General features: G+C 46.5%; 1 protein-coding gene and 1 long non-coding RNA gene across 3 annotated transcripts; both read left to right on the top strand.

The window, feature by feature from the left end:
- Positions 1-43,335: 43,335 nt before the first annotated feature.
- Positions 43,336-50,094, top strand: LOC135365267 (uncharacterized). Its single transcript, XR_010412907.1, has 3 exons — positions 43,336-44,091; positions 44,175-44,454; positions 49,204-50,094. It is a non-coding gene; the product is annotated as an uncharacterized LOC135365267 (long non-coding RNA).
- A 16,254-nt stretch (positions 50,095-66,348) lies between these two features.
- On the top strand, positions 66,349-284,097 carry GALNT10 (polypeptide N-acetylgalactosaminyltransferase 10). Of its 2 annotated transcripts, XM_045902165.3 has the most exons (12): positions 66,349-66,604; positions 162,728-162,830; positions 165,296-165,434; positions 195,283-195,449; positions 239,873-240,058; positions 243,951-244,134; positions 249,797-249,914; positions 264,482-264,589; positions 269,560-269,781; positions 273,360-273,476; positions 279,450-279,599; positions 280,127-284,097. In XM_045902165.3, exons 1-12 carry the CDS (start codon positions 66,446-66,448, stop codon positions 280,283-280,285), a joined length of 1,812 nt encoding a protein of 603 aa, XP_045758121.2. In that variant the 5' UTR covers positions 66,349-66,445; the 3' UTR covers positions 280,286-284,097. The 2 variants fall into 2 exon arrangements, with proteins under 2 accessions (XP_045758121.2, XP_064452691.1); XM_064596621.1 differs by lacking the exon at positions 269,560-269,781.
- The last annotated feature ends 4,261 nt before the right edge of the window (positions 284,098-288,358 follow it).

Here is a 288,358-nt window from a genome sequence, read left to right as displayed (position 1 = left end):
AAGGGGTCCCACAGAGTCTGGCTGCGAGTCTGAAGTCTGATATCCGCAGGCCCGTGCAGAAACAAGGTACAGAAAGCAATACAGGGCGCAAAGGAGACAGCAAGGCAGTGCGAGCAGGGCATGCCTTTATTCACTTACTTATAGAGGATGAGCAGTTAATCAAGGGCCCATCCTTTGAACTGTCGGCCCCTTCTCCTACGGCAGTAGGTCAGCAGGTGTGATGAGCTGGCGCTGGGGAAGGCAGTCAGACTCTCTGCTTCTAAGACTCCCAGGCTCCCCAGCACCGGGCCTTCGCCATGCCAGGGAATCAATCCTTTGGCCAGAGAAACATGGGCTCCGCGGCAGATACGCGGGGAGTGGGAGCAGGAGTGTGGGAAAGCCAGCCAGGGCAGTGGAAAGGGTACTGGGCAGGAGTTTCCAAGCCCCAGAGGACTGTGTAGAGCACTTAGCCCAGTGCCTGGCACTCAAGAAATGTTTGTTGGGGGGCGCCGGGGTGGCTTAGTTGCTTAAGCACCTGCTTTCTTTTTTTTTTTTTTTTTTTAAATTTTCATTATTTATTTGACAGAGAGAGTCACAGCGAGAGAGGGAACACAAGCAGGGGGAGTGGGGGAGGGAGAAGCAGGCTTCCCGCCGAGCAGGGAGCCCGATGTGGGGCTCAATCTCAGGACCCTGGGATCACGTCCTGAGCCGAAGGCAGACGCTTAACGGCTGAGCCACCCAGGCACCCAAAGCATTTGCTTTCAGCTCAGGTCATGATCCCAGAGTCCTATGTGTCAGGCTCCCTGCTCGGTGGGGAGTCTGCTTCTCCCTCTCCCTCTGCCCCTCCCCCCTGCTCCTTCTCTCTCTCTTTCTCTCTCTCTCTCTCTCTCTCTCTCTCTCGCTTGCTCGCTCGTTCTCTTTCACAAATAAATAAAATCTTAAAAAAAAGAAAAAAAAGTGTTCGTTGGTGGCAGCGGTCCTAGCTCTGAGTGACCTTAGGCAAGTCACGCAGTCTGTGTCTTCCTTCCCTCAGATGCAGCAGACACATGAAAGAACTGCCTGCTGAGCCCTCCTCTTAGAAAAGTTGGGAGGTGGTCAGCACGGGGTAGGTGCCTCATAAATATTGAATGACTGTCATTTGTGCTAACCACAAAGCCCTTTAAAAATATAAGTTGTTATTTCAACAGCCATCTGAAAACGCAGTACGATTTCTGGACAGGTGGTGAGCTCCCCATCACTGGGTGTATGCAGATAGTCAGCTGTCCTCTGGGGAGGTGGTGCTGTTCAGAGATTCAGCCTCAGAATCCAATAGTGAGAGTTCAGATCCCAGCTCAGCTACTCATTAGCTGTGTGGTTTTAAGTTTCTTAATCTTTTGGATCCTGGTTCCCTCATCTTTTACACTGCAATCATGACCATACCTGCCTTATGTGGTTGTTTGGGGAATTCAGTGATATAATAGGCAAGTAAGTGATTTATTGAGCCACTGACATGAAATGTCTTGTTTTCCTATTTCTGCCCACGGTTGTACCCAGTCAAATCCACCACCTTACGCGTTTGGTAATGATCACTTCGGCAGATGCCAAAACATTCTGGCCACTTAAAGTCCAGTCCAGTTTAAATCTCATTTCTCTCCTCCTCCTTGTGTGCGTTGGACTGATAGCTCAAGAAACGGCACCAGAAGGGGGACAGGGGCTTGGCCTGCTCATTCATGCCCCCTCTTCCCTGCACCTCAGAATGACATCCACCTCCCTCCCTCTCTGATTCTAGGCCTCTCCTTCCTCCTCTGACATCCAGCGTCCAAGGCAAGTAGCTGATGTGTTACCATCTGAGCTCCAGGAGGTTGGGGGGAGGCATTCCTTCTCTCTTAGAGGGTCAGTGGCTTTCCACGAGGTGGTCTCTGCTGATCCGGTGGCCTTTGCATCCGTGGTATGCCTGCTTTCTCTTGGGTGGCATTAACATAGTTTAACGGCGGCTCTGAGCACCACTCAGAGAGAGGCAGCCCACTCATCCTTCAGCCCTGTCTGGAGGCCATGATGGCCCTTCTGTCTTGCCAGCCGCAGCCCCTTTTGGGAGCCTCCAGGCTCCTTCGCATGTAGCTGCGGGAGCCCCCAACCACCCAGTCCTTTGGGTGTTGAGGCGCATACTACACACCAGCCCCCTACTCACTGTAGGGGAGGAAAAAGTTTCCCTTGTCGGGTCCGCGGCTGTGTCTGAAAATTAAACTGACAGAGATTAACAGGAGAAAAGCAGGCAGATGTATTTACTATAAGTTTTACGTGACATGCAAGCCTTCATAAGGAAATGAAGAAATGACTAAGCCTGAGTATTTTTATGCCAGGTTTGATGAAGAGCGGACAGTCATAGAGGACTATGATAGGTCACAGAGTATAAAGGAAATGAGTTAACTGGAGGAAACTCAGCAAGGCCTGTTTACACACATCCCTCCCTAGGCCCCTTTGTCTTCGGGGATGAGAAGGCTCCTTCCCTCCAGGTATAGGCGGCCCAGCCCGGAGGCCAGGTCAAGCAGCTCCCAGCTAAACTGTAGCAAGCACTTATCACCTTCTAAGTTGTGAATTGTAGCAAGCACTTCCAAATGGGGCTGCAGCTGTCAGGGCCCCTGAGAGGACTCTCTCAGGAGGGTTTTAGGACTTGCCTCAAGAAGAAGGATGGTAGTGAGTGTGACCTTCCCCCTCCTGCTGTTTTGTCAAACTCCTTCAGCTTAAAATAGTTAAAGTGCCCGAGTACCATATTTTGGGGTAGCGTGTCCTGAACCCCATCATCACCCAGCTGGCCCAGGCAGCTCCAGCTGTACCCACTGCCTTCCTCAGCACCAGTCTCTACATGCTCTGTGTTCGTGTCCGTCCCCAAATGCCGGGGACCCCGGATGAGCACGCCCACCACTTGCTCAGCACCCTCGGGCCCCAGGGCAGCGTGGATCAGGCCTGCGGGCTCTGCCACTCAGCAGATGGCCAGCTGATCTTTTGTGCAGGATCCTCCAAACTTCCCTTAGAGGCCGCCCCCCCCACCCCCGCCCTTGGACTGGCCTCTGGGGGTGGGGAGAGGTAGGGGCTTTGTGGGAGGAAGAAAACCCTCACTAGAACACTGCTCCCCACCATTTCTGCCTCTCTCCTTGGTTTTCAATTACACACCAGAAGGGGACCTGGGGGCCAGTGTGGGGGTGGCAGGACTAATCTGCTGCCTTCTCTGGGGAGGGGGTCCTCATCAGAATAGGGAGAAAGCAGCACTCTGGATCCTCTGCTCTGGACCTTAGGCACCTGTCCTAGGGATTAAGTTTCAATTTCCCTAACATCCCCAAAGGTTAAGTTAATGTGGCACATAGTTAGTGGTCACCTCAGTTTAGCTGTTGGCTGCTTGTCCCAGCCTCTGCACTGCCCCTTGCCCACCATGCTCCAGCCCACCCAGCTTCTTTCAGCTCCCCAAATCTGCCCCCTGGGTCTCTTCACTCTCCATCCCTTCACCCCAGGGAATGCTTCTCCAACTCCCTCTTCCCCTACCTCACTCCTCTTGGCCACTCAGGTCTCAGCCGGAAGGTCTCAGGGAAGTCCTTGCTGACCATCCCTGCATGAGTCAGGCCCTCACACCCAGGGGCTCCCAGGGCACTGGCCCTTTCTCGCAGGCTTATTTTTCTGCTTCTCCCACTGGAAAGCAGGCACATGTCTATTGAGCAACCCCCCAGGCCTTCGCCAGCGGCACAGTGGTGGGTACAGAAGAGGAGCCCAATACCTGTTTGTTGAATGGGAAAAACCCAATTAGCTGTTCTTTTTAAATGCCACTGGCTGGTGAAGCTCTGGTATCCCAGGGGATCGGGAGACCTAAGACCTGGGGAGCTTGGAGCCCTCTGCTCTCCCCTCCAAAGAGGCAAAGCAACCCCTAGCAGAGGGTGTGGGCTCCCGTAGCCCTGGGCAAACCTCACTCTGCCTCCCACATGCTCCCTCCAGTGTGCCAGCTATCAGCAGATTTCCTAAGGCCTGGGAAAGCTAGGGGCAAAGAGGAATAAAAAGCAAAAGAGACTCAAACCCAATTCTATGAAGCTATAAAGTTACCAGGGCCCATTTCTCCCCAAAGGTCCAAAGCCTCCCTCCCTAGGATCTGTGTTAATGGAGCAGTTACCAACGTTCCATCTGAGAACAGCCAAGATAGTTAAGGGCTTGAGACTAAGTCCATGGCCATTAACCAACTAATAGGTGAGAAAGAATGCGGGGGCCAGCACTTGGATGGCTGTCAAACACCACTGGGCTACACAGCAAGGCAGAGTCCTTCCTCTGCTACCCACTGGTCAGGAGACCTTTGCTAAGTCAGCTCAGCTCTCAGCACCGGATCGGGACATGGGGATTCATTCATTCCACACAATATTTGCTGAGCTCCCACTATGTGCCAGGGCCAGGGATTTCATTCCTTCCTTTGCCAGTGGTTTTGAGAAGAAACACTGATTCAGATGCTTCTGGGGCCCAGGCTGGTGACAGAAATGGGGGGAGGGGGACGCTGGAGTGTCCATGCTTGGTGGGAAGGGGGCGGCAGCTGCCCCACCCCAGCTGGCTGTTGCCCTCTGGGAATGTGCCCAGCAGGGCAGGGCTTTTGTCCCTTTCAGAGAATCCACAAATCGATATCTTTATGCAAAATCTTATCATTTTTAGATGTTGGCAACGAATGCAAAGTTGTAAAAATTCCCATGCCGGTCAAACACATGTGCCAGGTTTGGCTTGCCAGAGGCTAGCTGGGGGCCCCGAGGAAAAACTATGACATAGCTGATGTGAGGGGCCCAGCTCAGAGTCTCTACTCCTAGCTGATCTTTTATCAGTATTACTGTGATTTATAATACATACCCAGCTCCCAGAAAGCTCTTCGCCCAGATGAAAGAGGGTACACAGATGTATGGGTAGAACCTAAATTCAAAAGTTTTAATGTGAACCACAAGATATTTGCAGAGAATGGAGAAGTCATTTCCCTAGAAAAGAAGGCAGGCTTCCTGGAAGAGGCTGCATGGGATGGGCTGAGGAAGATGTGTGAGACCCTGTGGTCCTCAGCCACATAACCACACAGAGTATCTCACCAACTCCCTAATCTGATGAAGCAATTAGAAACATCCTGGGGTGGGGGGGGCGCCTGGGTGGCTCAGTCGTTAAGCGTCTGCCTTTGGCTCAGGTCATGATCCCAGGGTCCTGGGATCAAGTCCCGCATCGGGCTCCCTGCTCAGTGGGAAGCCTGCTTCTCCCTCTCCCACTTCCCCTGCTTGTGTTCCTTCTCTTGCTTTGTCTCTCTCTGTCAAATAAATAAATAAAATCTTTATATATAAAAAAAAAATCCTCGGGGCACCTGGTGGCACAGTCAGTTGAGCATCAAACTCTTGGTTTTGGCTCAGGTTATGATCTCATGGTCATGGGAGCAAGCCCCATGTGAGGCTCTGTGCTCAGTGGGGAGTCTGCTTGGGATTCTCTCTTTCTCTCTGCCCCTCCTCCCACACACATGCTCTTTCTTTCTCTCTCAAATAAATAAATCTTAAAAAAAAAAAAAAAAGGAAAAGAAAAGAAACATCCTCTGATACTGGTTTTTGGGTAGGAAATCTCAATGTCATGAAGACAATTCTCCCTAACTGAATTTATAAAACCTAGGTAGTCCCAATAAAAATATCTTCAGATTTTTTTTCTGCAGCTAAACAAGTTGATTGTAAGTTGATTCCTTCATTTGGAAGGAAAACAAATAAGAATAGTGAGGAAAATCCTGAAAAAGAAAAACAAAGAGTGGGCATCTAGCTCTACTAAATACTGAACATGCCGTGAAGCCTCTATAATTGAAATGAAACAGAACAGGAAATTCAGGAAAAGACCCATTCGTACACAAATTTAATATGCAATGAAGACAACAGCTCAAATCAGAGGAAAAATCATGGACTTTGAAATTATATCCAGATAATTAGAGCGCCATATAGAAAAAAGATATCATTGGATTCATTTCTCATGTCATACATCAGGTAAATCCCAAATGGATCAGAAATGTCACTGTGAGAAAGGAAACCATATAAGCACTAAAAGAAAACATTGTTGAATTCCTCTGTAGCCTGTGGATGGGGAAATCATTCCTAGCTTTGACTCAAAATCCATAAGCAAGAGAGAAAATATAGATCTACCGATTACATTCAAAAAAATTTTCTTCCCATGGCGTAAGTTACGAACAAAGTGAAAAGATAATCAACAAAATGGGAATAATAATTGCAATTTACATCACAAAGAGTTCATATATCTATATGCACATGAGCTTCTAAAATGGAGAAAAGACCAGCAAACCTAGAGAAAAATAGGCTACAGAATTATACCAACAGCCCACAGAGAAAGAAATGAAAGCGGCTCTTAATCTTTTGAAAGGTGCTCAAATGTGTTCATCATAAGAGAAGTGTAAATTAAAACTACACTGAGGTATAACTGCTCACCTATTCAATTGGAAAAATTAAAGTTTGACAAATTCTCTGCTGGAGAATCTCTGGAGAAACAGGATCTCAAGCTTTGCTGGTGGAAATGCATATTGTACAATCCCTATGGGGGAGAATTTCAAAATACCTGGAAAAATTACATAGGCATTTACCTTTGAACCAGCAAGCCCATTTCTAAAAATAAAAATCAAATATACCCTGGCAAGAAATATGAAGAGATATATGCACAAGGCTACTCATTGAGAACTATTTGTAGTTGTAAAAGGATTGGAAACACCCACATAGCCACCCAATAGTGGTTGAAAAAACTATAGAATACTCATACAACAACAGGACGACCAACCAACCTGGTTTGGGACACATGGAACTTTCAGTGCTAAGACCTGGGAAGTTCCAGACAAACGGACAAGTTAGTCATTCTTTTTTTTTTTTTTTTTTTTTTTTACAAGTTAGTCATTCTTACAATTGCGAACTATGCAACCGTAATGAAGGAATGAGCCATACCTCTTGATACTAGTATGGAGTGGCCAGCAGAATACATAGTCACATGAAAAAAAACAAAGTGGAGGAAAGTATGTAGAGTATACTAGTATTTATCTAAATAAGGGGTGAATACAAAACACGCATACACAAACTCTCACACACCCACACAAACTTTCGCGCACACACACCTGCTCATGTTATCAAAACAAAGAACAGAAAATAAACCATACATTATTTTTGTTACATATAGTGGAATGAAGGAAATAGGGCAGAAGGTACAGAAATACCAGCTAGACTTCCATGAATAAATCTTGTTTTATATATTTGATTTGTAATCATGCAAATATCCTATGTAATTATAAAACAAATTGAATTACAAAAAGAAACTCCAAAAAAATTTTTTTAAATGACTTCTGCTTCAGGCAGTGACAGAGGAACTGAGACTGGACCAGGCCTTCCACCATGGGAACGCATATAATGTAACTGTTTTTAGATGCTGTACGACAGGCAGTTGAGGACTGTGATCTGCGAGAGAAATTACCCTGGCTCTCTGCTTGGAGGTACTGCTTTAGACCATGCAGCACAGGGAAGTGGACTCCAAGCAGAGCAAAGCAGTTTTGCTGAGAGGGAGTTGATAGAGTTCTGGCTCCTGAGGCAGTTGGAGTTGCAGGACTGGGTACCAGACAGGAGGGACTTGTGCATAGAAAGTGCTTTGAGGGGCGCCTGTGTGGCTCAGTTGGTTAAGCATCCGACTCTTGATTTCAGCTCAGGGTCATGGGATTGGATCTCCATGTCAGGCTCCAGGCTCAATGCAGAGTCTGCTTGTCTCCTTCTTCTACTCTTCCCTCCACCTGCAGCACACACACTGCCTCTCTCAAATAAGTAAATAAAAATAAAATTTTAAAAAAGAAGAAGAAGAAAGAGCTTTGAAATGTACATAGGACTCCCCTTAAGTCCTAGCTGAATACAGAGACTAAATATACATGAGTAGATTCTGGAAAGCCTGGCAGAGAAACAGCTACAAAGGAACAGTGATCTGAATGCAGATTCCATAAGTCATAGCTCTGGGAGGCATATTAGGTATGATCATCCAGAGCAGAGAGACCTACCGAACACTCACGGCATTCAACGGAGATACTGGCAAAGCCACCCCCTAGAGTATAGGGCTACTATAGCTCCAGAATAAGGACTACCCTAGACTACTCTAGTAAGTGGAAATACACTGTTGTAAATTTTTTATATTACCTGTGGAGTTGATGCAATATTAGCTTTAAGGAGACTATGATAGGTTAAGGATGCATATTGTTTTTGTAAATCAACCATTAAATATAAAACAGAGAAGTCTAGCTAGAAAGCCAACAGAGGAGATAAAACAGAATACTAAAAATAATTAATTTAAAAGAATGCAGGGGGAAAAAAAGAATTCAGGGGGGAAAAGGAAGGTAAGACATATGAACAAATATAAAGCAAATAGCAAGACGACAGACTCTAAGCTGACCAAATCAATAATTGCATGACTTTACATTATATTTAAGTAAGACTGGGCACTCCAATTCAAAGGCAGAAATTTTCAAACTGGATAAAAAAGCAAGACCCACTACATACTGTCAAGAAATGCTCTTTAAATATAAAAGCAAAAATAAATAAATAAAAAGGCAAAGACAAGATTGAAAGTAAAGAAATCTGAAAAGACATGCCATGCAAATAGTAAGCATAATCAAGCTGGGGTAGTCAAAGATTTCTTGGACAGGACACAGGAAGCACTAATCATAAAATATTGATACATTTATCTTTCTCGAAATCAAAAACTTCTGCTCATCAAAAGACACCATCAACAGAATGAAAAAGCAAGCCACAACTAGGAGAAAATGTTCACAATACAAATGTCTAACAAAGGATTTTTATCTAGAATATATTAGGAAGTCTTATAATCCGACAGCCAGAACAATTCAGTTTTTTTAAAATGGCAAAACAATGGGACAGATACTTTCTAAGGGAAGATATACAATGACTGAGAAGCAACTGAAAAAGTGTTTATATCATTAATTAGGGAAATGTGCATTTAAATCATAATGAGATATAAGTCCTTCAAGCAGGTAAAATTGAAAAGATTGACAACTTCAAATCTTAGCAAGGATGTGAAGTTGCTAGAACTACCATGTTTTGCTGACAACACTGTAAAATTGGTCAACCACTTGGGACAATGGTCTGGCTATTTCTCATGAGGGTGAACACATACCTACCCAGCAATTCCACTCTTAGATATTTACCTAAGAGTGTTCACAAAAAGACTATGCATGAGAATGTCCTAGCAGCTTTATTTATAATTACCAAAACTGGGAAGTAATTCAATAGCCTATCAACAGGAACATGGATAAACAAGTGATGAATTCTCATAAATGGAATACTATTCAGTAATACAAAGGATCACACTACTGAAACATACAACATGGACGAATTTCAAAAACCTTATGCTGAGTGAAAGGAACCAAACACAGAAGAGTTCATACTATATGAATCCATGTATATAAAATTCCATAGGCCAACTGATCTACGGTAAAAGATATCCAAGTAATGGCTGCCTTGGGGTGGGTGTAGGGTAGGCGAAGGACAGATAGCGTCTAGGAAAAACACACTGTGTTTTCCTTTATTCTCACACAGTACTTCCGACACAAGATGTGTGGGGTTTTCCTCATGTGGACCTTTCCTCATGTGGACCAATTCTTGAGATGTCCTACAACTCAATTCAGTTCTGACACTGTCTACCTGGACTTAGCACCAGCTGATCCCACAAGGCTGCCCCCACTTCAGATGCCAATTACAAGTCCTAGGTTGTCCTCTGTACTTCTGACAGAACAGCTATGATTGGAGTTCCCACGGCCCTCTCTTTGGGTTGAACAATTTGCTAGAACGGCTCACAGAACTCAGGGAAACAGCTAGCTACATTTGCCAGTTCCCCATAAAGGATATAGATGAGTAGCCAGATGAAGAGATTCATAGGGCAAGGTCCAGAAGCTTCTGTCTCTGTGGAGTTGGGGTGTATCACCCTCGTGGGACGTAGAAGTGTTCATCAGCCTGGAAGCTCTCTGAACCTCATACTTTTGGGATTTTTTGTGGAGGCTTCATCACATAGGTATGATCAGTTGTTAACTCAGTTTTCAGCCCCCTCCCCTCTCCGGAGAATGGGGGGTGGGGCTGAAAGCACCAAGCTTCTAATTATGGGTTGGTCTTTCTGGTGACCTGCCCCCATCCAGGAGCCCACCAAGAATTGCCTCAGAACAAAAGCTGCTCCTACCACCCAGGAAATCCCAAGGGATTTAAGAGCTCTGTGTCAGGAACTGGGCTTGAAGACCAAATATGAGAACAACAGTGCTCCCAGCACCCCTATTTAGAAGGATTTTTAAGAGCTCTGTCTCAGAAACTGGAGACAGAGACCAACATATATTTGTTATTTCATGGATAGAAAGGACCTTTCTGAGCTGTGGACAATTTACATCTTGCTAGGGGTACAAGTTACACAGGTATATGCATTTGTCAAAGGTCATCGAACAAAACCATTTGCAAAGCAAAAACTTTAAGATCTGAGCATTTTACTATGTAAATTATACCTCAGTTTAAAAAATAGAAATAAAAATTTTAAATGAACAAAATTATATATGTATTTGGTGGCATAGCCACATATATAGAAATGTTCTAAGTGACCTTAAAATACCGTAAGTTGACTGTACATCCTTAATAGTATACACGCCCAGGACAAATATAATTGTGAGAGAAAAATCGTAAGCTCTCTCTAGTGATCACATTGTTGGTGGTACTGTTGGTATTGTCATTTTCAGACTGTACTGTGGGACAAAGAAATGAGTAGTTAAGTGATATTCTAATGCTATCATTGTCATTGTCATCGAAGACCTGGATTCTCAACTTAGAAGAAAGGATACACTGGTGGAAAATTTTTAAAAGGTTAAGTAAAAAAATCCTGAAGCACTGAATTTAAATAGAAAGGATTGCTATTGAACACAAGACATACCTTATCCTTAAAAAAATGTTCGGGCTCTATCTACTGAAAAGGCCTAAAAATCATAACCAACCAGTGCCAATAAGCTCCCTTAATAACCATAGTGTGATCTTGAAATATCATTTCCTACCAAAAGGAACTAGGGGTTCTTGGAGAAGTGGTTGATTCAGGTCAGAGATAATTTAAAAAAATGTACAAGATGAGCCTAGAATATCTTATTCCTGATAATAAAAAAACTATCAACAAGTACTAAAGACATGTCAAAAGGACAAGTAATTCATTTGAAGAAGATGTTCCCACTGGCCAAATATGGGATAAATGGGGCATCAATGAAGACAGTAACTGCAATAGATTAAAACACATTCAATATGTTTAAATCCGTGAATTCATTATGACATTAGGACAAAATAAGATATTTGAACACCATGGGGGATGCAAGATAATCAACTTTTAAAAGTTGAAAATCAGTGAAGAAATGGAAAGAATCAAGCATTTATCCTGCCTTCTCTATTCAAAAGATATCACTGGAAACCTAATAGTAAATGAGGGGAAATTTCTCTTTCTAGAAACATTCCAGCTAATAAATGGAGAAGAATGTTACCACTTTGCAATCCCTAATGAATTAATGAGCCTGGCAATGGGCAACAACTGTTAACATCACAAGCGAGTCAATCAGATATGATGAACCTCCTAGTAGAAGAATGAGGCACCACCTATGAAACAGACTTGCTGAAAAAGATTGAAACTGGATCTGATCAAGCCTCTGGATCTAACTTCAAAGGACAGAAGAACGTGTTAAACAACACCATAGTTGTATAATCTGTAAACTTCATTTATCTATGGGAAACTCTACAGGACAACTCGTTTCTTCAGCAAACAAATTGCGAGGCCAGAGAGAGACAGAGAAGTAAATAATTGTAGAGGAGTTGAGGGATTTGAGAACTGATCAAGGAAAAACATGAGTATGAGAAGCATCAACATACAAGTCTTATTGACAAGAGGGGGAGGTCCATCTCAGCACAAGACCATCCAGAGCTTAGGGCAGGGAGGGGGCAAGGGAACATTCTGGGGAGTGGGAGATCAGACAGAGGCCTAGGTGTCCAGATGACATCTGTCACTCATCAGTACCCTGGGGAGTCTCTGGGCCAGAGAACTCGGAAGGCAGCTTGGGGTCTCATAACCATGAGGCTCCATCTTATCAACAGTCAGCAGATGCCAGGTGAGGTATCAGAGGTGTGCAAACCAGGCAGACTCTAAGTGGCTAAAAATCTGCTTGTTTGGGGTGTTTTGAAAACAATTAGATGTGTAAAAACTTGAGTTTGGCTCCTGAGTGCTTTTAAGCTAATGAGTCGCAGCCTGAGGAGAAGAAATAAACAATGCATACACAAAGGTCATCTTTGGCTCATTTAAACAATATATAACAATACATGATTTCTGAGATTTTTCAAAGTAATCTGGGGGAGGGGAAGTGGGTGAGAGTAATGAAATGAGATCGGCCGCAAGCTACTAATTGTTGAGGCTGGGTGGTGGGTCCATAAGGGCTCAATGATACTCTGTACTTTGTGTAGGTAGGGTGCCAGCCATCCTCTTGCTGTGCGACCTTGGGCAGAGTCCATCCCCTCTCTGGGCCACCACTTCCTCATCAGCGGCCCAACCTCATCATCTACAGAAGAGGCAGAAATGGCTACTCAGCGGTGCGGGGCAAAGGGCTTGCCCAAAGTCACACATTTTGTCAAGGACATTTTTCATTGAGAGATCACTGAGCAGTAAGCTTTGGGAAACAGGGGAGGGCTAATGGAAGAGAAAAGGAACAGCAAGGAAAACAGGGGTGAAGAAGGTGAAGGGGGCGGTGAGGTGGGCAAGGGCGGGGAGTCACAGAAACTAACGGAAGTTGCCAAGTGCATTCCCAGCTGGACAAGGACGGAGAGATGGAGGCATGGCCATAATTTAGAGAAACCCTTCAGTGCAACAGTGGCATAGAAATTACCCGCCCCCCACCCCCGCCACCCGCTGCCTGGCTCCTCCAGCCTGACTCTTGAATCATCAGTGAGTAACAATGCAGAGCCCAGCAGGCAGACACTCAGATTTTGATTCAAGCCAGTCAGTCCTTTGATTTGTTTTCCTTAACACTAACAGTATCCCTGCAGGTCCTGCACTTCAAAAGCCCGAGGGCTCGGGAGCTGAGGGCCTGTGAGAGAGGAGAAACAACGGAAAGGGGCTTTTGCCAGGGTCACCAAGATGAACTGCTCTGGCTTCACGGTTAAGGCTTCAGGCTGTGGGTTCAAATCCTAGCTCCTGCACTTCCTAGCTGTGAGACCTTTGGCAAGTTTCTTATACTCTCAGAGCCTCCTCATCTGTAAAATGAGGTTACTGACAGTTCCCAACTAAGAGTGTCCTGGTAAGGATTAAATGAGCTAATCTAATGTATGCAAGGCATTTTCTCAATGTTAACTGTTAGAAAAAGTGAACAAGCCATAATCTCTGCTGGCAAGGAACTCACAGTCTGGTAGGAAAGATTAAGCTAGGGATACAAATGGCAATATTGGAAGGCATAAAGTGCTAATGTCTCAAGGGTGGAAAAGATGAAGTGTCACATGAGTATGGAGGAGAGAAAAAGATCATTCTTGCCGCCAAAGATAGGACCAGCTCCCAGGAGTGGTGACATTCTAGCGGGACTGAGGTAAAGTTTGGGCCCCAGAGGCCAGATGGCAAGAGCAAGAGAGAGAAAGTAGAAGCATGAGGAGGCTTCCTGGCAGCGGCAGGTGTGTATGAAGGAGATCAAGAACCCCACTTGGCTGAAGAGTAAGGTCTGCGATGAGAGTGTGGGAGATAAAGCTAAGTAGGGCTGGGGCTGGCTTCTGGATTGGGCTGTTCTGCGTGCAAGGAGCAGAGAGAGACACTGAAGCTCACTTTTTTTTTTTTATTATGTTATGTTAATCACCATATATTACTGAAGCTCACTTTTTAAAGCAAAATTATTTTGGGGCACCTGGGTGGCTCAGTCCATTGAGAGGCCAACTCTTGATTTTGGCTCAGGTCATGATCTTGGAGTCCTGGGATGGAACCCCGCACCCCTCTGCACCTCCCCCTGCTTGCTCCTGGGCTCTCTCTCTCTAAAATAAATAAATGAAACTTAAAAAAAAATAGATAAAAACAAAATTATTTTAAGGGAGAGATATAGGAAAATCCAAAGAAAGGGGGAAAGTAGAATTTAAGAGTGTTGGGTTTTGTGGAGGCTGACTGGTTGGCTGATTTATTCAACAAACAATTGCTCAGTCTTACCACTGGGTACCTGGCAAGGTTCTACTTGATAGGATCAAGGTCCCTGCCCTTGGGGACCAATAATAAACACGGAAACAAGTCAATAAGATAATTTCACTTAGTGATAAGTGTTGTAAAGACAATAAAAAGCAGAGTAATGGGACAATGACTGGCAGGGACAAGGAGATCAGCCTTGATTTGGGGGTAGGGGGAAAGGCTTGCGGGCAGAGGTTGAGAATAGAATGAATGATCTTGCAGGCCAGCGAAAGCCAGGTGGGGAGAGCCAGATCATGAAAATGTTAGTCTTGTTAAGCCATAGTAAGAGGTTTGGAATTTATTCTGAGTGATGGGAAGAGATTCAAGGGTTCTAAGCAGAGGAGTGACATGATCTGTTGGCCATGGTTACAAACCCGCTCAGGGTGCCCTGTGGGAATGAATTGTCAGGGGAAGGCTCAGAAGTAGGAGGGCCAGTTAGGAGGCTGCCCCATTGTCCATGCAGGGGATGATGGGTCGGGAGAAGCTCTGGGGACCTCGACAAGGGGAGTTTGTGCCGCTTCCTAACAGGGAACCTGATGAATAATTTATGGCATATCCTCGAATCATTCTGTAGCCATAGCCATGGTGTAGATCCGAATACATTGCCAGGGAAAGACATTCCAGACATGCTGTTTCAGAGAAAAAAGCAAGTTGTACAACTGCACAGATATGTTATGAGCCCAACTATGTAAAATTAAATACTCATTTCTATATCAGTTTATCTACATATAAAGAGACATCTGGGAAGATATTGAGTTATCAGTGATTTTTCTGAGAAGCAAGGTTTTGCTTTTTTTAAAATTCTGTACTTTGAACTTTCCTGAGCTAAAAATTTTTCAGTAAGTGTGTATCATTCATATAGAAGCCTACTTACTCTTGTAAAAAAAAAAAAAAAAAGGTGGGGGGGAGAAGGAAGAGGAAAGGAAGGAAAGAAAGGAAAGAAAAGAAAATTAAAGACCAACCCCTCCGTGCCCCTAACCCTCACACACACACACACACACACACACACACACACACACACACACCCATACCAGGACTGAGGGACCAAATCCAGATGTGTATCTTCCAAGGACATCACCAGAATCCTGGAGAGTTCCTCTCGGAGAAGATGATTAATCCTGCTACAATGTGGCTCAGGTGCCCAGAGCAAAGATCCTTCACTCCTTGACAGGTTGGCTTTGAATTTAAGAGGCAAGAAGCAGAGATGGCGCCTTTGAAGGGCTCCCCTCCCCTGGACACACACACATTCTGAGGCTGCCAGGCTGCCCATGACCACGTGTGGGGAGTTGCCACGACATCCACGGGCAGGAGGGAAGTGTCTGAGTGGCAAGAAACCAGAGCACAGACAGCAGGGCAGGACACCTGCAATCTTAAGATTCGGGCTCAGCTGGGTGAGCTTGTGAAGATTTCTTGATCCTCTCAGAAGGAAACTTAGAGCTCGCCTGGTAATGGGATGGTCCGGACAGAAAGAAAAGGGGAGAAGGTGGGAGAGGCAAGCTCGTCTGTCCCTGTGGAGCCTTGTGCCAGGAGCCTTGGCTCCTTGGTGACAGTTTTTGTCACTTGGCATCTATGAGTAATTAGAAGTTCCTGGCCCTCCAGATGTGTTCTGTTTGACTCACAGTGCTTAAAAACTGAATTCGTGGGCACCTGGGTGGCTCAGTTGGTTAGGCGACTGCCTTCGGCTCAGGTCATGATCCTGGAGTCCTGGGATCGAGTCCCACATCGGGCTCCCTGCTTAGTGGGGAGTCTGCTTCTCCCTCTGACCCTACCCCCTCTTGTGCTCTCTCTCAAATAAATAAAATAAAATCTTAAAAAAAAAAAAAACTGAATTCATTGCCAAGGTCTAAAATTTGGGAGTTTTACATAAAAATCTAAACTTCTATTTTTTTTCTGGGAAAATGCCGTCTGTGGGCCTGCCTTCCCACAGGAGAACAATCGGCCGGCACTGAGTAGCAGCTTCCCCTGGGGGCCTGTGCCCTCCTGCTAGCCCACCATACACGACTGCTCACCTCTGTTACTTTCCTGGGCCATGTAGACATGCCTTTGCTACCCCTGACGTGAATAGCTTCTTTACTCCTTACACAAACTTATGGTGGAGGAGCCATGTCCAATTTACGGCAGAGAAAACAGGCTTAGAGAGGCTCAGAGATCACACAATGTTCAGGGACAGAGCCAGGATTTGAACCTTTGATTTTAGAGCCTGAGCCCTCCCTTATCAGTGGGCAAAGACACAGAACCAGGAACTACTGGGTCATCTCCCAAGCTTCTGGCCATGGTCCCTTTAAGTTTCCTTTTTTCCAGAAAGAACTGGTCCTCCAGCCCAGGATTGCACTGAGCCCCAGGTGGTGGCCAGGTGGCCCTTGTTAAGTATAGGGGGAGACAGGCATGGCAGCGGGGTACTGGAAGGATTCTTCTGTGAGGTGGAGCAGGTGAAGGATTTTAAATCTGAGCTGAGACCTTTGTTGCCTGAGGCCAGGACTGCGTGGAGGGCGATGGGCATAACCTGAATGGGTAAGGCACTCTGCCCCATTCCCGTTTCCATACTGGGACCAGAGCAACTCGCTTTCTTCTTTTTATGTTAGGGTTCCATTTAAAACCTCCTTTGAGACAAAGGGGATTTTGCTGCTCAAAAATAATTTGAAAAAATTTGATATTTTGAGTTTGTGTCAAAAAGCCATAGATATATATTGTGCGTGCAGCTAAGAAGCTATCGCCGGGAACTGTCAAATGAGTCCTGTGGGCCGCGGCCAGCCTCTTATCTTCAGCTTCCAGGAGGGGCCTCCTGCTAAATTTGCATCCCCCCTCACGGCTCCCGAAATGGAGTCAGCCCTCCCAGGACTCCAAGCAGGGCCCAGAATTTGTTTGTGTGGATTTGCATAAAAAGCTTCACTGAATGAGATTACTCACTGAGATTCACTGAATGCAGGTGAGATTCACAGAGTCCCCCAGGGCCATGATTTTTTTTTCCTTTGGATTTCATTTTCTCTTGGGAAGTAAACATTTCACTTCTCTGGCCTTCTCCCCCGACTAGACCTGTACCACATGTCACACGCACACGCACACACGCACAGACACGCACACGCACACACGCACACACACGCACGCACAGACACGCACACGCACAAGTGCACATGCACCCAGCAAGCTTTAAGTCACTGAACAAATGGCTATGTTGTTTCTTTTTTTTTTTTTTAAAGATTTTATTTATTTATTTGAGACAGAGAGAATGAGAGAGAGAGAGCACATGAGAGGGGGGAGGGTCAGAGGGAGAAGCAGACTCCCTGCCGAGCAGGGAGCCCGATGCGGGACTCGATCCAGGGACTCCAGGATCATGACCTGAGCCGAAGGCAGTCGCTTAACCAACTGAGCCACCCAGGCGCCCGGCTATGTTGTTTCTTGCACACATGGACCCTGGAGTTTGACTTTGGCCTGTATTGGAGTCTGGCTGGGGTTCAAAGGAAAAGCTCCCAGCCCCATTTGCCTGAGAAGCACCCACCGTTGGCTTGGGCATGGTGGCATGGCCAGGACGCAAGGACTGAGGCCCCAGAATCTGTACTGGACTCTCAGGAGAGTCTGAAAGTCAACTAGTTTGACCTTCAAAACCCCAGAGGAAGACTCTCTCTCTCTGTTCATAGACTGAGTCTAGATTCTTGGCAAAGACCTTTGGACACAGCATCATCCAGACATTGTCACCTGCCCTGCTCATGGGGAGTGACTCTATTAGTAAAGAGTCCGGCATCATCACAGGGGATGGGATAGAAACTTTGAATTGACTTTCCCAATAGCTCACAAGCAGAACCTGGGGATATCTGCCACTCAGAGACCCAAGTCAGCCGACCCTGAGATGGCTCTGTCCCTGGGCACTGAAGATGGGATGGATGGGCTTCCCACCTCACGAACCTGCGCCCCATTTCCTGGCTGGACCAGGCATCCTGGGGGCTCCCTGCTTGTTAGGGCTCCAAACCCACTTCTGTCCTCTGGGCTGGATCCCTCAAACCCCTCCTCTCCTATATCATCCCAAACCCACCCACAGCCAGCCCAGTTTATTCACCTCTTCCTACCCCTCCACCTGCTCTGTCTCCTAGGTGTCCACCACCACACAGCTTGGCCCTGTCCACTCCCCTCTAGACCCCCTTCCCAGTAACATGACACAACAATAATCAACATGTATGAAGCACTTATTATGTCCTAGGTACTGTTACTCATCCAGTGATTACCCTAGGTACTCATTTCAATTAGTTCTCACAAGAACCCCATGGAGCAGGTCATATTATTACTACCAGCTTATAGATGAGGAAACTGAGGATCAGCAAGATAAAGTGACCTATCCAGGATCAAACAGTTTGCAGGTAGAAAGCCATGCCTTGTCCTCACAGTTGTCTTATGTATTTCCCCCCCAACCTTTCTCCCCACTGGGCATTATATTACCCACTGATTGATTTAGGTATTATCAATCTAGAATGTGGGCTCCCTGAGGGCAGGGACTGACTTGCTCACTGATTTCCTAAATCAGTACCTGGCACATAATCAATGCTCGATAAATACTGTTAAGTGAATAAATGAATTGATGGCAAAGTTCACACTCTATTTTAAAGATTGTTTATTAATTTTCAAAGTGACAATGAGCCCGGTTAAAAAAAATCAAGAAGTGCAAAAAGGTATGGAGAAATTTAAATCTCCTTCCTAGATATCCACTGCACTTCCTTCAAGATTATAGGGCTCTTATGTGTCCTTCCAGAGATATTCGAATGTTCTATGCATGTGTGTGCTTGTATAAGCAGGTATGTAATTGTGTGGTGGTATCACCTCATAGAAACCATCCCGTAACTTAATTTTTTTCACTTAATATAACTTGGAAATGTCCAAATCAGTATATATACCTACACGCACACAAATCCCTATGTTATTAACCTTCATACCCATCATGTGGGTCCCAGAGAAGTCCTGGAAACTGGAATAGTAAGTGTGGCCTGGCATCATGAATGACCTAGAATCTTGGAGTGAGGAGGGACCTCTGAGATGGTCTGGTTTAGCTAGCTCCCTCATGTTACAAATGGGGAAACTGAGGCCCAGGAAGTGGTGGCGATGGGAATAGACATTCCCAGAGCCACATAGGGAGTTAATTATAGATCTGGGGCAGGAACCAGGCCTCTGGGACCCTTGGCCAGGCTCCTGCTACCCCAGTCTCGTCTGTGCTTGGCAAGCTCAGAAGAAATCATAGCCAGCTCCCAGCAGAGAGAATGCTTGCTTGGGCTCTGTCAATGGCAGTGCCCTCCCAGGCAGGCTGGGGCGAGAGAGATTATGTAGGTCGCTTAGTAATCAGAAAGAGAGCTCGAGCCCTTTAAATGCTGGCTGTATCATTTGGTCCCCGAAGATTGGATTAGCATCGATTGTCTGCACTGAGCTGGTGGATAAAAGAACCACACCAAAAGGGAACATCAGCCTGCGAGGATGAGCCACCGCACCTCACTTTCAGTGCAGCCTCCGCTCTGGCATCCGGGTTCTCCTGAGCAGCTTCCAGGAGTCTGTGCCTTTCCCTCTCATTGGCAAAAGTATGGGTGGGGTGGGAGTGAGGGGACAAATCAAGAAGCAAAGCTAGGGGAGCAAAATTCAGGGGAAGGAGTCTCCATCGGGATGAATGCTCTTAATTGCATGTACCTTCTCCCTGTGCCTCCCACCCCATCCTTTACCTTACCCTCCCCAACGCACATACACATACACACATGCACACACCTGCACACGCACACACACACACGCAAGCACATACACACACTGTACGCTCTAATGAGAGCAGGAACCTAGCAAACCTTCTTTTTTTTTTTTTTAAAGATTTATTTATTTGACAGAGAGAGACACAGCGAAAGAGGGAACACAAGCAGGGGAAGTGGGAGAGGGAGAAGCAGGCTTCCCGCGGAGCAGGGAGCCCGATGCGGGGCTCAATCCCAGGACCCTGGGACCAGGGCCCGAGCCGAAGGCAGACGCCTAACGACTGAGCTACCCAGGCGCCCCACTAGCACACCTTCTTCGCTGGGATTCCCAGTGCCTAGAGCAGTACATGACATGTTAGGTGTTCAATAAATATTTGTTGAAGCAGTCAATCCGTGCACACACATATATGTTTCCTCCACACAGAAACACACTGTGCATTCCCTCCCTCTGGATTATTGTTTGACCAGTTTCTACCCCCTCGCCTGTCCTTTTCCTTCCTTGCAGCTCTAGGTAGAGCCTCCTCCGGGAAACCTTCCCCACTACTCTGGCCACAATGCCCTCTCATCTCCCTGCAGCTCTTAGAGCTTCAGTGAGTAAAGCAATCACATCTTTGCAAGCCCAAACGCCAGACATGGTCTGGTGGGTATTCATGATTTATAGGAATGATGAGACAGAGGGCTTAAAATCTGGACCATCAGAGAAAAATCCACTTTGAAAAGATAACTGACACCATACAAGCAATAGTTAATTCTGTGTTGCTTTTTATAGAGGTAAGGGGGGGCAGTGGAGGGAGCCTTGGGCTTGCCATCACACAGACTTGGGTTCAAATCCTGCCTCTGCCACTTGTTAGCTTCATGGCCTTCGACAAGTTGCTGAGCTTCTCGGTGTCCAGTCCTCATCTATACAATAGGGATAATCAGACCTTCCTCGCAGGTTGTGAATACGAAAGGAGTGAACACTCTTTTATCCACCAGCTCAGTGCGGTGCAGATGTGACCCCACGAGAACCATGGTTTCTGTCTGTTTTGTTCACGGATGTATCCCAGCCCCTAAAACAGTGTCTGGCATGTAGTAAGCACTCAGTAAACAGTTGTTGAATGAACAATCAGGTAGTAGTAATAATGGTGGTTATGGTTTACTAACCAGCCTGTGTGGCAGGTTATATGCTAAACACTTACATGCATTTGTTATTTAATCCTTACCATAGTCCTGCTAGCTCCTTTTTTTTTTCCCCCCCTGGGTAGAAACACTGAGGCTAAGCCCCAAGCTTCACAGCAAGTTTTCAATGAGAGTTTATTCCCTTCCCTCCCCCGGCACACGGTCACTTCTCCCTCTCCTCTGTTGCTGGCTCTGTCTCCTTCACTCAGCCCTCAGCTCCTCAGCAACTGCAGCCTGGGTCTCATCCCTTGAGCGTCCTGGCCTCAGGCCCTCTGCTCAGTCTGCAGTGTGCAGCCTGTACTCACATCCAGACAGAGAAGCGTCAGGGCCAGACATGGATGCCCATTTCCCCTGCTCCATCCCTCTCACCGGCTACAAAGCAGCTGCCTCTGCTCCAACCTTCACTGCAGTCTCCTCCTCTATCCATCAGTCTAGCTAGTCACTGACTTCTAAGACTTACACATTTTCTGCCTAGACTGAACCTTTGCTTGGAACACCCTTCCTGTCTTCTTGGCTTGCAAATGACTAGGTATCTCAGGTGAGGCGTGGCATCCTCCAGGTATCTTTCTCTGAACCCTCCTGCACCATGACAGGGCCTTCCTTCTGTTCCTGTGGCTCTATACGTCCACCCCCACCATCACTCTGTGTTCTCATTGCCCGTTTAACTGCCTGCCTCCCCTCCTCCCCAACACTGACTCAAAGATCTTATTTAAGACCAAGAACATTTGGGGGCACCTGGTGGCTCAGTTGGTTGGGCATCCGACCCTTGATTTTGGCTCCAGTCGTGACCTCAGTGTCATGAGATTGAGCCCCACATTAGGCTCCACATTGGGCATGGAGCCTGCTTAAGATTCTCCCTCTCCTTCTGCCCTTCCTCCTCCCTGTCTCTCCCTCTCTCTAAAAAAAAAAAGACCAAGAATGTTTTTCATTTCCCCCACACCTCACTCAGGGTCTGGCCCAGAGTAGAGCTCAGTGACACCTGAGAGAATGGCCTGCCCTCTTAGCTGACTAACATTCTATCATGTCCTACAGTTGTGCTTTCCCTTTCCAGTCCAGTCCACAACCCTGTTAGCAATCCCTTCCTCCTGTTGAGCCGAGCTCCTGGATTTGGCCCTTCCTCACCAGGCCAGGCCAGTTTCTACCAACCTTGGGAAGAGTCTTCCCTGCTAACTCACACAGTTTTACCAGGCTGTTGGTGGGGGGAAAAGAAATGTCTCCTGGAAGGGACTAAAAGATCATGTAGTCCAGCCCTTCGATTGTACAGAACTTAGGTGAACAGGGGTACGGGTCAGGGAGACTGTCTAGGGTCAGTCTGTTTAGGGCAGGGACTGGAACAAAACCCAGGATTCTCAACTTAACATGCAAAATCTTTTCTCTGCATTTAGCCCATGGTACATACCAAGCCAAATAATGAGACTTGTTTGGATGGGATTTTACAGTACTAAAAATCAAGACTACACCTTGAGTTGAGGGTTTTGTATGTCGTTAATGTTATATCTCCTGTCCCGTCGTGTTTGGGAATGAGGATAAAAAGCTGGGGGAGGACTTGGGTGTTCCCGCTCTGGCCTCAGCCCTGGCACTAATAGGCAAGCCATTTCCCCACTGCTCTCCATAGAGAACAGTGAATCTGACTGCAGCATTAGAAGAAGAATAGTGGGAAATAAGGCTGGAAAGAAAGGGTGCAGCCCAATCAAGGAGAGCTGGGAATGTCAGGGTGAGGGAAACTTTGTTTTGAAAGGCGCGGGGAGCCTCAAAGGGTCTTTGAGCAGGAGAGAGCCTGCTCAACCACAGCTGAGCCCTTAGGGAAAATTGCCTAATAAACCTGGGTAGAGAAGTGATCATCGCTTATGAGGTTGTAACCTTAACCACCTGCTGGGGAGGCTAATGTCCCAGTAGCTCTACCTCTCAGGTGACAGTTATCTCCCCTAAGGACTCTCATTTCACAGGCTCGGATTTCCTGAGGACAGATTTGAGCAAAGCACAGATTCCCCCAGACAAGTCATTAGTGGGGTGGCTGGAATCTTTATGGAGGGTGTTGATGAATAAATCTGCCCTGAGAGACCAGTCCTTGGCAAAACCTGTCATGAGGTTCCCAGGATCTCTCCCAGTTTGTGCCACAGAGCCTGGCCTTCCAGGAGGGGACCGTGAGTGGAGCCAGGGAAAGGCCCCACGAGGACCGTCTCTTTACCCAGCCCCAGCTGCGGGGGCAAGCTTGCGGTTTCTGCAGGAACTCACACTCCAAGCCAGAATGTTGTATCACCATTGATACGTCAGTTACCAAGCTGGGCTTTTAAGGGGCTGACATAGGGCGGAGAATCTTGGCATGCCAAAGATTGTCCTGCGGCTAATGGCTTGCATGTCCCTGGAAAAGACTTGATCTCTCTGGATTTCCATTTCCCTCACCTTGGAAGGAGGGATTTGGACCAGTTCAGATATAAAGTAACAAATAACAGATGGGTTCCATCTCCCCTTTCCAACTCTGATCAGTCGTTAGTGGTGGTCAGATGTCTTGTGTTAAGAAGGACTCGGAGGCTACCTCCAGAGAAGACAACAGCATTCTATCAGATTCCCCAGAAACAGGAGTAGCCTCAGGTATTAGCCTCCTATTGCTGTTGTAACAAACTGCCTACCCTTCGTGGCTTAACAACACAAATGTATTCTCTCACAGTTGTGGAAGTCAGAAGTCTGAAATCAGTTTCCCTGGGCTCACCTCAAGGAAGTGGAAGGGCTGGTTCCTGCTGGAGGCTTTGAGGAGAGAATCTCTTCCCCTGCCTTCTTCAGCTTCTCGTGGCCCACCTGTGTTTTCCTTGGCTGGCAGCCCCTTACCCCGTCTTCAAAGCACACCACGCCAATCTCTGTCTCCATCATCAAATCACCTTCTCCTCGTAGTTAAATCTCCCTCTGCCTGTTATAAAGACCCCTGTGATTACACTAAGTCCCACCACCCAGATAATCCAGGATCATCCCTCCACCTCTGGATCCGTAGCTTCCTGGCATCTGCCAAGTCCCTTATCCATGTAAGGGAACACAGTCGCTGGTTGTGGGGATTAGGACATGCTATCTTTCGGGGGCCCATTATTCCGCCTGCCACACCTCCCACCTGGCACTAATTTGCAGTCCTGACCGTCAGCCTAGAATTAGAACTGGAGTGGAATAATGGAATAATTCTAAGTGTGTGAGACATGGCATATGGGAGCTGTAAGGGAGGGAAAGATTGCACGTGGCCTTTTCTCTGTTTCAAGAACCATGCCAGCCTCATTGAAATTCCACATCCCACCGCCTTCTCCTGACACTGTATCATTTACAATGCTCCTGAGGCTAGTACAGTGACTCATTATTATTAGTTAATGAAGCATCTAAGGCCTAAGCCCACAGTCAGCAGCTGGGCTAAAGAATGAGGACAGAGCTGGGCTGAAGGGAGTCTGTAGCTGGGACGCTGACCGGAGGAGACAGAGGCCATGCTGTCCTCAGGCATTCATTTCACAAACATTTACTGAGCACTTAGGAATGGTTAGTAATGGTTCCTGGAACCAGACGGATAGTCCTGACCCCAGAGAATTCGCAGGCCGGAGGGAGAGACAGACATGTGCACAAATCTGCCAAGAGGCCCGTGAAAATGCTCCAAAGGGGGTGGGTGTTGGGGAGCCTGGAGGACGGTGTCTGCCTCAGGGTGTCAGGGCAGGAGGCCTGGCTGAAGAGGGACAGCTGCCCCGGCCTTGAAGGATGACCAGACGTTCTGAGTTGAGGAAAGGCAAGGGAAGGGGACTTCGGCAGGAGAAACAGGTGCTAACGGGAACAGTGAAAAGGCACATTTTTTCACAGCGGCTGGAGAGAAATGCAGGGATATTCTGGCAGGAGGAAAAGAGGATCTGGAAAATTTGCCTTTAGGCTGCAGTGATGGCAGGGAGGTGACATTTGGCTGGTAATGGGAACATGGGCAGAGCCCACCGGGGAGTCTGGTTTGGGGAATAAAGAGGCAAACCAAACCACTCTCTGAATAAATTCAGGAGGCTGCATGGAGAGGCCAGACATTGGCTGACGTCGCAAAGACAAACTTGGGTTCACATGTCAGCTCTCGTGCCTACTAGTTCTGTGACTCTGGTGAGTCCCTTAACCCCTCTGGGCCTCAATTTCCTCACCTATAAAATGGGAAGAATCATAACCACCTGTGGGGATGGTTGTGTGGTGAGGGCCTTGTCTGTCCGGTTTTCTGCTGTACACCTTGCATCTGGTGCTTGTTTGTAAACTGAATGAATAATGTTGGGAAAAAATCCTTGGCAAGGTGTCTGATGAATAATAAACACTCAGTGAATTAATGTATTAAGTTTAGGGGGAAAATTCAATGATCATCAGCCCTGATATCTCACTGGGTGACCCCTGATATTCCTGATAAATGCTCACCCCCTAGGGGAACATGGCAGCCTGGAACCATGGGAAAGATCCCTAACTCTGGATAAGGGGAACAAGTGGGCCTTGGTTCCAGTTCTGTCACTCAAGGACTGTGATTCTGGGGATGCCCTCCCCCTTTGGCTTCCTCCAGGCCACACCCAACCCAGCTTTGCCTTTTCCTAGACAAGGTTACCAAGGGCCAAGGAAGGCCACCAGGCCCCTGGGGCCTCTTGATGAGCTCCATGCCCTCTCCTTCCTTCTCAATCAGCAGTCCCACAGAACCTCCAGAACTTTCCATGGATCTTGCACCATAGAAAGAGTATGGTCTCTGGGGCTATGCCACCACTTACAAGCTGTGTGATCTGGGACAACTTTAACCTCTCTGACCTCAGAGAGAGTTTTTATTCATTTATCTGGGCATACTAGTTCCTGGATTTGAATCCTAGTTCCAGAATTCTTTAGCTGTGGGACTTCAGGAACTTAACATCTCTGTTCTTCATGCCTACTGTATGGGTAATAACACGTCCTCCCAGACTTACTGGAGGACTGGTTCCCAAAGCTGGCATAAGTGGACTCACCCCTGAAGACTGGGTCCTACCTCAGCCTCTCAGATGAGTCCTGCCTCGGGCTGTCCAGCTGCTAATCCCACCTGTGCTGAGTCTCTTGACTCTGGGTACCAGTGTTGGGGACCCAGGGCCTGGATTTTTCATCCAGTCTAGTGGTGGAACACCATCTCCTGCCCCAGGGCTGGGAGGGTCCCTCTGGAGGAAACCTCTGAAGGCTGATTCTTCCCATTTCCTCCTTAAGGGTAAGTGGGGATGGTGGCTCGGCCAATAACACATGCATCACACCAGAGATCACTGGACCCAGAGGGAGAAATATTTTGAGAGAGGACTTCAAAGGGAACCCTCTTAATCCCTCTCTGTTTTTGGATTTCGCTTTAATAAGCTATCATTAACTTCGGGGGTCCCTCAAATAAGAAAAGACAATGCCTTTCCCTTCAAAAGTTTCAGGAGACTGCTTCCTTCACATCACCAACAAATGCATGTGAAGTGAGAAGAGAGTGTTTCCTGGGCCTGCAGGGAGGGGGACGGGGTCAAGAACGGCCCTGCCACCACTCGGTGTACCTTCTCCCTCTCCCTCCCTGTTTCCCTCTCTCTCTTTCTCTCTCATATATACATACATTCGTTCTTATGATTGGTTAACCCCTCCACTGGTTGTGCGTGACCTCGATCCTAAAGCAGAATAAGATAGTGGGGAGGTGTTCAGGTGCTAAGTGATCCGGCCCCGGGGTAGGAATCCCAGTTCTGCCTGGGCAACCTTGGACAAGATTCTCAACCCGCTAGGAGTTTCAGGTTCTTCATCTGGCAGAAAGGAAAATAACAGTACCTCCATGATAAGGTTGTTGGTGAGGATTAAATTAAATAAGACATGTAAATACAGTACCAAGCAGATGGTAAGTGCTCTTCAAATAGAAGTCGTTGCTACTGTTGTCATTATAATCTCCATGAGAAGGTAAACCCTGTGAGAACAAGGTCACTCTCTGCCTTGTTCACCATTCTTTCCTCATCACCTAGGACACTGGCTGGCATATTATCGATGCTCAATAAATATTCAGAGAATCAATTAATGATCATATTTCTTGGAAGCATGGCTTATTCTCCCTGCCATGTGATTTAGAGAACCGGCCTCTGAGCTCCCACAGCACCTGGACCCAAGAATTATTGCAAAACCTTCCTATGAGCCAGGCACCAAGCTAAGGGCCTTATCCTACATTGATTTCCTTGCCTCTGCTCCCCTCACCTTGTGAATTTCTGAAGGAGAAACATCAGCAGTGCTAACTCAGAATGAGTGTTTGGCAAATGTTTTCTGAAAAGGTGGATAAGCAAGCAGACTGTTTTACACGTGAGGAAACTGAGCCCCAAAGGGTTAACATGCTCATCCAGAGCTGGAGGGGGAGTTCTGGTCCCTAGAGGGCCAGATCAGTGCTGTGTTTCCCCCCATCACCAATGACTCAACATGGGTGGGTCCACCAACACCAGCAGATAGTAAGCTAAAGTAGCAGAGGAGGAGAGAACTGGCTGCTTCTACTTGAACTCCAGAGACACTTGTGTGACCTCGTGGGAGGGTTACCTACGCCACCATGATGTGCTTTTCATTAAAGCAGTGCTCCCTCAACAGATAGTCTTTGAAATGCCAAATTTAATTAAAACTCCAATCCTAATAAACACACCATAGATTAAACCCAGCCAGAGCAACTTCCTGCTGGGCGAACTTCTCACATGCTTCACTAAACAAAATTGTCTCCAGTAACAGGGCTTGTTTGGGAACATCCAGTCCACCAAGCATCCTCACTCAGAGAAGGGCCTTGGCCATGGTCCCCAACATCACTGACTCCAGGCTTCCAAAGACATAGCTCAGAGTGGACACAGCTGAATGCTTGTCCCAGACCTGCTGCTGATATGGGTTGATGCTTAGCCAGATAGAATCAGCATCATCAGCATTTGAAGGGACTCTGGAGATCATCTGGTCCATGTCATCTTATAGAAGGGAAACTGAGTCCTAGAGAGAGGAATGGAAATAGACCTGTCAGTAGCAGGGATCCAAGGCTCCTACCTCCTCGCTCAGTGCCCTTTCCACTCATCATCCTGGCTTTGCCAACTGGTAGCTGTGTAACCTTGACCAAATCCACTTTCTCTCTGAGCTTCAAATTCCTCATCCTATATCATTGAAGGGGCTGGACTAGAGCAGGGATCTCAACCTTGACCACATACTTAAAACTTCTGGGGAGCTTTTAAAAATCCCAGTATCTAGGCTTACCTGAGACCAATTCATTAGAGGCCCTGGAGTGAGCCCCACACATGTGTTTTATAAAACTCTTCAGGTGATACCAGTGTGCATCCAGGAGTAAGAACCAGTAGACTAGATAATCACAAAGTCTCTTTTGCTCTAACACTTTATGAGTTTAGAATTTCTCTGCCTGGAACCCTCTGTCCATCACACGCACCCATGCCCTCCCTCATCCCACACACCTACCCCACAATTGATCTCAGCAATTCCTCCTCATACTTCAAGTCCTACCTTAAATATCCCTTCACTAGACTAAGGGAGAGAGGCATTACCTGAGTTCTTCCCTTCTATAGCCTGAATCACATGACATAGTAATTATATTTTCTGGCTACCTTCCCTGTAAACTGAGTCACAGCAGAAACTAAAAATAGTGCACAGACTCTAAGATCATCCCAATTACCCTCATTTCCTATATCCACACCCATGTGTGGTTCCCCCAAACCCCCACTCCTGCCACCTTGAGTGTGGGAAGGACCCATGGCTTGCTTCTAATCTAGGCAATACAGCAAAGGTGATGGGATGTCAATTCTGATTAAGTTACATAAAATTGCAATGCCTATAGTGCTAGGGAACTCCTCCTCTCTTGCTGGCTTTGATGAAGCAAGTGGCTGTTTTGGGGAGGGCCATATAGCAAGGAACTGAGGGTGACCTCCAGCCAACAACTAGCTGGGAACTAAGGCTCTGAGCAAGCATCTGAGCCCTGCTAACAACTACATGAGCTTGGAAGTGGGTCTTTCCCCAACCAAACCTTCAGATGAGAACCCAGCCCTGGCTGACACTTTGCAACCTTGTAGAGGACCCAGCTAAGCTGTGCCTGGAATTCTGATCCACAGAAACTCTGAGATCACAAATGTGTTATTTTAAGCTGCTAAATTTGTGGTAATAATGTTACACGGCAACAGATAACAAATAAACTGAGCCTAGTTCATTCAACTACTATATTCTTGGCATCTACTACAGTGCATGACACATCATAGGTGCTCAAAAGTATTTGGCAAATAAATGATTTAATTAATTAATCGCTATAATAACATTAAGTCCTTTGAATCCAACACTTGCCCAACTATTTTCCCTTTCTTTCTCCTAGGGACAAGCTAATTGCTCAAAATTCAATGTCAGCCTTAGCCCATCAAACAAGGGTGGTACTCTCAAACCTTTCACCCTTAGGAGGAAAAATGGGAAGCATACACTGTTATTATGAGGATAAATGTGATTTAGCATAATGAAATCAACATGTGGTTAAATAACTGTTTGCTGAGTATAAATTGTTGTCATTATTGACGGACAATTTCCTCTACCCAATAAATGCAGTGCAGTGATCCAGGTGAGGGAGTAATCATGGGTTTACTGATCGATAATCATTCCAAAGACACAGAGGATGCCATTGACCACCGTGGGTCAGCCTTTGGATGACAGTGTCCTTCAGTCACAGCCCACACTGGGACTCTCCCATACAGTCTTGGCTTTTAGGTCTGCTTAGGTCAGTCAATCAAAGCAGACTGCCATAAGTTGCAGTCCTGCCTGGGCATTTACTGCTGCTTTTTTGTGGTCCGAACAGCAACAGAAGTTGCTCATGCTGCCTGACCAGTCTCCACAGGGCTTTGACAGGACCCTGCAGGCTCAGGACTGGCTTTATGAGGTTATCAGATGTTCCAAGTTCACCTGGAGTCACCAATAGAGAGTGAGACAGGATCACAAGGCAAGACCTCACTGGCCTCTGCTTACCAAGAACACTGCTGGCTGGCACTCTGATAAAGTTCCAGTATGCTGAATGTGACGAGGTCTTGAGAATTAGCTGAAGGACTCAAAGGAGCCTGCTGAAAGCATGTTGGAAGGCCTCAGGGAAAGGGCAGAGGGACTTTCTTGGAGAACGTTTGTGGCAGATGCTGGGTAGACAGTGTGTGGTGGAGCCTGGGGCAGAGAGAGCTTCTGGGCCTTTCTTCTCACCCTCACTCTGCTTCTTGGTCTCTCTTCCTGATTCTCAGGTTCCTCATCTGTCTCTGATTATGGCTCAGGCCAGTCATTGCCTCTACCCCCCGCCTCACTGATCAATGCTCCGAGGCTGTGGATACAAGTGACTTGCTCCTTCCTTGTGACAGCTGGGCCTGTGGAAGGAGTTCTTCGGGGGGGGGGGGGGGGGGGCAGGACCTACTCACAGCAACAGGACCAGTAACAGGAGTTACCATGATATGATCACATACCATGTACAATGTGCTAGGCTCCTTGTGCACATGATCTCACTTAATAGTCATGACAGTCAAGAGAACAGCTCATTCTTGTTTTACAGTCAAGGAAATTGGACTAGGTTAAAGCTTTGCTTCATGTCACACAAATACAGAGAAAGGACACTTTTGTGTCTCTGTATGACTGACAGATATCTAACTTAGAACTCCCCAATTCTCCAATGTCCTCATCTATAGGATAAGGATAATACAAGGTATAAGGATTGGTACATTCATTTATCATACAGAAAATATTTATGGAGAACTAGGCACTCTTCTAAGTGCTAGAGACTCCATAATGGGAAAAACAGACAAGTATCTTCTTTCATGGAGCTTACAAATGAAATTACTACACACATATGTGTAATGTTTAAACTATAAAAAGTGCCATGAATGGTATGCATATAGTAGTATAAAAGTATATAATAGTGAAAATTAACCAAGAAAAGGCAGCTAAGGATGGATTCCTTGAGAAGTTGTGTTTGAGCTGAGGAGTTAACTAAGTCAAATAGGAAGGCAAGGACTTTCCAAGTAGGGGTAACAGCATGTGCAAAGGTCCTGTGGTGAGAAGGTATGAGGAAAGTACAAGGGCTAGAAAAAGACCTTGAGGGCAAAAAGCAAAGAGAGAGAGAAGAATGTGGCATCAGATGACAGTGAAGAGAGAAGTTTGATCTCCACTTGGTCAGGGGTAGAAGGTACAGTAAGTAAGATATGGACCATGCTCTTATGGGGCTTACAGCCTAGCAAGACAATTAAAACACAGACAAATGATTAAACAGGAGCTTTCCAAATGGCAGTGCAAGCTATGAAAAAGTAAAATGAGGTGATATGATAGAGTCGGTAATGTTGAACTAAGTAATTCAGACCAACTCACCAGCCCTCCTGCTGAGAACAATAAGAAAAGATGGACAATTTTTTAAAAATCTACTTGAGTGTATCATAGTGCTAATGAGGGTAGTGAAGAATCACTGAACCAAAACTTGGGAGGAATTGGAGATGTGAGTTCAGAATTTTGTCCTAGAGGACACTGCTCATCCAAATGAGTCATCTGAGAGTCTGAAAAGTGCTCCTTTGACAGTCTCTCTGGGCTGAGAGGACAAAAATTGAAGTCTACGACCCACTGTGTCTGAGCAGAAACTCAAAATAGCCATAGTACATAAATACAGGTAAGCCAGAAGCAAGCCAGCTCTCTGGCTAACAGCAGCCTAAATGACACATCACTTACAAAGGAGCAGAAATTAGACCAGCAGCTCACTTCTCAAGAGAAACAATGGAAAACAAAAAACAATGGGATAATATCTTTAAATCGACAAAAGAAAATACATCAAGTAAAATTCTACATGTAGCAAGAATATCCTTCAGACATAAATATAAAATAAAGGCATTTCATACAAACTATATTTTGTCTGAGAGAATTTATCACTGGCAGACTTATGCTAAAGGAAACAGTAACTTGTGTTTTCTTGAGCAGAGGGATATACTCCACATGGAAGGTAAGAGAAGTCAGAAGGGATGAAAATGGTAAATGTGTGAATGAATCTACCATTCATATGGAAGTCCACAACAGGGAAATATATAGACAGAAAGCAGATTAATGGATTCTGAGGGCTGGGGGTGGAGATGAGGGGCAGAGGCAGGGAAAAACTAAAGGGTATAGGAGTCTTTTTAAAGTGATGGAAATGTTCTAAAATTGGCTGTGGTGATAGTTGCACATATTTGTGAATGTACTAACAACCATTGAATTGTACACTTTAACGGGCAAATTGCATGGTTTGTGAATTGTATCTTAGTAAAGCTGTTTAAAAAGGGAGATATTCCTATGGTGTTTAAAATACACATAAAATCGGGCGCCTGGGTGGCTCAGTTGGTTAAGCGACTGCCTTCGGCTCAGGTCATGATCCTGGAGTCCCTGGATCAAGTCCCGCATCGGGCTCCCTGCTCGGTGGGGAGCCTGCTTCTCCCTCTCCCACTCCCCCCTGCTTGTGTTCCCTCTCTCGCTGTGTCTATAAATAAATAAAATCTTTAAAAAAATAAAATAAATAAAATAAAATAAATAACATAAAATAAAATACACATAAAATCATAATACAGGAGAGTAATAACATGTAAGCTGGAAAGAGTTAAAGCGTCCTGAGCTTCTTGCAGTGTCAGGAATAAATATACATAAATTTAGATATAGATATTGATAGAGACACTAGATATAAATAGTCTACATGCTCCAGTTAAAACAAAGATTTTCAGCCTGGGTTTAAAAACCAACAACAAAGGCATATGGTTTAGAGGAGACCCGTCCAAAGCTTAAGAATACATGAAGGTTGAGAGTAAAGGGATAGAAAAATACGAGTAAAGGTATGCCATGCAAATACTAATCAAAAGAAAGTTGGCATAGCTATGTTAATAGCAAGTAGACTCCAAAGTCAAAAAAGCACTATAAAGGCGCCTAGCTGGCTCAGTCCCTAGAGCGTGCAACTCTTGATCTCAGGGTTGTGGGTTCAAGCCCCACATTGGATGTGAAGATTGTTTAAAAATAAGATCTTTTTTTAAAAAAAAAAAAAGCCCTATAGAGATAAAGAGGCACTTTTCTTAATGATAAAACACTCCATCAGAGAAAAGGGTAACAAATTTAAATTCATATGTACCTAATTACATGGCCTTAAATACATATATTTAACATATATGGGTTTTTTTTTATTTTTTTTACTAGACAAGCCATAATTATAGTGGAAGATTTTATCAGTAAATGATTTTTAAAAAAGCAGACCGATAAAAGCATGAATATAGAAGACTTAACAAAACAATTAGCAATATCTACCTAGAGGACATAAATAAAATTCAAAACTACAGGACAAATATCTTTTCAAGCACACACAGAACAATTACAAAAATTGGCCATATTTGGGCTATAAGGCAAGCCTCAACTAGGCTCGAAGGTAAGAAATTATATACAGCATATTCTCTGATCATAATCGCAATTAAGCTATCAATCAATAACAAATGCATAACTAGGAATCTCCATATATTTTGAAAATAACAAATACATTGTTAAATATTCTATAGAAACAAGAAATAATCACAATGTAAATTAGGATATATTTCCTCCTGAATTTTAATTAAAATAACATGTTTAGAAAATAGTTAAAATGTACTTAGAAATATATAGCTTCAAATATACATGTTAGAAAAGAGGAAAGCCTGAAAATAAATTAAATATTCATCTCAAAACAATAGAAAAAAAAAAACAGACTAAATCCTAAATAAATTTTAAAAAATTAAAATAAGAACAGAAATTAATAAAATAAGAAAACCAGATAACAGGCAGGATAAATAAGGCCAGAAGTTTGTTCTGTGAAGAGACTGATAACATTGATAAAGAGCTTGAAAGTCTGATCAAACTAAAAAAAAGTAGAAACAAATAACCAACAAAAAGAGGGCTTTCACTACATATTCTCCTGAATTAAAAATATAATAAAGTAGTAGTATAAACTATTTTATACCAAATACATTTGAAATAAATTAGGTAAAATGAACACATTTCTGGTAAAGCACAACTTACCAAAACAGACACAAGAAGAAATAGAAAATCTTAATAGGGCTATTCAAATTCGTATTTAAAATTGTGTCTCAAAGAAGATTTTAGGCATAGATGGGCTGCACAGGCAAATGTTATTATATGTATTATACCAGCTCTTCTAGGAAATGGAAAAAGAGGAAACACTTCTCAACTCATTTTTTGAAGCAAAATGCTTTTCAATTCATTTTATGATATGTAATTTTTTTTAATCTTTTTTTTTTTTTTTTTTTTGAGAGAGAGAGAATGAGAGACAGAGAGCATGAGAGGGAGGAGGGTCAGAGGGAGAAGCAGACTCCCTGCCGAGCAGGGAGCCCGATGTGGGACTCGATCCAGGGACTCCAGGATCATGACCTGAGCCGAAGGCAGTCGCTTAACCAACTGAGCCACCCAGGCGCCCCTATGATATGTAATTTTGATACTAAACCTTGACAAGGATAATACAAGAAAGGAGAATTACAGACCAATCTCATTCATGAACACAAATGCAAAACCCCTCATTAAAATATTAGGAAAATGATTCTAGCAATGTATAATTAAGAACACTTGCTAACCAAATTAGGTTTATTCCTACCTGCAAGGTTGGTATAATATTTAAAAATTAGTCAATATAATTCATTATGTTAATTGAATAAAGGAGAAAAATCAAATGATAATCTCAATAGTTTCATCAAATGCATATAATAAAATTCAATATCTAGTCATGATACAAAACTTTTAGAAAACCAGTAATAAAAAAGGAATTTATTTAGTTGCATAAAAATATCTTGAAAAACATTTTAGTGCAAACATCCTACATAATGGTGAAAAAATTAAGAGCTTTTCTTGGAGAGGTGGAATGTGTCAAGGCTGCCTGCTATCGCCACTTCTAGTCAACATTATACTGAACATTTTAGCCAGTGTGGTAAGGTAACAAAAAAATTTAAGGCATAAGGACTGGACGGCAAAAAACAAAAAATTATAATTTGTACTTGATCTGATTATACAGAGAAAGAATTCATGAGGTCTATTGATAAATCACCCATACATAAAAATCAGTATCAGATGGGTCACAGACATGAATCTGAAAGGCAAAACAACAGAGCTTTAAAAGAGAACAGATACGTTTTCCTGGGAAAGAGAAATTTTTAAAAATAGTATTCAAAAAGCACTAATTGTAAAGGGGGGGAAGGTACAAATGTGACTCCACTAAAATTCAGAACCTCTGTTTATTATAATCATATCATTAAGGAAGTGAAAAGCCAAGCTCTGCACAAGAGGATAAGATATCTTCAAAAACCATAACTGACCAACGGGTCATAGTCTGAATATATAAAGAACTGCTACAGATCAGTAAATAAAAGACAACTCAGTAGAAAAGAAGACCTGAGCCTTGAATAGGAATCTCACAAAAAAGGTGATCTGAATGACCAAGAAACATAAGAAAAGCTTCCCAACTTCATTATTCCCCAGAAAGTGCACGTTCTGGCAGTTTCTGTCCCAAATAAATGTGCAATAGAAATTTGTATGCTGTTGCACCAATAAATCTAAATAAGCATGTTTATTGTAGTATTTATCATTTATAAGAGCCAGAAATGTGGAAACAATCCAACGTCTATCAAGAGAAGAGTGGATAAACAAGTTGTAGTATGTTCATACAATGCAATATTACACAGCCATGGAAGCCGACAAGCCGCAACATACCCTGTGTTGAATGAAGAAGTGGGCTACCAACGAGGGCGCACGGAATGATTCCGTTAATATTAGACAAAACCGCATTTTAGTGTTCAGGGATGCATCCTTAGGTAGGAAAAGTTTTCTTGTTTTTTATTTTATTTTATTTTTAAGATTTTATTTATTCATTTGAGAGAGAGAGACAGCGAGAGAGGGAACACAAGCAGGGGGAGTGGGAGAGGGAGAAGCAGGCTTCCCGCTGATCAGGGAGCCCGATGTGGGGCTTGATCCCAGAACCCCGGGATCATGACCTGAGCCGAAGGCAGACGCTTAATGACTGAGCCGTCCAGGTGCCCCCTCCTTTTTTTTAATGCAAAGAAATCATGTCAGTCAGGGTCCACTCATGAGAAAAACGTCACCACACAAGGTATTTTAACAGAGAGAATGTCAAGAATCGTCTATATTCAAGAACTGAAAGGGCAAAAGCAGTTCACAGAGGTGGTAACTGTGGGAAGCAGCTTCTGGACGAACAGAGAAAAGAGGTTGGACTGATGGAAACTTCGCATCTTGGAGCTGGACCGGCTCATCTGAGGAGGGGTGCTGGCTGGCTGGCAGGTGCCAATGTCTCTCAAGGGCCACCATGAGGCTGTTTCTGTGAGTGCTGGGAAAACTGGGAGTCAGAATCTACTCCTGCTACTGAAACACAGTGCCTTGCTGTGGTGAAGCTGAGAGGTCCAGAAAGCCAACAGGACAAAGCAAGTGCTTTCTTCCTCCTCCAGGCTCTGCTGTCTCCCCCCAGTGCCCCCTGTGGGCAGCATGCAGGAAGAAGCTAGCTCTAGAGACAGAAGGGGCTTGCAGGGTCCCGGCCATGGCAGAGGTTAACAGGGTGGGCTGGAGGCAGGGAGACTGTCGCTTATGAATCCACAGAGACATGATTACCGAAGGTCAAGGTAGTAGTTGCCTTGAGGAGGAAAGGAAGGGCGCACCTGGGGGGAACTATTTAAGGAAAGAGGAGAGCCTCTTTCTAGGGTGCAGGCAATATTTTATTTCTTAATGTGGAGGGGTGGCTACGTGGGTGTTTGGTTTATCATCCCCTACCATGCTGCACACCTGTGTTCTTTGTGCTTTGCTGTGTGTGTATTATTTCTCAGAACTAAAAGTGAAGTAAAAATTTTAACAGAACAACATGGGGAGGAGAACAATGTTGCTGTAGATTGGAGGGTCAGAGGAGACTTCTCTGAGGAGGGGATATCTGAGCCCAGCTTGAATAATCCGAAGGGCCAGCCATGCCTGGAGCCACGTACAACCTTCCATCCAGAGGCCATGGGCACCCTACATCTTATGAACACAGGCCTGGTGGCAGTGTGCAAGGTGGCCCAGAGGAGTGGGAGGGACAGGAGGAAAAGAGGTAGCAAGAGGCTGCTACTATGGAAATTGTGGACAAGCAAGTGGAGGTGGGCCTGGCTCTGGGGGTGGCTCAGGTGGTCAGGTGCAGAGGAGGCAAAGCATCCAGAGACCGAGCCGTCCCTTACCCATTGGAGGGCCGATGAAACGCACCTGGCCACTGTGAACACACCTCTCCTCAGTCCCAGCCTCCTGAAAAATGTCCCCAAGTGCCCAGAGGTGATTCTGGGACAGAGAAGCCAGCAGATGGACTGACTCCAGAGAGAGTCCTTGAGGTTTCTGAACCAATTCCAGTCTGCATTCCTGGAGCTGGCAGGGGCTTCTGGAAAGAACAGCAAGATCTGGTCTTGTGCTGTCTCATTTCCCTCTTTCCCTCTTTCCTTTCTCCAGCCTTTCCTTTCTTACTAGTTCTTTATCCAACTTTCCTTCCTTCCTTCCTTCCTTCCTCCCTTCCTCCCTTCCTTCCTCCCTCCCTCCCTCCCTCCCTTTCTTCCTCCTTCTCTTCCTTCCTTCTTCCCTCCATCTGTCCTCCCTCCTTCCTCCCTCCCTCTCACACATTAACTAACACACAATCAGACATAACAATATGTATATAAACATACCCTACAATTCCACCTCCTACACACACACATTCATATCTACACACACACACACACACACAAGCTGAATCACACACAACATATGCAGGTTCATTCATACACATCTCAGATATATTCCTCTTACGCCTGCAGAGCACTTTAAAGTTCAGCTTTCGGGGCACCTGGGTGGCTCAGTCATTAAGCGACCGCCTTTGGCTCGGGTCATGGTCTCAGGGTCCTGAGATCGAGCCCCACATCGGGCTCCCTGCTCAGCGGGAAGCCTGCTTCTCCCTCTCCCCCTGCTTGTGTTCCCTCTCTCGCTGTCTCTCTCTCTGTCAAATAAATAAGATCTTTAAAAAATAAATAAATAAAATAAAAAAACAAAGTTCAGCTTTCAAGTTCATAGCCTCTTTGCAAGTCATAGCAGCCCCATTTGACGGGGGGAAGAACTTCCGACTCAGAGAAGTTGAAGAATATCTTCAAGGTCACAGAGCTGGGAAGTGACAGAGTTGGGAGCAGCACTCAGGTCGGCCTGGCTCTGTGTGTGTTAGTTGATGTGGGGACCAGCAATGTCCCTTCCAGCTCTGTTGCTCTCCTCTTGTGCCCAGGACTTTTTTTTTTTTTTTTTAAGATTATTTATTTATTTATTTGACAGAGAGAGAGACAGTGAGAGAGGGAACACAAGCAGGGGGAGTGGGGGAGGGAGAAGCAGGCTCCCCGCAGAGCAGGGAGCCCGATGCGGGGCTCGATCCCAGGACCCTGGGACCATGACCCTAGCCGAAGGCAGACGCTTAACGACTGAGCCACCCAAGTGCCCCTGCCCAGGACTTCTTTAGGCTCAGTGTCTTCATTATCTTTTCCACTTACAATGCTGTTTTCTCCATGAGGGAAGATTTTAAGACAGAGGAAGTCCTGGCAACTGCAGCCATTTACGAAGCTGGCTCTTGGAACCATATTCCAGGCATCACACTGAAGAAAACCTACCTCTCAGAAAGAAAAGATTAATATGTGCAAAGAACCTATTTTTTTCCAGGTACTGTACTGAGCTTGGCTGGACACCTCACTTCTACAAGGTCATTTAAATATCACAACTGCCTTGGGCAGCATTATCGTCCCCATGTTACATGTGAGAGAACTCAAACTCAGAGATTTAACAGTTTCCCCGAGGTCACACAGCTTGTAAGGGGCCCCTAACCTGGGTCTGTTTGGGCCCAAAGCCTGGGCTCTTTTCACCAGCACCTGCCCACAAATTAAGGTTTCTTCAAAGAGAGAGACCATCAATGGCCAGTGCCTCTTTCCCCCAGATACCCAAGGGATTCTGCTCACTCTGGCTCCCAACTGCCACTCTCTTCCTGCCTCAACTACCATGTTCCAGACTCCTGGAACACTCTGGAAGGTGCACGTATTTCGTGGAAAGGGGATTATTTCATTGTACTTAGCATGCAGTAGCTTATTTGATTTAATCCTGGGGAATTTGTTCCTGAAAATAGGGACTGCAGGATAGATGGACAGGGAGAGAGAGAGAGGATGCCTCTGAGCATCCCTGCTACTTCCATCTCCGGGGGCTAATGTGGAAAAAGAGAAGCATCAAAGTGACTTGTCTCACTGAATTATGATCAGTTTTTCAATTTCTTGAGCTTTTCTCTTAATTCTGGGAAATTTTAAAAGAACAGCATCTACCAAATAGCCAAATATCCACCATCGAGAAATGACCATTCAAAAACCATTTGTCAAATTTTTTCAATTTCTTAAAAATAAAATAAGCAACATGTTGATCATCTAGAGATGAAACCCTCTTGATTTGCCATTCTAGATTTCATTTCCTTCCCACCTCATTCCCCAGCACCCTCAGTCATAAATTTAGATTATTTCTGCCTAATCCATTTTGTATTTATACCTATAAGTATGTGTTAAGTACATGTATCATGAACAAATAAAAATTAAAAATTGCATTTGTATAAATGGTACCATACTGTACCTATCATCCATGCCCGGCTTTTCTTTTCTTTATGCTGTACCACTGAGAGCTCTTTAAAAGTTGAGAATCATGTCTTATTTAATCCTGGTGGCCTGGTGTGTTCTGAATGCTCAACAAATCAGGAAGGAAGGAAGGGGGAAGGGAGGGAGGGAGGGAAGGTGGAGAGGGTGGGAGGGAGAGAAGGCAGGGAAGGTGAGAAAGAAAGAGGGAGGATGGGAGGGAGGAAGGGAGGAAGGATCACTCAGAAGTTCTTGTGTGGCTCCCAATTAGAAGTGAGAGTAATGAGAGAAGCATTCTAAGTCCTCCATACCGTGATTTCCTTGACTGGGAGTTCACATCCCATTAGAGCAGACAGCCTCTCTACCCTTTGATCTGCTCACCAGCCTGCTCTCTGGGGAAGTCCAGGCTGGCTTTGAGAAGCTCCAAGCCACAGAGCTGCCTAATGTGCTTAGCTCCAGTGTAGCCCAACTCTCAGTGGTCATAAATCAACCAGCCAAGGCTGAAGCCTGCATTACTCTCTAGCTCTCAAAAACCCTCACGGATTTGGGGAATTAGCTGCCACCGGTTCAAACACTTGTCTTCCCTCCTTTCCTTCTCCCACTCCATCTTTGTCTCTGTCAACCACGGAGCACCTTTCTCGAGGACTGTCTCTGCCTCGGTGAGTATCTTTCTCTCTGAGTATCTCTCTGCCTCTGATTCAAAATTATGCCTCTGTCTTCCTTTCTTCAGCCCCCATCTTCCTTCCCGCCTTTCTCCCCTTCCCTCCCTTCTCCCTTTCCCTCCCCTGAGTCTCACTGCAGGCAGAGGTCCAGGATCCCAGCTGGGCCATAGATCTCCTCTTTACCACTCTTCTCTCCCTCTCTCTTTTAAAAATGCTTTTTATGGTGGCTTCTAGCACAAACAGCTGTCAGAGTGTCTTTGAGAAAACCTCTGGGAACAGATGCTCCGGCGGTAGCTCAGATACTCTGCAAGCTGAGATGGATTTGGGAAGAAATTCATTCATTCATTAACCCATTAAACAAATATGTACTGAGCTCCTATTGTATGCCAGGCACCCAGGTGGACACCGGAAATACAGCAGTAAATAAAACAGCCCTTATGGAGTTTACAGTCTAATGGGGGAGGCAGATATAAATCTAACAGCCACTTAAATATATAATAACAAATGGTGATCAATACTATGAAGAAATGGTCCATAGTGCTCTAATAATAATAATAATAATAGTTAAGGTCTATTGAGTGTTTATTAAATAAGGGGAATGATTACAAGCATTTCACATACATTTTTCTTAACACAAACTTCCACAATTCTACTTTACATACAGCAAAGCTAAGGAACAGAGTGATGAGACAACTTGCTCACAGGCACAGAGTTTGTGAGCTGGAGGGCCAAGATTTAAACAGAACCTAGGGACTGGGGGAGCAAGAGGGGAAAAGCCTTCCTGGAGGCTCAGTTTTCTTCTCGTATGAATAGAATTTTCTTTCCAAAAAGCACATACAGTACAGGACACAGAGACAGAACTAGAATCGAGCCTCCTGAATCCTATACTAATCCAGTTCTAAAGTCAAATACACTGCAATGTGAAGGTGGACTGTTGCCAAAACTATCAAGCCCCATGAGATTTCCTGAAGAACACAGAGGAGTATGGGGGTGGGGGGATGCTAGGTAATGACACTTCCCTCTCAGAAGGGCATGCAGGGGCTTGAGCCTCCTACCCTGGGATGTATTTGGGAATGATCAGCTCCTTGAAGGAAGGACCCTGTGTGTTCTCCTTTGCATCTCCAGCCCTTAACACTCCCTGGTGCACAGTAGGAGCTTAATTGTTATTTACTGAAAAATGAATGAATGGATAAGTTGAATTAAATGTAAGTGACTTAAGTGAAAAAGTTAGAACAGATGGAAGCTCCATATTTCTTCCAAGCTAGGGGTTTATGATCGCAATAACTTCCTTTCTTTCCACTCTCACTAACACCAGCCAGCAGTGCAGAGATATTCTGCTGGGTATCTGGGTCAGTTGCTACCCTTTCTTTTCAATCTGCATATCCAAAATGTTTTCCTGCTGTTTCATAAAACTCCCTTTTTAATTTTTTTTTCAGTTTTGCTGATTCAATTAAGAGCTGAGTTTGATCTAGAAACCTTACCTCTTAAGTCCCTTTTGATAAAACAGTCCCCAGAGTCCCCGTCTCTTTGAAGCCTCTTTATGAGTTTTGGAACTGAGTAAAATGCCGACCACTTTCAAGATAATTACACTGGAGCAGACACATTGTTCCTGGAATCTGTTTCCCAATCTGAGTAAACAGAGCCTGGTCCTTTTTATGTTCTTGTAATACACACTGCCTTCTCTTTCATTTTTTTCTCTGTCTGGAGAGCTGCCTGTGGGTTATTTAATCTCTGGACCAGGGAAGAGGGAAGGACTTGTTTGGGAAAACATCATCCACAGGAAACTTGCCCTTGGCTGGAGGGCCAGCTCTTGGCTGATTCTGGCACCTTCAGTCGCTCTCCCTGTCCTACAAAGAGATCAGGGAAGCCAAGAACCACTCAGCAACCTTAGAAAAGACTGAAGAACCAAATGTCCCCACCAACTCAAGGGTCATTAGGCTGAAACAATCAATTAAAGCAATGCCCACTGTTGTATCTTTTTTATAGATGCTGTGTTGGATAAGGACACACATGTGGGAATCAAGCCAGGTGAGTTTCAGTCTCAACTCTGCCACTTAAATTAACCATGTGACTTAAGCTCTAATGCCATCAGTTTTCTCATCTGTGTAATGGGAATAATAATAGAATTTATCTCAAATGCTTATTATAAGAATAAATTTAGGGGGACACCTGGGTGGCTCATTGGTTAAGCATCCGACTGGTGATTTCAGCTCAGGTCATGATTTCAGGGTTGTGAGGTAGAGTCCCACATTGAGCTCTGAGCTGAGCATGGAGCCTGCTTAAGATTCTCTCTCTCCCTCTCTCCCTGCCCCTCTCCATCCCCACTTGTGCCTGCGCTCACGCTCTCTCTCTCTCCAAAAAAGAAAGAAAAAAGAAAGAAAGAAAGAAAGAAAGAAAGAAAGAAAGAAAGAAAGAAAGAAAGAAGAAAGAAAGAAAGAAAGAAAGAAAGAAAGAAAGAAAGAAAGAAAGAAAGAAAGAAAGAAAGAAAGAAAGAAAGAAAGAAAGAAAGGATAAGTTTAGGTAATAACTTCGAGCAGTGTCTGATATTTAAGTGCCTGACTGATGATGATGATGATGGTGATGGTGATGATGATCTGTGAAATACAAAGCACTTTCACATTCATGTTTGCATTTCATCTCATTTTCCTTGCTCTCCTAGCAGAGGACCTACATCAGAAGCACATCCTGCTGACTCTCAGTCTCTGTGCACTTCTGTTCCGGGCTATTCCAAAGGAGTTTAGCTTATTCTCTGTGATTCTCAGGACAAGGATGGGGAAGCTACAGGAAGACAGATTTGGACTCAAAATAAGGATATTTATTTTTAATGGTCAGAGGTATCAAAAAATGACGTCTCAGAAAAGGAGTGCGCTTCCTGTCCCTGGCAGCATATCCACACAGAGGCGGCCAGCCACCGGGAGAGGACATTGTAAAGGGAATGGAGAAGTCAGACTTGGTGGCCTTCCAATTCGGAGAGTCTGAGTTTCTCGTATGAACAGGAAGCATCTATTCCTGCCAGCCCTCCACCCTCATACGCCTCATTATTTTTCCAGGAAATCCCATGAGGCTTGAGAGTTTTACTTGCAGATCCAGCCCCCACACTCCAGCCAATTTGACTAAAGAACCAGACTTTTGGGTGATTCAAGAGGCTGGATTCTAGTACTATTTCTGCATCCTACTCTCTAAGTGATCTGGGGAAAGAAAATTCTGTAGTTTATGCCTGCCCCGCACAAACTCCCTTTCTCTGGTAACACTTCCTCTATTTCCATTGTTGGGGACCACTCCTCCCCCACTCTCAGTCCGTGTGGCTCTGCTGAGATTGTCTCGTCTCCCAAGTTCAGCCCATGACCCAAGTCTAACAATGAAGTAGGTATTCCAGTTCCCCAGCAACAGTGATTGGTTCAGGAATGGGCGTCTGATTCAAGGTGGACCAATCAGAATCCAGTCCAAGACTTTTGCTACTTTTGTTGAGAAAGAGATTCTCTTTTCCCAGAGATTGCTGAGCTGGTAACATGCAAGCCTGGATTGTCTGGGGTCTACCACGTGGGCAGAGCCTGCCTTAAAATGATGTCAACACAGAGGAAAGCAAATCTAAGAGGTGGTGAGAACAAATCCTGATGACATCATTTGAATGCCTGGATCTACTAGTACCTGAAGTGAGACCTATAGCTACAGTTTGTCAGTTACACTAGCCCATAAATTCAGGTGATCTTTTAAATTTTTGGTTATTGCATGTATGTATGTATTTCTTTTTTTTTTTTTTAAAGATTTTATTTATTTTTTGACAGAGAGAGACACAGCGAGAGAGGGAACACAAGCAGGGGGAGTGGGAGAGAGAGAAGCAGGCTCCCAGCCGAGCAGGGAGCCCGACGCGGGGCTCCATCCCAGGACCCTGGGGTCATGACCCGAGCCGAAGGCAGACGCGTAACGACTGAGCCACCCAGGCGCCCCTGTATGTATGTATTTCTAAGACACATTCGACTTGGATTGCTACCACCTGTGACCAAGAATTCTGACAAACACCGATCACGATACACTGGACTGGGGACAGAAGACTTCCTATAGAAGGTGAGCCTTGAGCTGCATTCTTCTCTGTATCAAGGTATACCTAGTAAAGTCCTCGGTGAAGACTGTTAATTATTTAATATGTCACTCTATACAGAGGACAAATCATTAGGGTCTTAACCAGAGCCATCAATGCCTTAACTCGAGGGAAATTTAATGACCTCTTATATTCCGTATGTGCACCTCTAGTCTTAACCACCATTTGCCGGGTTGCCTCCTCCCCATTTTTTAGTGAAGAAATTATCATTTTTCCACTATATATTAAAAGCACCGGGGTGCCTGGGTGGCTCAGTCGTTCAGCGGCTGCCTTCGGCTCAGGTCAGGATCCCAGGGTCCTGGGATCGAGCCCTGCGTCTGGCTCCCTGCTCAGCGGGAAGCCTGCTTCTCCCTCTCCCACTCCCCCTGCTTGTGTTCCCTCTCTCACTGTGTCTCTCTCTGTCAAATAAATAAAATCTTTTTTAAAAAGCACCTACTATGTGCCAACTGTTATAAGAAATTATGTTTGGAAAACAGAGATATCTAAGGTATTAAGTCCCTTGCAGTAAACCCAGAAGGCAGCATTTGTAGTGAGCTTTTATATAACCAGCTCAATGTGCCTGCAGTTTGACTGATTTTTTTTTAAGTCACAACCCTGTATTAGGTTCCTATTGCTGCGGTAACAAACTACCGCAAATTTAGTGGTTTAAAACATACAATACAGGGAACCTGGGTGGCTCAGTAGGTTAAGCGTCTGACTCTTGGTTTTGGCTCAGGTCATGATCTCCTGGGTTGTGAGGTCGAACCCTGCCTTGGGCTCCATGCTCAATGGGGAGTGTCCTTGAAGATTCTCTCCCTCTGCTCCTCTCCCCATGTGCTCGTGTGCTCTCTCTCTCTCTCAAATAAATAAATAAAAATCTTTTAAAAAATTAAAAATTAAAAAAATAAAACACACAATACAGTTCTGGATGATGGAAACAGGCTTCACTGAACTAAACTCAAGGTGTCAGCAGGGCTGTATTCCTTCTGGAGGCTTTAGAAGAGAATCTGTTTCCTTGCCTTTCCCAGATTCTAGAAACTGCCTGCATTCCTTGGCTCGTGGTCCCTTCCTCCATGTTCAAAACTAGTATCTTAGCATCTTTAAATCTCTGTCTCTATCTCTCTCTCCAGAGAGTGTGCTCACACTCTCTCTTAAATCTTAACCCTCCTGCCTCCCTCCTATGAGAACCCTTGTAATTTTATTGAGCCCACCTAGATAATTGAGGATAATCTTCCCATGTCAGCATCTTTGCGGGACCATTACTCTGCCTACCACAAATACAAAGAGGTAGGTATGATGATAATTATGATTATCTCCATTTTACACAGGGAAAAACTAGGCTTAGAGAGGTTAAAGTGACCCTCCTGATAACAAGGAAGAGCCAGAGCTTTGCTTCACATCCAGGGGTTGTGATCCACTGTTATTATTATTCACGGTTATTGTCCCTGTCAACCCAAATAATTATGGATTTTTAAGTCACCCAGACCTGGGCAAGTCACTTAACTATCCTGTGCCTCACTTTTGCCATCTGCAAAATGGAGCTAATAATTTTGTGTTTAGGAACATTTGCAGTTATGCATGTGACACCCCCAGTGCATACTAGGTGCTCAATAGGTGGCCACCATTTCTAAAACTGTTATTCAAGGTATAAAGATGGCAGGGGGCTGGAGACAGATACAATGCCCTTGCAGGGAGGGGGGAGCAATTAGGGGTGGGAGGGGGGGTGGGGGTTGTGCAGGCCAAGGAGGAAATGCTCAGCTTTGGCTCAGAGGAGTTGGGTTTCCAAGGATAGCTATGCAGCTCTGGGTGAGCTGGGGGCTTTCTGCTGGCTTTTAGAACACAGGTGGGGGGACACCTAGCCAGGTTCAGCCATCTGGGGGAGCAAATCTAGGGCCAGACAAGGCTGGGATATGGGGCTTTTGTTGTAGATTAGTGGGAAAATGAGCAGGTAAAAAACCTACTGTCCTCCCTGATTCCTTAGCAAATGGCAGGTCAGCTCATCCCCTCAAAACAAACTATTGGCCAGGCCCCACTTTGAGAGAACATTCTTGGGGAGCAACCACACACCCCAGTCCCCCAGAACTTTGCCGCCAGGTGTGCCCTTCCCTTTACCCCCCACTGAGCTGATTTGCTGCAGGGGGCAGCTGACAACAGAAGGGCAGCAAGATTATCACTGCCCTGACTTGTCCATTTGTCTTCCACTTGAGGGTCCTGACAGGGGAGTTTCCAGGGACCGCCCCAAAGCGTACTGGTGTTCTTGACAGAGACCCATGGCAGTGATTACACGCGGCATTAGGCACAGTACTGCAAGGCACCGCAGCTCCAAGTCCTCACTTGAGCACAGTCTCAAATTGACTCTGTAGCCTCCTTTGCTTGCAACTACTTTTATAAATTATGTGTGGGGATGGAGAAGGAGAAGTGGGGGGCACAGAAGGCCCAAGGAAGGGTTTCTTTGCCCCAGGGGCCGAGATGGGGTTTTCCTCTGGTGGCACAATGGAATGGGGCAGCCTAGAATGATCTTCATCACCAGACTTCTGTCCTAGGACAGGAGAGCATTCATTCCTTTCTCAAGCATGAGACTCAAACCAAGACATCCCTGAGAAAGGGAGTATGGTGATGGTGTTAGAAGGCCGACAGCATTTCCCGAGATGAAGGACAGAGGATAAGAAGATGGAACCACAGAGATTGTCCTGGCCATGAACTGCAACTCCTGAGCTAAGGCTGGAGTTCTGTCCTGTCTCTGCCGGGTATTTATCTGGCATTTGCTTGCATACTTCCATTGACTGGGGGCTTACTACTTCTTAAAGCAGCTTATTCCATTCTTGAGCAGCTTTGACTCTTAGAAAAGTGCTTCAGATGAAACAGGAATCTGCCTCTAGCTGTGGGTCTTGGTTCCTTCAGTCCACTTTCTCAACCACAGGGTTTCTCCAAGAACGCCTCTTCTAGGAGAATCCTCGGGGGAACCTCATTAAAATGCAGATACCCAGGCCCAACCCCAACCTCGCAACTCAAAATATCTGAGTCGGGGGCCTTGGAATCTGCATTGGTAAGGGTGCCTGATCTGTAACATGAGAGTTGTAGGTCCCTGAAATGAATTGGAAGGGTGCCCACAAGCAAAGAATGTCCAAAGGGAAAGCAGGGAACCTGGAGGACAGCCTCCCCCAACTTGTCAAACTCTGCCAAGGGTGGGGCTGCTTGGGGAGGAAGCCCCACCAGACAGGGATGAACTAACCAGGAAATCACAAATGACAGCTAGCACTTAGAGGTACCCACCTGCGCAGGCCCGGTCCAGAGGCATCACCCCTCCGTGTGCAGCCATTACACTGATCCCCACTTAACAAACAGGGAAACTGAGGCTCAGAGGGGTGACTTGCCCCAGGAAATACATCTGGGAAGTGGCAGCTTGAGGTTTAACTCCAAACCAGTGACCACCATCCAACAGCCTAATGGGAACCCCAGTTCTAAGCCTCCCAAGGCCCCGGCCTCTTCTTTTATCTCAGTGAGCAAACTTGCTGTCATTTAACTGTGGGCCAGTTTTCACCCTGACCACCCAGGAAGAGAGAGAGCCCTGCCAGCCCTTTGCAGGAGCCCCGGCCAGTCCCCAGAAAGGCAGGGCTACCAGCGCTTCTGGGTGATGATTCTGGCCCCGGGCAAGAGCACAGCCCCTCAGGGAGCGGTCTTGCTCACAGGGTCACTGCTGCAGGCAGCCGCATGCCAAACACTTGCAGGGCCTGAGCAAGAGTATCTCAGGGCGCCTGGGTGGCTCAGTTGGTTAAGCGACTGCCTTCGGCTCAGGTCATGATCCTGGAGTCCCCGGATCAAGTCCCACATCGGGCTCCCTGCTCAGCAGGGAATCTGCTTCTCCCTCTGACCTTTCTCCTTCTCATGCTCTCTGTCTCTCATTCTCTCTCTCTCAAATAAATAAGTAAAATCTTAAAAAAAAAAAAAAAAAGAGTATCTCAAACGTCTGAATAGTTAGAAGTTACAAATTGAGGTAACTGTAAAAAAAAAAAAAAAAAAAAAAAAAAAAACCAACATGTTCTGTCTTACTGTCTTGACAAGTATTCTTTCATTTTGGCCTGGCAGGCCAAGTTCAAATTTGAAATTTGAAGGAGCTCCTTGCCTCCTTGGAACATGGCAACATGGAGAAAGCTGCCCCCCAGCCCCGGCTTTGGGCAAGACCCCCTTTCCACCCCTGACTCTACCTCACACCCTGAAAGCCTCACATCACATGTGAACAGCACGGCCTTCACATCCCAGCTCTGTCCACATACCCGGCAAACAGCTGTGCCTTGGTCCCCTCGGGCCAGGCAGATTCCTCTGGTGGAGCTCTGTCTTGTCCTGCCTGCTGCAGACATGGCCCCTAGCCCGCTGTCTTTGCCCGCCCCTTCGCTTGTGGCAGCAGCTAATCATGGGTCGAGGGCCCGGGGCACGGGAGCTCCTTGGGCCATGTGCATCAGTAGGCCACTCAGCCACACCGGGGCCCACAGTCCCTGCTCCCAGCCTGGCCCCGGGCCTGGCAGTGGTGCCTGGGAGGCAGCAAATGAAGCATGGGGCCAGGCAGTGAAGTCTTGCTCAATGCTCCAGGCTGCAAATGAGGGAAAGAGAGAAATGAGGGAAAGAATCTTACACTTTAGGCAGGGAAGGAGGTCACCTAGATCATGAGATCATATCTGCTTCACACCTCACCTGAAATTTGCCTATTAAATCTTATTATTTTTGGATTTTTAAAATAGTATGATGCATCTCACTGGGGGATGATATCAGCTGCAATCCTGCGTGTCAGTGAGGATCAAAGTGCCACTGGACCAGCTGGAACAGTTTCACCTGTTGTTACACATGCAGATTCTTAGGCCCCTGTCCAACCTACTGAACCAGAAACTCTGGAGGGGAGCCAAGCACTCAGTGTTTAACAAGCCCTCCTGATGACTCTGATGCTCACCCAAGTCCAAGAACCACTGATGCAGACGATGCAGAGTCATTGATGGTTTCTGAGCAGAGTAGCGATTCCATGAGAGCCGTGTTCATCAGTGTGTATTCATGTAACGAATTCTTATTGAGAACCAAACACTGTGTTAGGCACTGGAGATTCAAGATCAAGTTCTGCCCTCAAATTGCTCACGGCCAAACTCAGGAGCAGGCAAGTAAACAGATCACAACACGAGGATGTGATAAATGCTAACACGGGACGGGTGAGGGGCACCGTGCCGGGGAGGGGTATCAGGTAAGGCCTCCCAGAGGCCATTCTGCCTCCGCCGGAAACTGAAAAAGTAGGCATTGTCAGATGCAGAGCAGAGCAAGTCAAGTGCTCCTGCTGACACACTCTCTCCTTGACCAAACTTTACTGGGGCTCCCCTGAGCCCTCTTCTCAACTGGGTCTCGATCTTAGCGCCCATCCTGGCTTTGGTCTGCCCAGCCCAGTCTTAGCAAAGAAGCCTGCCAGGTCATCCCCTCACCCAGGAGATCTGATCACCCTTGATACCTGAGCAAATTCCTCGTCCCTTACCCTTGATGTCTAAGCCCTGGGCTTTAGCAAGAACCCTGTTAGGTCAGTGTAACAAAATCCCCCTACGCTGGGCACTTCCTCTTAGTAATTTTCCATCCATTGACCCCTTCCTGTGCACATTGCCCATAAATCCCCAGCTGTCTTTGTTGCACTGGGAGTTGAGTCCTATCTCTCTCCCCTACTGCAAAACTCCTATTACAACGGTCCTGAATAGTCTTCCTGGCTGGTTTAACAAGTGTCCGGATAGATTTTTCTTTAACACTGGATGAGGGGAACTGTTGTGCACAGACTTAGAAGAAGGAGAGAACATGGACCGGGCTCATTCAGACCCTTAGCATGGTTCACATGTTAGGGCAGAATGTGAGTGAGTTGGCTGGAGAAGTAAACAGGGTCTGTGAGGCTCTCCAGGAGTTTGGGGCTTGTCCTATAGGCAGTGAGATGTAGGGGATATTTTAAGCAGAAGGGTGACATTCTAGAGGCTTTCATTCTAGAAAGATCTCTCTGGCAGGCTGCCTCACAGGGTATGGATTGGGGAACCCAAGCCTGGAGCCCCAAAAGACCAGTGAGGAGACTGCTGTCCCCAGGGGAGAAGAGGGGGTGGACAGAGCTGGAGTAGGGCAGGTGGCTATAGGGAAGGAGACAGCTTTGAGATCAATTTAGAGAGTGGGCCACATATCAGAGTCACTGGGGAAAATCTTTAAATATACACATGCCCAGGCCCCCATCGGAGCCCCTGAATCAGAAACTCAAGCATCTGTATGTTTAAAAAGCTGTCCTGGTCAGTCATCTGAAGCCAGGGCTGAGAACCACTGAGTAAGAGGTAAAGAGACCCAGCCTGCTGACAGATTGATGGGAGAGGACAAGAGCGGAGGGAAGGAAAGAATGTGTGTGGGGGGGTGGGGGGCGTACCCCAGGAGTCTGTGTGAGTCATCCGAGATGCCCTTCACTGCATTTCAGAAGGTGAATCATGAGTCTGGACTGGGGCGGTCAGCGTCTGAAAGCTTCATCCTCTTCTCTTTCGGTGCAAAGATACTGGGTTTTGAGGAGGCAAAAGCTCACATAAAAGACCCATTTGATTAAAAGGATTGAATTCAGACTCATTCATTCACTTCTTCGGTCATTCAGGAAATGTTCATGGAGCACCTTCTATGTGCTGGGTGCTGGGCTAGCTGCAGGGATTTGGTGGTGAGCAAAAGCAGAGACGTTCCCCATCTTGTGGGTGAGACTTTGTACAAGCAATGACTAATAAATGTAAATGCACCACTGTGCGAAGTGTCACCAAGGGAAAATGCGTAGAGGACATAGAAGAGGGGATGTGGCCCAGGCTGCTAGGTCTGGAATTCCTTTCGAAGACTGTGTCCTCTGACCAAAAGTACAAGAATAAGTAAGAATTTGCTAGGCAGCAGCGTAGCATGAACAAAGACCCTATGTATGCAGATGACCTCTGGCTTCACAGGTATGCAGGCCCAGCTTCTCCAGTCTGTGTGAGAAACCTCCCCATGGAGGTGCTCCTGACGCCCCTTTCAGAAAGCCACTTGTGGAATTGCTGCTGGCAGAAGACCCCCCTTCCCACCGGGTTTCCCACGATGGGGAGAGGCTAGGGGCCTGTGTGGAGTTCCCCGGTGGCCTCCCTTCAGTGGGCAGGACAGGCCCAGGTGTGTGAGCCCAGACAACCTTGCAGCCAGGTCATCTGCTGTCTCCGCTGGGCGAAGTGCTTCCTGACAGCGACTCTGAAGTGATTCTCCTTCAATTTCCATTTTATAGCTCCTTGTTCCCTCCTCAGCGGGAGGCTGTGTCTCCAAAGAAGCCGGTCTGACATTGTGGGCTGCAATTACCATGCCCTTCACCTGGCTGAGATTTCTTGGTCATCTCCCATGTTTGGTGCTGTTAAGTTTCTCTGCATTGATTCTGGTACCCAGATATTTATCAAGCACCTGCTGGGTGCCCATCACAGAGCTGGGTGTTATGGAGGATGGGACTGGATAAGAAGAACACTTGGGATGGCCTTTCCATCACCCACTCACAGGTGATCCCTCACAGCCAATTAACAAATGTTTGTAGAGTACAAGCAAGGAATTGAGGCTTACATTACTTAAAGCCCCAAGGTACCCACAACAGAACTAAATATTGCAATATATCTATCTAAAATTGGAAGACAGAAGGCAGGAGGATTAAGTGAGCTAAATCCTCATCAATCATACTAAGAAGTCAATGGATAATGTCCAGAGTTGATAAATCAAGGAGCACAAGTAATAAAGCTTTGACAGGAACCACCAGAGTATGGTGATTAAGAGTATTTAGGTGTCTGGAGTCCAGACCTGAGTTGAAATCCCATTTCTATTGCTTACCAGCTGTGTAGGACCTTGGACAGATCGCTTATTTTCTCTATGCCTTAGTTTCCCCATCTGTACAATGGGCATAATAATGGTACCTACCTCATGGGGTTGTGGTGAACATTCATTGAAACAATGTACAGAAAAGGTTTAGCACAGGGCTTGGCACATGACAAGCCTCTGTTTTAGCCAAAGCTAACAACAGAAACAATTAAAAAATGTTGGTCTGGGGGAACAGGATGTGGTGGGGGAGGGGCAGCTGCTTTTTATTATAAGTTCTCTGAATTATTTCATTTTGTAGCCATATGCACACATCTCATTGCTAAAAATAAAAATTTAAAATATATATATCTACAAACTGGGTAATGACAATAGAAAACTGGAGGCTGACTGAACTTTTTTGGCTTGAATATGTCTGTTTTTGCCACATTCAAACTCCTCTTCTTTCCTGCCCCATTTTCATCCTCAGTTTCCCCTGACCCCTCCTCTTCCCTTTCTTTTTGTTTGTCTTGACTGTTACCCACTCTTACCTGTTCCCAGTAGGGCTTGGTGTCTGTGTATTAGTTTGTTAGGGCTGCCATAACCAAATACCACGGATTCGGTAGTTTGAATATAGAAAATGATTGTCTCACAGTTCCGGAAGCTAGAAGTCCAAGATCAGGTGCCTGTAAGTTTGGCTTCTTCTGCGGCCTCTCTCCTTGGCCTGTAGATGACCACCTTCTTGCTGTGTCCTCATGTGGTCTGTCCTCTGTGAGTGTATTCCTGATGTCTCTCTGTGTCCAAATTTCTTCTTAGTATAAGGGCACCAGATTGGATTAGGGCTCATCCCAAGGGCCTCATTCTAACTTAATTACCTCCTTAAAGACCCTATCTCCAAATACAGTCCCATTCTGAAATTCTTTCCCATGTCCCTTCATTTTCTTAGCAAACTCCTACACATCCTTCAGGATCCACCCAATTACCACCTCCTATGTGACCACTCCTATATACGCCTCAGCAGAATTACAATCCCTCCTCTGGGCTCTCATGGCAACCTGTATGTTCCTCCAAAAAAACACTTCTAGTGTTCTATCAAGGTTTTGCATACTTGTTTGTTCAGTGTTTAAATGCTTGCTAGTCATCTTTGAACCCCCAGTGCCTGGATCAGGGGCTGGCCCACAATTTGTGTTCAATGAATAAGGAAATGAATGAATAACTGAATCTTTCTGCTGTCCTTTTTTTTTTTTTTTTTGGTTGCTCAGAAGAAATAGAAACCAATTTGTCACTCTGCTCTGTGCGGATTAGTCACAGTTTAATCAACTACAGGGTAGTGTGATCTATTTAGTGAGCAAAGTAAATGCTAAAAAAACAATTCCAATTTTAATGCTAAATTGTCAGTGCTTTTATACACTTACCCTGCCTCAATTCTTGGGCTTATCCTGGAGGCCAGATGGTGCACTAGACTGAGAGATAGTGATGTAGGAAAGATGTTGGGGTCCAGAGCCAATGGCCAAGAAAGAATTCTTGAGACGTCTTTGGTGCCAAAAGGTTAAGCACTGGGAACAGGACCCGTGGGCAGGAAGAGCCGCACAGAGTCACGAGGAGTGGCCCATTCTATACTTTCACGTTGGGAGGGGGTTAGGGATAGCACAAGTCTCTAACAAATTTTAGAAGCAAGGTTTCCAGGACTTTGAGGGGGTCAGCTGGTCATTTATTACTGTCTAATAAAACCTTAGTCATGAGACCCTTCAGATGTATATCGGTGGGTCTTATGCTTTGGGGATGATTGCTAACATATATCTTGGGGGTTAGAGGTAAAGGAAGTTTCTAAAGCAATTTTGATATGTTAAAGTAGACTGACAGGATCCTGGTTTTGCCCTTAGCAAAGTATCGACATCGAGGCAGCTGAGTGCCTAGAAGAATGTCACTCTGCCTGTTTCAAGGACTTGTCAGTGGGCTGTAGGTAGTAAGGAAATTTAATTTTTCTTTTGCCTTTATTTCCCATATCAGTAGGAGACCTGGGTTCTAGTCACCACTCACTTTCCTCTATGAATCTGTGGAGTCTCCTCATCTTCATAATGAAGGGGCTGGACCAGATCAGGAGTTGAAACTTCCAAGACCCACAAGGGCCATAGTGACAACTTGGCCTCAGTGACCCCTCAGCCCCAGCTTGTTATGGCCAAGTGGGAAAACAGGCCCAGTGTTTGCCAGATTTTGTGATTTTTAAGAGCAACTCGGAGTATAGATTTTTTATATAAAATGCATGCTTTAAAAAAAAATATCCTGTGGGCCTGGGATGTGAAGAGTCAGGCACTCTCATACAATGTTGGTAGGAGTGCGAAAGGATTCAACCCTTGTGGGAGGGAACCAGACAATATTTTTGAACTAAAGGAGTGGTTACCTTTGATCCAGCCAATCTTACCTCTAAGAATTTCCCCTCAAGATTCACCTCCATGTTAACAAATGAGACCTACACCAGGTTATTCATTAAGGCATTACTTTACTAGCCTCCAATGCAAACAGCTCCAAATGTCCCCCCATAGGGGACTGTTTGAACCCTGCTTTATTCACACCACGCAGTACTTTGCAAGTGGAAAACAGAATGGGACAATCTCTATGTATTTAAATGGAGTGATCTCCAGAATCATTTACATGATAAAAGCAAAGAGCAACACAGTGAATAGAAAAATGCTCTTCAAACTTGAGTCCCCCAGCTGAAAGAAGGCATTTGCAAATTTCACTGCACTGCTTCCTTCCCAGCTCTCTCTACAGCTGGAGGTATGGGTCAGCTGTGTGTGTGTATGTGTGTGTGTGTGTGTGTTTGAGCCTTTGTTGTGTAGTGCATTTAGGTCACCCACAGTAAGTGGCAGACTTCCTAAGGGACAAGGACTGCCCAGAGGGCCATTGGCAAACCCAATGTTTCATTAGATCAGCCTGAGGGAGTCACACTAGTGTAACTTGGCAGAAAGAGTCTTGGACTTTCTCCGACTTGGATTTCAATAGTATTAGGTTCTAATACCAGATCTGCATCTAACAGCCATGAGGACTTTCTCCTTCCTCCCACCTAATACAATTGTTATTTGTGTGTTCATGCTTATAATGCCTTTTCTGCCACTAGACCATGAGCACTGCAAGACTGTGGATTTATCTGTTTGCCAATCACGGAATCTCTCGCACTTGCCATAGTGCCTGGTATGTGGTAGGTTCTTAATATCTGTGGAATGAGTGACTAAAATGAATAAATGGGTGACGTACATGAAGAACTTAACATAATACATAGATGTGGTTAAGTGTTCTATTACAGGGAGTAGCAGTTCACTTAATGTTAAGATGAAAGTGATTACAAGGTGTGTGACTTTAGACAAATGAATGAAATCCCTGAGCCTCCAATAATATCAACTTCTAGGTGTCGTTGTGAGCATTGATAAGATAACATATACCAGTCACTCAGTGTATGGCTTGGCACATAAGAGATACTAACTGGTGGCTATGATTAGAGAAACAGCATAAAGTAAATAAGCAGAATCGGGCAAACCCTTGTTTGATGCAAAGAGCCAAGAGCGTTGCACAAAGAGGCTGTCTTCCACTTTCCACTGTCCTCTAACTTAGGGTAGCCATCCATGCTTCAACAGGTGCTGGCTGAGATACCACTTGCTGGGTACCATGCCAACTGCTAAGTGCAGCATTAAGAAATGAGCAATTAATGACCATGAGTTTCTTTCAGGGGTGATGAACATGTTCGAAAATTGTGGCGGTGGTTGCACACAACTTTGTGAATATACTACAAACCATTGAACTGTACACTTTAGGTGGGTGAGTGAATTGTAGGACATGTGAATTATATCTCAATAAGGATGCTCTTAAAAAAAAAAAAAGGAAGAAATGAACAATAGGCCTGAGTCTACTGCTTCCTACCTGTGTGACTTTGGGCAAGTCACGTTACCTCTCTGCTTTGGTTTCCTCTTCCGGAAAATAGAATAATAACAGAACTCACCTCATAGGGTTTTGGTATGGATTAAAAGATATAATGTCTGGGGCGCCTGGGTGGCTCAGTCGTTAAGCGTCTGCCTTCGGCTCAGGTCATGATCCCAGGGTCCTGGGATCAAGCCCCGCATTGGGCTCTCTGCTTAGCGGGAAGCCTGCTTCTCCCTCTCCCACTCCCCCTGCTTGTATTCCCTCTCTCGCTGTGTCTCTCTCTGTCAAATAAATAAATAAAATCTTAAAAAAAAAAAAAGATATAATGTCTGGGGGCACCTGGGTAGCTCAATCGGATAAGTGGCCAACTCTTGATTTCAGCTCAGGTCATGATCTGACCGGGATCGGGCCCTGCATCAGGCTCTGCACTCAGCCAGAAGTCTGCTTTGGGACTCTCCCTTTCCCTCTGCCCCTCCCCCAACTTGCTCACTGTCTCTCTCTCTCTCTAAAATAAATAAATAAATCTTAACCAAAAAAAAAAGAAATCATGTTTGTGAAGTGTTAGAGTTTGGTATGTAATAAGATCTCCATAAATGTTAGCTAACATCATCATCATCATCTTTATTAATATGTAAATACTAAAGCAGAAATTACACAAGTAGGGTGGGAGGAAGAGGAAGGGGCTCTTAGCTCCCCTGGGTGGGAGGAGGAAAGAGTCAGTGAGTAAGTGAGGCAGGAGAAGCTGACATCTAAGCTAAGTAAGAACTCATCCACAAAAGGCTGTGCAGGGTAGACCAGGAAGGGGGATCAGCGTGAGCAAAGGCACGGTACTCAGAGGCAACACGGTTAAGTAAGGTTAAGGAACTACTGGGAGTTCCGCACAAAGCACAAGACCAGCACCCGGAACTCTATGGAGAAGACAATAAGGAGACCATCTGCGGGAAACCACATGGCAAGTTTGCATACGGGAATAATCACGGCAGTGGGGAGGGTGACGTTTAAGGGATGCAGGACCTCAGTGACAACGGAGTTAGAAGACTCTTGCAACAATGAACGTGGGAGATGATAAAGGCTTTAACCTGGACTTCGACATGAGGGTGCCAAGGCCAGGGCTCCTTTGATCAGAAGGGACAGAAGATCACTCACAACTTCAGGGAAAGGGATTACAGCAGGAAAGCCTGCCTGAAAAGAAAAAGTCCCAAGGCAGAGATCCAGGCAGGATCCCAGAAACCAGCACTGGAGCTAGAAAACCAGGAGCCAAGGTGGTCCTCTTGCATAGTTTTCTCTCTCGGCCCCTCTATTCCTCTCACTTCTTCTCCATTGTCTTCTTCTGGCTGATGCACTCCCTGCGTTACCCCTGGCTTTCTGCTTTCCTGAACCTTCTCCTTGTGTGCGGCCCAAGACTCATCTCCACCCTGATATTACCTGAACTTGCACCTTCAGGGAGAGCCAGCAGCTGCCGTCTTCCCTCTGTGGCACTTGATTCCAATTTCTTTTTTTTTTTTTTTTAATTATTCATTTGAGACAGAGAGAGACAGAGAGACAGAGAGAGAGAGAGAAGACGAGCAGGGGAGAGAGGCAGAGGGAGAGGGAGAAGCAGACTCCCCACTGAGCAGGGAGCCCGATGTGGGGCTCGATCCCAGGACCCTGAGATCATGACCTGAGCGGAAGGCAGACGCCCAACCGACTGAGCCACCCAGGCGCCCCTTGATTCCAATTTCTAAGGCAGAATTTGAGGGGCTCCGCTCATGCTTTCCATCCAGGTCAGGCTAAACCTTGGCCAAGGGCCAGCCCAGAGATGAGGCCAGGGGCTAGTTCACAAGGCAGGGAATTCGGCCATTTGAGGTAGCAAGGTTCTGATCAGGGATTCTTCTTGCAGGCCCCTGAAATATGTCTCATATAGGAGGCCCAGAGGGGAAGGGATACATTTAAAATTTATTAGGCAGGGCGCCTGGGTGGCTCAGTTGGTTAAGCGACTGCCTTCGGCTTGGGTCATGATCCTGGAGTCCCTGGATCAAGTCCCGCATCGGGCTCCCTGCTCGGCAGGGAGTCTGCTTCTCCCTCTGACCTTCCCCCCCTCCCCATGCTCTCTCTCTCTAATAAATAAATAAATAAATCTTTAAAAAATAAAATAAAATTTATTAGGCAATAAAATCAGCATTATAAGGTAATTGTTTGAACGTGGGAGGTGAGCCGGAGTGGAGGCAAGGATGATGTCAGGGGCTGGCTTGGGTCACTGGGTGATCTCTTGGCTCCACTCTCCTCTATGTTGGTGCTGTTCTCAGCTTCTCAGGAAGCTTCTCCACTTGATTCAGTCAGGGTCTCTGGCTCTCTCACCCTGGGAAGCGTGAGGAGTGTTTAGCAAGAAGACAAGGGGACCGGAGAACCGCAAGGGAGAGCGCCGCACCCCTGGGGCAGGGAACGGCGCTGTGCTGTCCAGCTGGGGACGCTGAGGGGAGCCGGTTACTGGAATGCAGAGAGGGAGGCCCGCCTGACCGCAGCTGTGTGGCCTTTACTGCGGACACATCCAGCCCTTATGTCCCAGGAGGGAAGCTGGGCAAAGAACCCCCCTGCCTTGGCTCTTCTCTCCCTCTGAAATCCTGGCCAAGATCTAACCCCCACAGGAAAACAGTGAGCAAGGAAGCCCACTGATGTATCCTTCTACACTCTGGGGCGGGGAGCTGGGAGGAGCAAAGGTAAGATGTTCACTTCATTCCTTCCTCCTGGTGGGGCCCAGAGCCAATCCTCTCAGCAATCCAAGCTGGAAGTGGCCACGACTTCCTGACAGCCTCTACATCAAAACCACAGAACTGAAATGTGACTGTTCTAATTTGCCTTAGGTAAAGCAGGGATCCATCCTTGGACCAGTCATTATAGGGGAAAAGGATAGCATGCTCTGATTGGCTAAGCCAGAAGCTAAGGCTGGGGTCAGCGCTGATCTAAGCTCCCAGCTGAGATGGAGGAAGGTAAATCCCCAAGGAAAATCTGGGTGCTGTTTAGCTAACCATATAAAAAGAACAGAGGTCCACTACTGCCCATAACAGGGCTCGTTGAGGACTTTTGCGCAGGTTTTTTTTTTGTTCCTGCTGGACAGATTGGGGGTAAGACACAATGGGTAAATGGTTGAGCCCAGCCTTAAGGGATGGAGCTACCCCCTCCCCGGGCCTCAGTTTCCTGGCAGGGATGCGTCTTAATATTCTGTGGTTCCAACACTCACCAGAGAGTTGTTAACCAACAAATTAAGCCCTCCCACCAGCAGTGCAGACCCCCTGTATCCAGTAAAGACCACCAAGAATTGTTTTCTGAATTCTCTCCTTGCAGTTAGACCTAGACAAGACCTCTCTGGACCCACTGAAGTTTGCTGGAAGGTGCCACCTAGTGGAACATCAGGTGATCTGCCGCTTAGACAAAAAGAACCCTTAGGAGGTTTTAGAGGCCTGAAAGCCATTGAGCAACGGTTCTCTCAAACTGGACTGCAGATTGCAATCACCTGGGGATGGCCGAGTCCTACCCCCAGAGGTTCTGACTTAATTTGTGTGCGGTCCAGGGCGGGCATCCCCTGGTGATTCTATGCACTGCCTAAGGTTGAGACCATTGGGTTATAGAGCATCCAACCCTTTATCTTAAGAGGTGTCCACAGATGGGAGCCACTTCTCCAAGAGTCTCAGACTCCTAAGCAGCCCCTTTCTCCTGCATCCCACTACCTCTCCATTTGTGTTTTTGTACAACTTTTCCCCTTCCCGCAAAAATGAAAAATAATTAAGCAGGAAGCACTCTCATTTCCCAAGCCTTGATATTTAGTTTAGTGGCAGTGCCGGGAGGAGGATGGCTCCCTGTACACCTGATATTTGCATCTGACACTCCCGACTAATACTCTGTTTGCGATGTACCCAACTAATGACGTAGTCTATTTACTTTTTGAGATTTATGGCATTCTCTGTTTGCTCTTTCAAAACGTATCCTACTGGAAGCACCTTCACATCTGCTGCCTTGATTCAGCAGCATTTCTTTATAGTTGGCAGGACTGGTTTAATTGGCATCTCATTGTGGAAATGACAAAGTAGACTCCAAGAGAGAGAGAGACAATTTTCTGTCTAGAGGTCATTTCAAATAGGCATCATGCAAACACTTTCTTTTATTCAAACTAGAGCTGAAATGCCACTAAATGCACACTCTGGACTGAACCACCTGACTGGTGTTCCGTATCCGGCTCCCCTTTTCCCCCTACTTTGCAAGACTGAGTCCCCGAATTTTAGAATTTAAAAAGACCTCAAAGAGCATCTGGTTTGATGCCTTTTTTAATGCAACCATAGTCTATATTTATCTAGACCTCTCTAATTCCTGCTATCACATATACTCATGGACCCATACATAACAAACCTGATGCTCAGAGAATTTGAGCAGCCTGTCTGAGCCACACAGGAAGTTAAGAGCAAAGTCTGGACTGATCCAGGCTGAGAGCCAGCTGGAGAAATTTCAGCTCCAGGACTTTTGTTCTCTTCCTCTGTATTAGAAGTTGGAGGCTTGTTAAATGACCAGCCTGGTAGAGATAGCAATTTGGGTCATTGACACCAGGGTTAATGAGTTTCCTGAGTGCAGGTTTTAAAGAGGTGAGTGCTGATTGATTAATTGATCCATTCATTCATTTCCCAGGTGTTTGCTGAGAACCTATTTGGGGCCAGGTACTGTACTAACAGCGAGAGTACCCTGGCAAGCAAAACAATCAAACAACATGATCTCTGTCCTCGTCGGGCTTACACTCCAGTGAAGGAAGCAGATATCAAACAATCTTCCACGAACCGTAAACATTGTGACTGTTATGGAAAGGCATTGCTAAGAGGTTGAGAAAGCTAGGCAGGCTTCTTCAAGAACGTAATGCTGATCTTGATGATCTCCAAGGAGAGGAAGAACAAGAAGGCTTTAGGTTTGCAGCAAGTATAGAAGTCCAACACCCAGAGCTTCTTAGTTTTTGCTTAGGGTCAAGCAGACCTCTGTCTTACCAGCTTGGAAATTACATCATTAAAGGGTCATGCTTATCCCCATATCCCTCCCCACAGATGAGGAAATTGAGGCTCAGAACAGCTAAGTGACTTGGCCAAGGGTAAGGAGTGTCTGAGGTAGACTGATTTGCAGACCCACACCCCCTGGCTTGCCACTCTGTTCCATTTTCACACCCCCTCAGCTCAGGCCTCAGCCAGACCAGCCTGAGGGGACAGCCCTGGACAAATGGGGTCAGCAACAAAGGACCCTGAGAAAGCCAAGGTGAAGACATCTAGTTAAAAAGATTTTCATATCTTCATCAGGAAGGACAAGGGCCTGCCCCTATCACTTCTCTTCTGGTTGACCCTTCTTGCTGAAGTAGATCTTAGGGGATCCCAAAAGATCTGCCTGTTACTGATGACAGGATGGAACACTGAAAAGTAAGCAAGAGAATAAGCAGCTCATTGGGAAAAAAGAAGAAGAAAGAAAGAAAGAAGAAAAGGAAGCAAAGATGGGAAGATGGGGGAAGAGAGGAGATACTCACCATTCATCAAATCTTGGTGTCAGGCACGTATGGGGCAGGATTTGGGGATATAGCAGGAAAGGAGAAGCCAAAGCCTCTGCTCCATGCAGCTGACGTGTGATCTGGAGGAGCTCAATAACAAACAAGTAAACAAGCAAATAAATAAGATCACGGCCAAGAGGGATGTGCACTAGGAAGAAAACAGAGCAAGATGTAAAGTAGGCAACAACATTTCAGGTGGGCGGTCAGGGAGGGTCCCTGTGAGGAGGTGACATTTAAGCTAAGATCTGAAGGATGAGAGGGAGGAATAGTGGAGGAAGAATGGGGAACCAGCGTTCCTGGCAGAGATGAGGGCCAATTTAAAGGCCCTGGGGCTGGATTTGGGCAGAGTGGACTCAGAACCCAGGAAGAAGGTGGGGGTGGCTGGTTTGGAGTGACAAGAGGGTGATAGGAGATGAGATTGGAGAGGCCCAGGCCACTAGTGAAGATTCCTGCCATGCAGCTGAAATCCTGTTCATCCCTCCTCAGTGTTCCTAGCGGTGCTGGACTTTTATTTCAGCCAAAGTTACTAGTTCCATCACATGGGTGTCTGCAGTAAGCCCTTTACGCCTATCATCTCATGTAATGCCCACAATAGGCTTAGGACAGGTCAGTCCGAAAGTAACATATCTTGTTCAATTTCAGTCAGTGACCAGATCAGTTTTCCCAGAAAAACAGCCAGAACTAATAGGCTGCCTACATGTCTCAAATGGTATGGTCTCAGTGAGTGGGATAAAACCCTAGGAGCTCCCCCCAGCATCCCCACACTATAGAAGGTGATCAAAGAGCCCTGGGATTAAAGCTGGGTTCATGGGTTAGAGTTTCCCCTGGAGGCTGACCGAGCTGGTGTGTGCAGCTTTGATCAACAAGTCACTGGGTAAGACACAAGAAAAAGCTCAAATCCAATTTTGTACAGATCCTCTAGGGAGCTGGAAGAAGGGGTGGGGAGGAGAGAGACACTGAAGATTTTCCAGTACATGACTTCAGCTGCTACACGTTATTCCTCCTGTAATTATTGAGTACCTATTGTGTTCCAGGCCTGGGAGGGGCTATAGCTTAGCTTTGTGTGGTCTGAGCAGCAGTATGAGCTGAAATCCATCTGCCCTGGCTCAGCTCCTGTTGCTTTGGCTCAGGGAGAGGGGGGGCTTTTTTGCAGATTCCTCTGCTTGGAAGGAACACCAGTTTTCTGATTTCCAAAAAAAGAGAAGTATGTGCTAGCAGCGGCAGAACATACTGTAAAGGATACCTGTTCTAAAGAAAAATAAAGCAAGGGGCGCCTGGGTGGCTCAGTCGTTAAGGGTCTGCCTTCGGCTCGGGTCATGATCCCAGGGTCCTGGGATCGAGCCCCGCATCGGGCTCCCTGCTCAGCGGGACGCCTGCTTCTCCCTCTCCCTTTCCCCCTGCTTGTGTTCCCTCTCTCGCTGTGTCTCTCTGTCAAACAAAGAAATAAAATCTTTAAAAAAAAAAAATTTAAAAAAAGAAAAAGAAAGAAAAATAAAGCAAATGGAAATGGGGTGCTCTTTGATATTTTAGATCAGCTGGTCAGGGAGGCCTTCTCCAAGGCAGAAAATTTGGTCTGCTTCCTGAGAGATGGGAGGGAGAGGTTTAGAGGATGAGATTGCTAGACAATGATGGCACAGCCGATGTGCAAAGGCTCTGAGGTCATCAACTTGGTCCATTTGAAGCATACAGCAAGAAGACAGTGTAACTAGAAGGGAAGGAGAGAGAACAAAGTCTAGAAATTGGGTCAGGTCATGTAGGGCCTCATGAGCTGTGGTGAGCATTCTCATAGATTATTCTAACACACAGGGTAGTCCCAGGCAAGTTCCCAGGAGCAGAGGGAGCCTCATGTTTATAAAAGGATCGCTCTAGCTACTCTGTTTCTAGCATTGTGCTTCTGCTGTGAAGGCACATAAAAGAATTTTGCAACATTATCTTCACCTCTAGAAACTTCCACTTTTGTCAGAGACAGATGGAAATTCAATTACATAAATACTGTGATATCGACTGCAGTATTACATAAATACTGTGATATCGACGTTGCCTGACACCAAGATTTGATGAATGGTGAGTATGTCCTCTCTTCCCCCATCTTCCCATCTAAAAAGCATAGGGCTCTTTTTAGCAGCATTAATAACGATAGCCAAAAGGTGGAAATAATCCAAATGTCCATGCATGAATGAATGGATAGACAAAGTGTGATATCTACATACAGTGGAATATTACTAAATCTTCAAAAAGGATGAAATTCTGATACATGCCACAACATGGATGGACCTCGAAAATATTATGAGTGGAATAAGCCAAACACAAAAGGACAAATATCGTACGATTCCACTTATATGAAGTATGTAGTTAAACTCATAAGACCCCTGTTACCAGGGGTTGAGAGGAAAGGAAATGAAGTGTTAGTGTTTAACGGGTACAGTTTCAGTTAGAGATGACGAAAAAGTTCTGGAGATGGATAGTGATGATGATGCACTACAACAGGAATATACTAATGCCACTGAATGGTTTAAATTGTAAGTTTCATATTATGTATATTTTACCACTAAAATAATTTAAAAAAACATTTTTTAAGGTATAGAGCTAAGATCTAGGGATAGAAGAGTGAGCCTTCTAGGCAGAGGCAGGAAAGAACCTCTGATGACAGCAAGAAGGCAAATGAGCTGGGGCACAATGAAGAAAGAAAAGGTGAAGACTATTTATACATGGCCTTGCAGGATCTTGTAGTTCCTTATAGAAATCCAGGAGATGGGAAACCACTGGAGGGATCTGAGCAGAGAGGTGATGCTGTCTACCCTTCGTTAAAACCCTCGTAGTGGCTTTCTCTAATGAGTCTCCTTTGCAAACCAGGATAAGAAAAACACTTCACATGGTAGCTAACTGTGAGCATTAAAAGAGGTAATGTGTGTCAGGGGTTTAACATGGTGCCTGGCACAGAGTAAGCCTTCAATAAAAGGCCAGCGTTACTATGACAAATTCAAAGAAAGACAGCAGCCCTGTGAGGAGAAGTTTTGGAGGAGTTCGTGGAGGAGATAGTTCAACTAGACGTGGAAGGATGAACAAAGATTTCCATCAACATAGATGTGGAAGAGGAGAGGGCTTTCAGGGTGGAAGGACAACTGGACAACTGCACAGAAAGGAAAACAACCAGCCACAGGGCAGAGCAGGGCAGAGGAGATAAAGCAAGGAGTGTGAACTCTGGAGCTTAGGTGATGGGAGTTTTTAAGGTTTTGGAGATGTCCAGATCCAAGCTATAATTTCAGCAAAACTGAATCCCCATCGCTCAGCCTGGAGCGTCAGGAGGGTGGTCCGAGGCTGGGGGGCTAGGCATGGGGGTCAGTGGTTGGGCAGGAGACGCAGAGAATCCGGAGCACGCAGGTGGGGCTGGTAAAGAGGAAGGCAATCGAGAGGGCGCGTCATCCCTCGCCATGAGAGTGGAAGCAATTAAGTGGAGAGCCCTGAGGAGCCACAGCCGTCGCCGTCGGAGTCAGCTCCGCAGCCCTTCACAGAGCCCAGGCAGCTCGACTTCCTCAGAGCCCTCAGCACGGGTATAGACACACTCCGTCGCCCAATGCAATTATGCATTTAATGTTTCAGCTCCCAGATCACTGCTCGAGTCTGTTTTCATTTCATCCCGGTGCCTGGCACAGAGTCTGGCACACAGAAGACATTCACTAGTGGCTTGCTGAGCAGCTGAACAGGAGATAGTAACCGACAAAAGAGTTTTAGAGAGAGGGCTCCGTGAGCTAAGCACCTAGAAGTATTCATTGGACCGGAGGGCATTCCAGCTCCCAGGAGACTGGGCTTACGTGAGAAAAGCTCCTGCAGGGAAGCTCCGGTCCCCTCCCGCCGCTTTGCAGGGACAAGACGGGTGGCAGGCGGGCGCAGCACACCACAGTTTACAGAGGGCGTTCACAACCAACGCCAGGAACTCTGAGAGGAAGGAAACTAGGGCCCCGCCGCAGCCCCGTGCGCGTGGAGCACAGCGGTTCCATTTCCCGCCGGGGACTACCGAGTCCCCGGGACAAAAGTTGGTCCTCAGAGCGGAGCCGAGGGGGGTGCGCAAGCCACAGCCCCGAGCGTCCCGCGGAGCTCCAGCACTATTTGCACACCCCCGTGGAGCTCGCAAGCTCTCGGGGGAGTCCGGAGCAGAGCTTGCGGGCAGAGCTTTGCGGGGGCTCCCGCGGGTCCCAGCGCGCGGACAAGGACCTTCGCTCAGCCCGCACCAGTTAGCGCCCAACTCGCCAACTCCGGGACTTTCGCAAAGCTGCCGCGGGCGGGGCAGCCGCCGAGGAGCGGGCCGCACCATCGCGGCCCGAGAGGGGGAAACGCTCCGCTCCGGGGCCCCCGCCACGCCGGGGCGGGCCCGCTAGAGCCTCGAGAAGGCCGGGGCCCGCGGCGCACAGAGTTCGGCCGCCGAGCCGGAGGAGGGCGGCGCGGGGCGCCGCGGCTCGGCCGGCTCAGAGGCGGCGGCGGCGGCGACAGCCTCCCCCGTGGCGGCGGCGCGGTGGCAGAGGCCGGCTCCCCGGCCGGCGAGCGGCGGAAGTGCCGCGGAGTTGGAGCGGGGCCGGCGCCGCGGCAGCTTCTCCTCGCTGAGCTGCTGCCGCCGCCGGGCGGACGGGCGGACGCGCGGAGCCGGGGGCCGCGCGGCGGGGCCGGCGGGGCGCGGCGGGGCGCGGCGGGGCTGACCGGCCCCGATGAGGCGGAAGGAGAAGCGGCTTCTTCAGGCGGTGGCGCTGGTGCTGGCGGCCCTGGTCCTTCTGCCCAACGTGGGGCTCTGGGCGCTGTACCGCGAGCGGCAGCCCGACGGCACCCCCGGGGGATCGGGGGCGGCGGTGGTCCCGGCGGCCGGACTGGTGAGTCCCCCAGTTGCTGTGGGGGTGGGAACACTCTCTCCCCGTATTCACTTGGAACCTTCGGTTTCTTCCTCCACCTTTCCGTTTCTGCCTCCTCAGTGTCAGAGCCGGAGACCCTTCGGTTCTTCCCATTTTGGGGATTGGGAACATTGAGGCTCAGAGAAGGACAGGAACTTGTCCAGGACCGCCACGTCAGCCAGAGGCCGAATCAGAACAAGAAACAGACTCCTGTTGCTCAGTCTGGAAGATCTGTTTCTTACCTTAGATTACCATCCTTTCTGTCCATGTCTGGTATCCCCCTACCTCCCAGCATCTCGTGCTTTTGGAGGGTCCAGTCTGCATTCCTATATCCCAGGGTGATTCCTTCTTCAGGAGCTGGCGGGCCTTTTATTTAGTGGCCAGGTCTTTTCTGCTTTCACCCCCACCTGCTGATCCCAGTGTACCCTACTTAGGTCAGCCCCTTTCCTGTTTTCTCATCTGCCCAGTGGGACACCAGGCCTCCCTCCTCTCCCCATTTGCTTACCCTCCCCCCTCCTCTCCCCATTTGCTCACCCTCCCTCTTTCCCAGATCTGTGGGTTCCTTGGAGGATGCAAAGATCATGCTCCCCTGGGAGCTTCAGGTCCTGGGGGAGGGAGGAAGCTCCTGGTTCTTGAGGGACCTCCTGCCTTTGACCTTCTGGGGTCAAAGTGTGAGTTCTGGTGGAGGGACCCACCAAAATTTCCCAAAGGCTATTTGTGCACAGTGTGCCCTGAGGATGGAACATCAGGTGCCTTCCCTGTCCCTTCGTAGAGTACCCATGATCCCTTTTGAACTTGTCCAGTTTGATTAGATGTATTGTTTCTTGCAGCCAAGACTAGGATCTTAATTGTTCCTGCGTCTTCTGAACTCACCCACGTGTGTGTGTGTGTGTGTGTGTGTTGTGTCACACGTACATATAGACTGATAGCAGAAGCTCTGTCAGAGCACTCCTGCCTTCCCAGCTCCTGGCTCAGTAGGTGCGAGTGAGTGTATACATGCTTGAACTGTTTCACACAGTGGGACATTTCAGGTTTTCTTATAGGATTTCCCTGGCCCCATGGGAAGTGGATAATTTGTCTCTCGGGGTCAAACTTAACTGATTGTTGGCAGGATGAGGGAAGAAGCTGACTTTTGAGGTTGATGTTTTTCTCTCTCTTCCTGGTATCAGGCTGCTGCCTGGGCAGTCTGGCATCTTGAGCATGGAGGGCTGCTTGCCACAGGGATGACCCAATATGAGTACAGCCTGTCACTGGTAATTGTTGCAAACTGTCCTGGAGGGCCTCGGTGATCTTTTTGGTAGATCTTATTGTTTGGAAATTAAGCTCCCTCAATGCCTTCACTAAACCCCTGGTTCAAACCCTGACAGCCATATTAGACCTCTTTCCTGTAAATTCTGTATCTGTATGAGTTTTTCCTTCATGAAATTTTTCTTCTGTTCTCACCCTGTGTCAGTAGCAGGGGCAGGAGGCCAGGGTTCTGTCCTCAGCACTACTGTTAACTTGCTGTGTGTGTCCTTGATCACCTCTTATCTCCCTCTCTGAGCCTCCCTTTCTCCATCCATAAAATGTGGTTATTGGTCCGGGTCCAGCATTATGATACCATCAGTGAATCAGTGAGAAGTACAATGGCCACTTCTTTCTTTCCTGAGGGCTGGGGTCCCTTGTAGCATCCCTAGCTGTGGGGGCTCCGTGCTGGACACAGCCCCACGTCAAGGTGGGGAGTGTCCTGCCTGAGCACTAACTCTCCTTTAGAATAGCTGTAGCCAGTTCTAAAATAGTTCCTGACATTCTGCCTCTGCCTGAAGAAAGCCCTTGTATTTCATTTGCCGTGGATGCCAGAGACGTCCTGATTTTCATTTTCTATAGACCCAGATGTGTAGAGAGAAGGTCAAGGTTAACTGCCAGTTTGGCCTGAGCTTTCAAAGTAAATTACTCACTTGTGCAAAAGGGAATTGATGGAGTAAGGCAGCCTTTTGGGCGAAGAGAGAGGGGAGCAACAACTGGGCACTGCTCAGAGCCCTTAACTGGAAAGGACAGACAGGCTCCTTTGGGAAGGTCTGGTTCTTGTTCATTACTTTTGCTCTGGAATATCATGAGGAGGAGGAGGAAGACATGAAGGGGTGTGGTGGTGGGTACAGGGGGTACTGATGGATTATCCTTGCTTTAAAGAAACTCCCTTTGCTTTCTGGGAGTAGCAGAAGGGAGCTGTTTCCCCGATGATAAGCTCTGCTAGATGCTGTAGGATTCAGCATTCATCTGCTGCCTTTCAGGAATACTCTGCCAAATTTCCACACAGCCACTTTTTGTGTCACTCTCCTGCAGATGCATAGCCCTGGGCTTGGCCCCCAGTCCCTTGTCTGAATGTCAGCTGGCCTTGAGGGAGGAGGCTGACTTCTCAGAGCCATGGTGTTCTGTTCCTCATCCCAGGGCGCTGGAACGTGCGCGGAACCTGTCAGTCAGCCTGCTATCTGGGAAATCTGGCCTCTTGAGCACGCAGGGCTTCTTTCGACAGGGCTGACCAGTTCGGAGCTCAGCTTGTCACTCTTGTAATTGTTGAGAATTATCCCAGGACACCTCGTTGATCTTTCTGGTAGAAATAACTGCAGAGGCTCTGGAGGGAAGTCTGAAAGGACTTTATCCAAATGCAAAATAGATTCCTCATGGGTTCCAGGGTTAACATACCCACTGTTAGAGCAGTCCTTTAACTCCTTAACTTATCCACTGGACTGAAGAATAGAGTTTCAAGTTAAGAGCATTTATCATCTGCTAGAAAGTAAATCTATAGAACTGTCATGCCAGCTCATCCTAGGTATACCTCTGGAGCTGGGTAGGGCAGCTGATTTATAAACGACACATAATGCTTTTAGGATTTCAATATTCATCTGGTCAGACAGCTGGCTTCTCCAACAGTTGTGAGACTGAGCAAGAAAAGCCAGTCCTGAAGCCATCCTCATTTTTAAAATTTTTATTTATTTATTTAAATTTAAATTTAAATTCAATTAGAGCCACCTTCATTTTAATTTAGGGGTCCCTCTCATTCCTAGCCCCAGTCTGTTTAATATCTTGATCTAATCCTGCAGTCTGTTTCCTATTCCAGACCTGGGGACTAGCTGTCAAAACCCATGTTAGGAAACGTGATGCAATCCCTCCCCATTTCAGAGCCATAATCTCTTGTGAGAAATGACTTCACTGGATAATAGCGACTGTGGAATAGAAATTGGTAGGATAATAGAATACCAGTGACTTTAATTTTCAAGTATCAAGAGTTTTTCTCATTGTGTCAGAGCTGAACTTTATTCTTAGAACATCCAGAAATCAATACCTCCCCCCTCACCCCACCCCTTTTTAGTCTTCCTGGTGGCAGAGCCTTACCCATCAGAAAGTTAAGTACCATAGAAATGTAGCCTTGGAATGATTTCTTTAATTTTCCACAGAGGGGCTGGGACTCATTACCCTGCTAATCTCTTGTCTGTCTGCAGGCCCAGCTGAAATCTGATGCCACCGGGGCTGGGTTGTTGGTTTACCTGAGCAAATCTGGCTCTCGGCATTCCCCGTCATCCTAGGTGTGTAGTCTCCTCAGGAGCCCCAGATGAGGAAGGCCTGGGAACAGAGGCTAGGGTTCTAGTTCTCTCTCCTGCCCCTAAACTCCCTGTGGGACCTTAGGAAAGGGGTTTAACCTCTTTGGGCCTTGGATCTTTGAACTGTGAAGTGAAGGTTTATATTCAGGAGAGGAAAGGTAAATGTGTATCGTAATGGTGCTCCCCTCCCCTGGCCAGGCAGACATTGCTCATCAGTTTCTTTCCCACTAAGCCCAGACTTGGTTGCTACTCAAGTGGAGTTAATGGCATTGAAATTTATTTGCAACATAGGGAATAGATCCTTTGTTAGGGTGTTTCCAACTTTAACTTCCTGGGGTTCTGTGAGTTTGTTTGGAAGCATGTATTGCAAAGGTGCAAACAGTAGTAAAACAGGCCTCCCCGTACCTAGGTTGTGATGAAGCCACTGCTACTTAGGGACGTGTTTATACTCTGAGGATATTCAGTCTTTAATCTGTTGGCGCCAGTGACATGATAACAAACAATGGAATCAGGAATGAAAACGCAAAGACCCATTTCAGAGATAACCGTCTAGCTTGCTAATTGTACCTTGTCCACAGTCGACTCTTACACAGAGATAGCATAGGGATCCCATCACTGAAAAACACCCCGAGGTAAACTGGCGGCCCACAGTGTGTCCTGTGACAGCTAATCGCTCATGATGGTGTTTGCAGTGGGTTCTGTATTTTGTATGTTATCTGACTCTCTGCATCCCATCTATGTATCCAAGCTCCCAGGAAGACTGAGGTAAGAGTCTTGCTTCTCAGAGAACCACTGTCCTCCTGCCCAGTGCAGTGGGGAAAGGAGGTACCCTATACCCGCCTGAGTTCCTGTGGCCAATGAGTGCATCGTGGCCTCCCCTTCCAGAAATGTCTTGAAGGAGGAACTGCATCCTCTTCCAGCACATAGCTTGGCCCTTGGAAGACGGTCAGAACGTGTTTGCTAAATGATCAAGATGTATCGGAGCTCCAGAAGTCATCTAGTCTGCCTGCGTTGTTGTGTAGGTGTGGAAATTGAGGCCCAGGAGAGGGGGGAATCCATTCTCAGAGTGGGGAGTGCAGATCAGAACCCAGTTCTTCTCCACATTCTTGCTCTATTTCACCACGAATACTTTTTCCCTCCACATCCTGATATTTGATCCTTCTCTACATGAGTCAAGATTATCACTCCCAGTTTTGGAGGCTGGTACTTATTGACCAGTTACTGGCTGGAATTTACCTGGCTTTTTTGCAGATCCATTTTTATACATTTCTTGCCGAGTTTTTATAGTGTTAAAGCAAGTAAAATGAATTAGATTTTAAGGTGGCAAAGGAAAAAAAAAAGGTGGCAAAGGGATCCGGCTGGGAAATTGAGAAATTAAATGGATGTATCACATGTGGCATTATTACTGCTTTCTGTGGCAGATGGAGCTAGTGCGAGCTGAAGAGCCACTTCAGATTCTCTGTCACTTGTAAGTAACAGAATGGGCTGAAATGAGTAAGGGGATATATTAGCTCCTGTAATTGCAGTGGCCTCACGTATGGTCTGATCCAGAGGTTCATGCCCTATACCAAGCCCTTGTGGTAGCAAAAAGTGGTCGTAGCTCTTTCCAACCTCATATCCATACCCACATCCTGGAGGAGAGAGTCTGTCTCCTCTGGTACCTTCTCTAGAAGGGAGAGGAAACTTTTTTTCCTCTAAGTGCTCGCAAGATCTCTTTAGGTATTACCAGCCCAATTTAGATCTAATATGCTCTCTGAACCATTCACACTTGTCAAAAGCATGAGCTATGCTGATTGACTTAACCCACCCTGGAGCTAGGGTTAGGCTCGGGCCATCAGAATTGTACGAAGAACAGTTCCCAGAGAAAAATCCGAGTGCTTTCGTGGAGAGGAGGGGAAAAGCAATCTAGGGATGAAGACAACAAGTGTCCATTCCAGAACCTTTCTGATACAGTGTCCCAAGCAGTCACTACTGAGGGGAGTCAGGCTTGGTCCCCGAGGTAAAACCTCTCAGCCATCCTGGACTCAGTGTCGATCACTGAACCTTCAGTCTGGAGGTTTGTGTTCTCATCGCAGCTCTGCCCTCCCTTTGCTGGGATGCTTCACTCTGGGAGCCTCACTGTCCTCCTGAGGAAAGCTGTGGACGCTTCCCAGCGTGGAGTAGAGGGCTGGGATGAAGCGCGGGTGGAAGCTGTCTTTATTCTTGCCTGTGAGTTCTGCTGCTGCCTTCCTCCCCCTCCCAGACGTCCTGAGAGTCACTGCGTGCCCTGCCCGCGCGCACACGCACACGTTGAAAGCCAGTTCATTGAAAATTTCAAGCTGAAAAAGAACTTCTGTCTCTTCAGCTTCGACTTTTTTTCTGCCTGGCCCTCTTAGCTGGAGGAGGCGGAGTGTTCATACTTTGGAAGCTAGAGGAAGCTAAACAATTCAGCTTGCTGTGGTGGGTGGGTGTGTATTTATGAGTGTGTAGCTTTCTCTCCATGTGTCTCTCTTCTCTCTCTCTTATCTTTGGATGGTTCCTGTTTGCTGCCCTCTGCTGAGTATAGATAGGAGAAGGAAGGAAAAAAGCAGGCCGATGTTTTCCTTCCCTTTGGTTTTGAGAGAATTCTGAGCTTCAGATGCTAGATTTTCTTCTGTTTGCTTGGATGATAAAAGCCACAGCATTAAATGACACTAATAAGGGTGATGATGATACAGATGACAGGGAGAATGACGAGGTTAATAATCATCATCATAGCAGCTACCATGTATTTGGCACTTACTCTGCTAGGCATTGGACTAAGAAGCCCTTTACCTGTACATCTTGTTAAAACTTCCAGTTATAAACAGGCAGGAATGAATGGAACCAGGGCTCACAGAGGTGCGGGTACTGGCTGAGGATACGCAGCCCCTGGTTGTAGAGCTGGTATATGAGCCTGTGGGTCTCTGACCCGGTGCCTAAGCAGGATAAAGGACCTGTTTCCCACCCTGCCCTTCCATCCGTTCCTACGAGGCTGCTAGGGGAGCCCTGACGTCTGAGCAGATGGGACCATTGTTCTAAGACTGAACCTCTTCCGTGGCCAAGGAGGAACCCACGAGGTCAGTTGGTGGTGGTGTGACCTTGAAGAGGAACCTTCGCCCAACCCCTACTGAAGCCCCATTGGCAAAGGGACTCTCCGGTCCTCCTAGATTGAGATGCTGTGGGGCAATATGTAGGGCTCTAGTTTTGGAGCTACACTGCTTGATTCAGATCCCTAGCCTTGGGCAAGTCACTTGACCTCTGTGCCTGGATTTCTTGGTCTGGAAAACGGAAACAGTGTTCTGTATATTGGGGGTTTCTTTTGGTGGTTGAATGAATTGTTGTTGGAAGCTAAGCAGTCTGAGGATAGGTGGTTGGCCTCATGGCACAGCATTCAGCAGTGGAGCAGGGCCAGCCTCGTTGATGATTGGGCGTGGGAAGGAAGGTGTGTCTGTACCCTGTGTACCCCACTCCCTGACTCTTTGGAATCTGAAGCAATTATTGAGGGAACCTTCCCACATCCTACCCTAGGAAAGAATCCAGGTCCTCTGCATCCTTCTAGGAAGTATTCTTTGCTGCCTCCAGGAAGTTTTTTGTTTGTTTGTTTTTAGAGAGAGCATGCATACAAGAGGGGGGCAGGGGGAGAGGGAGCGAGAGAATCCTAAGCAGGTTCCACACCCTGTGTGGGGCTGGATCTCATGACCCTGAGATCACGACCCAAGCTGAAATCAAGAGTCGGATGCTTCGACCTCAGCCGCAGTAACTTCTTCCTAGAAACATCGTCAATGGCAAGGGAAGCAAGGGCAAAAATGAACTATTGGGACTTCATCAAGATAAAAAGCTTTTGCACAGCAAAGGAAACAGTCAACAAAACCAAAAGACAACCGAAAGAATGGCAGATGTTTGCAAATGCCGTATCAGATAAAGGGCTAGTATCCAAAATCTATAAAGAACTTATCAAACTCAACACCCAGAGAACAACTAATCGAGAAATGGGCAGAAGACATGAGCAGACATTTCTGCCAAGAAGACATCCAAATGGCCAACAGACACATGAAAAAGTGCTCAACATCACTCAGCATCAAGGAAATACAAATCAAAACCTCAATGAGATATCACCTCACACCAGTCAGAATGGCTAAAATTAACAAGTCAGGAAACGACAGATGTTGTCAAGGATGCGGAGAAAGGGGAACCCTCCTATGCTGTTGGTGGGAATGCAAGCTGGTGCAGCCACTCTGGAAAACAGTATGGAGGTTCCTCAAAAAGTTGAAAATAGAGCTACCGTATGACCCAGCAATTGCACTACTGGGTATTTACCCCAAAGATACAAATGTAGTGATCCGAAGGGGCACATGCACCCCAATGTTTATAGCAGCAATGTCCACAATAGCCAAACTATGGAAAGAGCCTAGATGTCCATCAACAGATGAATAGATAAAGAAGATGTGGTGTGTGTGTGTGTGTATATATATACACACACATAATGGAATATTATGCAGCCATCAAAAAATGAAATCTTCCATTTGCGATGAAATGGATGGAACTAGAGGGTATTATGCTAAGCGAAATAAGTCAATCAGAGAAAGACAAGTATCATACAATCTCACTGATATGAGGATTTTAAGAAACAAGACAATCATAGGGGAAGGGAGGGAAAAATGAAACAAGATGAAACCAGAGAGGGAGACAAACCATAAGAGACTCTTAATCTCAGGAAACAAACTGAGGGTTGCTGGAGTGGAGGGAGGTGGGAGGGTGGGGGGGGGTGACATTGGGGAGGGTATGTACTATAGTGAGCACTGTGAATTGTGTAAGACTGAGAATCACATACCTATACCCCTGAAACAAATAGTACATTATATGTTAATTTAAAAAAATTACAAAAAAACAAAAAGAGTCAGATGCTTAACCAACTGAGCCATGCAGGTGTCCCCAAGAAGTCTTTTTTTTTTTTTTAATTTTATTTATTTATTTGACAGAGAGAGACACAGCGAGAGACAGAACACAAGCAGGGGGAGTGGGAGAGGGAGAAGCAGGCTTCCCGCTGAACAGGGAGCCCGATGTGGGGCTCGATCCCAGAACCCTGGGATCATGACCTGAGCCGAAGGCTGACACTTAACGACTGAGCCACCCAGGCGCTGCCGCCCCCCAGAAGTCTTTTTTGGTTACTCTAGCCCGCAGGAGTTGCTCACTGGTCTTAGTTCCCCTGAGCCCTGATCTTATCATCTGCCCGCTTAGATCAGAGGACCTTCCAGGAAGGCATGGCCTTGTGCTTCTTCCTGCTGCTCGCTCCTTGCACCTGTTGGGCTGTTGCACGTCTCTCAGCCTGTACCCGCTCTGCTCCCTTGCCTCTCACACCTCCTTCCCTGCCACCTGGCCCCTGAGCCTCACTCACCCATGTAGGGGCAGGCTGTGGTTATGCTCTCTCCTACAGGGACCCAAAGCCCCTTATATAAATGTATCATGCAGTGTAATTGTTTTAATTTGATCTGTCCGGAGTATCAGCTCCTGAAGGCAGGGACTAACCTCTGTCTCAGTCGCCCACTCTTGTTTGTCCAAAGTATTTGCTGAATGACTGAGGAAGCGAGTGAGTGGATGATATGGCTGGTACTCAGTAACTGCTGGTGGAGTGCAGGAAGCTTAGCCTTGAAGAATGGTTCTTCAAGGACTCCAGGGCTCAAGGAGGTGGGTGTGTGGGTGGGCCAAGGATCCGTGTGTTTCCATCACTTCCTAGGTGGGGTGGGCCAAGGATCCATGTGTTTAACACTATTGAGAGTCCATCCAGGAACTCTCGCCTCCCTACCCACATCCTCAACTTGTCAGCATCCCTGGGAGGCTGACCTCACCTTCCCCAGGGGCCCACTCCATACTCCCCAGGAGCGCTCTGGGACTGCCTTTGAACTTATATTCCTGAGGAGTGTGTCTATTTGCCAGGTTGGCAAGCAGTGCTCCCAGAGGGCTCTGTGGTGCCTGTCATTCTTGGCACTCTATCAGGTGCCAGTGATGCAGAAGCAGGATCTGGGGTGGGTGGTGCACTTTGAAAATTCCTCTACCAGGGGCCACGAGGACTCTCTGGGGTGTCTCAAGTTGTGTTTCCCCCTGATGCCTGTGGTCTGTTGTCCTTCCGGGATGGGTGCTCTGCCCTCCTGCCATGGGGGCAAGGAGGAGGTGGCTGTAAGTGGGGGGTGGGGGGAGTACTCAACCAGGGCCTACCTGGGAAGGTGTGACATTAGGAAGGCCTACGCACCTCTCCCTTGAGCTGGAAGGAGTGTGGGAGTGGGGACAAGCTCCTCTGTTTCCAGGCCCAGCACTGGCACTTGCTCGCTCGCTCTGTGTCCCACTCCGGACTTCAGCTCCAGCCTTATCCTAAAATGAGCTCAGTGGTCACTGCTTCAGAGTGTCGTGAGGATTACACTAAGGAGAAAGCTGAGGTGCAGAGGGGTTCGGTGACATATCCAGGGCCACACAGCTAGGAAGTGATGGAAACAGGATTCCAGCCCAGGTGTCTCCCAGCCCGAGGCTTCCTTCTGCCGCCTTGCCACCTACTGGCCCTGTGACCTTGGGGGAATCTCCCTTTACCTTTTCCCCAGGACATGAGGAGACCACATGTACTCCCTCAGGCAGCCTCCCAGGAGCTCAGTTAACTGGAGTTGTGTGTGTGTACGCATCTCCCCCATGATTCCAGATGTCAGCTTCCTCCCAGAGGCCGGCTGGGAAGCAGAGGGTGCTGGAGGCGGCTTCTGGAGGAGGGGGGTTTCTTAATTTTTCTTAAAGGGAACAGGTTGGAAACATCTGGTGGGGGAATGTGTGTGAGAATTACTTCCTGCTGCTGAAGCACATTGTATGTGCTCAACTGAACACTGTTATTTTTGCATGGTTCCTCCTGAGTATTGATCGGGAGTCAGGTGCTGGTGGTTAAAAAATGTATATGCGTATCTATTTGTGAAATAATAAGTTTCTAAATCTGGCACCTAACTAGGGAAAAGTTGTGATTGTATTTTGGGGGCGTCGGGGATCTGTAGTAGGATTCCTGATCTTTCTATTGACAATAGACCTTAATGACTCTCCCTCAGAGAACTTCATCGACCTTTGTACTGTTTTTTGTTTTTTTTTTAAACCTTACATGTATGCTTTAATGGAGATTTCAGACTGGTGGCCTTTGGCCAGAAGTAGCCCATGTGGTTCATGTGGCTCACCCAGTGTTGGCCCATAGATGGATGGACATCTTTATTTAAAAAAAATTTTTAAAGATTTTATTTATTTATTTGAGAGAGAGAGAGAGAGCATGGAAGAGCAGGGGGAGGAGCAGAGGAGGAGGGAGAAGGAAGGGAAAGAATCTCAAGCAGACTCCACACTGAGCACAGAGCCCGAAACGGGGCTCGATATTATGACCCTGAGATGGTGAGCTGAGTGGAAACCAAGAGTCAGACGCTTAACCGACAGAGCCAGCCAGGGGCCCCGAGGGTGTCTTTATTTTTAAGTGTTAGTTAGAAAGTTGTCAGTACTTGAATATTGGGATATTTCATATTTAAAAAAATTCTCACTTCTGGCTTATGAGAAAAAATATGAAAGTCTTGCTGCTGAGCCCAGGTTCCTGTATCACGGAAAGTGTCTGGATCTAGGTGGCAGTTGCCTGCTCTGGACAGGCATCAGCTCAGACCTCGGTTCTTCACCCTCTCACATAACCAGCCTGGCCTCTGGAGACTTGTGAGTTTGGGAGCCCTCCTTTACAACCTTTGTCTAATTTGTTCTCTTTCTGTCATGGTGGAGGCACAACAGGGCTTATGACCCCACTTTACAGAATAGAAAACTGAGATTCAAAGGGCCTAAGTGACGTGACTAGTCACAGAGCCAGTAAGTTGAGGCTGGTCCTTTTTGACTCTTGCCTAATGCACTTTTCGGGGTGGGGGGGAGATAGTTACCTGGAAATATAAACATATAAACCTTAGGCTCTTGAACAAGTCAGTTACGTTTATATGCAGATGATTTATATTCCAGCTCTACCTAAGCCCAAGAACCATCTACCTTGTTTCTCTGTGTTTTTAGGTATTCTGAATTTGAGGTCTACCCTGTCTAATAAAGTTTGCCCCAGCTGTGTCAGGGGCTGCTGTAGGTTTGTTAGAAATGATATGAGCACAGAATCCACTTTGTTTTCTGCCCTGGGCTTCCTGGCATGTCAGGAAACCCCAGAACGTGCGTTCTTGTTACTGCCGGAGTGTTGGGAATCTACAAGGAAAGGAAAGACAGCTTTCCAGTGGGAATGGCACATGCCACATTCCCTTGTCTGAGGGGGCCCCAAAGGCATCTGGGGGCATTTCTGGAAAAGAGAGGGCCTGTGTGAGGGCTCTGAGCTAACTGGGTGAGGCAGTTCAGCTGAACACAGCCACCTGTGTCTGTGAGAACAGGACCCTTTGCCGGGAGCAGGAGTGGCTGCATGTCCCCTCCCCTCTACCTGCTTCAGGAACCTTCCTTTAGAGGTTCCAGGTGGCTGCTGGTGTGGCAGTAGGGCGTGGGGTGTGGCGCCGGTCCTGGGCTGAGAGTTTGCTCTCTTTGAGCCTTGGCTCCACAGCGGTGACAATAACGATCATTAATTTATTGAGTTCTTGGTGCATGCCGTGCACTGGGCCCTTCTCGTGTCTTCAGCATAGTATGTGCTCTTACTGTGGTCAGTCATTTCGCAGATGGGAAGGCTTAAGCTCGGGAAGCTTAAGTAGCTTCCCAGGCCTGCAGGGGAGACAAGTGGTGGGACTCTGACTCAGATTTCTGACTCTCCACCCTGTGCTCTTAACTACCATGCTTAACTGACACCGTAGCAAGTCATGGAACCTCTCTTAGCCTCCGTTTCCTCCTATGTGAAGTGGGGATAATGTGTTTCTGGCGTGTCAGCAGAGTACACATAAGAGGGACTCGTCAGCTTTCGGACTTGCCTGTGCCCCTCACTCTGGGCAGTTGTCACACATTGCTGTCTGCTCTGTTCTCTTTCCTGCTGGGGTAGCTCTGTTCTGGAGCACCAGGCTTTCCCTGAGGAGTCCACCCGGTATGTGTGGAGTGTGCCTCCCTCCCCAGCTCGGATCCTGGCTGGGCTGCTGCCCTTCCCCTCCCCTGGCAGTGGGAGGCCTGGCCAGGGAACAAAGGGGCACGTTAAGAAGGCTGCCAGGTGCCAAGCCAGAGGTATTGAAGGGACACTTGATTAGTTTTAACCCTAGTTGTCAGGCTTTTGCTCTTTCTTTCTCTGCAGCAGTTAAGGGGGAAAGAAGCTGGGATGGCTTTCCTCTCTGTGTGGTTTATATGGGCTCTCTGACTTTGGGTGTGAGTATGCCTCTTCCACCGCTCTCCTGTCCTCAACCCTCTCCGCTCTCTGTGTGCGTCTGTCTCTCCCTCCTGCCCTCCATCCCCTTGCTGTCTCTGTGCTGTGTGTGTCTAGCTCAGCAAGCGGTAAGACATGAGACTGAAGAATCCACAGTTCCAAGGGGCTATCTTTCATCTTGCGTCATCTCCCCCAACCTCATCCCTGCCAAGAGGTCAGCCATCTTTGGCTTGAACACCTTCAGCAAGAGGGAACTCACTCTCTTAGCTCAGCAGAGTCTTAGACAATCTGCCGTGGCTCAGGGAGGCTTAGAGGATTTCTTGAGTGCCCATTATCCTTTTCAGACTCCTCTCAAATCTTTCCTTTCCCAGAAAGTCTTCTCTGATCTTTCTAGTTAGAATTAATATCTGTCTCTTGGAAATGCTTATAGAATTTATTGTCTAGCTTTAGTGGCATGAATGTTATAGTGCTATGTTTTGCCATTTCTCTAGGCAGAGGAAAGTAATGTTGAAGGAGCTTTCCCAGTAGGACAGCCCATTGGGTGAGGTTCCAGCTGGAGAGAAGGGGTCCCAGAGAGCTGCCATGTGGGCCTGGGCTTCCTCCTGTTTCTAGAAGGTCCATCTCCAAACTTGGCCAGTGTATGTTATGTATTGTTTTAGTCCAGAGAATATGGTAGGCTCTGTGGGCCAGATGGTCTCTGCGGCAACTTCTCAACTCTATGGTTCTAGTGTGAAAGCAGCCAGAGACAATACATTAATGAACGACTATGCTGTGTTCCAATAAAACTTTATTTGCAAAAACAGGCCCAGACTGGATTTGGCACGTCGGGGTTTGCTGACCCATGTTCTCGTCTCTTCCCGCTGGAGCAAATGCCTTTAGTTGTTTGTTATGTGACCTCGGGGTTGGTGAGGTCCTTCTCTCAGGACCACATCTACCATTAAATGGATGAATGGAATATTATGGGTTGAATCATGTCCCCTAAAAAGATATGTTGCAGTCCTAACCCCTATACCTCAGAATGTGACCTTATGTGGAAATAGGGTCATTGCAGATATAATTAGTAGGGTGGACCCTTAATCCCATGTGACTGACTGGGGTCCTTACGAGAGGGGAAACACAGAGAAGGACAGGACCATGGGGAGACTGAGGCAGAGACCGGAGTGATGCTGCCACAAACCCAGGAACGCCTGGAACCACCAGCAGCTGGAAGAGGCATGGATGCATCCTCCAGAGACTTTGGAGGGAGCATGGCTCTGCCAGCACCTTGATTTTGAACTTGTACCCTCCAGAATAGTGGAACAATAAATTGCTGTTAGTTTAAGCCACCTAGTTGGTGGTGCTTTTTTATGGCAGCCCTGAGACATGAATACATGGACCATTTTCCATTTTCTCATCAGATTGCTTTATGGGTGTGCATGAGTGTGTTTGTGTGTTGTGTTTGGGTAGAGGTGGGTAAAACACTCTGCAAGGCAGACATAATTGTGATAATCTCTTCCAGCTACTTCGATTCCTTTTTAATTCGTGGAAAAATCCTCTCTTCCTATGGAGGATTAGCATATTACCCTACACATATGTATTCTTTAAAGCCACTCTCCTTATTAACAGATCAGCCTCTTTTTTTTTTCTTTTAGCTTAGCCCTTAGCCTGGAATACCAATGAGTAAACACAGGGTGCATACTGCCTTTTATTTAACCATATTATCTTTCTTTTTGTCAGTTTCAACTATAATGATTTCAACCATTTCTTTTTGTTCTGGGTCCCAGCTTAATTGATTTGGGGGCTTACTATGTTTTTTACTATGTTACTATGTGTGTTTCTGTGCTAAGTACAGAAAACAGCCCCTGCCTTCATAGGGTTTGTCATCTACAAGGGACCTAGACAAGTTCATGGTGATGTATGCACAAGGCAGAGCATACTTAGTACTGCGGGAGGGGTCAGCCCAGTGTGGTGGGATACTGGGAGGCACAAATCACATGGATTGAGGTCAGGAAGGACATTGGGAAAGTGGTGACTTTTAGGGTGGCCCTGGGGAAGGATTGGGGCCTCTCAAGTAGCAGGAAGCGGGGAGTAATTTTAAGAACAGGGAGTAAGCCAACGTCACTGAACTTTCAGATGTCTGTTAAGTAACTGCAGGGAGGTGGGCCAGAGCTCTGCTGGGAGGCTGGTGAGGCTGGCAAGGCTGGACTTCTGGAAGTAGGGACGCCATGGACAGTTTTTACACAAAAGATGATCTGAGCAGAGGGACCAGATCAGAAAGGTGGATATGACAATGTGGGAGGCACTGGAGGCTGCAGGCCAGTTTGGAGGCTCTGGGAGTGGAGGGAGAGTGAGTCCGTTCATTTGTGCACTAAACCCTGTGGTGGTCCAGACATTGTACCAGGTAGTGAGGCCATGAAGTAGTGTCACCTGCAGTTTCTGAGCATCAGACACTCATAATACGAACCTCCATTCAGGCTACTTTGTCCAGGCACAGTGTGAAGCACTTTATATAAATTACTGTTCTTACTGTTCTTAATCTTCAGAGCAACCCAGAGGTACACGCTATAATAGCCCCATTTTATAGATGAGGGCACCAAGCACCAGCAAGAGGCAGTATTGCACCCAAGGTCACGGGTTGGTCACTGATGGAAGTGGGATTGGCCTGCAGGGTCCTGAGCCTTCACCACTAACCTTGACTCCATACACACAGCAGGTCATTCAGAATACGGTAGGATCTCCTGGTGACTGCAGGTGCAGATTCTACATGAGCATGCAGGCGAGCAGATAAACCCAGGTGGCTGGGTGGGTGGAGCAAGGAAAGGCTTCCCGAAGGAGGGAATCCTCACCTAAGTCTTTGAAAGTGAGTGGGATGATTTAACCAGGCAGGGAAAGGGCAGGATGTGGAGTGGCGGGTGCAGGCATTTCAGCAGAGAGGACAGCACAGTCAAAAACCCAGACTAGGGAAAACAGCACGGCATACGCAGGGCCTTCCAAGTTCAGTGTTGCTGTCCCCTAGGAAGTTAAGCCAGGAGTGGGCCTGCGAGAGGCTGGAATGTAGTAGGGCCGGGGCCATGGATTGGACTTTGCCTTGTGGTTCCCAGAGATTTGAAGGGTGTGGGGCAGAGAAGTCCTGTGACCAGATTTGCTTTCTGATAGGTCCAAGAGTTGGAAGTCATTTTGTCAATCACTGTCAGATGTCCGCATGTGAGGCCAGATGACATAGAGGAGCTCCCAGGACAGGACTCATGAGGCCAGCGCGCTCCAGGCCTGGGACATGACTCGGAAGGCTCAGCCTGTTGTTTAGCTGGTGTTCGGGTCTGTCATTCTGCTTCATTCAACATGTCATTTATCCAGCAGATTTTGCCTGAGTATTGAACATGCCCAGGCTGGCTTTCTGCTAAGCACTTACAGTCCAGGAGGAAAGGACAGGCAGGGGCTCTACCCTTGAGGACCTGCTGGACCACTAGGCAGATAGTTCCCGGGCAGTGGGATGCAAGCAGTAGGTGAAGTGGGCATGGGCCCCAAGAGCACGGCAGAGGATGCACAGTAACCTTCAAGCTGATCTCCCAGCTGCCACCTCTCTCCTTGCTCCCAACCCACCTCGCTCCCAGACTTAAAAGGCCACAAGTTTGCCTGGATTAGAATCCCAGTTCTGCCCTTCACTGGTTGTGTGACTTCGGAACTCACTGAATCTCTTTGTGTCCTCTGTTTTAAAATGAGCACGATAATAGTCCCTACCTCAGCAGATAATTATCAGGATTAAATTAGTTCACATACACAAAGCACGTGGAATAGTGCCTCGCATATTAGAAGTGGTCCGCGGATGCTATTATTGTTTTAGGTCCAGAATCCCTGAACCCAAACCCTCTATATGAGGCACATTTTAGGTTTCAGAGTTATGTTAGTCAGGGTTCAGTCAGGAGAGAGAAACCACCCAGCAATCTAAACACGGAAAATTTAATATAAAGAATTATCACCTATGACAAGAAATTGTAGGAATGAAGCGTTGGCTATCATGAAGAGCACTCTAAATACATTCTAAAGAATGTGAGAATAGCAGATGGAAGAGCAGCACCAAGGAGCACCCCCCCACTCCTGTTGAGATAGAGTTTCTAAGGAAGACCCCCTTCTTGGGGCTGAGATAGAGCACTCCCAGAAGAGGCCCCCAGGCTGAGATCTTGGTTTTGTTGGGAAGGCCACAGGTGTGCTGACTGAATGACAGAGCAGCGGCTCCCGTCCCACATCAGTGAGATGCGCCGGGGAAAGCGGATCATGGTGAGGTGTCTCATGGAAGGCGTTCAGCTGCAGCGTTGCCCACAGGAGCGGGTATTAGGGGAAGCTGCTTGGTGCTGTTGGTCATGGCAGCGGGACAGTGGGAAAGCTGTGCTTGCTGCTCTAGCCCCGTGCTGGAGAAGCTGTAACCGAACCAACGTGAGTTCGCTCCTTGGTGAGTCACAGCTAGGAAGCTGTACCAGGCAGAGTTGTTGCACAGAGGAAACTGTGTTTGCATCAATAAGGAGATCCTGAGGAATAACTTCCAAAGCTGTGACTCCCCGAGCATGGGCGAATGGGTTCCTTTCATTTAGGGTTAGGGTGAATATTCATCGTATACGGAGGTGGACATGGTCGTAGATGCACCTTGAGGAAACATGCCTATACATACGTTGTATGTGATGTAAATGAGGCTTGTGCTCCTCCTTGGGTGGGGATTTTAGTGTAATGAGGTGAAGGTAGGGGTCAGTCACTCCATGGGTCACTCCATGGTCCATCTGCACAGGCTTACGTTGGAGGTGGAGCTGAAACGGGTCTGGGTGGTGTGGGCCACCAGAGCTCTGTCCGGACAGTTGCTATTGCTTGCGGGGTGTTTCGGTTTCCATCATGGGATGCTATACCCCTTGGGTCTTTTTTTTTTTTTTTAAAGATTTTATTTATTTTTATTTGAGAGAGAGAGAATGAGAGAGAGGGAGTACATGAGAGGGGGAGGGTCAGAGGGAGAAGCAGACTCCCTACTGAGCAGGGAGCCCGATGCGGGACTCGATCCAGGGACCCCAGGATCATGACCTGAGCCGAAGGCAGTTGCTTAACCGACTGAGCCACCCAGGCGCCCACCCCTTGGGTCTTTTGCCTGAGTTAGGAGATAAGCTGGAAAAAAGAACTTAAGGAAAAATGTAAGACAAGGGCTGGTGGGGACAAGCATGTGAGCGGTAAAGGTCAGGTCCTGGGGTCCAGCTGGTGATGGAGTCATCCATGCTGCCTGCCTGGCAAATACACCAGAACCAGGACGTAAAACAGAGAGACAGGAAAACCCCTTCCTCCTGCAGTGTCTCTCCAGCATCTTCTACTGGTCACTGTGATTACTATTAACATCATGTTATCTGGTGAGGGAAAAATGTGTAAAGGGCCCAGATCCATTTTTGCACAGTAGTCAGTGAAGGGGGATTTGTGGTTGAGAGGCAGTGAATTGATCAGTGCGCAGAGTCTTTCAGATTTGGGAAGGTTGTTTCAGCGCATATACTGCATTATTTAATAGCCCCAGTAGGACCTATGGTAGCTCTCCATAATCATAACACATTTTTTTCTGTGGCAAAAATACAAGAATATTTACACTAAGTGGATAAGTAAAGAGTATAAGTAGCTTCGTGTGCATTCAGGTCAGGTTTTGTCACTGAGTTATAAAAAAAAGTTATAAAAAACGCTTTTGGGGGGACCTGGGTAGCTTGGTTGAGCATCTGACTCTTGGTTTCAGCTCACATCATGATCTCAGGGTCCTGGGGTTGGGCCCCGTGTTGGGCTCCCCGCTTGGCAGGGAGTCTGCTTGTCTCATTCTCTCTAACCCTCTGCCCCTTCCCCAGCTTGCACGCTTCCCCCCCCCCCGCCCATAAATAAATCTTAAAAAAAAAAAAAAAGCTTTTAGATTCTGGAATCGAGGATAAAGGATAAAGACTAAACTCCACTCCAGGCCCCCTCCCTACACTACTGTCCCTGCCCCCTCTGCCTTCCATTCATGCTGACCTTGAGCAAACCATCTTGCTGCATGGACAGTGGGAAGGCATGGAGCGTTCTTCAGTTGCCCTGCCCCTCCAAATACACGCACTAGCACACACATGCGCAGATAGCTTGGCTAACCCTGCCTCACCCTTCAGATCTCGGCTCAGGTGTCAACCTCGGCAGAGCCTTCGCACCTTCTTTGCCCCCATCCTCCAGCCCTTGTTCCAGTTGAGGCCTTTTTTTCTTTAAAGCACATGTCTTAGTTTGTGATTACACAAACCTAGTGTGATTACTTAATTAATATGTCACTCTGTGAAACTACAAGTGTCTTGAGGATAGTGGCTCTGTCTGTTATTCCCCCTCATTATTTTATCCCCAGGGCTTCACACAGTGCCTGACATATGGCATATTTGATCAATGAGAAAATGAAAGGACAGGCTTGGATTGGATCCTGAACCAGGAAAAAAAGAATTAGCTATAAAGGGCATTATGCAAACAACTGGGAGAATTTGGTTATGAACTGTCGATGAGAGAGGAGTATTGTAACAGTGGTAAATTTCCTGACTTTGGTGTCCTTATTTCTAGGAAATACATACTAAAGAATTTAGGAGTAAGGGGTCATCATGTCTCCAGCTTTCTCTCAAATGTTTCGGGAAAAAAAATTATAGGTCAGATAGATGGGGAGAGGGAGAGAGAATAATAAAACATGTGGAAGATGGTAACAGCAAACATGGATAAAAGATATATAGGAGTCCATTATGCTGTCCTTGCACCTTTTCTGTGAGTTCAAAGTTACTTTGACAACATGACTTTTTTTCCTTGAAGATTTATTTATTCATTTTAGAGAGAGAGAGTGAGCACACGTGTGTGGAGGGGCAGAGGGAGAGGGAGAGAGAATCTCAAGCAGACTCCCTGCTGAGCCCAGAGCCTGACACGGGGCTCGATCTCACAACCCCGAGATCATGACCTGAGCCCAAATCAAGAACCAGACGCTCAACTGACTGAGCCACCCGGGCACCCCCACAACACAACATTTTTAAGAATTCAGTGAATAGAAATAAATGAACAGAAGGGGAAAGGGATGCTAGGAGGAGGACCCTCGCAAGTGAAAGGCAAGAGGGCAGGAAAGAGCTTGGTCCCTCTGGGGAACTTTGAGGGGGCTGTGTAGCTGGCGTGTGGGATCCTATCCCTGGGGCTTGGGATAGGAGCAGCCAGGGCTGGGGAAGTGTAGGCCGGAGCTGGGTCCCTCATCTGGGCTGCTGGCCTGCACGTGTTTTGAGGGGGTGGAGCACTGAGCTGTTCTTCTAGCCTTAGCTAGAGTCATCTACATTCCTCCTCTACTTCCCTGTGGTGGTTACTGAGCCAAAGCCTGAATGGGTGAAGCCAGCCCATATTGGGTCTTCCGTCTGATTTCTCTTGTAGCTTAATAATAGGGTAGCTCTCATCCAAGTATGAGGATTACTCCTTCTACCCCAAAACTACAACTTCCCTGTTGTCTGTTGTTAAACTCACCACATGGCTCCTGTTTGGGTTATGTTTTGCTGTGTAACAGATTATCCTGAAATGTGGTAGCTTAACACAGCAACATTTACTATCTCACAGTTTCTATGGGTTAGGGATCCAGGCTTAGCTGGGTGGCTCTAGCTCTTGGTGGGTCTCTCATGAGATTGCAGTCAAGTTGTTGGCCAGCACCGTAGTCATCCGAAGTCTTGACTGGGGCTGGGGGATCTGCTTCCAAGAAGCCTCACTCACATGGCTGTTGTAGGAGGCCTCAGTTCCTCAATGCCAGGACCTCTCCCTAGGGAGGCTTGAGTGACGTTATTGCATGGCAGCTAGCTCACCTCAGAGTGAGTGATCTGAGAGAGCAAGCAGGAAGTCACAGTTCCTTCTGTGACCTAGTCTCAGAAGTTGCATGTTTTCGTGGACACTTTGTTCTGTTAGTGAGAAGTGAGCCACTACATTTAGCTTACCTGCAAGGAGAGGAGACTTAGACCTCACCTCTTGAAGGGAGGAGTGTGAAAGAACTTGTGGACACTTTAAAACCACCACAGTTCCTGAGGGCCTATTGTGCGCTTGGCACTAGAGGTGGTTCGGGGGATCCAAGGCATGGATCAAGGTCTGCCCTCTAGAAGTTTACATCTGCTTAGGGAAGTAAGACACGCTCCAGAATTGGTCCTAAGAACCAAGATACTCCATGGCAAGCTAGGTCAGAATGGATAGCACAAGACAGCTCTTTGGAACACCCAAGCTGGGCCTTCACAGACGAGCAGCTCTTCCTCTGGCTCTTGACCCTGATCATTGGCACCGTCATACTCGTGGTAATGAATACTGATGGTAGCCCTGGAGCGTCTTCACTGGGATGGGTGCCATGCCAAGGAGGACGGCCTCGTAGCGCATCCTCGTTTGTGAAGAGCATTCCTTGGAATTAATGGAGTCGGACAGTCCTGATGCCAAGTGCTTCATTTATGTTATCTCATTTCTTGCTTTGAACTGCCTTATGGGATTACTGTTATTATCCCCATTTTACAGATTACAAAAGTAAAGTTCAGAGACAATGGATAACTTATGCAAGATCACACAGCTAGTAAATGGCAGAGGGCATAAGACCACAGGCCCCGTAGGTGTAAATTCCAGCGCCTGGAATTAGAGCTTTGAGCAAGTGCCTGGAACCTCACTGTGTAGGTCACCTCCCCTGTCATATGCATATGGAGCTGTTTCCTGTTCCCAGTGCAGTGCCTGGCCAGTGGTAAGCATTAGCTACTGCTGCTTTTGTTATCAGCGCAGAGTCAAACACGCAACTGTGCTGTCCTCCGTTCTTTGCGTTGGTTTGTTAGAAAGGGAGAGAAGCAAGTGGTAACTACAGCCGCCCCCTCTTCGTGTGTGTACGGATTACAAATTTGCAAGGAAAAAGAACTTGGCCAGGCCGAACATTGCCAGTGGGTCTTCAGTGACTGAGGCTGCCGTTTTTAGTTTCTACTTTATTCCATGAGGGTATGAATGCTTCAGGGGACACGTGCCCATTCCCTCCTCTGCATGGGCCCAGGTGGTGGCCAGACTGGGTTTTAGGAAGCCAAACTGGAGTTGGCAACTTTCTTTGGAAATGCTTTCCCTGTTGGGAAGCAAGGAGCACCGGAGTGAATATCAGTCAGGATGTAAGTCTGTGCTATTGTCCTTGAGCCAACTACTAAACCTTTCTGGGCTCCAAGGGCCTCCCCTCCAGGGTTCGCCACCAGAAAAAAGACAGAGAAAGTGTGTTTTGAAAACCGTGCAACTCTGCTGCAAGGCTTTGGACCTCTTCATTCCTTGCTAACCAGTTGAGAAATTGTGGTTCCTTAAGCAACTGGAATACAGAAAGGCCATGTGATGGGAGTCACTCCTCCTACCCATTGCAACCCACACCCTCTTTGCTAAAACATTTTTGAGAAAAATCAGTTTCAATCTGAATTCTGAAGATCGAAACAGGCTCTCAACAAAATCAAGAACCAGGTGGTCCTCTTTTTGAAAACTCAAACCCAACAAGCAACTTGGGGGACTTATCTTTTAAAATTAATCTTTTTTCTTCTTTTAATGAATTGGCATTTGTCTTCTGCGCCAGTACATTATGGAACTCATCCGAATGTTTCATTCACTGTGATCTCAGAAGCAGTGTGCACTCACTCACCACCCGTGGGAATGACAGAACCCACTTTGAAAAAGAAAAAAAATCTTCCTCCTTTCATTTCCTCACTTTAGACTAGAATGCTTCCTTTTTTAAACTTAAAAAAGGGACTAATTTTTTCTTTTTAAAATTTGGATATGCATGAACCTTTTTTTTTTTTTTTTACAAAATCATTGCGCATTTCCGTATCTTCATTACCCACGGAGGTTATGAGTAAGCCCTCCCTGGATCATCCGGTGGCACAAAGTGATGGGAGGGGGTTCAGTCAGTTGTCTGTATAGGAGGCTCGTTCTCAGTGTCTCTCCTCCATTTTCCCATTGTTAAACTGTACTTAGCGGAAGACGGAGAGGGGAGAGGATGAGGGAAGAGGAGGAGGAGTGTCAGAGAGGAGGCTGGAGCCGTCAGTGATTCCTGCTCTCTAACTGTCTAACCTCAGAACAATTACTTAAACCCAGAGCCCTGTCCCACCTTTAAAATGGGGATAATGACAGTAATCACTGTGTTGCGGGGCTGTGGCGATGATGATCTGAGAAAATACATGCCGGAAAAATGCTTCTGTAAATGCCATTATACTGTTACTGGTACTGAGAGATGATTGCGAACATGTATAACTTGTATGATTTAAAAAAAAAAAAAGTTTTAGAAGGGTTGCTCATATTTTTAGAAACAGTTTGAGTTGGAAGGGAACGTTAGGAATCCTTCACGATGCTGTCTCACCGTTGGGAGGAATCCTTTCTGCAGCAGCCTTTGGCTTGAATAGCTCCAGGGATGGGGAGGTCACCACCTCTCCATCTTCTTTCTCCTAATCATCCCAGCCCTGTAGTTCTTCAAGATACAGGACATACCAGTGATTTTCTTTTTCCCAAAGATAGACAGCAAAAGAATAAGGTCATGGTCTGGGGCGCCTGGGTGGCTCAGTTGGTTAAGCAACTGCCTTCGGCTCAGGTCATGATCCTGGAGTCCCAGGATCGAGTCCCGCATCGGGCTCCCTGCTCAGCAGGGAGTCTGCTTCTCCCTCTGACCCTCCCCCTTTCGTGTGCTCTCTCTCTCTCTCTCATTCTCTCTCTCAAATAATAATAAAAATAAATAAAATCTTAAAAAAAAAAAAAAAGAAGAAGGTCATGGTTAAAAATGAATAAGCATGCCATGGCATGCATTATGCAGATCTGCCGTCTGTACACATTGCTGCTGGAGGTATGTTAGCCGGTCTCCAAAGTATTTGAATTGCTTGTTTGGGGGATCTGGTATTCTCTGTACCAGAAGCCACTGAGTTATCAGGACTAAGCCTGCCTTCGCCCCAGAGCAGCAAGACAACCTGGCACTCTTAGCTCTGTGCATCTGAATAGCTTTATCTTTTTCAGCCGGTGGGGTCTTTTTGGCTGTAGGTAGATAGGGATTTCTCTCAGAAGGTAGAGTCTGGAAGCACTTGTTACCTCTCTCCTTCCCCTCCTCACTCTCCCCTCTGAAAGGGGGGCTGGGGGGAAGCCCTTGGTGGAAAGCCTGTTTCTTTCAGGCCTGCTCCTGCCCCTGGGATGTTCATTCCTTCCTGTTCAAGATGGAACGGTGAGGGTGAGGAGGCAGGGGCTGGGGCCAGGATGACCTCAGACACCATGCCGTCGAACGCTTTACAGATGGCCTGTGGAGGTCCATGCGGGTGCTTCGGGGATTCTGGAAACCTTATTTCACATTGTGTGGACTCTTTTTAACCTGTAATAAAATGTTTTTAATCACTTATATGTGTTACGTACTACGTTTTTACATGTTGGAGGTCACCAACTTACTCTTCCAGCTTCTGTTTAATTGGAGAGCATCCTGAGGTTACAGGGCAGGCTGTGTTAAAAAAATGCATCTACTTATTCATCAAATATATCTACTATGCATTACATGAAAAGGTTTTCTCAACGCCAGGTAACTAAAGCAAAATAAAGAAACCGTACTTTGAGGCAGAGGTGAGCTCTAAGATGTAGTGTCTCCCGCCTGAGGTCAAATTATGTTGATCAAAACAACCGCATTGTCCTCATTGGTTGACTTTATACCAAGGACATGTTATTGATTCGAAAAGTTAAAATTATAGTAGTAAAATGCAACTTAATAATCAAAGACTTTACTCACTGAAAACCTCCCACCCTTTCATAGAACATAGAACTGGCATCCTTCAGAGTAGCTGGGACCCTCTTCTGGCCCATCATTGCTTACCTATTAAATTATGCCCCAGGTAGTTTGGATAACAACATGATATTTGCATTAGAAGGCCTTCCTACTGGCAACTACATTTTTATTTTCATGTTTATGTCCAAGCATGTGCTTTTTACTTGTGAGTGGACCCTGGCAGATTTTTCATTTCTGGATTTTGTTGACATATGGAAGAAATTCCCCTCTCCTGTGCTCATGAGTGAGAAATTCTTCCTTCTGCCCAATCCCAGATAGTCATGCTTTTATTTATAAGCCCATAACATTTTGCCTCCTGTCCCATTTTTTTCTCATGTGCTTAGAGGACTATTGGGCAATTTCTCCAGCCACTGTGGAATACCTAGAATGATCCAATAGATCACCCCTAAGCTTTCTTGAGGTCAGGCAGCCCCCGTTTCCTTCCTGTTGCCTCACTGGACCTCTTTTCGACTGTCTCAGTCTGTCCGGCAGACCTTTCTGACCTCACTCCCATTCTTCCCAATTCTTGTGAACTACAGGGGCTTCAGTCTAAAGCCCTGTTTTCCATCCCAGTGATGCTAATGGATCCCAAGATTTGTATGTTCTGTGACCTCTGGCAGGTCAGGCCCCCCCACCTTGTGGAAAATGAGGATATCACCTCACCCTCCAGGCTCACAGGGCGTATTGTGAAGGCAGGGGAGCAGTGCTGATAGTGGGGTGCTTGTTGCCATGGGAACCCGAGGTTCTGCTGCCTCTTCCTCTGGAGTTGGTGTCTGTGCACTGCCCCAGCCCTGTCTGCTGGGAAGTATGTTCCCTTCTCTCTCATCCCAAGATGACAGGTAGTAAAGGAGATGGAGGGAGTTCTAGCTTGCTTTCTAAATGAAGTAAAATCAGGGAAGGTTCCCCCGCACACAGAGTGAGCGTATCCCTCCTTTCCCTGTCATCAAAATAAACCTGGGGAGGGGGCCTCTCCCTCAGATGCAACCCCCTCCTCAAGCAGAACAGAGGCTCAGCTGTCAAAGGCCTAGATTTGGGGGCACCTGGGTGACTCAGTGTCTCAGTCGGTTAAGCATCCGACTCTTGGTTTCACCTCAGATCATGCTCTCAGGGAGAGATGAAGCCCTGCATCAGCCTCTGTGCTAGGCGTGGAAACTGCTCAATATTCTCTCTCTCCTTCTCCCTTTACCAGCCCCCCGCCCCCCGGCTCGCTTGCGCACTCTCCCCACAACTCTCAAAAAGAAAAAAAAAGGCCTAGATTTGAATCTTGGCTGTGTCGTTTGTCATAGTTGTGTGAACCTTAAGGAAGATGCTTAACCTTCCTGGGCCTTAGTTTTCCCATGCGGGAAATGGGGATAATAGGCATAAACTGCATAGACTTATGCTGCTAACGATTCATCGTGAGACTGTGTAGACAGGGCTTGTGCGTGGCACTTTGTTAGGGCCTCACAATAGCTATGAATTTTTTTGGCAGTAGTGGTGTTTAGAGCGTGTTTTTCCTTCTACAAATAAACTGTACCGTTTGATTGACCTGCCTGGCCCCAGAGAGCAAAAGTGGGGGTGTGAGTAGAAGAAAAGGAAGCATTCTGTGCGTTTTGTCCTGTCTCCTCCTCCTGGCTCCCTTCCCCACCCCAGCCAGGCCTCTCCTGTTCCATCAGACGCAGGATTATTCCCTCCTCCCAAGAGCTGTGCAGCCTCAGCCTCCTCGGAGTGGGCGTTTTTCAGCCCAGGTGACATTTGCTAACAGGCTGGCAGCATCTTCCCTTTCCCACCCCGTAGTCCCTCTCATTTCAGAAGCCCTCCCAGGACTTCAAGATGAAACACTTCCACACTGGGTAGATCATTTTCATTGAATTCTCCAGGTTGCTGTCTCCAGTGCTGAGGAGAGACATTTTAATTAATTACGGTCCCTGTGGGCTCAGGGATCAATAGCAGGAAAGGGCCGAGGAATGAATTTCCAGCCCTGGCTCTGTTTCCTGCTCTCTCCGTGAGCTTGCACCAGGTGCTCAAGCCCTCTGGGCCTCCGTTTGCTGCTCCCTGAAATGGGAGTGCCTATCCCGGGAGTGCTGGGAGCCTCCAAGAAGGTATGGCGATCGCAAGTGTTGTGAACTGTAGCGTGCTGGCCACCAGTAAGATAGGCTCGAGAGCGTGTGTATACTCCCAAGGGGCAGGCACGAGGGATATTTTTCCTCGGAGCCATTTCTTGCTTTTGTTCCTTGATACCTTAAGACCAACTAGCAGTTTTCATCCTCTTTTCTGAGCCTGAGAGAAGCAAGCGGCCCAGACAGAATTAGGCGGGTGGGTACATGGGTGGGGTGCAGGTTCCTCCCCCAGTGAGGAAAAGTGATCATGCTAGTGGGACCTGGGATGAGAAGCCACAAGCCTGGACTTTTCCCTGAGCGTCAGGGCCGCCCAGCCGTTCTGACATTCACTACGCTGGCTACCTCTAACACTGAGCCCGTACAGCCAAGAAAGAAGCCATGTTTATTCCAGCCTCTTCTTCCTGCTTCCTGCTTCCTTCTTGCAATGTATTCTGCACGCAGCAGCCCAGGTGATCTTTCTAAAACACAAGTCTGGTCGTGTTCCTACCCTGCTCAGAACCCTTCCATGGCTGCCTGTAGCCTTTAAGATAAAATACAGAATTCTTGGTGCAGCTGCCTGGGCCCCCATGACCTGGCCCCTGCCACCTTCTCCCATGTCCATCTCCTGTTCTCCCTCCAGTCCCCGTGGGTCTAGCCAGAGCCCATCCACTTCCCAGACACATGTTCTCTACCTGGTTCTCAGGCCTTGAGCACGCTACCAGTTTGGGCTTTCCCTGGCCAGGTCCTCTGTGTGCTACAGGGCTCTGCTGAGACATCACCTTCCCCAGTAAACCTTCCCTGACCACCCTGCCTTCCTCAGTCTGGGTGGGTTCCCGTGGCACCCTGTGCTTATGGGTGTTATGGCCCTGACCACATCCCAGGGCCCACATCCATTTCCTTGGAAGCCTCTCCTTGCCAACCACCCGCATTCCTGCATGAGCTCCTTGAGAACCATGCCTGTGTGACTTGTTTACTGTCATAGCCCCATGGCTCTGTCATACCTCCTGCCACAGAGTGCATGCCAAGTCATGGAATGGAGGAACGATTTAGGATGTCACCACTAGATGACAAGTCTGGGGAGGTCAGAGTCACCTGGGCTCTTGTCAGACACCAGCTTTCTGGCCCTATCCCACCCTCCAAGATGCAGAATTTCTGTGGGTATGTGGGGAAATCCTCATGGGCACACCCAGGTGGTTCTAACGCAGATCTGAGGACCTCTCAGTGATCTCATTCAAGCCGTGCATTTTACAATTTACAAAACAGGAAAAAAGATGCAGAGACAGATAGTAAGTGATCTCTGCAAGATCTCAATCTCTCTCAAACACACACACACACACACACACACACACACACTTCTGTTAGAGGAAATAAAGGCCCAACACTTTTTCTACTCCCACAGTGCTGATCTTCAAGAAACCCACGGAAGCATAGGAGAGAGAATTTTTGTTTTTGTCCTTGTTCTACCCTCAGGTCTGAATTAGGGAATTTTGACTTTTTTTTTTTTTTTTAATTTCTATTCCATAAAAGGTATGTAACCTCAGAATATGGGGTACTTATTTTAAAATTTGAAACAATTACTCTCACTCCAAGACTTAAGTCATTTTTCGAAATGTGGGAAATCCCTGATGTTTCATTTTTCTGGTTCAGAAATGATTTGTAGAGAGTAAGAATTATCTTGCCTGATGCCATGAGGTCTATTTTTATCCATATGAGGGTGTTGAGACTAAACCCGACAGAACATATTTACTGTTACTTACAGTACTCAGTGATGCTGCCTCTCTTTAAAGCTTGCCAGAGAGAAGCCAGGTAGGAACACGTGTTCATAATTAAGTTGACCTGCTCACAAAGACAAAACGGGGAGGAAGACTCCACCAACCCCACATGTGGCAGAGAGAAAGTGGAGCATGCTCAGAGGAAAGTGTGGAATGCCAAGGGACGAGGAAATGTGTCTAAAGGGAAGGGCTAAAGACACCGGGCGTTTAGGTTTTCATAGAAGAACCAGTGGCTGTAAATGTCTGAAGCATTCGGGAAGGGTGGGGAGAGAGCCTGAAAGGAAAGCAGAGCCCTGGCGTGAGGGTGGGAGAGACCTGCCACTTGAAGGTGTAAGCAAGTGGAATCCTGCCCGTGAGCGTCCTCCAAGGTGACTGATGAGCTTCTCATCAAGAGACGTGTTTAAGGCGGGGGGCCATCTTACGGGCCTGTCACGCAGTGTCCCGGGTGAGGAGTCTGGACCAGGTGAAGTCCAAGTGCCCTTCTCACTGATGTGAGAACAGACTCAAAGCCACAGGCCCAAGCCAGTGACCTGAGTGAAGGGTTCTGTGGGGGGCAGGGCAGCGGCACTGTGGGCAGTCGAGAAGGGGTTCCTTCCTCAGCTCCAACTGTTGCTTGGGAACGTGGGTCCAGTCAGGCCAGTTCTTTGGGTTTTTCAAGAAAAGTTAGATTTCTGATTTTTTTTTTTTTTTTTTTTTTACATGGACTCTCCTGAGTTTTAAATATTGTGTGAGCTAAATAAAGCCATCTGTGCCTGCTGGGTCTTAGCCATAGCCTGCCAGTTTGACCCCTCTGTTGCAGGATTCTGAGGGTTGTGTGCGCCTCAGGCCTTCAGGCGGGTGAAATGAGTGAGGTGGGCAGGGCAGGGATTATCTCTCCACCCAACAGATGGGGAAACCAGGATGCCTGGAAGCGCAAGGTAATGGCAGACAAAGGCTACAGTAAGGGAGAGAGTGCGCTTCCTCTCTCCTTATTGTGCTGACATTTCACTTTTAAGCTTTTCTCTTAAAATAACACTTGATGAGGGGAGCACTGGGAGGGCTCAGTACTACTTTGTCGGGGGAGCGCTGGAACCTGGAAGTCGGCCTCCCAGGGGCACTTTCCCTTCCCCTCCCGGTACTGTTCCTGGAGCAGCCCTTGCACCACTGTGAATGGCGCCCCCCGGGGTTGTGCCCACTCAGTCTACACATCCATACCTGGAGCCAGGCAAAAGCTCTGCCTCTCCTTTCCCCCAAGGTTCTGTATCTTTAGACCTCCAGCCATGCCTGAAATCTCCCATTATAATTCTCCTTTTGGGTGAAGACTTCACCGGCACCCAGGAATCTCTTTCAAAATGCACACAGGAAAAGGAAAAAGACCACAGGAATGCAACCTGACAACTGTCTCAGGCTCGAAGTATTGGACTGCCAGAGAGTTGGGCACTGAATAAATTAGGTTTGCCACGAAGGCAACCTCAAAAAGCCAGTCATATCCAAGACACATTTATGGTGCTCCCCGCTGTGATTTGAAGCCTGTCTGCCGAGCTTCCTGCCTCTTGGCCTTCCCGCCGCTCTTTGTGCTGAGACTAGGCTTTCAAGAGCAGCCTTCAGACCAACTTTGGGTTTTGCTTACTTTGCCAGTGAACATCCTGCTTGCTTCATTTTGTTGTTTGTTTTTTTAAGGAAGAAAAAAAAAACTTTTTTTTTTAAAGATTTTATTTATTTATTTGACAGAGAGAGACACAGCGAGAGAGGGAACACAAGCAGGGGGAGTGGGAGAGGGAGAAGCAGGCTTCCTGCGGAGCAGGGAGCCCGATGCGGGGCTCGATCCCAGGACCCTGGGATCATGACCTGAGCCGAAGGCAGTCACTTAACCGACTGAGCCACCCAGGCGCCCCTCATCCTGGAAGGTTCTTTATGCCCTTTCGTAACCCATCCTTGCCTCTGTCTTGATGCAACCACTGACCTGCTTTGTCTCCCAAGATGAGCTTGCGTTTTCTAGAAATTGCATAGGACTTTGCTTTTTTCACTGAGCAAGATGATAATTGAGATTCATCCATGTCCTCGTGTGTATCAATAGCTTGTTTCTTTTTATTGCTGAGCAGTTTCCCATTACATTACTGTACTGCCATTTGTTTATCCGTTCACATGTTGGTGGACATTGGAGTTCTTTCTAGCTTTTGGCTGTTACAAGTAAGGCTGCTATGAACATTTTGTGTACAGGTCTGTGTGTGGATGTGGGTTTTTTGGGGTTTTTTGGATAGATACCTACGAAAACAATGTATTGGCTAGATGGTATGGTAGGCGTATGTTTAATTTTTAAAGAAACTGCCAAATTGTTTTCCAAGGTGGTTGTATCATTTTAAATTCCCACCATCAGTATATGAGAGTTACAGTTGCTCAGCATCCTTGACAACACTTGGAATGATCAGTCTTTAATCTGAGCTATTCTGCTGGGTGTGAAATATTTACACCTCTGAACATAACATTTACATGCTCTCATGAAGAGCATCTCTTCATGGGATTATTGGCTACTTTGCATCTTTTGTGAAGTATCTGTTAAAATCTTTTGCCAACCTTTAATTGGGTTGTTTGTCTTCTTATTGAATTTTAAGAGTTTTTAAAATATATTCTGTTATACAGGTCTCTTGTCTGATATATGTTTTGCGAATGTAGTCTCCCAGTCCATGGCTATGCCTTTTTGTTTTCCTAATAAGGTATCATTATTGTCCAGTAAAATCTGGAACATAGGGGGTTTCCAGAAAACATTGAATATTGAACACGTGCAATATACCTTAAGAATCCTATGGAACCCAAACATGGTACCAACATGAATGAGAGCATATTTAATAACATATCACCTCTTGGCTTAGAAATTATTTTACATAATTTGAGAAAACCACCATGTGGGGCACCAAACTGGGTAGTAGAAAAGATAGAAGGAAAGGCAGAAACATCATCAGATGTGGATACTCTTCGCAGGGGGCTTACATCCATGGAAGAGTGGGCATAAGGCATGTATTCTGATAATAGTAATTATTGTGTATGCTATGTGCTTGATTGGCATGATCTCACTTAATGTTCAGGATGAACCTCTAATATAGATTTTCCCCATTTTGCAGATGAGGAAACTGAAGCTTAGAGAAGCTTCATACAGCTAGGAAATGGTAGATCTGGATTCAGTCCTACTTCTGTCTGACTTTAAAGTCCATGTCCTTAACCTTCAGGCTAAATTGCCTCCCATATAGAGCATAAGATAGCATGTGTGTGGAGAATCATAAGAGAATTATAAACAGAGTGTTATGGAACAAGAAGTGAAAAAATTTATTTTTGGCTCTGCACCCAGAAAGCACCATGGAGGAGTCAACATCTGAGCTGGGCCTTGAGGATGTTCACAACCTCAGTAACAAAGATGGTGGAAGGGCAATGACACTTGAAGGGAACAGCAGAAGCAAAGATGCAGAGGTGGGAAGGATCATGGGACCTATTGACTAAAGCCTAGTATTCTTCAGAGGGAAAGGTATGAGAAAAGGTGATGAAAATCAACTCTCAAAGGGCCTTGAAAATCAGGCTAAGAAGTTTTAACTTGATTCCAGGAGACAGTTGTGACCCCCTAAAACATCTGAGCCCAGAGGGTGGGGAGGAAGTGATATCATAATGGCTCTGTATCATGATGAGATAAAGTCTGGATCGACAAGGAAATAGAAGAGGGACTGAGGGCAGTGGAGGACCTTATGGCCCCTACTGTAGGTACCGAGGGCCTCAACTAGGGTATTAGCTACAGAAATGGACAGGAGGGAGTAAACAATATAATTCAAAACTAGAAGCTACCTCCTGTCCATGACTTTTTATTCTACCAACTTTTCTGTAAGCTGGGACTAATTTGACCCAGTCCCTTTCTGCTGCTTTTCTTGTCCATCTGCATTTCTCATACTTCATTGCTCCCAGACAGTGGCCAGGGAGAAGAGAGAAACTCCGTTTGTCCTGCCTGTAATTTGTTGGCTAATTCTGATAAATGAAGTGGTGCCTGGAGAAGGCTGAAACTTTGGGCCAAAATGAAGTTTTGTTATCAGTCATACATTTATCCATTCAACTAACCAGATTCATTCATTTACCATCCCAATGGGTTTTTTCCCAGTACCATCAAGAAGGTCTCCAGTTCTCAGTGGACACTGACTGGGTGTCCTACAAATTTAACTCAATTCTGACACCTTCGACTTGGAGTTAGTATCAGATCCCACAGGCTCAGGGCTCATTCCCATAAGACTGCCTCCATTTCAGATGCCAATCACACGTCCAGCTTGTCACCTTTGCTTCAGACTACAGGCTGTAAATCAGAGGTTCCCACCACTCCCTCTTCAGGTGTGATTAATTTGCTAGAGCACCTCATAGAACTCAGAGGAATATTTACTTATGTCTACCAGTTGATCATAAAGGATATTATAAAGGATACAGGAGAACAGCCAGAGGAAGAGGTACATAGGGTGAGGTCCAGAAGGGTCCTGAGCACAGGAGCTTCTGTCCTGGTGGAACGGGGGTGCTCTACTCTCCCTTCACGTTTACCAACCCAGAGGCTCATCACATCTTTCTATTCGAGAGTTTTTATAAAAATCTGCAGCACCTCCTTACCCTTCCCCCTTCCTGAGGTAGCTGGGCGGCCTTTCTGGTGACCAGCCCCATCCTCAGGCTAGCTGGAGGCCCCATCCTAAATCACCTCATTAGCATAAGCTCAAGTGTGCTCAGAAGGGGCTCCTTAGGACTTATGAATGACCAAAGGCACTCCTACTGCTTTGGAAATTCCGAGGGTTTTAGCACATTTGTGCCAGGAACCTGGGGCAAAGACCAAATATTTTTTATTCTACCATCCATCATCTGAACATTTACTTACTCACTTAGCAAACTCAGTCACTTGATATTTATCAGAGATTGTAACATGTGCCAGACGTTGTGGTAGGCTCTGAAGATGCAGTGGATGGCATCACACAACCTCGGTCTACAACAAGTTCACATTTTAGTGGAGGCTTATTTCTTCCATCTTCAAGCATTCTTTTTACCTCACCTTTTTATGTTTTTTTCCCCCCTCCTTCATTGACTTCTTTTTTTTTTTTCATTTTGCTTTTTTCCTGTATTATACTATGAAAGCTCAGTATTCTGTTTCTATACTTTGAATAGTTAACTAAGAAATTTTAACATGTATTCTTGAGTCTAAAATTAGTGTGCTTACCCTACTCCTAGCCAATGCAGGGAACTTAGTGAACACCTCACCTTTGATCACCCTGTCTCCTAATTTACACGCTACTCTTGTCATGTATTTTAGTTATTATTATTGCGTATAGTTGAGACACAATGTTATGTTAGTTTCAGGTGTACGACTTAGTGATTTGACAAGTTTATACATTATGCTGTGTTCACCAAAAGTGTAGCTCCCATCCGTCCCCTTACATCACTATTACAATATCAGTGACTGTATTCCCTGTGTTTAGTTATCATTTTTAATTCCATAAGACTGTACTCTTACTGTTTTATGTCGGCCTTCCAAATGGAATCACTTTCCTTCTGCCTGAAGCATATCCTCTTAAATTCCTTTGAGGGTCTCTTAATAGAAAGCTCTAGGTTTTGTTTGAGAATATATTTAGTTTGCTCCTGTTCTTGCTGGGTATACAATTCCAGTTTGACAGTTTTTTACCCTCATATATTCAGTACATTATTTTACTGTCTTCCGGATTTAATATAACTGTTGAGAAGTCAGGGGTAATGTAATGATTATTCCTTTATATTAAATCTGACTTTTCTCTGGCTACTTTTAAGATTTTACCCAAAAAAAAAAAAAAAAAAGATTTTATCTCTGTTTTTGATGTTCTGTTCTGCAGTTCCACTATAATGTAGATTTTTAAAAACAGCTTTATTGAAGTATAATTGGCATCTAGTAAATTGCATGTGTTTAAAGTGTATATATAATTTGACATATGTCTATACCTGTGAAACCATCACATCAAGGTAATGAACATACCCATCTTCTGCCAACATTTTCTTGTGTCCTGTTGTATTTATAACCCCTCTCTCTGTCCCTCCTGTCCTCCTCCATTCCCCAGGCAACCACTGATCTGTTTTCTGTCACTACAGACTAGTTTGTATTTTCTGGAATTTTACACAAATGGAATCATATAGTGTGTACTCTTTTTAAAATCTGGCTTCTTTCATGGAGTATGATTATCTTGAGATTCATTCTTGTTGTAGCATTATCAGTAGTTTATTCCTTTAACCAATAGTATTCTTTTGTATGGATATACCACTGTCTATCCATTTACCTTTTGGTAGATTTTTGGGTGTTTCCAGTTTGGGGCTAGTATGAAGTTTTTGTGAGTTTTAACATACAAGTCTTTGTGTGGGCATATGCTTTAATTTCTCTTGGGCAAATACATAGGAATGGAATGGCTGGATTGTATGTTAGGTGTATATTTAACTTTTTATTTTATTATTTTATTTATTTATTAAAGATTTTATTTATTTATTTGAGACAGAGAGAATGAGAGACAGAGAGCATGAGAGGGAGGAGGGTCAGAGGGAGAAGCAGACTCCCTGCCGAGCAGGGAGCCCGATGCGGGACTCGATCCAGGGACTCCAGGATCATGACCTGAGCTGAAGGCAGTCGCTTAACCAACTGAGCCACCCAGGCGCCCTATATTTAACTTTTTAAAAATTGTGGTGGTACCATTCTAGTTCCCAACATCAGTGTATGAGAGTTTCAGTTCCTTCTTCAGTTCCATCAACACTTAGTATGATCAGTCTTAACAATTTTAGCCATTCTAATTGTTGTGTACTTGTATCCCATTGTGGTTTTAATTTGTGTTTCTCTGGTGACCAGTGATATTGAGCATCTTTTAATGTACTTATCTGCCCTTTGTATATCTTCTTTGTGATGTGTCTGTTCATACCTTTTGTCCATTCTTTAAAAATTGGGTTGTTTGGCTTCTCATTATTGAATTTTGAGCGTTCTTTGTATTTTGGATGGAAGGCCTTTATGAGATATATGCTTTACAGTGTTTATTCCACTCCACAGCCTATCTTTTTATTCTCTTAACAGTGTCTTTTGAAGAACAGAAGTTTTAAATTTTGTTGCAGTTTTATTTATCAATTTGTTCTTTCATTGGTCATGCTTTCAGTGTCATATCTAAGAAATCTGCCTAACCCAGAGTCACAGCACTTTTGTTGTTGTTTTGTTTCCTTCTGTAATTTTTATTATTTTAAGTTTTACATTTAAATCTATGATCCATATTGAGTTAATTTTTGTAGGTAGTGTAAAATGTGGATCCTTGTCCCCCTCCCCCTTTTCCTCCTCCTCTTCTATTTTTTGCATATTGATATCCAGTTGTTTCATTATCATTAGTTGAGTAGACTGTCATTTCTCCACTTAATTGCCTTTGCACTTTTGTCAAAAATAAGTTGCTCATATATATGTGCATCTGTATCTGTACCCTCTATTCTGTCTCATTGATCTGTTGTTTTTCTTTATGCCGATACCACACCATCTCGATTACTCTCACTTTGTACTGTGTCTTGAAATCAGGTGTTATCCAACTTTGTTCTTTTTCAAAGTTGTTTTGGCAATTCTAGGTGCTTTGTATTTCCAGATGAGTTTTTAAATCCTTTTACTAATTTCTATAAAAGAGCCTGCTGGGATTTTTATTGGGATTACATTGAATCCATAGGTCACTTTTAGAAGAATAGACATCTTTTCAATTGCCTTTTGACACAGGTACATTGTATAGTTCATTGATTTGATTTTTTGTTTACCTTAGCAATGTTTTATAGTTTTCAGTCTCTACATCTTTGGCAGATTTAACCATAGGATTTGATAATTTTTGATACTTTCATAAATGGTATTTTAAAAATTTCAGTTTGAGGGGCCCTGGGTGGCTCAGTCGGTTAAGCATCTGACTCTTGGTTTCAGCTCAGGTCGTGATCATCTCAGGGTCGTGAGATCCAGCTCCTTGTCAGGCTCTGCGCTGGACATGGAGCCTGCTTAAGATTCTCTCTCCCTCTGCCCCACCCACCCACATATGCATGCATGCTCTCTCTCTCTGAAAAAAATTCAGTTTGGGGTTGTTAATTGCTAATATATTGAAATCCAGTTAGGTTTTTTTAATATATTGATCTTGTCTCCTGTAATCTTGCCAAACTCATTTATTAGTTCTAGTAGCTTTTTTTTGTAGGTTCCATCACATTTTCTACACAGGCAATCATGTCCTTTGCAAATAAAGACAGCTTTACTTATTTCTTTCCAATCTAGATGGCTTTTTTCTTTTTTCTTGCCTTATAGCACTGGCTAGTACCTCCAGTACAGTGTTGAATAGAAGTGGCAAGAGTGGACATCTTTGTGTTGTTTCTGATCCTAGGGTGAAATTGTTCAGTCTTAATGGTGTTGTTATATATGATGCTAGCTGTAAGTTTTTTGTAAATGCGCTTTATCAGATTGAGGAAGTTCCCTTCTATCTCTAGTTTCTTGAAAGTCTTTATTAGGAATAGATGTTAAATTTTGTCAGAACCTTTTTCTGTATGTATTGAGATTATTTGGTATTTCTTTTTTGATTTGTTAATATAGTGGATTACAGTGATAGATTTTGAATGCTAAACCAACTTTGCATTCCTGGGATAAACTCCACTGGTCATGATTTATTATCCTTTTTATAAAAATGTTGTTGGATTTGATTTGCCAAAATTTTATTTAGAATTTTTATATCTGTGTTGAAGAGGGAATTTGTGTATAGTTTTCTTTTAATGTCTTTGTCTGGTTTGGGTATTAATACAATTTTTAAAATCCTGCTTGGATTAATTTTGTGAAACCTTAGATTATTGTCTTTTATCAGTTCAGGAAATTTCTCATCTATTATCTCTTCAGTATTTTCATTACCCCAATTTCCCCTTCCTTTCCTACTTTATACATTTTTTTAGACCTTTACCCTTTTTTTCCATGTCTCTTAACTTCTTTCATACCTTCTTTATTCTTTCTGCCACTGTTGCTTTCTGAATAATTACCTTAGAATTCTTTGTCAGTTCATCAGTTTTATTTGAGATCTAGTTAGGCACTGTTATACCTTCCCATAGAGGTTGGGGTTTTTTTTTGTTTTGTTTTTTTCTGTTATTATAGTTGTAAAAGTTGTGTTGTGTATTTGGATCTTTTTAAAATCTGCTCATTCTTTTTTAATAGTCTCATTATTTTTCATATTTTAAAAACTTTTTGTTTATGAAAGCATAATTAAACACATTCTGTGTCTGCTAATTTAAGGTTTTTTTGTGGGTCCAGTTTTGCTGTTTTTTTTTTTCTCACTGCTTTTCTGGTTCCTTTTTTCTTTATATATTTTGTATATTTATTTGGTTTTGCTCATATTTCTTGACACTTTTTTCTGTAGGGTTCTTTGAGGGCTGCGTGAAGGTGTGTTCTTCCAGAAGAGTTTGGCATTTGGTTCTGCTACATACCTAGTGGGGTCCCTTTATACTAAATTCTCAGCTTGACGTTTTTCAGAATACCCCCGGGTATTCTGATTATTATACAAACCTCTATGAGAGCTGGCTTGTGGTGGCAAATTCTCAAGAGAGATTCCCTCCCACTTAGTTTACTCATTTTCAAAAGTTAAGCCAATTTTCTGGTGAGCTGGGTTTATTTCTAGCTTATTCTTATACAAAGGGTATAGGGAGTCCCAGCTATCTATGAGTGCTGGTGTAGGGTGGACCCCGATCAAGCTCTCCACCCTGTGTGGACTTTTGCTTTTACCTCTATGTTCTGTATTCTAAGATGATGTGAGAATCAACACTTGCATTAACCTAGTTTTGTAAATACCCTCAGACAAAAAAAAGCTAGTCTCAGGTGTCCACTTACCTCTGGGTTTCTATTTTCATTTTGGTTTTGATTTCTGATTCTTTTTTTTTTTTTTTTTTTTTTTGCTTTCTTGCAAGTTTATCAATTGATTTAAAATACGTGATTTTGTTTTTGTTGTTGCTTTTTATTCTCCCTTTGTAGTCATTTTCAGCTAGTGGTTCTGTTGGGATATCCAGTCCACCATACCACTAGAGATGGAAGTTGGGCCTCAAACTTTTTATGTTGCGCTTGTTAAAAATTGTTTCTTCTGTGGGATTGATTGCATTAGTGTTAGTTTTTATTTCCTTTGGTAAACGCTAGAGAACCAGGGGAAGAAGGTGTTTACTTTTCCTGTATTGCTGATCTGTACACTGTGGTGTTACAACCACTTAATGAGCCCCTGGGCTTTATATCTTTTCCTTTTATTAAATTATCTATGCCAACAGAGTTGAGGTTTTGTTGTATGGTTAAAATGCCTGCACTCCACAGCATCTAGAGGAGTTCACACTAATTATTATCGTTCACACTAATCTCTATCTCTCCTTTAGATTATTTGTTAAATTAAAGCTATATGAGTATTTGTATTAATGTTGGATTAAAATCTATCCCCCCTGCTAAAAACATAAGTTCTTTCAGATGAGGGACCGGGACAGCCTAACTCCCCCTTGTATCCCTGTTTTTCTAGCACAGTGCCTGGCACACAAAGAACATTCAGTAAACGAAATGAATGAATGTATGACAAGGTTTGTCAGAATACACTGAGGAAGCAGAACTTTGCAATAACTCAGTTTTAGCTCAGCAGCCATGGATGGAGCTCCTACTCTGTCATTCTTCATGCCAGATGTATTTGGAGGATGAAAAGATGGGCGAAACAGGGGTCTCACCCTCAAGGAACCCACAGTCCAGTGGAGAAAAGGCTATGTTTACATTGTTAGCATTTCCCCATTCAAAGGATAAGTTCCTCACCTGCTGACTAGACTCTGTTGGGTGTAACCTCACCATTAATGAATTACCCAGGGCTTAAATACTGTAATCCTGTGTACCCAAACCTGTGTGTCCCTGGCACAGCCCAGATGGGCACGTCCTGCTGAGATGGTGAAACACCTGTCTCAGCCCTCTTTTTAGTCCAGTTAAATATCGTGTGCTTCTGTATGCCCAAGACTGTGTCAGATAGCTCGGGGAATTATGAGTTTAAAATAAAACATTGGTTCCTTTCCTCAAGGAGTTTGTTTGGGAATGTGGGGATCAGGACTGGACCTGCCCACAGAAGCCCTGAGTGGACATAAATAGAAAATTCCTAGGCCCTGCAGCGTAGGGCACAGATAAGGGGACCCTGGCACACACCTTAGGCCTCTGTGTCTAGCTTGCTGAGATACAGTTTTATGGTCTTAGAAGTTGCTTCCTAGGATTGAAGAGGCTAGACATGTAATAGGTCACAAACCCACAATTCTGTGCTTCTCAGACTTGCAGACATCTCTTACATGGGGCTGCCTGGATCCCTCTGAGAAGACACAAGGCACTGGGGAGCTGTGTGTGCCCCCTGCGTCTCACTGTCCTGTGTGCGTCCTCAGCACTGTTTGTGGCTACTTCTGGACTAAACCAAAGTTAAGTGACTGAAGTTGATCCAAATTGCGGTTCTTACTCTTTCTGCAACCCAGACTGTCCCTGGGGTTTGGTGTAGCCTAGGAAGAATAGATGCAACATTTGATAAATAAAGGGAAGTCAGGCTCATTTGACATCTCTCTGATGCATGTGTCGTCACAGATAAGGTGAGGCTCACACCAGGCAGGGCAGGTTCTGCGGTTCCTGAGGGCTTGCCACTAACCAGCCTTGTGGAGCTCCGGGTTGTCTTTTCCTTATTTGTAGATGAATGGGATGGGCTGGATCCGTGATTCCCACTCACTGGTCCACAGACTTGTTCCGTTGTTAAATTGTTCACCCATCCAAGGTAAAATGAAAAGAGAAAATGAGGGGAGAGCAATGAGTTTTGTCAAAAAGCTCAGAGGGATACTGATCCCGAGTGGACGTCTTTCCAACTCGGTATCATGTGTCCTTTATTTTATGAAATATGTCCTTATATAGCCTTTATTTTATGAAATGATAGCAGTCAGTATGTTGTCTTCTTTGTTGTTTTGAAAGTAGTTACTGAACAGAACACAAAGCTGACAACACTGTCTCTTCCCAACATCTTTTGAAGGGGGTCGAGGGGGAATCTCTTCAAGTTCATTGAATTCAGAAGTCAGAAAACTGCCAGGTTAGATGACTTTGAAATTGAACAGTTTTAGCTTTTCCAGTGTGTGGGATGGGGAGAGATGACTTCCCTTTCTTATTAGCTGTAAAGTTTGGGTTTCGATTCATTTTGGTTTTGGTTTTATTATTTTACCATGAGCATATTAAAATGAGAGTGAAGCCCTCTCATTCCTTGGGAGGAATAGGTCATTGTGGGGCAGCATCTTGGTCCATTGTGTCAAGGTCATGCACATGTTTTCTAGGTCATGGGTTTGGTAGGAGCCTTATTGCTGGCATCTGTCTGCTTCTGTACCCCTTTTGGCTCTCTGGGATACAGATGAGTCCTTTGACACTTGCGTGCTTGCCTTTGCTGAATCCTAGAAAACCTGGTTTTGTGCCCATCAGCTTTTCTGCACAGGATCCTGGGTACATCAGGTTGTGGATTAGCTTTACCCCAGAGATCCTGTTAATTCACACTACCTTGCTGTATGTCAGCTCAAAGAAATGCTGCAGACATGGGCATCTCTTTGCCCTCTTGGGGAGGGAGAGCCAGAGGGCTCAGCAAACAACACAGTGACCTATGAGAATCTTTAAGGCAATGGGAAGAAACTGAAGGAAAACTATTTTAAGCAAATTTTTATAAAATTTGACAGTATTAGAAAGCTAAATCATGGGTGAATTCAAGGCCCAGCCCCATCTCTGATTGCTGTATGGCTTCAGGCAAGCCCCTTAATTCCTCTGGGCCTCTTGTTTTCATCCTTAGTAAAAATAGAAGGCTGTTATCTGTCCTACATTTATTTGATTATTGTAAGGTTAGTTGGCTAATGTATATAATTTCGTTATCATAAATGAGTTGCTGTGGGGTTTGACAATGGTCAAATGCAAATAAGCTTTATTTATTAATTCAGCGTACTTATTACTAAGTGCCTGGTATGTGCTAGGCATAGTTCTGTGGAATGGGGCACGCTGGTGAAAAAACCAGGGCCTGCCTTCAGGAAGCTTACCTTCTAGTGAAAGAAACAGACAAGAAAATATGTGAGTAAGACAGGGAATGAAGAGGCTGGTGTCAGAGAGTCAGGGGAGGGAGTTCAGGAAGTCTCTGTGAAGAGACGATGGTCAGGCTGTGACCTGAAGGCCAGGAAGGAGCCAGGACAGGAGCGTCCAGGCAGAAGGAATGGCAAGTACAGGGGCTCTGAGGCCACTGAGAGCCGCCGTGCTTGAAGACTAGACAGGATTGCACTGTGGCCCGAGTGCTGGGAATTGTAACAGACTTAACAGTTGCTTTCAGAAGGCGTGGAGTAGCTTTCCTTTCGTTTCATGCTTTTCTTCCTGTTTTTCAAACTTGTTTGTCTTGGGGGATAAAAATTAATTTACAGATATGTTCAAGATTTTAAAATCATTCTTAAAAATGCCTTTAGAATCTAGAAGGGAGGATACAGTATAACAGAGTGGGAGCTGGGGAACCAGTTGTCCCCTGGGTTCTAATCAGCTCTGTCCCTTAGGAGCTCTCCTACCTGGGACAAGGTCCTCTGGCTTTTTGAGCCTCAGTCTCCTTATCTGGAAAATGAATAATAAACCCCGAGCTCCATCCCTCAGAGGATTGTTATGAAAATAAGGTTTTTTTTTAAAAGGCAGTGATATATGCGAACATGCTTGGGACGTTTAGAGAGCGTGGTTAATGGGCAAGAGGATGTCTTGACTCCACATTGCCTCTTTGCATCCAGGGCTAGTTTGGCTGTCCGTGGTTGGGGACCTTCAGACAAGGTTTGCCGTGGCTTGGTCGAATCAGTGCTCGCTGGCAGGGGGGAAGCCTGTGCCAGGGCCGTGTCCTTCAACGGCAGCAGCAATGGTATTACAAGGAAATACATGAATAATAAATGAAGGGTTCCAAAGTCTGGCAGCTCCTGCCAGATTTCTGTGTGTAGGAAACTCAGCAGAAGGGAGTGGCCTCTCCACGCTGTGTTGGCAGGGGAGGGGCGTGGGGGGGTGGGGGGGAAGGCGCTGTTGGCCACGCTGGCAGAGCACAGGCTGTGGCCTCTGACTGGCCCCCAGGGGTGGAAGCCTCGTCCTGGGTTACCCGGTGGCTTAGTGGCAACACTGCATGAGATTGGGGCTCCTCAAAGGGCCACCCCGGTGCTCGGGGGTGTTGAGCACCTACCGTGCTTCCGATACCGTGCTAGCCCTGGGGATCCGGGGTAGCCAGGGCCCTCCTGCGTGGCATCACAGCCTAGCTGGGAGACAGACTGTTGAGCGCTGTAATGGCAAGAAGGTGATAGAAGTGCTTTTGTGGGACGAGTAGAGGGTGCAGTGGGAGCACATAGCAGGTACCGAACCCAGACTTGTTTTCGTTCTGCAGGGTCCAGGTAAAGCTGCTCGGGAGAAACACCACTGAAGCAAATATCAAAGGATGAATTAGCCAGGTTGGAGTAGGGGAAGAGGAAAGGATTCTAGGCAGAGCGTCCTGCAGAGGTGCGGCTTGTCTGACAGAAGCTTGGCCTTGAGGGGCCACACAGTGAGGCTAAGGACAGAGAGGGGCTGGTCTTGGAAGAAAGAAGTGCCCCACGTTAAGGAGCTTTTTATCCCAGTGGCAGCAGGAAGCTGTTGGAGGGTTTACATGGTCAGGTTTGCATTCCTTCAGGGTCACTGCAGCCGCTCTGTCAAGACAGGTCAGGAGGGGATGGGGATGCCAGGAACACAGACATCTGGGAGGCTGTGGAGCCCAGGCAGGGGTGCCGGAGAGAAGTAGACACATCCAAGGGTATGTTCTCTTAAGATTTGCAAAAGCGAGATGGCTTAACCACACTCAGTTAAGACCTCTGTCTCTCTCAACTTCCTCTTGTCGGGTGATGTTGGGGTGACCACAGGCAGGTTTAGGGTCCTCCAGTGGGAAAGTTACGCTAGGACTACGTCTGGCAGCATATTAAAAATACATGGTGTGCATGCCTTAATTTCATCTTCTTTTTCTTAAAGATCCTCTTCTTACCCCCACCCCCAAAACATAAACTGCAGGCCCTGCAGAACTGAATCTGCCCTTTGTGGTGGCTGTGATTTTTCCTGCCTGTGGCCTCAGTGGCTGGCAGTGGTGGCAGGAGCCCAGCCACTTTGCTCTAGGTGGACAGAAGGTGTATGGGGCTGTGAGAGCCGGCTGCAGATATCAAAAGGGCTGGCGTGGAGATTGCTACGTATACTTCTTTTTCTCTCTGTGCAACGTGGGCAGAAAAATGATTTGTTAACTCTATGCCAGGCATTGTTCTAAGCATTTCACGTAGTGACTCATTTAATCCTCAGAAACAAGTTTATGAACTAGAGATTACTACCACTGTTGTACACACAAGGCTGGTACTGGTTAGTAAGTGGGATCCAAACCCACGGAGTTCACCATCGGAACCAGACCACATGGGCTGTGACCAGTGCAGTTGCTCAGGGTCCCATGCTTACGCCTCGCATTAGGTTGATGGCTCTGCTGTTGCCATTTTAAAATCCTTTATAATTTTTGAACAAGGATCCCTGCGTTTTCATTTTGCACTGGGCCTTACAAAGATACATCATCAGTTCTGGTCAGTGACCCATGCTCTTAACCTCTCACTACCTTATTCTGACAATAGAATATGTAACAGGCTACCTCAGGAGGTAGTGAGTTCCCCATCCTTAGAGGTATTCAAGCAGAGGCTGGCTGACCCTTTGGCAGGACTACGTTTGAAGGGACCTAAGTGGCAGCGGGGAGGAAGGGGTGGGGGGTCGGAGAGTAGAGTAGATAACCTTTAGTCTCTGAGATCCTCCGAGCCCAGACAGTCTATGATTCTGTAACTTCCCCTTCGACGGCTTTACAGAAGTCACACGGTAGAGGAAACAGGGCCTGAAGGAAATGGTCTGATGCAGAGCGTTTTGTGAAACAGTGGGACAGGTCCCAAAGGAAGGAGCTCCGGGGAAGGACACAGAACCTGGAGACGTTTCCTTAGGCACCGGCAGTGGTAGCTTCACAGGCTAGGACAGGCCTGCTGCTCTTCCTCATTCGAATCAGACATGTCCCCGCCAGCTGCAGAGAAGTCAGATGAGCATCAGAGGGGGGCAGGTCTCCCTGAGCCTGCAGGTCCCGTCCACAGGTCCTTGGCCACAGCCACGTCTGTAAACAGTGTGCTTAGGGCAGCACAGATGAGGGTCCCTCTGAGATCCTGAGGTCACGTGTCCTCTGAGGCCACCCTCTTTGCAGCCTTTCCCTGCCACCTGCTCGCAACTTCAGTGCTAGGGGGACCTTTGGGAGTTCTCCCCAGGAGTTCTCAGCCTGTGTTTTCTGCAGCCCTGGGGTGGGTGTGTGTTGGGGACTGAGACTGGAATCAGGACCAGGAGCACATAGCCCTCCAGAACCTCTGTTGTGGCTGTGTCATTGACTCTCAGTTCTGGGACCCTGAGCAAGTACTTGATCTCTGCTCCACCTCAGTCTCTGCCTCTGTGAAGGGGACGCGAGGGAATGCCTGTTAGCACCCTTCCTGCTGAAGCTGATCTAGCATCTTCACTAATATCACAACTTGAACAGTGCCTCAGGCTTCTCAAGGCGCTTTGCACATGCGTGATCTCACCAAATTGTCCGAATGGCCAGAAGGTATGGCATCGCCCTCATTTCCTTGATGCAGGGACTGAGACTCGAAAGTCAGGCCTGGAAGTTGACAATTCCGTCACAATAGGGACCCTTGTACTTTCTAAAAGTTCGTCCCTTTGTTCTGTGTGCTGGTGACGGATTCCCGAAGCCTGGCATTTTCATCATCCACAGACCTCCCTGAGTGCGCAGTGCCGTCCAGCTGAGGCCAGGGAGCTCCTGGAGTGCTCCAGGTGGAGGGAGACCCAGAGGGTCATCCAGACCCTGAGCTCGAAAGCTCCAATCTGCCACTCACCAGCCAGCTACGTGACCTGGGACAAATGACCTCTTGGAACCTGCATTATCACATGTGTGAAATAAGGACAGTGGTCGCATCGACCACATGGAACGTTTGAGAGAATTCCATGAGATAATCCACGTAAAATGCTCAGCCCCGTACCCGACCCAATCTGCCTTTGCTGTCGTCATTACTATTATTATAATCATTAGCATTTTCACACTCAGCAGATCCATCTTCAAATGAGCCACTTTCCATATTTTGGCCATTATGCATTAAACGCATTTTTAATAAACTCTTTTTAGGCTTGAAATGGTAGGCTCTTCCGGTTTTCTTTTCAGCATCTGTTAGAAGTATTTTTAAAAGCTCTGTCTGAATTCACAGGGAGCCCCTATAAATCCACTTGAAAGCGGATCTCATCACTAAAAACCCACAAAACACCTCAGTGAGAATGGAGGAGTCGGGCTGTAATTTACGGCGTCCACTTCTCGCTGCCATTTGGCATTTTGCAAACTGCCACTGCCATTAGCCGTCACTTGTGAGTATTTATGATCTTGCGGTTGAAGCACTTTGATTCTCATAACAGAAACAGGGTCACATTTAGAAAATGTACCCTACGCCGAGCTGGAAAATGAGATCCCCCAGGGTGGCTGATGGATGGGGCCTCACAGGGAAGTGTGGCCTGCCAGCCAGGCTGAGCTGTGCCTTTCCCTACACCCCGCTTGGAAACCGTGTTTGTGTCTCGGCCTCAGCCTGCCAGGCCTGAGCTTTCTGCTTGGCAATGGCCAGGGGCCTGGGGCAAAAAGACGTGTATAAATACCACACAGTTTTCCACATGGATGCTCTTTATAGCCATGAGGTTGGCAAAGATAGAGCTAGAATTTGGCAGGAATTCCTCCGTGGCCCTAAACTGGTTCTTTGTGTCCCAGGTAGCGGGATGACTTTTGGATATTGCAAGTGAAGAAGCGTGAGTGAAGTATGGCACCAACATACTAAACTGGCAATAGACAAGACACTGTCCCCTACTCTGGGCCTCAGTTTTTCCTCTGTGAAATGGGAGGATTTGGTCTTGGTGAGCTCTAAGGATCAATCTTCCAGTCCCTTGAATCTCTGGGTTCCCATGAGATGCTTGGCTACCAAATTATACAGGATTTTTGGTCCATAAAGGTTTGAGGGTTTTCAGAGGAGGGAGGAAACTGCATCTTAGTTGCAATTTAAAAAAAATCAAAGTATTCACTATGTATGAAAAGGAACATTGTCTCCATCATTCCATAATGCATGTTATGAGAGCCTATCTACCAGGAGAGCCTGTGAGAACTTAGATGGGTCATTTCTCCTCCTAGACCTACTTCACCCTCTGTGATAGCCCTCCAGGATGCCACGTTACGCTAACTTGTGCCTCTTGGCTAGAACGGCTTCTTAAAATTTCTGGATGTTTCTGATGACCTTGACAGTTTTGAGGAGTCCTGGTTAGGTATTTTGTGGAATCCACTGGGATTTGTCTGATGTTTTTCTGCTGTTTATAGACAGGAGTTATAGGCTTGGGGGAAGACCATAGATCAAGTACCATTCTCATGGCACCGTATCAAGGGCGCATACCGTGAACATGACTTAGCACTTTGACATTGACCTTGATCACCTGGCTGAGCTAGTATTTGCCCGATGTTTCCACTGTGAAATTACTCCTTTTGACACTGTACTCTCTAGAGGGAAGTCCCCAGGCACCCCCTCAGCCTCCTCTTTGGGGATCATTTGTTTGTTTCATTACACGTTATTCACTACTGCCTACATGCCTGGCACAGGGCTGGCGACCAGGGATGGAGAGGCATGTCAGATGTGGCCGCTGCCCTCAGGGAATTCGGGGTCCAGAAGGCAAGGCCAGAGAGGAGGCTTGCAGACACAAGACCTGTGGTTAGTCCAGCGCCACAAGAGCACAAAGGAAGTCCCCTCCTTCACACCAGGCTTTCCTCTTTTATGTTTTTTGTGCTTTAAGTGAATTTTCCTAACGCTCTCCATTTCCTTCAACCATAAAATTTTAAGTGTTAACAAAAAAGAGCCTAGTTTATTTCCTTTCCATACTTACCCTGTGACTCCTGGATGTTATTATTGTCTTAAGCATTTGCATAGCACTTTCCATGTTGAAAGCATTTTTAGTCATTAATTAGTAATCCACATTAATATGCAGATTGAATTAATCTATTTCAGGCAGAAGTTTGTCTTGAAGAAACAAAGTAGCTTAAGTGTTCTTCCTCCTTACCTGCACCCTCTGGTCTCCCCCCACTGCACTTTACCCTGATCATTATTAGGATTATTGCCGTGATTAGTAAACTCTGATGGAGCGCCGCAAGTGTGCATGGCGCTTCGAGGAACTCAGGGGAGGGCACATCCCTGCGCTCTGGGCTGGAAGCTGCACACAGCCTGCCGTGGGGGATTCATTAGCACTCGGAAACTGAAATTGGCCTCATAAATAGTCATCCTCGGGAAATGGTTTCGGCTCTCCTGTTTTTATTTTAGTTGCTCTAAGCTGAATTCCTTCTTGGCTCTGTTATTGTCTGACGAGGTTGGCTTTTACCTTCAGAAAAACAGTGTATCCTCCATAATAAAACTATCATTTATTGAGGTCTTACTATGTACCCGTGGCTCAGCACCCCTTATATTTGATTCACAACAGCCTCCTGGGGGAGGTTCTGTTCTTTTCCTCCTTGCAGAGATGAGGCGACAGAGGCTCAGTGAGGTGAAATCTCAAGGCTGGTAAATGTCGGAGCTGGGATTTGAACCTTGAACCTTCCTTCTTAATGCCTGTCCACATTCAAGGCCTTCCAGGCCTCGTTGCCCACTCTTCCCCGTGCCATCATGCCCTGCCCCTTTTCATCAGTCTCAGGTGGGCAGAAGGCTTCCCGATGGTATTTCGTTTCTGCCTTGTTAGAACGCTGCAGGGTTGGCACCGTTTTCCTCCCCATTTTATTTATGTATTTATTTATCCCCATGTTAGAGGCAAGGCTGGCTCAGGAGCCTATAGATCTACAAAGAGAGAGGAGGTTCTCTCTCCTCCCTTCCACCTCCCTGCGCACCTGTGCACAGCTCAGAATCACCGCCCTGGGCAGGAAAGGTCTCCATCAGCAGCAGCCATTTGTTGAAGACCGTTGATTGGCCAGGGCTCAGGTCACGGATGTAAGCGTCCCAGCCCTGCCCTCAAGGAGGTCACATTCCAGTGGGGAGACAGAACACCTGGCATTCTACATGTCCCATTAATTGGGCACTTCTGTTTCTGGCCTTGGGGTAATAGATGTCTGTGTTTTAGTAAGCAGTTACTACATGCCTGATCTCTGCTCAGAGATTGATATCCCTGACTCCTGTTCATTCCTCATACCCTCCCTAGGAGGTAAGTTGGAGTCCCCTTTTAACAGGTGAGGAAACTGAAGGTCAGAGAAGACTGAATTGCTTAAAGGAGAGACACTTAGGATGAGGCAGAGCTGCTACCCAAACCCAGATCTTTCTGAATCCAGAGGCCCCCATCTGAGTTACCTGGACTGCTTCCCTTGTAGTATGTCCTGTGTGTGTGTGTATGTGTGTGTGTGTGTGTGTGTAAGCTTACTCTTACCATATATTGAGGGACACAGTCCTGAATAGGATGCCATCCTTGTCTGATGGGGTGACAGACACAAAAGTAACCCTCAAATGTGACCGAGTGTGATAGGTGCAACTGGGCACTTCGTGGTTGTGCGTGACCTTGGGCACGTCTCTTAGATTCTCTCAGCATGTTTTCTTCCCTATAAAACAGTGAGGAATATCTCACAGGGTTGTGACAAGGCTTAGAAGAGAGGAAGTACGTAAAGTACTTGGTATGTGGTAGGTCCACTAAATGGTAGCACTTACCACAGAAGTGTTAGTGAGACCCTAATCACAGGTCAGAGTACTCAGGAAGGGTCAGTTTGACACAATTTTGGGGACCTCTCAGTCTGTGGGTTATAGATCTACAAAGAGATGTTTAGATGCTTAAGGACGTAGGCCATTTCCCATAGTTTTTGTATGTGTGTCCTGGGTTGAGCACATGGAAGGTATATACTCAACACCTAATAAATGCTCCCTGATTAAATGAAAACAACAGTTCTGTGTTGTGGCTAGTGAGCAGTCTGGGAAGTTGGGAAAAGTCACATGGGGGTGGCTGTGAGTACCTTATTTAGCAATCTCGAGTGTTACCAAGGCCGGGTACACCGAGGTCTACAAAACCCAGGAGAAGATGCTGTGTCAGTCAGTGTTGTATGTGGCGGGGTTAGACCTGAGGCTGACTGCCTCTCAGCTCCTTCCTAGCTGTGTGACCTGGGGCAGGATATGGCAGAGCCTCAAGTGTCCTCATCCATAATTTGGGAGAAAAACACTTTCCTTGCAAGGCTGTGGAGATCAAATAAGATAATGCTTGGAATGCATTTAGCACAGCTCTGTGGTGCAGAGCAGAGCTTAAATGCTCAGTAAATGGCTGGAGGTGTTACTTCGAGGGGCTCCTTGCCAAGATTCTGAGCCACACAGCCTTCTGCCTGATGGATGGTCTGTTTCAGATACCTGTCATTCTCACTTTTGACTGAGGTTCTTTCAGGAAATGCCCATGGAAAGAATGTGTTCTTGCCAGTTAGATGAGGCCCCTCTGGAGGCCCCACCCCAGCCCATTCCTGAGGAGTATGGGTTTGGAGTTTGGCAATTCCTTGGAATGCAGGGGCCCCAGCTGGGGAACGAAGCTGCAGGATCCGTCAGCCCAGAGTCCCTGGAATGTGGGAAGAGACATTTGGCGGAAGATAGAGGATATTGTAGAATGCTACAAAATGCAGATAAGCACAAACACAAAAAGATAGTCCCCAGTGATTATGACCTTTCAGAGATAAACACCACGGTCACATTTTAGTATCTATCACTCACATTTTGTTGTCGTTGTTGTTATGTGTCTTAGTTCGGTCTGCTACAACAAAACACCACAGACTGTGTGGCTTAGAAACAGCAGAAGTGTATTGCTCAGAGTTCTGGAGGCTGGAAGTCCAAGACCAGGGTGCTGGCATGGTCAGGTTCTGGTCAAGGCCTCTCCCACATTGCAGACTGCCGATTTCGATTTCTCATCATCCCCTCAAATAGAAAGAGAGCCGGTGTGATGGTATTCGGAGGTGGGGCCTTTGGGATGTAATTAGGTTATGAGGTTTGCACTCTCTTGAATGAGTTAGTGCCTTTCTTAAAATGTCATTAGACAGCAGTACTCTTTTCCCAAAGGATCTTTGCAAAAACATAATAATAACTTTTTGTCGAGTGCTTACTCTGTGGCAGTCACTATTTAGGGAATTAACCGTATTAACTATTTTAATCCTCACGATGACCCCATAAGGTAGAACTACTATTGTCCCTATTTTACAGATGAGGAAATGAGACACAGAGCAGTTACACAGTTTGCTCAAGGTCACCCAGCTACTAAATGAAAGAGCCAGGAGTCAAAGCCAGGCAGACTGATTCTGGCTGTGCATTATTAACTGTTATGCAATATTGCCTCCTTTGGATGAATCTCAAAGAGAGGGGAAGTTGTCTGTGGAGGAAGGTGCAGAAGCCTCCAGGAACACCAAGGTTCTGGCACCCAGTCCTAAGTTAGAGAGCACCTGGGCGGAGACAGGCAGAGTCACCCCCAAGAAGAACACTGTATTTCTCATCTGTCTCCCATGTGAACTGCAAAGTGCTCAGAAGGGAGTGGGGGTAGAAAGCAAGAGAGTCATCCCAGTTCTCTCCTCAGGAATGGCACTTAAATTTATGAAATGTTCAAGCTCTGAGCTCTAAAGTGTGTTTAGAAAGCTTCTGGTTCATCACCCTGGTTTCACAGATGAGGGTCAGAGGCCCGAGCAGGGAAGGGCTTGCCAAGGTCACCCTGCGAGTGAGTGGTGGTGCCAGGAACTAGAAGCCAAGCCTCCAGCCCAGTGCTCAGACCATGACCGCAAGCTCTTAGTTTTCATTGCCACATTCCACACCAGTTGGGGGTGAGAAGGCTCGTTTTTTCCTAAACCCAGGGCTTTGCCCATGCTGGGAACTGAATGACTGCCCGGGATGGATGGATTACATTGTGAGATATCATTCACACAGCCTGCTTTACTTATTGCATAATCACAGCCACATTTGTACAGAGAATCATTCCAACCTGCTGTGAAAATGAGATGGCATTCCAACCCCGGAAAGGCTTTCCTGAGAAACACCAGAGCAGGGTTGTTCTGTGAGCCCAGAGGGTGGCGCTGGGACTGGCGAAATTGGGGGAGTTCAGTGTTTATCCATTTATTAAATAAGTTTAGAGTACCTCCCCTGTGCCGGGGTGGGTGATCATCCGGCAGTCAACAAGGGCGGCAGATGTGAAAACATGTAAGCCCAGGAAGGTAGAACAGATGCTGAGAGGGAAGCAGGTCCAGCAGCCAGAAAGGGCGCATGCAGGGGTCGTCACGGCTACCTGAGAACAAGACTCCGAGCCAGCACCAGTTCTGGGCTACATCTGGAAAGATGAATGTGGATATGCCAGGCAGAGGGGGACCAGGCATTCCTGCTGTGAAAAGGCCACAGTTCTTGTGGTCCCCAAAGTAATTAGGTGTAGAGTCTGGAAGGGGCCCAGAAATAAGGTCAAGGTGGGCGTGCCAATCACCAGGGGACTGGCGCATTCTGCCCAGGACCTGGAACTCGACCCCAAGGAGCACGGGGGGCCACTGCGGGGATTCAGGAAGCTCACACAGCAGAATGAGCGGCTGAGCTTTGCAATTTTAAAAGCTCGCTGAGCTGTCATCCTGGAGAGCGTACCAGAGGCCAGAAGACCTGTTGAAAGACTTGCATAGCAGGGCAGGAGTGTGAGCTGAGGACCAGAGCCACCACTGTGGCAGTGGGGATGGGCATACAAAGACAAAGAAAAGAGGCCAGATGTGGGAACTGTCAAAGAGGTGCAGTCAGCATGACTCGGTCACCCGCTGGACATGGGGAGGGGTGGGGCAAGGTGGGGAGGCTAGCAATGACACGGAGCTGTGTATCAGGCGCAGGGCTAAGCGCCCAACAGGCTGACCTCATTTCATCCTCCCTGACAGGCGCTGTCCCTGTACAAGTCACAGCTGAGGAAAATTGGCTCAGAAAGGTTACAGCTCTACCACAGTAACACAGAGAACGAGTCACATAGCTGGGGTTTGAACCCAAGCAGGGTGCTTCCCTAAGCTCCTGCTTTGAATGGCCCTGCCCCACCGATGCTGGGGTTTCTGGCTTTGATCATTAGGTGAATGTGGACACTTGCCTCTAACGCTGGCCATATAGAAGAGTCAGAAGGGGAGAGGGTGCCCTGGTCCGATCATCCCATATGAAGACTGGAAGTGTTTTGGGCTCGGGGCAGATAAGTTGCTAGGATGTATGCAGAAATACTAAAAGTGGTTAAGGATGGTTTTGAAATAGCTCACCGTAGGTTTGTGGCTTTGCAGGTTGCTTCCTTTTCTGATGCAAGGGGAGAGGCACCGGCCTGGGGGTCAGACCCAGCTTCTAGTTTAGCCTCTGCTAGTTTCCAGCCCTGTGATCTGAAGTCCATCACTTTAGGCCCTTCCCCCACTGCATAATGAGGGCCTTAGTTCTGTCTTCGTGTGCGTGGAAGTCACCTGGAGGGCTTGTTAAAACAGATTTCTGGGACCCACCCCCAGAGTAGTGATCCTGTTGGCCTGGAGTGGGGCCTGATAATTTTCATTTTAAGGAGATGCTGATGCTGCTGGACCAGGAGCCCCGTTCCCATGGGCAAGAACACACCAGGCAAATAATGACTCTTTTTTTTTTTTTTCTAATTATGTTATGTTAGTCACCATACATTACATCATTAGTTTTTGATGTAGTGTTCCATGATTCATTGTTTGCGTATAACACCCAGTGCTCCATGCAGTACGTGCCCTCAATACCCATCACTGGGCTAACCCATCCCCTACCCCATCCCCTCTAAAACCCTCTGTTTGTTTCTCAGAGTCCATAGTCTCTCATGGTTCGTCTCCCCCTCCGATTCCCCCCCCCTTCATTTTTCCCTTCCTGCTATCTTCTTCTTCTTCTTCTTTTTTTTTTTTTTAACATATAATGTATTATTTGTTTCAGAGGTATAGGTCTGTGATTCATTAGTCTTACACAATTCACAGCACTCACCATAGTACATACCCTTCCCAATGTCCATCACCCAGCCACCCCCTATCCCTCCCACCCCCCACCACTCCAGCAACCCTCAGTTTGTTTCCTGAGATTAAGAGTCTCTTATGGTTTGTCTCCCTCTCTGGTTTCATCTTATTTCATTTTTTCCTTCCTTCCTCTATGACCCTCTGTCTTATTTCTCAAATTCTCATATCAGTGAGATCATATGATACTTGTCTTTCTCTGATTGACTTATTTCGCTTAGCATAATACCCTCTGGTTCCATCCACATCATTGCAAATGGCAAGATTTTGGGTTTTTTTTTGATGGCTGCATAATATTCCATTGTATATATATATACCACATCTTCTTTATCCATTCATCTGTTGATGGACATCTAGGCTCTTTCCATAGTTTGGCTATTATGGACATTGCTGCTATAAACATTGGGGTGCATGTGCCCCTTCGGATCACTACATTTGTATCTTTGGGGTAAATACCCAGTATTGCAATTGCTGGGACATAGGGTAGCTCTATTTTCAACTTTTTGAGGAACCGCCATACTTTTTTCCAGAGTGGCTGCACCAGCTTGTATTCCCAGCAACAGTGTAAGAGGGTTCTCCTTTCTCCACATCCTCGTCAACATCTGTCATTTCCTGACTCGTTAATTTTAGCCATTCTGACTGGCGTGAGGTGGTATCTCATTGACACACCAGGCAAATAAATGTGCACTCCAGTATCAGTACCAGAGAACATTCCGTCCAAGGCCAAGAGCACTAAACAAGTGACAGGTGTGGCACTTTGAGATGAGAAAAGGCTGCAGTCCACCCTGCCCTCCCATCCTCTTCTATTCTATTCCTTTCCATCCTTTCCCCATTACCAGTGACCTCAATCCAGCCCCCTCCCCAGAATAATTTGTTTCCCTTTGTGGTTTTTAGGATGGATGGGTCAGTGGAGGAACCACACATACCAGCTGTTGTTAGGGCTAAGACACCTGCCCCGAGCAGTTGATGAATTGAAGACACCCAGGACAGACACAGGCTCTGCAGATCTTAGGCCTCACCAGCTTGGGGGATGAAATTTTTCAAAGAGCATCCAGCAGACCAACCTCCCACCTTAGTTGCAGTGGCCCATAGCCTGACTATTGCCATGGAGTGAGGAGAGGAAAAGCTTCTCTCTCTTGCTTCCCCCCAGATCACCTGTCTTGGCCTTCAGGGGCACATAAGGGAATGTTTTGGGTTTTTTTCCTGACCACACTCCAGGCATGAGCAGCTTTGTGCCTCTCTGTGACCCTGTTCCAGAGATCTGATGAAAGAATTTCAGGGAGACAAATGGAGATTACATGGAAATCAATCACACGCAGCTGGTGTTCTCTGCAAGCAACTGTTCAGTTTTATTTCCTTTTCATTTTTCTCCCTGTTCCCTGGGATCAGCTCCTTTAAGAGCTTGACACCAGCTAGAGTTGTGTGATTAAATAGTAAACTTAAGTTGGCTGCTGGAACCTTTCATGTGTTTCTATAGAACTGGGAGATTGTTCAGGGCAACCAGTTGGATCATAAGTCCTCTGAACCACTGAGGGCATGGAGCCTCTTTAAAGGCATTTTTTGGAGTCTTACTTATAAGGGTCTCGGTGAGCTTTTAAAATTATTTTCCCTTAAGACCTGTTTATAATTTTGGCTACTTTGGGCTGCAAGTAATGGAAGACCCAACCATTTAAATGATACAGAGATTTACTGTCTCACCTAACAAGAACCTTAGCAGGAGGGCAACTGTGGGATTAATTAATTCAGTGGCTCAGCAGCATGATCTGAGATTCACATTCCTGCTATCTTTCTGCTCTGCCATACTTAGCACGTTCTCCCAGGTTAAAGTTCCTCATTATCCCTAGGCAACTGCTGTAGCTCCAGACATTTCATGTAGACACAGAAACCTGCAGGATGGGTAACTGGATAAAATCAGAGTTCTGGGGGTGCCTGGGTGGCTCAGTCGTTCAGTGTCTGCCTTTGGCTCAGGTCATGATCCTAGGCTCCTAAGATCAAGCCCTGCATGGGGTTCCGTGCTTGGCGGGAGGCCTGCTTCTCCCTCTCCCACTCCCCCTGCTTGTGTTCCCTCTCTCGCTGTGTCTTTCTCTGTCAAATAAATAAATAAAATCTTAAAAAAATGATAAAATAAAATCAGGGTTCTGTTAGGATGGAGGAAAGGTTGGGGGTGAGAAACCACCACTGGGGTGGCTCGATGCAGGTATCAATCCTTGTTCAGAAATATTCATTCTTTCTCTTCCCCCTAAGACATTAACATCCTACACAGGTATAATGAGACTTCCACAGGATGCCCTCAACTACTTTTCTAGTTTTATTTCCTACTGTTCTCTGCGCAGAGACCTTGGGTAGCCAAACAGGACCATTGCATTCCCGGAATGTGCCACACCTCTCATCTCTCCCTTGCCTTTGCTTAGGCTGTGCCCCGTATCTGGAATACAGCCTCTCTGTGCTCCCTGTCTCAACGCAAGATATGTCAAGGACAGGGATAGAAATAGAGCCTTTCTTCTCTCCCTCCTGTTCCTATCTTTTAAAAACAACCTTTTTATTGTACAATAAGATACAGAATACAGAAAATCATACAAAACAACTGCAGACTTAAAGAATTATTTTAAGGGGCGCCTGGGTGGCTCAGTTGGTTAAGCAACTGCCTTCGGCTCAGGTCATGATCCTGGAGTCCCGGGATCGAGTCCCGCATCGGGCTCCCTGCTTGGCAGGGAGTCTGCTTCTCCCTCTGATCCTCCCTCTCTCATGCTCTCTGTCTCCCATTCTCTCTCTCAGATAAATAAATTAAAAATCTTAAAAAAAAAAAAAAGAATTATTTTAAGATGAATCCCCTTGCAACCAGCACCAACCAAAAAGTAAACTGTCAGCAGTCCCCCTAGAAACCCCTTCTTGTGCCCTATCCAACCACCGCCCCTCTCTCCCCAAATATGACCACAGCAATCACGTCCTACCATTTAAAAAATAGATTTATCCCCCAAATGTGCATCCCTAGTCGTTGAGTCTTACCCATTTTAAAACGTGTTGTTTAAGCCTTTTAATCTACAGGTTCCCCCCTCCAGTTCTTTCTTTTCCTTATAATTTGTCTTTTGAAGAATCCGGGCCTGTCAAGTCTGGATTTTGCTGATCGTACACTCACGGTTCAGATTAACACGTTCCTCCGTTTTCTTTATTTCCTGCAAATTGGCAGCTGGATCCGGAGACTTGCTCAGACTGGTGTAGATCCCTCTGGCAAGAATCCAGGGGACGCTGTGCTTCTTCATCAGGAGGCACCTGACGTCTCTTCGCATCCTAATTCTATCATTTCTTCTTTACTTATTTGGTGGGAGTCTCATCAAGTTGCATCCCGAGTTCTGTGGCATGACCCCAGTAATCTTGATTGTTTCCTTGCTCTCTGATACATCCAGGTATTTCAGATGCATCCGGTACATATCCTGCCCTCAACCTGGAGTGGGTCATTCTCTCAGAACTCCCTTTCTTTTAGTGGGAAATGGTATTTGAAGACCATAATTGGGGAACTAGAGATGCTCTTTGCTAGTGGACTCACTCCTGGACTTTTCACTGGACAGAGTATAAACATATAAGTATGTTTATGTTTATATTTGAGTTCCATTAAAAGAGCAAATAGCTCATGAATTCATAAATATGTGTTTAATGTAAATTCAAGGCTGGAGTTTTTTTCTTTATTACATCTGTGTGTATCCTTTCTTCACATCAAGAACCCTGGCTTTCAAGAACACAGGACATAAAGGAATTAAACTCTTGTCTTATTCCGTAGTATACACACAGCAGGTGCTGGCATCACAGTAGTAATACTGCGGCCAGTATGATTACCGGAAACATTAAGGCATCTTTTTTGCATGTACTTTCCCCATCCCCTCCGCCCAAACTTGTCTTATAGTTGTCTTTTATTATGCATACTACTCTTTCCCTCCTGACTCCCATTCAGTCTTAGTTCTACAGGTAACTATTTAATATTCACCATCAGTCTGTAGGTTGATATTTATACAGTCAGTTTGGTTGTCTGAAGCTTGTTCTGTGGGACATTCTTTAGAAAGACCTCATGGGAGCAATATTTCTTGAGTTCTTGAATGTTGATAACAACTGTGTCCTTTATACTGGAAAGTCAGTTTTGCTGGATATAAAATTCTTGGTTCACATTTTCTTTCCTTGAGTATCTTGAATATGTTACTTACTCCCATTTCTTCTGGCATATGGTGTTACTGTTAAAAAGTCTGGTGGTGATCTGATTTTCCTCCCCTTGTAAGTACCTTGCCCTTTTATTGTTCAGATACTCAAAAGGATACTCCTTTCCTCCCTCCCTCCCTCTCTCCTTCTCTCCCTCCCTCTCTCCTTTCTTTCTTTCTTTCTTTTCTTTTCTTTTCTTTTCTTTTCTTTCTTCCTTTCTTTCTCTTTCTTTCTTTCTTTCTTTCTTTCTTTCTTTCTTTCTTTCTTTCTTTCTTTCTTTCTTTCCTCCCTCCCTCCCTCCCTCCCTCCCTCCCTTCCTCCCTTCCCAGTATATTTGCTGGATTGTATCTTAGGGTTAGTCATTCCAGATTGATAGTCTTAGTTAAGCAAGTATGCTCTTTCTCTCTGTCATTATTTATTTATTTATTATTAACATATAATGTATTATTTGTTCCAGGGGTACAGGTCTGTGATTCATCAGTCTTACTCTCCCTGTCATCTTTTAATCAGTGAAGAAATCCTTCCCCAACTCATACCTCTAACCCCAAATAATTAATACCTGCGCAGTTGGTTCTATCCTTGGACCGGTGCCTCGTAAGGAAAATCAGACCACCGAAATTGTCACAGACTCACCAACATATACTGGTTAACTGTGTGAAGGAAATATGGTAGCTCTATCAAAATTTGGGCCCTGGCAACATGGCAAATGGGGAAAAGAGCTCTTAGGTAAGCAGTTCCAATGCTTGTTACAATAAGGAGTGTTTGATTCATTAATTATATCTCTCACAGACATAGAGCAGAGATATGCTGTCTTGTCCTATATTCGTTGCACCTGGTACAACCCTTTGGTTAAAAGAAAAAAAATGCTTTCATATCTCTTGTCTCTACTGTTACTCAAAACTATCCTTGATATAGGCAGTTCAGAAACTGTCATCTTTATTTTATAGTAGTGACATGGAGACCCAGAGAGGCAGATGGAATCACACAAGATCACAAAGCTAAGGATGACAAAGCAGGGTTTCCTGACTGTGGATCTTGTATGCTTTCTACTTTCCCATACTTTACAGCTCTGGTGTCTGGCTGAAAACCAGATTTCTCTTCCAGGAGAGGGACACTAAAAAGGAAGCTGGGAGGTTACCAAGGCTAAACCTTGTCAGTATCATAGTCTGGTCAAGACCTTGTCCCCTAGGGAGTCTTTCTTCCTCTTACTCCTCCTCCCCCTGTTTAACCCTTACCCCCCTCTTCCAGCCTCCTCCACTTCTTCTCCTTTAACAGCTTTATTGAGACATAATTCACATACCATAAAGGTCACCCTTTTTAAGTGTACAGTTCAGTGGTTTTTAGTGTGTTCACAGAGTTGTACATCCACCACCACTAAAAGTCTTCCTTTTTTTTTTTCTTTTTTTTAAGATTTTATTTATTTATTTGACAGAGAGAGCGAGCACAAGCAGGGGGAATGGCAGGCAGAGGGAGAGGGAGAAGCAGGCTCCCTTCGAAGTAGGGAGCTCCACGCAGGGCTCGATCCCAGGACCCTGGGATCATGACCTGAGCTGAGGGCAGATGTAAAAGTCTTCCTTTCTTAGTACCCCTTCTAATTTTGCTTCTGGAGTGGAGAGGCTAACAGAGGAAGAGTCTGGTGATGGCTTCCTGAGGTCCTAGATCTACTCCCTTCTCGGGGGCAGCAAATGCAGATTCCTAGAGGGGCTCCGGAGGCCAGTTGCATGAGTGATGCCTGCCAAGTACGAGAGTGGGGCAGGTTGGGAAGAGAGCAGATGGTTGGAGAACGTGTCCCCCCTCCCCATCTTGAGGGGCATCCACTGGCAACTCAGCATCTGCCAACTGCTGCCATGTAAGAACATAGGGCTAGGTTGCCAGGCCTTGTGGTTATTCAAAAGAAGCTGGACATCTGGATCTTTAAAAGAACTTTCTGGATTTTTAGTAGTTGGCAAGATATGTTTGTATTGTTTTAAACAGGGATATATGTTGTCCCTTGAGGATTGGAGGTGACTTTTGACCTCCAGTTTGAGACTTCTTTTCATTGATTTGATTTATCTCATTTTATTTCATGTATTCCCATTTATTTTGCATTCATTTCTTCCTTGTAGTTATTATTATTTCATATTACCAAGTAGGGGAGGTTTTCTCAGTGTGCGACAGGGGCCAGCTGTTGGAAACCGAGGGCCAGATCAGCCCCCAGAAGTTCCATTAGTGGAATATAATTGTGTTCTTCAATGGGAAGACTCAAAAGTGCTGTGGAAGAGAGTGGGTTTGTGACGCACTTGATCATCAGATATCTGGTTCACATATTTATCTTCCAGCACAGTCGCACTGTTTAGACGGGATGGCTTGACTTCCCCCTTGTTTCATACTTCACCACAGATGTTTTCGATGTTAGCACTTCTGCATGGGCTTCAACCACCGACTCCTGAACCCAGATGCTGCCATCCTCCCCCGCTCCCTTATCTGTGCCCTAGCAAAGGAAAGAAAGAACCCTGTTACACAGGGCAGTGCTTCGCTGTGCCGTCCAGTATCTCTCTGGTTTTCATACAACCCTGTGAAGTTATCACTCCGATTTTAGACATGTAGAAATAGAAGCTCAGAGAGGGTTAGCACTTGCCCAAGGCTGTTTATTTGGTCAGTTGCAGAGTCAGTTTCAAATCCCATTTGCTGAACTTCAAAACCAATTTCTTTTGACTTCTTTATGCTTTCTTGCCCTTATGACTGTACTTTGTTTTTTAAGATTTTATTTATTTGAGAGAGAGAGAGCGAGCACACGCACACAAGCAGAGGGAGGGGCAGAGGGAGAGGGAAATAAATCTCCAAGCAGACTCCATGCTGAGTGCAGAGTCCGACACAGGGTTCAATCCCATGACCCTGAGATCATGACCTGGGCCGAAACCAAGAGTCAGACACTTAACCCTGAGCCACCCAGGCGCCCCTGACTATCCTTTTATCTGAGTAGAATTGTCTGACCCTGGATCTAAAGTTGAATTTTAGAGGTTAGAAACCCCACTTCATCTCTGCCTTACTAATAGTCTCTATTTTTTTTAAAAAAAAAGATGTTTGTATTAGGATTCTTTTGGTTGCAAGTGACAGAAATTCTTCTCAAATGGGCTTAAGCAAAAAAGGGACTTTATTGGAATATGTAAGTAGAAAGACTGGAGATGTACTGCCTTCAGGTGTGGCTGAATCCTGGGGCTGAGAGGTCTTCCACAATCTCTGCTCGGAGCTGGGTTGCTTCTCCTCGGGCCAGCTCTCCCCTACATGGTGGCAGGAGGCCTCCCACAGCTCCAGGCTTCCTTCCTTCAGCTTGGCAGCTCCAGCAGAAAGAGAAAAGCTCTTTTTTGATCTTTTTAATCAAAGTCACTGAGCCAATCTCTGTGTCCACTCTGGGCCATGCACTTGTCTTTAAGCCTTCTATGGTTGTCAGGAAGATACCATACACTTTGTATGGGTCAGGTCTCCACTTGTGGAACTGAGAAAGAAGCCAGCCCCCCTAAACCCTGTGAATGGATGCTGGGAGAGGGCTGGCTTCTCAAGGTGAGGGTGTAGGTTCTAGAAAAACAAAGGAATGAAGACCAAGAAGGCAGTTGTCTGCCTTTATATTTAAAACAACAGATATTTTAATGTTTATTGAGTTTCTTGAGGACCAAAAAAAAAAAAAACAAAAAACCCCACTCTTAACAAGGATCCCCGCTTTCCAAGAAAGAAGGGCCAAATGCAGAATTTTAACACTGCTTCAAAAACAGGTTATCTGTTATCAGCAGTTCAGATATTCTCCTTAAAAAATAAAAGAACCGTGGGGACATTTGCCAAACCCACACTTTTCAAAGTAGAAAAGGAAAGGGCAGGCTTTATTTTCCCATGCATGACTAATATATGTACAATGCCAGTTTCCTGAGGTCTTAACACAACTTCCTGCTAGAGCCGTGCTTCCTTTATCTGACATCATTACGCAGCAAGGTTTTCTGGATGAGTGGGATTCTGCAGATGTATTTGTGTTTTTAAGCTTTAAATCTGTAAAAAAAAAAAAAACCAAAAAACCAAACTTTCTTAAAGCACTTCTTTGTACTAACAGCATACAGTGATACAATGAATATAAATATTTCCTAAGCCATTTATACACCATGCTTCTAGAAGTTAGGATGTACACCAGTAGGTATGAGAACCCACAGAATTAACATGACCTTTCTTTTCTGGACATGATGTGGGGGTGGGCGACTGTATATGAAAATAATCGTAAATACATTAAGGAACAGAATGCAAAATTCTCATGAATTTTATGGGTGAAACCAGAGTTGATTCAATCCCCAGCCAGTTTCCGTCTTTCCCTCCCCTCCCCCTTTTGCCTCTTCACCAGTGTGTCCAAGCTGCAGTGCTTTATTCTGCAGTGTGTATGGTCTTGAGCTCTTGTCCATCACCACTTGGTCTTTACTTTATTCTAGGAATAATGGAGCATTGCCAGGAAAAGCCAGACAATCAAGCTTTTTAAAATGAATAACATTAGAATTCACACATAGACCTAAATCAGACTTGGCATAACAGGGATTCTGTTATTTTTCTATATATATTTTTTTCATATTTGAAGATCAATCCAAAATTCCAATTATATTTCTCTCAGATGGTGATTTTTAAAAAATTAGATTTAGTTTGGAAACTTCTCTTTTACTTTTTATTTTGAATAATCTTAGATTTATAAAAAATATTGCAAAAATATTCCTTTGTACCCTTCATCCAGCTTCCCCTAATGTTGACATCTTATACAACCATAGTACAATTATCTAGACCATGAAATGATACTATTATTTTTTTTTTAGAGAGGAGGATGGGGCAGATGGCAGGGGAGAGAAAGAATCTTAAGCAGACTCCACATGGAGCCAGATCCAGGGATCAATCTCACAACCCTGAGATCACAACCTGAGCCGAAATCAAGAGTCAGACACTCAACCAACTGAGCCACCCAGGTACCCCATGAAATGATATTATTAACCAATCTACAGACCTTATTTGAGCCTTGCCATTTTTTCCCACTAGTATTCTTTTTTCTGTCCCAGGATCCCGTATTACATTTAGTTGTCATATCTCCTTAGTGTCCTCCAATTTGTGATGTTTCTTCAGTCTCTTCTTTGTGTTTCATGACCTTGACACTTTGAAAAGAATAACCAATTATTTTGTAGAATGTCCCCCAATTTGGGTTTGTCTGATGTTTCTCATGCACGTGGGCAAGAACACCATAGAAATGACAGGTGCCCTTCTCAGTGTATCACATCAGAGGTACATGGTGAGTTATTACCCACAGTGTTAAGATGATGTATGCCAGGTTTCTCCAATGTAAAGTTCCTATTTTTCCCTGTGCAGTTAGTAATTATCTGGTAGAGAGATACTTTGAGACTAATGTGAATGTCCAGTTGTAGGACATTTTTCTTCAAAGGATGTTTTATGTTAAAGCCTGGCACTGGGGTGCCTGGGTGGCTCAGTCGGCTAAGCAGCTGCCTTCAGCTCAGGTCATGATCTCAGGGTCCTGGGATCGAGCCCTGTGTTGGGCTCCCTGCTTGGGGGGAGTCTGCTTCTCCCTCTCCCTCTGCTCCTCCCCCCAGCTTGTGCTCTCTCTCAAATAAAAGAAAGAAAGAAAGAAAGAAAGAAAGAAAGAAAGAAAGAAAGAAAGAAAGAAAGAAAGAAAGAAAGAAAGAAAGAAAGAAAGAAAGAAAGAAAGAAAGAAAGAAAGAAAGAAAGAAAGAAAGAAAGAAAGAAAGAAAGAAAGAAAGAAAGAAGAAAGAAAGAAAGAAAGAAAGAAAGAAAGAAAGAAAGAGAAAGAAAGAAAAGAAAGAAGGAAGGAAGGGAGAAGAGAAGAGAAGAGAAAAAGCCTAGCACACAAAACAGGTAGAATTGAAATGGATGGACATAGGATGGGGTTGGCAGCCTAGCAGTCTCTACCTCCTTCCCTCCCTAACATAACCCCTGAGTCACCTCTGTTGAATGATAGGCCTCTGTGGAATGCTGTTTGAAAATCATGGCTCTGGACTGTGGTTTTTTGGCTTTTGGCTTTTATGATACTTACATGTGCAGTGGGAGCCCCTGTACTCAGAGTATTCCACAGGATGGTATTCTTTCAAACTGAAATTAGCAAAATTAGATTTAACTTAAACAACATGAAGTATAACTGATGCCAGTGAACAGACATTTATTTAGCATCTTCTGTGTGGCAATTACTGCACTAAATCCAGGGAATATAAAATTCATAGAACACAATCCCTGCCCATTAATCCTGTATCTTGTCTTTCAGAACAGTGAGAACTTTATAATCTAGACTGAAGGAAGAACCATGATGGGAGAAAACAAACAAAAAATATTTGGCTTTTTTGGGGAAAGATACTTGAGGTTTGGGGGTTGTGTTTTGAGTGAGTGAAGAGGCCACTTTGACCTGAGTGGCCATCATTTCTTGGTTAAAAGCAATTACTTTCCTTCTGAGAAGCATGTTTACTTTAGTGGGGGAAAAAAAAAAGAGAAAGACCATTCTAACCCTCTTGGCCCCCCAAAAAGGAGCCACCCATTGGTGCCTTTGAGTCTCCTTCCCATATTTGAAAGACTCCAAATTCTTGTCCTTCATGGATGAGGTGTTTGAGCTGTCCGTAATTACATTATTATTCCAGACACTGTCTGAACGCTTCTTGCTGAGGAGGGAGGATTAGGCCGAGGAGGGAGCATGCAGCCAGTCATCTGCCCCACGCCTGGCAAAGGAGATTATGCCTCTGGAAAGGAGGTTTCTGGCTGAGGCTTTGTTACTTAATTAGTCTCCTGTCTCTTTTCCCTTTATGACAGTGGCAGGAACCAGGACGCACCCCCTTTTAGATGAAAGCAAATGCCTCTAACGAAGTTTTATAATCTTTCATTTTAAACAAATCAGAAAATTGTCAAAACCACAGTAGTCATAGGGAATTCAGGGGTAGGAAATAACTTTTAAAGGCATATGTTTCTCAAGGGAGTAAAGTAGCAAATACCATCTCTTTAAATTATGTTTAACATGAAGCCTTTATTGACTGTTCATGATGGTTCTGCACAATTTAATGCTCTTTTAAGTGAATATTATTTAGCTTCTTCGCGCAAGTCAATGTGGACTTGTGGATCTGTAAATTTAGATGCTGATCACAACCAGGAGTCAATGTATAAAACGGTTACAATTTAATTAACTGGTAATAGATCTTATGCAATGTCAGGTTAAAGGGAATATATAAATATTGCTTTATGAACCAGCCTCTGCAGAAAGTGTAGACACCGGCCATTCTCTCTCCTCTCCTTCTCATGGGAAGAGTTATGGGATGGCCCTATTAACTGCCAAGCAGTATGAGGTGGGGTGGAGGGGGGCGCTCATTATTAAACAGCTGTGTCCAGCCAATCAGCCTTGAAGAATTTGACTTCAGAGGTCAATAAAGATTCCTGACACTGTTAATCTCATTTTATGAGACACCACTGAAGTGCATCAGTTCATGCTTTGTCTTTGTCTTTTGATGGAGAAATGAATAGAGAAAGTTTTGAGAGCTCATTAAGTAGATATGAGCAAAAGAGCAAGCATTAGTTCAAGCTGTTCACCTTGCAGGTGGGGAGACAGAGAAACTGAGCCCCAGCAAGAGGGGGACCAGACTCTTAGCACTGTCCAAGAGTGCTACATGCAGCTGCTGAAGCCAAGGACCTCAGGGAGTTTACTCAAAACCTAACGTCCCTTAGCAGCCTTGCCCTGATTTCTTGTCTCTAGGAGATGAGGCCCGTGGGCACTGGTATTCATTAACTGGGCAGCTCTGTATTAAGCACTGAGGGGAAAAGCGTTCTGTTGCCCTTCCTCCACCAGCCAAGTAGGCCCCAGGTGAGAGCTTTATTCCTACTACCTGAAGCATATCTGCTCCACCCTAGAAGACCTCGAAGAGCCCTGGGCGAGGACTAGGAGTCACACGGTCCGTGAAGGCCACCTGAGGCCAACCACGAGCCCAGGTTAGAGGCCCCCGTGTGGACTTCCTGCTCACATTTTGTTGTAGCTCATTTACTCGTCCTCCCCACCCAACTAAAAGCTCAAGAGGGAAAAATCCTTCTTACCTAGCTCACTGTTGTGCACCCAGGGCCTAGCACACGGCCCCTGACACACGGTGGGTGCTTCGTGATGATTCAAGAATGAGTGAATTCACCTCAGATCTGCAAACCTTCACCTGCAAGATGGGCATGATCCCTTGTCCCCTGTCTACCCCGTGTGGGGACAAGTGAGCTGACATGTGTGGAAGAGCTGTAAGGTGCTGCACCGAAGTGAAGAGCTAGCCCCCGTGAGTCGCTAGCACTGTAGCGAGGCCGCAGCCGTGTTGCGTTAGCTCTGCTTGCTACGATCACCCTTTGACAAGAGCACATCTGAGTTCTTGTCTGGTAACGTACACTGACGGTGTCGTGCCTAGGATGAGAGACTCTAGCGATTAAAGAAACCTCACATGTGTTCCTCTCCCCCCACATTATAGATTAGGGAGGGCCCAGAGAGGTTGATCTACCTGCCTCATGTCATGCAGGGCATCTGTGGCTGAGCCAGGAATAGGTCCCAGGGTCCCTGATCCTGTCCCCTCACAGCTCAGGGCTTCAAGTCTTCATTGCTGTTGGAGAAACTGTGGCGAATTTAATTAGCTACAGTCTGAGATGTGATACATGTCAGAGCTCATTACTGTGGTGGAGCTGGTGGGTATGACTCCACGGTGCCATCCCCTGTTGTAGTTCAGTGCCCCCAGTTAACTCCGGCACTCACGACAGCCCGGCCAGCAAACGTCGTGGAAGGCCACTTCAAGGCAGGTGCCCAGATTGTGCAGTGCCCCTCAGACATGCTCTCCTCCATCTCAGACTAACCTGCTGCCTTCCTCTGAAATGCCTGCTGATGCCAAACAGAAGCCTTAAGGTGTCGAGAAGCATTTCCCACTTAATATTGTCACAAGATCATTTTGCTCGGCTCTGACCAAAAACCGGTACAAGGCTAGTGAGCTCATCAACCCAGAAACTGCTCCCAAGCTGTTGATGCAGTGAACAAGAGAAAGGTGCTTTAGGACCCACCAGGATCAGGGATGAATACCTTCTCTGGACTAGACTCTCTGTTCTTATTCTTTTAATGTCAACACCAGGAAAGGCAAAAGAAGGTTGGGGAACAGGTCCAGATTAAAGAAAACAAGAGTAAATACAATGCAGAATCCCTGATTGGATCGTGGTTCAGGGAAAAGATAAGGGTAAAAGCACTTTGGAGACAGACAGTAACAAGTGTTGGCGAGGAAATAGAGAAATTCAAACACTCATGCATTCCTGGTGAGACTATAAAATGATACAGCCGCTTTGGAAAATAGTCCCCAGTTCCTCAAAAGGTTAAACACAGAGTTACCCATGTGACCTAGCAATTCCACTCCTAGCTGTCTACCAAGAGAGATGAAAGCATACTTCCACACAAAAACTAGTACATGGATGTTCATAGCAGCATTATTCATAGCAGACACAGAGTGGAAACAACTCAAATGTCTATCAACTGATTAATGGATGTACAAAATTTGGTTTATCCATACTGTGGAATATTATTCAGCTGCAGAAAGGAATGAAATACTGACCCATGCTTCAACATGGATGAACCTTAGAAACATGATGCTAAGTGAAAGAAACCAGCCACAAAAGGCCACCTATTATCTGATTCCATTTATATGAAATGTCCAGAAGAGGCAAATCCATAGAGACAGAACATAGATTAGTGGTTTCCACGGGCTGGGAAGAAGAAAGAAATGGGAAGTGATTGATAATGGTAGAGTTTCCTTTTGAGGTGATGAGAATGATCTAGAATTAGTGGTGAAGATTGCACAATTTTGTGAGAATATTAAAAACCATTGCATTGTACCATTTAAAAGGGTGGATTTTATGTTGTGTGAATCATATACCAGTTAAGAAATTAATAAAAATAACTTGGTTGGGGGGTGCCTGGGTGGCTCAGTTGGTTGGGCGTCTAACTCTTGATTTCGGCTCAGGTCATGATCTCAGGGCCCTGGGATGGAGCCCCACATCCGGCTCTGTCCTCACCAGGGAGTCTGCTTGAGGATTTCTCTCCCTTGCCTTCTGCCCTTCTACCCTCTCTCACTCTCAAATAAATAAATCTTAAAAAAATAATTTGGGGGAAAATTTGAATACAGAGTGAGTACTAGATAATAGTTTATATCAGTGTGTTAATGGAATTGTGATTATGTAAGGGAAAGTTCTTTTGCTTGAGAAATGGATGCTGAAGTACTTAGTGGTCAAGCATCATAATGTCTGCAGTTTACTTTCACATGATTCAGCAAAAACATATAGAGAGGTTGGTGAGCAAGTGTGATAAAATACTAATAATTGGTAAACCTAAGTGAAGGGTATACTGGTGTTCTTTTTATTATTTGTACAACTTTTCTATTGAAATTGCTCAAAATAATAGGTTGGCAAATAACATTTTTTAAAGTGAGGTGGAAATGTTACAATACCAAGGGACAGAGACAAGTAAAAAGGCTTTTTGGCTGTCCCCCTTGACCCTTTAGTCTCTCCAGGACAAGGCTAAACAAACACTTGTTTCAGCCTTCCCTGGAGGAAATTAATTCCATTTCTGAGCAGTATAGGCCCCCTCTCAGCTCTTAGGGAGTGCCTGAAACCACAGCCAAACACTGCAGGCCCACATGTCATCTGCCAAAGAGGAGACTTTCTTCTGACCTCCAGTGGGCAGAAGTGACAGCCAAGAGGACCTCCACTCACAGCTCCTTCCCTGACCTTATTCCAGGGGTGGGGAGGAGTTGTGGTGGGCAGACTTTTATCTCTCTTCTCTAAGGGAAACACTGAAAAATAGTCAGCAAGTATAATTTCTGAAGACAAAGAGTCCTCAATGAGTTTTCCAAACCTTGCATGTCTTCCCTTGTTGGCAGTATTTATATTTTGGGAAGAGATATATGGAGCCTTCTGGTAACTTGTCCAGTCCCTTATTTCTTATCCCACTCCCCAACACATGAAAGAACCAGCAAAAGTCTCAGGTAGTCTTTAGGCTCATGAAGGAGAACTTGACCACATCATTTCCAGAATAAATGCTAGAACTAATAGTGGAGAACATCAGACCTTGAAAGAAAGGGACCTCCTTGGAAGGTGTCTCGGAGCCGCTTTGTTTCCCGATGTCAATGAAGCCTTCCATGAGAGAAATCACTGCTCTCACAGCTTGTGCCCACCCTGGAAGTGTAGTCAGGAACGTTTGCAAAAGCTTTAAACCAACAACTGCTTTTATAGTCTGCAGACTGATTTTTCAATGTGCAGATTTGCTATAAATTTATAGAGTGTTTTGATTCTAAATTCACAATGTGCATCTTTAATGGCTCCAAGTTTGGATAATTTCATGCTGTTTATATCCTAGCAGCAATGGTTTGTGCATATTTCCCAAGCCATTACCCTCCTAGGAGAAGAGTGAACAACCTCCTTTTACAAAAGACAGTCCCATATGTCCTGGTTTAGTGTGTCTCTCTCCAAAGATCATTTTGTATTGAGATGCAAGGAGAGCATGACAGCTGGATGAGGCACCCACCCCAGTTTGCAGGCAGGTGGGTTTGTGGGTTTCCTGGATCCTCCTCCTCGGCTCCCAGATGGCCCTGCATTTGAAAATCACCAATTAGGCACTTTTCAGTCACCTGGAGATTTTCTGCTAAGACATTTCTCAGCTTCATTAAAATTAAAAAAACAAACAAACAAAAAAAACTTTGCCCACCTCCCTCTATTCCCATCAGGAAAGAACTTTGTTATTAACATGTGATGAGAGTCTTAGAAAAAGAGCCGGGAATTTGCTGTCCAGGAGTCCATCCTGAGATGGTAATCAGAAATGTGAGATGGATAGGATGTTTATTGAAACTTACCAACAAAATTTTTATTGTAGTAAAATATATATAACATGAAAAAACATAATAGTGGAAAATTGGAAGCAATTAAATGTCCAGCAGTAGGGGATATGATTCACCCATGTAATAGAATATAATGCACCCTTTGAAAATACTTTCAAAGAACTTTTAATAATAGGCAATTTCTCTTGACACAATGACAGGTCAAGAAAGCTGGTTCCAGACCTCCAATTAGGTCTTCAGATTTCAGATTTCAGACACATACATTGAAACAAGATAAAAAGAGTAACCACAGAATTATTAACAGTGGTTATTATTGGGTGGTGGGATTATGGAGGATTTTTTAAATTACATTTTTTATTTTGAGATAATTATAGATTTCACATGTAGTTGTAAAAACATTACAAAGAGGTCCTGTGCACCCTTTTTCCCAGTTTCCTGTATTTAAATTTTCTTCTCTGTGCTTTTCTCTTTTCAAAAAAAAAAAAAAAAAATCTACAGTCAGGGAAAACACAATTAAGGACTCATTAAAAACAACAAATTTATCCATCCTTTTGGAGAACCTTACTCCAGATTGTAACTGATCTATCTTCCGTTTTCCTGGACCCCATAGCCCATTGCCTGGCTTTTTGGTTCACCTGCTTAGCACCTGCTAATATGGTAGTTAATCAGATCTTTGCCTATGAATGGGCTTTCATGCAGTAGATTTCATGTTGGAACAACAAGGCATACCTTCCAGAAGCATCAGTAAGTTTACTCAAACTATTTGGAGAAGAAAGGAAAGAAACACATTGCTTTTATAATAAAATTAAATTAAGACATCCACATTATGGAGAGGAAAGTAAGATTTGAGATACGATGAATAAGATAAAACAAAGTCACAGAGAAGCATTGCTAATGAACATTAAAGAAATGCTTCTTATTTTTTTTTTTTTTAAGATTTTATTTATTTGACAGAGAGAGACACCACGAGAGAGGGAACACAAGCAGGGGGAGTGGGAGAGGGAGAAGCAGGCTTCCCGCCGAGCAGGGAGCCCGATGCGGGGCTTGATCCCAGGACCCTGGGGTGATGACCTGAGCCGAAGGCAGACACTTAACGACTGAGCCAGCCAGGCGCCCCAAAGAAATGCTTCTTGAATTGAATCCCGCTGTCTGGTGGATATCAGGGGACACACAGCACTGTAGGAAATCACGGGGAAAGGGCATGACTGGAGTCACTCTCCTTAACTTCTGAAGAAAAGATTTAGATTTTCTCTTTGTCCTAGTGCCACATCTTGCTGGAACGTATGCTGCTGGGAGGTCAGGGGCCCTGGGTTGGATTCTTGACCCCAGCATTGACCTTTATGGGAGCCTGGCAGAACATCCCGTCTCTGGGCCTCCTTTTTCTTGCCCGCAGAATGAACTGTTCAGACCCGAGCATCCCTATGGACTGAGATGCTTAGGTCAGTCAGCGTGAAGCATGTGACTTTCCCAGGCTTCTCAAACCCCCTCCACCTAAGAAAGCACAATGCACAGTGAGCCTGCAAGGCCTTAGCATCCTTAGAAGTTAGTCTTCATTGGTTTGGGTCTTCCTCTGCCTCCTGGTGACCCTTCCTGTCAACACCTCTCTTTTGTCATTAAAAAAAAAATCTCGAGTGAGAGAAGGTTGTAGAAACTGATTAAGTGGAGACCCTCCTACCCCCCCCTTTTTTTTTTACTTTTTCTTTCCCCTAAAGATTATCTTGGGGATGTCAAAAGCAATTTTTATAGGCAGGCTGGTCTTTTACAAAAGGTGTGTTTGCAAAGCATGAAATTAACATTTTTGCTCAGAGCCAGATAATTGCTTAAAACATGGTGACTTTCAGCAAGTTTGTAGCTTGAGCAGTTATTAGCAAGGTCAGGTGCTTTATGCAGTAATGCATTTATCAGACGCCACCACCAAAGCCAACTTGGCCGAGCATCTTGCAGGGGAACAGGTGTTCCTGAGGTGTTCACCCATGAGGTCATTTCAGTTGTCAGGAACAGCATAGTCCACTGATACCGCAGTCCACCAAACACCGCTGTGTCGCAAGGCCACCCCACCCATGGAGCTTCAGACTCCTACAAGCCCGCTTGTAAGGTTACACCCCCAGAGGGGCTGAAGAAGTTCACCAAACAATGTCCAAGCACGAGAGGGGTGGCTTCCCCTTCAGACAAAACAGCACATGTGGGTTAGAGAGAACCAGATGCCAGCATCCAAAGGGAAGAGACAGCAGAGCAGACAGATTTGGGCAAACAGCTTGCACATTTCAGTAGCAATTTAGGACATCCTTAAGTTCGTAAAGGTGACAAAAGAATACTAAGTTCTATCCAGGAAAATCTCCTCAAGGAATCATGTTGGTGTGTGATTTTGGATTTGCATTCTTATTGGTAATGTTAGTTGGTATAACAGGTCAACCCTGAAATGTCAGGGTTGTAACCCACAGAGATTTATTTCTCACTCACAAATTACACTCTGGCCTAGACCTCCAGAGTACTACAGAAAGGAGAGGTGGAAGATGGAATTATTGAGAGGTTCCCAGGGAACTTAGTTAAAATTCATTTGGGAAAATATGAAGAATCTGAGATGTCTTATCTTTCTGTGGCTCAGATCCATGTGTGTGGAGAGAACACTCTCCCTTCCCTGTGCTCACCCACTGGCAAAGTTTATACTCTAAAACAAAGGGAACATATTTGAGATGTTCTCTACTGCCTGGCTGGGATTAAGTTTTGCAGAGTAAAGAGCACAAGCATTGGAGTTAGACAGACCTGAGTTCAAGTCCTGGCTTTACCACTTGCTATATTTGTGGCCCTGGGCAAGTTACCAAACCCTTGTAAATTTTTAGCTACTGTCTGTAACTTGGGGATAACTGTACCCACCTCAGAGGGTTGTTTTCAGGATAAATGAGATAATACATCGAGAGGGCCTTGTTCCAGGGACTAGCACATAATATGCACCCATTCATGCATTCAGTTTATTTAGCAGACAGTGTTTGAGCACCTTTGTGTCTGCTACCCTGTTGGGGAGCCAGAACAATGCTACCCCTGCCCTTCTGGAACTTATAGTGCAGGCACAGATATGCATTAATTAAAGAACCACTCCGAATAAAGGTCTGCTTACTAACTTCATGCTCTGAAGAATAGGATGGCTGGGTCTGCCAGAATCCTTGACTGAGAAGTCAGGGAGAGCTTCTCAGAGGAATGGCATCTGAGTTAACGTGCTGGAGTGGGACCAGGGTGTGACAAGTGTTCTTGAGGAAATAGCACGTGCAGAGGCCTCATGGCTGGAAAAAGTGGGGAGTCTTTGAGGAACTCAGGAGAGTGGCCAGAGCTCTGAGACCAAGGGGAGCATGGTGTAGGATGGGCTGGAGCAGTAGGCGGAGACCAGGCCGCAGAGGATCTTGTGAGAACATTAAGGAGTTTGTTTTAATCTTAGAGCGATGGGAAGTCATGGCAGGTTTTTAAGCAGACGCTTAAAAATGATTAAGCTCAATAAATGTTAGCTGTTATTGTTCCTTTCCAGGAACTTTTGTATTACATCCCAACAATATTAGCTCTCTTATTGGATTCCATGAATACATAATTTTAAAAACAACACCAGCCCTGGCGATTCATTTGGTGGTCTGAAGGAAGGATCTGTAATGTGCCAGAGCCACTTGGTCCATTGTGATGTGCTTCCTCCTCTGTGTGGGATCGGAAGGACTCGAAAAGCAACCTGGACCCAGGACAGAAAGGTGAGGCCATGGGAAGTGGAGCAGAGCCAAGCTGGATGTGGCAGGGACTCGACAGGCCTGCTGAGCCAGATGAGCTTCCACAGCCCAAGCCAGGCCACCTGCAGGCCTCTGACAGTGAGGGGATGCAGGACAATAGGAGAAGAAGAGGAAGCGGGCACGGGCCAGGAGACAGGACATTGGGATATCTGTGGGCAGGGAACTTAGGGCCAGACTGGCAGGGGGCAGAAGGAGGGGCTCTGGGCCAGGGGACTAAATGGGACACCCAGGTGAAGGTGGCCCTTGTCTGAAGGAAGGAGAGAGTTCGGGCACTGAAGCTACTGTAGGAAGGCCAAGTGTCTGACCCACATGAGGATGCTGACTCCCTAAATCTGGGGTCCAGTGACCCTCCTCTTTCTCCTGTCAGAGGCCACACTCATCCCCAAAGCTGGGTGACTTGACTGACGTCTCTGGTGGGGGTCAAGGGATCCCAACCCTCAGAACATATTTGGTTCTTCCCTTGTGACTGCATTTGACCTGCACTGCTCTTGTCAGCTATCTGGCTCAACGCTGGGAGCTCTCCTGTCTAACAAAAGCTGTGTTCCCCATCTTTCCGCCTTCACTCACTCATCCATCAGTTTCCTGTGGTGAATCCTGAAGTTGGAACAGGCTAGCTTGTCTTCCTCATGCCAGGCTTTGATCTGGCTCCAGTCTAGTTGTGTGACTGGAGAACCAGTGACAGGGTTAACCGAACTTAGCATCATTTTGCCTAAGAACAAGGTCAGGGCCAGGCTGAAGATGGCCAGGACCCACAGACTCAGCAGACTTTTACAGACAAGAAGCAGAGGGGAGAGTGATTTCCACATTCTCCGATAAACAACGTGAGAGACCGCTGGCTCCATAGCTTCAGAAGGTGATGTGGCCACTTCCACATGTCTGTCCCTTCATAACCACAGAATGCTTTCATATGTGTGTGTGTGTGTGTGTGTGTGTGTGTGTTTCGTCCCCCTTGAGCCTCCATACAGATGATGAAGTCTCTGGGGCAGGTGTTATCCTCTCCCTTCTTCGGATGAAGAAACCGAGGCCTGGCCAATAGGTACTCTGCTCAGGGTCTCATGTGAAGTCACAGCTCCTGGGACATCACGAGTCCAATCAGGATTCACCTGCTGGGAGCAGCTTGTGTTGCTCACTTCTGTGCCTTAAAGAGAGAGAGAGCAAGAACTCGGACTCATGAACTTTTCCTCATGACTGAGGAAATGGTAGCCTGGACAGATACTTAAATCCTGTAAATGAGGTTACATATAGAGCAAATAGGGATCAGTGTGGGGCTTAACCACAGAGTCATGGGCTTCTTTAGATGATTTGGCTGCATTCAAGCTTTCCAAGTCCAAGAGCTTATGTGGGTGTGTCTGTCTGTCTCATGTGTCCATTTCTAACTGGCAAGGAGGCTGAAGTTAATATGTCTATAAATTTTGTTTCTTTGAGCCCTGACATATTTCAGACAGTGATCCAGTAAGTGCCACGTGTTCAGTGGTCTGTGATTCCTTTAGGAAAAACTAAAATGCACACCAAGAGAGGAAAGAGTTGAAAGCCAGAAATGCAGGTAGAGTCCATGTGCCAATTCAGGTCAGCCGACAGAGTGTGTTTCTTAGAAAATAAGTCCTCCGCAGTATGAAGACTGAGTGGCTTCCCCCCTCCTCTGCCTCTTTCTTGTGTAATTTTTAAGAGCATGACAAATGAAATGGGGTCCATCACATATGAGACAGCTGTTTGCTCAGGTCTCATGCCTTCCTTTTGGCTAGCCTGAATGATACAACTTATAATTATGCCCTGCCTGGCAGCGTATTTTTGCCTGCTGAGTGCTAGCCGAAATTTCTAGGCAGGTGAATGCCATTGACGGGGAACATCTTTTTTCCCACCTTCGTTCCAGGTGGCCGCTCCAGGGTGCTCTTCCCACCCACACGGGCCTCCAGGGCTGAAATGACTTCAGTCATTTCACCGAGAAGGGCTCCCCAACTTCCTTGTTTATCTGGGCGCTGTGGGGAGGGCCGAGCCCCCCTCCAGAGGGAGCCACGCGGGTCTGATTAATTAAGGTAAATAGGGGAGTGATCGGCAGTGGCTTAAGCTCCAGGCATGTAACCTAGGCAACAGCGGGGAGCCCGCTCTGCTGACAAGTAACATGGGATTATTTTTTTTCACAGATCTAAGGCCTTCTCTTCTGCTCAGAGTCCACTTCAAGAGCCTTGAGAAAAGGCTGGGCTGTTGGATAATGGGGGGAGGGAGGAGGGGAATTACCCAGCGTCTGCCAGGGGTACCGTGGTGTTTTGTCTCCTTCCAAAACATGATGTGGGCAGTGTACTGGGCAGGCTTGACGTCAGAAGCCTCAGGGCCCAAGGCAACTCTCTGGCTTTAGGAACTTGAACAAGTCCCCCCTGAGCCTTGGTTAGCCAGCTCTGCATTCCTGTGCCAGCTTCCTAGTCACTTTCCTTATCTGTAAAATGGGACAATAAGAGTCAGTGCCACCTTCTAGGCTTATTGTGAGGCTAACCCCTGTAAATTACCTAGCGCAACCTGGCACCTGGAAAGCCCAATAAATATCAGCTCTCTGGGTCTTCTCTAGGAGAGAAGGAGCTCCGAGTGCATTTATATACTCTTTACTCCTAGGAAGAAAATGGGTTCAGTCTGGAGATGGGCCCAGAAGAGAAAGCACATAGGAAAAGGGACTGCAAGTGAATGAGGCACAGGATGCAGGCAGGAAGGTTGGGAACTGGGGGCTGCAGCCCGAGGGCCAGGAGACCAGTGAGGAAGTTGACAGTGCCCCCAGAGAGGAGCCAAGGGTACAGAGATGTTGCCCCTTCTCTGACTTCTAGGATTTGGGGTCAAGCTTGAGTTTCCACCCAGTGGCTCAGACCTCTCGCTGAGCATGCACTTTGCAGCCGCTGCTCCTGGCTTGAACACTGGCCAGTTGAGAATGTGATTCTGGTTGTTTTTCCACCATGTGAAACAAAGACCATGGGGAAATAGGGTCCCATGAAAAAGACACGAAATATTCCTGTTCAGTGAGTGAGGCCAGAAGATGCGTAATGTATGGTTTCTGAAGCTACAGGTGGGACTGGGGAGAGAGTTTGCAATCTATGGAAACATTTGAGACTTTTGCAAGTTAGAAAGGGGGGAGAGAAATGCCAGGAGCATAATATCTAGTACATAGCCTTGGCTGAATAATCTCAAATAAACCAACCTCAGGGGTCCAGTTTCCTTATTAAAAATTCTGGAAGGAATCCTCAGAGAATGTTCATAGTGGTTATCTCTAGGGAGTAGGACTAGGGGTTGGGAGTGGGGAGAAATTTATATTTTTCATTGTATACCCTTTTGACTTTTTAAATCTTTCACTGTGTGCCTTTATTATTGTTATAATTGCAGATCAAATTATAGGGTCTGCCTTTTAAAAAAAGGCAGTGAAGGGGTTGGCTTAGAACATTGGTTTTCAGATTTGTTTTTTTAGCAGTGGAAACACTTGTCATAGAATCTTACTTGAAAGCCTAATGAATGTATGACAAAGAAGAAATCAAAGCCCCTCTTGTCAGGACATCCCTGGCCCAGCTCCCAGCTGCAGCATCTCCAAGGGATACATTGAACGTAGTTTGAAAATGACAGGTCTGACCAATTGTCCTCAGGCCCCTCCCACCTCTCAGCCCTGTGCTTCCCTTCTATTTAGCAAAGGATGTTGGGGCATCCTAGCCCTGTGGTGCGAGCTACTGCTCTCAGTGCTCTAGCTGCATGCACACACACACCCTGCCCTGCTGGGGAGTCAGCAGTTGGGAAGGATGAGCAGTGCCCAGGCTCAGTGCCACTCAGACTCTGGGGGACAGGAAACAGGTCACCCTCGGATTGCTGCTACTGGCTTGAAATCATAGACAGATGTTAACAGGTGGATTTTGTAGCCATTCCAGGTAAAACTGAACCTGGGAGCTTTGATAGGATGCTGAAGGGACAGTGAAATGATGTGGGATGGTAGAAGACCCGTTTCCCTTGTAAACATTTGATTTGAACACAGACCCACTGCTTACTTACACTATACTTCGGGCAAGTTAACTTCTCTGAGTCTCTTGTTGGATCTATAAAAAGAGGAAATCCTGGTGCCTACTTTCTAAGACTATTGAAAGGATTAAATGAGATTGTAAGCCCAAGTCCTTGGCATAGTGCCTTGCCCACAGTAGGTGTTCAGTGAATGTTGGTAATACCAATCATCATCATCACCGAATTCTTGGGCAAGTCAGAAATAACCTCGCCACCTCTTCTTGTATGTTCTTGGTTAAATCTATAACCTCTCAGGACCTTAGTTTCATTACCTGTAAATGAGAGGTGCTCAGGAATTGCAAATTGTTGGCCTGTTGGACAAATCTAGCATGCAAACATATTTCTTTATCTGGATAGCATATCAAAAATTAAGAAATACTGTCGAGAAACTTGAATTCTCCAGCTTCTTTTTAAAAACTTAACATCTGTCTTCACTTGCCCTCACTTGGTGGCAGTCAGCTGGCAGCTACCCCCCTCCCTTACGTGGGCATGCATACACTTGCCTTTTCACCAGCCTCTTTCCTTCCATATTGTCTCATACCTGGACAACCCCTCTTTACACATAGGCAGTTGGGTTGGCAAAGCCTAGATTAGAAGGCTTTGTGGCTCTACCACTAGCTTATCCCTTCATCTCTCTGGACTGCCACATTGCCATCCATAACATGAGAGAGTTGAGCTTTCAGCCATGGCTTCCTTTGGGTCTTCTACTCAGTCCATAAACATTTACTGAGTTCTTCCTATTTCCAGGAATTCTAACAGGCATTTGGGAGGATGCAGAGGTGAGTAAGAATGGGCTTGGCCCAGAGATGTTTAATGGCCATGCCTCTCAAAGTGTAGTCTGCAGAATGGCGGCAGTTCACCATGAGAGAAATATAGAAATTGAAGATAAACATTTAGAAACTTTTATGGCATTTTGACACCGTTAGACCACGTACACGCTCAGTGGATGTGTCTTACTGAATACATACAGATCAGTTCACATGCTGTTGGACTTATATGGTGAATTACATGAGGTACAAGCTGTATTCTCCAGTTACCACTGCTGTTTAACAAACTGTCCCAACACTTAGTGGCTTGAAACAATAGTCATTTATTTGCTCACAGACCTGCAGTTTGAGCACGGCTGGGCTGAGCAGTTCGTCTCTGATCCACACAGTGCCTGATGGAGTGCCGCTGCTGGGGCCAGAGGGTCCGCCTCCAAGATGGCTGACTCACGAGGCTGGCGGTTCCTTTCCATGTTGACCTCTCCGCAGGAAGAGGGAGTTGCTTCTTCATCGCATAGTGGTTGGGTTCAACGAGAGCCAGGCAGAAGTGTGAAGAACTTTTATAGTCTAGTCTCAGGAGTCACACTGCATCTCTTCTGCCAGACTCTGTTGGTTGAGGCATTAGCAAAGGTCTACCCAACTTCAAAGGGAGGAGACATAGATTCCACCTTTTAATGGGCTTGTGGAAAAAGGTTTTAGAAGTATTCGTGGGTCATACGATTTTGTTACAACTACCTTTGGAAAATATAATTTGCACACTATACAGGGGTGGATTACTTTTGTTTTGCAACAATTACCACAGGCTTAGTGGCTTAAAACAATACACATTTATTAGCTCATAGTTTTATAGGTCATGAGTCCAAGCCAACTTAATGGTTCTCTGTTTAGGGTCTCACAAGATCACAACCAATGTGTCAGCCAGTCCAGGCTCTTTTCTGGAGGTTGTGAGGAAGAATCCACTTCCAGGCTTATTCAGGTTGTTGGCAGGTGATTGTAGGATTGAGGTCCCTGTTTCCTCGCTGGCTGTCAGCCAAGGGTTGCTCTCTGCTCCTAGAGGCCACCCACACGTGGCCCTCCAATCTTCAAAGCCAGCGATGCCCCATCAGATTCTTCTCACTCTTTGAATCCTTTTGACTTCTCCTCCTTCCAGATGGAAGAAACGCTCTGCTTCTTTGTGTGATTAGATGATGTTGACCTGGATAATCTCTTTGTATTCACAGGTTCCACCTATACTCAAAGGGAGAGGAGTATAACAGGATGAGGGTCATTGGATGTCATTCTTAGAATTCTGCCTACCACAGATGGTTTGGTTCACAATGAATTAGAAATTAAAACAAAGTGGTTCTTCATCACAGATAGTTTGAAAGCGCTGGTTTAGAATCCGGTGGAAAGGAGTGACATTGTGTACAAATGGTTATAATTGGAGACCTGCAGGGCTGACTTCCAAAAGGAGAGGGGTAGAGAGAGTGCAGTGAGAGGTTAGTGGGAGGGAGATTATTATTTAAGTGGAAGGGAATAGATGAGGATATAGTATTTGAGGATCTGGCATTTGAATTGAGCTTGAGAATACAGGTATGATTTGGATCTTTTAAAAAATGAGACAGGAGGACAGGATTCCTTTTTGTTTCTATTTTGGCACCTTTGGATGTAAACGGAACTGAACTGAATCCTCTCAAAGGTTATTTATTGCTTTTCTATTACCACCAAAAACAAAACAAAACAAAAACCTATCCCAACCTCAGGCAGTGACTTCGAACAGCAGCCATATATTATCCCTCACGGGTCCACAGATCAGTTGGGTGGTGTCTGTGTTCTTGGCTGTGCTGTCTTGTGCGTCTCTGGTTAGCTGTGGGCAGGCTGGGTGGCTCTGCTGGCGTTGGCCAGGCTTTCGTATCTTTGGGGGTTGGCTCTCGTCTAAGTTGACCTCAGTTCTTCTCCATGTGTCTCATCTTCCACTCGCCCCTCACATCCCTCTAGCATACTATAGCATACGAGCCTGGGCTTGTTCCCTTCAAGGAGGCAGAAGAACAAAACCCAGGCTGGAAAGAGTGTAAGTCTCCTGAGGCTTAGGCTCACGATGGACACACTGTCCCTTCTGCCTCATTGGGGCAGTTGATTCCACCTGTTAATGAGAGGAGCCTCAGGGCCCCACTGCAGAGGACGTGGACACAGGGAGGGGTGGAGGATCGGGCCACTTTTTCGATCACTTTACCCCAGTCATCCTGAGAAATCTTCCTGAATTCTCTAGGGGAAAAAACGAGAGCCTCTGTTCCAACTTCAAATGCGTTGTTTCTTGAGCCAACCAGGGGTTTTTGGAGAAATTCACATATGAGAAACGATGCAGAAAACATAAAGTGATCCATCAACCAGAGTTCTTTTAAATGAAAGCCAGGCTTTTAAAATGATCTGTACTCCTCTGTGTGAGGGACATTCCTGGGCAAACTTACCACCTTTGCTTTTGTGGTGCCTTCACCAGCCCATGTTATGCTCATCCTTCAGTGCTCATCCCCAGTGCCCTCTGCAGAACTGTTTCCAGAACAGTTATTCTAGAATAATTCATGGTTCTCCTTCCGGGTCCCAGTAGCAATTTTTAGAATGAAATGATCTCGGGGTGCCTGGGTGGCTCAGTTGGTTAAGCGTCTGCCTTCGGCTCAGGTCATGATCCCAGGGTCCTGGAATGGAATCCTGCATCGGGCTCCCTGCTCAGCAGAGTCTCTCTCCCTTTCTCTCTCCCTCTGCCCCTCCCCTGCTTGTGCCCTTTCTCTCAAATTAAAAAAAAAAAAAAATCTAGAATGAAATGACATCAAATCTGGCTACACCATAGACAGAAACTGTGTCTTTTATGATATTCCCCGAAGCACCTAACCCAGGGCCAACGAATAGTAGTTGCACAATGAATGTTTATCAGATGGATGAATGGATGGGTGAGTAGACACAGATGTCAGAGGCTTCAGCAGGTGACTAAAGCTTTCTTTCCGAAAATCTTAAGATGATCATAAACTTGATTTCCCTCCTTCCAAGTCAGTATGTCAGTCGGAAATCTTTGTGTCATTGTTCATGTCTACATGCTTCAAAGTAGAACCCAAAAAACTGACTGCACATTGCAGAGGGGAGGAATCATGTTGTGTTCTTCCTCATAACCCCTGTCATTAGCATAGTGTTTCAAAACAGGGTCCCTGAGTTCCTCAGGGTGTTAATCATTTGCAAGCAGGTGGCGGGGGGGAGGGGGGACTTCCTGTCAAACTGGTGAAATGCCAAAGTTAGGCAGCTTTCTTTCCTGTGAGACTTTACAGAGCCTAAATACGATAACATCCATTGTGAATTTCCAAGAGAGTTATTAGAATATGTAAGGGTTGAAAATTGGAAGAATTCGCTTTTTCGGGGGATGGGGGGGATGAGGGAGGTATTTCTTTTTAATGTGGAAAAAGACACATAACATGATATTTATCATTTTAACCATTTGTGAGAGTACAGTTCGGTGGCGTTAAAGACATCACAGTGTTGTGTAACCATTAACACTATACTCAAAACTTTATCATCATCCCCAACAATAATGGCTCCATCTAAGCACTAACTGCCCTCTTCCCCCGGGTAAGCTCTATTCTACTTTCTGTTTCTGTGAATTTGCCTATTCTAAGTGCCTCATGTAAGTGGAATCATGTAATGTGCATCCTTTTGTAGCTGGCTTATTTCATTAAGCATAATATTTTCAAGATCCATCCACATTGTGGAACATATCAAAATTTCATTCCTAAAATTTTTATGGCTGAATAATATTCCGTTGTGTGTATGTGCCGTGTTTTGTTTATCCCTTTATCTGTTGAAGGACACCTGAGTCGTTTCCGCCTTTTGAGTATGTGAATAATGCTGCAATGGACATTGGCATAAAAATATCTATGTGAGTCCCTGCTTTTAGTTCTTTTGGACATGTACCTAGGGGTGTTATTGCTGGGCCATCTGGATACTTCTGTGTTTAACCTTTTGAGAAACCACCAAACTGCTTTCCACAGTCGCTGTACTATTTTACATTCTCTCTAGCAACGTACAAGGGTTCCAATTTCTCCATATCCTTGCCAACATTTTTCATCCTCCATTTTTTAAAAATTATCACTATCCTAGTAGGTGTAAGGTGGTATCTCATGGTAGTCTTGATTTACATTTCCCTAATGACTAATGATGCTGAGCTGTAACATATGCTATATGCATTCTGAATATAAGTCCTTCGTCAAATACGTGTTTTGTAAATATATCCCCTTAGTCCATGACTTACCCTTTGAAGAGTGAAGGCTTTTAAATTGTAATGAATTCCAATTTATCCGTATTTTATGCTGTTTATGTCCTATTTAAGAAACCATTGCCTAAACCTAGATTACTAAAGTTTGCTCACATATTTCCTTGTACAAATTTTATAGTTTTGGCTATTACATTTAAGTAAGTGGTCCATTTCAAGTTAATTTTTGTGTATGGTGTAAGGTAAGGATTGAGGTTTATATTTAGGCATATGGATATCTAGTGATTCTAACACCATTTGTTGAAAAGATTATCCTTTTCCATTGAATTTCCTTAGCACCTCTGTTCAGCGTCAACTGACGATTATATCTGGACTCTCCATTTGGCTCCCATCGATCACATGTCTTTCCTTACTCAAGTACCATACTCTCTTAGTCACTGTAGACCTAGAGGTAGCCTTAAAATTAGTAGATATTAAGCACCCCAACTTTGTTCCTCTTTTTCTAAATTGTTTTGACTAGTTTTCTATGTCCCTTGCATGCCAATTTCTACAAAAATTGCATTGATTCTATAGCTAGAGGATTGACATCTTAACAATATCAAGTCTTCTGATTTATAAATATGACATATCTCTCCATTTATTTCCCCATTTATTTAGAGCTTTGATTTCTTCCATTAATGTTCTGTAGTTTTCAGTATATAGGTCTTGCATGTTTTTGTTAAATTAATCCCTCAATTATTTAATATTTTTGATGCCATTGTAAATGCTGTGTTTTATTTCAATTTCCAATGATTCATTGCTGGAATTTAACAATACGGTTGATTTTCATTTGTCAACCTCATATCCTGTGACTTTGTTAAACTCACTAGTTCTACTACCTTTTTATAGATTCCTTCGCATTTTTTACAGAATCCTGTTGTAGACAGATATTATTTTGACCTCCCTTCTACAGTCAAAGAATGGAGCTCTAGAAAGACAAGGGACCTGCCTACTGTGCCACTCTTCAGAAATGTAGAGCCAGAAGTCTAAAGCCCAGGACTTCTGAATCCTCCTCAGGGTCTTCTGTATCACACCAAGTTATTTCTCAGGCTTTCAAGCCTCAAGAGAAGAAGGTCTGGGAGTGTGCAGTCCAGGACTGATGTGACAGCTTTGTTCCCTAAAGTCCTCAGGAATCTCGGGTTCCTTCCCACCAGAATCCTCATCATTTTTCTAGGGTGTGGACCTCTGTCTCAGGACCCAGCCTGGTAGCACTTGCATTCTAGGCATCAAGGTAGAAGGAATCAAGGTTTCTTCAAGTGGGTTCCATGGACTGCCACACAACACCTGCACTCACATCTCATCAGATAGGACCTAGTCAGGCCACAGCTGGCTGCCAGGATGTCTGGGAAATATCACCTTTATTCTGAGAAGTCCTATTCCCAGCTAAAATTCTCATTACTGTGGCAGAAAAAGAGAACAGCTCCTGGGGAATGTACAGCAATTTGTGCACAAACCTTAATGTTAGGGATCCAGAGAGGAAACAGTTGGAAAATGAAGGAAGAAGGTAGAAGAGTTCAGTATGTTGCATCCTTCAGAAATCATTTTAGGATCTAGGTGAGCCAGCTCTCTTTAGTTTTGTAGCCCATTAAGTTGCCCGAAAACCTTTTAGTCAGAGGATAAAGTTAATCCCCTTTATGGTATTAAATCCTTGTGTCTATATTAGACATGTCTAATCATGGATGCCCTTCCTTCCTCTAGAAAAGATAAAACAAAAGATGTCTCCGCTCATTCATTCATTCAACAAAAATTGCTATCTCCTACCATAATGGAGTTCACAGTTTGGGGAGAGGCAGACAATAATGAAATAATCACCCAAATGAATGTGAAATCACAAAGGAGCAGTAAGGATGCTATCAGGGCACACTTAGAGATTATGATCTAGTCAGGGAGGTCAGGGAAGGCCTGCCTGAGAGCTGGGATCTGTTCCGGTGGGGACTCTCTACTTTCATAACAAAGTCTGTGTTCTGAGAACACCATCCTATGTGCTGTTGTGGCTACACCTCATGTATCCTGCCTGGGCCACTGTATGTCTAAGAGATCAGTATGTAAGAACAAGAATGGCAGAGTGAGAGTAAGGGAGGGGACGGAGAGGTGCTGGGGATGCTTCTCAAGGAGGTTCAGAGCATTTTGTGGCTCCCGCCCCAAGAGAAATGGAAAAGAGTTCAGAGGTCCCAAGATGGCAGATGGAGGGGTTCAGGATCATAGTCCAGTCCGAGACTTTCCTTGTGAGCCAGGAAGGAGCCCACGGAGTAAGTACCAGAAGGAATTTCCTAATAACTATAGCCATCTGTATAGAGGCACTCTCCTAAGTGCCCAAGCCAGTCTCAGGGACCAGACATGTGCTGCAGCAAAGAAAGAGTTACTGGGTCCAGTGACCCATCACGGGAGACAGCATGTCCGCTCCCATTCAGCATCTAGGTTCTGTGACTCCGGGGCATGGCACATGGGAAGGCCCTGGCAGTTGTGGGTGAGGGGAGGGCAGCACCAGAGGAGGGGACAGCCTCGGTCACCTTCTGCTTTCCCCAATTTCCCCTCCCCACTGCGCCCGGGGACCTTTGCACACAGCCAGCCTGAATGAAGATCTAAGATTGTAGAAATCAACCAGCGGATCACCGCCTACCCGGTGTACTTGGGAGTTCACTCTTCCAGCTCGAGGCAGGCATGGCAGACAGGTTCTGTCCTTTGACCATCACTGGCTCACTGTGAAGGGCCACTTGGAGCACAGTATTGAAAGGGTTCTCAGAGTCTGGGGTCCCCAAGGAAGAGCATTAGGATAGGTTGGTGATGCCTGCCTTTATGCTGCTGTGATTGTGGTGAAGAAATAGGAGAGTATGTATTAAAATGCTCTGTAGACTGCAAAGGACTATCCAAATAATAACTAATCATGATAGCTGTGATTTCTAGTGCTTCCTAAATACCAAACGCCGCTAAGACCTTTACTGGCTGTATCTCATTTAATTCTCACAATAACCTTTACGCCAGATACTGTTAATATCCCCCATTATGTACTTGAGGAACCAAGGCTTGGGGAAACAATGTAACTTGCCTCAGGTTGCACAGCTAGCAAGCAAAGCAGAACTGTGACACAAGCCTGGGTCTTTGTGACTCCAAAGCAGGTGCTCTTAGGCACTTTGTTTTTCTGCCTTCAGAATGTAGGGGATCCTGATTGTAATTATTACTACTAATAGAGCAGCTACTATATTGCTTGGCGTTTCAGTTCTAATTACCCAAGTAGGAGACGAGTAGAATGTGTTTGCCATCATTTTTCAATCCCCAAGAGCTTGGAACTTGCCTTCTCTTCAGCTTGCCAGTTTTGCCTGCCTTCCTCTTTACTCATCCACATCTGCTCTGCAGAGCAGCGTAATGACCCTCTGTTGTGCTCGATCCACCAAGCCTCTGAGAACACTTTTTGGAGACTTCCCTGTGGTTGATCACTTATCAGCTAGACTGAGATTTTCAAGACCCCTTGTGAACAAGGTGCAGAAGTATGATTCACTCCAGCGGGTTTTTCTTTCCTGAGAACTGACTATGTTCTGAGACGTGGGAAGGAGTGGGCAGATGTGTGTAGAAAGAACCATTAGTTGTGATGATGATACTCATGGGGTGGTTGGCAGTTTGTAAAACACTTTCATATTGATTTTCACTCCAGGCCTCAGTTTTGTCATCTTCAAAGTGGCTATAATGACAATAATAACATAGTAAAGTCTTATCTTATGAAAGGGTTAGGTTATAATAAACTCACCACTGTAGGGGGAAATAACATAAAATCAGAATCACCGTTGACAATTGCCCATGGAATATAATGACACACCAGCTCTCAAAAGTCCAGTTTAGGCAGTTTTTTCTCTGGCATTAAAACCAATGACAATTTCCTTGGTTGAAGTCCCCACAGTGCCTTCTGAGGTAGTGAAAATACTTACCTTCTGAGAGAAAGCTCACTCAAACACTGAAGTGCTCACATCCCTGGGGCTGGGGATGACGAGGCCTCTAGGGACACCTTCTGTGGAACAGGCATACTGAGCATGGGGACGGGAGGATTTCTGGCCTCCCCGGTTACTGTTTGCTTCTCTTTCTTTTTGACTTCATGTCATTTAATTCCTGAAGCTTAATAGACATACGATACAGTTCTTATTAGGGCTGATTTCCTGACTGGTTGTCTATGAACAGGGCTCAGACTTGGAAGTAACATGTCATGAAACAAACGGCAGACTAGGCGAGGGGAGGTCTGGGCTCAGGCCCCAGGTCAGCCCCACCTGCATCCACGGGACTTTGGGCTTACGGACCTTAAAGATAAACTTATCACCCAAGTGTCCAAGTTCTCAGGCTGCATTTCTTGACTACAGACCTGCAGAACCCTCGTGATTCTATTAAAAAAAAAAAAAAAATCTGTCTGTGTCCATCCCCACTTCTGTCTTCCTAGTCCATGCCGGCATCATCTCTGCCTATACATATACACTGTGATAGCCTCTTCCCTTAGTTCCACCCTTCTTGGTCTCCTAATCCCTTCTCCACTTGGCTGCGAGAGAACTTTCCAAATGCAGCCTGATCCTGCCACCTCCTTATTATATAAAATATTTGGACAAACAAAGTCCTTATTCCTGCCCACCTCTCATCCCCAGTAGGCTTCCCCTCCTCTTCTGTGTGCCATACACACTGCTCTTCTTTCAGTCCTGCCTCTGTTTCATATTTGCCTAGCCACAGGGCCTTTGCACAGCCTTGCTTTTTTCCCTCCATCTGGAATGCTCTTCTCCTTTCTCTGTTGAATTGACTCCTAATCATACCCCTACTCTTTCTTCAAGGAAGCCTGTCCTGACTTTGCTGAGTGGATCAGACCCTCCTGATCTGATCTGAAAGAAAGGGACTCTCTTTGCACCATGTACTTTTCTTTTATGCACATGCCATTGTAGCTGTTTTAATTTATTTGTGGTTCTGGAATCAAATGTGTATTCCCCCCCACCACACATGATGCTGTAAGCTGTACAAGAGCAGGGACCTTGGCTGTCTTGCTCGCCAATATCCTGGACACCTAGCACAGAGCCTAGCATGTGGTTGTACTCATTAAACATTTAAGTGGATAGATGGATGGGTAGACAGACAGGTGGACGGATGGGTGGATGGGTGGGTGAGAGAATCAAGTGAACATTATCAAACTATCGACCAGAATATTGTTCCCCCCTACACACACACACACACACACCCCAGTGGTAAAACATGGGAACTTCCTCTGAAGAAAATGGTCATATCATTCTTTTAGAATGGAAAAGTTACTAAAGATTCCACTTGCCCTTTAGATAATAGACGTTACAAAATATCTTGGCTATTTTTCTCTCTGCTGTTGAAAAAGTCTCTTAATGAGCTTTCACTCCTTAAGTAGCAAATGACCTTTTCTAGAGCCATCTATTCAAAACAGAGGGTGAATTGGACAGGTGGTATGGTTCTGCCGTTGGAAGTACAGGATCAGCGTTTAATTTTAAACAGTGGTTCCTGTCTGTGAATGACTTTGCCCTCTTAGGAAATGGAGCCCCTTCTAGATTTCAGATTCCAGCAACCTGGTGTTGAGACCACGGAGTTATCCGAGCGAGGAAAATGGACACACCAAGTTGCTGAGTAGAAGAGCTGACTCGAGGGACCTGGGCTTAGCAGACTTAGGCAGTCTTGTGGTTGCTGGGTTGTAGCATCTCCGTCCCCCCATAAACAGTGCCCTTTAGGTTTGATTGTTTTCTCATACAGCTTGGTACTGGTTATGGTGAAAGGTAGGTCTCAGAACAGCCGCCCTATCTGCTGGGATTGGGGTTCAGTCAGCCCCATTTAAGTCTGACCTGTAGGAAGCCAGAATGAGAGTGGTCCTCAGCCCACAAAGAGGGAACATTTCCTCTGAATGAAAACAAGATCTTTCTTCTGCAGTCTCTCCCAGGGAGAGGAGGATTCTGAGATTAATTGCAAGTGGATAGATAGTCCTTGCTCAGAGACCTTCTGTGGCTCCCACCTGCTGAATAGCTCCAGTGTAAGGCTCTCAGATTCTGGTCTAGACTTCCTGGCCTCATGGTTCATGACTCTCACCTTTTTTTTTTTTTTTTTAAGATTTTATTTATTTATTCATTTGACAGAGAGACACAGCGAGAGAGAGAACACAAGCAGGGCGAGTGGGAGAGGGAGAAGCGGGCTTTCCGCAGAGCAGGGAACCCGATGCGGGGCTCGATCCCAGGACCCTGAGATCATGATTTGAGCCGAAGGCAGACGCTTAACGACTGAGCCACCCAGGCACCCCTCTCACCTTTTTTTTAAAGATGTATTTATTTTAGAGAGAATTCCAAGCAGACTGGTAAGCGCTGTGAATTGTGCAAGACTGTTGAATCTCAGATCTGTACCTCTGAAACAAATAATGCAATATATGTTAAGAAAAAAAAAAAAGAAGAAGAAGAAGGTAGCAGGAGGGAAAGAATGAAGCGGGGGAAATCGGAGGGGTAGACGAACCATGAGAGACGATGGTCTCTGAAAAACAAACTGAGGGTTCTAGAGGGGAGGAGGGTGGGAGGATGGGTTAGCCTGGTGGTGGGTATTGAGGAGGGCACATTCTGCATGGAGCACTGGGTGTTATGCACAAACAATGAATCATGGAACACTACATCTAAAACTAATGATGTAATGTATGGGGATTAACATAAGAATAAAAAAAAAAAAAAGAATTCCAAGTAGACTCCCCGTCGAGTGGGGAGCCTGATGTAGGGCTCGATCTCACAACCCTGAGATCATAACATGAGCTGAAATCAAGAGTTGGACACTTCACCAGCTGATCCACCTAGGCACCCCTCATGACTCTTTTTTGCATCCCACTCACTCCAGCCAAATCAGGCTCCTTGCCATTAAGTAAATCTGTCCATTATTTCATAACATCCATTTCTTTGCACATGCTTTTCCTCCAGCTAGATTCTGACCCCCCATTGCTACCCGTCAAAATCCTACCCATTCTTTCAGGCAGCTCTCAAAGACTCTGCTTCTGTAGGAATCCTTCCCTGATTGTCCCAGGTAGAATTTAATCTTGGGTTCTTGTAAATATCTGGAATTTATCCATACAACTTTCAGGGCCCTAATGTTTGTGTTGTGGGTTTTTTTTTTTTTCCTTTCTTAAATACTTGTCTCATATCAATGCTATTTGTTGAGTCCAGGGACTGTCTTATTTATCTCTGTCTTCCCCACAGTTCTTTGTACATAGTAGGTCCTCAGTTTATCAACAAAGTCATCCTTATTTGTTAGATGAATGCATACATAAAAACAATCCAGCTTATGTCCTCAAAACTCATAAAGGAAGTACATTTATCCAATTGCCCAAACTCCCTCACTTAAAGTAACTTTATGCTTTCAGCTAAATTAAGCTGTACCTGGCCATCTTTGAAATATAACCTTGCAAGCAACCTTGAAGAGAATGCTTTGCTGTATGCGTGTGTGTGTATGTATGTGTGTGTATGCGTGTGAAGGTTATTAGAATAATCTCCTTAGCAGATAGACAAATGTTTAGAATTGTATAAAGTCATCTGAACCTCAAAGCAAAATCATTCTAGCACCTTTGTAGGGTCAGTTGTAAGGGGGGTTGGGGGAAGAAGCCATGCTAAAAGTTGCAGTAGAATCTGGTCTGTAATATATCCGCAGACCCTAGATGAAGCGGATGACCTGCTTGGTTTAACTTCCAGCATTGCGGTTTTGAGCGGATAGCCCTTTTTCCCTATTTTGAAGACACTGGCCAGCTCAGCCAGAGGTGCCTGGTTCCCCTGAGTGGGAGTTGCCACGGCTGCCATGTTGAGCATGTCGAGCATGCACTTCGACCCATCTCTCTCCTTGGGTGGGGTACAGTTGGCTTGCTTCACCACCTTCCTTTCTTCCTTCCAGAGGGTGCCAGGCACGCTAAATAGTGATTAAACAAAAGATTAAAATTCCATTTGTGTGTGTGAGTGTGTGGCTGTTTGAACACTAATCGATTCTTCCCGTGGAATGTTAAGTAAAAGCGCGCAGATACCAGAAACAGTTATTTAGACCAGCCAGTCAAAATCCATTTCCAATTTATTGTTTAATGGGATTTCCACGTTAATTCCGCCAGCCTCCTCCATAGACTCTCCCTCGCCTCTCTTGCCCTGCTCTCCCAACCCCTTTGCTTCCTGTAGCAGCAGGACCCCTGGAAGCCAAGGGCAAAAGATGGATGCTGAGGCGAAACAGTCACAGCTTTTATAGACGAAGATTTCAGTCTACAGAATTAAAGAAATTTACAGCTACCTCTGGACTGAAAATCCAGACATGCTTTCTTGCACATTATTGATTGCCATTGCACAGGAATTGCTGTCTTTTGAGAAGTGTCGTCCGTGCCTCTGTTGTTGCTGAAAGTCTCGTGACGTTTTTTCTGTCGCAGAATGCCACTATTAACTAGGAACTTTGTTCTTGTCTGAAGAATTTCTACATGGGCACATGCCCTTCTGTAAATGAGGAGACTCTCTAAATCCTGTTATCAGCAATGGCCAGTTGAATCGGCTCAGGTATTAGGTTGCCTCTGAAGGGCTTACAGTTTTATTATTTGATTCCCATCCCTCTTCTGTTCCCCCTGACGTGCCCATCATAAGCACTGGATCATAAGCTTTCTCTAAAAATAATGTATTAATAGACCCCTTTTACTGAGAAGACCTAACTTTATGCCGGACACTGAGCTAGATGCTTTGTGTTGATTCGCTCAGTTCGTTTTCCCAACAACCCACAGGTTATGGTTATTCTGTTAGTTTTCCCTGTTAATCAGTCAAGGAAATTGGGGTGCACCTGCCCTGGAAGTGAAACCTAGGTTTTTTCCAACTCTGAAACCAGAGTGCTCTGAGTCATTAAACTAGACTGCCTGCCCCATTGATGAGCAGCCATTCACTCATTCAGCTGATATTTATTGAGGGCCTAAGATGGGCCAGGTATTAGCCTAGGAATAGGCCAAATGCCCAAAACAAGAGATGCCCCTGCCTTCCAGAAGCTCAGTCTATCCCAGGGAGAGAACAGCCAGATCTGGTTTGATCTTTGGGGCTGGCAAGCTCTGGGATTTCGGGCAAATCTGTTCTATTCTCTTAACTTCAGATGTCATATCTGTAAATCGAGGCAGCTGGATTTAGACAAGTGGTTTTTCCAGGTTTACTGTGAATCAGAATCACTTGGGGAATGTGTTTAAAAACATATTTTGGCTTTCCACCCCCCAGGCACTTTGATTTAATAGGTTCAAGGTGGGGCCAGGAAATTACATCTATAATGAGGGCCCAGGGCTCCCAAAAACCACCCTTTGAGAAATACCGATTTGGCTGTAAACCCCATTAACACTTATACAGGATCTGTGTTGTCATGCCTGCATCCCCAGTTCCTAGCACAGTGCCTGGAATGGGGTAGGTCTTGATAAACATTTGGTAATAAGTTTGGATGATCTATCTATGGGGTTTCCATGGATGGACCTCAGAAGTCCTGAACCACCTGAAATACCACTTTTTGTTAAGGTTTGTGGGTAGGATTCGAAGGGTCCTTTGGGCACTGAAAGCTCTGTGATTTTAGGATTGAAACCTAAATTTTCTCCTACCAAAAGCTCAGACCTTTAATTGGAAAGCTTTTTAACCCGTGTAGCAAAATTTGAGTTCTGTATCAAGGTGATTTGATGAGATGTCAGTTTACAGTAGATTCTTAAAATCCTAAAGGAGTTAATGTCCACATTTTATGTGTAGATTCTGGAAGTGTTCAGGATACATTCTGCTTTTGTGATTTTTCTCAATTCCTCTGAAAGTACCTATTGAGTTGGTAGTGCTATCTCCATTTTCCAGGTGGGAAGACTAGGGCACTTGTGACTCATGTAGCTTGTCCAAGGTCACACTGCAAGGGCTCTCTTCGCTGAAAACTAGCCTGGGAATCAAAGAACATGGCTTCTGTCCTCTTGCCTGCTTATGTGGCCTTGGTTGGGTAGCTTGGCCTCTTTGGGCCTCAGCTTCCCCAACTGTAAGATGGGAGAGGAGTGGACTCATAGATTCTGAGCAGCTGTTTAGCTTGGATATTTGAGGTTCCTCTATAACTATGTGCTTAGACATGCAGAACTCCCTGTGTCTGCAGGCTCTGACATCCTGTTAGTTTAGGGAGATGGAAGGACTATTGAAACCACTTAAACAACATAAATCTCTGTAGAACATTCCAGAGGGTCAAATATCATGAAAGCAAAGGCAATGCAGGTGGTAGAAGCTGAGGGTGTGAAACTCCCAGAATTTTAGAACCTTAATTCTCTACCCTGTCAGTTCAGCAATTCACTGTCCATTCTGAGAAGATTCAAGGAGTCTCCTTCCATGAGGTCACAACTGTGATATTCAATCCCGTGCCCCATTCCCAGTATCGAGGGAAGACTTTCATGAGCAAATGGAGGAAGCAAAGCCCTTCATGGGATTTTAGACTCTTGAAATTGTCCTTTAAGGGTCACCTGACCCTTAACAATAGGAAATCTCCCTTTTTTTTTCCCACACTGGAAATTAAAAAAACAAAGCAAAACAAAATAAAACCTCAAGAGCCACCAGCTTATTTTTGCCAGCGACCATACCTAAGGTTTTTGTGACCTTTGATGGTAACTATCTGTTCAACTTAGATACTAGAGCCCAGGTTTGGTCTGACCAGCACCCAAGCAGGCAGGATTATGGACTTCTTCATTCTAGACCAGTAGTTCTCAAACCTGAGTGTGCATCAGAATCTCTTGGAGGACTTGTTAAAATACCAATTGTAGGGCCTCATCCCCAGAGTTTCTGCCTTAGGAGGACTGGGGCAGGGCCCAGGAATTAACATTTCTTTTTTTTTTTAAGATTTTATTTATTTATTTATTTGAGAGTGAGACAGAGCACATGAGTGGAGAGAGGGCGAAGCAGACCCCGGGGAGCGGGGAGCCCGAGCGCAGGGGCCAATCCCAGGACCCTGAGATCATGACCTGAGCTGAAGGCAGACACTTAACTGACTGAGCCACCCAGGCGCCCCAGGAATTAACATTTCTAATGAGGTCCCAGGTAGGGCAGTGCTGCTCACACTTTGAGAACCTCTTTAGATGGGCTCCTTCCATTAAGGTAGCCTCAGCTTGCCGAGCTTCTTCATTCCACCAGTGACCTAAGCAGTCAACTAAAGTTCCCAGTCTTTGGGTAGCAGAAGAGGGAAAAGGAATTGGGAGGTGGGGCTGGAGAAAAGATTGCTAAACAGCCATTGACCCATCCCTCTTGACATCTTAGCAATGGAGGCTTTTGCCTTGGGCAGGTCCCTGACCCACCCCAGGGCTCAGCTGCTCTGTGTGTGAAATAGGAAAGTGGCCCCAGTCAGTTTCCAAGTATATTTATTCACTTGTTTGGAGATTTGATTGTCAATTTGTTTTTAGCCAAGGGCCTTTTTAAAATGAAATCCACATGGAACCGTGGTTCAAAAAACAGATACCTTGGGGTGCCTGGGTGGCTCAGTCGTTGAGCGTCTGCCTTCGGCTGGAGTCATGATCCCAGGGTCCTGGGATCGAGCCCCGCATCGGGCTCCCTGCTCAGCGGGAAGCCTGCTTCTCCCTCTCCCACTCCCCCTGCCTGTGTTCCCTCTTTCGCTGTGTCTCTTTCTGTCAAATAAATAAATAAAATCTTAAAAAAAAAAAAAAAAAAACAGATGCCTTGCTGGTCTGGTTGAAAGGGGGTTGAGCTCCCACTCTCAGCACCCCTCCTCCCAAGGCAGTGCTGAGTGTCTCCCATAGAAATGTAGCTGAACACACAGTTGAAACTTGCTGGAGGATCTTCCAGCTCAGCTTCTGTGATTTCTGAGAACCCCGCGAACTGTTCGTAGGCATGTGGGCTTTGTTTTCAGTTTTCTTTCCCTCTCTGACCAACACATCTGGCATGCTAACTTTCAGAACTTTCTCCTCACAGCTCAGAGAGGTCTGTAGGAGAGGGAACGCCAAGGATTGTTATTATCATTAGAGCTGATGTAAAGATATTGAGCCGTTGTGGAAAATCTGCCAACACAAGGATCAGCCAGAGACTTAATAAACAGGCTTGGGGATGATTTTATTCTGGTGGCTTCTTGTTAGTGCTAATGTTGCAGCATGCCACATGCTCAGGGCTTTCGTAGCTAATTACATAGGAAATAGGACTATTGGATCTTGCATGCCACAGTGGCAAGAATAAGTCTACAGGATTTTTAATGGGCAAGGTGATGTGGAAAGCCATTCTCATTTGCATGAACACAGGAAGATCTTTAAACAGCTGTGTGGTGCAGTGTTACCTGGGGAAGGCTCTAACTGAGCCCCCGGGCCAAGTCTTTAGACTTGACTCTTGGCATGGGGAAGCATCTGGCGCCTTCTGATGACCCCAGATACTGGAATGAAATTCCTTTAATTAGGGATTAATAGGCCCTTATAGGGCTTCCTAAGAGGCCCACCAGGATGGACTTACCTCCCAGACACAATAAATGCCTTCAGAGCCCAGCCCCTGGGAACTGCTCTCTTGTGACTGCTGTATATTCCCATATTCTTTCAGCCATCCAATTGCTTGTTCATACATTCCACACACAATGGCCGAATGTTCACCCTCTTTGGGACTGAGCCACTTGGACTATAGAAGTGACCAAGACCCAACTTCTGCTCCTGGACTCAGAGCTCCTCAGGCCCAGCCCAGCTCTGCCACTCTCCACTGCACCTGGGAGTCTTGCCCTGCCTCTCATTTCTGCTTACCTGAAGCTTAGCCCAAATGCTCTTAAGTCTGTGAAATTTTCCCCCATTCTCCCAAGTGAAAATCAACTCCTATAGCCCTTTCTCCAGGCCACTGATTTGAGGTTCACTTACCTGCCCTGCCCAGTATGTAGCCATGAGCCACCTGGAAAGGTCTGAACTGAGATGAATACAAGTGTAAAATACATACTGGATTTCAAAGGCTTAGGGGATGCCTGGGTGGCTCAGGTTCATGATCCCAGGGTCCTGGGATCGAGCCCCAGGGAGCCTGCCTCTCCCTCTCCCTGCCTCCCCCTGCTTGTGCTCACTCTCTCTGTCTCTCCCTCTGACAAATAAATTAATAAAATCTTCAAAAAAGAAAAGGATTTCAAAGGCTTAGTACAAAAAAAAAGTATGTAAAATATCTCAGTGATTTTTTATACCGTGTATTGAAACGATAATATTTTAGATAGAATATACTGGGTTAAGTAAAATATATTATCAAAACTGATTCATCTGTTTTTTATTTTTATTTTTTTGTGTGTGAATACTAGAAAATTTAAAGTTACACATGTGGCTCACATTTGTGGCTCCCATATTTCTATTGGATGGAGCTACACTTATTGCTTTCTCCCTTGGGGGAAAGGACTGTCTGTCCATCTGTTTTCTCTCCCGCTAGTTTCTGAGTACCAGGAGGGTGGACAGTGTGTACCTGTCATCCTTCTGACCTTTGCCCACCTGACTGGCATACGGCAGCTCTAACAAACGTAGATTGAGGGAATTCATAAATAAGCAGATGATGACAGACAAAAGCTCCCATAGATAGTGCAATTTACGGGTCTCTGTTACTCAACTTATTTTCCCTTTCCTTCGTTTTCACTGTTTTTATCTTTTTTTAAGGGCTCCCACAATCAGCAGAAGAAGATATTTTTCGTGGGAGATGGGCAAAAGCTGAAGGATTGGCATGACAAAGAAGCCATCAGGAGGGACGCCCAGCGCGTAGGTATGGAGAGCAGTATCGAGCACTCGAGGGTCCTGTGAAGGGCACGTATGCATGCGTGCACACACATGTGCATGTTTAGCAGGCATGTCTGGACCTCCTTTTCACTCCCTCTCCATTTGCCGTTATCCCTTCCCCTGCTTCTTGGGGGTCTCCCTTTTCACCTGTTAGCTGATCCCTTTCTCTACTCACATCACCAGATCCACTGCCTTCAGGAGTTGTCCCCACCACCTTTATTGGGTGATAAACAATGTCTACCCCCTTATGAGATATTTTACCACTAAAATGGGGAGCAGTCATGGTAAGAGCCAACATTTATTAAACACCTGCAGTAAGCAAGGCCCATGCTCCCCACTTTGCACATTTTCTCAAGGAAACCCCGGGTCACCCTTTGTGGCCCATTTGATGAGAAGGAACCTGGAGCTCAGAGATGTGGGATGATCTGCCTGCAGTCACACAGTGAGAAAGATGCAGGCTTGGGACTCGAACCCAGGTCTGGAGGACAGAGTCAAACCCTATCCAGCTCTGTAGCCACAAGGTTGAATGGACTTAGCAGGCTTCAGCTAAAGTTTTCTTTGGCTAATTAGTCTTCGGAGCAGTTCCTGTTACACTGGGGAGTTGGGAAGGGGTGGGGAGGGGTGGGGTTTATAGAAATTATGTGGAAAATCATCTCTAGAGAGCCTGGACTAGGAGTCAGGACGGCAGCTCTGGCACCGCTGACCAACCACGTGACCATCAGAGAGATCCCATGCTCCTGGAGCCTCGGTTTCCCCATGTGTCTGTGGGGCTCATGCTTCCTGCTCAGACAACCTCAGGGTGTTGTTGTGAAGGTGACACAAATAAAGTGATGGGTATGAAGCAACTTTACAATACTGGAAAGCACCGTAGAAATATAGGGATTGGTATTTTATTCATTTTTATCTCAGTTAAAAGCACCCACCACTATTGATTTTTTTTTTAGATTACATTATGAAAAAACCAGACTGCAACAGGGCTCTAATAGAGCTGATATAATAACCAATGGTCAGGGAAGTCTAAAAACATGACATGCATTTTTCTGTAGGACAGTGATTGAAAATGAAGTAGGGGTGGGTGCTGCTTAAACTGAGAAAGGAAACAGTTGAAAAAAGCTGATTTTCCAGGCAGTTATCATTACCAGAATTATTAGAACATGGAGCTAACTAGCAAGAAAAAGAGTAAGCAGTGGAGACATTATTAAGAATAATAATAATCAAGGGCGCCTGGGTGGCTCAGTCGGTTAAGCGACTGCCTTCGGCTCAGGTCATGATCCTGGAGTCCCGGGATTGAGTCCCGCATCGGGCTCCCTGCTCGGCAAGGAGTCTGCTTCTCCCTCTGACCCTCCTCCCTCTCATGCTCTATCTCATTCTCTCTGTCTCAAATAAATAAATAAAATCTTTAAAAAAAAAATTAAAAAAAAAAAAAAGAAGAAGAATCAGCTTGCGTGGAGTGCTAACTCTGTACCAGGCATTTTGCCCTGCATTATCTCCTTAATCATTACATTGAACCTTCTTTTCCCCATTAATACGTAGGGCAAAGCCCAATCACAGAAAGGCTAATGGCATGTCCAGGATAACACAAAGCAGCGAGTGCAGGTTTGGGCTTCAAGCTGCACTCTGCCACACTCTAGGGCCTGAACTCTGAGTCACTCCCCTGTACTGCCTTCCTGAAACTTCCCTCCCCGTGCAGATGCTTCTGGCTCTCCTGTTTCTGCCGGCTGCATTTGTGTCCCTTGTGGAATCTGTCCTGGGCATGAGCCAGCAGCGTCTTATCGTGGAGCCTTCCGAGTTACAGATGGCAGCGTCCTCTCTCTCATCTGGCTGGTTGGATGTAGTAATCTGCAACTGGAGAGAGTCTTGAAGAAATGGCCATAAAATCAGCTTGTTAAAAATCACCTCATCTTCCTGAGCAACACCCTATATACTTTGCAAAGTACATGTTGACAACATCAGCTTGATGGGAAGCTGCACGCTGACAGGTGGGGCCAAGGGCTGTGCCTACTTCCATCCGTTCAGAGAGTTGGTGTGACTGGCCCAAGGTTGATCAGCTCATATGAAGTAGATCTGGTCTCCTGTCCAGCTGATGGGATGCCATGGTCAGGGATGTCTCGGGCCCCTGGCAGAGTAGGGGAAGCATGGACTTTAGAGCCCACAAACCTGCTCTTATAACCTTCTTGAGTCCCAGTTTATCTACCCATAGAATGAAGGCTTGCATGTCCACCCTGATGGCTTGCTGTGGGAATGACATGAGAGCCGGTCTGTAAAGTGTGTGACATGGGCATGGCCGAAAAAATGCTCATTCCCCTCCCCTCTTTAGGCTCCCCCTGCAAAATCTGGAGGTCTACTCTGTATCCACGTATAAAGTTTGATCTCTGTGCTTTAATCAGATCTTTCATCCCCCTTCCCCCACTCCATTCAATTAGCAACATTGACTTTGCTCTTTGCTCCTAGGAAATGGAGAACAAGGGAGACCTTACCCCATGACTGACGCTGAGAGAGTGGATCAGGCGTACCGAGAAAATGGATTTAACATTTACGTCAGTGATAAAATCTCCCTGAATCGTTCTGTCCCTGATATTCGGCACCCAAAGTGAGTGTGACATCTCTCATCTTCTGAGATCTAAGGATTTTACCTGTGGCTCTTGATGAGAATTAATTAAAGAAACAGGTACATCAAGCGAGCTAGAGGAAATTCCCTTCTTGGTACACAGGGCCTTGGTGCAGAGGTTTATGGGATCAGATTCTCCTAGATTTAGAGGTGGGGTGGCAGAGGGATGAAAAAGAGCCAGCCTCCTTCCCCTTTGAAGGCAGTGGAAACCGTAGACTGTAGGACCTCTGCATTTCCCCTCTGCTCTGGCCTTCGGGGACTTTCAAACCTCATGCTCAGACAATTGCAGTGACATTTTCAACCCTCATGCTCCCCACTTTCTGTGTGATACATTTTATTTCCTTTTCTTAAAAAAGGGCTTTATTTTAGCTATCCTGTGCACCTATATGTTTATGTCTTTTTTTAATAAGCTGTCTCAAATCACTTTGAGATAGGACACATCACAGCAATGATAAAGAGGGTAAGAGTGGCAACTAACATTCCCTGAACACTTATCATGCGTCATTTGCAGCATCTGAGGTTCCTGTGAGGTAGGTCCTATAATGGTACCCATTTTACAGCAGGGGAAACTGAGGCTTAAATGAGTGTCATAACTCATGGCCCCAAGGTGGCAAAGAAGCTGAGCCAGGTCTCCAACTCAACCAAAACCTATACTCTGGACCTTAAGCTGTCCTGCCTCCCTGGCCATTTTCAGGAGGCTTGTTGCAGTGGTCCTGGTGATTTTCTACTAGAGCAGGAGTTCTGAGAGTCGGTATGTAGTAGAGTCACCCAGAAGGATGTTAGAGCCCACGATATTGTGCCTCACCCCCGTAAATCCCAATTCACTAGATGTGGGTTGGGGCCCAAGACCCATTATAAGTAAGCTCCCATGTGGTGCTGGTGCAGCTTATCTCGGGTCCACACTTTGGGAACCTCCACAGATAGAATTCGAACTGACTTCTACAGGAAGGCAGTACCGAGTGGCATTGGAGCACGCAGGGTTTTGCTCAGCGGTTAAGAAAGTAGAGCCCAGGAAAAGATAATAGCAGCTAACACTGAGTTGGTGCTTACTGTATGCCAGGCTTGGTTCTCAGCCAGTGGTTCTCAAAATGTGGTTCCCAGGCCAGCAATGCCATGGGTCCCTAGGAGCGTATTAGATGTGTACATTCTCCGTTCCCAGCCTAGATCTACTGCATCAAAAGCTCTTGAGAGGGACCCAGCAATCAGTGTTTTAACAAGCCCTCCAGGTGATTCTGATGAAAAGCTTAAGTTTTGGAAGATGTTCTAGGTGCTTTAAGTGTTTTACCTCACTTAGCCAAACCTTCCAAAAACCCAACGAGGTACATACCTTTATTACAGATAAGGCATGATAAGGTTAGGTGATTTGCATAAGATGGCTCAGTGGGTAAGTGGAGCCAGACCTTGAATGCGGGCAGTCTGACCTGGCATCCGTAATCCACAAGGTCTTTCCACCTGGAAGAACTCAATTGGTAGAATGTGGTAGAGGCACATCTCGGAGATATTGCAGGTTCTGTTCCAGAATACCGCAGTAAAGCAAGTCAGATGAGTTTCTTGGTTTCCCTGTGCATATAAAAGTTACGTTTACGCTATACTGTTGTCGATTAAGTGTGCAGTAACATTATGTCTAAAAAACATTTATACCTTAATTAAAAAACACATTATTGCTAAAAAATGCTAATCATCATCTAAGCTTTCAGTGGGTCATATTCTTTTTGCTGGTGGAGGGTCCTGCCTCGACATGGTGGCTGCTGACTGATCAGGGTGGCAGTTACCGAAGGCTGGGGTGACTGTGCCGATTTCTAAAATAAAGCCACAGTGAAGTTTGCTGCATCGATCAACTCCTCCTTTCAAGAAAGATTTCTCTATAGCATGTGATGCTGTTTGATAGCATTTACCCAGAGGAGGACTTCTTTCAAAATCGGAATCAATCCTCTCAAACCCTGCCACTGCTTTATTAACTCAGTCTATGTAATATTCTAAATGCTTTGTTGTCATTTCAACAGTCTTCACAGCATCTTGACCAGGAGTTTCCATCTCAAGAAGCCACTTTTTTTGCTCACTCATAAGAAGCAGCTTCTAATCCATTAAAGTTTTATCATGAGATTGCAGCAATTCAAATATAATAATAATAATCATGAGAAAGTTAGAAATACTGTGAGAATTACCAGTATGTGACACACACATACACATGAAGCGAGCAAATACTGTTAGAAAAATGGCACCAACAGACTTGCCCAGCACAGGGTTGACACAAACCTTCACTTCATAAAAAACACAGTATCTGAAAAACACAGTAAAGTGAAGTGACCATAACTAAATACTAATACCAATAGTAAAGAATTAATCTTGATAGCATGTATGAGCTACTTACAGAATGTTTTCTGCCCCATACCATCTTTCAGTTCCTGCAACAATACCTTGAGGTTGGCCTTATTATTATTATTATCCTCCCGACTTTGTAGATTAGGAAACCACCCAGCCAGGGATCTGTCCCCCAGAAGGCGTGCTGCTTAACCAGGATGGGCCCTATTCATAAGGACTTCTTGCCACAAGGGGAGGGAGCGTGGGGCCTCAGAGTGCTTGTCCGTGGCGTTTGCAATAATTTGTTTCATGGTCTTCACTGTCAAGCCCCAGATTTTTCATCTAAGCCTGAGAATGTAGTTCAGATATTACTGATGTTGCTGGATTCAGAACTGTGACCTGACTCTGAGGGTCAGAAACTCAATTTATGTGTTAGGCCCTCGCAGAGTTCAGAATTCTGCACTAATTTCATCTTGCTGGCTCTAGAAAAGAAGTTCATCTGGGAGCACTGCACTCTGACTTCAGCTACTGTTCTGTGCTACCGTGGGGGTCTCAACTCTGGCTGTACCTGGGGTGGTTTTAAAAACAGACAAAGGCCAGGGCCCCGCCCTAGACCACAGGCATCTGAGTCTCTGGGGTTGCATCTGGGGTCTCAGTAGTTTCTAAAACCTCGTAAAGCAATGCTCACTTATATAACTAGGGTTGAGAAACTGCTGGTGTAAAATAAGGAATATTTTTATAACGAGAGAGAGAAACTAGGTGTGGTCACAGCCTTCATCCGTCCATTCATCTGTTTAGTCAGTAAATATATAGGAATGGTCTCCTGTGTGCCAAGCCTTGTGCTTGACAGCAAGAACATAATGATAAATGAGCCATTATTGCTGCCTTGTGCAAGAGGTGGGGACAGATGGGCCAAGCAGGTCATTACACCACAGATGAGAAAACCAGTAATAAGAGTAGACACAGAGTACTTGCAACTCCAGAGGACACCCCCACCCAGCACCAGCCTTTGCAGGAAGACACTGAAGGTGGAGAAGTAGGCAAGAGATGCACGATCTCCAACTTACTGGTTAAAAGTTTGAGGCTCCCAGCTGATTAGAGGCCCCCAGATTGGGGCCTGGCACCCTGGTCTCCAGTGCACTGCTCTCTCCCAAAAGCTCAGGAAAAGAAATGTCTTCTTAATCTAGGAGTCCTGGGGCCTACAGGCAGGTCTGTACACCTGAATGAGGTAAAATGTTGCATTTTTCTTTTCATTAGCCTCTCGCTGAAATGCCGTGTTCCTTGCCATTATGACCGTAGGCAACAAAGCACCACCTGGGTTGGTGTCACCAAAAGAGATCCTTTACTTTTACATCACTTTACGGATGTCTAGAAATGTCATGAATACTCATCCCTGCTTTGAAATGAAGGTAGTTTTTAGAACTGCCACTACATTGTGTTGTTTAATGTGTCCGTAAGGAAATACTTCTATTAATTTTATATTGTTTATTATTTTGATAACTGTATCTCAGTCCAATTGGTTTCCTTTATAATCTCATCTATTTTATTTTATGCATTGTAAAGGCTGCTCTGAGAAGTGGCCACAGGCTTCAGCAGCCTGGCAGAGGGGTCCGGGGCATCAGTAAGGTGAGGAACCACTGTTCTAGGTGGCTGTGAATTGAGCCTAAGGATGCCTCAGGCCCCTGTTGCCGGCCTACCCAGCCAGCCTCAAGTCACCATGAAGGATGTTGCTAAACCCAGTGCTCTGGACATCCCTCACCCCCCGCCCAACACACACTTTTTAGAATTCCCAGTGTGGAAGCTCACTTTCCAGAAATGAGTTGACAGATGTCTTGAAGAGCTTTTTTTTTCCCCGGGGCTGGGGAGGCGTTTGGTGGATCTTTCCTGCAGACAGCAGAAATGTGTGAGGAAATCAGAGCAGTGGAGACACGCTCTCCCTTCGGTTTCTTTGAGCTCAAACAACTTCTCTAGCAGGAGCTGAGGTAAGGTTTGCCTTTTACTTCTTCAACTGAATTTTGACACTTGCATGCCAAGGACAGGATTGAGGGGCTGTTTGTGCCGGCTGCATTTGCTTCCACCAGAAGTTGCACCAGGGACCATGGAGCCACAGAGAACGGAAACCGGGCAGTTGGGCCTGACTTGCTGGGCTTGCATGTGGGAGGTGGCCAGCTGGCTCTGAGGGCAACTGACCTCTGCACCACCACCCCCCTGTCCCCCGCTGAGGGAGCCCGAACAGAGGCTGGCTGGTGTGCTGGCCTGCTTTCCCTGCTACCCTCCCCGGGGGAGGGGGGCGTTGCTCGGCAGCTGTGCATGGGGGCCCCTCCAGGGCACAGAGCTGATGGCAACAGCCCCAACTGCTTAAGTACCTGGGGTCTGAAGGTCCCTGTGCAAACTTCTCCTCTGAGAAAATGGTCATTTTCTCCCATGCAAAGAGTATCCATGGTGGGACTGAAAGCAGTCAACATTCATGGTAGGAATGAAAACTATCTACAATCCTGACCTGCTTTCTCCAGTCCATTGGTTTAGCTTTCAGTAAATGAATGAACCTGAATGGAATCTTTGTTGCAAATCTACCAGATTCTTGGTTCCATGCTTCTTTTTGCTTGTTGCTTTTTGCTAAATTAACTCTCTTGATTTATGGTATATACTGAATTTCCTCAAAAGAACTTAGAAGTTCATATTATTAAAATAGGCCAGTATTCTATTGATCACCTTTACATCTCCAACAAGTTACAAAAGCATAAGGGAGGCAATTATAGCCTATTCGTTTTGACAAGCATTCATTAAATATATACTCTGGAAAGAAAGACAGCTTGTCAGCACAAGTGTAAATCAACCACACTTACAGGACTAGTTGTAATGATAATAATAGTGCCCCCAATATGAATGTACACACAGACATACAAAAATGCTATTTGGGGGCCAAGACGGAGTAACAGGGACATTTTCCTGCCTGAAATAACAACAACAAAGGACAAGCTGTAAAGCGATGGTTTATAAGACATTGGACATCAGTCAGTGACAGGCAGTAATCCTTAAGAGATGAGAAACAAATGAGGTGAGCCCTACAAGTTCCCCAACTTTTGTCTTGAGAGAGTTTCCAGGCCGTGGTGTAGGGAGGGGAACCCAGGTAGAGCCCAGGGGACTTCCTGAGGTGAAGAGAGGGATTGTGAGAGTCCAGGGAGACCAAAGAGGCCAGAGTGCACAGGGCCAGGTCCTAGAGAGGAGAGAGCCATATGGAGATCGAGCTATGGAGATCTGCAGAGGGGTACTTGCTGTATAGAAGCTTCCTGAGACTGGGAAAGGGATCACCCAAAAGGGTTGGAGGGAACAGTGCTTAGCTCTCATACAGGGCTGAGACTCTCTACCAGTCAGACTGGGAAACCTCATAACTCATAACTTTTGGAGAATTGAGTAGAGCACTTAAAAGAGTTTTACCTCATGAAGACTAATAATTAGTCCCAGACTGAACAGTGCTCTGGACTAGTCTAAAAAATCGTAAATTAGGATCCAGGAAGGTCAAAGTAAGTAATTTAACTGCATTCCAGAACCAAAGCTTGAGATTATAAAAAGACAAAGATATTCAGCATGGACCAAGGTAAAACCCAGTCAAAGATTAGCAGGCATACAAAGAAGCCAAGAAACATGGCCTATAACGAGGAAAATACTAATCAAAATAAACCCAGAGTTGACAAAGATTTTAGAAATAGAGGACACTAAAACAGTTATTATACCTGTATCCCATATGTTTCAAAAATTAAGTAGACACATGGATGTTATAAAACGACCCAAACTGAACTTCTAGAAATGAAGCTAACAGTGTCTGCAGTGAAAAATAGTGTATGGGATGAATGGCAGCTTAGATACTGCAGGGGAAAAAAAAAAAAGTGAAACTGAAGAGTAGGAAATGAAACTACTCCAAAATAAAATACAGAAAAAGAATTTTCCAAAATTAAAAGAGCATTAATGAGCTATGGGACAACGTTAAGCAGTCAAATATGCAGGTAATTGGAGTCTATGAAAGGGAGGAGGAAAACAGTGGCCAAAAGTTTTCCATGTGGGGTGACAACTATAAAACCACAGATCCAAGAAGCTCAATGAAACCCAATCCAAGACACATGAATAAAATGACATCAGTGTACACCATAATCAAATGACTACAAACCAGCAATGAAGACAAAGTTTTAGGGTAAGCAGAGAAGTGAAATATGTTATACACAGAGGACCAAAGACAAGGATGACAGAATTCTCACTGGGAACGATAGCGGCAAGAGCGTGGTATAACAACATCTTGAAAGTACTAGAAGTAAAAACTGTCAACCTAGAATTCTACACCCGGTGAAAATATCTTTCAAAAATAAAGGCAAAATAGAGACTTGTCAGACACAAAAAAAGCTGAAAGAATTTATCACAGCAGTTATGTACTATAAGAAATGTTAAAGGAAGTCCTTTAGGGAAAAAATATGATTACAGATGGAAATAGGGATTTCATTTACAAAGAATGAAGATCACTGGAAATAGTAACTATGTGGGTAAATAAACTCTTTCTCCCCCGCCAACTCCATTCCACCCCACCCCCTACACTATTTGTTTCTTATTGTTTAAATCTTTTTAAAAGGTATCTGTGTAACCAGAAATAATAACAATATATTGTTGGGTTTAAACCTATGTAAAAGTAAAATTGTGTGCCAACATAAAGGTCAGAGGGGAGAAATGATAATGTACTACTATTAGATTCTCATACTACTTGTGAAGTGATATAATATCATTTAAAGGTATACTGTTATAACTTTAAAATGTATCCTATAAATCGTAAAACAAGGACTAAAATAGCAAAACAAAGAGTTATAGCTAATAAGCCAACAAGGGAGACAAAATGGAATAATGAAAAATATTCGGTTAATCCAAAAGAATGCAGAAAAAGAGAGAAAAGGGAACTGAGATCAGAAAAGAGAAATAGAGGGGCACCTGGGTGGCTCAGTCAGTTAAGCATCTGCCTTGGGCTCAAGTCATGATCTCAGGGTCCTGGGATCAAGCCCCACATCGGGTTCCCTGCTCAGCGGGAAGCCTGCTTCTCCCTCTCCCTCAGCCTGCCTCTCCCCCTGCTTGTGCGCGCTCTCTCTCTCACTCTCTGTGTCAAATAAATAAATAAAATCTTAAAAAAAAAAAAGAAAGAAAAGAGAAATAACAAATACCAAGATGATGGACTTTATCCTAACCATGTCAATAATCACATTAAAACTAAATGCACTAATTGTAACTGAAACAGGCAGAGAATGTCCAATTAGATAAGAAAGCAAGATTCAACTACATGCTGGCTGCAAGAAATGCACTTTAAAGATACAAATAAAAGCAAAAGGATAGGAAAGATCTGTCATGCTAACACCAATCAAAAGAAAGCTTTGGTGGCTATATGAATATCAGTTGAAGTAGAATTCAGAACAAAGAATATTGCGGATAAAGAAGGTGGTTTCATAATTTAATAAAGGGGTCCTTCATCAAGAGAACATAGCAACCCTAAATGTTTATGTACCTCATAAGAGAGCTTCAAAATACACGAAGCAAAAACTCATGGAAGTACAAAGAGAAATAGACATTGCCACAATTATGAGATTTCAACACTCTTCTCTCAAAAATTGATAGAACAATTAGACAGAAAGTCAGCAAGGATGTAGTAGATTTGAATAGCGTTACCCACCAGCATGACCCAACTGACATTTATAGAACACTCTATCCAGTAACAGCAGAATGTACATTCTTTGGAAGTGCATACAGAACATTTTCCAAGATAGATCATATTCTGGGTTAGAAAGCAAGTCTCCATAAATTTAAAAAGATTCAAGTGATACAAGTTTAAAAGGATTCAAGTGTTTTCTGACCACAGTGAAATTAATTTAGAAGCCAATAACAGAACAGTGTCTTAAAATTTCCAAATGTTTGGAAACTGTGTAATTCATGTATGAATAATAGATGGGTCAAAGAAGAAATCAAAAGGAAGATTAGAAATGTTTTGAACTGAATGGTAATGCAAACAGCATATCAGAACTTGTGGGGTGACACTAAAGCAATACTTATGGGTAAATTTGTGGCGTTCAGTGCTTATATTAGAAAAGAAAAATGGTCTCAAATTGATGACATCAGCTTCTACTTTAAGATACTAGAAAAATAAGAGCAAGTTAATCCAAAATAAGCAGAAGAAAGGAAATAAAAAAGATCAAAACAGAGATCAATAAAGTAGAAAATAGAAAAACAATAGGGAAAAAATCAATGAAACCAAAAGCTGACTCTGCAACAGTCAATTAAATGGATTAACTTCTAACCAGACTGCTACAGAGAAAAAGAAGACACATATTACCAATATCAGGAATGAGGGAGGTGATAGAACGATAGATGCTGTTAACTATTAAGAGAATAATAAAGGAGTATTCTGAACAACTTTATGTCTGTAAATTCAGCAACTTAGATGAAATAATAAATTCCTTGAAGGGCACAAACTACCAAAGCTCACGCAAAAAGAAATGATTAACCAGAATAGTCCAAATTGATAATATAGTTAAGAACCTCCCCACAAAGAAAACTCTAAGCCCAGATGGGTTCACTGGTGAATTCTTAAGAAAAAAAAAAATTTAAGAAATAATGCAAAGTCACAAACAATGAATCATGGAACACTACATCAAAAACTAATGATGTAATGTATGGTGATTAACATAACATAATAAAATTTAAAAAAAAAGAGTGGAGTACTTTCCAACTCATTGTGAACTCAGCATTACCCTGATACCAAAGCAAGACAAAGATATGGCAGGAAAATGGTATTACAGACCAGCATCCCTCATGAGCAGGTTGCGCAGGTGCTGTTACTGTTTTCATCGTCATCACTCACTTTTTTCAGATCAGCAAATAGAAGAATCAAAATGGGGGAGGGAGAGTGACCTCTGGCCAAAGTCACACAGGTGCACCCTGGGCAGAGTTACAGCTGGAATCCAGTTGGAAATGGATTTGTTGTGGTGGTCTGCCAACCATTGCAGTATCCAAAACACCCAGATAAAAGGGCAAGGAATTGGAAAGAGGGAGACCCCTGAAGGGCAATGGCTCTGTGGGCCCAGGAGAGCTGGTGGCGCTGAGGTCTTTCCTATTCAGGGATGACCCCCTTCCCCCCATGATAGTGTGGCCTTGATGATGCCGAGGCCTTGAGAACTAGGAAAGCTTGATGTTTATAGATATCCCCAGAAACAGAAGCAGAACCTTCTCAAATGGTGATGTACACCTGAGCAAGAAAGGCCAGGGATGTAACAAGAATTGAGCTTTCCTGACCCAGAAGACGTTGCCAGCTATGCATTTATGTTGGGGACCCTGGGGGCCAAAGGAAGCAGTTGGCGAGCTGCCGCCTCTGTTCTTGGGCTCCTGCCCTGCATGGCCACCTGTGCATGTACCCAGGGCTAATTAAATCAGGAACTTAATCTAAAGTAACTGTGTTTGTATTAGGGGCTTCTTTCCCTCCTCCACCTCCAGTCTGTAGCCCACCTAAAATATAGCTAGCCCCTACTCATTTATACCAAAAGGATCAAGTGTCAGTTCCTGCCTTAAGGAGATCTCAAGCCTATTAGTCATCTCATACTGTCTCTGCAAGTCATTCATTCATTCATTCATTCATTCATTCAACAAATATTTATCATGTGCCTACCATGTATGCTTATTGTGTGGTCTAGTCCCTGGGGAAACAGCAATGAACAAAATAAGCAAAATTTCCTTCTTTCCTGGAGTTTACATTCTACTGGGCGGAGGAGGTCATAAACAAATAAAGGTATTATTTTTTCAGATGGTAATAAATGGATATAAGAAACATAAAGAGGCAGAGTAAGGGGTAGAGGAAGTGATGGGAATGGATGGATTTTATTTCAGTGATGGGGGAGGCCTCTCTAATAAGATGACATATGAACAGAGATACAAAGAAATGAGGGGCCCCCACGGCAATTAACTAGGGGAAGAACTCTGTAGGCAGAGGAAACAAGTAAGTGCAAAGGCCCTGGGGCCATGATGGTTGGCCTGTGGAGCCCAATGAGCCAGGAGGAAAGTGATGGGAAGCAAGGCTGGAGAGATGTCAGGGCTGCATGGAGCTTTGGCTTTTACCAAAGGGAGTGAGATGGGAAGCGCCAGAGAGTTTTGAGCAGGGAGCAACATAATCTGGTTTTCCTTTTCAGAGGATCACTTCCGTCGCTATGTTAAGAACAGACTGTAGGCGGCCAACGGTGGAAGCGGGGAAAGCAGTTGGGAGTTGATCACAGCCAGGCAGAGAAGAGCGGCAGTGACTCAGACCGCGGTGGCAGAGAAGTAGCAGAGAAGCAGTGACCACATTCTAGATAGACTTTGAAGGTGGAGATGACAGGTTTACTTATAGACAATATGGATATGAAAAGAAGAGAAGAGACGGAGATAATGCCAAGGTTTTTGGCCAGAGCAGCTGGGAAGATGGAGTTGCCATTTACAGAAACAAAGGCTTTGAGAAGAGCAGATTTGGGGAAAACGAAGATTTTTAGTTCTGTCAAGTTCAAGACATCATTAAACATCCAAATGACGAGGTCAAGTCGGCCGTTTAGTAAATGATGCCATTTATGTTGTGAAAAGTGGAAATGGTGACAGGATCCTTTTCTGAGTTGCTCTGGTTTGGTTTGGTTTGGTTTTAAGATTTTATTTATTTATTTGACAGAGAGAGAGAGAGCACAAGTAGGCAGAGCGGCAGGCAGAGGGAGCGGGAGAAGCAGACTCTCCACTGAGCAGGGAGCTGGATGTGGGGCTCAATCCCAGGACCCTGGGATCATGACCTGAGCCGAAGGCAGACGCTTAACCGACTGAGCCACCCAGGCGCCCCTGAGTTGCTGTGTTTTTATTGTGGTTTTATTTAACTTGCTGTCCTTGAATAGCAAGACATGCCTGAGGCATAATGGATAGTATATCTAGAAGTGATCCAGGATCAGCTGTGGGCTGTGGCGTGGCGTGCAGGACAATGGAGCTTGTGTGCTGCATGCGGGTCATGGCAGGGGCCGTGCATACCTCCTCCCACCCTCTGCAATGGGACTGAAGGGCCGGAGTCTGCACCCAGCCCTGTCCCACCCGCCACAGTGCTGCGAGGTTGGTCAGACCCTCCGTGGAACAGCGACAGGCTTGGAAGACATATTTAGTATGTACTTTTACAGTTTTTACGCTTTTTCTCATGAGTTGTGTGCCGGAGTAAGCTTGCTTGACAGTTCGTAATGGAGAACTTCGGTCTAAGATTAGCACCCTCGAGATGCGCAGTCTAGGAGGGATGAGGACCCCCTAGTTTGGCAGGCTGGTAGCTAGGCAGGTGTGTAGGTAGGGGCAGGAAGATAGAAAGAAGGGCTGTAGCCTGCGTGATTTGTGAGCTGAGAAAGGAAAAAGTCCAGATTTCTTTGGCACATCACTGATTTTTCAGGAGGCTTAAATCAGTTCTCTGAAATTGCATGACTCCCTTCTGAACAGTGGTGTTTCTTTCAAGACAATAGTTATTGATCCATCAGACCTAATATCGAGATTTAAAGTTGCTCATAAGCCTTAAAATGGCAGCTAATAAAATCTCTCAAATTGACTTCTTTTCTGTAATTTTAAAAACAGATTTCAGTGAATTCAGCCCTTGGGTTGAAATTACAGAGATAGCTAGCTTGTAAGCAAAAATGGCTGCCTGTCAACTAAAAAATCAAATGGGCATACATCCCCTACAATTTATGCTAGGCAAAAACCACTTGACATCCACATGAGCTGATGTGTGGTTTCTCTTCTTTTATCATTTCTGCAGACCAATGCATTTTCTGAATCTTCTAGAAATGGATGCTGTGTTCTCCATGAATAATAACAATGTTTCTCATTTATCAAGTGCTAATGTGCCAAACGTGGAGTTGAGCACTTCACCAGCCTCATTTTACTTCTTCCAACTTTGAGGTTTTGCATTGTATTTTTTTCCTTTATGTTTCAACACTGTTTCCTCATTTACAAAAACACTACAACACTTTGTGATTCCAGCCTCTCTGAAATTGTTTGTATCTCACGGGGATCACTAGCTCAGATGCACAAACTGGACCTCAGATAAGCTCAGCCAGCAGAGAGCAGGGAAGACTCAAACCTAGATCCAAGCATATGCTCTTTCTGCTGCCTCACACACAGACCAAGACCCCTTCCTTGCAGAGGAGAGAGATGTTTTTAAATTCTAATCCTTTGTGCATGAAGGTTCTTGGACCAGGCATGGCAAGCAGGATTGGTGAGATAAATATAAATAGACACAACCAACAGATGACTCAGGTTGCATTTCACTCACCGTGCTGAAGGTAATATATGCTTGTCCAGGAGCAGACAGATAACACTCAGTAAGATTGGTTACAGAGTTGGGTTTGATTTCTAAGTGGTGCTGGCCTCTAAAGGGTTTAAGGAAAAAGAGAATGATAGCTATGAGTTAAGGCAATGATCATTTCTCTCCCTTCATTAAGATGGCATCCAGGGCAGCATGGTGGTAAGACCAGCAGAAGAGCTCAGCGGAGCAGCGCTGTTAAACAGACTAGGACAGGGGTGCCTGGGTGGCTCAGTTGTTAAGCATCTGCCTTCAGCTCAGGTCATGATCCCAGGATCCTGGAATCAAGCCCCGAGTCAGGCTCCCTCCTTAGCGGGGAGCCTGCTTCTCCCTCTCCTCCCCACTTGTGCTCTCTCTCTCTCTCCCTCTCTCTCTCGCTCTCTGTCTCACTCGCTCTCTCTCTGTCAAATAAATAAATAAATCTTTAAAAATAAATAAATAGAATAGGACATCATTTGCTTCTGATTGTAAACCTCCTGCTCCCACCTTTCTGAGGGGAAGAAATCAGTAGTATTCCCTACTACCACCACCCACCTCCAATCCTAAACCTGCCCAGGTAGTGAATGCTAACAGTTTAGCTCTCTGTAGTTTTGTTTTCCTTTGTTTATGCAACATATATAGACAGATGAAGGGGTTCATTTTTTGTTTGCGGGTTTTGGGGTCTTTTTTTACAAAAATGTGGTTGTACTATACATATTTTATTCTACAAGTAGCTTTTTTTACTTAATATATTATGGTCATGTTTCCAAGACATTTCTAGCAGCTGTGTAATATTCCACAAGAATCTAACCTACGCTACCATTACTCTGCTGATGGGCATACAGATTGTTTCTTCCAGTTCTCTGTCTCTAGACAGAGCAGCAACAATATCCTTGAACATATCTTTACATTTTTGCTTTTTCTTTTTTCCTCTTTCATGAATCATCAAGAATCTTGTTATTGAAGCCCATTTCCTCCTAATGATGTTTACCCAGCAGTTGGCATTTGCCCGGGATCTGAAGTGTGGTCCTTCTGATGGTTATTTCCTGCTGCTAGTTCCGGGTACCTTGACCTCACATTCCATATCCGTATCGATTAACCAGAGTTCTTCCCACTGTCAGCCTGTGTTGAAAGTTGGAGCATGTGGACTACATTGGGTGTTACATGTGTGGAAGGACCAACTTTATCATGTGGGACAGCTGTGTAAAGAAACCGTTGGATTTTGCTGTGTACTTTTAAAAATTTTTTGTTGTTGTTTTCATAACTGTCTTAAAACTAGATACGGTCAGAACGAAGGGCTTTCCAAAATGTGAGTTCAAAAGGGAAGGAAAAGATAGCACAAACCAAGATCCCTTAAATACTGCTTGTGTCTGAAGTCTGGTGCAGGTTAGGGGGTGCCACGCCGGTGATGAATGGATGGTGCAGGGTGCATAAGTAATAATAAACCTTTGCAATTCTCTGAGCTGTCTGTTGAGGAGAGGAAAGAGGAGGTGGGTGCAGCTGGCTTCTGGCAAAGCCTCCCTGAATGGAAAAGGACCTTCATAAAGACGTCAGCCTTGGTGCATGTTGTCACACTAATCTTCTGGCTCCTCTGATTCCAGCCAGACTGTTAAAGAGAAAGCCAACACCTATCCCATCCCCCAGAGAGGTGTAGAGAAGGGCTGGGAGCCAAGCCCCAGCTGAGGAGAGAAGGCTTGCTGTCGGGATGTGTCAGGAGAGGGCCCAGATCTGCATCTGGAGGGAGGAGAGGTGGGCAGGAGCTTTTCACACTCTGCCCACTAAGACCCAGTTTCTTCCTTTTGTTCCAGAGCCTGGAGCTATTTGTAACTTCCTCTTAGCTTCTTAGTGGCTCCAGAGCCCATTGGACATAGTCTTACTGAGAATGTTTTATTATAAGGGACTATCCTTTATATAAAATAGAGAGGGAAAAACACTAGAATACTGAATTTAAATCATTTACCGAAAAATGACCTACACTGGAAACTCACATTTATGAGCCAGATGCTGTACCAGGTGTATTCACCTGTAGGACCTCTTTCATTCCTTGTGACAACCTCAATAGGAAGGAATTATATCCCCATTTTAGCCAAGTGGAAACTGAGGCTTAGGGACGCTGTGATGTTCCCAAGGTGACCCCCTGCTAAATGACGGATGTGGGATTTGGACCCAGATCTAAGTGTCTCTTCAGGCCATGCCACTTCCCTCACCATACCTGCTGTTACCACTTTAGGAAGTACCCTTTCTCTCAGGCTACTATTTGAGATAATCCGTATGTCATCTCACTCTGTGACTCTGGAAAAGTCCCTCCCCATGCTGGGCCTCAGTTTCCTCATCTATAAAACAAGGAGTGCAAACAAGGTGAACTTCAGGCCCTTCCAGCCTTCCTATTCAGTGATTCTCATTGGCTTTTCATGTTGAAGCTATGCAGTAGTTGGCCTTCTTCCTCAACCCAAGGAGATCCTGGCTTCTGCCACCCCCAAGACACACAAACCAACTCCCAAAAGCCCATCTGGTCAGTGGAAAACCCAAAACTATCATCTGTTTGGCAGAGGAAGGTATGTTGATTTGACTCCCATGAGAAGGTGCTAAAAATGGTGCACCTATTTCTAGAAGAAGATTGTTTACCTAAGAGGACAAACACTGGGAGTTTTATTTTTTAAGATTTTATTTATTTGACAGAGAGAGACACAGCGAGAAAGGGAACACAAGCAGAGGAAGTGGGAGACAGAGAAGCAGGCTTCCCGCGGAGCAGAGAGCCCCATGCGGGGCTCGATCCCAGGACCCTGGGATCATGACCTGAGCTGAAGGTGGACGCCTAATGACTGAGCCACCCAGGCGCCCCATACTGGGAGTTTTAAACAACAGAGCACTCCACAAGGATTTTTTCAAATGATCATTCCTTTATAAAAACACACACAACTCGCCCTTATGTTCACTGAACAACAATTCGCTATATAGTGTATAGAGCACAGTGGTGATAAAACCCCACAGGCTGTGGGTAATTGCTCATGATGCCATGGTGGCCCGGGTGGCGCAGACTGGTAGGGCATCGCTGATCGTGTGGAACAATACAATGTGCCCCAGCAGCCTCAAGTGTCTGTGACCTGGAAGTCTCGATTTTCATGTTAGCATTATTTCTGGAGTTTACAAATCTTAATTCTATAAAGGTCCATTCTTTTCAAAATAATAAAGAAAAAATAAGGACACTTCATCCAGCTCAAGTACAACTTTTGGATGCTTGTTTTTGTTTTTCTTTTCTGAGAATGGACTTGGGAATAGGATGGACTCCTTGGCCACAAGGTTACTTTGATGGGGCAGTCCCCTGCAAGGAGGCAGGGACAATAAAGGGAAAAGGAAATGTAGCTAGTTGGAATGTGGGAAAAACCAGCGAGGCTCTCTAGGAGGAGGATGTGGAACCAAGGCATAGCCAGGCCTCCCAGTGCCTGAAATGGGCAGATCTTTCCAAGTCCGGCTACCAGAGTCTCTTATGACACACTCAACAGCAGAAATTTCTGGATCCCATCAATCAAGAGGCCTTGGCTCTTCTCTGTGTAGCTCTGTGTCTGCTTCCCTCTTAACTCTGGGACTCCCTTTCCATACATCAGGTGCATCTCCAAGAAAGAGAAAGATAATTTGATTGGCCTGGTGTACCCCATTTAGGCACATTTCTTGCTAGGCTATTGACCACTGGCAAGTTGTTGCATTGGCTGCCCTTGGGTCAGGGCTCTGCCCCTGCCCCCCAGCACCATCATGGCCAGGGAAAGTGGGTCATCAGGGCCCACCCAGGACTCCTTCCTCAGCCTTCCTCAGGCATAGAAGGCATGGCCAACTAGGATTGACCTGATCAGCACAGGTGTTTCTTTTTGGACCAAGGTGGCACTTGATGCACCCTTATGTTTGCAGAGCATCAAGATGTTCCTGTCCTATTCCTTCTCAGCTCATACCTGCAAGTCCATTTTCTTTTAAAGATTTTATTTATTTGAGAGAGAGCTTGAGTGAGCATGAGCGGGAGCGAGGGGCAGAGGGAGAAGCAGGCTCCTCGCTGAGCAGGGAGCCCAACATGGGACTCGATCCCAGGACCCCGAGATCATGACCTGAGCTGAAGGCAGACGCTTAACCAACTGAGCCACCCAGGCACCCCTGCAAGTCCATTTTAAAAAGGAGGAAACTGAGGCCGATTTTTTTTTAAATTTTTTTATTAACATATAATGTATTATTTGTTTCAGGGGTACAGGTCTGTGATTCATCAGTCTTACACAATTCACAGTGCTCACCATAGTATAACTCCCCGATGTCCATCACCCAGTCACCCCATCCCTCCCACCCCACCCCCACTCCAGCAACCATCAGTTTGTTTCCTGAGATTAAGAGTCTGTTTTGGTTTGTCTTCCTCTCTGGTTTCATCTTGTTTCATTTTCCCCTCCCTTCCCCTATCTATGATCCTCTGTCTTATTTCTCAAAATCCTCATATCAGTGAGATCATATGATACTTAGCTTTCTCTATTGACTTCTTTCACTTAGCATAATACCCTCTGGTTCCATCCACATCATTGCAAATGGCAAGATTCCATTTTTTTTGATGGCTGCATAATATTCCATTGTATATATACACCACATCTTCTTTATCCATTCATCTGTTGATGGACATCTAGGCTCTTTCCATTATTTGGCTATTCTGGACACTGCTGCTATAAACATTGGGGTGCATGTGCCCCTTCGGATCACTACATTTGTAACTTTGGGGTAAATACCCAGTAGTGCAGTTGCTGGGTCGTAGGGTAGCTCTATTTTCAACTTTTTGAGGAACTTCCATACTGTTTTCCAGAGTTGCTGCACCAGCTTGCATTCCCAGCAACAGTGTAAGAGGGTTCCCCTTTCTCCGCATCCCCGCCAACATCTGTCGTTTCCTGACTTGTTAATTTTAGCCATTCTGACTGATGTGAGGTGGTATCTCATTGAGGTTTTGATTTGGATTTCCCTGATGCCAAGCAATGTTGAGTACTTTTTCATGTGTCTGTTGGCCATTTGGATGTCTTCTTGGGCAGAAAGGTCTATTCATATCTTCTGCCCATTTCTTGATTGGATTAGTTGTTCTCTGGGTGTTGAGTTTGGTAAGTTCTTTATAGATTTTGGATACTAGCCCTTTATCTGATATGTCATTTGCAGATACCTTCTCCCATTCTGTTGGTTGTCTTTTGGTTTTGTTGACTGTTTCCTTTGCTGTGCAAAAGCTTTTTATCTTGATGAAGTCCCAATAGTTCATTTTTGCCCTTGCTTCCCTTGCCTTTGGTGATGTTTCCAGGAAGAAGTTGCTGCTGAGGTCGAAGAGGTTGCTGCCTGTGTTCTCCTCTAGGATTTTGGTGGACTCCTGTCTCACATTTAGGTCTTTCATCCATTTTGAGTCTATTTTTGTGTGTGGTGTAAGGAAATGGTCCAGTTTCATTCTTCTGCATGTGGCTGTCCAATTTTCCCAACAACATTTGTTGAAGAGATGGTCTTTTTTCCACTGGACCTTCTTTCCTGCTTTGTCGAAGATTAGTTGACCATAGAGTTGAGGGTCCATTTCTGGGCTCTCTATTCTGTTCCATTGATCTATTTGTCTGTTTTTCTGCCAGTACCATACTGTCTTGATAATTACAAATTTGTAATAGAGCTTGAAGTCTGGAATTGTGATGCCACCAGCTTTGCTTTTCTTTTTCAACATTCCTCTGGCTATTCGGGGTCTTTTCTAGTTCCATACAAATTGTAGGATTATTTGTTCCATTTCTTTGAAAAAAGTTGATGGTGTTTTGATAGGGATTTCATTAAATGTGTAGATTGCTCTAGGTCGCATAGACATTTTCACAATATTTGTTCTTCCAATCCATGAGCATGGAACGTTTTTCCATTTCTTTGTGTCTTCCTCAGTTTCTTTCATGAGTATTTTATAGTTTTCTGAGTAACAGATTCCTTGCCTCTTTGGTTAGATTTATTCCTAGGTATCTTATGGATTTGAGTGCAGTTGTAAATGGGATTGACTCCTTAATTTCTCTTTCTTCTGTCTTGTTGTTGGTGTATAGGAATGCCACTGACTTCTGTGCATTGATTTTATATTCTGCCACTTTACTGAATTCCTGTATGAGTTCTAGCAGTTTGGGGGTGGAGTCTTTTGGGTTTTCCACATAAAGTATAATATCATCTGCAAAGAGTGAGAGTTCGACTTCTTCTTTGCTGATTCGGATGCCTTTTATTTCTTTTTGTTGTCTGATGGCTGAGGCTAGGACTTCTAGTACTATGTTGAATAGCAGTGGTGATAGTGGACATCCCTGCCGTGTTCCTGACCTTAGGGGGAAAGCTCTCAGTTTTTCCCCATTGAGAATGATACTCGCTATGGGTTTTTCATAGATGGCTTTTATGATATTGAGGTATGTACCCTCTATCCCTACACTGTGAAGAGTTTTAATTAAGAAAGGATGCTGTACTTTGTCAAATGCTTTTTCTGCATCTATTGAGAGGATCATATGGTTCTTGTTCTTTTTTTTATTAATGTATCACACTGATTTGCGGATGTTGAACCAACCTTGCAGCCCAGGGAGAAATCCCGCTTGGTCGTGGTGAATAATCCTTTTAATGTACTGTTGGATCCTATTGGCTAGTATTTTGGTGAGAATTTTTGCATCCATGTTCATCAGGGATATTGGTCTGTAATTCTCCTTTTTGATGGGGTCTTTGTCTGGTTTTGGGATCAATGCTGGCTGAGGCCCATTTTAAAGAGGAAGAAACTGAGGCTTGCAGAGGTTTGATAACTTGCCTGGGGTTATGCAACTAGTAGTTGGTCGTTTCAGTTCCACATCCATACAAACTACTTCTGATAAATGTGAACAAACATTGAATGAATGGACATCGGCTAGCATATTGAAAGCATCCACATTCCTACTAGTGGTAGTTTTTATGCTGAAGTTCATTGAAACTTCCAGAGACATACTTCTTTAGGCTGCATGGTCCAGCCACCCACAGACCTGCCAAAGCCCCCAGGTAGCACTTGGAACATGACAGCAGACACCAGCTCCTTGAAACCTTTATGATTTGGATTTATTCTTTACATCCAGAGTTTCCAAAGACTTTCCTCTTTGTGGTGTGACTAAACTGAAGAGCCAGCCCCCACTCCCAGTCCAGTAGCTGCTGGCCATGTAGGCTGGGATCTCCATGCAACCTCAGTAAGCCTCACCTCCATACTTGGAAAACAAAAGGCTTGGACTAGGCCCTTCCAACTCTAGTTCAACCCAGCAACCATTAATCACCCACTCCCTGTTGGCAAGGCGCAGGGCTGGGCATGAGAATACGTTACTCCTAAGGCCTTCACACTTTGTCTTTCTAGGCCATTTTCATTCTGCTCTCCCCTCACAGCCTCATGCAGGGAGGCAGGAAAAATTATCATAATTTATTACTGCTTATTTGTCTGCCCCCCCCCCCCCATTCAACTCTGTATCCCTTAGGGACAATGACTCGTTCCTCACCAGTATAATCCCAGGGTTTAGCATAGTATCTGTCACATAGTAGGTGCTCAGTAAACATTTCTTGAATACATATGATTGAGGGAGTGAGCAATTGTGAATTTTTGAGCCATGAGCTGGCTAAAGCCTGAGGTACCAAGAATGGGATGCATGTCTACAAGAGCACAACTCTTACTTAGGCCTTACTAAAGCCCTGTGCCTTTCTCTGGAACGTCCACCCCTAATTCCAAGAGAATTTAAATCAGGAGCATTCTTTTGCTATGAGTTCTCTCCACATTTACCCATCTCCAAGGACAGAGCTAGCCACTCCCTCCATGTGGCTGTTTTAAATGTACAGTCTCACCTAGTTATCATGACATTCTCATGGTATTACCATCCCCATTTCACAGATAAGAAACTGAGGCTCAGCAAGTAAGGAAACCTACCCCTGGGTCTTGTGGCTGCAGAGTGGCAGAGTCAGGATTTGAATCCAGAGTGAGAGCACTTTTGCTCCCTTAGACACATACAACATCAGGTTTGTTCAATTGACTTGCTGGGTCTGTGGATGGTGTCCTGTGCTAGGGAATTAAATGTCTTTTGTAATTCCCTGCAAAATGATTGGATTGTTCTATCCAAAGTTGACTCGGAGAGAAGATTTTTGAAATGCTTCCCTTTGATTTTGACTTCCTTTCTTTCATATTCTAGTGCTCCAGCATTAAGCCCTGATGGGGGGGGGGCATCTTAAGGGCCAGTGTATTAGATTTGTCTTTGTGTCCCAAGAGCTCAGAATCCTTTGGTGAATATTAAATCGGGGGCTGCTCAGCCACAGATGGGCTCAGTTACCTCCCGGGCATCCCACTGCTTCCCACCCTCACAACAGCCCTCTCAGCCCAGCCCCTTTCTCCCAGTCAGTGATAAGCAGAACTCTGCAGTGGGAGACAGAGGCTGCCCCCTGAAGATCAGAGGTGCCTTCTGGGGGACCATTTCTGCCTCTGTCCTTCAGAAACCATCCTTAGTTCCAAAACAGATTCATTTGATTGAGAGGGCTTAGAGATGATCCAGTTATAACAGCAAGGATTCTTTTAGTGACGAGTGACAGAGACCTAACTCAGACTGGCTTAAGAAAATTTATTGACTCACGTAACTGAAAAGGCCAAGAGCAGAGCTTGGCTTCAGCTATACCTGGATCCGAGTCCCTAAATGATGCCAGTAGGAACCTCTCTCCAACTCTTGGCTCTATTTTCTACTCTGTTAAATTCATTTTAAGACAGAGAGCACACATGGTGGCCCCAGACAGACCAGACTTATATCAATATTTCAGCAGAAAAGAGCAGATCTCTCTCTTAGCCAAGATGTCCTCTGATTTACAGATGCCCATCCCCAAACTGTCACTGTGGTTGGAGAGATGGAGTGTTCTGATTGGCTGAGCCAGGCTCCCTTGCCCATCCTCAAGGCAGTGCAAGGACCTCCCCCTGAGCCCTATAGAATTGAGGGGTGGAAGATTCCTCAAGGAAAATTGGGATGCTATTACCAAAGAAGGAAAAAGAATACAAAGCAAGTGCCTGAGACTTGCTTATTGCATCTCTACCTGAGATCCAGCAAGAAGAGGGGGCTTGGATTATTGCATGGCAGAGCAGAAACTAGAAGACAGGATGTCAAGCTCCTACTTAGTTCCCTCAATTTTTGTCTTTTATCTCTTCATTCTTCTTTTTGCCTGTACAATTAATATCATTGCTACATTATCTATATAAAAGTATTAATATGTATAAAGGGCAGATGGGTTTTCAATCCAGGCTTTCACTCTCACCAGCTGTTCGACCTCGGGCAAGTTACTTAGCTTTTCTGTGCTTGGTTTCCTCCTCTTTGTAATGGGAGTAGTGATAGTCTCTACCTCGAAAAGAGCATTGTTAATCAAATAAAATGACTCTGTGCATATAAAGCGCTTAGAACGATGCCAGACATAATGGAGATTCTTAACAATATTTTCGGTTGTCATCATTATCATCTTCCACCTTATTTTTCACTGCTTATCGGTATTCCCTAGTTTGTATTTAAGCTTTCCCTATTGATGGACGTTCACTTTGTTTCTCCTCTTTTCACTGTTTCCCAGGGGGTCAGGGAACACCGCTGGTCATACCCTTTGTCCTCACACTGTGCATGTGTGACTGTTGAGGCGGGACCTCCTCAGACCGCGAACCAGGTGATGACGGACATGCCTGTGTGAGGGGCCGCCTGCTCTTCACTCTGGTCTAGCTGTAAGGGCCAAAACTCCACAGGCGCCTCTTTTATGGTGCCATCGGGGGCCAGAAATATTGAGGCAAGAGGGCATCACCATTGAGTGGGTTTGCTGTGTGCCATGTCGTAGAAACAAATACATGTTCAGAGAAGGGTGCAGAGGAATACATTCCCTAAATGTTTAGCAGAGGTCAGCCCCAAGTGTCAGGATGTTGCTGTTGTTACCAGTTGTTCATTAGCCTTTCTGTGCTTTTTAGACTTTTATCCCGAGCAGTTACCACTTTTGTCATCAAGAAAAACATTGTGGTATTTTTTTATTCAAGTATAATTAGCATACAGTGTTTTATCAATTCCAGGTTCACAATATAGTGATTTAACAGTTCTCTACATGACCCATTGCTCATCACGATAAGCGTACTCTTCATCCCCATCACCTGTTTCACCCACCTGCACCCACCTCCCCTCTGATAACCTTGGTTTGTTCTCTATAGTTAAGAGTCTGTTCTCTGTCTCCTTTTATTATTGTTGGCTTGTTTTGTTTCTTAAAACCCACATATGGATGAAAATGTATGATATGTCTTTCTCTGACTTGTTTCACTCAGGATTTTACTCTCTAGGTCCATCTCTGTTGTTGCAAGTGGCAAGATCTCATTCCTTATTATGGCTGAATGATATAACATTGTTTATCAGTGGGCACTTGGGTTGCTTCCATATCTTAGCTATTGTAAATAATGCTGCAGTAAACATAGGGCATATATCTTTTCCATTTAGTGTTTTTGTTTTCTTTGGGTAAATACTCAGTAGTGGAATTCCTGGATCATACGGTAATTCTATTTTTAATTTTGGGAGGAACCTCCATACTGTTTTCCAGAGTGGTCTCACCAGTTTGCATTCCCACCAGCAGTACAAGAGGGTTACTTTTTCTCCACATCCTTGCCAACACTTCTTATTCCTTTGTGTTTTCTATTTCAGCCATTCCAACAGGTGTAAAGTGATGCTCAACATCAGTAATCATCGGGGAAATGCAAATTAAAACCGCATATGCAAATGAGATATCATTTTACACCTGTCAGAATGGCTAAAATAAGTGTTATTTTAAATAAATACTATCTAGATTTGAGTCCTGGATCTAAGTCCCTTACCTGTCTGGGCCCTGTTGTCCTTCTGTGGAAAATGAGATTAGTACTCTCTGCTTCTCCTCCCTCCCTAGGGTTGGTACAGATTAAAGCAGAGAGAAGTACAAGTGCTCTGGAAACCATCAGGCACAATGAACCATGGGAAGACAGAGTTGTTATTGTCTGGTCATGGCCGAACCCAGCCTCCTTACATTGGGAATATTGTGCCCTAATTTCCCTTCCTGGAGACCACATTCTCTGTGGCCACTTTCTACAGGCATCGGGCACAGGGATGCCTCATGTTTATCACACACCTAAGAACTGGGCATAACTCCACCATCCAGTGGTGAAATCTCAAGACACAACATGCAGACGGGTCTTAAAGAGGACTGCTAAGATGGGGGTGTCAGTGGGGGCAGGGGCCTTCTGTTTCTTCCCTGCCATCCCCAGGCCTCCTCTTCCTGCTGGTATCTGAGACCTCATAAGAAGAGGAAAGATGGGGCTTTTTGCATGAGTTCCCCTACAGGAAGGTGGCTGTGGGCAGGTCTGTGGCATCACACTTCCTGCTGGATTCTGGAGAGATTGATTTCAGCATGTCAGACAATTTTTTATTTAAACAAAGAGCCTCTACTAAGCTGGAACCCAGCTAATGACTAGTGCCCATGGCAAAAGTCAAAGTGTTGTTGTGTGTTTATTTAGTAAGTAAATGAGCGGATGGATAGAGGAGGGAGAAAAAGACTAGTCCCGAGGCCCCCTAAAAGAGGTGCATGTTCAAGGCTATGATCCAAGCTGAGCCTTTCATTTGAGTTCTGAATAATCTGCAATTCCATGATTGAATCAAATTAGAAGTGAATTTAGTCTATTGTGGCACTGCCTATTTCCCTTAATATGTGATGGTGTTTGTGTGTCTGCTGGCAGACTGTGGGGCCCAGCCTGGGGTTTGAGAGAGCCAGGCCTCTCTGTGGGGTAATAGCTCTATTATATTTCGCCCCATGGACTCCAGGCAGCTTATTACTGCTAACAGCCCCCCCCAACCCTGCTTCAGTCGAACGAGCCTCCTGTGAAATTGGATGGAAGGCAGGAACTTCCTTAGCAAACTAGATATCGCTCTCTTTCTTGGCCACAGAGGACCCAGCCGAGTCAAGGGAAAAGGATTTTTAAGAGAGAGGTGCTTTCGTTTATTTGCGAAAACTCACATAATGAAGTTGGAGATGGCTCCCAGAGAAAGCTAAGCTGGCTGACGTGACCAAAGGGATTAGAGGTGGGGGAAGGGCCAGAAGAGGGCTGCTGTGTGAGGCCTGGCTAGAAACCATCCAACCAGACGGAGGAGCAAGACGGGACGTGAAAGAAGTCCCAAGGTCCCAAGAGGAAAGAGACTGACTTGTCCAGCAGAACTGGACTGGCAGAATTTGGCCGGGGGCAAGGGGGGTTCCTGTCCACACAGTTGGAACTGAGCTCACTGCCGGACACCAAGGGTTCATTCCTGTCCCTGCCACCCACCCCCAGCTTCCCTTGGTGCCTCTAGCAGAGGTAGAATTTGAAACTAAGGAGACTGGGGACCCTGACCCATTTCTCCCTAATGTTTCTTTCTGAAAATTATCAAACATACAGAGAAGTTTTTAAAGAATTGCACATTGAGCGCTCATGTTCCCACCACCTAGATTCTGCAGTTAGCATTTCTCTCCCCGTTTTATCACGTATCTGTCCATCCCTCTCTCCATCTGTCAATCTATTTTATTTTTTGAGATGTTTCAAAGTAGGTTGCAGAGAGCCCCTGATGCATTTTGGCAGTTGAACAGTGGATTGCAGCGGCATACAAAAGGAGACATTTTGTTGTTACATTTGTTGTTCCACATTTTCTCCAAAAAACTTCTTAACCAGTCTTGTGGAGCTAGCTCCCTCCCACGATGCCTTTTACTTGTGGGCTGTCAGTTTCAAAGGTCTCCAGGGGCCTAGGAGGCAATGTAAGGGAGTGAAACAACTCTGGTGTAAGGCTGAGGGGACCCAGAGAGCGCCTGTTCCATGGAGAGGGGTGTCCACTGTCAACTCCAACCCACTGCTGCCATGTGAGACTCATGAGAATTTTTTGTGAAATCTTCTACTTTTGAAGTGTTTGCAAATAATGTTTACAGACTGGGCAAAGGGTATCAAAGATGACTTTTGTGTATGAGTTTTCTGCAGCTGCCTTGGCAGATTACCATAAACTTAGCAGTTTAAACAACACGAAGTTATTCTTAACAGTTCCGCAAGTCAGAAGTCCAACATGGGCTTAAATCGAGGTGTTGGCCAGGCTTCATTCCCTTCTGAGGGCCCTGGGGAATCTTGCTTATCTGGGTTATTGGCAGACTGGTTATGAAAATTGAAACTCTGTTTTCCTGTTGGCCATCAACTGAGGATCATTCCCAGATTCTAAAAGCCGCCCACTTTCCTTGGCTTATGACCCCCTTCCTCCATCTTCAAAGCCAGCAATAGTGAGTTGAGTCCCTCTCACACTTCTCTTCTCTACTCCCTCCTTCTCATCTCTCTGAGCCAGCCAGAAAGGTTCTCTACCTTTAAGGACACTTGTAGTTACATTGGACCTACTTGGGTAATCCAGGCTTCTCAAACTCATCTCAAGGTTCTTAACCTTAATGACATTTGCAAAGTCCCTTTGCCATGTAAGATAACATATTCATAGCTTCTGGGGATTAAGGCTTAGATATCTTTGGGCTGCTACTCTGCCTACCATACCAGGCTTCTGACTGGAGACAAAGTAGACAGTTTTGACATTCCCCCTGGGCCTGCCTGGTCCTCAGATCCTATCTTCTGGGCCCTGGGAAAATCCTTAATATCGCTAATGAAATATACCCCACAGACAAAAAGAAGTGAAGGACAAAAGGAATCTCAAATTTTATAAAATCAGATTGTTAGCAATGATATTGGAATTGCTTTTCTGAAGCAATTATATATATTATAGGAAAAAACAAATAAGTAACAATGTTAAGAACCTAGATTTTTAGCGAAAGAGATAAAATAGATAAAACCAGACAAAGACATCACAAGAAAACTATAGACCAATATCCATTTTGAATGTAGATGCAGAAATCCTCAACAAAATACTAGCAAACCAAATTCAGCAATATATAAGAAGGATTATACACCATGACCAAGTAGGGTTTATCCTAGGAAGGCAAGGTTGGTTCAACATATGGAAATCAATCAATATAATACACTTTATTAATAGAATAGAGGAACAAAACCCATATGATCATTCCAGTAGATGCAGAAAAAGCATTTGACAAAATCCAACACTTTTCCATTATAAAAACATTCAACAAAGGAGGAATATAAGGGAACTTCAGCAAGTTGATAAAGAACATCTATGAACAACCAACATTAACATTATATTTGTTGATGAAAGATTGCAAGCGTTTCCTTCTAAGACCAGGAACAAAATAAGGGTGTCTGCTCTTGCCACTTCTATTCAACATTATACTGGAGTTTCTAGCCAAAGCAATTAGACAAGAAAAAGAAATAAAAGGCATCTAGCTTGGAAAAAGTGAAACTCTCTATTTGCTCATGACATTGTCTTATATATAGAAAATCCTGAGGAATACATACATACACAAAATTAGAACTAATAAGCGAGTTCAGCAAGTTGCAGGATACAAGTTCAATATACAAAAATCAATCACATTTCTATACATTAGTAAGAACAATCTAAAAGGGAAATCCATATTTACTAGACATTTCTCCAGAGAAGATATACAAATGGCCATTAAGTATTTGAAAATATACTCAACATTATTAGTCATTAGGAAAATGCAAATCAAACCAAATGAGATACCACCTCACACCCACTAGGATGGCTATAATCAAAAGGATGGATGATAACAAGAGTTGGTCAACATGTGGGGAATTTGGAACCCTCATAGGTTGCTAGTGGGAGTGTAAAATGTTCTTGCCACTTTGGAAAACAGTTTGGCTGTTCTTCAAAGAGTTAAATATGGAGTTATCATATGCCCCAGCAGTTCTACTCCTTGGTATATATACCCAAGAGAACTAAAAACATGTCTACACAAAAACTTAAACATGAATGTTTGTACCAGCATTATTCATAATAGCCAAAAGGTAGAAACAACTCAAATGTCAATCAATTGATGAATACATAGATAAAATATGGTATATCCATACATTGGAATATTATTCAGCCATAAAAAGAATGAAATCCTGATACATGCTACAACATGGATGAACCTTAAAGAGATACTCATTGAAAGAAGCCAGACAGAAAAGGCTACATATTATATGATTCCATTTACATAAAATGTGCAGGATAGGAAAACCAATGGAAACAGAAAGCAAATTAGTAGTTACTAAGGACTGAGGGGAGGGATAAGGGGGAGTGACTACTAATGGATATGAAGTTTATTTTAGGGGCAATGACAATGTTCTGGAATTAGATAGTGGTGTTGGTTGTACAACTTTATGAGTATATTAAAAACTACTGAATTATACACTTTAAAGGGGTGCATCTTATGTTGAATTTTACGGTATATAAATCATATCTCAATTAAAAGGATATGCAATATAAAATTAAGGTTCAGTAAAACTCTGTAGTCCTATCTATGAAATATTAAACTTCAGCATGAACTCATGATGCATGCATTGAAATATATTTCTAGCTCTGGGGCACCTGGGTGGCTCAGTCAGTTAAGGGTCTGCTTTCAGCTCAGGTCATGATCTCAGGGTCCTGGGATTGAGCCCCATATCGGGCTCCCTGCTTAGCGGGGAGTTTGCTTAGCTCCCGGCCCCTCCCCCCTCTTGTGCTCTCTCTTTCTCTCAAATAAATAAAATCTTTTAAAAATAAATAAAATAAAATAAAGCATTTCTAGCTCTGACGACTGTAAAGGCATAGAAACCATAACCAACCCAGGAGTAATGAATGCCCTTAGCACCCGTATTGCAGTATCCAAATGGAGATCTCGATGATAATCTGGAGCCGGGGTTCCTTGGCAGAATGGCTGATCCAGGTTAGGGCAGAAAATGTACAAGTTAAGCATGGAGAATCTTTTGTAATCTTTTATCAATACTCTGTGGTCATATCCAAAGGCTAGGAGCCAACTTGAGAAGACTCTCTTGGACTCGAGATGGTATTATTTGGGAACGAATAAGAATAATAATATTTGCACTGAACTGAAACATTGATTATGTGAAAATTTATGAGTTCATAATGAAAACAAATAATTGGCCATCTTTGGAACATGGTACGGAACCAAGTCATTCTGAAAACTGACAATCAAGAATGTGTCATGTCTTGGGGCACCATTTTGAAAACCCCTGATGAACTGAAGGATTTAGGCATTGATCATCAGTGGCCACCAACATCACAAAAGGAAAGACCACTGAAGAGTATGTGTTTCCTATAGGAGGCTCACACCACTATAAAGAGGTTGCCAGAATATCTCACTGAATTAGGCCAAGCCTCTAGACCTAGTTGCCAATTTACAGGAGCCAAGAAGGGGTGGACAGAGGAAGGTATTCAGAGACACTACAGCAATGCAAGCAGCAAAATGCAGCCTGTAGGAGATTCGACAGCTCAAATGACCCAGTTTCTTCAACAAACAAATTGTAAGGAAAAGAGAGACTTAGAAGGTGCATCAGCTAAAGGCAGCATGTGGTCTTGATCCTGATTTAAACAACTGTAAAAAGATAGCAGATCAAGGAAACTTGAACACCAACTAGATATCTGATGGTATTAAGGAACTATGTTAATTCTCTTGGGTGTTACAATGATATTAAAGGCCCACAGGGGCAGGGCCTTCCACCCCCAAGCTTACCATGGGACTGAGCAGAAGTGAAAACGTGCCCTCCGCCAGTAGAGCCCAGGGAGGGAGAGCGGAGGGGGCTGGGCCAGGGAAGCCCAGTTGATTCTTCCAAACTCGGGCATAAATGGTTTCTCCTCCATGGGTGAGGAGTGTGCGAGGGGTGAGGAGAGAGGCCAGAGCGTTACTGAAGGGCTGTCTTCCACGTGGAATCATGAGGATGGGGAACCATGTTCCTGTAGCGAGGGAGGGCACCCAACCCCAGGGCTGCTGTCATGGGTTTATAACTGCTCTTATACAGAGTCAGGGGCTTCTTGTCGTGGGTTTATAACTGCTCTTATACAGAGTCAGGGGCTGTCCACTGTGTGTGTAGGAATTGGAGACAGGACTTCGGGGTGCTGAGTGGAAGGAGGTTCTAAAGTGACTGAGGTGTCCCTGGCTTTCACTCGTTCCCAGAAGGCTAGAAAGGTGTGGCATTTGCAGTTAGCCAAACCGTGTGCTTGTGGAGTTCTCTTGGCGAGATGAGAGCTGAACCTATCGTCTCCTGTCCCCTGTGTCTTCCCCTAGCTGCAATGGCAAACGCTACCTGGAGACACTCCCCAACACCAGCATCATCATCCCCTTCCACAACGAGGGCTGGTCCTCCCTCCTCCGCACCGTCCACAGCGTGCTGAACCGCTCGCCCCCGGAGCTGATCGCCGAGATTGTGCTGGTTGATGACTTCAGCGATCGAGGTAGGGCCCACCCCACCCAGCTTCCTGCCCCCCACACTCCATTCAGTGACTGGTCAAAAGGGTGGCAGGTTTTCTTCAGCAGCACCAACAGGTGGGCCACTGTTTACTGATGCTTGCTGTGTGCCTGGCCGTGACCCTGGCCCTATACACAGTATCTCATTTAGTTCTCACAACATCCCATGAAGTACATTCTGTTTTTATCCTGTTTGTATCGATGTAGAAGTGCACTAAACTGCAAATAACAGAAAACTCGATAAACAATGGCTCAAACAAGTAAGGGGGCTCATTCATTCATTCATTTCTAATAGGATCCAGGATTGGTACAGCTGCCTCAGGCTATCATCAAAGCACCAGCCTTCTCTGTTCCTGCTTCCTCATCCTCATGGTCACAAAATGGCTGCTGTACCTCTGGGAAGTCTGCCTTTCAGACAGGGAGAAGGAGGAAGGGTAAAGAGAACAAAGCCTCCCTTTTTCAAGATTTTGCCTTCTTATTCAGGAAAGACTTTTGGCCAGAACTCTGACATCCAGGCATCCCTATCTGCCAGGATGGCTAGAAATGGAAGTGTTTTGATTTGGGGCCTCTTGAAGAGAGGTAGGAAAGGGAGACGTGCATTAGAGAAGGTGTTGAGTGAGCCTTTCTCCAGTGTCTGCCACACCATTCTACTGCTGAGAAGACTGAGCTACAGCTTGCCTGCTCTGAGCGGGCTCGCGGCCGTGGTTGAACCCGACGGCCACGGTAGGCAGGGCTGTGCTCATCTACTCTTGCCATCGAGGTACCAACCAGAGCAGGGCCCTCTCTCCTCGAGCAGGCCAGGTTCTATCCTGCCTCAGGATCTTCCCCCGCTGCTCCCTCTGCCCACACATCCTCTGGCCTCTTCCCCTGTCTGGCTCCTCACACCATCTTCCGTTAGATGCACCACCAGCCCTGCTCACTCTTCTTCGTGTGTTGTTGCGTAGTTGTGTGGCTGTTGGTTGGCCTGTTTGTTGTCAGTCCTCCTCACTAGATCATTCGTGGTCTAGAGCAGGGGATCCATAACTGTGTGTGACTTAGTGAACAAATGAACAAGGAGAGAGGAAGGAAGGAAATACGTGGCAGACACACACACGCGCGCGCGCGTGCGCGCAGCCACATGAGCAGCAGGGTCATCTTCAGCCACTGAGACAGCCGTGGCTGGGGAAGACACAGACGTTCCTTCCATGGCCGGTGCTAGCCTGTGTTTTGTGCTCAGCCTCAGGTCCCTGTCACCTGTGTTCTGAAGCATCAGCTGTCCTGGGGGTTGACCCTACACCACTTGGTAGGGTCCCTCTCTGAGTGTCATGGGGCATGAGTCCACCAGAGGTAGAATAAACCACACATCTGCTGGATTAGAAACGAGTGTTTCTCCCTGCTCAATTAGAAAAGAATTGTAAGACCATCTAGGCTGCTGGCTTCCAGTGTGTATCTCAGAGCAGTAAGAGCCCAGGGATGCCTCACAGAACACTGTGAGCAAGAGGGTAAACCTCGCCGGTGCGGGGGCGGGGGGGGGGGGTGTTGGCGGGTGTTCAGCTCCCTCTCCTGGCATGGTCTATATTTGGTTTCTGAAAAGGTATTCACTAAGAGCAGCTGCACTGCTTAAAAATGCGTGATAATCACAGATATCACTTAGCCTGCTCCTTTTACAGGTGGAAAACCCGAGGCCTGGAGCAGTGGACAGGCTTAACTAGAGCACACAGCTGGCTGGTTACAGAGGAGGGACGAGAAGCCCGTCTCTGGGCTCCTGGGGCAGCCTGTCCCTCCTCATCTCAGCTGGTTATGAGAAACATCAGCAGAAGTGCAATTCTCTTTTCTGTCCCCAAGGACACTTCTCAATAAATTACTTTTCCATTGTATTAAAGAGCAGAGTTCCTGCTATAAAGAGCTCATCATCAAAAACATCCAATCCTGGACTATAATGGTTTGTACTTCTAATATCCCAGTTTCCTCAGTGATAAAAATAACATGATGCACCCACCCCCCAATAATAAAAGAATATGGCAGTCTTGAGAAAGAAGAGGCAGATTTCATAAGAATGACATTTTCCTAGCATATCTGTTTCTCCAGAGAGCAAAAATATTGATCCAATGTGGTGCCATTGCCAGACCCTAATAAGATAGGGAAGAGAACAGATACTATCCCATTTCCCAGATGCGAATGACACCTCAGGCCCCTAATTGTTGCCCCTTTTTCTCAATGAATCAGGCGTGCAACCCAGAGACCCAACTCCTACGTCATGCCCCTCAATCCTGCACAGTAGCTGTCAGATTTCACAACCTGCATTTTTCAGAAAAGCAATCATTATTCTAGTTTCAAGAAGAAATTCTTAAGGCAGCTTTGGAAGAAAGCTTAGCAGTGATTGTTTTAAAAATGAGATTTGGGAGAAACAATTTCAGAACTATGGAGAGGCCTGTCCAAAGTACAGCAAATATGGGCCATCATAAAAGATTTCTCTGGGCCATGTGAGCAGAGGCAGTTCTCAGAGTTGAAATTTACAGATGCTAACTACAGGCTAGATTGGTGTTGCTCAGCAGAAGGCATTTTCCTCTGAAATGAGTCTCCTCCAGGCTCCTCAGGGCAACTAATTGTAATTCAGCTAAGGGTTGAGACCTCGGGTAGGAGACAAAATTGGAGTAGATGAATGCTTGAAATAAGATCCCCAGCTTTGTGCAGGCAGCACTGGGGACTAGACTGGAGGCTGATGCTGACCCCAGAATAATCCTGGCCTTGCCTGCAAATAGAGCGCTACAGAGTTTTCCAGGGGTGTCCAAAAGCTCTTCAAATGTGTGAGCTTTGCTTGAGGATTAGGAGGACATAGAGGTGTTTTTGCTCTAGTGGGAGAGAGCGATGAGGGTATAGGGGAGCAGACTTGCCTCCAGATTACACTGCCCGGATGGGAGATTGTTTATTAGAAGAAACAAGAGAGGCCTTTGTTCATTTGGTTTTTTTCTACTCCTTTTCTCCTTCTCTTCCCCACTTTCAAATAGTGTTGGTGTTGCAGAAAAACAGGATATGTAGTAATGGAAAGGGTTATTGTCCTTACCTGAATGATGATGGACTCCCTGGAATGATGAGGTACAGAAAGGAAAGGCTATGGTATGATCTCATTGACGGTATTCTCCCCAGCTCAACTCCCCATCAGGGAACAAACAAACACATGCACAGGGAATGGTTCCCTAGGAGGAAATCTTAAGCAAGTGTTTCAAGTGTTTGCAGAGGTATTGATGGATTGTTGGCAGTGATTGGTGCTGGGAGGATTATGGACATTGCTGGACCCACTGGCTCACACAAGAGAGGCCCTCACCAATGAAGCCGAAGTCAGGTCCTCTTTCCACGATGGGCTTATTAATTCTGACCTGCACTCTCATACCATGCCAGTCGTGGGGACCCATCAAGGCCATCCATTTTGCCCTGTCCTGATCTGCATTTCAACATACCACTCCTGACACTGCCCCTGAGCATATGGGTCTGTTCCTTTCTCAGCCTCCATCTGCTTCCAGGACCCCCACAACTATTGGGGTGTCCACATTCCCCACTTGCACCGTACTGTTTCAGTTCTTTAACCCTGAGATTTGTACTGCGTATTTTGTTTTTCTCTACACTTCTCCTGATTTAATTCATATTCATATATTCAACAAATTTCATGAATTGACTGTACTACCTGCTGTACGAGGCGCTGGGAATGCAACAGGACTAAGACAGACTTCCCCCCAACCACTCACATCTTGAAGGGCAGACAGACGGGGTAAGGGACAATTGTAAGACCATGGAATGTGTGCCCATTGGTGGAGATCCAGGCTCTGAGGAGCACAGACAAGGTCAGGGAAGACATCGCAGAGAAAATTCCAGCTAAACTCAATCTTAAGGGATAAGTAGATACTACTCCCCAGGGCATGGGAGGGGAAGAGTGTCGGAGGCCAAGAGAACGGCGTGAGCCCAGGCTAGGAGCGAAGGAGAAAACGTTGAAGGTGCAGAAAGACCTGTTGATAACCTTATCATCTGCAGGCAATTACTATTAGCATTTAGGATTTCCGCCCCCTCAGGGTTTTTTTTTTTTAATAGACTGTATTTTGTAGATCAATTGTAGGTTCACTGCAAAGTTAAGCTGAAAGTGCAGAAAGTTCCCATATACCCCTCCACCCTCACCCCACACATAGCTAGCCCCCAGGCCCTTTCAGTGCTCTGCACCTGCATCAGAGTGGTCCATTGGTGACAATCGAAGGACCTATGTTGACACATCATTATCACTCCAAATATATAGTTTTATATTGGGGTTCACTCTTGGTGTTATATATTCTGTGGGTTTGGACAAATGTATGAGGACATATATCCACCATTATGGGATCATACTGAATCGGTTCACGGCCTTAGAACTCTTCTGTGCTCTGCCTGTTCATCCTTCCCTCCCCCTAGCCCCTGGCAGCCACTGACCTGCTTGCTGGCTCCATAGTTTTGCCTTTTCCAGAATGTCTAATATAACTGGAATCATTCTCTATGTAGCCTTTTCAGATTGGCTTCTTTCACTTAGCAATATGCATTTAAGGTTTGTCCTTGTCTTTTTATGGCTTGTAGCTCATTTCCTTTTGGTGCAGACTAATACTCCATTATCTGGACGTATCACAGTTTATTTATCTACTCTTCCGCTGAAGGACATCTTGGTTCCTTCCAAGTGTGGGCAGTTATGAATAAACCCGATTATAAACATCCATGCACAGGTTTTTGTGTGGACATGTTTTCGGCTAACGTAGGTAAATACCAAGGAGCACAATTGCTGGATTACATAGTCAGAGTATGTTTAGTTGTGTAAGAGACTGCCAGACTCTTCTTACAAAGTGTCTGTACCATTCTGCATTCCCGGCTATGAATGAGAGTTGCTGTTGATCCACACCCTAGTCAGCATTTGGACTTGTCAGTGTTCTGGATTTTTGCCCTTCTAATAGGTGTGTAGGAGTATCTCATTGTACTAATTTGCATTTCCCTATGACCTTTGCTGTTGAGCATCTTTTCACATGCTAATCTGCCATTTGTATGTCTTGTTTGGTGTCCAGTGTCTTTTCATGTCCATTTCCTTTTCCATACCCTCCCAATCCCCCTCTAGCTCCACTCCAGCTGAGGTAACTAATGTTAATAGTCTGATGTGCATTATCCTGCATAGTAATACTAACATGTAACAGCATGTAGTAACAAGAACTAGTACTCACTGAGTGCTTACTTTGTGCTAAGTGAATTCCCTCATTCATTCCCATGCCACTCTTGAGGGTTCTGTCATTCCCGGAGTGAAAACCACTGGACTCAATGATCTCAAACCACTTTTTTCTACTTGAAAATGGTCATATTTTTATCCCCATTTTACAGATGAGAAAACTGAGATACAGAGAGGTTAAGGAAATAGCTGGCAAATACTTAGCCCAAAGAAGCAGAGTTTTGATTTAAAACCGTGCATGCTGATGCTAAAGCCTTTACCCCTAATCTTTACATGTTTTTTTTTTCCTTTTAATGGGGTCATCCTGTACACATTACTCTTTTTACTCCTGTTAATATATCACAGACATCCCTTAAGTCAAAAAGACAGAGAGCTATCTCATCTGTTTTTTAATAGCTAAATCATGTTCCATATTGGGAGCCGACGTTTAGTGCCTTTACGTTGCACTTTGTGTCATGGTCATCCGGTCGTATTTAACTTTGTATCCGGGCTTCTCTTACTTAACTTTCTACAATCCGTTCCCCTTGTCATTGTAAACTGACTGTCACATCTCTCCTCCTCTGTGGCAACTGTGAAATAGAGAAGGGAGTCAGATGACCCTAGAATATGAGCAGTATTGTTGGAGAGGCTGATCCAGAGAACACAACATTGATCTGTTCCTCCCGCTCTCCTCCTGAACTAACTGACCCCGGGACAAGCTGAGCGGCTGAGGAACTGGAAGCCTCCCTGGCAGGGCAGAGCCCATGCCAATGAGTGCACCACAGGCAGGAAAGGATGAAGCAGGCCGTGCAGGCGGAATGACTGTTTGGATTTTGGCCTGCCCAGCATCACCTCCCCTGACCACCCCAGAGGTGAAATACCGTTCCCTCTATAGTATGAGGGCAGGAGAAGCAGTTCCGTCTTACAGACGACAAAACCAAGGCTCAAAGAGATTGGCGGCAAGTGGCCTAAACTGCTTACCTGCCCGTACAGTCTAGGAGTCCCCCCTTATGGGTGGGGATATGTCCCAAGGACCCCAGTGGATGCCTGAAACCACAGATAGTACCAACTCCCTATTTACCATAGTTTTTCCTATACATACATAACCTCTGATAAAGTTGAATTTATAAATTATGCACAATAGAGATTAACAACTAATAATAAAATAGAACAATTATAACAATAGACTGTAATAAAAGCTATGTGTGAATGCGGTCTCTCTCTCAAAATATGGTTTTTTTTTTTCTTATGTTAGTCACCATACGGCACATCATTAGTTTTTGATGTAGTGTTCCATGATTCATTGTTTGCGTATAACACCCAGTGCTCCATGCAATACGTGCCCGGCTTAATACACATCACTGGGCTAACCCATCCCCCCACCCCCCTCCCCTCTAAAACCCTCTGTTTCTCAGAGTCCATAGTCTCTCATGGTTCATCTCTCCTTCCAATTCCCCCCGCCCCATATTCCCCTTCCTTCTCCTAATGTCCTCCATGCTATTCCTTATGTTCCACAAATAAGTGAAACCATATGATAATTGACTTTCTCTGCTTGACTTGTTTCACTTAGCATAATCTCCTCCAGTACCATCCATGTTGATGTAAAAGTTGGGTATTCATCTTTTCTGATGGCTGAGTAATATTCCATTGTATATATGGACCACATCTTCTTTATCCATTCATCCATTGAAGGGCATCTCGGCTCTTTCCACAGTTTGGCTATTGCAGACATATGAACATCAGGGTGCATATGGCCCTTCTTTTCACTACATCTGTGTCTTTGGGGTAAATACCCAGGAGTGCAATTGCTGGGTCATAGGGTAGCTCTATTTTTTAATTTTTGAGGAACTTCCACACTGCTTTCCAAAGTGGCTGTACCAACTTGCATTTCCACCAACAGTGTAAGAGGGTTCCCCTTTCTCCACAACCTCTCCAACATTTGTTGTTTCTTGCCTTGTCAATTTTTGCCATTCTAACTGGTGTAAGGTGGTATCCAAAGGCAAGGGAAACAAAAGCAAAAATGAACTTTTGGGACTTCATCAAGATAAAAAGCTTCTGCACAGCAAAGGAAACAGTCAACAAAACAAAGAGGCAACCCATGGAATGGGAGAAGGTATTTGCAAATGACCCTACAGACAAAGGGCTGATAACCAAGATCTGTAAAGAACTTCTCAAACTCAACACCCAAAAAACAAATAATCAAGTCAAAAAATGGGCAGAAGATATGAACAGACAGTTCTCAAAAGAAGACATACAAATGGCTAACAGACACATGAAAAAAAATGTTCATCATCATTAGCCATCAGGGAAATTCAAATCAAAATATGTTCTTGTGCCATACTCACTCTTCTTAGGATGTGAGATGATAAAATGCCTCCATGATGAGATGAAGTGAGGTGAATGACGTAGGCACTGTGACGTGGCATTAGGCTACTGTTGACCTTCTGACCATATGTCAGGAGGGTCACCTGCCTCTGGAACCACCGATGACCGCGGGTGGGTGAAACCAGAGAAAGCAAAACTGTGGATAAGAGGGGCCTGAGCTAGTCTCCTGCTGGTCAGTAATCCCACTTGCAAGGAGGGATTGATCTTCCCCACGATGGGCTCCGTAATCTTAAGAATCCCACATCTTAAGTATCAGTCTCTAGGGTGTCTTACCACTAAGAAAACCCACAGGCTTCTTGTTTCTCTTCTCCTATAATATCTTTGACATCCGGAATGCTTCTCTCTTGGACTCCGAAGGAGAGGACTACTAAAAAGATTAGAGCTGTTATGGAATATCAATTAGTTTATAATGAGGGAAATCTATAAACCTTTTGGTGGATATCTGTCAGGAACAACGGATGCAGGAGTCAATATTTTTATGGGATATTTTGTGCATCTTAAAAAAACAGGATTTTGTGAATCAAGCACTGGATAAATGATTTACTGAGATAGCAAAAAAAAATCAAATAAATCACTCAGATTGCATCTGAAGCATCAAAAACTCTGATGTTTGGGAAAGAATCATTTCTGTAGTGGAAAAGAGCTGCATTATATTTTCAGAAAGGTGACGCTTCTATTGAGGTGGGTGAGCCTTCTACATTTTAAAAACTTGGTATAGCACAACTATGCTAAATTGCTGATATTCTGCTGATTTTCTTGTGAGGACTAAGATCTAACCCTTTCCACTGTTTTAGTGTTTCCTTGAAAACATAATGGGGGGAAGCAAACCCCAAGAGAGCAGGTTATTATTGGAGGTCCTTGGAATAAGGCCCCCAGAAGCAGGACCACAGAAAACCCTCGGCTTAGGGTTGACATGAATTGTTATTTACTCAGGGTCTTGAGGGAGATGAAATTTGAGGCTGAAATGAAAGGAAGAGGTTCCTTAGTACCTAACTTGATTTGGCTCAAACCAACCAAGTCTTTTTACATCTCGCACACTTAGCTCGTTAGGTGGGGAGCCGAAAAGGCTGACTTTGTCTGCATCCCAGCAAGGATCAGGCCCTACCAGCAAGAACAACAATGCGGTATGGTACCCATGTAACACTGTGAACCAGGCACTCTTGTAAGTGATTCAAACACCCCATATCTGATTTCATAGCAAGCCTCTTAGTCGCCAACATTTACTTAAAGGGAAAATTCACGTTTAGGAGAAAGTACAAGGCAAAGTACAAGAAATTCTCTTCCTCTCCCTACCCCACCTCCTAAGGAAAACAACTTTTACCAAAACAACAAAAAGCTTTTAGGTAAAGAAATGCTTATGTCTAATCTGTAGGTCCTGCTGTTTTCATTCACTATAAATATCAGCCCAAATAATACAGGTTCTAGCCCGTTCACAAAGCACATTGGCCAAAAAGTAGGCATTAGCTCTAACCTACCGCCGGACGCCTGACACACAGGCAGCTGTAAAGAACCTACTGCAGAAAGATACTTCAGGGATTCTTCCCAATTTCCCTGCAGAACGTCCAGCCCCCGAAAGGCTCTATCACGTCTTTATCGGGCAACCCCCAACTCCAGAGCCGATTTTGGTTTAAGTTGAATCCAGAGACACCTTCAGAGCTGTAAACATCAGCAACTTAAAATGTAACCAATTTTCGGGCACCTGGGTGGCTCAGTTGGTTAAGCGACTGCCTTCGGCTCAGGTCATGATCCCAGGGTCCTGAGATTGAGTCCCACATCGGGCTCCCGGCTCAGCAGGAAGCCTGCTTCTCCCTCTCCCACTCCCCCTGCTTGTGTTCCTGCTCTCGCTGTCTCTGTCTCTGTCAAATAAATAAATAAAATCTTTAAAAAAAAAAAAAAGTAACCAATTTTCATGGCCAAAAATAGACAATACTTGACAGCTCTGAAGATCAAGAAGAACCAGTCCACATACTTACATGTTATTTATTTATTCTAAAAATTGAAAGGAGAGCATTGCAGTCCTGACAGTCAATCTAGTGTTCATGGGCATTGAAAGTTTAATTTCTCTCCTCCCTCTCTTCAATTTCTAGATTTACTATCTCAAATAGAAAAATCTCCTGAAAATGCCACTTTTGCATCATTCTCTAGAACAAAGAAATAGGCATGTACGAAGGCCATCATTAACATCCCTTCCTCTCGTGTGGCTTAGTGATGTCAGTTCCTGTAAAGTATTAACAGATTCAGACTGCCTTTTCCAACCTTTCTAGATCCTTACATACACTCACTTCCTTCTCTTGAAAGACCAAAGCGCTCATTCTTCCCAGAATAATAAAAAAAAATTTAATTTTATTTGTTTGCTTCATAAATGCAGACCTCTTCAAAGATGCCCACATTATTTATGAGCATCCAAGAATCTCAAAATAACCAATAACTCCCACCATCAACTGTGTGTCCTCTACTCCTGTGCTTATTAATGCATGGGATTTATTGGGCATTGCTAACAATCTGCAGTGAGGGTGAATATAGGGGGAATTATAAAGCTATGCTTTGTGCCCGGTCTTCTTAGAAACTGTTAGGGGTTGTTTTTATTTTCTGTATGCTGTCAGAATATCTGGTCTAGAATATTCTAAATAATAACTGCATTCCAACCTCTGTTAATGTAAAATTCAAACTAACCATTACCTTCCCAGAACCCGCCACGACAGACAGCAGATTTGTTTCAACCGGGTGGGAGAAAAGACTAGGCCTGACCTTTCCCAGAAAACATGTCTCTGCTGCCATAAGACGAAGAAGCAGTGCTTGAACTCGTGAGTGAATAAAAATGACCTATAAATAGACCTTGCTCCTGAGCAGAGTGGACTCTACATATTCTTCGTAGTAGACACAAAACCCTGTTTCCTTCCTGCCTTCCGGCTGAGGGACGATGAAGGACAGAGTCCGTTTGGTGAACTACTCTTTGCCCCCAGTTTGTTCCTCTGCTCCTGCAGGGACAGCTGGGCGGTAATAGCACCCAGCCGTGGGGATGACTCTGCCCTGCCTGGCCAATGATGTCCCTTCCCCGTGGCCATGGTGATTCATCCAGGGGGGTTGGCCTGGGGTGCCAGCTGAGCCCAACCAGTTCGACCCCCGTCCTTTCCCATCTCATGAGCCGATGCATTCGGCAGGGCCCAGCACGTGTTGGCATTCAGTAAACTGTCCTTGTTAATGATGCTATGATGGTGGTGGCGGTGGTTATTACTATTAACTGGAACATGGGGTGGCGGTTGCTGAGCTATCGCATCTGCCTTAAAGGCCTGTTCTAGGGCTTAGATGAAATCAGAAACGTGTAAGAGCCTCAGGAGCTAAAAACTCAATAAGGACATTGAAGAGGATGCCGATTTCCATGGAAGGAAAGAACCCCAAGGAATCACCAGCCTGCTGGACAAGGAGAAAGTGACCTCAAAGGCAGACAGCCCGCACCTGGAGTATGTCCCCCGTGGCCTCCAGTTCCCATTGGGGTTCAAGCTGTGATTCGTAACTCTTCCGTGTCAGCGTCAACTGAGGAGCTTGTTAAAATGCGGACTAGCAAGGCCCACCCACAGAGATTCTGAATCAGTGGTGATCCGCATTCTTCACCAGCATCTCATCCTAGTTTGATAGTGTTGAAACGATGTTTAGACTTGGGAAACACTGGATCCCAGGAATGGCAGAACATAGATCACAGACAGATGCTATGTGATGTAGTGGGATGGTGATCTCTTTGAACATGTGTGTAGTCTGGGCTGCCCGAGGTGCCAACACACACGGCCATTGCAGGAAGAGACAAGTTCAGCTTCAGCCAGACCCCTGTTGTCCAGGACGCCTTGTCATACATAAGTGCTGGCCTGGAACAGGCCGTGTGGATTTATGGTCCCACATTTAATTTCAACTGCTATTCATTAATCCTGATGATCTCACTTAAATTATTAAACAGTCATATTCCAATTTCGAGGGCACTAATTATATCCTCGAGAGGCTGTTATTATCTGGATGATCACATACACTCAGCCAACACCAGACTGTTTTCTCCCCAGTCATCAGAATTTTATACTTTTTCAGGGTTTTTTCATTGCCGAGTGTGTGTGTGTTTCATATGAGAAGACCTCACTGCTGAGGAGGTATGAAATCCTAGAGCAGGTGTTCTCAAACTGTGGTGTGTGTAAGAATCACCTGGGAGATATGTTTAACATGCAGATTCCCAGGCCCCACCCCAGCAGACACCCAGGTTCTCAGTTGGGGGAGCCCTGGGAATCTGCACTCTGCCCCTCTTTCTGGGGATTCTGACGCAGGTGGTCCCAGGACCACCGTGGGGAGACTGAAGTCCCGAGAGGAGAAAGCTTTCGTTCCCAGCCCTGCAGCAGAGCCACAACCCACATCTCTGGCCCTGTTGTAAGGATCAAATGAGATAATAGATGAGAAGGGGCTTTGGAAAGTATTGAGCACTTATAAATACAAGGAGGCACTGTTATTTTCAAGCTGGAATGGCCTTGTGACAGAAATGGCTTGGTACTTTCTTTCTAAATTACCATAATCACCTGTTTGGGCCCCAACCAAGCTCATAACTCCCAAGTACAGCAGGTATGGAAGAAATTCCTCCCGAAACATCCAGTAAAAAAAATTTCTCTTGATGTGAGAATGTGCTTGGGTCCCTGCCTGGTCCTCCGTCAAAAGCTCCCTGCCTTTTCTGTTACTGGTCCCGTCTTTCCTGGGGTAGACCAACATCTCCTCCACCCTGGGAGCCCCTGACTTCAAAGCCTTCTTTTCTGGCACATGGATTTCTGGCCCTTTCCTGAGACATTTAAGACTCACCCGTGAACATTTTTGCCCCCAATGGGCTTCCTCCACATGAGCCCACTTCTAACCACGTTCATGACTTTGGAAATAGAAAAGCTCAAGCCAGGATACCCCGGGTTTCGGTTCTTTCAGCTCAGCGTACTCACCTGCCGAGGTTTGCTGCAGGTGTCTTGCCTCGCGAGGCTAGGTCAGCAATGCTGATGGCCACCTCTGCATGCCTGCACCATGTCTGTCCTGCGTCACGATGACCCGGGTGGCTCTTGGGAAAGCGTTTCCTCATCTTGAATTAAAATCATGCCACCCTACAACATCCGTCAACCGGGTTTATTTCTGCCTTGATCTTCCCACGGCTCCCTCCAGGTTACAGAAGACCCTGTTTGTATCTCCACCCCCAAGTTCCTTCCACTGCAAGATAAATTTCTTAAAAATGTGGTGGTAGAGTACATTCAAGAACAGACACTCTGGTTCTATTCACATTTCAACCTTTATTTTTAAATATTTCTTCCACACTCCCACGGATCCTATCTCTTAGCGAGCTCTCCACAGGCAAAAACCTCAAGTTCAGGCATTTGCAAGTTACCCACACGCAAAATCTATTTTTAAATCTGGAAGAAATCAAGGCTTTCCGCTGATGGTAAGAAGCCTAGTGTTTGCAGGCAGCACGACTTCAGAGTTTAGGGAATTTCTGCTCTACTTTCAGGAATCTCTAGCCAGCCTGCACATTTCCGAGATGAGAGTTGCACTTCAGTCATAGGGCAGGTTTGTGAGCAAGTCCTGCTCCCGTTCAGGAGCACCTGCTGAAAGGGCAAGGTTACAGGAGCAGGTATAGACGCCCTGGTCAAGTCCTTTTATTTTCCCCTTCACTGACTTACCGTGTGAGCCAGATTTGCGCCAAAGCTCATCCTTGAATACATTTCCCAACCGGTGCTGTCGAGTATTCACCCCATTTTAACATTGGAGCTAGCTGCTAACACAGCACATATGGTACAGACTTGCAACAGGACTGAACAGCATTCTCAGTCTTCTCGCGAAGCCATCTGCTCTCATGACAGTAACTACAAAAGCCCACCTTGACAGTACCAGGGATCAACTTTTGTGACCATCAGCTCCCCTAAAGATACTGTTGTTTTTATAATGGCATAAAATTGTGCTTGTGCAAATTATTTTTAAAAAATGAAATGCAAAACTTAAACCTTAAGTAGTTTGGACTTTGAATTCTTGGGTTCTAAGGACCCTTGCTCTAGAGTCAGACAATAGGTGACATTGAACTAGCATTTAATCTCTGTGTGTCTCAATGAGTAAAATTAGGCTACTTCCATAAAGAGAGATTGAGATGTTGCTCGTAGAGGGATCAGAGCAGTGGCTGGCCCAGAGTAACCATGGCTTAACCACACCATGAGCATTAACGTAGACACCATAATGTTCCTTGATATGAAACTCTATTCATCTGTCCCTATTTTTTCCTTCATCCACACCTTTTAGCTACACCTTGAAGACCCCCAAAACTTAAACTATCATTATTAGTAATAATAATGTATAAAACTAATAATTAATTCCATTGTTTATTAATATTTAATATATGCCAGGAACTGTTAATTCATAATCTCACTGAATCCTGTGATTGGCATTATCGTCCTGAATATTACAGGTGATGAAACAGAATCAGAAAGATCAAGTTTACACCACAAATGAGTGGTGGAGTTGGGATCCAAACTCAAGTTTATTTGGATCCAGAATAATACACTATTATGTATTACCATCTTTGTGACGGTAGTGATAACACGTAAAGATTTAATACCTTATATTTTCCGATTTTATTTCTTATAGATCCATTCACTCTTGGCTCTTTGACTTTGAAAATCAGGGACCAAGTCGGGCTGGGATGATTATAGCCACCTATCAGGAAAACAAATGAAAAACTGGGCATTTTTCTGCCAGAATTCCCACAGTTGATCTGCTGAGGACTTTTTTTTTTCTCCCTCCAAAGCAGAGTGTGATTTTCTTTCCTTTCAACCTTCATGCTGCTGGAAAATTTTAAATTATTCAAGACATTGAAGGTTTATTATCTGCTGGAAGGCTGCAGTGTAATTGCAAGGTATCATTTAAAGAGCTCTCTGTCTGCGTGAACCACCTTGTTCTGAATACCTGCTCCTGCAAAGAGTGAGAAGATGGATATGTATCTATCAATGGTGGTTTATAACTGCCTTAGATCAATCCTGTTATTCTTCCTCCATGGCCAAAGCCCCCAAATAAATGGCTGGTGACGCACAGATCATTGAAATCATTTGTGTATCATCAGCCACTTATTTCTCTTCTGCCATTTGCATCGTGATGGACAGTCATGTGTTTGGGGGATTTCATTTTCATTACAGACTGAATGTATTGCCCATGTGTAATGCCAATTTGGATATTAATCATCCTAATTAGAGAATGCTCTTTCAAATATTATATCAACCCCAAGTCATGCTATTCACACCATGTTCATCATAAAGATCAAAATGCCAGTTTTTGTTTCATTCTTCCTTTTGACACCTGTCTCCATATGAAGAGATCTCCTTTTCCAGTATTTATCATTAGTGACGAGAGAAAATATCTTTGTGTAATGGGGTCAAGAAGATACATTATTTTTTCCTCTATTAGTTCCTCATCAATTCAGTGGCATCCCATGGAGTAAAACAGTTCATCAAGTGACTTTTCCAGGTATTGATATGAGAACAAGTAGACCAGCTTTGGTTCTAGCCCTGCCAGTAAATAGCTTTGTGACCTTGAACAAATTACATCATCTCTTTGGGTTTCAGTGTCTGCATCTATAGAGTATGGATGACTTCTAAAGTCCCGTCAAGCTTTAAATCCTAGAACTTTAGGATGACTTTCCTCACCAGTGTTTAGAGTTAGCCTTTGATGCCTTATAGTTTTCTTAATGAGTATCAGTTATTCATTCATTATAGCCCTACCCTCAAGAACTACTGAGGTCTGGAAAAGTATGTGCCCTTGCACAAGATGACCCAATGTCTCAGTTTTCAGAAGCCCAGGTTTGGTATTTATACATTTGTCTAACTCTTCTCCCTTACTGCATGACTCTTAGATGATTTTTACTTCTTGTCACCTCCAGTGGCTCTGTCCCTATGAGCCTTTTCCCCCCCTAATTTGCTATTTCAAATAAGCTTTGGAGTAAGAAATCCAGAATTAAAGTTATTCAAATTTCATCTGAAATAGGGGTTCGGGGCGCCTGGGTGGCTCAGTTTGTTAAGCGCCTGCTTCTTGATTTCGGCTCCGGTCATGATCTCAGGGTCATGGGATTGAGCCCCACCTCGGGCTCCATGCTGGGCGTGAAGCCTGCTTGGGATTCTTTCTCTCCTTCTCCCTCGGCCCCTCCCTTGCATGTGCTCTCTTTCTCTCTCTCTCTTGCTCTCTCTCTGTAAAATAAATAGATAAATAAATAAGTAAACAAACAAATAAATAAATTAAATGTTTAATAAATAAAATAGGGGCTAAATAGGTCCCAAGTGGTGACTCAAGACTCTCACCTGAGCCATGAGCCATGTTTAGTGGTCACAAAGAGGGTTCAGCCTTTAATTCTGAAAGGGAATGATCAGGGAGGGCTTCCTAGAGGAGATGTCACTGCCTAGTGAAGGGGGTTCCCTGGCCTAAGAGAACAGCTTAAGCAAATCACAGAGCACAGAGGCAGGATGGTGTATCAGCAATAGATGGCATATTGCAATAGCATTAGTGATTGTTGAGAGACTATCCCCCTTGAGTGACAGACCTCTGCTTCTCTTCTGAGCTGGGAGCCCAATATTTCCCAGTCCCTAAGGGGACAATCTGACAGAAGTTTCTAGGTGGGAAATGTTGTCTGAGAGAGTGTAATTTAAATTCTGAAATATCAGTATTTCCAGACATTTAAGAAATTCCAGAATGTCAATGTTTATGAGTCAGTGGGAACAAAATATTTGAACTCAGAGCTGGTGTAAATAATGCAGGATCTCTCATCACCATGATTATCAGTTACAGAAGAATCATAAACCACAGTCCTTCCCGAACCCCTAGAGCTGTATTTTCTGATATAGTAGCCACCAGCTACATGTGGCTATTGAAATTTAAGTTAAAACTCAGTAAAGTTAAAAATTCAGGTTCTCCGTCACACAAGACACATTCCATGTGTTAAGTAGCCTCACATGATGAGTGGCTACCACGTAGGACAGGACAGAGACAGAGCATCACAGAAAATTCTCTTGGACAGTGCTACTCCAGAGGGCCAAGTGGGAAACAGCAGTGACGTACGGCCCCCACAGAGCAGGAGATGAGGGAGAGGAGAGCAGGAGGTGGTGCTTGGTGTATAATGTCTGGACTTGCCCTGTATCTTCAGCACGGCAGGGGCCAGGTGCAGGATCATGGCTGTACAGTCCGCAGCTCAAATACCCGCCCTAACCCATACAGGGCAATAAACTCAGCCTGCCCTGCTAGCAGGGGTATAAGGTGACGGCATGTGTATCAGAACTCCCTAAAAATAGCCTTTGATCTAGCAATTCCACCTCTAGAGGAAACAATCAAAGATGAGCAAATATATGTCTGGACATGGATGTTTACTGTAGTGTTATTTATAACAGCCAAAACCAATGGAAATAGCCAATGATGTGCTGTTAAAAAGTAACAACAGGTGGAGTGAAGGTGGGGAACCCTGATTTTAAACATTTGCTGATTTCTGTGGTATTAACTACCCCCTCCCTTTATTTTATTTTATTTTGTTTTGTTTTATTTATTTATTTATTTATTTATTTATTTATTTATTTATTTATTTATTTATTTTAGAGAAAGGGAGCTTGTGGGCAGGGCAGAGGGAGAGGGAGGGAGGGAGAGAGTGAATCATTTTAAGCAGGCTCCACGCCCAGCACAGAGCCCAACGTGGAACTCCATCTCACGGCCCTGAGACCCGAGCCGAAATCAAGAGTTGGATACTTAACCGACTAAGCCACCCAAGCACCTCTCCCTTTATTTTTTAAGATTGATGGACTTCTTTTATTTTCGCTTCCCTGACCAACACATTTTTCTTTACCTAACTAGGCAGAGGATGGTAATTAGCAGCTATTCTCACACTGTAATTGAATACCAAATACCTTAGTTGCTTCAAGAACATCAGAGCTACGGCTAACAAGTTCGCTGAGCTCCTCAGAAGGAGCTAGCTGTAGGCTCTCTTGCGATGTTCATTCATCTGTTCTCTGTGCTCCAGCTGGGCAAAGTAGCATCTGCTTAATGCAATCTGGGCTACTAAGTAACTCCACTGCTGGCTTCCAGACTTCTGTTGAAAGAGTTTCTGCCAGCTTTACAGATAACATCCTTCGGGGGGCGGAGACAAAACACCAGAACCTGAGAACACATTTGTAGGAATATTACTTCATCGTCTGAGTTCCTCAAGCAGGCATGCAGCACAAAAGGTCTCAGCTGTTTTCAGGTCATAGAGATGAGTCAGGTTCTCACAGAATCATTGCATTTTAACCACATCCATGTGGCTCAATCCGTGGCACAGATGCCTGGCAAATTCAACACAGCCCACTCTGATGGCAATAACTCTGTGAGTGCAGACCACCCTTCCCCAGGTGGACATAAAGTTCACCTGTTAATTGGGGTCTCCTGGCCTTTGACTGAGTGCTTACTGTATACCAGGCTCAGTACTAAGTGGTTTGTACTCATGTCTCAGTACTTCTCCATAGCCACCCTGTGACGTGGGGTAGTGTGATCCCCATCTTGCATTTGCAGACCCTGAGGCTGGAGAGATGAAGTGACTTGGCAAAGGTCACACAGCTAGTGAGTGGTAGGGCCCGGAGCTTCCCTGAGACGAGTGGGCCCCAGGTCCACCCCACTCCTTTCTAACATTTCTCTGGTCCCTGCCCCCAGAGACCTTGCCCATCAATCAGGCAGCAGAAGGGAATTGGACCTGACACTGTCACCTGCCATTTTTCAGATTATGCCAGTTACATATCTGTTCATGCAGAAGCCTGTTTGGTGGCACTTAATGCTATGAAGCCTTGTAAATAGTTAGCGTTAATGGGTAAAGCCCGAGTTGAGTGGCAGAGACACTGGCAGGCGTGTGACTGTGGGTTGACCAGCTTCGGTAAGGTGATGAGGAGCTCTGAGCCCTGCCAAGTGCCTGAACACAGCCACCAAGTGATAGCTGCATTCCCATTGACTATTTTCTTCATATCCCAAGGGGCCAAACGCCTATAACAGCTGCTTAGGACATTTTATTCATGTGTTCGGGTTTAAGAAAGCTTTGCTCTCTCCGAAGTCTTACATCAGGATATAAGTATCGCAAGGAAGAAATTTCACTCAGGTGGGCAAAACTGTAAACTTTTTTAAAAAACGGGATTTCCTGTCTCAAACTCTGTCATCTGAAAGTGACACTTGGATCCAGGCACCTCACCCGCTCTGACCTCCCCCTCTGCTCTCTGATTACTGCGCACTCCCAGAGCCCAGCTCTGCCTAGCTCTGAGTCATGGTGAGGGCTGGACGCTTACGCAGGACGTGTGCTTCCAAAGATATTGTTTCTGCCAGCACCTTGGCTTCGCCAGCAACTTTTGTTTGTTTCTGTTTTCTGATGTTGGTTATAGCTTCTATCTCCAGGGCTATGGTGGTTTTGTTTAGGTTTTGGGGGAGGGGGAGGGATAGTAAAGGGAGTGAAGCCGCAGTTGTGAGCAAAAACAGCAGTGGTAACTACCACTGCCACTCCCCAGGATTTATTTCAATATTATCCCCCACATTTGATTTAATCCTTCACCAGGTCCCTGCAAAGGTGCTTACAGGGGAAGCCCTCTCCACCTCACCCAGAGGAGTGGAACAAAGCGCTTGTCTCTTGGCAAACTCCCGTCCACCTTTCTGGACCAAGCTCAGTGAAGCCATCTCTTCCCCCCGCTCTCGTCCTCAATGAGGACAGCGAGGATCCTTCCCTCCTTTTGCCCTCCTCCTGAAATACCCAGCTCCCATGGAGTTAACACCCCGGCATTTCCATGTTCCCTGAGCATGTGGACTATGTCTTAGTTACCTCAGCATCCCTGGCACCCCACACAATGCCAGGCTCATAGCGGCATCATTAAATGTCTATTGAGTTAATGAACAGATACAAGAGCACCTTGGGGTACTTGCATCAAAGCCCACCTGAGGCTGCCTTCTCATCTCTCATTCTCTTCTATAGTGTCAGGACACTGTGGGTCAGGATGTGTTATAAGGTGTGCTGCATGCAAGTCATTTTTTTAAAAGATTTATTTATTTTCTGGGGCGCCTGGGTGGCTCAGTCGGTTAAGCGACTGCCTTCGGCTCAGGTCATGATCCTGGAGTCCCTGGATCGAGTCCCGCATCGGGCTCCCTGCTCGGCGGGGAGTCTGCTTCTCCCTCTGACCCTCCCCCCTCTCATGCTCTATCTCATTCTCTCTCTCAAATAAATAAATAAAATCTTTTTTAAAAATTTTTTAAAAATAAAAGATTTATTTATTTTAGAATGAGTGTGTGTGCGCGCACATGTGCATACAAGCAAGGGTGGGGGGGCAGGGGAGGAAGAAAGACTCCCCACTGAGCGCGGATCCCAGGACCCTAAGATTAAGACTGGAGCAGAAATCAAGCGTCCCCGCTTAACCAACTGAGCCACCCAGGCACCCCAGGCAAGTCATTTGGCTCCTGACAACTCTTGACGCACCCGTGTTTATGAATGACTTACTTTTATTTTACAAGTAAGAGCAAATGTATGATTCTTCTTTGTCTTACTTAGCCTATGTCCTCTCAAAAACAGGCCCTAAGCAAGGATTAAGGCTTTGACACTGCTTGGGAGGAGCCCAAAACAGTGAGAGTAGGTGTAAAAAGGGAGAAGGAGCAAGAAACCAGAGGCAATTCCAGCAGAGGCTCCCACTGCACAGTAAGCTCCGGTGTGGACAGGCAGGTGCTCTCAGTGGGGGAGGAGGGTTCCCTCTGTAGGTGCAAGAAGGAACAGCATCTGGGGTAGTCCCTGCACATGAACGGGAGAGAGAAGGGGACATTTTTCTAGCTGGCATTCTCTCATCGATGTCCTTTTGGTCAAAGCTTAAACTCCTTCCCAGCCCCTTGGTGGCCACTCAGAAAGCCAGATTCCATCCCTGCCATGATTTATGGTGTTCTCTAAGTGTCCACGTGACTGGATGTGGATGGGATGCCCTCTGCCTCCACCTCTGAGAACACCCACAGCTTTGTGTCTAGTCTGCCCTTATCATGAGGACACACATTTGCTGTGCCCTGAATGAGAGAAACACACGATGGCACTGTGGCTCTTGGAGCTCCGGGCACGGGGTGCCACGGGACCCCGGTATGTCCACGTGACCTTGTCACTTCGTGAGCACCGCCAGCCATGTGTTGCCAAGTCCCCGCTTGGCATTGTTAGGCATTGTTTTTGCTTGCTTCGTTCTCATCTCCCCAGCCAGATTGTCAAGTTGTGGTACTGGTAGTGGATGGATGTAGGATGCTCCTTAAGATGCACTGGCCACGGGGCGCCTGGTGGCTCAGTTGGTTAAGCGACTGCCTTCAGCTCAGGTCATGATCCTGGAGTCCCTGGATCGAGTCCCGCATCAGGCTCCCTGCTTGGCAGGGAGTCTGCTTCGCCCTCTGACCCTATCCCCTCTCATGTGTTCTTTCTCTCTCATTCTCTCTCTCAAATAAATAAAATCTTTAAAAAAAAAAAAAAAAAAGATGCACTGGCCACATAGGGCCTCTCCAGTGCTCTGTGGGGCCGAGATGGGGCAGATGAGGGGTCCGAGTCAGGTGTCTGCCCTCACGGGGCACAGAGTCCAGCCTGCCTGGCCCACCTCAGCCCCCAGTACCTCCCGCTTTCCTCCTCACACTCCTCGTTACCCTCCAAGGCCCAAGTTGGTCAGGTCCTCTGAGAAGGCTTCTTTGATGCTCCAGCCCATGCTGGTCTCCCTTTCCTGGGTCCCTGAAGCTTGGGTGCTGAGCCTGCAGGGTGGACCCTCACTGTTTGGTCTGTGTGCTTCCAGGCCTGGCCCTCGCCTCTCCAGCTGGAGAGTGAGCAGTTGAAGGGCAAAAGCACAGGGAGGGGGCTGCCTTGGAAGCTTGCTGGCTGTGTGAGCCCTTGCTAAAAATGCTGTGTTTGAGGCAACCACCGCCTCTGGGTGTCGAAGAATTGATTTTTTGGCATCCTCACTTTCCTTTTTAGTGAGACTCTCTGATAGCTCTCTGCGCCTCCCAGAATGAGTAAGTGGGTTTGCCCCCATTTTGCAGATGAGGTGACTGAAATGCAGGGGTTAAGTGATCTGTCATACTGACTCCAGACCACCCGTGTCTCCATTCTTACTGGAACCCAGCGAAGTTAGCTATGTGGTAGTGGCCACATTTCAGGGATGAGGAACTTGAGGCCCAGAAAGGATAAATGAGTTAAGGTCACACAGTGAGGCCAGCCCAGCCTCACTCAGGTCTAGAACCCAGGTCCACACCAAGGACCACCCCCACCCCACAGCCCCTTCTTCCTCTGGGTCACAGACCTAGCACCTTAGTGCCACCATCAGACAGATGTTTGGCTGCAAGACTCGGAGCCTGCATTTCCTGAAAGCCTCTGTTCTAACGTTTAGAACGGGAACGGATTCTGAGGTTGAATTCATTTCTTCTTTCTGTGGAATCATAAAGGTGTCTCCAGCTAAGAAGATTATGTCTGCGTTTACAGAGCTGCCAACTGGGCCAAACCCCTCCCTCGAATATGCTAGAGGCCATCGGCTGCACACATCTGACACGATGCCAGGTTCGATGGGAGGTTCCCCCATGTTGCACAGATCACCCCTTCACATAGGGAAGCCTTGAAAACTGAAGGAGCTGGTGCTTCTTTCAGGGAGGACACGGTGCGTGGGGGAAAGCTGAGAGGCCGCAGGTGTTTGGGAGGAAAAAGGCAGGAGGAATCTAGGGGAGGAATCTGAGGCAGGCCCATGGCGGGGCTAAGGGAGGGAACACCAGCCCATTAGAAAACCTGTGTCCTCAGGCCCATCTGTCGAGAGCCCTGCCCCTCTCCGGATTATCATCTCCCCATCTGTGAAATGAGGAGAATGGCCTACATCTGTGCTTTGCCAACTTTTTTTTCCTTTTTTCAATAGTGAAAACTTTTTAAAAGAAATCTTGCCCAAGAGCCCAATGTAGAAAATAATTTAAAGTATGCCCCCGCCCCCCGTCCCCCGCCCCAGCCCTCCGAAGGTGGGAGGAGAATCTAAATTCAACTCCAGGGCCCCAGAGTGCATGGGTGACAACCAGTGGCCTCTGTGGTTTCTAAGCCCTGGGACTTGCAGGGAAGAAGGCCCCATGGGGTGGGGGGCAAGGGGGAGGCTCCCAGACAAAGAGAAGCTTCAGAGGCTCAGCTCACAAGGACCTTGGGTCCCTGTGCCTTACACCAGTGTTTCTCCACTGGGGTTCAGTGGATCCAAGAGTTAGCCAGGAGTTTTTTAATTTGCCTTTTCATTTTGAATTTTAATCTTTTAAAAAATTACTTTAGCAACTATGAAGATGCTTCTCTTTGCAGTGAAAATTCACTTGGAAGTCAGAAACCTTGGCTGCTTTGGCTAATATTTCTCAGGTAAATCCCTGGGTGTGTTCATGGAGGAGCCCAAGGTAGTTTGCTTCTTTTAAGGGATGCCGTCCATGACTTTGATTTGAGAAACTTTGGCTCAGTGCATTCCTGAGAAAGGGCCCAGTAAGCACATTTGATAAGAAGAGGGTTTGCTCTATGGAGCTGCCTGAAGAGGGCAGCATGCAAAGATGATTGCAATGTAGAGGTGAGAGCAGGAAAAGAAAGACGACACATTAGATGCATGCACATCTGGGCCCTTCCTATGAAATATAAAAACCAGGCAAAACATCTGCAAACATGCATATATTTTTAAATGCTTGGAAGCATAAAATGCTAGGAGTGGTTTGGAAATACAGGTGGTTTTTATTGTCTTTTCTGATCTGTTAAACTCCTTTGGTTTAGAGAACTCCATTTGGTAAATTACTCCTCCTTTGCTCTAGGTCATAAATTTCTGGCTTTGAAGAGTTTATGTTCCTTTCAAGGTGCTGGATACATCCCCATAGACCTGCTTACTGGGCCTTCAAAGTAATTTTAAAATCTGATTGAATTGTCAGTAGTTGGAAGTTGGGAGGTATTCCCATAAAAATCTGGCCCTCTGGTTCTCCTGATATCATCTCTGGGCCCACAGCCCCATGTACCCCAGTTGGGTTTGTGGGTTTCCTTCTGGCCCATTTCATATACTTCTCTCAGCTGCCTGGCCCTGGAAGCATGTGAGCCCCCCTCTGCTCTCCATCCTAGGGCTCTTTAAGCATCCCGTAACGTCTGGTCCCCTATGAGCTGAGGTAGAGGCTGACATGATGTCCAGGGTGCTCTAAAATATGGGATTTAGGGGTGATGACTGAGTTGAGAGAGAAGGCTTTGAGACTCTGTTTGCACTGTGCTTTACATAAGATGAATAGACCGGGGGAGGAATGGTTCGGGGAGCCTCATTAATTACTGAATATTAGACCAAAAGCCTCAGTGAGGTGTTGGTACCTCTACCTAGCAGTTCATATTTCTGAAAAGACCAGATGGAGACAGTCTTTAGCGTTTTTCTCCCCGAATGAAATGCATGGAACACTGGGCAGGAGTTCTGTCTAGGGCAGTTGGGTGCCTTCCCTGGCCTTGATGACATAGAAGGAGAATTTGAACTGTTCTTTATGAGGGGAACAGTCTCTAGACAATGTAATTTGGGGACGTGGGGTTTCCTTGGGAGCTTCAAGGCTGATGCCGGTTTCCCTAGCTTGGTGTAACAACAGGAATAGTAACTATGGTCACAATATTGATGCTCAGCCTGTCTCAGACACCAGCCTTGCCGAGCACTCGGCACGCATCATCTCATTCCATCCCAGCACCCTGAGGAGGGGCTGTTCTGTATTATCCCCATTTTTCAGATGAGCAAACTGAGGCTTACAGCGATGGAAGGTAGAAAGGCGAGGTGTCGTAAGTCTTAGCCGCCGCTGTTCTGTGCCGTGCACCCCTTCCCGTCCGTGCGCCTCCCCAGCGCTTTTGTTTTAACTAGTGCCCATGATAAGGAAGTGCCCGCTCTGCATCTTTAAGCCCCCTCCCACACAAACACCCTGCCTGGCAAGCAGGAAAGGGATCATGATCCCCATTTAAAAGTGGGGAACTGAGGCCCAGAGAGGGACAGGGACCCCGACAGGGTCACACAGCTAACCTTGATTCTGACTCCTCAGAGCAGTCCCAGGACATTCTCCCTCGCTGATCACGACCGTGCCTACAGTCACAGCCCTTCAGAACTTGTTTTCCCAGACACCTGCCTCCCTGGGTGTGCTGTCGTCAGAGCTGGGTGCCCCCCTCCACCCCCCGTTTTCCGCCTTTGTGTGTACGAGCCTTGCCACAGGAGCTGTATTAATCATTCCACATTGAAGGTTACCAAGAAAAATACGCCAGAGCGTGACAGGCCATTAGTATTTGTGTTGTAAGGAAACCAGTAATCATCTTAATGGGTGCACACTTGGGAGCAGAGCGGGGCTGTGTTTTGAAGGGTTGTCTCCTCCTTCATATACCGTTAACGCGTTAAAAGCCACAGTAAATGTGCCTTTCTAACCACCATTGTCCACAGAGGCAGCTTTACTAAGTTACCAAGGAGCTGCATTTTCCCTTGAAATTCTGAGCCATCCAGGTTAGACAGACCTTCACTCAGACCGGCTGGGCCGGAGGATTTGACGCTAGGAGCGATTTGTGAGGTCAGAGAAGCAGTCCTGCCTTCGGCCCCAGGGAATTTATGCCCCGTGCTGTGGTTTTGATGGTGACCAGATTTGCCTCCTAAAACAGGTGGCCCCAGAGGCCAGGAGCAGGCCTGGGGAAGGAGAGCGTGGTCTGCCTACCCCATCCCCTTCTTCCCAGTCCCTAGCCAGTGACCCTCACCCAAATCCTAACAGGGCTCTGGGGGGGGGGGGGGTTCAACCATTTACTTCCCTTTGAGAAACATGCCCATCCTATCCTATCTCCAGTCCTCACCAGAGATTCTTGGAGGACAGGGCCTGGCCCCCTCTTTGAGAGCCTTTCTTTTGTGTATCACCCCACACCAAGATTTTGTCCCACACTACTTTATCTAGTGTATAATATGAACACAGCAGCTATTTCTCTAAATAATTATTTTATTCTGATATCTAATACGCCATTTAAAATACCTCTCCCTTCATTCCACCGCACCTTCCTTCCCAAGATTCTCACCATTCTAAACAGAAACTGCTGGGGGGGGAGGGACTAAAAATTGGGAATTCCACTTTGGAGGGCAATTTGACAGTCAAAAAATGTAAATGTGCATATCCTAAAATCCAGGAATGACATTGCTCAGGGTCTGTCCCAGAGAACTACGCCGCATGTGGGCTGTGAGGCACAAATAGGTTGCTCACCACAGCACCGTTTATAATCGTACCAAATTAGAGCTGACCTGAGTGCCCATCCGTAGGGGATGGGGCATAAACTCTGACACATCCCTAATACAGCATATGATGCAGCCATTGAAAACAAGGGGCTGGATCTAAATGACACGAACAGAGCCCTGAGATGTATTATAAAGTAAGAAACAACAACAACAACAAAGCAAGCTAGAGAACCGTTTATGTAAACACACACACACAAACAGAAGCAGTTCTGTATGTTTCCGACATGTATGCGTGTGTACAGGCGTGTAGAAAAGTGCATGCGCACGCACACTGCAGACTGCTAGAGTGGCGGTGGCTTAGGAGAAAGCCCTCGGTAAGTCAGGACCAGAGGTCTGTACAGGCGAAGAGACACTTGACCCTCTCTTGTACTTGTAGGATTTTCGTTTTTTGGTTTGTTTTTTTTTACAAGGAGAATATTTGTATTATTTCTCACTTAATTAAAAAATAATACTGCCTTGAAGAGAAGGAGATGGTTTATTTATTTAATTAATTTCCTGCAAGGTTTTAGAGATTTAGCATGTTCCCTTTCTGGAGGGGTTGGGGAGGATTTGTGTCTCAGTCCTCTATAGGCTAAAGTTTTGTTTCTGTTTGATACTCATACAATCTTAGGAAATACCCCCCTTTTAATTAGAAGAAATCATGAATTACTTCTTTGTTTCTTAAGATTTATCGTGGTGAGGTCACTGGACTCTGTCCAGTTCCCTGGAAACTCGACTGCCTCGGGGCTGTGTTTTCTTTCCAGGGTTGCTCTGCCTATAACATCCTTTCCCACCTGACCCCACTAAAGATTCCACTGAAACTCTGCTTGGGAGACCTCTGCTCCCCTTGGTCCCCTCCCCAGAGTTAATCTGTTCGTAGCGCGCTTCTGCTGATCTTCACACGTGCCTCCACTGGGAAAGGAGCACTTGCTCTGAGGCCAACACCGCCCGCCCCGCCCTGCCCTGCCCCGATCAAGTAAGTCCCTGCTCTGCTACTTACTGGAGGTAGAGAAAGCGCTCCACCTCTCCAGGCCTCAGTTTTCTCATCCCTAAAATGGAGACGACAGTCCCACCTCATAGGATCAGGGGGACATGAAATGAGATAATACTTGCAAGGAGGCGGAGCACCATGCCTGGTGCAGGTCACTCTCACTGTGGGACAGCTGTTCCTGGTATTCTGGCAGCAGAAATACCTTCCTCGGTACACCTGGGGCCTGGGCTTGGTCATCCTGGTTTGTGAACAGCTTGCCCTGTTCCTGTCAGATAGGAGGCTCAGTTCAGTGTGCAATAAGGAGTATGAAAGGATGACCTTCTGGATCAGGGGGTTTTCTACTAAGGGGACATAAAAGCCCCAACAGACCACAAAGTATTAAAAGAGGCCACCCGACAGTGCGTTAATTGGTGATATTTCATCTATTTTTGCGTATCTGATTTTCAAAATGAGCATGTATTACTTCAATTTTTAAATGCCCCACTCCCAAGAGGGAAGATGTGGTAACCCACAGGAACGGGGTCACAAATGGGGAAAAGTCAGGCACTGTGACAGACCCAAATAGAAAAGGTACTGAGGAGCCAGGGGGCATTGCTGGCATGCCAAGGTCTTTCTGCTTGTTTTCTGGGTAATGCCAATCCCCTATGGCCCTGCGACTCAGCCAGCCACCTGGGCCCCTGCATGGGAATGAGATGCCTCTCCAGGGCACCTTGGCGATGGGCATTAGAGGGCTGTGTGCATTTGAGCACGAGTTAACAAATCAGACCACATGGGCATCAAGTGACTCATGCACAACCAGAGGACTGCAAAACTCTTCTGTGTGGCACTGCTCTGTGTTCAGAATGCATGGAACTCCCAGCCCACATTGCCTGACACAGACCCACCCCGTGGAGTTCCGTTGGAGGCAGCATTCCGTGTGCTTTCTGGCCCTCGACAAATAAAACAAATACAACCTTGAAAGTAAAATCTGCTCACAGCTGGGGCAGGGAGAAAATTATAGGGGTAGATAAAATAGGCTAGACCTTATGAAAAGAAAACCATGTTCTCTATGCAAATTACTAAATGCATCTCAGAAGGAGTCATCGAGTTAGAGGATTAGGTCCTCAGAGCTGGATTTGCACCATTTTAGAGTTCGTGGTATGGACAGGCATCTCATCTTGTAACCAGAGAGTCACCCGATCCCAGTGTTTGCAGGGGGCTTTCAAGGCCACGTTGTCCTTCCCCCACGTTTGAGTCTTTTCTGTGGTGTGTATAATGAGTTGAGCCTCTGATCGAATTCTTCCCGTGGTGGACAACTCATTGTCTGATAAGATACCCCTTACTGGGCAGCTCTCACTGTTAAAATGTTCTTTCTTTGTGTCGAGCTGAACTGTAACTGCAAATTTTATCTCCTGGTCCCGGTCCTTTCTTCTGAAGGCACACAGCCTGGTGTCAGAGACAGGGCGTGAGCTATAGAGTGAGAGAGCCCTGTCTGCTGCTAATCTACAGGTTGCTGACTTTGGGCAAAATACTCCACCTCTCCAACCTTAGTCTCTGTGCCAGGGAGAATGGGGCTACTTCCCTCACTTGGGTTAATTGGAGGACTGAGTGAGATAGTGGGGAAAAGGACAGGCTAGATCTGCATGTACTGATATAGAAAGATGACTATGATATACTGTTAAATGAAAAAAAGCAGGTTTCAGGAAAAATAAATAAGCACAAAAACCTTGGGAAACTGGCTGAGAAGTACGCCAAACTATTGAGCGGCCGTTGCTGGTGGATGAGACTAGACTGGCATGTTGTACAGATGTGACTTTGCTTCCTGATGGTCAAAAAAGGGTTTGTTTGTTTGTTTATACAACAAATGGATCACGTTTGGAATCACAAAAAATAGTAAAGATTTTTCCATCTTTGAAGGAAAAAGACGAAATATCCAGAACACCTCATATCCAAAAATGGAGACCCTCTGTGTCAGTTGTGTTTCTTTCCCTGCAGGCTATCTGAATCTTTGAGGCATGCCCTAACAGGATTCAGTGCAAGTGTCTGCCTACAAGAAATGGCCTTAAACATGAACCAGAAAAGTCAGTGACTGCTCTAGGTCCTGCCCCCTCTGCCTCAGGGCCTTTGCATTTGCTGCTCTCTCTGCAGCAGCTTATAATCAGTTTGTGTTGCTTTGCCGGTGGTCACGTCTACAACACAGCCATCTCACAAACAGATATGGATGTATTAGGCAGAGATACCCTTTTGGTAAGTGGGGAGTGATGTTTGAGTGGGAACTTCGTGAGCAGCCAGTTCTTCAATAAACATCCTGCTGTGAAGATGACTTTTACTTCCCTTGGCTACCTCCTATTTTTAAAAACCCACAGGTAAATAACCTGGATGACAGGGACCCCCAAACATGCTTGACATCTTCCCCTGGGTGATATGTTGAGTCCTCTGGAAGCATGTTTTGTGTACAGATTTTAAAAAATAAAAGCAGCAAATGACAAGGAAAACTAACCCAGTTGGGATCATTCCCCAGATATCTGTTAGCACCTGTAGAATTACAGGTGCTATGAGGGACGGGGAATAAAGCCACCTTGGTCCTGCCCCCAGGAAGCTTGCTGCCAGACAGATCAACATAAGTCCTGACCAGAACACGCATGGAATGCAAACAGAGCTGTGCTCGGAGCATTCGCTAGAGGCAGGGGGCATCAGAGGAGACGCCATGCACGCAGACGGTAATCCAGGAGCACTGTGAGCTGAGCCCGGAGGGGAGAATAGGATTCCCCGGCACAGAGAAGCAGAGGAGGGTGCTCTGAGCTGAAGGATTTGCAAGAGTAAAGGAATGAAGGCAAGAAAGTAGTCAAGTGGTGTCTGCAGAGAGGCTCCGGTGCCGGCTTGAGATGGGAGGTTGGCCTGGGAAGGTGGGCTTTGGACATCGCCGAGAGGCCTGGGATGTCACCAGAGAATGTCAGTAGGCCTGTGCTGTAGCAACAGTGTGGATGGGATGAAAGACGAAGGATCAGGGGCCAGAGACCTGTGTACCCAGATTAATCTCTGCCTCGGGAGTTTGTGTAGATAGCAGAAGATCCCACGGGCCTGCCCTGGCACCGAGCCGTGAGGAAGCAGGGAGGGGAGGGACCGGATGAGAAGTCTGCAGGGCTCTGCAGAGCAGAGATTTCCAGCGAGCTACGGTTGGGTTGGGGAATCTGGGGGAGAGGGGGTGGCAGTAGTTAGAGGGGTGGTAAGGAAACACTCTGACGTATGTTCAACTCTCTCTTCCTGTGCACTGAGCAGGAAAATCTCCCCCAGGAGAATACTTTTGTCCTTTAACAAATATGAAACTGACAGGTTGACACTGTTGCTGAAGTGGAGAAATTTTTTTTTCCCTTTTTTAATAACACCTTAAAGGATAGGCATGGAAGCTGGCGCCCTAAATGAAACACGTGTTGCTCTCCAACACCTGACAACCTGACATAATTTAAGAGCAGCTACCAAGAGCCCACAGCTCCAACTGCCCATGAATCTGCTCCCCTGGACGGGCTCCAACTGGGTGAAAAAACGGGATGGGCCAAGTCCAAGGGACCCTACCTTCTCTTCTCATTTGTAGCTGATCTGTGGGGAGTCGCCTTCAGAAAACAGGGAAGGCTGTAATTAACTTGATAGGGGTGTTTTCTGGAGTGTTTTTATTCGTCATCTGATTATTAAACAGATTTATGGCCCTGCCCACCCAATGAAAAGGAACCAAGGCATTTAGCTGAAATTAAAAGTGCAGATAAGGCTGCCTGTTTAGATAATAGCATCTCTTTTTTCATAGATTACTCATCTTCTGTGAAATCGGGGAGAGGAGTTAATTTGTGTGATGAAGTGCTTTCTATTTCTGGGAGCTAGCTGGTGGATGTGATTGCTTGAGGAAGGAGCATAATTCATTCTTAAAATCACTGAAGGCATGTTCAGACGTCATACCTGTGCCCGGAGGAGTGGGGTGATTTGTAATGTGATGCCAAAGGACAGAGGGGCTTGCGGTTTCAAAGCAAATGTTTGGGGAAGATGTACAATTTGTCTTTAGCTTGGAGGTCCATTTCCCGTTCGTTCTCGGAAACGCACCGGAGCAGTAAACTTGACGCGTGCGTCTGAGCCCTCCAACCAGCCGGCCACGGACTGAGACGGATGGTGGAGACAGACAGACTTGGGCTTGAGCTCCAGGGAAATCACTACCAGCTGTGTGACCACGGGCAGTGACAGACCCTTTGTGGGTCTGTTTCCACGTCTGTAAAGGAGGGGTAACCCTCAGAGGGTGGCGGTGAAGGATGTGTGCGGGCTGGCACCAGCCAAGAGCCCAGGACAGTGCCTGGTGCCCGGCAGGTGTATGCCTGAGTTGGCTGCCCTTGGCTTCTGGCTTCTGGACCGGGGACTCACTCTGTTTCCACCCTGGACAGAAACCCCCCCTCCCAAAAGAATCCGTGTGTGCACGGGTATCAGGGAGGACTTCCAACTCTTGAACACTTGATGGGAAGAGGCAAAGGAGGGGTTTCACATCACATACTCCATAGCAACCCACTTCCAGCTTTCACTAGACATTCCTGTTCTCCCAAGGCCCCTGGGCCACCCAGTGCCCAGTCTTGCTGGCCCCTCTCCTCCTCCCTCAGTTTCCCCCCAGAAATGTATCTTGTCACTGGGACATGCCCATGAGCATTTCACCCAACCTGCTTTTCCTCTCGCTGCTCACCTATTGCCAGCTACCACTCAGAGCAGCTTACAGACACGGACAGTGCTCTCCCCCAGGTGAGCTCCCCCCTGACCCCAGGCATGTGCTGACTTTTCCAGGAATACATGGATATCAAGGGAAGATGGTACTTGTTCTAGAAGTTGTTCCCTGTTTTAGGAAATGACATCATCGACAGCAGTGCTGCTTTTGGGACTTGAGTTGCCAACCCACACACCTGCACTGATCTGTTAGCTGAACTAAAATGTAACCCAGTATAGGATGCTGTAAGTACAAGCATTTGGCTACTTCTCTGTCTTCTGGTCATCATCCCAAGCATTTACATATTGAAACACATATTTTATTACGTCTCCTTTGTATCACAGCTGAGGCATGATATAGAGTTGTTTCAAATTGGGTATTAACGCAGGTTGTGTTATTTATGAATTTTATTTTAGGATATTAAAGGGGACCATACAAGATAACTGTAACATAAAGGGACATTAAGTAAGATGGGGTGGAAACCCCTGAATCAGAAGGTGAGCCAGCTAGATGTTGAAGCTGTGTTGGCTTCTGACAAAGAGCTTACTTAGGCCCAGTTCCCTCGGATCTACTATGTCCTTCATATTTTCCAGCTGCAGAGACAACAGGACCCATAGATGCAAAAGCCCCGATACACACATTTTCCTTGCAGCTCTCGCGGTAAAGGGAAGGACACCTAAAATACGCTCTTTAGAGTCTCTGGCAGAAGAAAATTGACCACTTGGGCATAATAAGTTTCTCCACCCATGTGGTACTCCAGAGATCTCAGATCAACACACACGCATTCTAGTAACGGCCTCAGTTAGTGGTCAGCAGTGCAGGGGCATTTGTGGGTACAGAACTGGACCTTGGGTACACTTCCTCGGAATCCTGGCCATAATAACAGTGACGACAATGGGCTTTGAGTAGGGAGCACTGGCCTCTGGTCAGGGGCCATGACCAGGGACCTAAGGGTCAAGTGAGGCATCTTTTTTTTTTGCACTTAATGTAAGTTTATTTAGTATAGGTTTCTTTTTTTTTTTTATTTTTTTTGTTATGTTAATCACCATACATTACATCATTAGTTTTTGATGTAGTGTTCCATGATTCATTGTTTGTGTGAGGCATCTTTTTTCACACTGTGGGTTCCAGGCTGTGCGCCAGGGCAGGGTTTTTCGGACTGTAGCAGACTCATTGGAAGGTCATGACACCAGTTGCAAGGACCATGGCCAGGTTTTTAACAAAAATGCAATACAAGAGGCTAGAATAGAAGTGCATCACACCTTGTATTTCAGTTATGCGTCTGGGTACCAGGTCATGATGTAAAGTGTATATTTTTATGGGTCACAGTCAAAAGGTTTGAAAGTCACTATTCCCCGACATAGCAAATGTCTGTGAAAACTGGCTCCCCCAGGGACTCTTAAGGCTAAGGTTTGAGAACCCTTGCTATGAGCCTATCAGGAGGAACATTCGTTTGTCAGCTCTTCTCTTGCTTGAAGGCGAGAGGAGGGTTGCGGAGGTGAAGGAGAGGCCAGGCCAGGTGGGGACCACCATGAGTCTGAGGATGAGGATGGAGGATACCTGAGCCAGGACCCATGCCCTTCACAGTTTTGCTGGAGGCCAGCAAATAGTCTTGAGTTCTTTGGAGAACTTCAGTTTTTCTATTATTCTAGCAGGAAAACTGAGGTTCCGTTTCTAATCATTTAGAAATCCTGATATGATCATGTTGGCCTGATTGATTTCTCTGATCTTCTGCATTAAGTCAGATCGGTTTTTTTCTCAAACACTAACATGCACAAGCATCACTTGGAGAATTTGTTAAAATCCAGGTCAGTGGGCCCCACTCCTCTGATTCTCAGTGGGTTTGGGGAGAGGCCTCAGAATTGGCATTTCTCATAAGTTCCTAGATGATGCTGATGCACCTGGTCTGGGGTCTGCACTTTGAAAACCACCGTGTTAGATCAACAGAAAGGAACATGCCCAGCATAGATCCTGGCACCCAGGAGGAGTGCAGTACATGCTTTCCTGATGAAACGGACCCAAGTTCTCTCTGCAGAAATGCCTTTGCTAAGGTCCAGCTGGTTTGCTACTTTCAATAGTACAGAACTGGCCGGTGGACATTGAATTGTAGGCTTGAAATGGGTGAATTGTATAGGATGTGAATTATATCTCAATAAAGCTGTTATCAAGAAGAGGAGGGCAAGGGGGGGGAAGGGGGAAAAGAAATGGCTGGGTTTTCAGAACCAGCCATCAAGAATGTCTATTACACTTTAGACCGTCTTAGTAGAGGACCCACCTCAAAGGAAAAGGAGAAAGAGCTTCAGCTCTGCCACTCTGAAATTCTCCCAGAACTCAGGGCCAGAACAGTATGTCTCTCCTGAAGGACTGGTCTGTTTACCTTTTCCAAACAGTAAATGATGTTTAAACGCCTGTGCATTTCACCTGCCAACCCATCCTGGCGCCATCATAGCTTTCCTTCCTGACCTGTCTTTTTAATTTTCTTGCTGTTTATAGTCAGCTATCTGTAAGTTTTTTAAGCAAGTGAAAGCGCTGGACATCCCAGGGGATGGGAGACAGGATAGAGGTTGTGGGTTCGGAAACATACCCACCAGGCAGAATGGAGAGACCGGGGGCCTCGAGGGGGTGATGTAGTTTCGTAGTTAATTATGCCAGCTTTGGGATCAGAAACACCTGGCATGACTCTCTGGCTGTCACCTTCCTCATCAGCATAAAACTTTTCTAAGTCTCGGTTTCCCCATCTAAGGTAGTTAACAGTGCCTACCTAGTAGAGTTGTTGCGGGAATGAAATGAGACAGTGGGCCCAGGCACACGGTGAGCACATGACAGAAATCATGACAATGACAATGATAATAAAGATGAGGGTTCACCTCATCTTAACAATTTTCCTTCGGCTAGAAACACCTAAGTGTCATTAACAGGACAAAGGGTGACACTTTTGACTGCTGTGAGCCCTCCCTCTCCCAAATGGATTGGCAGTGCCTTGGAATACGCTAAGACTTGAAGTGACTAAGTCAGTCCTGGGAACAGATGAGCTATGACACTATCATAGCCAGAAGCCCAGCGGAGCTGAGATGTGACAAGACCCAGAACACCTACAGCTCCCAGAAGCCAGCCCGCATGTGTGGAGGGTAGCCTCTCCCGCCGCAGCGGCTGCATCATTAACAACACCCCCGGAGGCCGGAGAAGTGACACAGGGACGATGCTGATTTGTCTGGTCTGTGACTTGATCCCTACTTCCCTTCTTCTCCTCTTCCTTCAAGGGCCCATCCCTGGGCCCCTCTCCCACATGTTCTGTGCTCTGCCAGAGTGTGGAACACACGGATCTCCTTAATTTTAGGTGCTCTCAGCAGGTGTCTCTGCAAGGGTTCGATGGCACCGAGATTGAAGCTCGGTTATTCTACCTGGGAATTGATTTGATTGCACACAGCACTGGAGTAAAGATTCCTGAACACCCTGATGGAATTTGAGTCCTGTCTTCACCACTTACTTTGCTGACTGTGTAACCTTGGAACAGAAACAACATCTCCTGAACTTGACTTCCCTCATCACGAAATGAGGATGATGAACTGTGACCTGCTTCCTTCACAGGGAAATCAGATCAAATCAAATCAAACCGAATGAAAGGATGGAGGAGGAAGGTGTGTGGGTCTAGCAGGGATTGGCAGATGTCTCCAGCTCTGCGTGAGGCATGTGGCGAGCAGAGCGTTCGCAGGGCTCGCCCTCCAGGAGCTCAAAGTGGGAGGGAGACACAGTAATTCCCCGAATGCAGAACGATAGATGACCTGAGCTGAGGGACATGAAGGACATTTCCAGGGCTCGGTGACAATCTGCCCTAGGGACCTGCTGTGGTCCGGGAGGTCATCAGGAAGGCGTTAGTGAGGAGTTGAAGTCTTGAGTCAAAGCTGAAGGATTAGCAGGAGTTCGCTGGGATGGGTGAGGGGGTGCCTAGGAACTCGGCAACGCAGGCCAAAGGACCGGCATAGACAGACAACCGGAGGCAGAAGGGGTCATCGTGGGGCATTGGGATGCCTGAAGGAAGAAGGCATGGTGGGGGGCAGCAAGAAGGGAGGGGACCAACCATGCACACACAGCCTTGTCATGCCTGGTAAGGATTTTGGACCTTCTTCCAAGAGCCATGGGAAGCCATTGAAGGGTTTACACAAGGCAGTGGAAGAGTGACAAGATGCAATTTACTTCTCTTTTTAGAGACCACCTGAACGGCTGCATGCAGACTAGACCAAAGAGGGACAGAGAGGAGCAGGGACAGCCGTCACGGCCACCGCACTTGCCCAGAGGTTGCAGTGCCCCAGACGAGGGATAGCAGTGGCTGGACTGGGACCATGTTCCTCCTGTGTCACCGAGTGTTGTGATGCCCGGGTGAAAGCCTCACCCTTCTGTCTTAGTGTCCTAGGGCTGCCTTAACAAGGTACACACACCGGGGGGCTTAAAGCAACAGAACTTTATTCTCTGATGGTTCTGGAGGTTGGAAGTCTGAAATCAAGGTGTCAGCTGGGCCATGCTCCCTCAGAAGGCTCTACAGAAGGATCCTTCCTTGCCTCTTCCAGGCTTCGGGTGTTGCTGGCTGTCCTTGGTGTGTCTTGGCTTATTTCTGCCCCCGTGCCCACTTGGCCTTCTCCTTGTGTGTCCAGATTTCCCTCTTCTTATAAAGGATACCAGTCATTGCATTCGGGCCCACCCTAAACCAGTATGACCCCGCCTTAACTTGATGACATCTGCAAAGACCCAATTTCCAGGGAAGGTCACATTCACAGGTCCTAGGGGCTAGGACTTCAACATATCTTTGGGGCCGGGGGCGTCACAGTTCAACCCAGTGCAGCTCCTCTGACTGCAATTCCTCCCTGTGCCACACCCCGCCAGGCAGAACCATCCTCACAGTCCTGCTGCCCTGGAGACCAGATAGGAAGGAGAGGCCGCAGGCCCCAGAGAAGCCCGTGTGTGTGTGTGTGCGTGCGCGCGTGTAGACAGGTATACAGGGAGGACCCTGGGAAGCACGGGCCCTAAGGTCTGGTCCTCACTCAGACCCCACCGGCTGAAAGACTTGGGGCCAGATCTGTTTCCTCACTAGTAATTGATACCTGTCCCCCCCTCCTTGTAGTGGCTTTTGGGGAGTCCACAAGGTAATCAGCAAGTATTTCCTGAGAAGATACCATGTGCCCGACCTTGAGGAAACTCACGGGGAGAGTTCTTGAGAAAGGGCTGGGCTCTTCCCATGGGAGCTTTCATATCCTCCCACGTTAGTTCCCCAGACTTTTCTCCTCTAACGGCATGAATGGTTATGAGCACAGACTGGTAGCTCCAGTATCATCCAGTGGCGGGGGCAGAGATGAAACAGGAGTATCCAGACGATAATTCCTGAAGCTGAGTGATGGGGTGATGGCAGAGGGGCCTTTATTCTGTTACACTTTGTTAATATGTTTGAAATGATACTTAATTTTTTTTTTTTCCAAAAGTGTAACAAAACAGCAGCCTCTGGAGCCAGACTGCCTTGATTGAAATCCAAAACCCGCCACTTACTAACTGTGTGGACCTGGGGGAAGTTACTTACCTCTCTGGGTCCCAGTTTCCTCATAGGTAAAACAGGGATACTAATCTCGAGCTGCCTCAGGGAGTGTGTGTGAAGATTCAATGGGTGAATGTGCTTGGTGCGGCTGAGTACCGAACACACAGTAACTGCGATCGACAGAAACCGGGCGCCACGGAACGAGGTGTGACGGAGGAGAAGTCATCCCTGGCAGCCTCGCAGAACCACACGGCCGACTTTGCAGTTGCTCTAACTCATACCTGCTACTCGGTTTTGTCTTAGTTGGGGTTTCCTGCAAACTGACACAGGATTCGAGTGCAAGTAGTTTATTTGGGAGGAGATTCGAGAAACACCAGCAAGAGAGTGAGGAGGTGAGAATGGAATGGAAGGCCTGTGAGGGCACCACTGTGCACGATCCGCACGGTAGCCCTGGGGACCGGCGCGGAGCACGTGCTCGGGGTTATCCCACCGCAGGGCCGAGGGAACCAGGGCGGCTACCTGCCCACACCACAGCCTTTGACTGAGGTCCACTCTCAGGGGCGCAGAGAGCCCCCGGCCAAGGCAGGTGCTAGCAGGCCGGTAGCCGGGAGGAAAACAGATGCCGAGAAGGCGTAGACACACAGACTCCACCTGGGAGCACTCTTAACTGCTCTTCTGACATCTGCCTAGAGCCTTACCGTGACAGGGCTCACCTTCAGAATCAACCTCAACTCCTGGATGGACAGCCTGACTCATCATTAAATAAGGGTAATGAGAGCAAAAGCAATTCTGTATTGCTTTTCAATCCGAGCAGCCCCTGGAAGAGGAAGGATGAGGATGTGCCCCCAGGGCTGCTGCCTCAGGGCAGACATCTCCCCTCAGCCCTGGAACTTTTATGCTGAGCCAGGATATAGCCTCAGAGCCTTTCTTAACACAGCTTTAGGTATCCATTACAACCATTAGCTTAGGCACTTCAGTGAAGCCTGTTTTCCATCCCTGTCCTAGTGCTTATGAAGCCGGGAGAAATCCCAGGCTGGAAAACACCGCGTCGCTGTAGGCTTCTGGGCAAGGAGACAGGTAACTTCTCAGGCCCTCCCCATTCCCCACTGGGTGGAGCGGAGGGCCTGAATGCCGGGAGGCGGAGGTGACGTTTGGTGGAGTAGGAGGAGCCAGCCCGTTCATGGTCAGGTGGGGCTGGGTTTTAGACCTTGGCTTCGTCATTTATCAGCTGTGTTCTCTGGGCAAGTTACATCTCCCGCTCTGAGCCTCGTGGTGTCTTCTCTAGAAGGGGCTGTGGTGCCCTGTGTGCAGTGTTGTTGTAGGCGTCAGAGACGATGTAGATGAAGCAGGGGGCTCCATGTGTGAGCAAGGGCTCAGTAATTGTTCTCTACAATTGTCATCGTCATAACCAACATCATCTTCATCCGAAGTCCCTTCTAGCTCAAAAATTCTGTGACTTTAGGGAATGTGCTCATCCAAGAAGACAGTGCGATGAAATAAGGCAACAGTCCTGATTTTGTGTAAATGCATTTTCTGATAAGGACAGGAGGAGCATGATTGCCCCTAAATAATTGCTCCGATTTCACCACAAGCTGTCAAAAGGCCCTAATTGGTCGATCTGTAATGACTGCGGCCATCTGCGTTCGGGGTGATTTAGCGACGGGGCTCTGCCCAAGCCGGGCCCTCAATGATTAGAGCCGGACAGGGTGATATTTCACCCTCTGATGGGAGTAGTGGTGTGTGGGTGAAAGAGATTATCTCATCCTCGTTTTAATGACCTACCAGTTGAACCCAGCCAAGAAACAGCGCTGGTCACAGACAATGACTATGGATTTTTTTTTCTTTTTTTTTTTTTGAAGATAGTGTTCCTGCCCGAACAGCAACATACATATCTGGAGCGTGATCATGCCTCTTGCTATCTTGTTTCACTGCCCAAGAAATTCCCTTTTGGAAAGATTTAGTCCCTCAATTAGGGCAAATTGATTTCTGCTTTCTTACAGAGTTGCTGTTCCAAAGCGAAGTGGTAAAGGGCAGGAGGCGCCATATTAATCTTGGCAAGAAGGCGACCTGGAGTATTTCTCAGCCTTCCAGCGCGCTTGTATATGTGTAGATAATCTTTTCTCCGTATATCTTTTAATTGCTCCAACCTGCAAGACACCAGGCAATACAACACAAAACACACTTCTGGTCATGCAAGTTTAGGAGACTTATATCAAGGGACCAGAGCAGTGTCCTGAGTGTTCCAGGGCCAAAGTGGTTTTAAGTGGCACCTGAGATGATCTCAGTTGGTTCAGAGACTTTGCATTAGGCCATGTTGAATCATGTGGAGAGAACATTTTCTCTTTCTAGCGCTCATCCATTTCTTCTGATTACCTCAGATGGAGAGTCTCGGTTGGTTGCCCATATCTCCCTTCTTGACAGAGAGAGAGCACAGACTGTAATTTAAGCTCTTAGTTGTGGGGAGGCAGGAAGCTTTGGCTAAAATCGAGTCATACGGTTTTATTTTACTTGGGTTTTTTCTTTATTAGCTCTTTATCACAAATGATACCAATTTTTCATTCATGGTGTTTGTTTCCCTTTAAAATAAATGTAATTCTATAAAAATCTTTAATTTAAAAAGGTGAGTTGAGGGCGCCTGAGTGGCTCCGTCGGTTAAGTGTCTGCCTTCAGCTCAGGTCATGACCCCAGGGTCCTGGGATCGAGTCCCATGTCCGGCTCCTTGCTCTGCGGGGAGTCTGCTTCTCCTTCTGTTCCTCCCCCCACTCATTCTCTCAATCTCTCGCTCTCGCTCTCACTCTCAAATAAATAAATAAAATCTTTTAAAAAATTAAATAATAAAAAGGTGAGTTGATTTTAAAACTAAGTAAGTTGTAGTAGGGTAGTGGAACTGGCAAAAATTATAATATGTGATTGATTGTGAGAGCTTGGGGAAATACAAGAAGGGGGAAGGCACCATGTTTCTATAGAGAAACCAGCGGTTTACTGGCTGTACAACCTCAGGCGAGTTTCTTAGCTTCTCTGAGCATCCGTTTTCTCACCCTGTCAAGGGGAGAGAAGCACGATGCAGAGTATGATTTTATGAAGCAAGGGGGGATCAAATTGTGAAGCTCCTTTGCAGATTATAATCTGCCTTACATAACAGTGGAAGTGATTCATTTCTATATGGGGTTAGAAGAATAAAAGGGTCATTGGGTTCTGGCAGCCAGGGGACCCTGGTTTGAAACCAGCCCCACTATTAAGTATATCCCAAAGGGAGTTCCTTCCCTTCTCTGGACCTCAGCTTTCTGTCTATAAAATAAAGAGACCGAGGGGCACCTGGATAGCTCAGTCAGTTAAACGTCTGCCTTCAGCTCAGGTCATGATCCCACAGGGTCCTGGGATCGAGTCCTAGCCGGGCCCCCTGCTCAGCAGGGAGTCTACTTCTCCCTCTGCCCCTGCCCCTGCCCCTGCCTCTGCTCGTGCTCTCTCTCTCTCTCAAATAAATAAATAAAATCTTTTAAAAAAATAAAGAGACCGAACTATTCCAGTGGCTTCCAGGCCTGGCTGTGTATCAGAATCACTTACGGGTCAAGCGAAACAAAAGATGCTGGATGCTGCCCCAGGCTTAGCAAGTCACAGCCCTCTGGGATGATGCTCAATACAGCTGTATTTACTTACAGCCAGCCCACTATGTGATTCGGATGCACCCCGTGACTTACGAGGGCCCTTCCAGCTCTAACCCCAGATGGAGTGAATTCAGAGCAGGCTTCGGGGCCTGGGTTAAGGAAGGTGATCACCCAGTAGCTCTGGTCAGTGCTAACTGGGCTTCTGTGAGGTCTGGGTCCAGGGCCTGGGAAGACCTTCTGGTGCAAACCCTGATTCAGGCCCAGAGGAAATCAAGGATGGGCCCACTGTGCCAGACATGGGAGTGCAGCCCAGTCCTCCTGATTCCAGTCAGCTCCAGCTTTCCCAGCTGAGAAAGAGACAATGAGTGTGTGTTTTGACCAGTATGGTTTTTCTTCAGATTTTTATTTAAATAATAATTAGTCAACACACAGTGCAATATTGGTTTCAGGAGTAGAATTTAATGAGTTACATACAACACCCAGTGCTCATCATAACAAGTGCCCTCCTTACTACCCATCACCCATCTAGCTCATCTCCCACCCACCTCCCTCCGTCAACCCTCAGTTGGCTTTCACTATTCTATGTTCTTTGCAAGTTGTCAATTTCAAAACCTGCTGTGATTTTATTGGGATTGCATTGAATCTATAGACAAATTTGAAGAGAATTGACTCTTAACAATATGGAGTCTTCCAATCTATACATATGATTTATCTCTACATTTATTTGGGTCTTTAACTATATGATGCTGTTTTATAAAGGGTATTTTTATTGTATTTTCCAATTGTTCTTTGCCAGTACACAGAAATACAATTTTTTTTTATTTATTTAACAGCCTTATTCAGATATAATTTACATAATGTAAAAATCACCCATTTTAAGTCTGCAATTCAGTGTATTCTCAGGTGAACTTACACAGTTGTGAAACTATCACCATAATCCAGTTTTAAATATTTCCATCACTCCAAAAAGCTCCCTTGTGTCTGTTTGCAATCAGTCCCCACTCCCAACCCAGCCCCAGACAACTGATGACTTTCTTTCTGTCCCTATAATTTTGCCTTTCTAGAAATTTCATATAAATAGAATCATATAATACCTAGGCTTATGTGTCTGACTGCTTTAACCCAGCATACTATTTTTTTAAGGTTCATCTGTATTGTTGCAATAGCTCTTTCCTTTTCTATTGCTGAACAGTATTCCATTGTATGGATATCCTACGTTTGTTTGTCCGTTCATCAATTGGTAGATGTTTGGCTGGTTTTCACTTTGGGGCTCTTTTGAATATTGCTTCTGTGAACATCAGTGTACAAGTTTTGGGTGGGCATGTGTTTTCATTTCTCTTGGGTATATACCTAGGAGTGGAGTTGCTGGGTAGAATGGTAACTGTGCTTACCTGCTTGAGAAGCTGCCAGACTAGACTGTTTTCCAAAGTGGCTGCTCCATTTTACGTCCCCAGCAGCAGTGTATGAGGATTCTTGTTCTCAGCATCCTTGTCAGCAACATCTGACGCTTTCAGTAGAGCTATCCTAGTGGATGTGAGGTAGGATCTCGTTGTAGTTTTGAATTTCATTTTCCTGATGACTAAGGACGTTGAACTTCTTTTCATGTGATTTTTTGCCATTTCTATATCATCTTTGGAGAAGTGATTATTCAAATCTTTTACCCATTCTTTTTAATTGAGGTAAAATTCACATAACATAAAGTTAACCATGTTAAAGGATAAAAGTCATTAGCATTTAGTACATTCACCGTGTTGTGCAACCATCACCTAGTTCTAATATGTCTGATCAAAAGGAAACCTCATGCCCATTAGGTAGTCACTCCCCATTCCTCCCTCTACCGCAGTCTCTGGTAATCACTAATCTGCTTGCTGTCTCTGTGGATTTACCTATTCTGGAATTTCATACAACTGGAATGATATAATATGCGACCTTTTGTGTCTGGCATCTGTTATTTGGTGTTATGTTTTGAGGTCCGTCTGCATTGTATCCTGTATCAGTACTTCATTCCTTTTTATGGTTGAGTAATATTCCACTGTATGGATATATTTCATAGTTGTTTATCCATTCGTGAGGTGATGGAAGCTTGGGTTCTTTCCGCCAGTTGACTGTTGTGAATAGTGTTGCTTTGAACATTCATGTATAAGTAATCAAAAGATTGCTTTGGCCATCCTGGATCCCTTGATCTCTTCCATAAATTTTAGGATCAGCTTGTCAATTGTCAGTTTTTGCAAAGAGTTCAGCTGTGATTTTGAGCTCACTGAATCTTTAGATCAATATAGGAGGTATTGCCATCTTAACAATATTAAGTCATCCAATCCATGACCATGGGCTATCTTTCCATCTATTTTAGTCTTTAATATCTCCCAACAGTGTTTTGCAGTTTTCAAAGTATACACTTTTTACTTCTTTTTGTTAAATTGAAAATGGTATTTTTACCATTTTTAATTGCATTTTCCATTTGCTTTTTTATCTGCCAGTACATAGAAACACAATTAATTTTTAAGAGTTGACCTGTATCCTGATATTTTGCTAGGTGTACCTATTAATTCTAGTTTCTTTGTAGGTTTCCTAGGATTTTTCTGTGTAAACAATCCTCTCATCTACGATTAAAGATATTGTTTCCTTTTTCTTCCCAATCTTTATGCCTTTTATTTCTTTGTCTTGCTAGTTACACTGGCTAGGAATTCCAGTACAGTGTTGAATGGAAGTGGTGAGAGAGTGTACAGTCTTTATCCTGATCATAGGATAAAAGCATTTAGTATTTCATCATTAGGCGTGATACAAACTTTAGGGGTTTTTTGTAGCCATACTAGAGAGGTTTTTTGTTTTTTGTTTTTTTCCATACTAGAGTTTTCATAAAGGGCCGTAAACCCTGATTAAAACCAAGAGACACCAGTGTTAAGGTTGAGACTTTTAGTAAAAAGACACTATCTTCGAGATCTATTCAGAACAACTTTACCAGGCACAGGGCAGACACTCAGCCCACATTAGAATAAGCAAAAAGAGGCATTTGTTTCATGTGTAGTAAGAACATCTGGGAGTCTGCCTCGGGCACAGGGGGATCTGGGGAATCAAAATGCCATCAGGATCATTTCCATCTCGACTCTTTTTACACGTTACTTCAGGCCCAGCCAAACCCCCCTTCCCACCTCTCATCACCTCATTTGCCAAAGATGTCACCAGCACCTCCAGATTTATGGCCAACTAACTTACCAGCTCTAGTAAAACAAAAGGGCCTCGTTTTTCAATAGTTCTAAAAAAAAACAAAACAAAACTCAGGATTCATCGTTTGAAGCTACTCGAGTCACATGGCCATCCCTGAACCAATCACTGCAGGCAAGGAAATGGAATGCCCTGATTGGTTGGGCCCATGCCACGTGCTCCTGTCCCTCGGCTCCGGGGCATGCAGTGAGCCCACCTAAGAAGGGGGAGGGGCAGTTTCACAAAGCAAAATTAGAGTATTGTTATCCGGAAAAGAGGGACTAGGTCTCAGCCAAGCCCAGCTGCCCACACTCTCATACAGACGATCTTGTGTGTTCCAGGCCTGGCACGATCCCTGGAAGACTTTGAGCTTCAGTTTTCCCTTTTAGGGCATGCAGGTGGTGATCCCACCTGAAAGGTCCAATGAGGCATCCTACAGGAAAGCTGTGTCTCAACTATAAAGTACAGTGCACACGTAAGGGAGGGGTGACACGAATGGTTACTAAGCAGCTGTTCTTACCCATCTGTCCATTTGTCCTCTTCTGTCTCTCTCACAGAGCACCTGAAGAAGCCACTCGAGGACTACATGGCCCTTTTCCCCAGTGTGAGGATTCTTCGAACCAAGAAACGGGAGGGGCTGATAAGGACCCGGATGCTGGGGGCCTCAGCAGCAACTGGGGATGTCATCACGTTCTTAGACTCGCACTGTGAAGCCAATGTCAACTGGCTCCCCCCCTTGCTCGGTAAGGGACCTTCCCAAGGCTAGGTAGGCCCCAGCCTTCTGCAGGGATCATCCACACGGGTTCCCTTGACTGCTTAAGATGCAGCCAACCAGTACCAGGTGCCACGGGGGACTCAGGAATGCTCAAAGAAACCTTAAAAATCCACTCAAGCCCTATCCCTTCATTTTACAGAGAAGGCAGCCAAGAGGATAAGTGACTTGCCCAAAGTCCTACAGCACACTAATATCTACTTACGTGATTGCTTCCCCCAGATTACTTCAAGTTTTATTGGAAAGCAAGCCAAGGCTGTCTACTGGTAGGAGCCAACCTGTGGAGAGACATTATCCTAGCAACTTAGAATAGTTAACATTCGCTGCACTGCTACTGAGCCAGGAAACTTGTCTGGGTTATCTCCAGCCCTCACAAAACCACGCCGGGTCAGAAGTGTCCCCATCTTCTAATAGAAGAAATTGAGTTTCACTGCGTGACTCAATATTGTTCCCTTGGGTCGTAAGTGTCAAAGTCACCATCTGTCTGGCCCCAAGGTCTGTCACTCTCACAACGCCGCACTGCCTTCCCGAAACTCCTTTCCTCTCTGGAGAGTTTCTGACAGCTATCAGGAAAGGGCTGTGGACAGGGCAACACGATCCAGCAGCCATCCACCATAGCCTTGCAGACAGAAGGGAGGCGTGAGGATTCGATTCTGGGCAGTGAGGTGCCTCATAGCTGGCTAAGGAAGGAGGTCTGAGTTCTGCGGAGCTCAGATTCGTTGAATGCGGTGAGCTGGTGCTAACAGGTAGACATCGAGGAAATGGCCCATTGAGACCAGGAATCAGGTGAGGGACAGGGACGGAGGCAGATCGGAAAAGAGTTGTCAGTCTAGAGAGAAAATGAACTCCTCACCCATGGGTGGGTATGCTCTCCATCACAGAAAGCTGGGGAGCAAAGGGGATGAAGCTTAGGGCCAACTTGAGCCTGCATCGGAATCACCTGGAAGACTCATTAAAACACAGAGTGCTGGACCCCACCCCAGAGTTTCTGATTGAGGAGATCTAGGGGTAGGGCCTGAGGAGCTGCATTTCTAACCATCTCCCAGGTGGTGCCACTGCTGTTGGCCCAGGAACCACACTTTGAGGAGCACTGGTTAGGCCACCAAACAGAGGTGAGAACAGAAAGCAAAACCCACACAGTGTAGTGGGATAATCCAGCAAATCTGTTTTCTGACGCAGATTGGCATGGAACCTCAGTATTAGATTGTATGCTTCTGACCCCAAGGGTCCAGGATCCCACTGGGTTAGGAAAAGGATATAACACAGATTTTCTGGTAAACTATTTAATGAAGCCAAGAGGTCTCTGCATCTGCCTCTCATTACTGAAAGAGAAAAAGGAAAAGAGAAAGAAAAAAGCCTCACCATAAATCACCTAATTTATGGTGCTGAAGGAACAACCCATTTTTGGGGTCATCCAGTAACTCATAAAGCGAACGAAGTGGTGGTGCACGAAGCTGAGCTGGGAGCCTAAATAGCCCTTAACTCTGTTTCTATGGAAATATATGAGGGTAATTTTCATAATCTGCAGGATACATGGAAGAAACATGCTCCCTTTTTTTATTTTTTATTTTTCTGATAGAAATGTGAACGGGTGGTGTAGATGTAAAAGTCTGTCCCTGTTCATACAAGCAGCTGACAGCGCGCATCAGGGCTTTTGTCTCGAAACCAGTAACACCTCCTTGCACAGCTCACTCCACCTTCTGTGGCGATGAGGCATTCCTGACCCTGAGAAGGATTCATCCCCCCCCAAAGGAAAGCAACTGTTGGTCCTCATTTCCACCACCACCACCACCATCATCATCATCATCATCATCATCATCATCATCATGGCTCTGCTAGTCCCTTAGCTTTTTACGACACAGCCACATTTGAATTTGACGGTTATGGGGTAAAGCAGACAGGCCAGGCATTATTATCCACGTACAACAAATGAGAAAACTGAAGCACCAAGAGAACGAGGGAGATGCTCAGCTTCTGAGCTTCTTTCAGGAAGCCTGGTGACAGACCATGTCGGCAGAATGCTGATGGGAAGTGTGGATGTGCGAGAGGCTGGGCTGAGCATCTTGGCCCCGCTGTCCCACTCAGTCTTCACAGAGACCCCATGAAACTGGTGTTGTCTTCCTCCATTTTGTCGGCATGGAAACCAAAGTCCAGAGGCATCAGATAAACTTTGTCAAGGTTCTACTGCTCATAGGTGACAACACCAGGGTCTGGACCTGGGCATTCTGTCCCCCAGTGAGTGCAGCACCCCAGAATGCTGTCAGTCTGATGCTACCCCTTAACCTCCAACCTCCCACAATCAGCCAGCCTCCAGCAGAGCTCTGTGTCCTGAGCCCAGAGCCTCCGTCGAAGTGAAATCCCCTGCGTGGCCCTGAATAATTGGGAAGGGAAGCGCTTCTCTAGATCTTCCCTTGGAGAAGTTTCTTCGACTTCATTAAGCATCCCCAGGGAGCCCGTTCACCAGGCAGATCCAAGCTCCACCCCCAGAGATTCTGATTCCGTGCAGCTGGGCAGGGGCAGCCCTGAGGGGTATGTAAACACACTGTGGGTGCATTGGCACTGGCGGCCAGAGGACACACTGCCGAAAGCAGCGTTTCTCAAACTGTTTTGACCATGTGCCACAGTTAGAAATACATTAGACATCTCAGCCCAGCACACAAACACACACACCGTGCAGTAGGACTGAAACACATTTCCTGAAGAAGTACTTTTTCTTATCACTGGACTGCACCCTGACATTCAGCATTCTTTTTTGGTTCATTATACAAACACACACGCACACACACAAACACACACTCAATTTCATGACCCACCTATGGATCGTGTCTTGCAGCTTAGAAAAGCAAAAATGCTGCTTTCTCTCCTGGAAGAAAACTCTGTTTGATGAAGTCTGAGCCCTAGGCAGCTGCCAGCCTCCACTGGCCCTACCATGTTCCACTTTCCAAGCCTTGAACTTGACTGCTGGCCCAAGCAGACAGGCACAGCCCACTTGCCCTTTATGGTAGATCATCTTCCCCAATCACTGGCACCCCTCAAGCTACAGTCACAGCTTCTTCTTGGAAGGAACATTGAAGAACAGAGCCAACCAAAGCTTAAAATTCTGGTTGGTAGGTTGGGCAGAGTGAATTTTATAGAATCAGCTCCTCCCTGGCTTAAAGGGGACCATAAAAAGCCATCTGGTTAGGGACCCCATTTGCCATCTTGAATCACCTAGCCTATAGCATTCCTGCACAGCAGAGGTCTGCCAGGCCCTGCTTGCTTGCACACGTCCAGTCATGAGGGACTCATGGGATAGTCTATCCCTCTTCAGTAGTTATGACTGATGGAAGAAGTGAGCTGAACTCTCACGCAGGGAGGGCCATTCGGCTACTGACCATAGCTAGGAAGTTTTGAGGAGCTGTCAGGGGCAAGTGCCGGGATGCCTGGCTACTTTGGGCCACGAGTCAAGGTTAGGACCTAGAATGCGGAGCCAGGACAGGAGCCCTCCCAGAAGGAAATGAGCCTCTTTCCACAATAGTGCTGACCATTACAGGCAACTGTGCTGAGCACCTCCAACCATCACGGTATCCGGGTACTGATAACCCCCTGGGACACAGAGCCTCTTCTCCCCGTTTCACGAAGGAGAGCACTGGGGCTCAGAGACATGATTTATGTAGTTCACAGGTAGCAGGGCTGGGATGGGAGCCCTGGCCCATCTTTCTTAAAGCCCGCACTCTCCCTTCTTCTTGAGATTCTCAAACTCGAGTGTTCAGAGAATTCACTCAGGGTACACGTTAAAAACGTGAGTAAGCTGCAGAGCAGGGTTGTGCACCTAGCTGCTCCCCCGTCCTGCCTCCCTAATGGGCATCTCTTGGCTTCTTCAGACCGCATCGCTCAGAACCGCAAGACCATCGTGTGCCCGATGATTGACGTGATTGACCACGATGACTTTCGGTACGAAACACAGGCAGGGGATGCCATGCGGGGCGCCTTTGACTGGGAGATGTACTATAAGCGGATCCCAATTCCTCCAGAACTGCAGAAAGCTGACCCCAGTGACCCATTTGAGTAAGTACAAGCGACCCAGGCTGGTCCCAGTGGCTGACGCGGTGACCCCTCCCCAACACACCCAGCTCAGGATCACCCCCGCCCCCAGGAGTGCGGTGCAAGGGGACCAGGGCCGACATCCCCTACCAGAAGCACAGCCGCTCCCAGCTTGTCACAGAGCCTCAGCTCAGGGACCTCCCGGCTGGCCACCTCTTCTTTGTCCACGTCTTTGGTTGGCCGGACTGCCCACAGGGCTGTGAGCACTGTCCCTCAAGCCTGGTGCACAGTCATCACCACCAGCAGCACCAGCACGGCCACCACGTGCTGCACCCTTGCTAAATGCCAGGCACAGTGCTGGGCACATCGCATGCAGATCCTCTTTAACCTCCCCCAGCCATCTGTAGTCAGAATTATTATCCATATTTTCCAAGTGGGGACACCAAGTCCCATGGCGTGAGGCAGCTTTTCTAAGTCACACAACTCGGAAGGGGTGAAGGCAGATGCACACGCAGGTCTGTCTGCCTCTGGAGCCGGTTTTCCCATCATTCAGTTACACCCTCTCGGAAAGATTAGGGAAATATTCGGGAAGTAGCACCTTGTCCCATGGTAGAAGTTTGGGGAGGTGTGGACTGGACCCATAACATCCTAGAATGTGAAAGCTAGGGGAACCTACAGGTCATGGACTCCAACCCCTTGCAGATGGGGAGACTGAGGCCCCAGGACTTGGTGAGGGGAGGAGGGGGGAGGCGGCTGACTTATACAGTGAGTTAGTGGCCAGGCCAGGATTAGAGCCAGCGCCCCTCTGGCGCCCATCCTGTGCTGTCCTGTGGGCCACTCTGGCTCCCCTGCTGGAGGTGTGGAAAGACCCTTGGGTACAAAGCTGACACCCAGCTTCCTGCTGTATTAGTTTCCTAATTAAAAATTAGCACAAATTTACTGGCTTATTAAAACAACACATATTTATTCTCTTAAAGTTCTGGAAGTCAGACGTCTGAAAAGGAGTCTTACTGAGCTAAAGTCACCATATTGGCAGGGCTGTGTCCCCTTTGGAGGCTCTAGGGAGGAATCCGTTTGCTTGTACTCTCTAGTTTCTAGAGGCTGCCCACACTCTTTGGGTCATGGCTCCTTCCTCCACCTTCAAAGCGAGCAGCATAACATCTCCAAGTCTCCCTCTCTTTCCCCCTTGCCTTCCCCCCGCCCCTCCCCCTTCCTCCCCTCCCCCTTGCCCCTGCTCCCTCTTCCTCCCCCATCCGTCTTTCATCATCACATCCCCTTCTCTCATTCTGACCCTCCTGCTTCCTCCTTTCACGTACAAGGACCCCTGTGATTGCATGGGACCACCAGGACAATCTCCCCATCTCAGATTCTTCACTTAATTATATTTGCAAAGTCCCTTTGCTATGTAAGATGGCCTATTCCCAGGTTCCAGGAATTAGGCATTGGCTTCTTTGGGGGGCCATTATCCTGTCTACCACACCTGCTTAAGCACAGTTTAAGCCCAGTGAACCCCAGCCTCCCTGCACCTCATGCTCCCCATCTGAGAAAGGGTTCTGTCGGCAGCTCGACCATCTTCATGGCACAGGGAACACCAGAGTTCCTGAGGGGAGCCCCTGATGTTATGGGCCCAAGGGAAGGCTCAGAGGGAGGAAGAGATGAGCTTGTTTGGGGAAGTAAAAGGTGGCTGGGCAATGGAGCAGTGTGAGCTGAGAGCATGGGAGGAGCCCCATGCCTCCTGAGCAGGTCAGACGTTGGGTACAAAGTGTCCTAAGCGCAGTCAAGCACTACTGTTGGAATGCGAGCCCACATCATGCAGTCAGCAGCCCCCACACGCCCGAGGCAATCCCCAGTTGCCCTGAGTTCTCGAGAGTGCTACTACTAAGACGAGTACTAACATCTGACCTGAGCTGGTAGAGCAGCCACAGGGGACATTACTTGACCACACACGGTCCTCACCAGGGTGCCCCGGGGGTGGGTACAGTTCTCCACCTTTGCCTGATGCAGACCCTGCGGCTCAGAGAGGACGTGAGACTTGCCCAAGATGACATGTAGCAGCAGCTGAGGTCGGAATGAGCTACTCCAGAAAGCAGACTTTCCAGGGTAACCAGAACCCCTTTTGGTTTGAACCAGTACCGTAAGCAGACTTGTGGGCCCTACATTTGAAATGTGCAAAAGGATGGGTCCCGTACATCATCTTCTCATTGCAGGATGAGGACAGGGTAAGTCCCGGGCATGCAGCTGCTTAGTGGCAGAGGCCCCGCTGGTTTCCTCTGGGGCCTCTCTCCCATGTCTCACCTGGAAGGGGCCGGGCCTGCCCTAGAGCAGTATTCTCAACCCTGCACACTGGCATCACCTGGGGAGTCTGTCAAAACAAACAAACAAACCCACCAGGCCACCCGGAGACCAGTTACACCAGAGTGTAACTGGGGCTGGCCTCCAGGTATCCGTGTTCTTTAAAGCTCCCAGGGGATGCCGATGTGTGGCCATGGTTGAGAGCCACTGGCCTAGATGCTTCCTGAGGGACTCTCCATCCGTTGTGTCCTCTGATTCTTTCCAGAAGTATCTTTTCTGTACCGTACTTGGACAAAACCCAGGGGAGAGGCAACTAGAAAAATCCTGGTTATTTTCTGCACTCTTCTGCACGGTGCCAGTAAGCGGGCAATCTGCAGGCACAGGGCATTGGAATGTTTGAAGGGCACGGGCTTTGGTGGCAGCCCCCCACCCCCCACCCCCACCCCCGCCGCTGGAACTGCAGATCATCCACTTACTCAGTGTATGCCCTTGAGCAAAGTGTGTAGCATTTCTGGATTTCAGATTTCTCCATCCGAAAAGGGGGCTAGGAATGGAGCTTTGTGAGAGCTGAAGATGATGTCGGTGAAGTGAGTGGTAGACGCTAGATACTCTGAATAGTTTTTGTTATTGCTGAACACAGCAGAAAATAGACGGGGCCAGAGGAGAGGCTTCCCTCTGGAGGCAAGCCTCGAGCATCCAAAATGCCTTAAGGCTAATATCCTCCCGGTTCCACAGCAGCTCCGCAGCCCTTGCCACTGGCTTCCACCCAGGCTGATTTCCGTGTGCAGTCTTGGGTTTGATTCCCATGAAGCACGGGCGCAGAAACACTCCCTGCCTCTCCAAGCAGGGTATTTGCGGCTCCAGCCAAAAAACCCAAACCCCACAACCTTCAGGAGACAAAGGAAAGTTGATACTAGACACCTCATTTTTCATACTACTGGGTACTCTCAGAAATATAACAACAAGGGCGCCTGGGTGGCTCAGTTGGTTAAGCGACTGCTTCGGCTCAGGTCATGATCCTGGAGTCCCTGGATCGAGTCCCACATCGGGCTCCCTGCTCAGCAAGGAGCCTGCTTCTCCCTCTGACCCTCTCCCCTCTCATGTGCTCTCTCTCTCTCATTCTCTCTCTCTCAAATAAATAAATAAAATCTTTAAAAAAAAAAAAAAAGAAATATAACAACAATGCGAGCTAGGAAACACAGCTATACGTTCATCCTGTAGGTGGGGAGACCGGCTCAGAGGTGTTAAATCAGACTGTCCAGGAGAAATATAATACGAGCTACATAAGTACTTTTAAATTTCCTAGTGGCCACATAAAAAAAGGTAAAGAGAAGCAGCTAAGATTCATTTTTGTAAAATACTCTGTGTAACCCAGCATACCTAAAATAGTCTCATTTTAACATGTAACCAACACTTTGAAATTATTTTTTTAAGATTTTCTTTTTAAGTCATCTCACACCAACATAGGGCTCAAACTCTCAACCCCAAGGTCAAGAGTTGCATGACCCACTGACTGAGCCAGCCAGGCGCCCCTGAAATTATTAATGAGGCCTTTTCTATTCTTTTTTTTCACACTAAGTCTTGGACTTCCAGGGTGTATCTTACACTTCCGACACATCTCAATTCAGAGTAGTCACATTCCAGGTGTCCAGTAGCCTCATGTGGCCCATGGCTGCGGTACCAGGTGACACAGGGTTAAATGGTTAAACACTTTGTCTCAGATCACACCAAAGGTAAAGGAGAGAGGAAGCTGGAGGGATGGCTTTCCCATCCCTGATCCCCTGTCCTGTTCACGCATCACCTGCCTCTTAATTGCTCCTTCTTGACAGGAGGAATTGTTCTGTGGCCCTGAGGGGTGTGAGCTCTGGCAAAGATTAGAAATTCAAAACCTGCTTTAAGTAGCTGTGAAGCCTTGAGCAAGTTACCTGCCTGTGCTCTGGTTTCTACCTGCGCCAGTGGGGTGATAAGGATGAGGCCCATCTCATGAGGTCAACGCAAGGAGTGGTCATTCTTATTAAAAAATTAGTTCAGGCAAGCACCTGCCACATTTGAGCCCTCAGTGAATATTCAAGGGGATCTTCTTTTAAAGGAGTCCCTCCTATGCTTTCAAGGCTCATCTGCTACAGGAAGCTTGGGAGGCATGTGGGTTAGCTATGTTCTTTTTAAATCAGCCCAATTTCCATGAGCTTGCAGTTCCCAAGGCCGGGAGGTAGCATCAAGTTTGCTGCTGGAATGTAACTTGGTCTGAGGGTTTGGAGTTTCCAGTGGAGCCGGATAAGGACACGGCCACTCTGAGAGATCTTCCCTCAGCAAATACCGGTGGCCCCCCTGGGTGCCAGCGCTGTGTGAGGCACCGTGGGGATGCAGGCAGGCTGCCGCATGGCATCCCCCTTGGGCGTGGCACAATGCCATGCTGACGTCTTGTTGCCCGTGGTGCCCCCGATTTATCATCTCTGTGCTCTTGCTCCTGGGCTTTTCCTCTGCGGGGTTCCTTCCTCTCCCCTCATTTCCCACTTGTCCAAACCTACCTCGAATGCCACCCCCTGAGCACCCTTCCTGGACTCTTGCCTCAGCCTCCCTCCTTGCCTCCAAAACCTGGAGGCAGATACTCCCTCCTTTCATGTTCCTGTGGTGCTGTCTGCACCTGCCAGAGGCCCTTGTTACCTGTCTTCCGGATCCTTCTGTCCTGAGGGGGCTGCCCTCGCACACTAGCACCCCCTGAAGTCCCAGGCCAACTCCGATTTACCACCACAGTCTCCCAGCGTCTGCGGCTCAGCTGGTACTCAGGGACTAGAGCAATGAGACAGCAAATGGGCGCAGTTAATCGTATCCTAGTGTAACGGAAAGAACAGACACTGTGTCTTCTTCTGCAAACTCTCAGCAGAACAGATGTCCAGTGCTGGGCTGACTGAGAGTCATCCAAGGAACCTGTTTGAAAACACACATTCCTAGGCTCCATCCCCCAGGGACTGCTTCATAGGTCTGGGGTAGGGCCCAGCAAGCTGTGTTTTGTCTTCTCTCTAAGAGATTCCACAGCGCAGACAGGCTGGGAGGGACCTGATTCAGAGCATGTAACCGTGGGAGGACCAGAGAGGCATGGCCAACGCAGCTGCAAGGCACGCACATTCCTGTGATTTCCTCTCACAAGTAACGGTTGAAAGGCGCTTTGGATCAGTTTGGTTAAAATGTAGCATTTAAGAAGGGAGGTTATGGCCAAGATAGAAGACAGCCTGGGCCCTCCCTTGGAAGGGCCTCGGAGTCCCCGCGAGACATGTGGGCTGTGCTCACAGGGCATCGTGCAGCACCATCCCCGGGGGAACAACAGCGTCGGCTCACACCCAGAGCACGCTGCCAGGGCGTTTGGTCTTCACACCGCACTCTTCTTCCCTGACAGGTCTCCCGTGATGGCCGGTGGACTGTTCGCTGTGGATCGGAAATGGTTCTGGGAGCTGGGCGGGTACGACCCAGGCCTGGAAATCTGGGGAGGGGAGCAGTATGAAATCTCATTCAAGGTGAGCCAGCTTTTTGGAAGCCCCCTTCTCCTTGCCACACCCGCCTTGGCACCTGTCCTGAGGGTTCTGCAGCTCCTGTTGCTCAGGTGAAGAAGTCAGGGGCTATGGGCCACTCCTTGTGGTGCGTGATAGTGGACATGGGGTGTCTCCTCAGGCTGCTCAAGCCTGGCCTTAACCACAGCTCTTACATCATCCACTTCTTAGGGCGGCCGAGTTAGAATAAGACAGGTCTCACTTCCAGTCAAGATGGTGCCGTGTCTCCCGGTGAGATGCGCGGCAGACCAGCAGCGGGGAAGAGAAACCAGGACAAGGAGGGTACACAGGCCTAGGGGAATGCTGTGCTCTGGGGATGGCCCCCGGCCTCCCAGATTCCGAGGTAGCCTGAGTGCTTCCTGGCCACCCCTCTCCGGTTTTCCTTTTTGTATCCACCACTGCTGGAGTTTGCCATAGAGACCAGTGGTCAGGAGCTCAAGTTGCGGACTCAGAAAAGTGGGGGTTCAAATCCCAACTCCACTTTTCAGGAGCTTGGTGATTTGGGGCAAGTTTGATTGGCTTTCTCTCCTCATCTGAGGTGAGATGGCAATGATACTACCTACCTTACAGAGCTCTTGTGAAGATTGAATGAGGTAATAGAAGTGTTTAACATGCAACCTGGGCACACAACCAGCAATTAAGAATTGGTAAAATTTATTAAAGATCCAGTGAAGGGGCGCCTGGGTGGCTCAGTTGGTTAAGCGTCCAACCGTTGGTTTCAGCTCAGGTCATGATCTCAGTGTCCAGCGATCGAGCCCCGCATCTGGCTCTGTGCTCAGCAGCGAGTCTGCTTGAGATTCTTTCCCCCTCCCTCCCCTCACCCCCTCCCCTTCTGCTCCTCCCCCTGCTCCTTTGCATGGGGCAGGCACGCGTACTCGCTATAAAATAAATAAACAAAAAAATCTTTAAAATAAAAAAGATCCAGTGAATAAATATTTACACCAACCCATGTGCTATAGAAGCTTCGACAATGGTAGTAGGGAAATGGTGGTTACTAGTTAGCCACCCAAACTTCTGGGGCCACTTTCTCCCCTTCAGTTGTGGGATTCCATATTGAGTCAGGTGAAGAAGAGAGGCTTGGTCCCTCTGAGGGGAGGTGGGCCAGGGCCTGCTTCTGACATCCCCGGGGCCCCTGGGAGGGCATACCCCCGCCCACGAGGGATGGCCAGTGGCACATTGCTGGGAATACACAACCCTGATGCGCCCCCCCCTCCCAAATTGGGCACCAACTTTTTATGCAAGAGATCATTGTCTCACACAGTGATTGAGCCTGGGGTCACATCCCATCTCTGCCACTTCTGACCAGCTACATGATCTTGGATAAGGAAGGCTCACCTCACTGAGCCTCAGTTTCTGCTTCCACAAAATGGGCTTAATGATACTTGAATCCTCACAGGGTCACGCAGAGGATTAAATGCGACCGTGCGGGTTGGGTGCTCCTTAACAACATCCCAAAGGTTGTTTTCATTCTCGACATCATTGTTGTCCCCTTGTGCACCACTGGTTGAGCCCTTCAGAACCAGGGAACATAAACCCTTGATTAGCAAGAAAACACAACCTGGCATTCTGCCACAACACTATTTTGGTTTGAAGGGCCATCTGTGTCTGTTTTAGCTCCGGACTTCTGAAGCTGTCTCCCATAAGGGGACTGGCCCCTGAACTAACCCTCATGTCCAGGAGTGATACTCGACGTATTTAAGGGCAATGAGGACACAGGCACCAACCAGTCAGAGCGGACGCCAGCTGCAGACAAGTCTGTATCCCCTCTGAGGTGCAATAGCTGGATTTCAGCCCTACTCGGAGCTGACGGGACACTGTGCCAAGCCCTTCACATGTGTTGGTTTGTTCAGTCCTCCCAGCATCCCTAGCAGAGTGATGTCATCATTATACCCATTTCGCAGGGAGGCCAGTGGGGCTCAGACCAAAGCCCCACACAGGTGGAGTAATGGCACCAGGACCTGGCCCCAGGTCCTGGCTGCAGAGCCCGCACTCTGACCTGCCAATGTTTCCTAGACTTCTGTAGGGACAGGAGAGGGAGAGAGGGAGAGAAGACTCGTGAGAGGAAAACGAGCCTGAGAAGCTGGCTGCAGTCTTTCCCCCTTTCTTCGATTTTTGCACCCTCCTGGGGTTATTCTTAATTTACTGGGATATTCTATAGCCTCTCAGTGAAGTGAATTCATGACAGTCTAAGTGAGAAATAGCAAATAGGTTTCCTCTCGCAGCCAACTCTGATCTGCTCAGGAATAGGGGCTACCCAGCACTGTGTTGCTATGCATTCTGAAGCTGCATCCAAGCTAATGAGAAAAAGTGGTGATTGATTAGTGATGTCTGCCACGGGTGCAGGTGTGGCAAGTGATGGCACATATGTCATTTATTTCATATCCGTAGCCCATGCAATCTCATTTTCCAAATGTCACATCCTTATGGGTACAGTGAAAGCACACACAGGGGATCGAAAGAGTTGTAACGTCACACTTCGTCAATCCAGCAGTCAAACAAACTTGATTTACAGAGTTTTCTACCAAGTGTGTACCCAGAAATGGGCACACCTGTGTTCTGAGTGCTCACCAGAATGGAAACTTCAGGAGGGCAGGAATGTCTGTGTGTTTCACTCACCGCTGTATCCCAGGTACCTAAAGGATTGCCTGACATGGAGGAGGCACTGAATAAATATGGGCTGGTGTGTCACTGGCCAGAAACCAGCCTCCATGGTCAAGAAGTCCCCTTTCAGAGACGCCCTCTCTAGAGAATAGTGAATGGAGAAGGCTTTGCACAAAGGAATTCCTAAACCCAAAATGATTTCATTCTGTGTATTTCAAAGACCCATCGAATGATGCTCATCAGGCAATTACAGCAGAACAAATGGCATTTTTCTCCACACAGTTTGTTTACAAAAGACTTGGTAATGAAGCCATATTGGAAGTCTCTCACCCGGGAGGGGGAAGGAGGCTGGCCCCTGTTTCATTTGATCCAATTACTGTCCTTCACTCTCAAGGGGAAAGGGTTCTATGTAATGAGGGGGCTCCCAGGTCTGGAAGGGAGACTTCCCTCCCCCAGTTTTCACTCTCCTGGCTTGGAGAGCGTGAGTTCCCCGAGCCCATGACAGCTCATCTGCCAGTGCTTTGTCTCCCCAGCCCCCGCGGAAGGCCTGCTCACGGTGCTAAAGGGACAGGAAAGCCCATCTATCTGCTAGAGACGCCTCCCTTCAGTGTTTCATTTCAGTGTTCCATTTCAGCCAGAGGGGAGCATTTTGAAAGGGCCATGTTCCCTCTGCTTCATCTCTGCTGAGACCCTTTTTCTTCTTGGTGACAGAGAAAAGAGACTGGTCTGAAAGGCTCGAGTGTATTTTCAGAAATTAAGATAAGTTGATACGTGCCATCAGGACTGATGAATTAATACTTTGGCTCCAATTCCAGAGTAGGCCATCTATCCTGATGGGAAAACCCTAGAAGAGGTATTCTGAAGGTTCTGAAATTTCTGGAAGAGTCACTGATTTTTTTTTTTTTTTCCCTCTTTCTTTCTCTCTGTCTCAGTCAGGAGAGATTTTGTTTCCACAGTCACACTACCAAAGTTCTCCGGGGTGGCAGTTAGAATCTTCTCAGTTCTAGTGGCTGGTTAAATCTTGAACTCCGTCACCTGCCTGTACCTGCCTCCATGAGCTGACCCCTGCTCGTCTCTCCACCGCCCCTCAACCCCCACCGCCAATCCTCTCGCCCCATTGCATTAGTCTGCCCTCTTGGTTACAGATGACCCAAATCCTAGTCAATCTGATTTAAGTGAAAAATCAGAATCAGTTGGCTCACACAGTTGAAATTCCGGGGCAGACCTCTTAGGCTTGGCTGGATCCAGGGACTAACCCATCTCCTCTGGTCTCCATCTCTCTCAGTCCCTTGACTCTGCTTTCACCCAGGTTGGCTTCCTGCTCAGGGCAGGCTTTCTCTTGTGGAAATACTCAGCATCCCACTGGAAAGAGAGTTCGTCTTTCCCATCATTCCTGTAGAAGTCCCCAAGTTGAGTCTCACTGACCTGCTGCTTCCTTGCCTATCCTGGAGACAGGAAAGTGGGGTTGGGCCGGTTCCCCAAAGGAAAGTCCAGGCACTGTATCTAGAAGGAGAATGGATGTGGGGCAGAGCAAACCACAGATATCCACGCAGACGTGTGTGCACAGCCATATGGAACTGTTCTCAAGCCCTAGGTTCATGTATCAGGTCATCTTTGGAAGCACACACTGTTCACTCTTCTTAAAATGCCTTTCCTTAGTCTGGCCGGCCCACATTCAGCTTTACCTGAGCTCCCTGTGCTAGGTAGGGTCCATCCCAACGCCACTCCTGGCTTGGCTCCAGATTCCTCATGTTGACATGACCCAAGGGGTGGCCTGTCTCTTCCCCACTGGACTGTGAACTCCCTGGAAGCTAACTCTAGACCCAGTGTTTGGCCCATAGTAGGTGTTTTAAATAACTTAGTGGCATCAGTTCCTATCTGATAAAACTTCCTTCACCCTGCCCTTCCCAGACTTACATCACCATCTTTGGGTAACGGTGGTGTGGTGGGAAGTGTACTCAGCAAGAAGGCAGGGTATTGGCTTCTCATCTTGGCTCTCCATCCATACATCTGAGGGCCCTAGACCAATCACTTGACCTCTCTGGCCCTCACATCCCAGACAATGCTGTTACAACTTTCCTTCCTATCCCACAAGATAGAATCAAATAAGATGCCATGGGGAAAGCCCTTTGACTTACACAGGTGCGAGGGTGGTTTGGATTAGAGGTGGTAGCAGTAGGACGAGCCAGAAGGAGAACTGCACAGTGTCCCCAGGAGGCCAAGGTTAGGATATCTTCCAACTCTTGAGATCCAGGAGAGAGAAAGTATCCACAGGACAATATGGATGAGCTTGCATGAGAAAGGTGGGCTTTGCGACAGTGTATGTGGATAACTCTTGTTAATAGCAATTCGGCAAAATCTGTTCCATGCCAAAGCAAGCACATTCTTTGACCTAAAATTCCACACCCAGGAGTTTATCCAAGAGAGACAGCTGCAAGGATGAGCAAAGATTTAGGTAGAAGCTATTTATTGAGGCCTTACTTACAACAGGGAAAGATTGAAAATGACCCAAATGTACATCCTGCGGGTATAAATAAGTTAGAACAGGGCGCCTGGGTGGCTCAGTCGGTTGAGCGGCTGCCTTCGGCTCAGGTCATGATCCCAGGTTCCTGGGATCGAGTCCCGCGTCGGGCTCCCTGCTCAGTGGAGAGTCTGCTTCTCCCTCTCTCTCTGCCTACTTGTGCTCTCTTTCTATCTCTCTGTCAAATAAATAAATAAAATCTTTTAAATAAATAAATAAATAAATAAATAAGTTAGAACACATCTAAACAATGGCATATTATATCTAAAAAAAGTTAGATGCCTCCAAAATCAAGTTTAAACAGAAGTGAAAAATAGTATATATGTGATATGATCTCGTGTTTAATGTTTAAAAATATGATGAAGGCAAACCAGCAAACAGAAAGCCTGAGACTCTCCTCACGCCAGCTAACGTTTCCTGGGCCCGCACACTAGAAATGTGTGGGGCTCTGTGCACGGTGCGGTTCCCACGTTGTCATTTAGCCTTCATGATGCACCCAAGGAGGTGCTCTGATTATCTCCTTTTGTAGATGAGGATACTGAGGCTCAGATTAAGTCACTTCCACGGAATCACACAGCTGCAACGGGGATGTCAGCCCTGCTTGTCGGACTCAGACTGAGCCTGGCTCTGACCCACAGCACCAGCAAGGCTTCCTGTCCCTCGAGGCAGCGGGGTGGGAGGGCCCCAGATGCGGCCGTCCCCTTCCACTAATGTGTTTCTGTAACAGTGAATATGTTCATCATAAGTACATATCACTTCTATAGTCAGGAAAAAATTAAGATTTTTTTTTTTTTTAACTAAGAAGGAAAAAATGTTGGTTTTCAGTCCTCTCAGTGCGCCCTCACCATACACATCCCAATGCTGTGTTTGGGCCATTTGCAAGTTCAGGGATGAGGGCCCCCCTCCCCAAGGCAGGCCTCCAGAAAAGGCAGTGGCAGGAGGAGACCCCGGGGAAGGACTGAGTGCAGAGGCAACAGCCCCTGCCCTCTGAGGGAGAGACAGTGCCAGCCTGAGGCTCCCCTGGGGCAGGCTCCTGTAAGCAGGGGACTAACAGGAGGCCACCTGAGGAGACGGGCGACAGCCTTGTTGGAGAGGGAAACCCAGCACATAAGAGTAGAGGCTGGAGGTGTCAGGGGGCCTGGGTTTGCTTTGTCTGATACAGCTGCCAAAGCCCAAGCCAGTCCCAGGCTGCAGATTTGGGGCAGATTTTAAAAAAGAAAATGCTCAGGTTTTTCTTCTGTAAAACTCACAGCAGCATCAGGAGAATTAAATGGAAGAGTGTGGAAAGAAGGTAGGAGCGCCCCCAGACACCGGTTACAGGTGATGTTGTGACCTGACACCTTTAGTGCGTCTGGTGACTGGGCCAGGGTCCCTCGGCTAGATCCCAGATGTCCTGATGCTAAACAGCCCCATGCTCGTCTCCTTCCTCACAGTAGGAGAGGTGGAGGAAAGGGCGGCCCTGCCTAGAGAGAGGCCACTGTTAGAGGCAGGGCCCGGAAGTCCGGACCAGCCCCAAGGGGAGTTAAGGTGCCGCACAGGAGAGAGAAATGATTTCCGGAGACCAGCCCAAGAGGCAGAAGGCGATCCAGGACCGCCATCCAAGCACCTGCATGCCAACGCTTTTCCCCATCTCTCTAGACCCTCCCGCTTCCAGCCCCTCCGACTCAGACTAGCTGCGGTGTCGCTGCTGGGCCCCTGGTGCTAGCGCCTTCCCTCGCTGGGTTATCCAAGGATGCCAGGAACTTGCTCTGCTGCGTGCAGCATCCCCCACCCCCGCTGGCTACAGGTGCCCAGCCTTTCCAAGAGCCGCCTGCTAGGAGCAGGGAAGGCATTCTGCTTGTTACGCTCTGAGCAAGCCCTTTGAAATTCCATGAACATCTCTGCAGGAGCCTGTGTCTCCCACATTCCTCCAGGAAGGTGGCTCAGAGGCCCAAGGGCCGTCTGTCATACATGGCTTCCCAGCCGGCACACACCTGTCTCTCCATGCCTCCTCAGTCTTTCATCACTAAAAAATGGCGAGAGCAACTTCTTCAGAGCTTTTCTGTAAGAACTAAATGGCCTGAAACATTTATCTGGCCTCGAGCCAGGCAAAAAGGAGGCATTCAATAAGTGGTAGCTGTTCCGATCAGAAGCCTCGTGTACAACATCACGGGATTAAGTACATGGCCCACAGAGTCAAACCCCCTGGGTTCTGGTGCAGGCGTGATCAGCTAGTCGCTGTGTGGCCTTGGGGAAGTGACCTAACCTCTCTGGACGTAACTTCATAGCTATCAGATGGGGATAGAATAATCCTTACTTCATAGTGTGGGTGTGAACATAATGTCAGTCGAACCGTGTTAAAACCTTAGCTCGGGGCTTGGCACATAATAAATGCTCGATAAACGGTGGCTGTCAATGTTGGCATTGTTGCTGCCGATGTGAATCGGGCTGCAGCCACAGGAAGACGGGAGTGGAAAGAGCTTTGAGGCTGACGAGACACAGGCCGAGGACCTCCGGTCCAGGCCCAGCTTTGGGGCGAACTCTCAGTGAGGCCTTGGATGGCTCCCTTGCCCTTTCTTTCTTTTTTTTTTTTAAGATTACTTATGTATTTATTTGAGAGAGAGAGAGAGAGCATGAGAGGGGGGAGGGTCAGAGGGAGAAGCAGACTCCCTGCCGAGCAGGGAGCCCGATGCGGGACTCGATCCAGGGACTCCAGGATCCCGACCCAAGCCGAAGGCAGTCGCCTAACCAACTGAGCCACCCAGGTGCCCCTCCCTTGCCCTTTCTGCTGAAGCTGTATCTTCTACCTACGAGGGCACTAACCCGATACTCACAGGGCTGTCTGTGAACTCGCTAGTACCATTATCCTGAGGGAGGCTGTATCCACAGCAGTATCCACAGCGTCTGAGAACTTGTTAGAAATGCAAATTCTCAGGCTCCACCCCAGACCTGCTGAGTTAGACACCCTAAGGGTGGGGCCCGGCAGTCTGTATTTTAACCAGTTTTAGGCCATTCTGATGTTCCCAAGGGTGAAAACTGTGGCTGTGTTGAATACGTGGGGTCTCGTACAGAGAGAGTGCTCAGGCTTGGGCGTAGGACAGAGCAGACGGGGAGGCGGCTCGGCGGGTTGGCCAGTACGCCCCCAGCACCTTCACCCAGCTATGTCCTTGGGTCACTGAGTCCACCCTTGGCAGTGGGGTTCTATTCCATTTCTTTCGACAGGGTTTTAGAGCAAGGCTGACCAATGACTAGGCCATGTGTGAATGAATGAATGAATGAAACTAAGAAAGTTTGTATGGGCTGTGTTATTGATGGAAAGAAAAGCAAGGTGCCCCACAGAGCAGAAAAGTGAATGGACGGCCGCAGGTTCCCAGCAGCATCCACAACCTGAGTGCAGGGGTGTGGAGAGGGCCAGAAATGACCGAGAGTGGAGGAACAGGTGGTGGAGAGCCTTGTGTACAAGCCAGGGTGCCTGTTCTGCAGACAAGACAGGTGCTGATAGGGTGCATGGCAGAAGAGGTCTCAGAGCTGCCTGGTTCTGGGGGACCCAACCCCGGATTCCACCCTGGGCTCTGCCATTTATGAGCGGAGGGACCCTGGGGAAGGCAGTTAGTTGGTCTCTTGGTCTTGCCAGGCCTTGGGTTCCTCACGTGTAGAAGGTCTGATAGCACCTCCCTCACTGGGTGGTTATGAGAGTGCTCTATTCAAAGTATGAGTCAAACCTCAGGGACCCTGCCTCTTGACTGAATTTGTTTATTAGTTTAAGAAACAAAACCCTAATGTAAGGCAACCACCCCCCCATTTTTTTGGCCAACTTGTCTATAAAAACCTAAGGAAATGGTTGAATTAGTCAAATAATTTATTAATTTAGACACACATATGCTTAAAACTCTATTATATAAAATTAGAATAAAAAAATATTAACTTAGAAGTAAATTCAAATGGTTTTTAAAAATCAAGTAAAACTTTTTTTCCTACTCTTTACCAGCTGCATCCAGTAACCATTATCAGCATCTAAAACTAGCATGACTAAGGTCCTTTCATGCTGGTAAGACTCCCTGAAAGAGCATCTTGTTGTTTAAAACAAACTAATATATTCAAAACAACATGAGCCTCGGAAAACATGGATGTCACACCATTTCTTCTTTTCTGAGGGGAAGTACCCTCAGCTGCCATGCGCCCACATAGCACCGTACACATTGCTCACAGCCCTCACTGCTTTGGGATTACCTCATTTCAGCCTCATCACAACCCCAGGAGGCAAATACAAGAATTCATCCCATTTTGCAGACGGGGTGACTGAGGCTTTGAGACTCCCAAAGCTTGCTTAAGAACCTGGATTAGACCTCAGTCCTTACTCCAGACCATGCTCCTAACAGCAACCCCGGGTACCTTCTGAGCACACAGACAATGCAGAAGAACTGGTGGTAATTATTATTATTTACCCCAAGTGCAACTAAATAGGGTTTGAACTCCACAGGGGTCCTCGGCCCAGGTGCCAAAAGCAGAAGCTGTGGCTGGCTGTCACCTTCTCCCGGCTGTCGGCAGTTGGACGACCGCCCAGGCTCGGTGGCACCCAGGCAGTCATGTCCTCGACAGAGGGAGGCTCCCCCAACAGGACAGGCCCTTCTCCCACGCGCTCTCTGGGCCCCCCGTGTGTCTTCCTGATGCACATCACCACTTGTTTCTTTCCCCCTCAGTTTAGGAGATAAGAGCAAGTAATTGTCTTTTATAGACACTGTAATGAAGCCTGTCATCACACAAAAGAAGTTTGCTAATAAAATAAATCAAAGCAGCAATGAAAATGAATGGGGAGCAAGCTTTTGCAATTAGATTTGTACTTGTCTAGTGGCATGGTGCTTCCACGAGAAGTGAGAAGGCTGTTCTGCAGGGGAGAGAGGCACCAAGAAACAAGTTGATGGGGTGGTGGAGGGGGTTGCACACTCCTCGTGGTAGAGCCGGCAGCCGCGTCCCCCGTGGGTGTGGAGGCCGGCGAGGGGCTGCACAGGGAGGGAGGGAAGGAAGCCGACGGCAGAGAGGGGTTGCAAATACCTCATCTCAGTGGTCGATGTGTGTCCGCATCCAACTAGGAGGGGGTCCCAGCCCCATGTAGTCTGGCTGCTGCTGGCTGCGCCCCACCCCTTCTCTTTGCCACCAGCTGGAGTCTGCTGCCAGTGTGTTACCTGGGGGAGAGGCGAGCACCCTGGGGCTGCCGGGCCCCCAGTGGTGCCCCATGCCTGTGCCAGCCCCACCTGGCCCTGTCATTCCCGTCAGCTGCAGGTTCTGCCACCAAGTCAGAAAAACCACTTCATGTCTCTGAGCCTCAGTTTCTCCATTTCAGAAATCGGGCCATAGGATAAAAACCATGATGGTGTTGGGCAAAGGGGCAGATGCTGTATCATTTCAAGCTGGTGGTGTTTCCCGTTCTTTTGCAAACAGAAATGACGAATGTGGTCAAGTCTGCTATGGCCAGGCATCAAGCTAAGTGCTTTTCATGATTGTCTCATGCCACGTGAGCGGCCTTGCGAGGTAGCGGTGAGCCGTCATGCCCAGGTCACAGGAGACTGCGGCTCCCGGGGTGAGGGCCTCGTAGCCACACGGCCGCACGAGGCGGCGTTGGGAATGGGGGGCTGTGCTCAGAGCCCCCGTGCCATGGCTGTCCTGGGTCTCGAGGACAGCTGCCTCGGCTGTGAAGGCAGGCGGGAGAGGGCCCTAACGGTACACAGACGGGGGACCAGGGCCGTGAGCAGGACCACGGGACCTGGGATCAAGAGCACCTCTGGCCACACCCCACCCCGGGGCGAGTCAGGACCCCGTTCTGTGCCTCCAGCTTTTGTCCTGTTCCTGGTGGGAGAGTCCCCTCCAGTCTTGGGATCCTGCCACATAACCAGCGAGCACCACAGAGGTGCTGACCGCTTGGAAGATGCTAGAGGGACTTGTGAAGAGTTGGGTGCGCCCTGCACTGGGCCCTTTCCAGGCTGTTCAGGTGCTCCCAGAGGACTCGGGAGTTGGCAGCAGCTTCAGCTGAATAGGGATCTGTGAGTCTGAAGGCAGTTCCCATTCTGAGTCGGCTGTCACTGGATCATGTTCAGGGCAGGGAGGCTGAGGAGTAAACCCGTCATCCCAAACCAGGACTCCTTCTGGGCTCCGGACGTCCTGACAGTCTGAGGATATTTTGGATGCCTCAAACCTCTCAGCAGATCAAGGACATCCTGGTCCTTCAGGAACCTTCAGGCTGATGGCCAGCGTGGTCAGGGCCAAAGAAACCAGAGGTCACAGCAAAGAGAAGGATTTGGAGATTGATTGTTGTCTTCATAAAGGAAGGTTCCCTGCCAGGCAGAGCTGGAGACGCATCCTCGTTAGCTAATGGGAGCTTAATATGGAGTCCGGGGAGCTGGACGCCGGCCTAGTCAACTGCCCAGGAGACAGTCAAAAATAGAGCGGGGTAAGGTATCTCCCGCCTGCTCAGCGCCACTCTCCCTTCCGAAAGGCAGGGGCAGCCCAGCGCCGAGCTGGGCAATATCCACCAGACAAAAGCATCACTTCCACATCAGTCATTTTGTATAAAGGAAGAGTTATTGTTATGGGATGCTGGCGCCTGATCAATATCTCCTGCTTTGAAAATAAACTTCTTGGCTTGGCCTTGACATTAATCTACCATCAGGAGCCCATTATCTCAAGACCAATGTTCTGTTCTATTGACTTGCTCAGTTTTTTTTTCTCCCCCAAGATCAGACTATAATTGCATTTCTCCAGGCAGCACTTCGACTAATTGCCGCCCCATGCATACATATCCCCTTGCAGGAACCCTGGGTGCAGTACATCCGGGGTGGTTGGAGACAGTGGCTGCGGAGGGTAATGAGGGACTGAGGATGCCCAGGTGCATGAGGTGGAAAAGCAGCCCTTCTAGAGCCTGTGAAATAATTAAGACAGGAACCCAGATCCCCACTATGCCATTGAGCCGTACAAGCTGAAAAATACTCTTTTGCACAGAAACAGGGTTGCAGATGTTCCCACTCCTGCTCCTCATTCATAAGCAAGGGAACAGGGGAATGACATTAATAATAATACCCCGAGGGGCGCCTGGAGGGCTCAGTCGGTTGAGTAACTGACTCTTGATCTCAGGTCTTGATCTCAGGGTCATGAGTTCAAGCCCTGCATTGGGCTCCGCACTGGGCGTGGAGCCCATTTTAAATAAATATATATATGTAACGTCCCAAGTACAGTTGAGTCCTACCATCACCACAGCGTCCACAAAACCGAAGCATGACTGCCTCTATCTGCAAGAGCCTCCCAGGCCCTCCCTGCGCCCTAGCCCATTCTGCACCCCACAGGCAGAGTCATCTTGGTAAAATAGAAATTGGATTATATTGTCACCCTCACTAAACACTTTTGCTGAAGACTCCTTGTTTTGCACTGTGAGACCCTCATGATTGTCCCTGCTCACCTCTCTGATCTCCCCTCCAATCTCTGCTTCTGCTCCAGGCCTCTGGCTTTCTCTGTTCAGTGATTAAGCCAAGCCTCGCCCTATCCCAGGGCCTTTTCACTTGCTCCTCTCTCCACCTGTTCTCTCACCCCTCGGATCTTTATGTTACTTTTACCTTCTCATTATTTAAATCTCGTGTCTAATATTCCCTTCGAAGTGAGGATTTCCCTGACCAGTATAACGGAACCTCTCATAGATCCATAGATCCATACAGTGAGTCTGGCCTTGCTTTGGCTCCCTTATAGCACACATCACTATCTGAAACTGCCTTTGTGTTAGTTATCTACCGCCACAGGAAAAGAACACCGCATACCTCCCATATCCCCTCCTAAAGCCGCAGTGAAAGTATGGCAAGGTTTGTGTGGCTCAGGCAGTTAGTAGAGGCTTAGCCGGACAGTTCTGCTCGGGTCTGTCACGAGGCTGCAGTCAAGGTGTCGGCCAGGACCACCGGCATGTGAGGTATAGACTGGGATTGGAGGATCCCTTTCTCAGAGGCTCGCTCACCTGGCTGGCCCGTTCACACGATAAGCAGGAGGCCTCAGCTCCTCACCACCCGACCTCTCCACAGAGCTGCCTGATGACCTCACGGCATGGCAGCTGGGGGCCCCAAAGCAAGTGGTCCCGAAGGAAGGCAGAAGCCACGGTGTCTTTTATGACCTTCATTTCTGCACTTTTCTGTTGGTTACACGGGTCCGTCCTCACAGGACACATTTGGGAGGGAACTGCCTAAAGGTGCAAATACCAGAAAGCAAGGCTCACTGGGGGCCATCCTGGAGCTGGGCACCATAGTCACTGTCCATGAGAGCAAGGGCTTTGGCAGACTCACCACTGTATGTGCCCAGCACAATGCTTAGCATGTAGCGGATACTCCATACATATTAGTCAAATGTCTGAATGAATCATTGTGGCGCATGTCACTGCTGTGACCGTGTGCCAAGCCTTGTGCTAAGTAAGCGCCTCACATGTGATATCTCATCCCCAAAGCCCGCTTCATGTAATCCTCCACAGATGAGGAAACTGAGTCTCAGAGAAGTTAAGTACCTTGATCAAAGTCACAAACCTGGTAAGTGGCTGAGCTAGGATTTGAAGTCAGGACTGCTGAGGAGGGTCCGTTTACCCTGGGCTCCGCAGTGGGTGTGAGTCAGCATACTTAGGAAGAATTCCCAAATTGCCATCAGACCAACATGCATCAAGCTCAGGAGCTCTTTGTAATGCCAGCTCTGTAGGGAAACACGAGGAGAAACTTGGGATTCCCCTCCACAGTGACAGCAGCTGCGGGGCTTAGGGAGCCAGACTGCAGAGAAGTCGGGGCAGGGAGGCTGCTGTCTCTGCTCAGGGTGACCCAGCAGGGGGCTTAGAGATCTCGGAGGAAACTCCAGAACCTGAGGCCACAGTCAGTAAATATACAGAGCCTGTGTGCCATCTCTTCCCCTCTCATACCTGTGGCAGACATCACTAAGCGATCCCCGCGGTCCTTCCCACTGAGCCCCCATTGCCACCTTAGAATTCTCAACACAGCTGTCCGCGCACTTGCACTTGCTCAGCTGGAGTCAGCTGAAGCGGGGTTTAAATTCTGGCTCTGCCACTCACTAACCCTGCGACCTTAGACAAGCCTCTTAGCTTCTCTGAGCCTTGGTTTCTTCTTCTGTAAAGTGGAGCTCCGTTACTACCCGCTTTATAGGGTTTCTGATGAGGCTTACATGCAGTTGTGCGTGGGGAGCTTGTCCCATAGCGTTTGGCAACGAGAAAGCACTCAACGCTGTCAGCTATTTAAAACCACTGCTGGTACTACCGTGGTTTCCTCCTCGCTCTGTGAATGGGGGATTTAGCAGACAATCCAAGCTGATGCTTTCAGTGAATGCATGGAAGGAGGCGACGATGACCTTTGGGGGCAATGGTGAATGAGAGACAGAAATATCATCTTCTCTCTCCCTTCCCGCCCTGCAGGTGTGGATGTGTGGGGGCCGCATGGAGGACATCCCCTGCTCCAGGGTGGGCCATATCTACCGGAAGTATGTACCCTACAAGGTTCCCGCCGGAGTCAGCCTGGCCCGGGTAAGGTGGTGCCTCCCCTGGATGGGGAGGCGGGAGGGGGCTGGGCCCATCAGCACAACAGAGACCTCCCGAGATACCTGGGACTCCAAGCCAAGTGACTCAGGTGTGAGGATGTGCGTGCCACCACTCCCCCCAACTCTCTAGGTGAAATCCAATTTAAAATAACTTACTTAAAGCCCTGCTTAACCACCCATTCCTTGTGACCTTAAGAGCCTTAACTCCTCTGAGCCTGTGTTTCCTCTTTTGTTCAAAGGAAGCTAATTTTTCACAACTCTTAGCATTGCCAGAGAATTAAGGAGATGGCACAGTTTCCCCAAGTGACAGACAAGATGATTTTAGGTGCCAGACATAGGAACATTTTTATTTACATGTGTTTAAATTAATGTGCATTAGAAATTAATATGTATTAGTGTAGCTAACTTGTGATTTTCCAGATCTGATTACTTAGGATAAAGCTGAAGTAGGTGCAAAGTTAGACCAGGAGTGATTTAAAGAAACCTGTTAGATAAATATTAATACAGGTGGAGTGGTGTGTTGGGGAAAGCCTGAGGCAAGGCACTTAAAAGTTCCTGGCAGGAGGGTGGCTAATAAATGTCAGTGTCTTTCTCTTACCGCCCCCCCCCCCCCGCTCCCTCCCCCACTTTCACTGCCAAAAATTCTGTGTCAAACTATTTCATTACCTTAAGATGGTTTGTATTAATCATTGCTTGAATTAAATTGGCCACTGGCTACACATAGAACTCTGTTAGCCAGAGGCTTGTTTTGGGGTTGGTTTTGTTTTTTGTATTAATGATCTTCCCCTAAACCTTAAATTTTAAAATATTAAGTGTCTTGAGGAAGAAAAAAAAATCAAGGTGACCACAAGAGAAAAATGGGGCGGGGGGAGGGCCCCAGAAGGTAAAGAGGGCCGCAGAGAGGTTTGTGGTAAGCTGGAAAGGTAACCAGGTAACCGGCACAGCTGTGCCTGGTGGAGACCCCTCCCGACAGAGACACTCCGTGGGAGCCTGTTTGGCATCAGTCCAGACAGCCTCCTTCGGCCCTGCCGCCGCCTTCCCCTCCCATATCACCCGACAGTGGATGCCGTGCAGAACTGTAGGCCCGGGGTCACGAAGAGCCCCGGTCCTGCAAGTTACGCAGAAGACTGGGCGGCTCCACCAGGCAGCGGGAGCCCGGGCTCCATCCGTGGGTGGGAGCTGAGCTCCGGAGGCGGCCGGGGCTGCTTTGGGCCCCGCGTTGAAGAAAAAGAGAGCCAGCAGTGCCCTCTAGTGGTAGAAGATTACAATGACAGCCAGGCACCGGCGCTCGGCGCTTCGGACAGCCCATCCGACGCGGGGGCGCGGCCGGTTCTAGACTCAGCAAGTGAGGTAGGAATCAGGTTTCTTCTGAGATCCTGTTGGCAAGCCCCGAGAAAGACGCCAGACACGAAGACAGTGCAAAGTCGCTCAGTAAGCCCAAGAGCGCGCGCGACTCCCAACTACTGGGAGTGGTGGGACCGTGGGGACACCTCTGACCCCTCAGCAGGATCGTTTCCAAAGCAGCCTTTTCTTCTCTGGTCATTTATAAGACCCACCTGGTTAAAAGGCACCACGACCTCCTGTTTATTGAACCACAGATGAATTCAATGGATAATAGCTAGCTGTAGTAACACATAAAAACTTCCTGTGAGCTAGACTTCATGCAAAGCATCTTACATATCTATCGAACTTAATTCTCCTATGCTTTTAATCCCCATCTGAGAGATGAGGAAAGTGAAATGTGGAGACATTAACTAACTAGAATTCAAACCCACTTAGGTCTGACCAGTGCCTGGCACAGAGCAATTGTCCCTTAAACAGTGGTTGCTGTTGTTAGTGTTAATGTCACCATCCGTTAACAAGACTGGGAAGTTTATTTCAATGTCTTCTCTCAATTCCGTGTTTAAACATTTTAACTTCTTTTTCAACTCTCAGTATCTTATCAGTCTCCTGGTGACTTTAAACCAGTTAACAATCAGAGGGGCACCCCACGTAGGTTTACAGGACCACAAAGATGCCTGAATCAAGCTCCCCTGAATTTTTTTTTTTTTAAAGATTTTATTTATTTATTTGAGACAGAGAGAATGAGAGAGACAGAGAGCACATGAGAGGGGGGAGGGTCAGAGGGAGAAGCAGACCCCCTGCCGAGCAGGGAGCCCGATGCGGGACTCGATCCAGGGACTCCAGGATCATGACCTGAGCCGAAGGCAGTCGCTTAACCAACTGAGCCACCCAGGCGCCCGCTCCCCTGAATTTTTATCATGGTATCTAACTACTCTCATTGAGTTGCAGATCATATTGTAAATGTTTGCTTCTTGTTTTAACAGCCAAATTCTTCTAGAGCATTATCTCCTAGAAGATCATTTTGATAGATTTGAGAAGAGGTTGTCTAAAAGTCCTAAAAGAGCCACATAAAGAGAGAAACCTCAGTCTTACTAAAGTTGTCAGATTCCAGGACAAACAGCTAGAGAGCAGTGAAGTGGCAATTCAAGAAGGATGAGCTAACCAGCAGCTTGCCTACCTCAAGAACAAGTAGCCAGTCTTAGTTTGTTTACTAAATTTATTAAAAATCCTTCTTGTCTCTGCCCCTGGGAAAGGGATCTTAGAGAAAGAAGTAACAGAAACCCATTCAAACTCGCCAAAAAAAAAAAAAAAAAAAAGGCCTCTTATTCCAAGGATCTGGGCAAATCTCTGTAATGCAAGCACAAGAAGAGCAGAGCAGCTTCCAGCAGGACTGGGACCTGGAACTAGGGAGATGTCAGGGGGACGGATGAGAGGAGCACGCAGCCTCCTAAAATCCCAGAGTCCTTTGTGTGACTCTAGCAAGGGGAGATGTAATAGAAGTAAATGTAAAGTCCTTTACTTTGGTCAAAACAGTCAACTGTACAAAAGTTCAAAATCTGGGAGAGGCATGTCTAAAAAGTGCAATATTCATTAAAATAGTAATTTAAGGATCAATTAAAGTATTGTGTGATTTGATCTTTTTACCATCACACTGGTGAATTTGGTCAGATTGGCCACTTTAGCCTGTGGTTGGAGAAAAAACTAGCAGTTCTTCAGCATCCCTGTGGCATGAGCAAATTAGTGTGCCAAAGGACCTGGGTGGGCAGACTGGAAAAAGAAGAGTCTTCAGGTGTGCAGGCTTTTTTAGGCTTTCAGCTTCCTTGGGGCACAATTTTAAATTAAGCCCAGCCTTTGCCATGTAGGGGCCTGGCAGGTAGAACACTGTTCCTTAATTACTTCTAACCCACTGTCAACCTCTTCAGTGCTCAGAAAGAATGAGGCATTGGCAAGGAAATTTAATGGCTTCCTAGTCCCAAACTCAAGAGTCAGCACAATGGAGGAGTTGGCAAATTTTGCCTTTGGCATGGAGCCCCCCCTCCTGCTGGCTTCCTTCCTCTTTGCTCAGGAGTCAGCAAACTGCTTTGTGTGGCCCATGAGCTAAGAATGACTTTTACATTTTTAAATAGGGTGAAAAGATGAAAGAATATTTTGTGATACATGAAAATCAAATTTCAATGTCCATAAAGTTTTATTGGAATATCACCACACCCACTCATTTACATAATGTGTAGAGCTCCTTTATAACTACCTCAGAGTTGAGACCATATGGTCCGCAAAGCCTCAAATATTTACAGTCTCACCCTTTACAAAAAACGCTTGTCGACCCCTGCCTTACCTTCTGCTTCTGGAGCAGTCATTTACACTGAGGTGTGAATGACTGATACAGCTTAAAATGCTAACTCCCTTTTACGCTTCATAAGAAAATTTGGATTGCAGTGGGGGCGGCCGGGGTGGCGGTGGGGGTGGGGGAGCGACCTTTACCATAGAGATAAAGCCTGGAGAGTTGAATGTTGAGTTGAAAGGCAGATTTCCGACAACAGCCAGGGGTTGGAGGAAGATGTTTTGGAACAGAGAATTTCGCCTGAACCCTGAAGCTGTGCTCTTCCAGACCAGGCGTCTGTGGTTCTCAGCAGGTGGTATGTACACTTACAGATGGAATGAGGAATCTTCCTCCTGGTTACACGGACGAATTCACTTTTCCTCTATCTCCAAATCTACCGACAAACAGGTGGTTTTCCTGCCTGCTGCCCCTACTTGCCAATAATGTGGTTGTCCTTTTTTTATTGATTATCCTTGTGTTTCATAACAAACGTAGCAGCAAATTTGCACCTCAAAGGATTATTTAAAATTCCAGCTGCTGCAACCTTTGGGTTGCAAATTATCATTTGTTTTCACCAGGCAACTTGGTCAGCACTCAGTAGAAAATGACAGAAACCCAACTCACATTGGCATAAGCAGAAAGGGAATTTACCGACTTCAGTGAACGGAAGGTCCCGGGATAGTGCTCACTTCAGGCACGGCCGGGTTCAGGTACTAAAAGGAGGAGTGTGTTTCTCGTCTAGGCCTCAGCTCTGCTTCATTCATTCACCGTTGGTCAGGTTGTCCCCGTGGCCCAGCAGCTCCGGCCTCCACCTCACGCGTCAGACCTTACCCAGCAATCCAAGCAGAAACAGAGCAATTCTTCCCTAGAGCTCCGGTGAAATTGCCAAGACCGCCGCCTCTTGATTCTGATTGGCTCGGCGTGTGTCACGTGGTCGCTGCTGGCCAATCCCTATGCCCGTGCTGGTTCCCGTTCGTCAGGCTGGTTCTTGTACCTTTTCCTGAAGCCCCCTGAGAGGACGGTGAGGCAGAGGAGACAGAAAAAGGGGGTGGAAGATGGGCGGGTAAAACACCAGCCGTCTTTTATTCAGCCAGTAGTTGTAGAGTCCTAAAACCATGCATAAGTAAGTATAGAAGGCTTTAAAAACACGGTGGGGCTAGGGTCTTTGATGCAACGTAAAATAAGAAGGATTAACCTCAACTTCCAGGACCCTTGCTCCCCTCCCCGACCCTCCCTCCCTGGCCTCGGCCCCTCGGAGGGCCTGACCCTTCCACCTGCCTGTCGCCCTCCAGAACCTGAAGCGAGTGGCGGAAGTGTGGATGGATGAGTATGCCGAGCACATTTACCAGCGCCGGCCCGAGTACCGCCACCTCTCTGCTGGGGACGTCGCCGCCCAGAAGAAGCTGCGCAGCTCCCTTAACTGCAAGAGTTTCAAGTGGTTTATGACCAAGATTGCTTGGGACCTGCCCAAATTCTACCCGCCCGTGGAGCCCCCCGCCGCAGCTTGGGGGGAGGTGAGTCCGGAGGGCCCGGGCGGCTACATAAGTGGGGCCCAGTGCAAAATGCAGATGCAGCTCTCCTGATTCTAGCCTTGTGGTGGTGGGGTTTTTTTATTTGCTATTTAATGTTCTAAGTAGGGAAAAATTAAAACCTTAAATTATTAGCAGAAATCTTACCATTCATCTTCATATTCTGCAGTGCCAGTTTTAAATGCAAACAGAAGAGCATTTAACTCATGTGCCAGATGGGTGAAATTTCACAATCTGTATTTCAACCCTTGTGCATGCATATGTATTTCTTACCAGAACAGTGCAAACCCTGCACAGAACTGACTCAGCTGATCTTATTTCACTTGTTGATAATGCGTACTTTCTACCAAGACGCTCTCCCTGCAGCTTGCTGATGAGTGAGGAAGGGTGGAAGGAAAGCGAACTATGGGCTGTCCTATTCTTCCTTCTGTGCGGTTATCTGCGGCTGGTGAGGGGAGCCGTGGCTGGTCCAGGGCAGTAACACAAGTAAGAGGATACGATAGAACTCATCGGCCCAGAATGCCATGGCCCTCCTTTGTGCAGTCTAGTCCTGGTTGGAAAGGAAAGGGTGGCCTTCAGACCTGCCAGCACCCCACTTAGTCATAGCCGTAACTTGAGTCTTGCCAAACTCCCGTGCATGCGGGACCCCCGGGATGCTGTGCTTGTGGGGCATCACAGATGCTGTATGCAAACACAGGAGAAAGGTACAGCGGATGCACGTGTAGTGTGTCATCAGCTCTGCTCACGCTCGTGCTCCGTTGTCCTATCAGGTTTCACTTACAAATTCAAAAATCAGATTACTAAAAATCAAACTATGATGGGACGCCTGGGTGGCTCAGTCGGTTGAGTGTCTGACTCTGGGCTTTGGCTCAGGTCGTGATCTCGGGGTTGTGAGATGGAGCCCCGAGTTGGGCTCTGTGCTCAGTGGGGATTGTGCTTAAGATTCTCACTCTCGCGATGAACCATGAGAGACGATGGACTCTGAAAAACAAACTGAGGGTTCTAGAGGGGAGGGGGGTGGGAGGATGGGTTGGCCTGGTGGTGGGTATTGAGGAGGGCACATTCTGCATGGAGCACTGGGTGTTATGCACAAACAATGAATCATGGAACACTTCATCTAAAACTAATGATGTAATGTATGGGGATTAACATAAGAATAAAAAAAATAAATAAAAATAAAAAAAGATTCTCACTCTCGCTCTCGCTCTGCACCCCCTCTCTGAAACAAATAAATAAACCTTTAAAAAAAAATTCAAGACAGTGATAGCAAAACTTTAAGCCAATGGCAGGCCCTTCTGGCTGAGGGGCCCTGGGCCGCTGCCCATGTCATACACTTAGGAAGCCAGTCCTGCTGGGGGACACAGGCCATCTTCCAGGGCGAGAAGCACTCCGTCACCAGATTCTGGCTTCTGGGTCTCTGAGCTGAGAGGAACCACTCCCTTATAGATGGATATATTGAGGTTTGGGGACAATGAGCATAAGAGTTGGATCTCCTTTACTTGTAGGTGACAGAAGTCCAATTTAAAGTGAAAAGAGAAATGTATTAATTCTCGTAGAAATTTTGGGTAGCTCTTGCTTCGGACACACCTGGATCCAGGGACTCAAATGATGTCAGTTTCTTTTTCTCCTGTTTACCTCTGCTTCCTTCTGTGTTAGCCTCATGCTGAGGGTAGCAAGATGGTTGACAAACCATCAGCTTGGCCAGTCAGCAGAAAGTATATGCCTCCTTCCCAGTAAAGCCGGCAAAGGTCTTATTCTTGGGTCTGCAGCGGTCCACAGGACAAGCAGGGGTGGGACAGATACGCTGACAGGCCGCAGGGTGGACAAGGAGTGGTAGCCCCATAGCATATCAGGGTGTTGGGTGCCTGGGTGGCTCAGTCATTAGCATCTGCCTTCGGCTTAGGTCATGGCCCCAGGGTCCTGGGATCAAGCCCCGCATCGGGCTCTCTGCTCGGCAGGAAGCCTGCTTCTCCCTCTCCCACTCCCCCTGCTCGTGTTCCCTCTGTCGCTGTCTCTCTCTCTGTCAAATAAATAAAATATTTTTTTAAAAAAGGGAGGGGGGGCGCCTGGGTGGCTCAGTCGTTAAGCGTCTGCCTTCTGCTCAGGTCATGATCCCAGGGTCCTGGGATCGAGCCCCGCATCGGGCTCCCTGCTCCGCAGGGGGCCTGCTTCTCCCTCTCCCTCTCCCGCTGCTTGTGTTCTCTCTCTCGCTGTGTCTCTCTCTGTCAAATAAATAAAAAAAAAATCTTTTTAAAAAAAAAGGGGGAGGGGGAGGGAAATCAGGGTGTTGTTACCAGAGGAAGGACAGATGCATTTGGGCCAGCAGAAACACCAGGTATGACTTGTTCAACTTCACACAGCAAGTTAGAGGGACCTTAACTGACTAAGCTGTCTGGCCAGCCCTACCCAACACCTGTACAAGGATGTGTCATGTTGACTTCCCTCATGAAGCTCTTCATTTCTTTGCCATTTTATGGGCTTTCTCCCCTGTATTAGGTCCAGTCCTCTGAGAAACAGACACCAAAAGACTTGTTGGGGGAACACCTGAGAGAATAAATAAGAAGGGAGCCAGGAGAGGCTGGGAGATTCACTGTGGGGCTGGCTGGTCTGCCCTCTGGGAGGGGGTGAGGGGAGGAGGAAGGGCTGGGACAGGAGGAGTCCCAAACTGCAAAGATGCCCTGAGGAAGCTTGAGCCAAGTAACTAAGCCAGATCAGAGGAATCTGGCATCCCCAGGAACGGGCCTGCTGCGGTGCCCCTGCCACCCTCAGATGCTGGCTGGAAGCAGCATGGCCTCCACTCAGACACAGTGGGTTCAGAACACAGCCGCTGGGCAGTCAGACTCCCTGCAACAGGATAACTGGGTGGCCACCACAGGATAACTCACGACCACCACACCTCCAAACCCTCTGTCAAAACCGAGTGCTTCTTTGAGGCAGGAACCCCACAGGAACTCCAGGATACGGCACCATCACGGTGGCCATCAGCCAGCGATGCTGGCTAACTGGGAGCAGTGAGGCCTTCGGCTCCCAGCCTGGGGCTCCTCCCACCACACCACACCTGTCTCACTGCAACTTCTGTTGTTCTTGGGATTGAGAACCTTTTGCCATTCACCTGCTCTAGAAGGCAGAGTCCGAGACCCTACAGCAAAGATGTCATGTCCTTTTCTAGAGTGGTTTTCAAGGTATGGTCCCTGGATCACCTGGAATGGGAATAAAATTCAATTCCTGGACCTAGTGGATCAAATTCTCTGGGAGGGGAGCCAGGGAGTCCTTTGAATACCGCCCCCCCCCCCCCCTTTAGGCCTCCCACCACCCCCAGCACCCTGTGACTTTGCATGCTCTAAGACAAAGTAGGCTCTGGAAGAGTTCTTCTCTGTGGACTGAGTATTCCTGTATTGAGAGGCACAGGGCACTTTCCCCAGCCCAGGCCAAGCTTTTTTAAGACCGTGCAGCACTTTCCCCATCTGATGTCTCTGTTGGGTTCCCTCCTCCCACCCCAGCATGGTCCCAGGGGGTTATCTCAAGGTGCTCACTGGTCCCCTCCTTCCTTCTGTCTCTTTCAGATCCACAATGTGGGCACAGGGCTGTGTGCCGACACGAAGCATGGGGCCCTGGGCTCCCCGCTGAGGCTGGAGAGCTGTGTCCGGGGCCGCGGGGAGGCTGCCTGGAACAACATGCAGGTAAGGGCCACTCCTCCGGGACCGGCAACCAGCTCCCCTGTGTCGTATGCAGCCTGGAATGCTCACATGGTCAGGGCTGGGAGAGAGAGGCCATGGGTCAATGATGACTGACAAAAGTTAGCCCAGGAGATGAGTTATAAGAGCTTCCTGAACACCTTAGAAAGAGGAATCCTTCACATTGCAATGAAATCACCAATCTGGTCTGTTAGTTATACAACAGACACTCAGCCTAAATGGCCTTCAACAAAAAGGAGAACATACTGGCTCATGTTGCTGAAAAGCTTAAGTGATGTTCAGTGGGACCCCTCCAGGGTCTCAACTCTGCCTCCTCTCCGTGGGCTTCGTCCTTCACCTGGCTCTTCCCATGTGTTGGCAGATGGGACCACCAGCAACAAAGGCTTCCAATCCCTCCGTGAAAAGGCATGTCCCTTTCCAGAGTTCTAGAAAAGCCCTGGGGCACTCACGTGCTGAGTGGCTTTCCTGAGCCCATTACAATAGGGATGTGATAGAGTCCTCTTATTGATTAGGCCCAGGTCACATGCCCACTCCTGGAGCCCGGGGTGTGGTCAGCCTCACCGAAGGATGGGGAGAAGAGTGGAGAGGGTGGCTTCCCCAGGAGATCATGCCCTAGGGGTGTTATCCGAAGAATGAAGAGTGCAAGCCAGCAGTGCAGGAAAAGGCACCACTCTGAAGAAACTGCATTTAGCTTTCCGTGGTCCCTTCCTCTAAGCAATAACCCCCAAACCACACCACATCCACTGAATCTTGGTTCAAGGGTACATTTTTATAGTCTCCTAACTATGGGTTTTTTGGCATTTTGGAAGTGCACATGGATAGAAGCCTACATTGTGGGTCCTCTGCAAAAACAGAACTCAGGAGGGTTGCATGGTATGCATGCTGAGAAGGAAGAGCACCGCCTCTCCGATGGGCACAGTGCCCAGCCTGACAGTGTCTGCTCCTCCCTCGGAAATCCTTGTTGCTCTCCCCCCTCCTTTCTTGATAACAATTCTTATTAGAAGTGGCTCTCCTTCACCGATTCTCCTGAGTTCTCCAAGGCAGCATGTGACTGCTTCCCCACACCCACCCCACTCTAGGACCCTAAGAGAGACCAGAAACAGCACAGGGCCTGGATAGAATGTGCCCAAGTTGCTCAGCCTAGAAGAGCCTCACTGTGTGGCAGAGAGTCCACATTAATGCCTGAGGATTCCCTCAAACAAGCAACAAAATGGTGCCTGGGTGCGTGGCTGTGCCAGCCTCCCCCATCTGAAATGGGAAGCATGGCAGCCCAGTTGCCCCAGTGGGATCTAGATCCCCCAGGGCTCTCAACCCTGAGCAGAGAGCTGTGGTGAGCCTGTAAAGGGAGAAATAAGAATCTAAAATGCAGCCCCTGAGTTACAGAGGCCTGGGAAACAAACCATCAGGAGACAGGAGCTGCCAGTACCACTCCTTGGCCACCATCATGTCTGCTTCTGGCCAAGCTGGAGTGGAGTAATGTGGACTGGACTTACCCTCCTGCCAGAAGCATTGAAAAACCAACAAAATATGTAGAAAACTGTTTTTCAAGAGAGCAGACATCAACCAATGGAGGACAATAATCCTTGAGGGATAGCAAGCAAACAAGGTAAGCCCTATAGCTGTCCCAGTCCTTCCTTGAGAGAGTCTCCAGGCCACAGGTCAAGGAGGAGGACCCAGGGAAGCCAAGCAGACTCCCGAGCTGGGGAGACAGAGCTGACAGTGTTGGAGACCAATGTGGCTAGAATTCACAAAATAGAATACAGGTGAGGAGAGCGCCAGACACAGAGAGAACTTGTGGGATTTACCGAGTCCCTCTGGTACATTTGGTAGAGTACTGATCCATGCACGGGTGTGAGGGAGCTTCCTGGGCTGGAAAAATCCTGAGAGGATGAGAGGGAACCGCGCCCAGTGCTCACACAGGGCCAGGGATGGTGCCTGCTCTCACCAGCCCGACTGGAAAACAACAGGATTCTATTCAAGACACTGACATTGCAGTTGAAAACCTTCCCTCAAAGAAAAATCCAGGCCCACATGGATTCACTGGTGAATTCTACCAAACACTTAAAGAAGAAATGTTACCAAGTCCACAGAAACTTTTCCAGAAAAGGAAGGAATACTTCCCAACTTATTTTGAGGCCAGCATTACTTTAGTAGCAAAACCAGACTAAGACATTATAAGAAAATTGCAGACCAGTATCCCTCATGCACATAGATGCAAAAATTCTAAACAGAATTTTAGAAAATCCTATCCAGGGGCGCCTGGGTGGCTCAGTCATTAAGCGTCTGCCTTTGGCTCAGGTCATGATCCCAGGGTCCTGGGATCAAGCCCCGCATCGGGCTCCCTGCTCAGCCGGGAGCCTGCTTCTCCTTCTCCCACTCCCCCTGCTTGTGTTCCCTCTCTCGCTGTCTCTCTCTCTCTGTCAAATAAATAAAGAAAGAATAATTAGAAAATCCTATCCAGCAATATATAAAAAGGATAATCCATTATGACTAAGTGTAATTTATCCCAGGAATGGACGGTGAGTTTAATATTAGAAAATTAATCAATAGGTTCACCATGTTAACAAATTGAAAAAGAAAGACCAGGGCGCCTGGGTGACTCAGTTGGTTAAGCGACTGCCTTCGGCTCAGGTCGTGATCCTGGAGTCCCGGGATCGAGTCCCGCATCAGGCTCCCTGCTCGGCGGGGAGTCTGCTTCTCCCTCTGACCCTCCTCCCTCTCATGCTCTCTGTCTCTCATTCTCTCTGTCTCAAATAAATAAATAAAATCTTTAAAAAAAAAAAAAAAGAAAGACCATATAATCACCTTTTTTTATAGATTTTTTTTTTTAAAGATTTTATTTATTTGAGAGAGAGAGAATGAGAGACAGAGAGCATGAGAGGGAGGAGGGTCAGAGGGAGAAGCAGACTCCCCGCCGAGCAGGGAGCCTGATGCGGGACTCGATCCCGGGACTCCAGGATCATGACCTGAGCCGAAGGCAGTCGCTTAACCAACTGAGTCACCCAGGCGCCCATAATCACCTTTTTTTAAAAGATTTTATATATTTATTTGAGAGAGAGAGTGTGAGAGCGAGCACTAGCAGGGGGAGAGCACAATTGGGAGAAGCAGACTCCCCGCTGAGCAAGGAGCCCAATGCAGGACTCGATCCCAGGACCCTGGGATCATGACCTGAGCTGAAGGCAGACGTTTAACTGAGCCACCCAGGCACCGCCCCCCCCCATATAATCACCTTTACCCAGAAAAAAAGCATTTGACAAAATCCAACATTCATTCCTGATAAAAACTCTCGTCAAACCAGGAATAAAAGGAAACTTCCTCAACTTGATCAAGGTCATCTATAAAAAGCCTGCAGCTAACATCATACTTAATGGTGAAAATCTGAATGCTTTACCCCTAAGATCAGGAACAAGACAGGGATTCCAACCTTCCATTTCTATTTGACACTGTACTAAAGGTTCTAACCTGTGGCAAGAAAAAGAAAAGTCCTGCAGGTGGGCAAAAAAGGAAAACAATCTTTATTTGGAAGACTCTATGATCATCTTTGTGGAAAATTCAATTGAGTCTACAGAGAAACTACCAGAACTAATAAATGAACTTATCAAAGTTGTAAGATACAAAAATCAACTGTATTTCTATATATGAATAATGAAGAATCAGAAATTAAAATTAAAAACAAGCACTTATTATAACCCAAAAAAAATATAATCCTCAGATCTGTCATTGACAAAAGACCTGTACACTGAAAACTACAAACCATTTTTGGTAAAAAAGAGAGAAGTCCCAAGTAAGTGGAGATCTGTGCCATGTCCAGAGATTGGAAGACTCAGTATTGGTGTCAGTTCTTTCCAAACCACTATGTAAATTCATCACAATCCTAACATCTTAGCAGGCTTTTCTTACAGAAAGTGAAAAGCTGATTGTAAAATTCACACAGAAATGGACAGGACCTAGAATAGCCAAAACAACTTGCAAAAGGAAGTCCAGAGTTAAAGGACGCACACTGCCTGGTTTCAAGATACATTACAAACTCTCAGCATTCAAGACAGTGTGGTATTGACATAAAGAAAGATCAATGGAACAGAATCAAGAGACCAAAAATAGACCCACATGTATATGGACAATCAGTTTTTGCCAGTGTTGAAAGGCAGTTCGGTGGAGAAAAGATAGTCTTTTCCAACCAATGGTGCTGGAACAATTGGATATCCATATGCCCCCCAAAATTGTTCAATACATGCCTTATATTATATGTGAAAAATTAACTCAAAATGGTGTATTGACTTAAAACCTAAAACCTTTCAGAAGAAAACGTAGGCAAAACTGTTCATGACCTTGGATAAAGCAATGATTTCTTAGATAAAACACCAAAAGCACAATCCATAAAAGGAAAACACTGATAAATTGGACTTCTTTAAAAAACAAAAACAAAAAAACAAAAACAAACTTCTGTTCTTTAAAAGACACTATTGAGAAAATAGGCAAGCCACAGACTGGGAGGAAATGTTTACAAAACATGTATCTGATAAAGGACTTTGATCCAAAATATATAAAACTCTCAAAACTCAATAATAAGAAAAAAATCCAATTAAAAATGGGCAGGGTGCCTGGGTGGCTCAGTCGTTTGGCGTCTGCCTTTGGCTCAGGTCATGATCCCAGGGTCCTGGGATCGAGCCCCACATCAGGCTCCCTGCTCAGCGGGAGACCTGCTTCTCCCTCTCCCACTCCCCCTGCTTGTGTTCCTGCTCTCACTGTGTCTCTCTCCGTCAAATAAATTCTTTTTTTAAAAATGGCAAAAGATTTGTACAGACACTTTAGCAAAGAAGGTATATTAGTGGCAACTAAACACATTAAAAAATGCTTAACTCCGTTGGAAAAATGGAAATTAAAATTCAGAAGACTGACCATACCAAAGGTTGGCAAGAATGTAGGGGAACTGGAAGAATACACTGCTGGTCGGAATGTAAATGGTACAAGCACTTTGGAAAGCAGTTTCTTAGTTAAACATTCATCTATCGTATGATCCAGCCATACCACTCTGAGCTATTTGTCTAAGGGAAAAGAAGGTATATGTCTATACAATGACTTGTACACAAATGTTCTTAGCTGCTGTATTTGTAATAACCAAAAACTGAGAGCCATCCAAATGTCTAAGAACAGGTAAAAGGAGTACGTTGCAGTGAAATACTACTTAGCAATGGCAAGGAACAGACTATTGATAAATGCTGTCCTAACAAAATGATGTTGAGTGGAAGAAATCAGACCAAAAAAAAATACACACTGTAGGCTTCCTTTTATTTAAAATTCTAGCACTTGCAAACTAATCTCTAGTGATGGAAAACAGAGGAGTGGTTGCCCAGAGGCACGGGGAATGAGGAGGGACAGGAGGAAGAGACCATAGGGGATGTGAGCATACTTTTGGGGTGATGGATATATTCATGACCTTGATGATGGTGGTGGTTTCACAGCTGTAAACAAGTCAGATATATCAAATTGTGCACTTCCAATGTGCGCAGTCTATTGTACGCCAGTTAGTCTTCAATGAAGCTGCTGGAAAAAATAAACAAAAAACGCTTCTCAGCCAAATGCAGTATGTGAACCTGGTCTGGATCCTGATTCAAACTATGAAAAGAAACTTACAAGGCAAGAGCACTTGAACTCTAGCTACCCGATGACATTGAGGACTTCGTGGTAACTTTTTATTGCTATAATGGCACTTCCGTGAACTCTTTACACCTGACATGATGTGAGGTCTCTAATTTGCTTCAGAATAATGTGGGGGTGGGGGGTCGTGGTGGGGGTAGGGCTGGAACAAGATCCACCGCGAGTTGGTAACTTGAAGCTGGGTGATTGGAACAGGTGTGGTCAATGGTGTTTTCTGGATCTCTGTGTTTAACTATCACTCCAAAAGGGAGAAAGTCCCCTGGTTTTGCCGTCCCCGTGACGATGTCCCTGTATGCACAGGTGTTCACCTTCACCTGGAGAGAGGACATCCGGCCCGGAGACCCCCAGCACACCAAGAAGTTCTGCTTTGACGCCATCTCCCACACCAGCCCAGTCACCCTCTATGACTGCCACAGCATGAAGGGCAACCAGCTGTGGAAGTACCGCCAAGTAAGGCAGGCGGCGTGGGCGGGACAGGGCAACGGGCTGGATTTAGAAAAAGACAAGCAGATAAACACGCCGCCGTGCCTCCCTCCTTCCCCCCGCCCCGAGCCCACTCACTCACGCATTTGTCCCACAAACCCGCCATGCCCGACTTCTCAGTTATTCGAGAGCGGCCAGAAATCCAAGATTTTTGTGTGAAACCTCTAGGATCTTAAATGTTGGCAACTGAGTCCATTATAAAACAAAGCAAAAGGCATCATGAGAACCGGTGGAATTTGGCGGGAGCCGGGCTTGCGTAGGGCGCGGGCCGGAAGTGGCGCGTCACTTCCGCCCGCATCCGGGCGGGGCTCGGGCCGGGCTCGGGCCGGGGTTCGGTCGGGGCCGGGCCAGGGCGGGCGGAGCAGGGAAGCCTGGCGGGGCGCGGGTGGCTGGCCAGCCAGCCCCGTGTTCACTCGGGGCCGCATTGCCGGGGCTGCTGCTGCTGTTGGGCGTGTCCCCAGCGCCGCCCGGCTGATGGCCTCCCTGTTTCCTAGGACAAGACCCTGTACCACCCGGTCAGCGACAGTTGCATGGACTGCAGTGAGAGTGACCACCGGATCTTCATGAACACCTGTAACCCCTCTTCTCTCACCCAGCAATGGCTGTTCGAACACACCAACTCGACAGTCTTGGAAAAATTTAACAGGGACTGAGCCCTCACGTGTCCTCAGCAGGCCTGGCCCCGCTGCAGACTTCCTCTCCGAGGGAGGCAGGGCTTCTGTGGGCGCCGTGATGTGAGAGGTGCTGGCCCGCCGGTCTAGGGCACGCAGGGCTCTTAAAGCTGGAGCAGGGGTCCGCCTGCTTCCCTGAAGCCCAGGCCTGGAGGTGGGGTGGAGAACAGACCCCACAAGAGGCCTCACAGAGAGCAGTGCCTGCTTTAACCCCCGATGGCATCATGGAAATCCAGGAGGGCCTTCTCAACTTTGTTCCTGCGATCCCTTGAGCGTTATGTGGGAGGAATGCCAGGGCAGCCCTAGGCCACCCCGAAACGGGTCCCACAAGGTTGCCTAGCCTTCAGATGGCTCATACATGACTGTCCTCTGGAAAAGGGGCAACGTTTGCCTGTGTGGGCAGCTTGTAGCACCAGTGACCCCATCTGCAGCAGAGGGGGGGCAGGAGGCCTTTCTCCGGGCCACTGGTGCCAGCCGTTCAGTGTCTGCCTGTCGTGGGCTAGCTGCAGTTACCGCCCAGCTTCCGTGCTCTGTCACAGCCCCAGATGATGTGATCAAAGGTCTCACCCGGACCCTCATGGCGTTCAATACTGAGCACTGGCCAACTGCCAGGCCTGGGGTCAGAAGTGGGACCCCCAGACATTCCTTTGCTGCCACGGACGCATGGGATGGCTCTCCTTGCTCTCTGGGCACTGGAAATGTCCACGTTAGTGCTCTGCAGGCACAGGACAGCTCAGCCACCAGCTACTCAGAGGTGTGTTTCACCTGGCCTCGGGCCTGTGGAAAGGGCCTAGTTAGAAGACCCCCCAAACTAGATATGCTGGCGGAGTTCCCCTGAGCCGTGCTTCTGTTTTCCTCTTTCTGTCTTGGGCAATTACCTGCCCTAAGAGAGGAGCAGACGTATGAGGTGCTCACCTCAAAATGTCTGGAGGCCTCCAAGGTGGGCAAGATGCCCAGCCTCTGACCTCATCACGGCTCTAGTTCTCATATAGAACTCTAGAATTTTTCAAGAACTCTATCATTGGATCACAACCTAGAATGCTACCTGGGATTCTGGTATTCTAGCACCCAGTATGGATTTCTGGAATGCTGTGATTTAAAAGAGCCAGCCAAGTGTAGTACAGCCAAGGCAGCCCCCCAGCCTGAGACAAGCTTTGAAATCCGAGGTTGGTGGTTTCGGTGGGGGGGGTGACCTGTGTCCGTCAGCTCGCACCAGAGACCTTGGCATGATGCGGTCCTCAGCACAGTTCCGAAGCCCTGCAAACTTCCCCCACCCTCCCCTGGAGTAAAGCACCCCACAGGCAGGTGTACACCCAGCTCCATGCCAGTCCCTCGTGTTTACCTTTTGTTAATTATGTGTCAGACTCCCAGAGGGCTCCCAAACTAATAGGAATCGTTGCTGTAACCAGCCTGCCACCCACTGATTCAGAGATGGAAATTGCATGCCACAGCCAATGGCTTCCACCAGCTAGTCCGGGAAATACTGGAAATCAGTGTTCCAATTAGAGTTGGATCTCTCGATTGTGTCATTTAGCAATTAAATGCAACATAAATCTGGGAACAGAGCCACAAATCTGCCTTTGAGATGCTGGCTGATCTCAAGGCCATCATTTATCTGGGGGGTGGGGGCATAAACTCCCAACCACCATCACCACCCCGATTAAGCATAGAGCTGGCAAAGCATCACTCCCTCCACTTCTGCCCCCGCACGAGCCCTGCCCTGGCCACCTGTGCTCGTGGAAGCTTGCTTGTTGATCCCTCATGTCTTTTCCAGATGAGTGCTCTATTTTTTGAAGTGGTCCTCGATAGGAAGGAGTCCGAAGAGGAGGCCCCCTCCAGGATCTAGGAGAACAGGAGTGTTGCAGTTTGGAGAGCTGAATTAGGGGTCATCCTCAGAAAGCAATGCAGCATCATTAAAATAAAAACTGTGCCTTTTAAAAAGAAAATGCAAATGTACAGCAAATCCCTAAACTTGAATAATTTCCTAGTGCCTTGCTAGACAAACCTCCAGGGGCAGGGTTGGGGGGAGGGGAAACATTAGTGGTGGTGTGTGCTGTTTCTGTTGGATGAGTGTGTGTTTCTGAACTTCCAGTTTCAAGCAGGAGACGTTGGGCCTAGAGCAGGATCTGAGACGGAGAAGTCCCTCGAGGGCCAGAGGCGAGAGTTGTTCCAGTTCGTGGAAGGAACACTCCAAATTAAAAGGGCAGCTGGACAACTCGCTTAGTCCATGGCCTGGAAGGGCCTCAGCAGCCCCAGGGAGAGGGCCGTGTTTGGAGGCCATGCCTGTAGTCCCCCATCCCAGCCTGCAGACAGAGTGCCGAGCACTCGCTAGATTCCCAAGTGGTCCCCTTCCAAGTGGGTGGCCGTGTCCTCGGCAAGACCAGGACCCGTGTGGACAGCAGGAGCAGCAAGCAGGCCACAGCCTTCCTCTTTCCCAGCCTTTGGTTCTCCTTTCAAGTCTGGTTTGACCCCCTCAGCAAGGGAGGGGTAGTTCCCCTGAGCAGGTCTTGCTGTGAGCCCTTATCCGGAGGTGCTGGGACTGGCCAGAGTGTGTAATAGGGAAAGGAAAGAGAGAAGTTCATGGCTTAGCTGACCATCGGACGGATGACAAATACTGACCACTCATTGTTTTGGCCTCATTTTTGAAAACCACCTGTCTCAAAGATTCTGGTTCCTGCTCACCTGCCCCCTGTTGCTCAATAAAGCAGCCAGGAGTCTGGGGGGTGCTCTCATCTGGGTAATGGGTGACGGTGTGGGCCCCTTTTGCTCTCTCTATTCTGGCAGACGGTCACAAAGCGGTGTGGCTGGAAAGTATCATGACCACGGGGCCCACCAGCAGCCTTTCCACAGGGGGTCTCCAGAAGCATTCTGCAATGCAGAGAACATCTTTGCTGGAAATACAAGGCCTTGGGAGGTGGCCAAGTGTTCAGGCACATGTGTAAAAAGCCATCCCACTGTGTGCCTCTGCCTGGTGCTTTCAACTTTGAAAACCATCCCGGAACTAGCCATCCTCCCCTTGAGGAAGAACTAGTTCAAAGGCAGAGAGGGGAACTCCCACAGGCCTAAGGGAGAAGGAGCACCTCTCGCTGCTGATGCAGCAGATCCCCAAGTCCACATTATCTTCACTTTGCAAACCTACCTGTTGAATTTCTTTTTCTCCTGAAGAAAGAGATGATACCCTTTAAAATGACTCCATGTTTCTTTCCGTGCGTCTTCATTTTTCTGTCTCTGGAGTCTCAAAAGAGTGGCAAAGCACTTTACAGTAGTAACTGAGAAACCTGGATTCCTTGCTTCGGCGATCCTAGTTTGTACAGGTTGGGTGATCTTTTATAATTCCTGGGAGGCAGTGCATTTTTAGTGTTTTCTGAAGATTTTTAAGTGTGGGAGAGGGGCAAGGAGTGCAGTCCTGCTCTGGAATTCCTTTCTACTTTCTCTTTGTGAAAATCCAAGTCATATTTCAGTCCAAACTTGATCTTGAGCCAAGGTGCACTGCCAGAGTTGGACCTACATCCCCGGTGACAGGGCCCTCTTAACACCTGCTCCCCACATGGCTTCGATTCTGCCGTGTCAGATAACAGGGTTGGGCTTCTGCCCCGTTTTTGGCTTGAACACTGGGATCCCAAAGGGACTACAGGCAAGGAATATTGAGAAGGCAGACTGAGTATTCCATACAGAAAGCTCAAGACCACCAACCTCTCTTCTCCTGCCTGGAAAAGTGAGCCTTTGTGAAGAACTGACTTACCGTGTACAATTGTGATTGTGACTTGTTGAATAAACCGACAGACTTTCTGTAACATGCTGTCTGCCTTGTTCTTGTCACACGCCAACTTCCACCCCATCATTCCCCACGTATTCGAAGAGTGTCTGCTCAGTACCCAGGATACTGAACAAGTTCCCAACAGCCATCATTCTAGAGAAGAAAGCAGACCTCTGACAACTAACCAAGATGATTCTAGATGTGAACAGGGTGATGAAGGATACGAAACAAGATGTTTGAGAGACTGGAGTGAGGATCAACATTAGGTTGGCCGGTGAGAGAGTGCCTCTCTGTGAGAGCTAGAAGACATGAGGGAGTGTGAGCCAAGAGGCAGTTTGGGGGAGAGAGTTCTAGGCAAAGGGAACAGCTAGTGCAAAGGCCCTGAGGCAGGAAAGAGTTCCCATGTTGGAGGCACAGAAGGAGCTAAGCTCCCAGGTTTAGGTGGAGTAGCCCACAAAGGGTCCTACAGACCACAGCCAGGAACTGAAGATTTCAGGAGGGTAGAGCAACATGAAATAGTTCATTTCTGATGCTCACCCATCAGCCACAAGTTTCTACCTACCAAAACACTGTGATGCTTTGAATATTAGATGTATGTAATACCGTGTGGTAGAAAGAGCACTGGCTGGCCTGGCTCTGCAACGAATTGTAAGGTCTCGGGCAAATGCTGCCCCCTATCTAGGCCTCAGTTTTCTGCCATAAAACGGGAAGTTTTTGGATGGTGCTTCCAACTCCACCTGTGGTTCTGTGGCTGAGACTTGTCCTGGAACTGCCAATGACCATGAGCAGAAGCTGCCTGCTGGTGCTGTCACCTAGAGCCCACCAGAGGGCGCTGTGGATCCACAGCTTGGAGAAGGCTGATGAACAGGAGGGGAGAACCAGTTCACCTGCCACAGTGGCAGGTTTTGAGCACTGGAACCAGAAGGTCGGTATTAAATTAATTTTCTTCTAAAATTTCAATGGCTTCTTTTAAAAAGATTAAATTCTTTTACTAGGAAAAAAGGAAGAGAGGGAAGAACATTCCATGTGTAGGGTCAGCAGGTGCAAAGACCCTGTGGGGGGAGCATGACAGGTATGATGGTCAGTGAGCAGAGTGGGGGAGAAAGAAAAGCAGGAGGGGGTGGGCAGAAGCCAGACCCTGCAGGGCCTTGTGGGCCATGTGAAGGAGTCTCTAGCTTCATTTTTAAAGCAGTGGGAACCATTAGAGGATTTTTAACTGGGCAGGGTGAGAGCATCAGACGTGCCCTTCCATGGCTGATGTGTATAGCCAGGAATGACTTGCTCAAGGTGCTGGGCATATAGTAGGCACGCAGGGCCTACAGAGTGAAAAATCCAAAGCAGCTGGATTCTCACGGTTCAGGTCCTTCCTCCCTGGAGCAGGCGGGAGGACAGGGGGAAATTACATTTCTCATCCATTTTAGCTCCCTGTCCTCCCAAGCCCACAAGCAAGAGTAGAAGGCAAGGATCTAAAGCACTTAGCTGGAGAGAGACAGAGTGGGAGCTCTGGTGGTGAGAGTGGCAGGCTCCTTCAGAAACAGATGCGGACAACTTGGCAATTTGCCCAAAGTTTTGGATTCTCTTTTTCTCTGTGTTTAGTTGGGATTGGGGCTTTGGGGCTCCTGGCACGGAGTAAGGGCTCAATAAGTATTTGAAAAAGGGACAAATGGATGAATAATAGAGTTCCAGCTTATACTTTAGGCTTTTTTTTTTTTTTAAGATTTTATTTATTTATTTGACAGAGACACAGTGAGAGAGGGAACACAAGGAGGGGGAATGGGAGAGGGAGAAGCAGGCTTCCCGCCGAGCAGGGAGCCCGATGTGGGGCTCAATCCCAGGATCCTGGGATCATGACCTGAACCGAAGGCAGACGCCCAATGACTGAGCCACCCAGGCGCCCCTACTTTAGGCTTTTTCCCTCCACTCGCAGCCCATAGACCTTCTGAGAGAGAGAGTGCTCTTAACATCTGTGATACGCTATGTGTTCTTTTTTTTTTTTAATATTTTATTTATTTGACAGAGAGAGAGAGAGAGAGAAGGAACACAAGCAGGGGGAGTGGGAGAGGGAGAAGCAGGCTTCCTGCCAGGGAGCAGGACCCTGGGATCAATGACCTGAGCTGAAGGCAGACACTTAACGCTTAACGATTGAGCCACCCAGGCACCCCTACCATGTGCCCCTACAGTATGTGTTCTTGAGAAAGTGCCTTCTCCTTCCCAGGCCTCAGATTTCCCATATGACAATGGGGAGCAAATTAGATCATGGTCAGCCAGGCCTGGTATAGTCCTATAAATCTTACATCTTACATTATATTTTGTAGTGACCCTGATCTCATCAAGAATTTATTTTCCAAGCTCAACGAGGGGATGGGAGTGGGATCCCCTCTCGGTTCTGTTGTTGGTATCTCCCGCCCCGAGGGCTTCAGGGCTATAGCTGAAGCGGTCGGGATTGGGTATCCAAAGCTTCCTTCAAGCAGCTGCTCACAGCTCTGTCCACCACTGGCTGCAGGCTCCCCTTTGTTCCCCCTCAACGCCTGGGCTGCCTGGCTTGGTGATCCCCGGGGGCCGTGGTAGCGTCCCAGGGCAGCCTGCAGCTCTCATCTGCCGGTCCGGCTTGCTGCAGTCCTGGCAGGGTGATGGCCCTCCGTGTGCTCACGCACACTCACACACACCAGGCCATAGAAACAAAGGAAAACCTGGTGAACCCTCAGAAAAGCTGGTTTCTTAGCAACTTCCCAGCTTTTGTTCACGAGCCACTTGGAATGGAAGTAGCATCCGATCTCCTGCCGGTTCCTGCCTGGGGACGGGAGGAAGGGGATGATGGGTCTGCCTTCGCCAGAGCTGAGCGCTAAGCTCCCCCACCATTGGCCTCTCAGCCTGAGAAGCTGAGGCCTGAATCCTGGGGGTGTCCACAATCTGGGAAAAGTCCCTGCGACAGTTTCTTCACAGCTACAGCTGCAAAATCCCAGGACTTGGTCATTCAGATGACAAATGCGTACGGAAATATATACTGTGGGCCCCTGGCGCTCCACGCTCTGCGCCACAGCAGTTGGCCCCAGCTCTGTCCTCAGCCCTGGAGACACAGAGGTAAGGTGAGTAAGGGAAAATCGGTGACCTCTTTAGCCTAGTGATGAGCACGAACAAGGGCCCAGCGACGCCTCATTACTGCTGCACTGCTTGCAGCTTTACCCCAGGCCTCTAGGATAAAACGGAAACTTCTTAGCCAGGTCCTAACAGTCCTTCCAGGCTGGCCCCTGCCTGCTTCTCCATCACCTCCCCCACAGGGCTCAGGTCCCCACAGGCCAAGTCTTTCTCACCTCCAGACCCCTGCTGGTCCCTCCACTTGGAGTGTTCTCTGTCCACTTGGCAGCCTCTTTCCAGACTTTGAGTCCTAGCTTAGCTGTCCCCTCCCCCAAGAAGCTTCCAGCCCACCCTGTCAAGAATAGACCTCCCACACACATCATTCTCCATCATGCTGAGCACCTCTGTAGCCTCCTTGATGGCACTCATCCTGATATACAGTCCATTCCCTTTGTTCACAGTAGTTATGTTCTATCATGTCACCGGGAACACTGACTTAGCAAATATTGAACCACACCCCTAGGGCAAGTACACAGGTGAGCTCCTGCGAGCCTCTGCTCACAACATTTTCATCAAACCGTCAATATATAACTTTGTTTTACGTGCATCTCTGTTTAAAGACACCTTATTTAATATAGGTCATTAATTTGTCAATATCGAACTCAGGGCCAACACTAGAACTAATGCCTCAATGAAACTTACCTAACAAACAAACGTTCTTCATAGGCACATCTTAGTGCTTAGGAACACTCTACAGCACCTCAGCACTATGCCTGGGGGCATTTTCAACCACAGTCACCAACAAAAAGCACAAAAATATGTAAAAGGTGACACTACATAGCCCACGAAAAGGAGACTTGTTTAAAGCATGAGCGCTAAATGGACCTCCGCTGGGAACATGCACACTGGGTGACTCAGGTTCTTCTCCACTCTACACATGCATGTGTCTGCAAGTGACCTCAGATGTGCCTTGAGTATTGGCTTTGAGATTACAGATGTATTTTGGTGAGTAGGCACATTTGCAAATACAAAATCAGTGTCTGGGGCGCCTAGGTGGCGCAGTCAGTTAAGGGTCTGCCTTCGGCTCAGGTCAGGACTGAGTCCTGGAATCCAGCGCTGAGTCAGGCTTCCTGCTCAGCGGGGAGCCTGCTTCTCCCTCTTCCTCTGCCCCTATCCCTTGCTTGTGCGCTCTCTCTCTCTCAAATAAATACATATCTTAAAAA

This window comes from Mirounga angustirostris, unplaced genomic scaffold, assembly GCF_029215605.1.
Source record: "Mirounga angustirostris isolate CCGP_5_RB_7025 unplaced genomic scaffold, mMirAng1.0.hap1 SCAF_7, whole genome shotgun sequence".
NCBI lineage: Eukaryota > Metazoa > Chordata > Mammalia > Carnivora > Phocidae > Mirounga > Mirounga angustirostris.
This window is presented reverse-complemented; position numbering and strand designations above follow the sequence as displayed.

What these genes read in the sequence shown, in the direction of transcription:
- GALNT10 (XM_045902165.3), top strand. Translation starts at nt 66,446, where the DNA reads ATGAGGCGGAAGGAGAAGCGGCTTCTTCAGGCGGTGGCGCTGGTGCTG. An exon ending in CCGGAGTCAGCCTGGCCCGG is followed by an intron (nt 264,590 to 269,559) that starts GTAAGGTGGTGC and finishes GTCGCCCTCCAG; the next exon opens with AACCTGAAGCGAGTGGCGGA. An exon ending in CCGCCGCAGCTTGGGGGGAG is followed by an intron (nt 269,782 to 273,359) that starts GTGAGTCCGGAG and finishes TGTCTCTTTCAG; the next exon opens with ATCCACAATGTGGGCACAGG.